Raw genomic sequence first — 244,981 nt, 5'->3', positions numbered from 1 at the left:
ACCGTGAACATGCTCAAAATGGACCTCAGGTTTCTGGAACTCAGGTTACGTGGGGTAGTACTAACTGAGGAGAAGAGAAAACACCACACTGTGTGAATGCATCCCATTAAGCAGTGTCCTCTATTCTGGACGGGGAACACTGAGGCAGAGTTCATTTGAAAGCGTTAATGAGTGGACAAAAGCACACACAGAAAACATGGAACTGTGCAGCCCACAATCGCTGCTGTGCACACAGCCAAGGCCACTGAATTACGCTAAAAAGCAAGTTTTACATTGGTCTGGATCATACATTCTCAGCATTGTATGATTAACATAGGGGGTCTTCAATTAACCATAGTTTCCTGGATCTATGGGATCCATCATGGGAAACTATGGTTATTGGGATTGAAACAAGTCAGGATCCACAATACGTTTTGAAATTCTTTTAAGATCCTGGCTTCTTTTAAGATCCAGTATGTTTCCGAGCACAATTCAAAGTGTTGGTGCTGACCTTTAAAGCCCTAAACGGCCTCGGTCCAGTATACCTGAAGGAGCGTCTCCTCCCCCATCGTTCTGCCCGGACACTGAGATCTAGCGCTGAGGGCCTTCTGGCGGTTCCCTCGCTACGAGAAGCCAAGTTACAGGGAACCAGGCAGAGGGCCTTCTCGGTAGTGGCGCCCACCCTGTGGAATGCCCTCCCACCAGAGGTCAAAGAGAATAACAATTACCAGATCTTTAGAAGGCATCTTAAGGCAGCCCTGTTTAGGGAAGCTTTTAATGTTTGATGGATTTCTGTATTTTAATGTTTTTGTTGGAAGCCGCCCAGAGTGGCTGGGGGAACCCGGCCAGATGGGCGGGGTATAAATAAATTATTATTATTATTATTATTATTATTATTATTATTATTATTCCAAAACAAGTAACTATAGTTTTCTAGTTTGGTTGTAACCAGAAACTGGTTATCCGCTTACACCAAGAAAGAAGGGAAGCAGCAATGTGCAGGCCCCATTCATATTTTGGCTTATTAAGCCAAGCTACACATGTCGAAAGCAAGGGATAAGGAACCTGTAGCTCTACAGACCTTGCTGGACTCCACTTCCCATAATTCCTAACCAATCATCATGTTGGCTGGGGTTGAGCTATCTTCACACATCTCAAGGGCTGTCACATGGAGGATGGGGAAAGCTTGTTTTCTCCTGCCCCGGAGGGTAGGGCCTGAACCAATGGCTTCAAATTACAAAAAAGGAGATTTCGGCTAAACATCCGGAAGAACTTTCTCATAGTAAGAGCTGTTCAACAGTAAAACAGTCTCCTTCGGGAGACTGTGGACTCTCCTTCACTGGAGGTTTTTAAGCAGAAGTTGGATAACCATCTGTCATGGATGCTTTAGTTGAGATTCCTGAATGGCAGAGGTTTGGACTAGATGCCACTTGGGATCCCTTTCAACTATACAATTCTATGATGAAAGCTAGAGTCCAACAATATCTGGAGGGCCATAACTTCCCTATCTGTGGTACAAAACACAAGAGGCTGTATACTAAATACAAATTGATTTGTTCATTGTTTTTATGATACTGGTACTTGATATTTTGTGAGTTCTTCCTCTAAAACATTTCTCTCTTGCTCTCTCCCTTCGGAAGAGAGTTCCGGATAAAGAAGTGTTGTTCTTTTAAAGTTCATGGCTCTGCTAATGGATTGTTGGGCGAGCGGGGGTTGGAGTTGTACTTTATTTTCCTATTATTGTACATGATGTCTTTATATTGGTTTGAGAGTAAAATATTATACATTTATTTCAGAAATGGCCCTTGAGGACAAGATACAGCTCAAAACACAGAAGTCTTTAGATTCTGATAATAAAAATTCCAGAGCTCTTGCAGCCTTGTTTGTATTTTGGGTTGCTGGATTCCTGCCGCTGCGGTAATAGAGTTTCCTTCCTTCCTTCCTTCCTTCCTTCCTTCCTTCCTTCCTTCCTTCCTTCCTTCCTTCCTTCTTGAATTAACACCCAACATTTATTGACCCAGAAAACGTGTCATTGGAGATGAATTTACTGTGTTTATTCATTCATTATATTGGAAGCCCACCTTTTTAAAAATACATTATTTTTTCATTGAAAATAAAAATGCTACCATCAAACCGTAGAGATTCTGTTATTTTAAATATGATTTAAAATAATTTTAAATATACTGTCGACGATATGTTTAGGTGCAAATTTTGAAACAATTCAGATAAATTTAATAGAAATACGCCTGCTGCCTACCTGCTGCGTGTTGATGGTCAAATCTTCATCCTTAAGCCCGACTTGGACCAGGCAGCCCATCATCAAGCAGAAGCTTCCTTCAGCTAGAGGGCCATCATCTGTAAAGTAGGACATACATGGCCACTTCTCTATTGTGAAGCTGCAGAGTGGTGGTTCACAGACAGGCAAACGACTGCCTCCTTCCCTACAGAACCTCTTAGGTGCAGAGGTGACCCTCCTGATGACTCCATCACCCTCCGAGGTTCTGTGGCGGCCCAGGAGAGGGCCTACTCTTTGATGGCCCCTAACCTGAGGATTTCTCTCCCCACAGAGCTGCACCTGACGGCTGGCGCCTTCACTCTACACAGCTTTCTGCAAGTGCTGAAGGCACACTTCTTTACATCTTGGCTTTGACACTTGAGATGTATATTGTTAGGTTTCAGCCTTACCTCTGTGGATGCAAGTTGTCTTAAACTGTTATTAAGATTGTGCCTTAATTGTAACTTGCCTTGGGACCTTAGGGTGAAGGGTGGATAAACAACAACAACAACAACAACAACAACAACAACAACAACAACAACGGAGGACCCCATGTGGCAGATGATACAAACGGGTTAATGGAAGGGGTCTTGTTCTCATTCTCCCTGCTGGATGCTAAAAATTGTTGAAACAGCCAGAGCAGGGGGCAGGGGCCAGGTACACTAGTGGGTTTGATGGCTCATAATACCTGACTGGCTCTCGAAACACTTGTGCTCATTGGCTACATTCAAATGAAGGAAAGCTACTGCATATCAACCTAAGCAAGTTGTCCTTCCTTTTTCTGGTTACCTGAGTATAACTTTTGATAGAATACGGATAATTGAACAAACTTTGCTGCATTACATTCTTCATTAAGTTATCTTTCCATTGATATATAATTTTATGGTATTACTCCAGAGAAAAGTGGTGTTATGAGCCATCAAACCTCAGAAATACACTTTTTCCAAAAAAGGTTTCTACAATTTTGGCCACTAGTATACATGGAAAACTACTTCTGCCAAGCTACAGAATGATTGGCTATATGGAACGTAAATCAATAGAAATGAAAGAGAGAAGTTAATTATGTATGAACACATGGGAGGTTTTGACTAAGAGTCAGTACAGGGAAGTGGACAGAGGGTTTGGTACAAATCTCTGTTTACCCTTGAAGATCGTGTTGGACCAGTTCTCATCCTAACTTACTTCACGGGGTTGTTGTGAGAATCTTGGTGGTGGGGATAAATCCTATATGTGTGATAAATGACAGATGGGCAACACTGAGTTTGTGGGATCTGCTCGGTGTTTTTACAAGAAGTTTGGCAATTAGCTGGACTGGAAAGATTGTCTCACAAACTTCAAGTAATGAGAGGTCAAAGAGAGACGGACAAGTTTTTGGCAGACTGGTTTTTGTTTATTGATTTTATAAATAGCCAGGAATCTGGTAGAACAGTTCCAACTGCATATGAAATGGTTTGGGTTTTTAAAAAAAGGAAAAATAGGATCATTTTAAGAAGGGTTACAGGAATTAAGAAAAATGAAATGTGGATCTAATTAATGGAGTCATTTGTTTTGATTGTAGGTTATAAAAAATGAATGCTGTAAGGGAAAAAATTAGTGTTATATATTATAGATCGATTATTACATTACACAGAAGATTCTTAATCCTGCTTGTAGACTATATAGTGTTTTAAAGAAATGTAATTTGAAGACTAAAAAAATACACTCTCCTAGTGGGGGAGGAGGGCTTAATTTATATTTATATTTTAATCAATATTATTTTTGTAATACAGTTTGCTAGGAAAAAATATTTTTTTAAAAAAATGAATGTAGAAAAATGGCAAGACTTCTAGGACCCAGGACCTGGAGCCAGGTGCAAAAATGTGGCTGGAAGTGGGTGGGTATACTGTACAATTAGATTTAATAAAAAGCGTGCCTCTGAGCACACGCTCAACCCAGGAATTCATTTTCGGTACCAGAACTTAATTAAAGAGTCCGATTCCAGTCACACTAGAATCTGCTTCCCCCCACCTGCCAGGTTTTCTTCATATCAGCAGCCAAATTTAGAAGAGGGGAAAACCCCTTTTTGTTGTGATGCAACCGGGAACCAGAAACCTTGCTGATCTACTTCAAACCACTCAGAAATCTACCAGTAGATCCTGATCTATCTTCTGCCAAACCCTGTGATGATTATAACAATAATAACAATAATTTCATTTATGAATTGGTACTTACGAAGCCTCTCAAAGGGATTTCATCATACAATAAAAACATGTATAAAGCAATTGTATATACATAAAAACAGATAAAACAATCACGAGTATCAAAAACAAACAAACCCCATTTCAAAACCAATACAGATACTGGCTAGGAGAAAATAATCTCCTCTTAGAATGCTGTTGAAAGAGAGAAGTCTTCAGCAGATGCTGAACAACAGCAGAGAAGGCAATTGTCTAACCTGTAACAGGAGGGACTAGTTCTAAAGGGTAGGTTCTACCACTATAAAGGCCTGATTCTGACATTGTGTGGAAATGACTTCCTGGTGAGATGGAATCTGCAGGATGCCCTCTCCGGCAGAGCACAGTGATTGGCTGGGAATATAAAGGACGATAGGCTCTTTTTAAGTATCTGAGTTCCCAAGCTGTACAGGGCATTGTAATTCTTTCAGCCAAGGTTTAATACAGTGGTGATATTCTTTCCAACGAGCAGCTCGGCTGCCACCTTTCTGCACCAGTGACATTTTCTGGGTCAACTTCAGCCCCATATATATTCCCGATAAAGGCCATCCATTGAGATGACCAAAGCTGATTCAGTCCCACGCTCGAACAAGTGAGTCCAGGGGAGGCATCCCCAAACTTCTGCCCTCCAGATGTTTTGGACTACAATTCCCACCTTCCCCGACCACTGGTCCTGTTAGCTAGGGATCATGGGAGTTGTAGGCCAAAACATCTGGAGGGCCGCAGTTTGGGGATGCCTGGTGGGGTGAGTCAAATCACCATTTCTTTCAAGCTGCAGGGTATCGTGGCAGGGGGGAGCCTCCAGCCGAGGGGCCAACTACAGCCCATCAGACCTCTTAATCTGCCCCGTGGAAATGTGCCCTGAATACCTCATGCCTTTGCACATTCTCTAAATGGGACTGAATGGTGTGGTAAGTACAGCTATACTGTCTCTAAACGCTATTTTAATTATCCTGGCTCGTAGGGTTGTTTTTTTTTTAATTGTCTATGAGCCATTCAAGTTTGGGGGATATTGTGGGACCAGCGCCTTTGAAATAACTTTGTTTTCTACCTTCTGGTTTCTTAACAGCTCAGAGAAAAATAACTCTGGAAGGTGAAGAGGCCCTTCTCTCATTAAGGCTGTGTTTATAAGCATACTTACAAAGGAGGACATTCCAATGAAATCAAGGCTGTGTCCAGCTGCATCAGCCTCTGTAGTCAGCTGCCTGAAACTTAAGTGTGTTTGCATTTTCATTTTCTCAAACACAGATAGCTGAACTTTGAGACAACTAAAAGGAAAGGCTCTGAATGACTCAGGGCGTTGTGTGGTATAGATCTTGCTTGCAAGTCTCCAGAGCCAGGTCCTCTTTCAGATAAAAGGTGCAGCAAAGCCCGGCCGCCACTCTGCAAACCAGTTTGTACAGGAAGGCCACCGCCCCTTCTGAAACCTTGGTGTGACTGGGAAAGGGGGCTAAGCACAGTTGTTAAGTTACTTCGAGAGATTAGTTATCGGAACCGGAGGAAAACTAGCCACAATGGCTGCCTGTTTTGCAAGAGAAAAAGGATGGGCGGGAGCAGTGATAGCGGGAGCCATTCCCTTGCCTTTAGGGTTGGTGTTGGAAGGCAGCGTCTGTGGGTGAAAAGGCCCCGGGAGGGCCTACAAGGAACAGGAGAAGCTGTTCACACCTGCCCTGTCCCTCTGGGCAGTGGTGAGGATTGGAAATCTGCATCACTGCCCAGAGGGGGAGAACAGGCTGCTTGCTGCTCTTACCGCTTGACAGCTGCCAGGTACAAGGAGCAGCTGTCACCTGCTCTCTCATTCCAGGAAACAGACTGGAGAAGAAGCTCAAAGTAGATGCCTCTAGCAGGGTCAAGGAAGGAGTCCTCCGCAAGTTGTATTGCCAAGACCCCCCTCTGTACTCACAGAACCTGGGGTGCCTCTGCTTGCCTTCCTAGCTCAAGAAACATAGGTAGTAGCAACAGGGATGTTGCCTTTGTTCAAGCCAGTGTTGCCGTCGTACAATTCAGCAGGGAGAAGGATGGGGACAAAACCAGAATATTAGAGAGCTCCCCCTCTCATTGACTCTGGTTCCATTTACCGTTGGCCTCCTTGCACCCTGTCCCAATGGAAATCAGACTCCACTGCCCAAAGGTATTGTAAATTCCTTTACTGTGAATGAAACTTGGCCTGAACAGGTGAGAACTAGAAACCTTAATCACTAGACATAAAGATTGAAAAGCCCAACCCAAAATATGCCCTAGTTTGTGGAGCACAGAGGTAACCAGGAAGAGAAGTGGAATTATGTCTGAAATCTTATGCACTCGCACTAACTTGGGTGTAAGTCTCACTTAACTCTTTGGTATTTCCTTCCAAGTCAATGTGGCATAGGTTGGGTTGCACACCTGATAATGCCAGTTGTCCCTGGATGCATATCAGTTATGTAACTCGCCCATATTTCTGCTGTCGGACAACAGAAAAGATTAGAAAAAGTTTGTGATTCCTATGTCCCTACATTCTATTGCTAAATCTGATGCAGGAAAATGAAGCAGTAGAGTTATTGAGATTGTCCAAATGGACTGTACCAGTTCAGAATATATAGAGTAGATTATGCCCTATGAGGAATGGTCGAAAGAGCTGGGAATAGCTAACCTGGGAAAGAGTAAGGCGAGATGTGATAGCAGTCTTCCAATATCTGAAGGGCTGACATGCAGAACATGAAGAGGTTGCAGTAGGAAAGCAGGACTAAAATGTATCCTTATCCATTTTATCCACACCATGTACTGTATAATATTATGCAGCTTTCCTCTTATCAAGTGCAGCCACAACATAGGTTTGTACGTCACCATGATGGCACTGGCAGTTTTGTTTTCAATTCCTTCCCTAGTGATCCCTAGCAACTGCTCCATACTGGGTCAACATCTTCACCAAGCTACCCACCGCGACCCCAAGGTCTCTTTCCTGGTAAGTCACTGCCAGTTCAGACGCCAGGAGCATATAAGTGAAAATTGGACTTTCTGCCTCAATGTGCATCGTTTTTCACTTGCTTGCATTGAACCTCACTTGCTTCCATTTTACTGCCCGTTCAGCCACTTTGGAAATATCCTCTTGGAGCTCTTCACAATCCCTTTTTGTTTTAACCACCCTGAAATAATTTAGTATCATCAGCAAACTTGGCTTCCTCACCCCTAACTCTAGATCATTTATGGGCAAGTCATGGTTCCAATACCAATCCTTAGTATGGTGTAGTGGTTAAGAGCAGTAGACTTGTAATCTGGGTAACTGGGTTTGCGTCTCCGCTCCTCCACATGCAGCTGCTGGTGACCTTGGGCTAATCACACTTCTTTGAAGTCTCTCAGCCCCATTCACCTCACAGAGTGTTTGTTGTGGGAGAGGAAGGGAAAGGAGAATGTTAGCCGCTTTGAGACTCCTTCAGGTAGTGATAAAGCAGGATATCAAATCCAAACTCTTCTTCTTTTTGCATCCCTCCATTGGAAAAGATGGAGCAGACTTGCTCTTTGTGTTTCTGAGGGCAGGACTAGAACCAATGTGTGGACATTGCAAGGAAGCAGATACACTGGAAGAAACCTGATGGGGAGAGCTTTTTGACTGTGGAACCGACTGCATTGGGGAACCGTGGGCTCTGCTTTGCCAAAGGTATTGAAATAGAGGTTGGATGACCACTTGCCAAGTGTTAGGGCAAAATTCTGGGTGCGAGAATGCTCAGCCACCCAGCTCATCAGGCAAGGGCCTGTGTTCGTTGCGGAGTATAAAAGGAAGGAGTCCAGCCACGATCCGGAGCAAACAACAAGGTTTATTACTGCACAGCAGGTTCAATGCCAGACTGAACCCCGTGAACAGGGCTGCAAGAACTTTTAAAAGTTCCCACCACCATCCCACAATGCACATCGGAAGCATCATACATACATCACTTGTGACAGGGTAAAACGTCAGAAAAGGGGAAGGTGCAAGGGGCATTAGCATACAGGTAAACAGGATTAACATAAGGTAACAATGCACGATGTCCCAGGACAATGATAAGCAAGTACCAGTAAGTATCTGGGAGGGGATCCTTGAGTACCTGGCGGGAAAAAACAATGGGTCCAGGTGTGTGTCTTGCCCCTGGCTTCGGAGGGTCGGGAATGGCAGGAGATGGTACCTGAATGCATTATGGATATGCAGAGGAGCACCACCCTGGCTACGTGACCTCTCGCTTAAAGGATTATGGCTGTTCCCTGCATCCCTGAGAGCCCTTGGCCAGAGTCGCAAAAGGGGGTTTCATTTAGAAATACAGATACACGGTATTCATTCATAAAGAAATATGGTTACATAGAGTCTCAGGCAACAGAGAAAGGGTAGGAAAGGGAGCCTTTATTAGACAGGGCTTGATCTTGAGGGGTTCGTGTTGGTGCGATACTAGAGTGGTGTTGTAGGATTAGACGGGGTCCCCTTGAGGGCATTTGTGCCAATCTTGATTCCCAAATGAAGCCTCGTTTGGGTGCCCCCCCCTATAAAATTCCCTAACACTAAGGATGCTGTAGTTGCATCCTGCATTGGTCAGGAGGCTGGAGTCAATGACCTCTAGGTTTGCTTCGCATTCTTGTGATTCTGCAATGTTTATGAATGCTCCTCTACTCCTACAAGTAGAAGACGTACACAACAGAGAGCGAGTTGGGCTAGAACCTCTCTCTGTGGTTTACTTCTTCCTTTTACTTCCCTCTCCTGCAGCCATAACTGGTACCGTGGATTCTACCATTTCATAATTCTACCACCTTGTTCTACCGGGGACTAGAAGATTCCAACTATTTGCTATGCCCATGGGGACAACACTTGATGAAGGTAGACACATTATTTATTCTTGTAGGCTACTCTGTCCCAAACAATGGTAACAATGGCTCAGTCCAGATGTGAAACTGCATCACCTATTAACCCTGGGAGAGATTCAAAGCACTCCATTTACTTGTCATAAGCAAAGGGAGAATAAAAGAATATTGGCATTTGATAGAGTACTGTAGTCAGGATCCTCTCACTCCCAGATGTCCTGTAAACAACAGAATTAATGGCTCGACATAATTTTTGGCTTACTGTATTTATTTTAGGGGGAAAGATTACACCCCACCCTTCCAATGCTCTTACCCCACTCAAGCCGGCTTGCAACAATAACCCCCCACCCCACAAACTGCAGGGGATTGGACTAGATGATCCTCAACTGCACAAAAAAAGAAATTGACTTTCTAAAACTTTATAACCCAGAAAAATAAACTACCCCAGCTTGCCTGGGCATGATGCTGCTGCTGCTTTTGAAAAATTCCAGTTTCAAGTGTATATAGCATTGTTCATTGTGTGCATCTCACATTTCCTCCAAGGAGCTCAAGGTGGTGCAAATGGTTCTCACCCTCTTGATTTTATTCCCACAACAACCCTGCGAGATAGGCTAGGCTGAGAGAGTGTGTGGCTGGACCAAGGTCACCCAGAGAGTTGGGATTTGGACTCTGGTCCCCTAGGTCCTGGGGACGCGGGTGGCGCTGGGGTCTAAACCACTGAGCCTAGGGCTTGCCGATCAGAAGGTTGGCAGTTCAAATCCCCGCAATGGGGTGAGCTCCCGTTGCTTGGTCCCAGCTCCTGCCAACCTAGCAGTTCGAAAGCATGTCCAAGTGCAAGTAGATAAATAGGTACCACTCCAGCAGGAAGGTAAAAGGTGTTTCCATTCGCTGCTCTGGTTTTGCCAGAAGCGGCTTAGTCATGCTGGCCACGTGACCCGGAAAAACTGTCTGCGGACAAATGTCGGCTCCCTTGGCCAGTAAAGCAAGATGAGCGCCGCAACCCCAGAGTCATTCACGAATGGACTTAACTGTCAGGGGTCCTTTACCTTTACCACTAGGTCCTAGTCCGACACTCTAACTCATGGATAGGCAAACTAAGGCCCAGGGGCTGGATGCAGCCCAATTGCCTTCTAAATCTGGCCTGCGACGGTCCGGGAATCAGTGTGTTTTTACATGAGTAGAATGTGTCCTTTTATTTAAAATGCATCTCTGGGTTATTTGTGGGGCCTCTTTGGTGTTTTTATATGAGTAGAATGTGTGATTTTATTTAAAATGCATCTCTGGGTTATTTGTGGGGCATAGGAATTAGTTCATCCCCCCCCCCCAAAAAAACATAGTCCGGCCCCCCACAAGGTCTGAGGGACAGTGGACTGGCCCCCTGCTGAAAGTGTTTGCTCTAACCACAACTACGTTTGCCACCTCTAGGGAACTCTACAGCTCCCAGGCTTCTTGGTGGTGGTGGTGTTGTGGAGTCATGATACCGAAACTGATGCAAGTTAAAAGCATAATATATATATCCTATACCGTTTAGTCTTTTCCAGTTAAGCAGCCAGGACATGAAGTATGGCCTCTTGGGCTCTCCTTATCAAAAGTGCAAACTTTAGCTGTGAAACTTTCTCCCCCAAGCCAAAAATTAAAAATATTGCTACCCGTTTTTTTTTTTATGGGCTTCCCTAAGGATAACTCCCCACCCTCATGCTGGCCTCAAAGGAGTTCCTGCAGTTCCTTTGTTCTCTTCCAATCTCATGGAATCCCCCCCCCCAAGATTAGCCCTCCAGGCCCTCCCCCCTCTCACTGATGTCACACTGCGCTCTGATCACCCTGCATCTCCCTGGAAACCCCCAGATGAGACAAAGGCCCTTTTGGCATGATAATTCAAAGCATGTCCCATCCCATTTTTAGTGTTTTAAGAGTTGCAAATTCCCCCTTTCCAAGCAATTATTGATCACACATGCACATGATGTGCGGAGTAGGACAGATGCCCTTCCGTTTGCGAATTAGGCAGATTAGTACTGTATTAAATTGTGAAATGGACAGGTTTCTCCCAAATACCTCCCCCCCTTAAACGGGGACTTTATATCACCCAGGGGTTGCTCAGACCAGGGTTTAGTCTAACATGAAACATGATGAATTTTTTGCATTGTCAAAAAAAATCTATGTGTTTGTGTGGTTGGGCATATGTTATTTAACAAGGAGGTAGGTCGTTTCTGAAAAAGAAATAGTGGAGAAAAGAGAATTAGGAAATAAAGATTAATATTGGTTCCTTACAAATCTTCATAACCTTACATTAATAGTTTATTATGAGACTATGAGAATAGTGTATTAATTGACCAGTCAAAGGCATTCATTGACTCACACTGAACTCTACTTACTATACAATCGTTTACACACAGAGGACCACACAGTTGTGCCACGGTGATTCCTTTCACATTATGCTGAGCGTGTTAACTTTTCTTTTGTTTCAGGATGGGGGCCCATCCTGGGGAAGGAAGGAAGTCTGGTACCCAACTGTAGGTTAAGAAAGGGAGATAATCTCTTCCCCCAAATAATGGGAGGGGGGCACCCCCTTACTTCTCCATTCATTTAAGTTCTTCCTTTCAGTTACGAAAAGTCCAGGGGTGGTCAAGGGGCTGGCTGCTTATGCAGAAGAGGAAAAAACTTAGAATAAACCCTGGTCCAGACCCTGCTTTAATGTGTGTCTATGGTTGGCATGTTAGCTTCCACACATTTTGTTTCGATAGTCATCGCTGTTACTGTTCACACTGGTGGGCAAACTTGACAGAATGTGGCCTGTTTTTTATCACACACACCCCTCCTTCCTCCGATACCCTTTTCTGTACTTTGCATGCACACAGGGATTGCTGGACCTGTGTATGCACACCTTTATTATTATTCAAAACCCGAAATTCTTCCCTTGGGGGTTCCCCAGCTCTTTTCTCCCACCATTCATCTGTGTCCAGCCATTCCATTACACTTAGCTGGTCCATCTGCACCATGCTGACCTCCATGTTGTCTTGCCCTCTTGGTAAAACCTACCTGCCAGGAAGCTAATGTACCAGCTCTACTCACCCACAAGAACCATTTCTGTGTGATAATGAGACACTGGTGGTGTTTGTGGATGTATAACAAGTTATTTTTACTTATTGAATTGTCTGCAAAGTGAGTAAATCTGGATTAAATGAAGAAAAAAGTATGGGCAATTTGATGATGATGATGACGTAATGTGGACGATGTGAAAAGCATCTGAGCACGAACAGTACGTGTTCCACAACAAGTTCCCATCTGGAAACCCACATGCAGTATCACCCAAAATATCCATAAAGTTCCTGTTACATTTGTAGAGACACATTTTGCACAGCATTGACTCCTTATCATCTGGTAAAAGGTACAAAACAGGGTGGTTTTGAATTAAGGCAAGCAAAGTGCATTATCTTCACATGGGAACCCAAATCTAAGAGGGAAAACACCGCAAGGAAGGTCATTTACAACAAATGAGGAACTACAACTCAAGAAAAGACTTGCAAATTGGACTTGATATAAAGCAAAAAGAAATCAGTTTAGCGCTGCGAAGGAACATATGAAGCAAAAGCAGGAACTACAACGTGTGAACTGGAAATTCTTCTCCATGTAGTTCTACAAAAGCCAGCCTTGTTTTTTCTACCCTACTTCTTTGTTGGCTGGCATCCATCTGTCTCGGGTGAGGCGTCAAACGGTTGGAAGGTTGCAGCACCTGCCGCTGTGGCTGTAGAGACCGATGCGGGAGAGACATGTTTTGTTGCAGCTGGGGCAGATGAAGACGTCTGGTTGTGCAATGCAACATTTATTTGTACAAATCACCATTTCAAGGAGGAAATAGGCTAATTCCTCATGCTGGCCAGGCTTCCAGAACTCTCACGTTTCCTGTAACTGGGTACGTTCCATGCAACACGGGAAATGCTAAGCTTTTACAGGGTATTGGTGGCTATTTCCCTCACTTTGCAAAACTCCCAGATAATTATGGGAAGGTATGGCTGTGAAGCTGGCTGGATCCCCTCTCTGAAGCTATTTTTTTTAGCATACCAGTTAATCCAGACCTTCCAGCTGCTCCTTCTGCTGGCAACCTCTGAGTCTATCCAATGCATGCTTATTCTGAAGCAAATAAGAGTGTTCAGTGAGGCCAACTCTCAGAAAAGTGTTTACAGAATCGAGGCCTTACAGCAGAATCCTATGTGTGTCTACTCAGAAGGAAGTCCTGTTGGCAGTGGGGCTTATTCCCAGGTTGAATAGGCACATAGGATTGCAACCGTAACAATCTTAAAAAACAAATTCTGTAAGGAAGATCTAAAATACGTGTGTCTTTTACAAAGCTTTTATCTGTCCAGCTGTGACATATGTGCCAGGAACTAGGGAAACTATATAAATTCTTAGGGTAAAGGAATGTTAACGATGCAGACATCAAACAATTAGGTCCATCAGTATTTGAAATTGGTGAGAGGAGCGGTGTTTGCTCAGCTTCTTTGAAGGGAACATCAACTTCAATAGCGAAGTTGTTCCATTTATATGCTAGGTAAAGTCATGCAAGATTTGATCTGGGGAAAATGCATTTCTTCACCCTCCAACTGCCTTATCACTCACCATTATTCTCCCTTCTCCCCTCCCTATTTCCCTGCTCTACTTCCCCCCCCCTCTCCTCCCACTCCAAAAACAATGAACTAAACACTGCAGCTCCGCATTCTGGGTAAGGGACTGGTTTGAGATAAGGGGATCAGTCTCTGCTCCTGGTGGAAATGATCCTTCCCCTTCTCAAAGCCAGCTCCTGGGTAAAGAGACAAGTGTTGAAAACACGCTGCCCGGCTTTCAATTCCAGCTTGAAGGTTTCCCACAGGCACCTGGTCAGCCACTTTGAAAACAAGATGCTGGACTAGACGGGACATTACCTGATCCAGCAGTTCCTCTTATGTTCTTAAGACACCACTGCAAAGTTTATGAGCAGGTTCTGGAATTTCCCTTCCTTTAGATGCGTTTCTTGAAATGCCTCTTGGATCTGTCATGTCAATGCTCCAGATTGCCATCTTCCCAGTCATTGCTTACACAATAGCAACCAAGCGGTGAGATTATTGACCATTGTACTGAGAGCCACATAAGGAAAAAGAAAGCAAAATTGCTAGTATAATTGAAGTTGTACCTGTAGCTCTGGCCCCATCTGGTGACATAAAAGTGAACTTGCTGTGTCCTGAAAAAATGCCTAAATTATTCATTTGCAGCAGCAGCAAGCAAATGAATGAATATGCGTAAAACTCTCGCACTTATTTACAAAGGACGGGCTCTGTTTTCTGCTGCCTGTCTGTACCCAGAAAATAATTATTCCTGATTTGTCCTTGTTTTGGCCTTCTGGGGGTGCCATGTTAGAATGTTGTCACGTGGAAATCCCTTGCAGTTGACCACAGTGCCTGGAGACAGGCAGTCAAGCTGTGCATCTGTAGCAGTGACCAGAGGAGAAATGACTGCTGGGAGATCAGAGAGAAGAAATGCCATGGTGCATCTGAAGCAGCACAACCGGATGCCTTCATCTGCCCCAGCTGCAACAAAACATGCCTCTCCCACAGACAGATGCCAACATACTGAGTTGCTAGAGTAGTAATTCTTCAAAGCTCAGCTCCCTCTGCTGGGAGTCTCTTGAAGTTACATCTCAAAGTGTTCCCCAGCAAGCATGGCCAATGGTCAGGGATAATGGCAATTGTGGTCCAACAATACCAGGAGGACTGCAGGTTCCCATCCCTGGTGGATACTTTTGTTTATCCGTTCCCTGGAGGCCCGATGGGATTTTAAATAATGTATTGTCACAGAAAGTTGGGGTCCAAAACTGTAGACATTTTAGACAATTTGTAAACCTGCAGCTGACCTTTCATTGTTTTATCCAGGTTTGGCCACTACCAAATATTCAGAAACAGGTCCTGTGAAAAAACACAACCTAATATTCTGGACTCCAACTGGTTCCCCAACTCCTGCTTCTCTACAGTACACAGTAATGTGGCTTCTTTGTCTCTTACAGTAGTTAGCATAAGCCTTACAAGTCTTAACTAACATTTTATTTAATTAACTGCATGTCAGTGGAAAAAGTGGGACTAATTGCCAAAAATGCTGTTCCCAGGGGCGTAGGAAGATAGGGGCGGTGGGGGCGGATCTCCCCGAGCGACGCGATCCCAGGGGCGCCATTGCCACTGCCTACCCCACCCCCAAAAGGCACATCCTGCCCCTGCGCACGGCGCGCCCCCAGAACAAAATGTACAAAACAAAAAAGAATTGTTGGAGATGTAAAGAAGAGGAAGGTACATTTTATCATATGTGGTGGGATTGTAAGATTATTTAAAAAAATGGGAAAGGATATGAATTGGAAAAAATGTTTAAAATAACCTTTGTGAAAAAAAACAGAAGCCTTCTTGTTATGTATTTTAGGACAAGAAATGCAGAAGAAAAATCAGACATTATTTATGTACGCTACTACAGCAGCAAGAATTCTAATAGCACAAAATTGGAAGACTGGAGAAATACCATCTAAAGAACAATGGCAAGAAAAATTGATGAACTATGCAGAATTGGCAAAGCTAACAGATAAACTGCGTGAAAAGGACAATAGCGACTTTGGAAAAGAATAGGAACCTTTTACAACATACTTGCAGAAACAATAGCGACTTTGGAAAAGAATGGGAACCTTTTACAACATACTTGCAGAAACAAAACAAAAAAACATGGACTCGGTGGCAGGATTTAAATAAACATTTACAACTTTATTTACAGAGAACAAGAAATATAATTAGTGATAACAGAACATTATGTATAAACAGCAGAATGTAACACTTGGCGTAAGAAACCAGAAATGGAAGTTGGGGGAAGTCAACAGGGAGGGGGAAACTAGAAAATGTATGATAAATGATGATACTGAATAATTGTTATGATAAAATAAAATAAATAAAAATTATTATTAAAAAGAAAAAGTGGGGCTAATCTAGTGATGCCTCCACTCGACAGGGTGACAGCATAATGACCCACCGATGGACCTCAGAAACATCACAGGTGTGGCAAGCATTCTCTCTTTGTAAATAAACTTGTACTCAGAAACTGTGACAGCGATAGTTAAATACCCTATACATTAATGTATACCTCTTTCTTTTGGTTGTTGTTGCTCTGCTTAGTATTTAAATAAACTCAGGTTTATTTATTCATACTGTATATACAAATTTGTATCTCCACTTTTTCTGGTGCCTGCACACCATTCAGGCTGGCTAACAATTAAAACCAACCTACACACACACACACACACAAAATAAAAAAGAGAGAGACACAAAGCAGATTAAAACAAAAGCCTTGGTCAAAAACTTACCTGTCAACCACCTGCCTAAACTCCAAGATTCTTGCCCTGCAGCAAAACATCATAATGGATGGAGCCAACCAAGCCTCTTGGGATGAAGAGTTCCAAAATTTAGTTGTGGCCACAGAAATTTCCCTTTTTTGGGGGGGGCTGAAGTATGGGATTGAGGCATTTTTTTGGCTCCTGGATCCCTGTAGAACAGACTGCCTTCCAATACAGAGGTTGATCATCTTTACTTTCAGTAACAAAGCCAAAGAAATTTGTGTTGTCAACCCTCAAGTTGTGTTGTAACCCTCAAGAGTTCACACTTGGGGGAAGTTCATTTCACATATGGACTCTGATTCATGAATGCTTCCGCATATCCTATGATTGCTAGGTTCACTTAGAAGCCTTATGGGTGAGACATTTTGTCAAAAACTTTTTGACAATCCACGAATACACTTGCCAGACCTCAAGATGCTTTGTCTAAAGTGTTTTGCAATCCATCTAGTTTTTATGATGTTTTCACTCCTGCTGTTTGTTTGCTTTATTGCTGGCTTGTCTTTGCTGGTTCGATGATATTGACTTATTAATTGCTTATGGCTTCCTTGAACTATGAGAAAAGGGCAGTGTACAATTTTTTAAAACAAATAATCCATCAACCTCAGCGTCTTGGTCTGGTGCGCTATAATTTACCTTGATCACTAAATTACTTTTGAGGCCTGGTATTTATGTAGAGATAATTCTGTAGAGAAGGCTGCTGCTCCTTTTACTTTTTTGGTTTTTGTCTGCACAGGGTTTCTATCCAGGGAAAACCGTAGCTGCTCCAACTTACCTTTATTTGGCTTGGATAAATTAGCATATGCCTTTACATTGTGACCTTCTCCTACATGGTACACTACATTCCTTTGACATCTTTGACTGGCAATCATTTATGTACAATCGCTCATTGCCATGTTCCACCTGTCCCACTGACCCCAAACCCATCTCCCTGTATTCCTAATGCTCAAATTACTGACTACCACAAACTAGATCCTTACCACATTTCTCTGGTGAGAGGGTATCAGTTGGTTAGCCAAGGAATGGGCCTCTTCTAAAGGATCATTTCCCTCTTCATCAAAATGACACTCTCCTTCCCCCTACACCCTAATTTCTGTGACGGCAGAATAGCAGTCAACCTGGAAGTGGGAAAACACCCCCACATCTAAGATACAGATAAGTGTCCATGACACGAGAACTCAGTGAATGAAATGAAACAATGAAGTTCTACATCTATGGTCAAAGGTCGTGAATATCAGTTGCTCATGCCTAGCTTGTGGGCTTCCCATAGGTGCCTGGTTGGCCATTGTGAGAACAGGATATTGGACCAGATGGGCTATTAGCCTGATTCAGCAGGTTCTTCATGTTCTTAACATGGGAAGATTCAGAACAACAACAACAACAACAACAAAGCACTACTTGGATACTCCCAAATTTACTCAGTTAACAATGAATTTTGCTACTATGTTCTACCTCCACGGTTGGAAGCTCTATGCCTTTGAATACCAGCTGCTGGGAATCCCAGGTGAGCAAAGTGCTGCTGCACTCTTCTTGTGAACTTCTAAGTGGCATCTTTGTTAGCCATTGTCAGAACAGGATGCTAGACTATATCGGCCCTGGCTGCAACTAGCAGGGCTTTTCCTATGTCCTCGTGGCCTGGTTTACATACCTTTCTGCCTCTCCCAGCATTTGCAGGCTGGCTACCTTGGCTTCAAGGGAACAAACTGGTTCCAATAGGCAGGAGCTCCTTGTATTCAAGACACACCTATGATTTCTGTCCTGTGTGCAGAGTGTTATTTGTGTGATAGTACTGGTGAAACACTTATCTCATTACCTTTCAGCTGAGTGTCTTGACCAGTTATGTCTGCAAGTTTTGTTTCCGTTGTTGTTGTTGTGGGTTTTTTTAATAAGCTTACATTTTTACTAGATGATCTGCACCCTGCTATGTGCATAGGAGGCAAGTGAGCAGGGTTGCCCTAGCTCAGGTCCTAGATATGCCCAGATATTCAGCTTGACCAGGTATTTTCTGTGAGGCTTTGTGAGCTGAGGCTCCTGCTCATTGAACTGTCTCCCTTACAAGCTAGCCCTAAATTTATGCTGCAAGCAGCAAGATTTCAAGGGCCTAGTTACATGGGGGACTGCACCAGTCTATAATGAACGGTGACTAAAGGGAGATTAGGCCACTCGAGCCCTTCAGGGAATGCAAGCATCTGAGACACCCTAAGCTTGGCTAAATCAACAGCTTCGGTAGTTGCTATGAGGACCTATTTTCAGTGAGAATTTTCTATCACCTTTAAGATCAGCCAAGAATGCCTTAATGAAGGTACCATCAGAGCATCAATGTGCCATGACTGAACAGCAAGGGATCATGAAGATCCCTGGGTGTCTCACAGTTGCAGAACGTGCTTCTCTTGAAGCTAGTTCAATTTTTTTTTTAATGAACAAATTTGTGATGTCAAAGGCAGCTTTGGATATCTTTCAGAGCAGTTCACTGCTATCATACAGACAAGACAAGTGAAGTAGTCATTTTGCGTACAGAAGACAGCAATTTTCAGAAACAGTAGTTTTACAAATTTCCCCCCAATAAATAAGCCCCTCAAGAGGGTAAATAAAAACCAACTCAAGACAAACACAAGCCGAACTTTTGAAACCATTGAAACTGTTATTGGTTGTGAGAGTTCTAGCTGCATATTAATTAGTTCAATGAAATGTGTGCTATCTATCCATTGGCCTATCTGTTTAAGCAATGCTTATGAACAGGTTGGAAGTTAAACAAATTATTAGCAAAGATGGCCTCTGCTAAAAATGGGATCCCATGCTATGGGTGGTAAGGCTTTGAGGGAAGGGAACAGTCAACTGATCACATCTGTTGTGTAGGACAACAGGACACATGTGTAGCCAATATGGTGCCCTCTAGATATTTTTGGACTACAACTCCCATCAGCCCCAGCCAGGGAGGAGAGGAGTTGTAGTCCAGCAATATGGTGAGGACCCCTTGTTGGCTTTGACAGCACAATACACTCACACACATATTATCCAACACTGAATGGGTGAATGTTTGGGCATGAGACTGTGCTCACATAGGAAGATGACATAGAATATATTGCATACACAAAAACATACCCCCAAAGTAGGCTATGTACCAGTCCTCCATACTGGGGAAATCCCATGTCATATCTGCATTTCTCTCTCCTGTAAATCCATACACATATAGCACCAATATTTTCATAGTTACAAGTTAAGGCCCCAATTAAGTAAACAACCATATCAAGGATTACTATTTTGTCTTATGTATTCTACACCATCCAGGAAGGCTTTAAGATGAAGTGTGATCCAGCCCTGCCTGTCCCTTTTGGGAGGAGCACATTAATCTTCTGACACAGCTAAAAACGTACCAGAGACGCAAGCTGAACTGTGATCTGATTACGTTTTCTAAACACATTGCAGCCTTTGGACTCTTGTGGGGATTTGTCATGAGTCACGAGACACTTGAAGCATTGTTCCCCACTCAGCGACTCTCCACGGCCCCAGCGGACGAGAATTTCATCAGGTTGCAGATAAAATCTTCATGTGTGTATCAGATCAATCAGAGTGCGCATCCGAATATCCTTGCTGTCATTGAACAAATCCTGTTACAAATTCCTTTGTTCAAACTGGGGAACCCCTCCCATACCAACAGGCAAACTATAGAAACCTGAAACCTTAACGCAGCTCAAGTCAACATGACTTGCAGCCTGACATTGACTGTTGTTGGCATACGAGAAGGGAGGAAACATTGACCAGGCTTTGTCCCCAGCAGCTAATAGTTTGGAAAAACAGATGCAAGGCATCAAACTGGGGCATCAAAAAATCACAAATACAATATGGCACATAATGTGCCCAGTGTAGGGTTTCCAATATGGGATTTGTTAGGGTATCTGCCCATATTACCTAACTAGAAACAAGGCCTGGTTGAATTTCACACTAAACCTTGGCTTGTGATGATAGGAATGCGTTTCAGCAAGCCTAAGGCTTCTCCCTCCCCTTGCTTCCTCCACAGTGACCATGAGGAGGAATATGTTTTTCCATTCTGTTTTTCCATTCACTGTAGTTTACCATTCTGCCCGAATCCTAAACTGTAGTTAAATCTTAAGAGTTGGTTGGAACAAATCAGCTTCAAAGCCATGTTTTGAAGTCAGCTTGTTTCAAGCAAGAAGAAAAAAAGGACTGCCAAGAGCTCCAGACGCCAGAAATCTACTTTATTGTAGGCCCAAGGCATTAAATTTCTTCTTTAAGAGTACATTTTAAGAAACAGTGCTCACTTTCAAGGTATACTGCTGTTTAACTGCATTCTAAATCCAAGCACTCCCAGATGTATACAGATTGGCTGGGGGAACCCAGCCAGATAATAATAATAATAATAATAATAATAATAATAATAATAATAATAATTACTATTACACACAGTTGTACTATCACATGTTGATGCTTCTCAACAAGACTATTTACATGGAGCTAATTAACTATGTTTTTAAATATCTATCTAAATTTATGTCCCAAGAATAGTTAAGTATCAACACATAACTGTTTTCAGGAGTTAGGACAGTATATTTCATGCCTACAAAGATTATATCATGCCAACAGGTCCTTCTTTCCACATTTAAAACTTATTCACCAATCACTAAATATAGCTATCACTTCTGATTCCTTGTTTGGAATGAGATTCACCCTTAACTGACTGTCACAAATTTTTGCAGCAGTCAATTTCCATGTGAAACGGAACTGCCGTAGGCTGTGTTGTTCGCAACCACAAAAATTCACCCTGGAACTAAGCTTTAGACAAGGGCAGCATTCCAGGTAACACTTAGGTAAAGCAGGCTTAACAGCTGATTAATTCTATGGAGGCTTTTTTCAAGTAAGAACCGCCTGTTTGAGAAGAGGAAAAATGAGTTTTGGGGCTGATAAGCAAGTTATTAGGCAGTCTTCTAAAAGCTGGAGAAGCTTCACAGTGGCAGTGATTTATTTTTGGCCACTAGGTGCCTCACTGAGCTCTCTCTCTCTCTCCCTCGTCCAATATCTCAGACTCCTTTTATGGAGGTTGCATAGTGCAATTCAAAGTCTGATTCCGAGAACATGATTATTGCTGTGGACTACAAATCTGAATTTACTCTGAGACTGCCCAAGGCCAGGCTCCCATTGCATGCCAATAATTGGCTCTTTAGCCAAAAAAGGCTCCCACAGCAATTTACATCAACGGAAGTTAGCATACTACCAGTAAATACCAAAATATAATATTTGGGCAAAAGTCTGGCAAATATTTAAGCATTCAAAAATTCTGACATACAAAATTAGACATACACAAAAATTGTTATTAGAATTTTGTGTGCAGAGGGGTAAATTCTACAAAAATCTTAACATCCACATTCCTTTTCACACAGGTTGAATGAAATGCTACAGCATCATCTAATGAGCAAAGGTATTATAGGCAGCAATCTTATTCCCATTTATCTGGCACTATGCACTATTGAACTCAATAGGATTTACAATTAAAAAATGGATTGATTGTGTTTCTAAAAGGTATTTCTCAAACAATGAAAGAGGCTTTGAGATTTCCCACCCTTTAGTTTTTACATTTTAGTGCCAAAATATCACGTCTATGCATAAAAAATGGGTGGTCAGTGCAGGCAATAATTCCTCACTAAAAAGGAGCAGCGGTACTGTTGTTCACCACCTTAAGTAACAACTAATCGGGCTTCCGGGTTCAGCGCCAGCGTCGATCGGCGGGGCTTCGTCTCGTCTCCGAGACGGCCCGTCTCTGCTAGGAGTGGGGAGGGCAGCGAGAGCGACGCTGCGCCCCTTAGAACCTCGGGAAGGGCGTCCCGAGGGCAATTTGCTCGGCACAGACCCAATCCGGACTCCCCAACTCTTCGGCTAGCTCTAATAAGAGCTCCGGAGCGAGGAGGGTAGAAGTCGCGGGGGCCATTTTGAGCGGCAACGTTATTCTAGCAGGGAGAAGCTTCAAGCCGAAGGCGGAGAGCGCTGGATTCTTCCGAAAATAAAACGATTGGAAAAGACTGTAAGTAACCTCATGATTTGGATTATTATAAAACAATTTGGATCTGGGAGAGAGGGGAGAAAAGAGGAAGCCACCCCCCCCCCACGGCAACAAAAGAGACAGTAAATAGAAACCCGAAGCCATAAACAGAAGATTTACAATTCAAAGGATCCCTCAAAGGCATCAAAGAGAATCTCCCCTTTGATGCAGGGTGAAAAGGGGAGAGAGACTGCGGTTTATGACTGCCCTGCAATAAGAGGACAGCTTAAGAAAAAACCTTTCCACTCGGGAGCCGGCAGCCCAGACAACCCAGTGAGTTGTCAGGATTTATAAGTCAAATTTTACTTCACTTTGTATTTCTGGACTTTGTGGAATTTCTTTTTTGGCTTAAGTGTTTGTGAAATGTGAGTTCGAACTTTATTGTCAATAAGACTTGAAGAATGCAGCCAGCTTGTTAAAATGGAGTCGAAAAATAAACTGTGATCATATTCCACCCCACGTGACAAGTTTTGACCTTGGCAGGACTGAAATATGTCAACAAAAAAGTGTTCCCCTGAGTTCCAGCGGTCTGTTTTGACCTTAATGTGGGAAACAAGAATAGAGTTATGTCAAGAGGAGACACGACGGCAAGAGTTACAGGAAAAATTCCAGGAGGTGATGGCGGAATATGATTTTTTAGGAGATGAAGCTTTTGACACTGAAAATGATGAATGTGAGAATGACAATGATGGGGAAGGAAAAGAAGAAGATGAGGATTGTGATGATTCAACACAAAATGAAGCACACCACGAAAAAAATGATGACTCTACTCTACAAAAAGTTGGATGGAGTGCCCTGCTTTTGAGGGGGGCACGATTGGTATCATTGGAACTCCAGAACGCCCACAGGGAAGAAGGAAAAAATATGCAGAGAAGAGAAGAAATTCAGGGGTCCTGTATGGTGGCCTGGATGACAAAAGACTGTAAACAGGGGGTGGGGTGAAGGGAAAGTGATGTTGTGATTAAGGATGGATTAACAGGTTTATAACTGGTCTGCTGATTTTGGAATTTGCTGGATTGGGGGGGGAAGCCGGCAATCGGGGATGTAAGGTTAAATTGAGAATAGTTATAGTTTTAAAAGTGAATGGATTTTGGAAAATGTGAAAATATGGAGGCTTATAGAGGGAGAAAAAACAAAAAATTAGGCACGGGAAGAGAAAATGGGAGTTTGATTTCTCAGTGATTTGAATATTAGATGAAAATGTTAACAATTGATTTATAAGTTGTATAAGATGCAAAGGTGTATTTTTATAAAGTAAGAAACTGTTGCAGATGATAAAAAAGGGATGAAAACCGGGGAAGGGGGGGGAGGGGAAGCCCACAAAATATGGTTTTACAACTATGAATGCAAGAAAAATTTTTTGTTTTGTATTGTTTTTTCTTTTTTCTTTTTTCGCCCTTTCTTTTTTTCCCCCCCTTTTTTCCTATTTCTATTTTTCTCTTTTTTTTTTTTTTTTGGTATGACAATAGATGGTTGGATGGATGTCCTCCTGCGTACTGCCCTGGTTTGCTGGAGCTCCCTGGTGGCAGGGGGGGGCTTTGGGGTCAGGGGAGGGGGGGGAGGACAGAAACCCAAGCATAAAATGGACCATCTCTGACTGTTCACATACATGGGATACTTCTGTGGCAGGGGAGGACCCATGTGGGTGGGTAGGAAGGAGGTGGAAAAGGGGTTGAAGTATGTACCTTTTTTTTTTGCTTTTTTGTATTTTGTAAAATTAATAAAAAGTATGTTCAAAAAAAAAAAAAAAAAAAGTAACAACTAATCATTATGTAATTTCAGCCATGCAGTGCTATGGGAACTGATATCAAAACAAGAGTACAAGTGTCAATGGTTCCGCACAATGGCTCTACACGTCTTACTCAGATGTAAGCCCTATTGGGTTCAATAGGGAATACTCCCAGATAAGTAGCAACCTAATATTAGCCTGGAGAAGAGAAGGTTAAGGGGTGATATTATAGCCATGTTCAAATATATAAAAGGATGTCATATAGAGAAGGGAGAAAGGTTGTTTTCTGCTGCTCCAGAGAAGCGGACACGGAGCAAAGGATTCAAACTACAGTACAAGAAAGAAGATTCCACCTAAACATTAGGAAGAACTTCCTGACAGTAAGAGCTGTTTGGCAGTGGAATTTGCTACCAAGGTGTGTGGTGGAGTCTCCTTCTTTGGAGGTCTTTAAGCAGAGGCTTGACAGGCATATGTCAAGAATGCTTTGATGGTGTTTCCAGCTTGGCAGGGGGATGGACTGGATGGCCCTTGTGGTCTCTTCCAACTCTATGATTCTATTGCCTGTACAGTTACTTTAAAACACTCATTTTATTTATTCACCACCCACACTGCACAGATCACACTGATCCCCATGGGCAAAGAGGAGTGGAATAACCATAGATACAGCATAGCTGGAAAAGTCTGCACATGATACACTGGAATATCCTGAACACTAAACAAGTGCAAAAGAATATCCTGAACAGAGTCTACATCGCCATTTTTTTTTTACATGAAAACCTCTGTTCCAGTCTCCCTATGCTCCCAAGTACTGCCAGACTTTTTAAAGCGAGGCACTGAAAAGCATTGGCTTTTTTGGGGGGGGGCACAGCCCGTTGTGGACAACTTGAGACAGGGCAGCTTAATTTCTCAAGCAATCTCAACAATTCAAGATTTCTACCCACTTAGTAGACCCCTAGCCATCTTTAACATTTACCTTTTTCTAATTGCTGTCAGTACAGACAGAAGCAGAACAGGAGGAGCGTATGAAAATAAACAAAAGCAAACTTCTGAGAACGTTACAAAAATCACCGCTCCGTTTTCAAAAGCAAATCTAAAACATCAATTTATTTATGCTCTAAACGGAGATCGTATTAAACTTCTCCTTCGTAAAGCAGCATAACTACCACTAAAAATAAAATAAAAAAGATACCTACACGCACGAATTAAGCAGTATTCAGAATGGGAAACCAAGAGGTCTCTATCCTATTTAACAAATGCACCGTTTATTCTGCAGCTGAGCCAAACCCGAATGGGCTTCTATGCAGAGACTCTGCAAGCCACGCCCCTCCGCTTTTTAATCCCGGGTGCAGAGAAAAGCCAATAAGACTCCGCCCATAAGCCCCGCCCCTGAATCCAAGCAAAGGACACGTCAGCCGAGTCCTGATGACCCGGATGTTTTAGAGGCTCGGCCCAATTCGTCTTGCTTATTACTTGTGGAGTTTTTTAATGCTACGCTGACTTACTCTCTGCTATTTTCCAAACACTCGTAGCTCCGCGGTAGAGATAACAATTCTATCGAGAGAAACGGGGCAGCGGCGGTTGGGGGTGTGGAATTGACGGGCGGCAGCGGAAGTACTCTGTGAGGAGAGCGGCCGTTGGTCGGCGGAAGTCCCGTCTCCCAGGCCGTTGCGACGCGTGTGCTTTCGTGGGCGAATACGGCAGCCGCGCGGGGTCAGTCCCGGTCTTCCTTCCGAGCTCGAGAGGCAAAAGGAGTAGGAGGCAGCGGCGGCGATGGCTCCTAAGGGCGGCAGCGGCGGCAGCAGCGGCGGGGGCCGCCAGCAGTCCGAGGAGGAGCTTCTCCTGCAGGATTTCAGCCGTAACTTGTCGGCTAAGTCGTCGGCGCTCTTCTTCGGCAACGCGTTCATCGTCTCTGCCATCCCCATCTGTGAGTGAGGAAGGGTTGGGTTGCCACGTCTCTCTTTCTTCCCCGTTTTCGGGCGAATCCGGATAGGGAAGGCCTCAGGATTTCGGGGTTCGAAGGGGACCCCCGAATGTCATCCAGCCCCAACCCCCCGCTGCAGTGCAGGGGCCACAACTAGAGAGGCCCTGACGGACGTTCCTCCGACCTAGAATCACGGAATTGCAGAATTGGAATGGATCCCCTTCTGGGGTCATCTAATCGAACCCCCCATACTGCAATGCAGGAATCTCAAAACGTCCGTGACAGATGAGGCTATTCAGCTTCTACCTTAAAAACCTCCCAAGGAAGGTGTCCCCCACCCAGTGTTAGAAGCGGAGATAGGAAAGTTAGGAGCTAAATGGTGCCTTAAACGTAGGATATGGGCGTCACAGTATATAAAACAAGAATACAAAGCTGAAAATGAATGAATGGCAGCTAAAATATTACGTTCATTTTTCACATGGTCTAGTCCTTCCCCTGCCCGCCCCCCCTAATCCCCTAATATTCTTAAGAGCCTCTCTTCTCCAGTCTCTGGAGAGTAGCTGGAAGTGGGAAGGCAGAAAAAGGTCCTCCTTTCCTTCCACTCTGCAGTGGAAGCTGCTCAGTACTGCGTCCAGAGCTCAGAAACTGTAATATACTCAGAGCTTGTAATATATACTTTAGGCTCCATGCAAAATTATAGAAGTGCCTGAATACCACTGATTCTCACTAAAGGGGATAACGTGCTGATGTGAGAAAAATAAACAAAATTGGGGTCTCATCCACACTTTCTTTGCCCTTCCACTTCCCCATAGTAAAACTCGTGGTTTAGTGTTGATTTGGAACAACAGCAACCGAGTTTCCTGTGGATTGTTGTTCTGTGTGGGTTTCCTGGAGGAACGTGGTTGGGCAAAGACAAAACCACAGCCCTGTGCCTAGAAAGCACTAGACAAGCATTAAACTGCCCAAACCTGTGTTTTCTAGGCACAGGACAAGTGGAAGTGTAGAAAGCCCTACGTCAGGTTTCTAGGGTCTCTGTGTGTTTTAAGGCTTTGAAGAGCAACAAGTTAAAAAAACTAGTAAGAATAATAGACCACTAGGTGGCATTGCTACACCTTTGTTGGGCGTTATCATGTTCGTTGACTGTAGTTAGTAAAATGAAGAGAAAAGGCAAATGTGCTTGAGAAATCAGTTTCACACAATGCTTCTGAAGCTATGCATCCTTGTGAATGTGGCATTCTGTTAGTTGTTGGGTCAGTCCAAAGATGACTTATTTCTTTCACTTTCAGATATTCCCTTTCCTTTATTATTTTGCATGTTCTTTTTCAGGCAAAGGAAGACATATATGGTAAAAGGTAGAATAGAAAGATTAGCCAAAACAGTATGTAAACTGGAGATATATTGTCCAGCTAATCAACATGAGTAGCTGCCTTATACAGTGGTACCTCTAGTTATGAACTTAATTTGTTCTGGAGGTCCGTTCTTAACCTGAAACTGTTCTTAACCAGACGCATGCTTTCGCCACTGTGCCGCCAGCACACGATTTTCATTCTCATCCTGGGGCAAAGTTCCCAACTCGAGGTAACTCTTCCAGGTTAGCAGAGTTTGTAACCTGAAACGTTTGTAACCTGAGGCATTTGTAACTTGAGGTACCACTGTATAGAGGTGGGCCTGTTGGTCCATCTAGTCAGCAACCTTTTTCATCCATGGGCCGGTCCACCGTCCCTCAGACCATGTGGTGGGCCGGACTATATTTTGAAGAAAAGAATGAACGAATTCCTATGCCCCACAAATAACGCAGAGATGCATTTTAAATAAAAGGACACATTCTACTCATGTAAAAACATGCTGATTCCCAGACCGTCCGCAGGCCGGATTGAGAAGGCGATTGGGCCGCATCCGGCCCATGGGCCTGAGGTTACCTACCCCTGATCTAGCTAAACTGACTGGCAGTGGCTTTCCAGGGGTTAAAACTGGAGACACGTTGCTGGGGAAACCCAGCCAGATGGGTGTGGTATAAATAAATAATAGAAACACGTTCTGCATGTGACCATTCTTTTGAATGAAGAAGGAAGTTTTAATAATAAGACAGTATATCTAGTTGATAATGTCTTGAACAAATCAAGTCATTCATGTGTTGAGGTATTGATGTCCGGTCTGCTGTGCCGCTTACTGTGGAGACTTCAAATATCTTAACCACCTGCACAATGTTTTTTCCTTAGGGCTCTACTGGCGAATATGGCACATGGATCTTGTTCAGTCAGCAGTCCTCTACAGCGTTATGACCCTTGTCAGTACATATCTGGTGGCCTTTGCCTACAAGAACGTAAAGTTTGTTCTTAAGCACAAGTAAGCATTTGGACAGTTCATTTATATTTCTAGTGCTTGGGGGTGGGTTATAATGTTTATGGGGAAAATGCATGGGAGCTAGCAAACATCTTGTGATGTCCCCTCAAACGTCGTCTTTAGTGATCACTCGTAGCCCAGTAAGATTGTCTTCCATAAACACGGTTTTAACAATGAGTCCGTAAGTGACTGTGGAGGCCAATTCTGGATCCACACGTCCTTCCACAGTGGGGACATTGGTTTCCGGGCGGGAGTTGATCATGGTGTGGATTTGCCAAGCGTGCCTTCCTCTTAGCACGTTTCTCCCTTGTGTCCTGAGATTGAGTGTCTTCAAAGCCCATGACACCTTTGATAAAGGCTGTTCTCCAACTGGAGCGCTTGCAGGCCAGTGTTTCCCAGTTGTCAGTGTTTATACTACATTTTTTTTAGATTACATCACCCTGACTACTAAAAACCATTTCAGATCATCCTTGCTGTATTTCTGGAGATGGTCTTTGGAGGGTCTGAACCAAGACATTTCCAGAACTAGGCAATACCCGTTAAAGTTAATAGCATAGCTTTACATGACCTTTAATTTTGGACAAAAAATATTTTGAATGGACGTTTTCTTTGGAAGAAGAGCACTTCTACTTAAATCAGGGTGGTCCAAGCGGGCCGCAGGCCACACGATGAATTATTTTTCTGTATCATAAATTAAAGTGTTCACAATAGGTTTAATAATACTTAATAGAAACAATTAATATATATAATTAAACACACAATATATTTAATTATTAAATTAATTTAATAAACAGATGTATGCACTTTCATTAGGAATGCATGACACAAAAAATAAGGCTTTAAGGTTTCTTTTATCTTGAACATTGCCGAAGGCCGCCAAGAACGCCTTGTGGGCTGCAGGTTAGATTATTCTGACTTAGACCGTAGTAAATATTCATGCATCCTGCTCCTAGTTGGATGGTTCCAGCTGTTTGTTTCTTCATCAGTGAACTCTGTGTTGTAGCTAACAGTTATATTTGGAGTAAACCTACAAACATCAATGGGTCTAAGTTAGCCTCGGCTATTCTTTTCAGCCAGCCAATTAACATTGGTTACAGCCTTGTGATTGGAATAGTTGAGATGGGGCTTGCCGGCCTTGTGGCTCCACAATACGGACAGTGGTCTTTGACATTACGTTCCAGTTCATACCTAATGGCACTTTCAGGGTGATGTGTGTGGGCATTTTATGAAATGGCTAGTATCCTTGAATTTATTCTGATCTCCCCCCTCCCCCCAGATATCTGGAATGTAAAATGCTTTCTCTTTCAGAGTAGCCCAGAAGAGGGAAGATGCCGTTTCCAAAGAAGTAACTCGAAAGCTCTCTGAAGCAGACAATAGGAAGATGTCGCGCAAGGAGAAAGATGAGAGGTGACAGTCAAATGCATTGTACAGCTTTGTTTGCAGGCAACCTGAATTACACCCCTCTTCATAAAGAGGGATTTATTTCTGTGGTTTTGTATTTGTTTTGACTTGGCTTGTTGATTACCAACATCTTAATGCCTACATGACTTTGTTTTGGGCTGTGACATACAGATGTCACCAGTATATTTTTTAAAGCAGCGTGGTTTGTGTATAGTTCACCATTTTATATAACTTGATGCATTAGAAATGCTTTAAAAAGCGTTTTTATCATCCTAAAAAAGCTCTTCAGTGGTGCTAGATTGAATACTTGGCAATAACTTCCCAACCTAAGCTTCTAATTCTTCATTAAGTTACTATTTCATAGCAGGAGATTCAATCTTGCTTTATTGAGCTATGTGCTTTTTTTTTTAAAGATCTCTAATAGCTAGAAACAAAGGCTACATTCAGACAGCAATTTTTTTACCTTTCTCCTGATGCATCTACACCTGATAATTCCAACATTTTATGCAATCTTTCACACAGTGTAAAAACTGCTTTTGGAAATCTAATGGAAATTTGGTGCTCATTACTGTGTTTCCAAAAAAAAACAACAACCCTGTTTGCCTATTGACAGGTGCCTTCACTGTACTCCTTTTGACTCTTAAATATCCTTTTTTCAGAAACTGGAATTTATTTAGCATTTACCGTAGGTCATTTGTCAGTAGAAAAAATATGCCTGAAATGCTGCTTTTGCCTCTGCAGAATTTTGTGGAAGAAGAACGAAGTAGCAGACTACGAAGCAACGACATTCTCCATCTTCTACAACAATACACTCTTCCTGGTCTTGGTCATCATTGCCTCCTTTTTTCTGTTGAAGAACTTCAATCCCACCGTGTATCCTTTCCTTCCAAAAATTTCAAGTACTTCGAGATAGATGGGTTGCATAAGTCGGGTGCGGTAGCTGTACTCAGTTTCAGGGCCTGTAATTCAAAGAAACTGGACAGATTATGGATACAGTTGTAGCAAGGACAGACAACTTTGCACATGCCACCACAACTGTAGAGCAAATAGTTCCAGGGCGCCGTGAGCACAAAGCAAATAGTCCTGCCAGTAATAGAACAGAACAGAATATATGGACGGTATTGTGACACTATTTTATTAGAGACAAAATTACAGGGATGTGTGGGGAATAAATAATAAAATTATTAAAAGTGACCAGCTAACTGATTGTTACTGAAGTGGAGGTACTTGGGACATTCAGGTTCTTAATCTCTGTAAAAGTTTCCAGTCCTCCTTAGGATTCTCCCCCACCCCCCTCTGGAAATGTAGGCATTCTAAAAATAAAAAATTGCTTTTAATGGCAACTGCCATATGTCATTTTCTCCTGCTTGGCAGGGGGTTGGACTGGATGGCCCTTGTGGTCTCTTCCAACTCTATGATTCTATGATTTTCTGGACATATTTCTTCCCTTTTGCACAGCCACCAGTAACCCACAATCAGAAAGAAGCCTCTGTTGATGTGGGGAAGCTTTTGTGGCATCATTGATACTCATTCTAAACTCGGATATACAAACCAATTGCCGAATGGCACCTTAAACCCTGGATACAGTTGCCGCAGCAGAATGTCTGCCAGTGTGGTTTGGTGGTTAGAGTGTTGGACTAGGACCTGGGAGATCAGGGTTCAAATCCTCACTCAAACATGAAGCTCACTGGGTGACCTTGGGCCAGTCACAGCCTCTTAACCTACTTCACAGGGTCGTTGTAGGGATTAACTGAGGAGCAGGTGAACCATGTATTATTGGGGAAAGGTGGGATATAAATGCAATAGATAAGCTCTTCTGCTTACCTGTTTAAGAAACCTGGGGAGGCCAGTCATAATGAGATTTCAGTTGCCAACCTGGCATCCACATGGTCTCCACATGGTTGCAATTGGATGATTTCTAACACTGTTCTAGAGCTGTTTTGAGGGGTCATTGTTTCCCCTTGGGCACAAGTACTGTTGTTTGTGCCAAGGTCCTGCACAGTACAGGTGAGCTATGTGTAGGCCTTATGCTCAGGGTAGGTTACTCCAGATGTAGCTTCCTGTGGGGCTTTCTCTAACCAGCTTACCTTTATATGGGAGTCAATTGATAGGTTTTCTGGCACCAGGTAGGATTGCTTTTCAGCCACAGTGGCATATTCCTCAGCTGTTCCATAGGACTGGGCTATAGGTACAGGGGCAACAGCTTGTTCTGCTTGAGGGTTGCTTTTGAGGAGCAGGTGGGTGAATGTCAAGGGTCTTGCTTCCCTCTCCAATTGCGATTGCAAGCCAGTCCTTTGATCACAAGCTCCTCTACTTACATAGAATCATAGAACTGCTCTTGGAAGGGACCCTGGGGGGTCATCTAGCCCAACGTCCTGCAATTCAGGGATCTTATTTGCCCAGTGCAAGGCTCAAAGCCACGACTGAGGTTAAAGAGTCTCACACCCTACCAACTGAGCTATCTCACAGGCCTCTTGCTTCTGGGATGGGATGTATAGGGATGTGTATATATGTATGGGTTTGATTCTTGGACTTGAGTTAAATCCCTATTTACACGATATCCTGTTTTTGTATGGGCTGTCCCCTGAGCCCGCTAGATGACATCGCAAGGGATCGTTGCCTTAGGAGAGCGAGAAAAATTATCGGGGACGATTCACACCCTGGCCAGCACCTCTTTAATCTTCTACCCTCGGGCAGGAGATATAGAAGTATAATCAGTCGTACCAACAAGCTAAAAAACAGTTTCTATCCGTGGGCTGTTAGGCTGCTGAACAAAAAATAATATAGTGCAACTGACTTTCGGGGTTGGTGTGGGGGGGAGGGAGGCTCGGTTAATTTCATTGTACACAGGTTGTAGATTGACAATAAAGGTATTATTATTATTATTATTATTATTATTATTATTATTATTATTATTATTATTATTATAGCAGTTGTGATGGTTGTGAGCATTGGGAGATATACTTACCATCCTGAGTGTTCGGGCTTTCATCCTTAACATGCCGCTTTATCAGAAATTACATCCTGTCCATCAGCGCTTCGTCTGGATTGATTGCTTTGCTGTCTACAGGTTCCAAGTAGACAGAATTGTTTGCATGGGCCAGTCCTATCCAGCCACACTCAGCAGCCTGGATAGAGAGGTGTTGCTTTTTTATAGCTTGGAAACATGAGAAACTAGTTTTTACGAGAAAACTACAGATTACGGAAATACAGATTACGGTTCCTTCATAAAATAACAAAAATGAGTGCACCAGGTACTGCCATTTTAGCCCATGAAATTGTTTTTCAGAACACAAATATGTTACAAATAAGTTGCTCTTTTTTCTGCCAATGAGATGGGCTTTGTTGACTTCGAGCAGTGACTTCATCCCGTAACCTTTTGTAATCATGTTTGAATAAAAGCTTAAAAGAAAATACAGCCTGAAGTGTCTTCCATTGTGATAGTATCCTGTTTTCTGTTCTCTGCATTGCAGTCTTTAAATAAATTTTCACTGTGTTTAGTTGAACTTACTCTTCGGATAATGCATAGATTGCAGGCTTTTCCCGGTTTTTCCAGTCCTTTTATCTTGTGGGTAAGGAATGTTTTCCTTCTTGCTTCCATTGCAGAAAAGATTCTCACCCCCATCATAGGGTGAAAACTGAAAACGTGAGTTTCCATCAACTTATTTGGTTCAGACTTGTTAATTCACGGCAGTTGCCAATACTGAAATAGCATGCCATAAAAATACATCCTGCTTTAATTAAAACTGAACTCACCCTGTGCTAAACTGAAATGAGATGAGTTTTAATATTCTAGTTTAGTCTCATGTTTCCCTTTCTGTAGGCACCTCTTTTTTCAAATAATTTTTATTCATTTTATAATCAGACATCATACAACAAAAACATAAACAAAACAAATACATCACAAAACAAAAATGCTAAACAGTACACAGAACGATAAAAATAACATAAGAAACACTTAAACAAGGTACAAACAAACATATCAAATACTTTTTAACCTCATATTTTACTTAGCATTGTCTTGAGGACTTCCTCAAATCCCACCATTCTGATTATCATTTTTAAAATTGTTTTTATCCTTATATATGAAAATTGTTTTCATATATCCAAATTTCAACCATTATTATCTAAACCAGCTATTATTTTAAACTATTCATATTTCTAAAGCATTCTTCTCTTTTTTCTTTTTAACTTATTATCCACCTTCTATCCCCAAATCCCCAGGCCTCCTCCTGTCACGAGAAGGTCTCAGAGCAAACGGACAGTCAAAAGTGGTCCTTTTTATAATTAGACTTCTCCCCCCGAAGCTCCCCCCGCCACCAGGAGGCTCCAGAGTGGAGAGGAGGAACAGAGGTGGCGAGCAGCCCAACCATCTAGCTACACATACAATCACTATTTAGCTATCTTAAACATATTTCTCAATTTCTCATATTTCTAAACGTATTTTTCACATACATCTCATACTTTTCCTTCCCTAGCCTAATATTTCCGCCAAGAAAACTTCATGCTGTTACTCATTCCTTTAATTTCACATATAACTTCTACCTTTTTATTTTTTCCATCTATTTTCTGTCTCTCCCCCCCGGTCTCTTTCCTCCAATTGATGCAGCAAGTTCCATAGAAACACATTCCATTCCTTTATGACATCATAATAGGTCTCGCTGATTCTCCTGGGGTGCCAATTCCAGGGTTAAGAGAGGCTTTCCCCTGTCCCAATTACCGATTTTTGCAGGGGGGAAATACTCTTCCCCCCTTTACCCTGCCTTAAGGGGAATATAGGTTCATTCCTTGGAGGTTTAAACCACTCCAAATTTCTTTATGGCTTCGGAACACGTTACTGCTTCCCAGTCTCTCAGTGGGTAGAGATCGACTCCCGTTTTTTGCATCCCTCATCCGTGGCAATATTTTCCGAATTTAAATCCAATAGTTCAAATTACTCACTGTTCTTTTTGAAAAAAAAATTCTTTGGAAGAATTGACCGCTGCTGTCTCCGAGTTTTGCAGCTTCGCGCTGTTAGAGTTAGCGGTCTTTGTCCGTGCGCCGCAGCTCTACCTCCTTTCTCTCAGGGGCTCAAAACAGAGCCGAACTGGGGAGGGGGGAGCCTGCTAATGGCGCCCGCTGGACGTCCAGTCCCTCAAACGCTCAATTTGGGGCTCTTCAGGGGGGTCCGCTGCGCTGGAGCGGTTCCCCCACCTCTGAAGCGCCGAGGTCCACTCTTTTGAACGGACCTCCAACTGAGAAGATGGCACGGTCAACCGGAAGTCTTCTGTAGGCACCTCTTAATGCTAGCTGATATATGCCACAATTCCCGATCTGCTACATACAAATCATTTTGGGGGGGTCTACCCTTCCCCCACCAAACCACTACCCTTCATATTAACCTGTTTCTCCGAAAATACGACGTAGCCATAAAATAAGCAGTAGCAGGATTTTTAAGCATTCAAGGACTATAAGCCATACCCGAAAATAAGACATAGTGATAGGCACAGCAGCAATGCTGGCTGTGGCAGGAGGAGGAGGAGGAAAAAAAAAAGACACCCCCTGAAAATAAGCCATAAATATAAGACGGTGTCTTATTTTTGGAGAAACACGGTATAACAAGGAAACGGAAGCAATGATTGAAGGTGTAGCAAAGAGGACGGAAGCTTAACAAAAGATGATTCAGTGAGGAGTGAGGTTTGTCTGCTGCAAGGGGATGCATGATGATCACTGATAATTTTAATTTGGTATACATCACTGTCTAAAGAAATTTTGCATGTGGGATGTGTGAGGCTTTATCCAGTAGTAGGAACCCTAGCATCTGAAATGAAACTGCATGCAACAGTCATCTAATAATTTGCAAATGAGGCTCTCAACCAGATGCCCAAAACCGTTTTTCTAGCATGAGGTCACAAACAGTTAACATTTCTTTATGGAAGGATGGGCTGCAGGTTCACCACCTCTGTTAAAGTTACCTTTCATTCTGCTGGGCAGCACCCCACCCCCACCCCCCTTTTTTTGTAAAAACTTTGAAGGCCATGCTGTATCTTCAAAACTATTGAAAATAAGCTAAATTCATCATTCTATGGCAGGTATGATGATGTCATGGGGCATCACTGAACTGTGTCAGGATTTCATTGGGCAAAAAACTTTGGGGCTGTAGCAGTCGATTCCATGAATTAAGTTTAATTGTTCTCTTATCCTTTCTGCCGTCGATCAGCAGCAACTAGCTGACTTTTCTCTGGAACAGTGGTGATGGAATAACCCTTGTTAAATTGCTTAAAATGTGAAGACATTGGAGGGGGGATGTATGTTAATAGTCACTGGTATGTTATGAGAGACACTGCCCTTTAAATCTGTCTTTAGCTAATGCTCTCGAGGAATGAACATTTTCTTTCCTACAGGCACTCTGCGTAATGTGGTTATCCCTACTGGGAAAGAAAAGTAATATGTATTGATTTTCAAAGTAATGAATCGGAAAGATACAGTCCTATTTTAATCCTAATAATGTAGGCTCTCCACCACTACCCCCCCCCCCCCGCTCCACCACTCCAAACTAATGGATCCAAAGTAATTAAGCTAGGTGCATAAAATGCCTTTATTATGTCCAAGCAGAAATAGAAAGCAGTTCTTAGTATACAGCAGCTGAATTCATTTACACAGACCATTGCTTTGATTAAACACGTTAAAAGAGGAAAAAGTATATTTGTTCTTTAGAACTCAGTGCCTTCTGTAAACTCGATTGCTAGGACTGTCCGATGAACAGTTCAAATGCAAAGGCCCTGCTCGATGGAGGGGAGGGAGGAGGAGGAGGCTGTGATTCAGAAGCTTAAGCTTCACACATGGTGCGACCTATATGTGCAGATGCACCTTTGCTGCTTTCTGTGAGAAGGTACATGTTCCATGTTCTAACCCAGACTTAACCCTGTAAGTTCATTGCAGCGGCTGGAGCAAATCTTTGGTGAAGAATGAAAACGTAGATCTGTTCGTGCCGCTGAAATGAGCTGAAGAAGTTGTGCCAGGCAGAGAAAGAAGCTTTGCTGCCCAGACCAGATGAATGGAGTTAAGTACGTACGCATAATGCCCCTTCCCCACCAGGTGAACTGGGAGATTTGTGGATATGGAACTTGGCCATTTGCCTTTAGCAACAAGAGCAATTATCCATGAAAACAGGTTTCACATCAGTTGCCCCAGATCCAGGCTATCGTATGCAAAAAAAGATAATAATAATAATAATAATAATAATAATAATAATAATAATAATAATAATAATTAATAATATATTTTTTGTACCCTGCCCATCTGGCTGGGTTTCCCCAGCCACTCTGGGTGGCTTCCATTTTTTTAAAAAAATACATTAAAATGTCACACATTAAAAACTTCCCTGAAGTGCTTGCTCACCATTTTGGAGTAAGGGTACTCATCTGGGACCAGAGTTAGGTAATATGAAATTACTGCTGATAAGGTACAGCAACAAAAAGGAAGCCATTGTGTAGCAGTGGGTATTTAGTATGCTTCTGGATCTGGGTCTTGAGCTGCAATCCTATGGATTAGGCCCCACTGAGCACACAGATTGCAGTTCATGTCTGTCCTTTAGAGTGCAGACTGTGGAAGTGAGATGTAGTAAAATAAAAGGGATATTTGTACTTTCCATATAAATACGGTGTTCCCTGCTCAAAGGCCTTGGCATCTCCCCACCCCCAATTGTATGCACTTATTTATTACAGGGGTAGGGAGCCATTCCAGGTGTTGGCCATGCTGGCTGGGGTTGATACAAGTTAAAGAGTGCAAGATCTGTAGGCTCTCAGGTTCCCCACCTGTGTTTTATAGTAGTAGATCTCAAAACCACTCTTAAGACTTCAATTAGACATGAAAAAGTGGACCTATCCACAAACGTAATAAAACATCTCAGCTGAGAAGACCTCATTTCTGTTGGCCAAGCCCATTGAAGAAGAAGAAGAAGAAGAATTGTCCCTGATAAGGTCTTTGCAGCCCACAAAATCAAAGTATTTGTGGAAAGTAAGAGACGACAGGATTGTAGTTGGGAGGGTGTGCTGTTCCTAGACATAAACGGTGCTTTCAAATGCAATGGTTTGGGGGGTTTCTAGAATACACACACCATATGATAGAGATATACAAATCAAGAGGCACAGAACAGCTGCATTTCATCACTGTGGGATCATTGCCAATTGAATACAACCATGCAAATGGGGCAGGATAGACAGGAGTGGGAAGAAGGGAGAGGAGTTCTCCTTATCTGTATTAATCATCTGCCCATCGAATGAGACAGATGGATGCCACAACAGCCAACAACAACACGTACCCATCAAATGATTGCTTTCAAGAGCAGAACGGTGTGGGATCAGCCTTCTACCTGGCTGTGCTGCCTAGGGCAGATGGATCTTGTACTCCAGAACATTGGAGGGCACCACGTTGGGGGGGGGAAGCTGTTCTAGATTCTTTCTAGTTCTTTGATTGCTGATGCTTATGGGCTGATTTACACACAACACTTGCAATTTTCAGTAAGCCTATGCTGACTTCAATCTGGGACGCGGGTGGCGCTGTGGGTTAAACCACAGAGCCTAGAGCTTGCTGATCAGAAGGTTGGCAGTTTGAATCCCCGTTGCTCGGTCCCTGCTCCTGCCAACCTAGCAGTTCGAAAGCACGAAGTGCAAGTAGATAAATAGGTACCGCTCTGGCGGGAAGGTAAGCAGAGTTTCCGTGCGCTGCTCTGGTTCGCCAGAAGCGGCTTAGTCATGCTGGCCACATGACCTGGAAGCTGTACGCCGGCTCCCTCGGCCAGTAAAGCGAGATGAGTGCCACAATCCCAGAGTCGTTCATGACTAGACCTAATGGTCAGAGGTCTTTTTACCTTTATGCTGACTTCTAGCTACACTGCAAAAGGAGCTTGCCAAAACCAACCAGCTTCCATTTGCACTTGGCAAAGCTTGCTGTTTTTGGCGTCCCACCACTGGTACTTAAAAAAGATGCTCTTGCTGCATCAAGATGCTCTTGTCCATCACAGACCATCCTGTGCCACTGACATGTGCATGTTAAGTCCAGTGCTTGGCAATGCTTACCATTAAGTAGCACAAGATCACTGAAAACTACAGCTGCCATGTGCCAAAACAAGGATTGGGAACCAAAACCCATGATGTAATGATGATCCTAAATACAGTCTGGAAACGAAAGTGAGAAAAGGCAGGGGAGGTTGGGCAAACAAAAACATTTTCTGGGATTCATTAAACTGTGATGAAATGCTTACAAACTGCATCAGGCTTTTTGATGGAGGTACAAAAGGGGAAATGAAGCCCTTTCCAATACACCTTCAGAAAATTGTACAACTTTGCACATTTTGTACATTTATTATACATTATATTAGTTAAGTTTAAGTAATCAAAGTTGCAGTAACTACGTTTACAAGCTGCCAAAAATAAAGCAGGTTCTAATAAAAGAGCATTTAATTATGGCATTTTTTATTTCCGTTTTTGCAGCAGCAAAATGATTATGTGAATTTTACTTGCCTAGCCTAGCCCTTTTCAGCCTGATCCTAAGCACGCTGACTCAGGTGGGGGGACCTCTGTTTTGATGGTGCAAACCTCTAGGGGGGGAACATGTGGCCCTCTCCAGATGTTTTTGGACTCCCAGCTCCCATCAACCACTATGGCCAGCAGTTAAGGATAAATGGGTGTTGTTTTCCAGCAACATCGGGAAAGCTGAAGGTAAACCACCTCTGCTTTAAGCAGGTGATAGAACTACAGCCTTTACTCTTTTTATTTTTAAATGCAGTAAAGCTAATGGCTACAATCTCCCTGCCCCTCCCCCAATGGGGCATGTAAAGCATACGCATTCAGTCCTGTGAACTTTTCATTGGAATTAAATCCCAGTGTGTTCAATAGCATAGCTGCCAAGTCTCCCGTATTCCCCGGGAAACCCCCGTTTTTCCAGCTGTTCCCAGCCAAAAAAATGGATTTTTTTGTTTTCCCCCGGTTTATTCTGGCATGGTGGCCATTTTGGAACTGGGCGGAGCATGCTGGCGACTTCTGGTGCGGTGGCCATTTTGGAACTGGGCAGAGCAGCATCAAAAGTCACTTCTGAGCATGCTCCGCCCAGTTCCAAAATGGCGGCAGCGCTACTTCCGGTCTGCTACCTCCGGTCTGATCCCTTATTTTTCAGGCAGGAACTTGGCAGGTATGGTTCAATAGGGCTTACTTAAGTGTGCACAGAAGTGTAGCCAATGGTTGCTTAGCTTTGGATGGATCATGTCCATCCCCCCCCCCCGATGAATCTGGAGTTACTACATACAACCTGCCCCTGAAATCCTAAAATAACTGACAGGCATAGATGCCATCCTCTGTAATTCTTTGATTTTCTGCCTTTAAAGGGATAGCCCGTCCTCCCCTAAACAAAGTCCAAACTAGGCTAGTACCCTAGAACTAATATCCAGCATAAAAAAATGCAAATGGAAAAAAACCCTGAACTTACTCATCTTCGAGATAGCTCGAAGAATTTTTATGCTTGAAATTGTCTGATATGCGTCTTTGACCTAAGCCTTTACCTGTATCTGGTTTTTGTGTTAGTTGAAAAAATATATCTGTACATCCTTCTTCTAATTTCCAAGTAACTAAAGCTTAGAAGAAATCTCTTATTGTTTCTTTACAATGTGTATTTTCACTGCATAAATGGGAAGTGCCGAGAGGATAATAAGGGTCAACGGGGAGCGGGCACGACCCGGCGAGAAGTTGTGCACAAACCCTGCGGAAATGAATGCTAGCACACAATGTCCTGCATGATCTCATTCGTTTCAACAGGGTTTGTGCTGGAGAATCTGACCATAGTAAAAAAAAAAGAAGAAGCAAAAAAGCAAAGGCAATCTCAGCTGTAAAGAGAGATCGGCTGTGCTTCTGGATTCCGGTGCAGCACGCTGCCTTGGAGAATCTAGTAAACAACAGAGACTGCCGAATAATTCTAACCGGATAGTATTGACTTGGTACTGTACTAAGTACAGAGCGCTATTTTAGCCATGCAGTCCAGTTTAATCATGCAATGCATTAGGACCTGTAGTCCTTCTTGCTGTAAGGTTTGTTTCCCAAGATGTTATCGATCTCGTTCACAATGTGGGACGTCATCTTCGGAAGAACCTGTAAGCATAAAAGCAGGCAGCATACGTTCAGGATTATTATGTCCTTTCAGTTAGCCAACTAAAACAAAAATGACATTTTGCTCCAAAGGAATGCACGCAAAGATGGGCTATGTGCTGAGTTCAGAATTTACATACGTTTGAATAAATTCGCCTATTTTGCTCGTTCCATTTGCTTCGGCTCATCGCAAAGCAGGATTTTGTACTTGCCTGTATGGCACCAAGATTCTCTATTAGCTGCTCTGGATTGGAAGATCCTAGAAGGACAGAGCTCACACCCTCGTTACGTAGACACCATGCTGGGAAGACAGAAAAGCCCATGGCTGTGTTAGGACCGGTATCGGTTGATGCTGGTGAGCAGCCTGGTTCAGAGGCTTATCTCATGCAGTGGTTAAGACCTTATCATTCAGACATTTTTCCAGATGGGTTTTTGGTTTTTTTTTTTAAACACCGCTGTGATAAGAAGAAAAGAAATTATGTGGCACTTGGCTACAAACAAAACTTGCTTATGCCTGTTATAAAATCATATTTGGGGGGGGGGTTGCAGGACACCATTACTAATGAGCAGAGAGGGGTGGCCGAACCTGACAGCTGCAGTTACCCAGAATCCCTCTCAACACCACCTTCTTCGCCTCTGCTCCACTCCAGAGACCCGCACCCCTCCCGCTTGGACTCAACCCTGCCTTAAGGAAGGCTTAAGGATCAGCATATGCGCACATTTCCACATGACTAGCAACTCGGGAGCCATAATTCCCTGTCAATGGTATCTCATTCACAATGGAAGACTCCTCTGAACAAAAGACAGTGATCAACTCTTATGAAAATGTTAATTTCTCTTTGTGTTTAGGAATTCACACCTGGGAGGGGTGATAGGAGGACTAGGAGAGGTGTCAAAAGTGCTCAGATTTCTACCTTGAACCCTCCTTTTTTGTGAGGTATTGATTACATAGCTGTGATGTAGGAATGATGTATTGGGGGGCGTTTCTTGGTGATGGGAAAACTGATAAAAGTGGAGGTTCTCTTTTGTTCTGGGTTCTTTCCTTGTTCTCCTGCGTGAGGGGAAGGACCCTGTTGCAACAGCAAATAAAGGCTTTGCTTCTCAAACTTCTCTGGTTGGCCTCTGTTATATATTCTCCGACCGATGGAGAACCCAATAAGGCTCTTGTGTACCCCATAAGGGAATAAGAGCAGATTTTTGCGTAGAACATGCCCCATTTGCAATCTCTATTGCAGTGACCTGTCAGGGACCAGCTAGACCTTGAAGAGTGGTCACTGGGTACTGAGGAGAGGGCATTGGGAGAATGGGGTGTTGGAGATTGACTTGGATCAGTGATCTGGGGGAACCTGTAACAGCCAGGAATCAAGAGTCAGAGGCAGGAGAAGCTGCAGGACTGAAGAATGAAGAACAGGTGCAGGTGGAGGAAGAGATAGATGAGGCTGGTGTAGAGTCAAAGACCTCCTTCTCCTGCCTGCACCTCTCCTGCTCTGCTGTCTTCCAGGACCAGAAGAGGACTGAGGAGGGAGGAGCAAGCAGAAGCAGGTCACACTCTGACACAGTCTTCACCTGCTTGTGTGTAACTTGGGTGGGGAAGATACATAATCTGAGGCCTCTCTGTTGCTGCAACAGCCTCATCGGGTGCACGGCTAGGAGTAGCTGAGGAACCTATGACTGATAGACATGCCTTTTCCTAACTTGCAAGTGTACTTTTGACAATAAAGAATTAATGCTGCCCTCTGGGCATTCCGTGCTGTGACAGGACACCTTTTCAGCTCAAGGGCCACATTCCTTCTCTAGGCAGCCTTCCAAGGGCCACATGCCAGAGGTAGGTAGAGCCAGAAGCAAAAAGCAGGCAGAGCAACAAAATAAATGAAATTAGGAGCACACAGGTGATGGTGCCGAGGTGAATCGAAATCTATTCTGTGCAGCCACTTTGGGCTATTGGCTTCTGGGGAACGTCCATTGCTATCATGTACTGCCTTTGCTTTCTCCCTGGTTGCAGATGACAAAAAGCTTGCTCCTTTGCTGGTTTGCAAAACTGCGAGGAACGCTTCACGGCTTACATTGTCTAGGCAGCAGTCAGAGAAGTGGGATCAGGCAGCGTTGCTTACCTGGTTTCCCAATGTGGTAACTGACAGAAAGAGACGGAGGGGTGAGGTGATGGGCAGGTTGGTGCGGTGCAGGGGCTAAGGCAGGAGCAGGGAATTAGCTCCACCTCTGTGTCCGCACCATGCCTGCCTTCCTAGTGCCTCGCCTCTCTCAGCTACCAGCAGTGGCCTCGGCATTCGGAAGCCAGGTAACCAGCACTGCCCCATCTTGCTGGCTGCTACAGAATCTGGATTGTTTGTGTGTTTGGTTTTTTTAAAAAAACTTATTCCTGGACTGAATGTATTAGCTGATTCTTTGAAAAGTCACCTGCCAGGGCCAGAAGTCATATCCCTGAGGCTATTTGAACTTCTTCAGACCATTTATCTCCCACCCCGTCACCCCTGTGAAACATTTAAATCGTGTCTTTGGCAAGGCAAGAACGAGACAGCACAGTTAAACATGATTAATGGTCTCTCTCGAATTTCTGCGCTGTGTTAGCTCTATTTTCGCAGCCTGAGTCAATCAGGGCTACACAGCTGTTGGGAGGGAACTGTGCTGGGGAAGAAAAAAAAAGATTAAAGGGGAAAAAACCCAGTTCTGCTCATGATTATTTCATAGCAATCGCTAGCCCAACTTTGTTGCTGTCGTCCATAAAAACAGTTATTCTTCCCACCCCCTAAGATAATGCAGTCAGTAACTGTATCTAGTATGCGACAAGGTACTTGGATGGCTTTGTAAATATTTGCATTCTATAACCAGGCTTGCTGTATTGCTGGGTAAAACAATAGACATCCTGGAAAAGACAGCATTTTTACTGCGGCAACAGGCAGAAGGAAATTAGGGGATAAATCACAGGTCAGGGGTAGAGCATTTCTTTTCTGGCAAAAGAACCCATGCTTGATCCTTGACATCTCCAATTAAAAGGGTCTCGGAGTCGGAGGATATATCTGCCTGAGACCCCCAGGAGATCTACTGCTAGAATAAACAGCACTGGGCTACATGGAGCAATGTTCTGATTCAGTATAAGGCAGCAGCGTACATTCATTCTCCGCTAGGTCTTTGTGGGTCACCTGAAGATTTGGCTTGGATCCATATTGGGAGGGATTTGCAAGTGGAAATCGGGGAGAAGTTTGATCCAGTTCACATTTTTAGGTAAACTTACCTAATTTGTGCTGCCCGAAACAAGGTGTGAACTAAAACAAAAGCAATCTTCAAATTTCGCAGTCCTTTGAATTTTGCAATGCAGTTTATCAAGTCAAGTAGCACATACAAAAATGCATGTACAGTGCTGGAGTAAAGTGTACATAAAAATGCACAAATCAGTGAAACAAATGCCATAAAAATGAATTATGTTGGGGAAAATTTGGCAAAACTGCATACAAATACATGTATATTATACAAATACATGTATATTTGATTGAATTCACTAAAATGGAGATGAAATTTCACAAGGACTTTTGTTTGAATTGCAAACTGATGTGGAGAACTGATAAAATTTGGACAATGAGAGAAACAAAAAATGACAGATTGGCCCATCCCTACATGTACTTGCAAGTGCAAAACCACAGGAGCTGAGAATACCAGTGCTGGTGAGGGACCAGGGGCCAGTGTGTGTTCCACGTTAGCCTGAAAAACCCAAGTCTAAATCAGAATACTATCTTGCCTCTGTCAGTCATGGTAACATCCTTTGCAAATATGAGAAGAACAATTATCCCCTGTCAGAAGCTGTTATCTAATCAGATTCTGCTATGTGGGAATTATCTCCTTTACAAGGGGATTGATCTTTATTGCCCTAACTGTGAACCGTCCTAGTGTTTTGAAAGGACTTCCTTCTAAATCAGGGATAGTTAATGTGGTTCCGGCCAGATGTGGAACTTCAACTCCCATCAGCCCCAGCCAACATAGCCAATGGTCAGTGACGATGGGAACAGTTGTCCAACAACATCTGGAAGCTGCCATATTGGAGACCCCCATAGCTTTTCCTCTTCGCTGGCAAGTCTTTTAGCCTCTTTCCCAAAGGGATGCTGCATCTGTTCCTTAGAATTTCATGGTACACTCAATTTGTTTTAATCAGGGTTGCAATTAATTAATGTTTAATTTGTTAATGATTATTTGATTAAACCCTTTCAATCAGCCAAATAGTGTCCCTGATTTAATCAGCCAGAAGGTTTTTGGTTTTTTTTTTTTAAAAAAATTATTTTTAATGCAAGTACTACCTTAAAAGAGCATTCCCCTTTTCTTTCACATAGTAGGGATCGTCTAAGATTATGCTTGCTATGTCAATGTGGTGCACATTATCTAGAAACACGTACGCTTCCTACTTCAGAAATATGGTTTTTACCCCTCCAGTAAATATATGCAAACGTAATCCATAACTGTAAGGGGCAGGGAGTACAGAAAGCCCCCTCCCATCCTGAGGAGCAGCTCCTCCACCAGCAGCGAAGCCAGCGGGGAGGGGGAAGAGTTGAGTGAGGAAAGAGAAAGGAGGAGACAGGGCTCTGGCAGCATAGGAGAGCCCCTGCTACACATAGGGGAGGAAGAGAGAGAGGAGGAAAAGGGGGAGAAGGAAAACAGGGAAAGGAGGCCCTTCTTCCCTCCGGTTCCAGAATTACGCAGGAGAAGGCGGGGAAGACGATTTGGCGTGCCCAGACTCTCATGCTGGAAGAGAACGCGGGGCGCGCCATTCTCGGGTTCTGGTTCGGACTAGAAGGATGTACCCTGTATAGCTGGATCACTGTATATAGACTGCACTTAATAAAACCTTAAAAGGCAAGAATGTGGAGAGTCGTTACTCTAGAGTAGTCACAACAACCCTCCTGTGACAATAACCATAAACCAGCTGAAACTCATATGACAAGGGGCATGGTTCACTGGTAGAGCAAAAGGTCTTAGGCTCATTCCTTGGCATGCATCTCTAAGTAGGGCTGGGAGAGAACTCTGTCTGAAATGCTAGATACTACTACTACTACTACTACTACTACTACTACTACTACTACTACTACTAATTTATTATTTATACCCCACCCACTCTGGGTCAATACTGACCTAGATGGTCCAAAGAACTCAGTACAGTCATACCTTGGTTGTTGAATGCCTTGGTACTCGTATGTTTCAGCTCTCAAACAATCAAAACTTGAAAGTTAGTGTTCCGGTTTCCGAACATTTTTTTGGAAGCCAAACAGACTTCCGGAACGCATTCGAAAACCAAGGTACGACTGTATATGATAGCTTCCTATGATCCTTAATTGATCATAAGAAGCTTGATTAAGTTGTGTGTTGTTTCTTTATGCCACCCTCAGCTTTCGAAAAGCAGTATAGAAATGATTTAGATAAATGCATAAATAAAATTAGCTACTGAAGACCACTGCGACCAACTCTCAAAAAAGGCATTCGATAAGTTCCTCCTTTGCATTGCAAGTAGCTCACAGTGCCAGCCCAACTGAACATCACTAATGATATAGGTTTTTTGGTGTGTGTGTGTGTGTGTGTGTGTGTGTGTGTGTGTGTATTCATCTCTGTGATCTTGACATAATAATAGTGCATTAGTGGTGGATTAAGGGGCTATATTGTAACCAAAGAGGGATTCTCCACCCCACTCCCCAACATTTGTGGTATGGAATTTGTGGTATGAAAAGTTGCAGGATTTCAGCAGAAAGTTACACGATATGCACTGATTGGAGGTGAAGCAGTGTGACTGCCCCCAAACCCGAGCAGGCAGAAACAGTATTGAATGCGGAGTTGTGTCTGACTTCGCTGATAGCATCATGAATATGAATAGTTATGAATACACAATGCAAAAGACACCTGGAGGTGCCCAGAGGGGGACTCCTAGAATCACTCACCAACAGCCAGCTGAGGTAGGGTGCATCCAAGGCGTTCAGCAATGGGGAAGAGATCTTTCAGCTTCGATTGCTGTTTTCTCCCCTCCTCACTCACAATCTTCTCCTTTAGCCACTGATAGCACTGGGGAAACAGAAGACAAGAAGATATTAAAACCAAGGCAAACCTTAGAACTCTGCAGTTTAAATCATGCCCAAATAGGAGCACTGCACTGTTAGAGCTGCTCTATATGTCACAAGGCCTCTCCTCTTCACGGAGGGGAGGTGTTGTGAGCAGGAACGGCTTCCCACGCTCACATTCAGCCCCCTGCACCACTGAGTCCTGTGCCCACATCACGCCCACTAGCCAGCCTATACGGCTGGGTGGGGGTGTGGCTTAGCTGTATTTCAATGACTGCGGGCACACGGACTCTCCCTTCTTGTTTCTGGCTTCCTCAGATCACCCGCTCACCCTCCCTTAGGTTTTTTCCTTCGTTTCTTGACCTTGCTATGGACTTCGGTTGGTCGCCTTGGTTGTAGCAAATTGCCACAACTTTGTAAGGTTTTGCGGTTAGGCATTGGAAAACGCGTTGTGTGTCAGAGGGGAGGTTGTGGCCATCACCTATCCCCCGAAGGGCATTCCGTTAAAGGAATCTGGCGGTTGTGGTTCCTGTCCGATACCCTGGTGGTGGCTAGGGCCATGGCTTGACCCCCGGTGATTCTAGGGGAGAGCTTCTAGTTGATTTGCATCAACAAGCTCCCCCTACTGGTTGTTAACCCTTGTGTGACTCCTGGCAGAGCGGGCAGGAGTCAAGTATAGTCTGTCGGATGCAATGCCTAAGCCAGGCACCCCCAAACTGCGGCCCTCCAGATGTTTTGGCCTACAACTCCCATGACCCCTAGCTAACAGGACCTGTGTTCGGGGAAGATGGGAATTGTAGTCCAAAACATCTGGAGGGCCAAAGTTTGGGGGACTTAGCCAATACCACTCACATTTTGTAACCAATAAACTTGTGGCCTTTTTTTTAGCCCATTAACCTAAATACTTGTGTCCATGTGTATTATTTTATCTCCAAGCGGGGACGGGGCCTTGACTCACAATTGCCATGGGTACCGGCAACTCACTGTGTAAGCTGAGGCCACCGAGTAGCATTTCCCCATCAGCGATAGCTTGAGCACATGCAGTGAACACTAAACATTATGGCAGAGGGATGGGAAACTGGGCACAGGGATGCTGCTACAGCTGCCTATGGTATGACATCTTGGCCAACTCAGAGGAGTGTCTTCTCTAGGCAGTACTTCTTTTACAATGTTTTAGTGCTCTCTGGGTGAAAGAAGGAGCTCAATGAGTTTATGAATGTATGCTCTGGAGAGAAACGGGGGAGAAATGAGCTCCTGGCTCTCACTCGCAGAGCCAGCAAGCAAACGAAAACTCTGTTATCCTTTGGCCGCAAATCTCTAGTGCTGGACAAATCCATTTTCCTTAAACATGTGGAGCTTTGATGATTGCTTTCAAACATACCACAATGGTTTAAGTGTGCTGCCATCCTTCAAAATGTCAAACAAGGTTGCTGTGAGGGGCATGGGGGGTTGGCAACAGTGACAGTATGTCACAGATAACAGGCTATACTAAACAGGCTGCAACAGCAGCTGGTCAATGTGTCTGGGCAATTCATGTCAATATGTCCTTGTTAGGTTCCCTTTAAAAAGGCTTAGAAGCAATTCGTGGCTGACATGCCAGCTTGATTTAATCAATAACGCCAAGAACGAAAACACTGATCTAAGTGTTTCAGAGCAGACTAAAGGCTGAGGAGGGACACCTGTTGGTCTCCAGCATATATATCGAGGCTGGGAAACCTTTTTTCAGCCTGAGAGATGCATTCATTCCCTTGTGGGCAACCACTGGTGGCCATGGGCAAATGGTGGATGGTGTCAGAGGCAAAAATGTGTAGTAGCACACAGCTGGCCAACTGTTCGATTGCTTCCCAATCTGGTGCAAAGATGCACAGCCACATAAAAGTTTAAACTGTCTCTAGGTCTCCTCCACCTCTACCTCTTGCGTCGTGAAAGCCTATCATGCATTCTTATCTAGCACCACACCATGAATCTTAATAATCAGGGAAGCAAGAAGAGATAACATGGAAATATGTATGTAACAGGCAACTTGGATGTTCTCCAAGAATACTTAATGAAATCAGAATCTCCATCCACTTTAGGAATAAAATCAAAATTGCAAGCAATGGGATAGGCTTGCATTTAATGCTAGTCATACTCGGCGTAGACCTCAGCAACAGTGTTCTCATGAATGCTGAAATCTTTGATTGTCAAGGGAATTATTATTAGTGTTGCTATTTATTAAATTGGTATACTGCCCTTTACTTGTAGATCTCAGGGGAAATTCTTTCCGTCATTCAAACCTGGGCTCCTTCACACTTTTCACCTACCATACTGAGCTCAGAAAAGACGTTTCTCAAGCACCGGGGTGGGTGGGTACGTCGTGATCGTATAAGTGGTTAGCATGGGGAAAATACCTTCAAAGAAGCCCTTGAGCTTTCGGGAATTCCATTGGCGTATTTCCCTGAGACAATCCCACAGGCGAGAGGGGACCACGTCATTGCTCCAACTCCTGCAGAACAACCAATCAGACAATGGATAACACTGAGATGATGTTAACAAGATCCTGTAGACACCTCTCTCACACACAAATGCACACACACGTGTATTATGGATTACACAAGCAAATAAAAGCAAAGTACTACATCATTTGGCCTTTATAGTTTAGAAAAACAGAAGACTGAGCTGCCAGGGGTTGGAGGGCTGGAGGCAACATGATAGAGTTTTATAAAATACAGATGGTGTGTAGAAAGAGAGACTTTTTCTCCCTCCTTCATAATAATAGAAATGGGAGCATTCAATAGAACCATTGCAATGCAGAGAACTTTTGCCCAATATGGGGCTTGAACCCACGACCCTGAGATTAAGAGTCTCATGCTCTACTGATTGAGCTATTCCAGCTCATGACAGTGAAGCAGTGATCACACACGTTCCATACCCAGGTCTGAAGGAGCAGAAGAGATGTCTAGGGTAGTACTCTCTGTAATCCTCTGCATAAATCCACAGAACTGTAAGAGTTAGAAGGGACCCCAAGGTGCATCTAGTCCAACCCCAAGCAATGCAGGAATCCTGCCCACCGATGTTCCTGGGTGGGCTCGAACCACCAACCTTCTGGTTAATAGTCAGATGACCCATTGTGCCACTGGGGGGTTCCCCATGTTTACTTGGAAGTGGACGCGGGTGGCGTTGTGGTCTAAACCACTGAGCCTCTTGGGCTTGCTGATCAGAAGGTTGGTGGTTCGAGTCCATGTGACGGGGTGAGCTCCTGCTCCTCTGTCCCAGCTCCTGCTAACCTAGCAGTTCAAAAGCACACCAATGCAAGTAGATAAATAGGTACCATTGCAGCAGGAAGGTAAACAGTGTTTCCATGCGCTCTGGCTTCCATCATGGTGTTACATTGTGCCAGAAGCGGTTTAGTCATGCTGGCCACATGACCTGGAAATCTGTCTGTGGACAAACACTGGCTTCCTCAACTTGAAAGCAAGATGAGCGCCATGACCCCATAGTCACCTTTGACCAGACTTAACTGTCCAGGGGTCCTTTATCTTTTTACCTACTTGTAAGGAAACTCTATTCTTTTCAAAGAGGCTTTCTCCCTAGTAAGTGTTCTTAGGATTGCAGCTCATGGCACTTTTTGGTGTGGGAAAGGAACATACTAACTAGAACATTGTAGTTAAGCATTCTGCTTCTTTAGCCTGACACCATGCACCACTATGGACCTGCTATAGGATTCTGATGACACTATATATATTATGGGACGCGGGTGGCGCTGTGGGTTAAACCACTGAGCCTCTTGGGCTTGCTGATCAGAAGGTCGGTGGTTCGAATCCCTGTGACGGGGTGAGCTCCCGTTGCTCGATCCCTGCTCCTGCCAACCTAGCACTCCGAAAGCATGTCAAAGTGCAAGTAGATAAATAGGTACCGCTCCGGCGGGAAGGTAAATGGTGTTTCCATGCTCTGCTCTGGTTTGCCAGAAGTGGCTTAGTCATGCTGGCCACATGACCCGGAAGCTGTATGCCGGCTCCCTCGGCCAGTAAAGCGAGATGAGCGCCGCAACCCCAGAGTAGTTCGCGATTGGACCTAACAGTCAGGGGCTCCTTTACCTTTACCTATATACAGGTTAACAGGGAAAACCACAGATTCTACATATATATACAATCAGTCTATGTAGCCAACTGCTGCCTTTTTATACTGTATATATTTCAAGGCTCTTATATGTGATTTTCTCTTTTATGGTTTTATTTGTAAAATGCCTAATAAAGGTTTGATCAGTAGTAATATACAGTGGACACTCAGCTTGCGAACGTGATCTGTGCGGGAGGCATGTTCGCAACCTGTGCATGCGCCGAAACCCAGAAGTAACCCGTTCGGGTACTTCCGGGTTCGGCGCAGGACGCAACCTGAAAAGACGCAATCTAAATCGTCTGTAACCCGAGGTATGACTGTATATTATAATAATAAATTACAGAGAAAAGCCATCCAAGCAGCCAGTCAGACATGCTGCCACTTACCTTTTTGCGCAGTGATAATTGCTGCTGGCAAGAGACTAATTGCACCTCTGATAATTATTGAACAGCAGGGGTTATGAAATATTTTCTGAGTAGACACCCTTTGCATAGAAATGATTGCTTCCTCATTCCCTCACGAATATTAACAGTGCAGCCTTTCAGACATTACCTATCTTGTGATACAGTTCCGGCAACTGAACCTCTACTTTCTCTCTTTGGAAAAGGTGGTATTCTGCTTGTTCGCACACGGGTGGAATCATATTAAACTGCCTCGCTACAGAATAGGCTTCCTGTGGAGAGCCAGCAAAAAAAAGAAGAGCACATTAGCGGAGAGTTCTCCTGGGAGAAATGACAGAGCATTAAATCAAATCAACTCTTTCCAAGACAGTGCCCAATACAGATGTTTTATTAGGGTTGCGATGTTTAATACATTTGAACAAATTGATTAAAAGAACATCGGATTAACCGGAAGCATTTTTTTAAAAAAAATACAAGTACAGTCGTACTTTGGTTCTTGAACGCCTTGCGAGTCGAACGTTCTGGCTCCTGAACGCCGCACACCTGGAAGTGAGGTTTGCGAATGTTTTTTGGAAGCCGAACATCTGATGCGGCTTCCATGGCTTCTGATTGAGTTAAGGAAGCTCCTGCAGCTAATCGGAAGCCGCGCCTTGGTTTTCGAACATTTCCAGAAGTTGAACAGGCTTCTGGAATGGATTCAGTTTGAGAACCAAGGTACGATTGTACTTTAAAAAGGTGCAAATGACTGGGAACATCTTCTGTCCTGCTTGTGACAAGGCATCACTTAAAAGCACCTGCCTGTACCACGAACACATGCAGCCTGCATGTCTATGTAGATTTTGTCAATTCTTTCAAGATTTCTATCCACCCCTACCCCCACCCCACCAATGATCACACAGCAAAAGGAGTGTGTACTGTCAAATTTTGGACTGCTTCCAAGTAGGTGGCTCCTAGAGCTGCTGCTACCGCAACTTACTCTGATAAATAAATAAATAAATAAATAAATAAATAAATAAATAAATATACTGCTTAGTGCCAAAATAGACTTCTAAGTGGTTTAGAAAACAGAGGAACCAGGAACACAAACACTGCTAATGAATGCTTTCCCATTGTAAGCTAGTTTTCAGCTCGCCTTTTGTACTGTATGGGGCATTGCGCTTTTACTGTGTGCCCATGCTGGTATGAGTCTCTGTAAATAACTATAATAATAATAATAATAATAATAATGTCCCAATGAGCACAGCACATTTTACTTGGGCAGTCATCTGTCTGTCTGTCTGTCTGTCTGTCTGTCTGTCTGTCTGTCTGTCTGTCTGTCTGTCTAAAGTGATGCTTAAAAATAATAACCAAATATTGAATTAGCGCTAAGTGCTTATGCATTCATGTCCTTATAGGTTCAAGCTCGATTTCCCATTGCTGACCACAAAACATTTTCCCCCAAATAATATTTATTGATTTTCAAACATTTCAACAAACAAAAAAGCAAAAATGAAACATAATCAAAAAAGGGAAAAAAAGAAAAAGAAAAAACATCAATTCTTACATTAACTTGACATTGTGGACTTCCTCGATTCCCCACACACCGGGTCCATTTATTTAAATCTAAATTAAGCAATTTTCCTTTATCATCTTAAAACATTCTAACACAATTTTTCCATTATTTCACAACCAATTCTAATCTACACAAACCCATTGTTGCTCCTCACCCTATTCCCACTCTTTCGCCACCTGTCCACCACTCTCCCTGAACACAAAACATTTTTTTAACCCCCCCCCCCCAGTTTTTAACATTTGGACTGGAAGTGCTGATTGGAAGCACTTATCTAGAGAAAAATGCACTAAAATGACAGCGAGTAGGAAGTCCATTTGTTTTTAAAAATCATTTTAATATGTATTATGGAGCTATTGCTGTACTTTGAAAAAGTATATAGATGGACCTGTGCTTAGGAGATTTTAGCATTAATAAAACTTCAGTGATAACAGGTAATAGCGAAGGTGTGCTGAGTGGGCAGTTGGTTTTGGCAATAGGGTTACTTTCTTAATATTTAACTGCACACATCAAAATTCCAACCTTTTAAAAATAAAATATTAATACTAATAATAATAATAATAAGGAAGAGAAGTGCTATGACTGTCTCTACCAGCTATGTTCTTCTCTTCTTCTAAAAAAGCTAGACTTTTTGGAGCCTGAGAAAAGACTGAAGAATTGGAAGGAAAATACAGGAAGGCAATGATTGGGCAATGGCACTGTGTGGATGCCCCGTAAAAAATGGGGGAGCAGACCATGGCAATTCCACACATCACACCTGGTGCTGTTTCAATGCTTGCAGCTCGAATAACTTTGGATCCTCTTGAAAAGCTACCTTACCATTATTTCCATGGCACTCCAACGGGAAGTTCCCCAGTACATGGCCATGCCTTGGTTTATCACGTGAGTCATTGCCCGGACAATTTCTAAAATGGAAAGAGAGAGAACAGAACCATATCATATGCAACTGCAAGCAAGGTGGTTAGCAGAAATATGCATTTGGGACCAAGGGTGTATGTGTGAGAGAGAGATGCAACAAGGCCGTACACTTAGCAATCCTCCCTAAAAAGAAAGTTGGACTTTTCTTATTTCTCTTTCCGTATGTCGCCCTGCAACTTATGCTACAAAGGTTGGAGTCCAACTTTCAATCCTGCATTTATTTGTTGTTGTTTAGTCGTTTAGTCGTGTCCGACTCTTCGTGACCCCATGGACCATAGCACGCCAGGCACTCCTGTCTTGCACTGCCTCCCGTAGTTTGGTCAAACTCATGTTCGTAGCTTCGAGAACACTGTCCAACCATCTTGTCCTCTGTCGTCCCCTTCTCCTTGTGCCCTCCATCTTTCCCAACATCAGGGTCTTTTCCAAGGATTCTTCTCTTCTCATGAGGTGGCCAAAGTATTGGAGCCTCAGCTTCACGATCTGTCCTTCCAGGGAGCACTCAGGGCTGGATCTGTCCTTCCAGGGAGCACTCAGGGCTGATTTCCTTAAGAATGGATAGGTTTGATCTTCTAGCAGTCCATGGGACTCTCAAGAGTCTCCTCCAGCACCATAATTCAAAAGCATCAATTCTTCGGCGATCAGCCTTCTTTATGGTCCAGCTCTCACTTCCATACATCACTACTGGGAAAACCATAGCTTTAACTATACGGACCTTTGTCGGCAAGGTGATGTCTCTGCTTTTTAAGATGCTGTCTAGGTTTGTCATTGCTTTTCTCCCAAGAAGCAGGCGTCTTTTAATTTCGTGACTGCTGTCACCATCTGCAGTGATCAAGGAGCCCAAGAAAATAAAATCTCTCACTGCCTCCATTTCTTCCCCTTCTATTTGCCAGGAGGTGATGGGACCAGTGGCCATGATCTTGGTTTTTTTGATGTTGAGCTTCAGACCATATTTTGCGCTCTCCTCTTTCACCCTCATTAAAAGGTTCTTTAATTCCTCCTCACTTTCTGCCATCAAGGTTGTGTCATCTGCATATCTGAGGTTGTTGATATTTCTTCCGGCAATCTTAATTCCTGCTTGGGATTCATCTAGTCCAGCCTTTCGCATGATGAATTCTGCATATAAGTTAAATAAGCAGGGAGACAATATACAACCTTGTCGTACTCCTTTCCCAATTTTGAACCAATCAGTTGTTCCATATCCAGTTCTAACTGTAGCTTCTTGTCCCACATAGAGATTTCTCAGGAGACAGATGAGGTGATCAGGCACTCCCATTTATTTAAGAACTTGCCAAAGTTTGCTGTGGTCGACACAGTCAAAGGCTGTCAAAGGCTGTCAAAGGCTGCATTTATAAGTTTGCCTATTTTATGCATTGTGAATCGAAGGTAACCGTGGAAGAAAAGGCACCCCCCTTTACGTATTCAGGTGGTATGAACGTTCTTACATTTTACGCAATAGTGTACAGTAACCTCCCACCTTATGCTCATTTAACTTGTGCGCATTCAGCTTTATGAGCACGGCAAAATAAAATCTTTAAAAATATTAAAAGGGGTGGGGTTCTGGGGAAAATGACCTTGGCAAACCCTCCCACCACTGAGCCCACTGGGTTTTTTTGACTATACATGATTTTGACTTTAGGTGTGATCCCCAGAGCATATCCCTCACAGAAGTTGCAGACTTACTATGAGAATATGCAACCATATACATGTCTGACCACCTGCATGTCGTTGAGGCAACTAGAGTCGAAATAAGGATAGAAAAAGGATATTGAAACAGCTTTGGTAGATCTCAGTGTATGCATGCCAACCTAGGTGTTGTTGTATCTATTTGCTGCTGCCTCCATCACCTGATGCTCTCTGGCTGGTCATCTGGTCATCCTGGACTTTGGCCCCCTAGCTGCACCATCTTCATGAAATATTCACATAGCCCTATGGCATGGTCACAATAAATAAACTCACTGGAATCCACCAGGTTGTGGGTTAATATCGAGAAGATTCAGTCAACACACCTTGCAAATGTCTAAGAATCACCTGTCTCCAGGTGTTCTGGTCTCTACACTGTCCCTGGATTGTGGAAACTGAGATGCTGCTGGGCAAGTTTGAGCCCCACATCACATCTCCAGGGCTGATCACAGACGCAAAATATTATCCTTCCTTTCATACAGACAAACCCTGGAAAATCATTACCAGGAATATGGAAGGTTGCCAAAGGCTATTATTACAAATTGTATTTGCTATTATTTTGTGAGAGGCTACTGTAAGGTAATTTATGTACAACTGAGGAGAATCAACACATGATTTTGTGAGTGTCCTACTAAGCAAAACACACACCTGTCCACAAAGAGAAAAGTTTAAAACTTAAACAACACAAGAGGGCAGCATTGTAGAAAGAGATATATGGGAATACTAACTTTTCGGGGTTCTTTTTGCTTTTAAACTTCACTGGACCAATTTCTCAAGTGGAAATCAGCTTATTGATCCAAGGGCAAGATGTGCAAGGCTGGCACAGTTGTGCTTTTGTACAAATCCCTGTATTTGGGCCCAGGGCATGGTCTAAGGCAGCAACCTTGCTAAAGGTAGGCAAGATAGGTGCGAAGATCAGAGACCACCCAGACTGCAGCCCCATGCATGTCACCCGAGCAGAACACTGTCACCATGTGGATAGGCTTGTCCTCCTTGAATTCATCTAATCTTCTTTTAAAGCCACCCAACTTGGTGGCCATCACTGCCCCCCAAGTTCTATCATTCAAACTATGCGCTACATGAAGAACTACTTCCTTTTTATAGAAAGGAAGCCTACAAGTGAAACATAAATAATTTTCAGTGGGTCGATTCCTACAGCCATTATGGGATGATGGCTGTCTCGCTGGTTCTGTCATGAGGAAATTGGTGTGCTCACAAAGACTCTGACATGGCTTGTGCTTGTGCAGGATGCTGCACGGTGCGAAAAGGTGCATTTTCTGCGTGTAACTGCAAACAGAGCAACAGGAATACTAGGAGTGGTGTGTCAAAAACTGATCTAGACTTCATGCAGCACAGAGCACCACTATGGAAACAACGGCCTCACCCTGACTAGCATGACTAGAATTCAGAAAAGACCAAACCTTCATCCACAGTCACCAAGAATTAAAGTAGTGTGAGTGCCTGGAGGCGGTTGGAGGATGGATGGCGGCTAACAATTTGAGGTTGAATCCTGACAAGACAGAAGTACTGTTCGTGGGGGACAGGAGGCGGGCAGGTGTGGAGGACTCCCTGGTCCTGAATGGGGTAACTGTGCCCCTGAAGGACCAGGTGCGCAGCCTGGGAGTCATTTTGGACTCACAGCTGTCCATGGAGGCGCAGGTCAATTCTGTGTCCAGGGCAGCTGTCTATCAGCTCCATCTGGTACGCAGGCTGAGACCCTACCTGGCTGCAGACTGTCTAGCCAGAGTGGTGCATGCTCTAGTTATCTCCTGCTTGGACTACTGCAATGCGCTCTACGTGGGGCTACCTTTGAAGGTGACTCAGAAACTACAACTAATCCAGAATGCGGCAGCTAGACTGGTGACTGGGAGCGGCCGCCGAGACCACATAACACTGGTCTTGAAAGATCTACATTGGCTCCCAGTACGTTTCTAAGCACAATTCAAAGTGTTGATGCTTACCTTTAAAGCCCTAAATGGCCTCAGTCCAGTATACCCGAAGTAGCGTCTCCACCGCCATCATTCTGCCCGGACACTGAGGTCCAGTACCGAGGGCCTTCTGGCGGTTCCCTTGTTGCGAGAAGCCAAGTTACAGGGAACTAGGCAGAGGGCCTTCTCGGTGGTGGCGCCTGCCCTGTGGAACGCCCTCCCAACAGATGTCAAAAAGGAAAACAACTACCAGACTTTTAGAAGACATCTGAAGGCAGCCCTGTTCAGGGAGGCTTTTAATGTTTAATAGATTGTTGTGTTTTATTCTTCTGCTGGAAGCCGCCCAGAGTGGCTGGGGAGACCTGGCCAGATGGGATTATTATTATTTCCCATGACCTGCTGCCTAGTCCTTTTTACTGGAGATGCCAGAGATCAAACATGGATGCAAATCACAAGCTCCATCATTGTGTGACAGTTTGAAAATAGCTGCATTATTTTGTCTTCTATCCTGTGACACACACATTGGATTATTACAGTGCTACTGCTGCTGCCGCCGCCCTTCCCACAGTCCAGTATATATTCCATCTGAGCTTTCTGAAACCACTGCAAGATCAGAAAAGCCAAGCCAACCAGTGACCAGAAAACATTATACATGTTTTTTCTTTAATGAAATGTGTAAAGTGTGCCAATTTCTAGGGGCCTCCCTTAGTCATCCATCTATTGAGTTGACAGCGCAGGGGATGATTACATTAGAACTTCTTAACGCCTCCAGGAATTTTTCACTGTAGAGTTTATTATCTCCCATGCCCCAGCCATTTCTTTTTATTCAAGGCATTGTTGCTTTTGGGAAGTTAACTCTTTTATATCTTGCTGCACAATCTTTTGCTTGAATGAGGAAAACCGTATCAATCAACACAGAGTTGCCAACCTTTGGTCTTAGGGGAGGGAAAAGCTGAACATACTCTCTTTGAGAGTGTTACTTCCCTTTCTTTCTGAGAGGAAGGCCCTCAAACCAGGGACTGCATTTGTTGTGGGTACTATAAAATTCCCATTCCGCAGAATTAAAATTGGCAATGCTCAGAACCACCCCTGCAAACGCCCCCTCCCCAACCCAGGCAAAACACCTACAGTCAAAAGAAATAATACATAGATAACAGAAGCAGGAAACACTCAGACAACACATCACAACCTCCGTATCGTTGAGCCTTTCATTCAGCTGGAGAAACCATTGGCACCTGCAGTCCTGGCTCTGCAGTTTCTAGTCTCTTGCCATTGCTATCCTATCTCGCTTCAGACCAATTCCGATGCTGTTGATTTTTTTAAAAGAACAAATCATAATAGTAAATGCAGGTTCTAGTAGCCATGGGTGTTGCTGTACTCACTGTGGCTCGTTGGGATGAAATATCGCATTCAGACTTAATTGCAAAGCATCCATTTAGAAAAACAAAGCACATAACAAGCCAAAAGATGGCTTCATCCCTCAGGGCCAGAACATCAGAACTCGTGTGTGTGTGTGTGTGTGTGTGTGTGCGCACGCAAACACACACACACGAGCAGTTCAGAGTGACATAGAGTGCACCGTTGCCATGGAAACTCCACACATGGTAGGGATACCAACAAATTACCTCTGCCTTCCCTATTAGCAAAATCCTATGCACATCTCTTTGGAAATAATTCCTACGGACTACACTGGAAGTTACACCAATGGATATAGGATTTCAACCTTATTCTCTACACTTCTGATATAGGAAGAAAGCAATGCCTCTGATTACTGCGTGTCCGGAAAGGAGTAACGAGAAAGATATTCACAAAAGAGGAGGACTGAAACAAAAGTATTTCGAAATGTTCAGAGTTCCTGCCCCCTCAGTATTGTTGCACGTCACTCTAATCTCTGAGCAGTGCAAGATTCCAGGGGTCTCAGGTGCTTACCCAGGGTTCCTGTTTCCACAGAGACCGTGATGTCTTTACGATATATGGTTTATTTCCACATATGTACAACCTGAGCCTACAATGGAGGGGTTCACAGCATTAACACCACCCAAAGGGCCTTGTTTCTCCCATTTCCTCAGCCTTGGATTCAAACAGAAATCAAACATTGCTCTCAAATGCTGTTCTGACTCTCTCTCCAGTTTGCTGCTTTATCTGTAGGCCACATCACTGCCAAACTCTGCTCTAAAACTCCAAAGAACTTTATCCTTCTAACTAACCACAAGCTGAGAGGGACCCCAGCCATTTGCCATCTCACACAGAGCCCCTTTCCTTTGTTTCCCTGAATGCCCCATCACCCAGGCTATCACATGAAGCTAGCCTGGCTTATATTTTAACAGTTGCTGGATCCAGGGGTTAGAAGGGTTTCACACAGAAGGTATAGAAGGCTCCATGCCCCCGCCCCAAACTCATAACAATATGTTAGAGTGTTATTCTCCTCAGCATCTTTAATGGATTTTTTGTGACATATAACATAGATAATAGAATAGAATTTCAAAGTTGGAAGTGACCACGAGGGTCTTCTGGGCCAACCCCCCCCCCGCAATGCAGGAATCCTTTGCCCAATGTGGGGCTCAAACCCACGACCCTGAGAATTAAGAGTCTCCTGCCCTACCAACGGAGCTGTCCCAGGTCCTCGACTACTGTTGTAAATGGGCTAAAATAGCTCAGCCTCCTCCCCTTGCCAACCCTGTCAATTAGGGTTCCATGGATATTGAATTTGCACAGACGCTCCCTCTCTCTTGCCAGCAAATCATAGCAACGCTCCTTTCTGTGTGACACTCAAATCACACGAGCAGCCGCACAGCGAGAGTATTTCCAAAAGACAGCGGTGCAAGGGAGGTAATTATCACAAACACCATGTGGAGCTCTTTGTTTTCTCTTGTCTATCTTCCGCGTGCGCGCGCATGTGCGTGTGTGCAGCCTCCCACAAACTGCTTAATTCCCTGTCAGTCTAGAATGTGAACAATGAAGTGCGATCTCCATTATTCTTCCTTCACCCAGAGATTGACTTATTTCGCCGCTGCCGCCACCAATACACACCAATGCACCCTCTTCACGTATTAACCCCTAAGATATGCCCATGGGGGGGGGGGGAGAACGTCATGAGGCAGCAGAGAACAGAAGGAGATGGTGAGAGGGTGGACCAAGTGATGCTTGGCAATAAATCAAACCAAAGAAGGAAGAGTAGGATTGAGAAGGATCAAAAGCTTGAAGGCAAATCTCTCCCCTACCCCTATGCTTTCAGATTGTTGCTGTTCCTGAAGCAGGGTGTGCAGAAGATAGACTGGGATCCACGGGTAGATTGTCATATGCCCTCTTTTCTCAGGACACACCCTCTTTTTCATGGGTAGAGTCGTCATAGCGATCCATAGTTAAATGTAGAAGTCGGTGAAGGTGTCCTCTTTTTTTTTTTTTTTGCTCTTCAAAATATGGCAACCCTAAATAAATCCCTCTTTCAACAAACTTTCTAAAATAATTGTCCCAGTTGGTACCTGTCTTGGAACGGATTTTATTTTCCGTATATGCTGTTGCTTTAAACTGTTTTTATATTCATATTTTTTTAAAAAAAATATTTTTAAAAAATGCAATTTCACTATTTTTATATATGCATCTGGTATATATATAGTATTATAAATCACTTAGGGATGCCTCTTGGGAAGAAAATCATAAATGACATAAATAACAGCAGCAGCAATAAATAGATCTCTGCGTGATTTGCAATAGAACAGCATGGGTTTCTGACTCTACATCATGGAGCATCAGATAGCAAAAACTAAAAAGCTTTTTCAACCCTTCCAATTTCAGTTGCTGAAAAAGGATGCTGGGGAATGGAGGGGGAGCAGGAAGATTTGGCCCCCCAGGCCTGAGCTTCCCCATTTCTGTTTTACAGCAATACGTACATCTTGTCTGGGGCTATCTCAACCTGACTTGGCCCAAGCCCAGATCCCCCCCCCCCCGAATTGGCCTGATCTGGTTCTGAATCTAGCACACAGGTTTAGTGCTTACGGCCTGACAAAATGCTATGAATTTAGCATGGCTCATCCTTGCTAATGCTGCGAAAGCTTTGTGAAAGTGTAACATTAAAAGGCTTCTCTCTGGCATCCCGCTATTTGCTCGAAAGATTCTTTTGCACTTTTTCAATTAAGCAGCAAGTAAAGAAGCGCAGCGTTGACTTGTGGAGCAGCCATGAAGGCTGCTAGGAAAGGTCAAGATCATCCGCTAAGGAGAAAGAGCTGAGTCGCTGACAGCAAGCGGCAAAGACAGTGCGAGTTCTGCTGATGCCATAGATTGTACAGGTTGTCCAACGGTATTAGCTTACTAGGCGAACCGTGAAGAGGGGCTGTAGGAGAGCAATGTCCCTAAGGCTAAGGCTGCAATGCTACACCCAGTTACCTGGGATGAAGCTCCATGTGACTTAATGAGGTTTCCTTCTGGGTCAACATATATAGGATTGCACCGACAGTCTCTCTTTGAATTATTCTCACCTTCTGGGTTGCACAGATGGCTGTCAGAGGGGCTGCCATTCTGCTGGCAATATTTCAAATTGTCTCCAGTGCCTCAAGTGGAAGCACTTAGTGGAAGCATAAATACTTGTCACTATAACCAAGAGGGGGAGCTGCAAAAAATGTGTAGACGGAGCTGACAAAGCTCTCTCCTCCATCATCTGCTCTCTGATGTGTATTTATCCCTGCTGAGGATTAATGGGATGAGTCATGAAAGGGCTTTTACTGCTTGAGTGTCCGTGCAAGGAAGAGGCTGGGCAATTGCCTGTACATCTGCAGAAGCAAACAGGGAGGGAGGCTTCGAAAAGGTGCTGCAGCCCTGTGGCTTGAGGCAGAAGGTGAGGAGGGCGATGATGCCTGAGTAGTCACTATAGAGGCTGTATCAGGGGGGTCACTGGACTAAAAAAATCTTGCAGCACAACCCTTTGCACTTTTGTCTATTTAGAAGTTTAGCCCCAGTGAGTTCAGTAGGACTTACTCTCTGGTAAGTGTGTATAGCAGGCGTGGGGAACCTTTTTCAGTCTGGGGGGCATATTACCTTCTGTCTGAACTTCAGGGGGCCGCATGCCAGTGCTGAGTGGGGTAATAATAATAATAATAATAATAATAATAATAATAATAATAATAAAGCAATAAAACATCAGACATTAAAAACTTCCCTAAACATGGCTGCCTTCAGATGACTTCTAAAAGTCAGATAGTTGTTTATTTCCTTGACATCTGATGGGAGGTCAATCCACAGGGTGGGTGCCACTACCAGGAAGGCCCTGTGCCTGGTTCCCTGTAACTTCACTTCTCACAGTGAGGGAACCGCCAGAAGGCCCTCAGAATTGGACCTCAGTGCCCAGGCTGAACGGGGTATAAATTATTATTATTATTATTATTATTATTATTATTATTATTATTATTATTATGTATACTCGGCTGAAGCCATTTATAGTATGGATTAGCTTCACTTACAGAAGCACAAACTGTGCCTTTCACCAGTGGAGCCAATGCGTAATATTTTCCCTCAAAAGCAGGACACAGGAAGCCCCCGTTCCCTTCCTTTCTTGTGAGGTATAACTGGTGGGCTGTTGCATCAGCCTTCCTAAATCTTATGCTCCAAAACAGCCCTTAGCTTATGGCTGTAGAAGAGAGATAAAGGCTACCTTTCTCCAACCGGCCTGCCAAAGCTGCAAAAATCCAACTTTTTGCCACACAGGATTTTCTCCTCTCTTAGAGTGTGTAGAATCGCAGGATGTTTATGGTCCTTTAAGTTATACTGCCTCAATCCCTTAATGAGGCACATTTCTCTTAAGAAAAACAGGTGCTCACAGTTCGAAGTGGGAAGCTTACAACCTGGACGGGAGATGCTCGAAAAAGCCTCAAGCAGATGGCACAGAACATCCAGGGTCAAAATAGACAAAGCAGAATGCTAACTGCTGAGAGGGGTATTGGTACAGATGCATAGGGTCGTCAGAAAGTAGCACTTGTCAAAAATGGGAATCGCAAGAAGGCAGCCTGGTACTTCTCTAGCTAACAAGAGGCGGGGCAAACTCCGTGCTTCTTGTTTCAATAGACTTGGCCAACTATGTTAATGTCATCCCCCCCCCCGCCTCTCTCTCTCTCCCTCTCCCTCTCTCTCTCTCACACACAACTTTATGTTATATATAACAACTGAATGTTATATGTACAAGGATTGCAATCCTGTACATGGCGTCTCAAATCCCATTGACTTCAATTATCTTTATAGTTAGTAGGTGTAAGGGGGAGAGAGTATAGAGAACCGCCCCCTATCATCAGGAGCAGCTCCTCCCCAAGCAGCCATGGAAGTGCAGGGTCTGAAGGAGATAGTCAGGAAGCAGAGAGGGAGAGCCAGGGCTCCGGCAGCAGGGAAGAGCCCCTGCTCCACAGGCGGGAAGAGAGAGAGACGGAAAGGGGGTAGAGGGAAAAGACGGAGCATAGACCCTTTCCCCCGGCAGCGGAATTAAGGAGGAGGAGAAAAGGGAGGAGATTCGCTGTCCCCAGGCTCTTATGTTGGTCCAAGGGGCGAAAAGGGGCAGTGCTGGATTCTGACACGGAATGAGAGGACATGAAACCGACAGCTCATCACACTGTAAATAATGTGCACCAATAAAGACTCTGAAAGGCAAGTTTGTGGAGAGTCGTTACTCAGGAGTAGCCATAATAACCTCTGACAGTAGGCTACTGGGCTTTAAGAGGCTTTAGCTATGCGCAAGATTGCAGGCCTGTTTTTATCTTTCTATATATTATAACTGACTGAGCAAAAAGGTTATGTCTCCCTCCAAGATACAAGACATGTTATGCTCTGTGACCTCATCAACTGCTGGCAAATTTGCACTAGGCTCCGTCTCCAGTGAAAACTCTCAACCCTACAACCGTAGGGCATTGTCAGCAAGCATCACATCAAAGCAGCCTTTCAGAAATTGATATTGGCATTTGTTCCAATTTACACTAAAGGGCTGCATCGTTGTGCTTTGCAACGTCTTACAAATTCATCTACGCAGAGATTAATCTACATGTAGGGAAATTGTGCCTGATCTATGCATTTGGGGGGGAACCAAAGGCCATGTCACAGATTATGTGTTTGGAATAAGGAGTTCACCAGCTAATCCTGGGCTCAGCAGAGGTACACTGACTGAAGTCCTTTATCCTGGCTGAGAAGGAGATACTCTGGCGTAAGTCCTCTATCCCAGTTCAGCTGGGACTCAGCCAAGGCTGGGGTAAATCCCTTAAAAGTGGTGTTTTTAGGGTGTGGCAGAAGGAGACTTGCTCCGATTTCAAACTCCATTCAGCCTGGTCATGAGATCTAGCAAGCCAGCAGAAACTACATTGACAAAAAGGCTTATTTTCCCTCTGAGCTGAGCAACGGTAAGATACATCAAAATAATTTACTCCCGTGTAAAAAACACTGGCTTTCTATAGTTTGGATTGTGACCACAATCTCTGTAACGTTTTATTTCCATGGTTGGCGACTGAGGCTGAAAAGAAATTGCGAAAACACATGCAAACCCCTGCAGCCAACTTTAATTTGTTTGATTATGTCAGGAAAAAGAAATATTTACGTACATACAGGGAGTGGATGGCATCAAAGTTGCTTCAGGGATATTAATAATCTGGCCCTGCGGTTATAGACACAGTTAACACATTCTTCCACAGGGCTGAGTCCACACACAACTTTCTCAAGAGTGGAAATGTGAAAGACTCCAAGAGATTAAGATTGAGATGTTTTTCAAGTAATTTCCCTCACCTGAATACTTGAGGAGAGCCATTTTTCCATCAGGGCATGACTGGTATCAGCTCCTGAGCTGGGGCCAGTCAAGCAAACACTTTTATTAAATCTCTCACTAACCTTCCATTGGGGTATTATTGTCAGGTCGATTTGCAAAGACGACGTCCACATACTCAAGCTGCAGCCTCTGGAGAGAGCCTTTTAATCCTAGAAGTAAAATAACGAAGCGTTAGAAAGAGAGAAAAGAAGAGAGAAGACGACGTGCGGAACCCACGACAAAGAATCTGATGACTCAAAGGTACCATGGGCCTGAACCATCTTTAAATCTGCTGCAGAGATCAGTGACGTTAAGCTGTCTATTAAAAACAACCAAAGCATGAGTTTATACAGAATTCATGGCCCTCCACATTTTTTAAAAATCATAATTACACTGAAACATGGACTGGAGTCGACAAGCATTTAACCACAGTATCCTTCTGCGTCTGTCAAACTGTTGCCTCGGGGGACAAAGCTGATAGCGCATATTTTGTTTCACAGTACATCTAATCAAAATCGTGTCAGAGTGAATTATTTCGCATACTCCGCCTCTCCCTGAAAGACTGCACTGGTATTGTTCCATGGAATTAAGCCCTGCCACTCAGCGAACCGCTAGGATTTAAAATCTGGAGGTGAATCTGGCACTCTAATATACAGTCATGATTTCCAACCTGGTACAATGCTGCCGAAGGCAGATTGCAAACAGGTATCCCTGCAGCAGGGATGAGCAAACCCCTGCAAATTTTGATATCTTTCAGTTTTCCAGATCTTAAGTTCAGTTCTCCTTTCCACATCAGTTTGTGATTATTATTATTTTAAGGGAAAAAGGTCCTCCAGCAAATTCACTGGTTTTTTAGTGCGAATTTCTCCCAGTATGTACATTTTTGTAAGCAATTTTACCTAATATGCATATTTTTGAAGTGCGCATTTTCCCCAATGTAATGCATGCATGCTATTTTTACTTACCGTATTTTTCCGCGTATAACACGCCCCCGTGTATAAGACGTCCCCTATTTTGGGGGACTACATTTTAAGAAAATGGGGGGGGGAAGAGATGGCCCAGAGCTGCAGAGTTGTTGAGCTTTTTTGGGGGGGGGGATGCCAATAATCACTCACTTGACTCACAAAACGCTGAGAATTGCACGTGTCAACAAAGCAGACAAGTGTCTGCCCACTCACTGCCAGCAATCACCCACCTAATTGTTGCAGCAACAGCCAATCAAAAAGAGCCCTTGCCGCAGACACCAATCACCCACCAAATTGCCGCAGCAACAGCCAATCCTAAGCAGTCCTAGTTGCAGACACCAAGCACCCACCCAATCACCAGTGCCAAGCTGCTGCTCACGGTTGAAACAAATCGCCCGTCCCCCCTCTGCGCGATCCGTGTATAAGACAAACCCCAATTTTCAACATTCTTTTTGAGTAAAAAAAACCCCCTCGTCTTAGAGACGGAAAAGTATGCATTTTAATGCACAGTTTGCTTTAGTATATGTATTTCTGTACACATTACTGGCAAAGTGATTGTTCCATTCGGACAAGCGTTTTGGCTTGCCAGATGGAACAATCTCCTCTTCTCCTCCCCCATCCAATGTTCTGGGGGTTCTCTCCAAGCCATTGGGGGTTGCATGCGGTAGGACATGGGGGAAAGTCCCACTGCCCTTATGCAGGGCTTCCACAGGAAGGGCTCGCTAGGTGCATCCTGCCCTAAGTGCAAATCTGGTCTCAAACATGGACTCACTACATCTTAAGCCACTAATTCCTAGCTTCAACTCTTTACTTGCACTGAAGAGCAATGCAGGAATACCAACATTGTTGGGTTGTTGCCAACTACTCAGATTCATTGAAATTAATGGACATAATTAACTCAGATCCTCCAAGTGTCCCTATTTTCGAGGGAGAGCCCCAGATTTACAGAAACCATCCCGGTTTCTTATTTGATCCCGGAATGTCCTGCTTTTCCTTAAAGGTAAAGGGACCCCTGACTGTTACAGTAGGTCCAGTTGCGGACGACTCTGGGGTTGCAGCGCTCATCTCGCTTTACTGGCCGAGGGAGCCGACGTACAGCTTCCAGGTCATGTGGCCAGCATGACTGAGCCGCTTCTGGTGAACCAGAGCAGCACACGGAAACACTGTTTCCTTTGCTTTTCCTAGGATGTCCCTATTTTCATCGGAAAAATGTTGGCGGGTGTGTTAACTTACCGTAAGTCCACTCCTTTCAGCAGGTCTACTCTGAGTATAACTGAGCTGGGTAGAGCCCAAGGCTATTGCAACATTATGCCAAATGCAGTGCTTTTTTCTAAAAAAAATAATGTTTAGGGGTACTCTCATTTTCCTACTCATATTGAAATACTGCCCCTCAATGAGGCCAAACTTAGATTTACAAATGTTTAGGGGTATGTGTACCCCTGCACCCCCCCAGAAAAAAAAGCACTGGTCAAATGTATGGGAAGCACTTTACCATTATAACACATTATCACATGCACACAAAGTATTTTTTATTCATACTATATATACCTTCAATAATGTGTTTTCTTGAGAGTCCTCTTTCTGTTTCAGCTCTGCAAGGAGAAAAGGCATACATTTTCATGTGAGCATTGTTGTTCCATACCCTTTGACTTACAAATGGGAGTCTGCTGTATCAAAAACAGTCTCATAGGACATTTTGCTAATAGCTAATACCCTTGGTTAAAGCAAACAACTGGCTATATTGAACTGGTATCCAAAAACAATTATCACACATTGCTATATCAACCTGCTTTTTTTAAAAAAATGTTAACTTTGGCTTCAGCAGTACATGAATAATTCCACATAAATGCTTTTACTATTCACAATCTGGTCTTTCATAGTTATCTATCTGTATCACTACATGGTTTGACAGGGCAGAGAATTTAAATAGACCAGCCCAGTTGCAATGTGGATTCTCTCAGGGCTGATAGGTTAAAATTCTTAAGCAGAGAGGGTTCCCTAAATTAGGGTTGCCGTGTGTCCTCTTTCCCTCAGACATGTCCTCTTTTTCAGGGTTAAAATTTGGGACAAATTCCATTTATTTGCTTTGAATGGCCATCATAGCATTCTCTTTTTTTGCTCTTCAAAATATGGCAACCCTACTTAAATGGCCTGGGTGTTTCGAAAGCTCAAACAGCAACTCCCTCCCTCCCTCCCTCCCTCCCTCCCTCCCTCCCTCTCTCTCTCTCTCTCTCTCTCTCTGTGTGTGTGTGTGTGTGTGTTCATGCACATAAAACCAACCAAAAACCTCTTGGTTCAATTAGAAAGACAATGTTCAACTTTCTTTTAAAAAAGCCTTTTCAAACAGAAATCTGAACGAAGTCAAATAACTCCAATTTGTGATGCAGCTCGTTGCAATACCAATAATTCTCTTTCAGTGTGTTAATTTTTTTTAATAAAAAACAACAACAGCCACAGGTTTCAGTGTAGCTTTCCTTCTCCTTCAACTCTACTGTCCGTAATAAGAGCCTGAGTGTTGACAGTAAGACACACAGGGGTTTCTGAACACATGCACCTCCAGTTTCAGAAGTCCGTGGAAAGTTATATTGCAGCTAAAATTGCAAACTGGAAAGCAGTGAGACATCCTTACTAAATAGGAAGGAGTTCAAAGATGTTTGACACGTAGGCTACATTCAAAGTCTGCATTTTAGCTTAATTCATCAAAAAGGAAATCTTCATGCTAATTATCCAGGATTAGATTCCTATGTATCAAAGAGACCATTTCCTCCCCTACGTAGCTACAGTAGGACATGCTATGAAAGGAGCTGGATTCTGATTAAACTCTCGTCTGAGCAGCAGGAAAGAAGGCAATGGCTACCCGCCCCCCGGAGGGTCCCCAGTTCCTGAAATGGCCATTTTAAGAGTGCAAAAATATTTTTTTGGCTTCATCAGCATGCTTTTGATTGTGTGTGTGTTTGTGTTCATTTTCTCCCTCAGCCTTCATGCTGCAGCTGGAAGATAGACAGGAACAGCCTCGTTTGTGGACTGCAATCTAAGAAGTTTGATTTGAATTTTTAGTTTTCACTTCAACGGACACCTACAGACTTCAAGCACTAGAGGGAGGGGTGGTCCGTTGGCCTATTCTTATGTTCTTAAATTCTTTTCTCGTTGAAGGCAGCAAAATCACACAAGCACTGTACCCCTCTCTGGCAGTAAAAAAATTACAATAACAAAACATTAAATAGATAACTGTAACTTTCCTTTTTATGACACCTAAAATCAGTTGCGTCACTCTGCCTATCAGGTAAAATGTTTTTTTTTATTTTAAATGACTTTTTAAAAATTCAACTTTGAATAATTTTGCCTACAGCTCAAAGGGTGGATTGGGCACAACAGAAGTAGCAGCAGCAGCAGTAGTAGTAGTAGTAGTAGTAGTAGTAGTAATAATAATAATAATAATAATAATTTATTTCTACCCTGCCCATCTGGCTGGGTTTCCCCAGCCACTCTGGGCAGCTTCCAACAAAAGATTTAAAATACATTAAAACATCAGTCATTAAAAACTTCCCTAAACGGGACTGCCTTCAGATGTCTTCTAAATGTCATATAGTTGTTTATTTCTTTGACATCTGATGGGAGGGCATTCCAAGTAATTTTAGCCAGCAAAATTTGTACAGAGTTCCTGTGAATGGAGGGAAAGATTTTTTCTCTCTTCCATTTAGGCCAACATGGGGAGAGTTGTTGGGGGGGGGAGATATGTGGTCACATTTTATTTTAAACAAGATGGTCCTTTTGATCTGGTCTCACTACAGGGAGTGATCTGAGCTTATGCCCCAGGGGTCACAGGCAAATATTTTCAACTTTCTGACATTAAATAAAATGCTGCCATTTTTGGCAAAGGCTGAATATTATTTCCTCCTTCCTGCTGAACATTATGGAGTATGCACACTTTTTTAGCTGAGTTTGGAGGAACGAATGGGATGCTATTTATATATATCTTTATTATGCCTGCAATCCTGCACCCATTTAGATTGCTGAAATTGATTCAAATGGTCTGTTAAGCAGCCTAACTGTGTGGAGAATTGCAATTTCATGTATGTATGTATGTATGTATGTATGCATGCATGCATGCATGCATGCATGTAATTTAAATCTCTCTAGGCTACCTCATAGGGAAAAGCCCCCTCAAGTTGGATTACATTAAAAAAAGAAAAGGGGAAAAGAACAGAATTGCAATAAAACACCATCGTGTTAAAATAGCAGTTAAAACATTTTATAAATGGCTTGGATGAAGGAATTGAGGGGATGCTCATCAAATTTGAAGATGACACCAAACTGGGAGGGGTAGCTAATGCTGCAGAAGGCAGAATCAGGATTCAAAATGATTGGAGAACGTGGGCCGGATTGTGTCTGTGCAGACGCGATTTCCGGTGCTGCGGAAGTGAGTCTCCGCCCTGTGCTGCGCCAGTTTAGTACAGTGTGCGCGGACTTGCAGAGCGGGCGGCTTGGTTCAGTGGCGGCTCGTGGGCTGTTTAAACAACCCCTGTGGCCCGCTTGTGGCCCATGGACCGCAGGTTGCTGACCCCTGTGCTAGACATTACCGGTAATTAGCGCAAGGCTGGGGAACCTTCAGATGTTGTAGGCCAAACATGGCCAGGGATGTTGGGAGCTGTAGTCCAAGCCCAACCACATCTGCAGGGTCACTGGTTTCCCTCCCCAGGGTTTTTTTTCCAGCTGGAACTCTCTGGAACTCAGTTCTGGCACCTCTCAGGAGGGTGCCATTACCATTCTAAGAGAACGAGGAAGGTCTTCATTGTGGGTTCTGGAACCTCTTTTTCTAGAACAATAGTGCTGCCCAACCCTGATATAGCAAGTGGTACGAAGAAGCTAAGAAAGCGATGGGGAAATGCAGTTACACATGTGAGCTAGTACACTTGTGAATCAGAATGCTCATTAAATAGCGAGTAGTTTCTAATTAGGATGAATGCTCAAGAAACGGGTAGTCGGAAAGCTACCTAGGATAACTCCCAACTCTGCTCTCAGTTTTAAAAATCGACAGCTCTTCAAAGAAAGCAAATTATCTTTTTTGGTTTCACCAACCTAAATGCATTTTGATGGCACAAAGCCATGCGATACATTTTTTAATTTTAATAACAATTTTTTTCTACAACACAATGATTAAAAGGAAACTTACTTTCCTCCCCAGTAGAGTTTTGTTGTAATGACCAGACTTGACCTCCTAAACAAATAGAACACATAAAAATGGAAAAAGAAGGCCATTATTATTATTATTATTATTATTATTATTATTATTATTATTATTTTGCAACTGCATCCTTCCTAATACAGCCATGCCTAATATTCATCCATAAAGATGAAAGGGAAACAGCAATGGCTCTTACATCATAAAAACTCTTCCATCAAAACTGTGCAGTTATAGAGCAAGCTCTATACAGAACCTGACAGAATGTTGGCACTGTGACCCACAAACACAAAGGGTGTGTACACATTACTAGTTTACCATGCAGCTAGGTCCTTATTTTTCTTAATTCAGATTTGGACCAGGCATTGCAGAAAATGTCCAGGACCCTTGAATTGCCTTTGCCCTAGTCATTCCCAGGCCGGCCACTTCTTCCACATTACACCAGCAAAGAGCAACTTGGAGGAGGTTAAGCAGCCTGAAAAGTAGAAGAATCTCAATACTAGCCTAGTATTGGCCTGATTTGTGGGCTGGTTCTCCAAGCCTTTGTAAAGCAAAGGCCCAAGATTCAGAGGAGCTCTGTGAGTCCTGATTTAGTACTCCCAATTCTACCATTGTATGCCAAGAATTGAATGCTGAAATCTTTACATTACCTCCAGCCTTTCTTTTTTATTATGCTTCCCAAAATCACCTCGGCCCTGTGGGGGGAATAAAAAAAACACCCAGATGCACCATTTGGAAGAAATGTTTTTGGACATAACAGTATGGTAGCACACTCGTTTATCGTTTTATGCTAACTGTTACAGGTCTATTTATTGCATTCAGTTGTCCAGTCATTCACAATATCAGTGCTTTAGTTATTTGCAAGTCAGCATTGATGCCGCTTTGAAAGAATCCATCTGCTCCCCACTGTGTGTATAGGCACTTCTGAGCTTGAAGGATCAACAACAATAGCTAGTCTTGATGTTACTTGCTAATTGTCTTCTAAATCAGGGATGGAGAACCTCCAGATATTGTTGGACTTCAACTCCCATCAGCCTCAGCTAGCAAAGCCAGTAGCCAGGGATGATGGGAGTTTTTGACACATCACAGGAGGAACCAGCTTGGCTTAATTAGCTCTTGACACATGTTGATCACATGATTTGGAAGTGTCTAGTACACAGCTTAAATACACATGGGTCTGGCCTAATACACATGAGTCTAATACACAGGATCCAGCTATGTTTTAGCACTCCTGGACTTAATTAAACTCTAGCACCTACTGGACACCGGGATTTAAGGGTGTCTAGCACCTGCAACTCATAACAATATTTTATGTAAAGGTAAAGGGACCCCTGACCGTTAGGTCCAGTTGCGGACGACTCTTGGGTTGCAGCGCTCATCTCGCTTTACTGGCCGAGGGAGCTGCCGTACAGCTTCTGGGTCATGTGGCCAGCATGACTAAGCCACTTCTGGCGAAGCAGAGCAGTGCATGGAAACACCGTTTACCTTCCCGCCGGAGCATTACCTATTTATCTACTTACACTTTGACATGCTTTCGAACTGCTAGGTTGGCAGGAGCTGGGACCGAGCAATGGGAGCTCACCCCGTTGCAGGGATTCGAACTGCCGACCTTCTGATTGGCAAGTCCTAGGCTCTGTGGTTTAGACCACAGTGCCACCCGTGTCCCAATATTTTATGGAATAATTTTTTTTAAAAAAACAAACAAACCCCAGAACACAACTGAAATATTCAGTTGAGAAATTAGCACATCAACAAATGGTAGAAATTAGTACCAGACAGCCATAGGGCCATTTCCTCCTAATGCCCCTTGTTACTCATGCATGCAGTGGCAAACTGTGCTGCTTGGCTGCCTGGGGTGGCACCCCCTGGGGGCGGGGCATCACTCCGCAACGCGACATCACAACGCACGCACCAGGACAAGCCTGGATGGACTGCGCATCATGCGCAGTCTGCCAGGTTGGTGCTGCTGCTCTACTCGGCCGGTGCGCTCTGAAGCCGGAGCTGGCATGCATGTTTGCTAAAGTCTTCTGCTCTGCCCAGGTGCTGCAGCAGAGCTGCAAGTTAGTTTCTTTAACTGGATCCAACAAAGTAAGCACAGATACTTACTTTCCAGCTGCGTACACCTCTGCTGTGTCAAACAGGTTTACTCCGCTCTCGTATGCGATAGTCATTAGCTGTTCCGCAACCTTTGGGAAAGGGAGACATGACATTAGTCCTAGAGAATACGAAATGTGTTGTGCTGCAGAAACTACCCATAATAGAGCGCAGGTTTGCATAGAGAAGGACCAAGGAACTCCACCCAAATAAAGCCCCAATTTTTAAACCATAGAGAATGGACCAGGGGTAAGGCAGCGCAGGGAAGAGGACTGCTTCTGCTTCTGCTGCCACTTCCCATTTACTCAGTAGTGGCTGGTGCTCATTTGGACAGACAGAGCCAACTAGTTATGGTTCGTCCCATCTTCCTCGCTGCTGAAGTCTACATGGGCCACACTGAGACTAAGGAGCAGGAAGCTGACAGGTAGAGCTACCTTCTGGACTGGTTACCAGTAAGAAGGTGGGAAGTGGGGGATGGCGAGAGCAGACTGAAGTGGGTGGGGCAGCACCCCATTCACGCTAAAGGACCAGCCTCCAAAAAAGTAAGAAGCACCAGTGGTGATTGCAGAATTATAGCGTTGGAAGGCTTAGGATCTCCCACCTGCTACAATGCAGGAATCTTTCACACAATGTGAGGCTCAGACCCACGACCCTGAGATTGAGAGTCTCATGCTCTCCTGACTGAGCTGTTTTGAAGACACAAAGTAAATTTGGCCTCTGCAGCAAAGCAAAAATAGTATATATCTATATTAATTTCCACAGTTTCATGTTGGGCCGTCAACTATTTCCGATGACCCACACATTTGAAAAACCAAACATTAGCAGCCACAGCAGTAATTACAGACGTCACAAATGGTTATGATTTATTTTGCAAGGCTATTTAGGGCCAGCTATGATGATGCCAGCCAGCATAGCTGAATCAGCACTGCCATTATATGAAGTACAATGCTCAGGGGATTGAAGAAACTTGACCATTGCAATAATGATGATGAAATAGTTGGTCAGAAGGAAATTATGAAAACCAGGCTGCTTGTTTTATAGTTGCATCAAAACGGCGTCTTGTTTTAGTGGCAGGAAAGGCAAACTTAAATGACCATTTAAAACAATTGAAAATCTCTCCATTGTAGGTGAAAGGCAATTATAAGGAAAGTCCATAGTCCATCCAGCATTTTTTTAGCGGTTCCCTTATAAGAGTTTTATTCTGGGACTGGTGCCATGTTTTTCCATTGTTACAACCAGGCCCCATCTGCAGTATCGTATCGCTTCTGACAGTTATATCTTCCCCCGAAGAAATCTGTGAAGTGTAGCAGAGCTACAATACACAAAATTCCCTGGGAAAATGGAGTGGCTGTTACTCAGAAAACTGAAGCTCTGTGAGGGAAATAGGTAAAGCTAAAAGGTAAAGGGACCCCTGACAATTAGGTCCAGTCGTGACCGACTCTGGGGTTGCAGCGCTCATCTCGCATTATTGGCCGAGGGAGCCGGCGTACAGCTTCCAGGTCATGTGGCCAGCATGACAAAGCCGCTTCTGGCGAACCAGTGCAGCACATGGAAACTCCGTTTACCTTCCCACTGGAGCGGTACCTATTTATCTACTTGCACTTTGACGTGCTTTTGAACTGCTAGGTTGGAAGGAGCTGGGACTGAGCAACAGGAGCTCACCCCGTCGCGGGGATTCAAGCCGCTGACCTTCTGATCGGCAAGCTCTTGGCTCTGTGGTTTAACCCACAGTGCCACCCGCATCGCTGGGGAAGAGGGGAATAGGGGCGTCCAAACCACTCTCAGTACTCTTATCAAACTACAGCTCCCAGGATTCTTTGGGGGAAGCCATGACAGTTTAAAGGAGTATGTTGTTGTTGTTGTTTAGTCGTTTAGTCATGTCCGACTCTTTGTGACCCCATGGACCAGAGCACGCCACTGCCTCCCGCAGTTTGGTCAGACTCATGTTGGTGGTTTCGAGAACACTGTCCAACCATCTCATCCTCTGTCATCCCCTTCTCCTTGTGCCCTCCATCTTTCCCAGCATCAGGGTCTTTTCCAGGGAGCCTTCTCTTCTCATGAGGTGGCCATAGTATTGGAGCCTCAGCTTCATGATCTGTCCTTCCAGTGAGCACTCCGGGCTGATTTCCTTAAGAATGGATAGGTTTGATCTTCTTGCAGTCCATGGGACTCTCAAGAGCCTCCTCCAGCACCATAATTCAAAAGCATCAATTCTTCGGCGATCAGCCTTCTTTATGGTCCAGCTCTCACTTCCATACATCACTACTGGGAAAACCATAGCTTTAACTATGCGGACCTTTGTAGGCAAGGTTTTTAAGATGCTGTCTAGGTTTGTCATTGCTTTTCTCCCAAGAAGCAGGCGTCTTTTAATTTCGGGACTGCTGTCACCATCTGCAGTGATCAAGGAGCCCTTTATTTCACAACACTTGGCTAACTGGGCTGCAACTGGAATGAGGAGCCCCAGGTCCTTTTGCAGAGCTGGCTGTACCAGTATGCAGGGTGAGTTAGTCCACCTCAGAGATATCACTAGAGGAACAGAAAACAGTCTGTTTTTTATTTATTATTCTTTCTTTATCATCATGACAACACCATGTTGATTTTCTGCCTCGGGTGCCTAGACTATTCTTGGTCTAAGTGTCTCTTAGGGCTGAATCACACTCGCTTCAGTTATGTCTGCAGCTGATATCCCAGAAGGCAAAGTTACAGAGAAAGCGCTTGTTATTTCTATTGCCAAACACAGCCTTCATTAACCTGGTGGCTTCTAAGTGTCTTGGACTACAACTCCCATCAGCCTCAGCCAGCTGGCTGGGGCTGATGGGAGTTGTAGTTCAAAACGTTTGAAGTCTATCAGATTGGTGAAAGCTGGCTTCACTCTTAAAACTTAGACATAACAGTCTGTAGGTGACAAAGTGCTTGTGAAAGTCATTTGTGGCTGCCTAAGATTTTGGCACTTTATTTCATTCCCTGCAGCATTTCCTCCTGTGACAGTGTTCCACTTACTGGATTAGTCCCGTAATCAGTCATTGTCTTTCACCACTGCATAAAACCTCTCTTATATGAAGCGAATAAAATAAGCCTTGAACAATTTGTGGAAGAAAAAAAAAATCTCCATGTAGCAGTTTTCCCCCTTGCCGTTCTCCTGCATTTAAATGTTCTTCAAATGGCACTTCCGTGTCACGATTGCTTCTTTGAAATAATTTAAAATATTGATCAGAAGAAGATAGTTTAACTATAGGAGATGACAGGGAAAACTCATTCTTAAATGTCTTTTTTTTACACCTCTAGTTAAGGTTTAAAATTGGGTTGTCAGGCCTTTAGTGCATTGATTGGTCACATTAAATAAAATTGCATGTTGCCGAACGTTACAGGTGTCCTGTTTAAGGACTCTGAAGGAAAGTAATCGCCTCCTAAGGGAACGTGCTACCACGATGTCCTTGGTGAAGCCTTCATTTAAGTCCATTACTATGTTGTTATAACCAAAGAACTTCACCAGGGGAAACAGCCTCTCAGTCACCTTCTGTGTTTCTGGCCTTTTAGCTTATCTGCTGGGTTGGAATCACCAGGAAGATTGCATTGTAATAATGATAAGAATAAAACTAGGTAAAGGGACCCCTGACCATTAGGTCCAGTCGTGACCGACTCTGGGGTTGCGCGCTCATCTCACATTATTGGCCGAGGGAGCCAGCGTATAGCTTCCAGGTCATGTGGCCAGCATGACAAAGCCACTTCTGGTGAACCAGAGCAGCACACGAAAACGCCGTTTACCTTCCCGCTGTAGCGGTTCCTATTTATCTACTTGCATTTTGACGTGCTTTCGAACTGCTAGGTTGGCAGGAGCTGGGACCAAGCAACGGGAGCTCACCCCGTCACAGGGATTCGAACCGCCGACCTTCTGATCAGCAAGCCCTAGGCTCAGTGGTTTAACCCACAGCGCCACCTGGGTCCCTAAGAATAAAACTACCCAGCTGCAAAAGATTGTGTCTTTGATCTACAGAGGCAAGTTCTCTTTAGAGTGGGTGCCGAATGCTTGAGTTTGACAAATGTTAGGGTTTAATTAGAACTTGCATGTTGGCACCAGGAATAGCCAGACCCAAGTGTATGCTAGGGTTAGTCAGAGGTGTGATGGACTCGCTGATAAGCCTCTGTAAAAATGCTAGTTAAGTAGGCACACTTCCTGGGTTTTGTGTTGGACATTGATAATCCTAGCCAAATCAGTAAGTGTTAATGAAGTCAGAAAGACTTCTTTGTGAGGTGACCTCCTGGGGTGGGGATTAAACAATTAGGGGGTTCAGAACATCAAAATATTAGGTGTTCACACAACACAAGATCAAAGGGTATGAGAATGCAAATGTGAGGCACCTCCCTGTGTTAGAAAAGGAAAGCCTAGCCCTAGAAGCTATGGAGTGTGAGCCAGGAATGATGGAACCAGGAAGTGGAGAGGTTAAGCTAGGATGTTCCTTGCAGAGCAAGAGAGGTTGCAAAGAGGGGATGCTGATGCTGCTACTATGGAATAAGCTGGCATGCTTATTTCATATTTCCCCCCAAAATATAGTCCCCCCCTCCCCCACAAAGTCTGAGGGACGGTGGACCGGCCCACGGCTGAAAAAGGTTGCTGACCCCTGAACTACACATTCCCCACTTATTGTCACCATTATTAGAAATCATTGCGAGGGGGTTCTCAGCGGCACAATTTATGTCACCAAGCACTTGCAGACACAGTTTCTTTTCACCATTGCGACGCAGTGCTCTGCCACTCTTCATTTTTGCAGCCGAGCAGGCTTATTTTGGAAAACAACATAGGGCTCTAATCTACATGTGTCCCAAAGGAGGCACTGAATAGTGGAGTGAACGCTCTAGTGGACTGGAATATTCCCACTACGGGGAACATCTGCCAGAATTTTGCAGGGGTCTTCAAAGTGCTTTTGTAAGTTGCACGGTGTTGAAGCGCCAATGCTCTGATTTTAAAAGAAATAGGGCCTACACATCCTATACATGTGTACTCAGAGGTCCTAGTATGTTCAGTGAGGCTTACTCCCCACTGTTGCAGGATTGCAGTCTTAAAACAACAACAACAACGGCAGGAATTGTGCTTAGAGCAAAAAATAAATGACAAATTCCCCTATTCTAAACACGATTTCTTTGTTTTTGGTTGTTTTTCAGTCTGAGTTCACTCACCTAAGTGACCCTCAAAACACAGAACCCACCACCCAAATCTCTAAGGCACTTCTAAAGTCTTTGGGAAGCACCGTGTCTCCCAACAGGAGTTGAACCAGGAAGTAAAGTCCAGAATGTTTGGGAGAGCACAGACCTTGGCCCTTCCTTAATATTTGCCATGTTGGAATGAAATACACATGAAAACCCACCCAGCATTTAGGGGGTGGGGGAAGTGCTCCCCCAAACAAGGAGCTTACCCCTACTTTCCCCCAATTGTTGGACTCATTAATACATACTGTTATTTTTCTTTCAGAGATTTAAGAACTCACCTGTCAGGGGACCTTCCTACAGGGAACCTCCCCCCATCCTGTTGATGACCAGCTCTTCGCCCAGTGAGAGCAGCAGCAGTGGGTCAGGTGGGGGGAATGAGGAAGTTAGCCGTATGGAGGTGGCAAGGCTCAGTGATGTTGGAGAGCCTTTGCGCTGCCTTGACCAAGAATTGGAGGGGAACAGGCAGCCCCTTCTGGCACCCGAATTAAGGCGCACCACTAAACATAAGGTCGGGAGGTGCCCAAACTCTTATGCCGGTCATGCAACAGGAAACGTCCACTCCCGGATTCTGCAAGTGACTAGGAGGTCATGTTTTCTGCTATCTCTGCACTGCAAATACTATGCACAATAAAACCTTTAAAGACAAGTACGGACTTGGGCGTCCTTACTCGAGAGTAGCCGCAACAACACCATTACATCACCCAATTTGAAATATACTTTGCTCTTTCTGTACCCTGCCTGATGTCCCCCCTCCCAGTGCCACCACTGCCAGCAAGGTCAGTGGTCAGGAATGATGGGAGAAACATCTGGAAGGCCACATATCCCCCATACTTGCTGTCAGGGGTTCTTGTGGCTACTCTTGAGTAACGACTCTCCACATCTGCTTGTCTTTAAGATGTTTTTATTGTGCATACTATTTACAGTGCAAAGTGTCTGCAAATCATGTCTGCTTAGTCTGAGTCAGAACCTCGCAATGGCTTCTTTCTGTTTCGCGCCCAACATAACAGCTTGGGAACACCAAAGCGCCTCCCCCTTGTCCTACGGAGAGCCGTACGTCTCAATTCAGGCATTGGGGGGAAGGGCCGTCCTTCTGACTCTTCTCCGGTCCCTTTTCCCCCACCTTTCTCCACTCAGTGGAGAGGCTGTCTGATGCTGCTAGAGCCTTGTCTCTCCCCCTCTCCCTTCCTGACTCCTGTAATCTGATCTGCTGCTGAAATTAATGCTCTGCGAGGAACTCGACCTGATGAGGGGGGGCTGTTCCCTATACGCCTTCCCCCTTACACTTGCTTTAGTGATACACTGCTGGAATATTGATGGGGGAAGCGCCTTTCATGTGTCCACTACACCATTTTGAAATATTGTAGAAGCAGGGCCAGCGCAAGGGATTATGTGAAGGACAGATGGTTCCCTTCCTTGGTGGACAGCAGCCAACTAGATTGGCAGTTGACTCACTTCTAGCACATCTGAAGCAGCAAGCTGGGTTAGGAGGGGCAGAATAGGCTGTGCAGCACACTCAGCTCTGTCCTCTAGCACGTTGCTACCCTCTTCGCCGAAAGGTCTGCTTAGCAGCCTCTCCCACCCCGAGCCCAGAAAGGTCCCCTCATAACCTCCCCTCATAGCTCTCCCTTATAACCTCTCTTCAGCTCATGTTCATGAAAGAAAAACAAGTTTTTAAACCTGAGACCTGAAACACACGTATTTACCAGCTTGGAGTAGCTATCAAATGACAAAACTTGGACCCTGTTGCCCACCATCACGGGCCGATGTCACGGAGAGAAAAAGAGGCCAGTTTCAGCAAGCCAACCTTACAATGCGAATGTAAGAAATGGGCAGTGCAATCCTGCTGAGAAATGTTCCATTGAGTTCAATGGGACTCGCTCCCAGGAAAAATGTGTCTAGGATTGTAGCCTCTTAACCACTGTTTTAGCATAACATAGAGAACATAGAAAGGTGTGGAGAGGAGTGCCTAGGGAACAATGAAGATAACATCATGTTATCTGTGTCACCAAACACTACTGGGGATATATTGCCAGTAGATGAGGTCTTGTGCTCGTAGTAATTTGTAGCTGGTGCCTGAGGTTATCGACTGAGCCCATGTTGGAACTGAATTGTCAATCAGGTCTGTTAAGCTCACAGCTCACGCTCCTCACTGCCCTGACTTCAAAATGTATTCTTCGTATCCCTGTCAGTGGTCCACGGGTGTCTTTTCTTTTCAGGAACATGTTTAAAAAGGTATTTTAATTGGATCGCAGAGCCATTTAGTGCCCAAAGTGCTGTCCATTAAATTCCAGGTTCTGAAAAGATGTTCTGAAGTGCATGAAAAGCACAAATCCTTTTTCTTTTATGTATGATCATTCCTGTTGCCAGAATGGACTCTGTACATTCTGTCATCTGTGGTTTGCCTTTTAATTAAAAAGACGTATAAGAAATAAGGCACAGCCAAATCTCCTTTTTTTGCAAGTTGTAGTTAAATGAAACTTTGCTTACCTCGTCTGAAATTTGACCTCCAAACGTGACCCATGTCCCTAGGAAGAAACACAGTGATTGTTACTCTTGAGGGCTTTCCTTTAATATACGAAACACATAATAATTAGGAAACTTTCCCTCAGAGAATCTCCCCAAGCTGATTTGTTCGACGAGCTCTCTTTCCTGATGAGAATATACTCCAAGGATGTTGAATGCTTTCAATTTAATTGCCTGACAAGCGACAGTGGCCAGGCTTCCTTGACTTAAGCAGCCTTGTCATAGCTAGGTAGGGAGTTCTCCTTTCTGAATAGGACATGGGTGAAATGTTTTGATAGGAAGAGATTACTGCCAGTGGATGCACCGCTCCTGTTAGCAATTATGGGTAAGTCAGTATGGAAAAGAGCCCACGGTGCAGCTAGAAGCTAGATTTGATCAGACATCCGCTCCACATGACAGCTCCCACATTAACTGCTCTGCGCAGAGTTTCTGAATAGGCGCAAGTCAAGCTCGCTTAATTCAGTTTGCAGCACAATCCTCTACATGCCTTCTTAGGAGCAAACCTCATTGAGTTCAACGGGGTTTACTCACAGGTGAGAGAGTGCAGAAGCAAGCCTTCCCCTTCATAGCAACCTCTGAATGTTTTGGAGTGCAACATCCTTCAGTCCCAGCCACCACCCCTGTCAGCTCCCAACAGCACATTGCGGTCATGGATATTGCAGTCTAAAAGGTCGGAAGAACACCAAGCCTAGGAAGTCTGCTGTACTCCTTTGTTTACATGAGATATAAAACCTGAAGCGTACCTATTTAAAGCCAGAGTATGCATGTGCTTTCAAAACAAACAACAAAACCACCGGAACAGGACTTCCCTGCAAGTAAATATTTTTATTGCAGCGATTTTTATTGCAATTATTTTCATTGTTCTCCCTCTCTCTCCCCTCATTTTATACTTGCGAGAACCCTGTGAGGGCAAGGTTAGAGCTTTATTCAACTTTATTGCCAGATGGGGATTTGAACCCTAGTTCCCCAGGTCCAAGTCCGGCACCCTAGACATGACACTGCTCTACATGAGCTTGCAGTGTTAGGCTATAATCTGTAATATGCAAAGGACTGAGTTTTTAGGATGCAATCGTATTTACTACCCCCCGAAGTAAGTTCCATTTAACACAACATATTATATAGAATCACACCATTACGTGTGTGTGTGTGTGTGTGTGTAGTTGTTGCATAGATTTGGGTTAACTGAAGAGAGGTTTGCTCCCCTGCATTTTCAGTGAATTGAAACACACCACGATCCCCACTATGTGCCAGCCTAAGGATTGAATCATGGAGCCCTATTGAATCATAGAATCCTAGAGTTGGAAGAGACCACAAGGGCCATCCAGTCCAATCCCCTGCCAAGCAGGAAACACCATCAAAGGGTTCCCTTAATCTCCGCTTCCCTCTCCTTGGGAGTCTTCCGGGCAGCTGCTGCTGCTGCTGCCATCCCTGGTCTCTGAGCTGCTCCCCTCCCCTCCCCACTGCAAAGAGAGGTCGCTGTAGGGCTTATAGCCATGGCTGGTGCAATAAACAGCTGTGCAAGCCTTTGGGAGGGAGAGATGCGAGAGGGCATCAGAGGAGGAGGAAAGGAAGGAAAGAAACAAAGAAGGAAAGAGGGACAGAGGACAGTGTTGCCCACGGCACCCCTGACCATCATTCAAGGCACCCCAGGGTGCCACAGCACACTGGTTCAAAACCACTGCCTTATGGGACAGCTGCCCTTTCCTGCATTGCAAGGGGTTGGAAGAGATGATCCTCAGGGTCCCTTCCAACTCTAGAATTCTTTGCAATGTAGTCGAAGCAAAATTCCAAGTATGTTTGGTACTTGGCCAAAAAAATATTCCTTATTCCTTATTATTATTCCTTTGAAAGACAGCTATGTTCAGAAATTCACATTTCTCTGAATTTTGTGATGCAATTCTCCAACCAACCCCCCCCCCCAACATACAAAAGTGTATATGTTAGAGTGTGCCTAAGAATTGGTGAAAATAACAGCAATGCATTGTAATAGGGAGAAATGCTGGGGGGGGGGTTCCCCCCGAAATATTTTGGGCAAAATTGTATACAACAATACTGTGTCTTAAGAGAAATGCATTCTAGAATGTAGATTAATGTTAATGAGGATGTCCTCCCCACAAAAGTTTGCAAACAGATGTGGAAAGGTGGCAAACTGAACATGACTGGGAAAAATGAGAAAGAGAAAAACTGAAATTGACATATGTGATGAGAGCCGTGTGCAATCAGGGATCTACATTTGGGGGGGAAGCCTACATGCACAGAGCAGGTTTCCCTTGTGTCCCCCAAATAGTAAATTTGGGGGGGGTACGTCAGCATAGATGTGGCAGTAGGGGCAGGATCAGCAGACACTGCCCTCTTCTCTCCTCCGCAATATTGCAATCATCTGTGAAGTGGAATACATATTTAACCTCAATACTAGACATAACTCATGCTTCATGGTGTCAAGATGAGTTTCGAGACTTCTGAAACCTCTCATCAAACATTAAGGTCATCATCCACTGAGAAATTCTCCCATCTAGGGCCCCATGAGAATGATTGAGAGCTGTGCAAGATCACACAAAGTTCGCAATAGCTAATGGCACAATTATTCTGTTGATCTTTAAAGGTTCTGTGTTTGTTCTCCAGTAATGGATTAACCCAGCAACCTCCCTGGTGGTGAAAAGTGGGTGTGAGAATGAGTTTTAAAATGAACATGTCTGCAATGTAGAAGAAATACTATTTTTCTCCTTAGTATTTTTCTTACTTCTCTTTATTATTTTAAATTGTTTTTGCTCTTTAAAAAGTCCTATCACACACAAAAATCTATCACCTGGAGCAAACATTTTTTGGGGGAATTTGACACTTGGGACAAAGTTGTGCATTCTGTTGTTCAAGCTTGCTAGCCAGTGCCCCAGTGATTTGCTAAGGGGTATCCTTTCCTTTACAGGTATGGGACCCAGGTGGCGCTGTGGGTTAAACCACTGAGCCTAGGGCTTGCTGATCAGAAGGTCAGCGGTTCGAATCCCTGTGACGGGGTGAGCTCCTGTTGCTCGGTCCCAGCTCCTGCCAACCTAGCAGTTCAAAAGCACGTCAAAGTGCAAGTAGATAAATAGGTACCGCTACAGCGGGAAGGTAAACGGCGTTTCCATGTGCTGCTCTGGTTCGCCAGAAGCAGCTTTGTCATGCTGGCCACATGACCTGGAAGCTGTACGCCGGCTCCCTCGGCCAATAATGCGAGATGAGCGCTGCAACCCCAGAGTCGGCCACGACTGGACCTAATGGTCAGGGGTCACTTTACCTTTACCTTCTATCCTTTCCTTTACAGGTATGCATTATGCTACTAATTCTCTCACTGTGTGATCTATATCATCTATCTATCTATCTATCTATCTATCTATCTATCTATCTATCTATCTATCTATCTACACAACAGTTAACATATATAAAAACAGTTAAAAGAATTGCAGATATATAAAAACAATTTAAAAGATCCATACAGTTTAAACAGCTCATGTATAAAATCAATTCGAATCCAATACAGATGCCAACTGAGATAAAGATCTTCATTCAGAAGATTTGCCCTGCTCTTGTTCGTCAAATACCTAAAGCTGAAAAACACCACAGATGAGTAAGACATCAAACTGCCTTTGCTTCTGTCACCATCACTTGAGTTTGCACATCATGATGCAGAAGGCAGGGTGCTGTAGTGTGAAAAAATTGGAAATTTAAAAATCACCCCATGCTCTCTATCACCTAGTTACCATGTCACTTTGATTCAATCACAGCCGCAAAGCAGCCCCAAACATGTCTCCCTCAGAAATGCATCTGTGTTAATATGTGCGTTATCAGAGAGTCGGAAAGGCTTAATAAATTGAGCCTCACCACCTGACTCCTAACCTGTCCCCCATTTTAATCATATAATGCTCAGGGCCGGTTGAAGCCTTTCTGCCGCCTGAAGCAAAGGGCAAGATGGTGCCCTCTCTCATTTCAGCACAGAAGCTGACCTGATTTCTTGAACACTGGTGATGGGAGAGCCAGGCCAGGTCATGTGGCATGCAAAACTTTCTCCTCCAAAAGAAGGGAGTGGTTGGAGGGCTCAGGAGCAGCAGCCATGGGGCTCACAGCACAATCTACCTGAGGCGATGGCTTCAACTTTACCTAATGGTAGAGCTGGCTGTGATCATGCCCTCCCCAGTCTTTTCAAAAACAGTAGCTTGGGGTTAGGAGGCTGGCAGAAAAGCACAGTGCCACTGCCCTACTTATGACAGCTGCTGCTAACCAGAATGGGCAGTGTGTCAAGAGAGCTTGGGGCTGTGTACACCAGGAGGAGTACAGGATTGGTTCCCCTGATGCATCCATGTAGCCCCAGCCTATGAAGCCAACAACAAACCTTGACTCCAGATCATGGTTTGTTTCCGGGAAAACAAAGCCCTAAACAGCTTTGGCTCTATATACCTGAAGGAGTGTCTCCACCCCCATCATTCAGCCCAGACACTGAAATCCAGCGCTGAGGGCCTTCTGGCAGTTCCCTCACTGCGAGATGTGAGGTTACGGGGAACCAGGCAGAGGGCCTTCTCGGTAGTGGCGCCTGCCCTGTGAAATGCCCTGCCATCAGATGTCAAGGAAATAAACAACTATCTGACTTTTAGAAGACATCTGAAGGCAGCCCTGTCCAAGTGAAGTTTTTAATATTTGATGTCCTATTGTGTTTTAATTTGTTGGAAGCCACCCAGAGTGGCTGGGGAAACCCAGTCAGATGGGTGGCATATAAACAAACAAACAAACAAACAAACAAACACCAGTCAAATCAGCTCCCTGGTTTTCTGGGTAGCTTAGCTGGAAGCAATGAAACAGCTGGGGAGTGTGTCTGTGGAAGGCTTGTGATAATCCCAACCAAACACTGACTAGAGCCCATTTTAAGGATTTAAGGAGGGTGCCTAAGAAACCATTGACAGGGCTTGTGCTCTCCAATTTCAAATATTACTTTCAGGGGCCGCTTCACCGTCCTTGAAATCTCTTGCAATCCTTTGCATTAAGCCATTTCAGCCTTCCAGTAATTTCTCCATTATGTTTCTTTCAAAAACGACATGTTACCAAAGCAACCGAGGAAACCTGAAAGTGTTTACATGCAAGTGCTTTAAACCTCATAGGCAGAGGTAACCTGTAAACACTGGGAGATGAAAATCCCAAAGCACAAAGAGCCGAGCATGTGAGCATATTACTTCCAATTTTTGAATTACTTTATCTATTAGTGGAGGAGCTGTCACTTATCTAGGTACCAGGCAGTGAAAAGAGATGTTTACTTAGGAACATACAAAGCAGCCAAATGCCAGGTATCAAACTACTGGTCCATCTACCCCAGTATTGTCTGCTCTGGCTGACAGTGGCATTCCAGAAGTTCCAGAACTACAACTCCCATCATTTTTGGCCATGGACTAAGCTGATTGTGGATGATGGGGGTTGGAGTTTAACAACAAATTGGGACACTGTGGTAGAAATCCTATGGATGCTGGGCACCAAACTGCCAGTTTATTTCTCATCCACTTGCCTTCTGGATAATTTCCTTTGGAGATTTCTTTCAAAATATTGATAATTACATATTCAGAAATAATGGTAAACCATGGATTTGCAGTGGAAATACTCCCTCTTCTTCTCATGGGAAAAAATTAGAAACTTCAGACCTTTTACCATTTGGTTCCAATCTGGCAAAGCTTACACTGAGGTTTGGACTGAGGATGCACCCACATCATGCCCCAATGTACACAGCACTGGGTACTACAGTTTAACACTCATCCTGTGAGCTGTAGCTTACCATTCAATTCCCAGCACACACAGAATCATAGAATTGTAGAGTTAGAAGGGGGACCACAAGAGCCATCTAGTCTAACTCCCTGCAATGCAGGAATCTTTTTGGCTAATGTGGGGCTTGAATCCACAACTTTGAGATTAAGAGTCTCATGCTCTACCATTGGAACAGACTACAGTTCCCACAGGATTCTTCACTCCTTCTCAGTAGTGGTGCCCGCCCTGTGGAACGCCCTCCCATCAGAAGTCAAAGAGAAAAACACCTGCCAGACTTTTAGAAGACATCTGAAGGCAGCCCTGTTTAGGGAGGCTTTTAATGTTTAATAGATTATTTTATTTCAATTTTCTGTTGGAAGCCGCCCAGAGTGGCTGGGGAAACCCAGCCAGATGGGTGGGGTATAAATAATAATAATAATAATAATAATAATAATAATGTGAGGGGTATGATGTTTTTTTAATGTGCTTTGATGGCATGGTGTATATGCAAGCTTATGTCCAGTCTTTATTGAACATTTGTTCTGATTTGTGGGGAGGCTCCATGACGACAGGCATTCATCCTGACCCAACACTTTTAGTGCATTCCCCGGTCGCTTTCTTAACTATAAAAACCAGATGATTCTTATTACAGTGGTACCTGGGTTTAAGAACAGTCCAGTTTAAGAACAATTCGGTTTACCAACTCCGCAAAACCGGAAATAGTGTCTTGGTTTGAGAACTTTACCTTGGTCTAAGAACGGAATCTGAATGATGGAAGGGCACTGGTGGCAGGAGGCCTCATTAGGGAAAGTGTGCCTCCATTTAAGAACAGTTTTGGTTTAAGAACGGACTTCTGGAACGGATTAAGTTCATAAACCGAGGTACCACCGTATTTATTTTATTTTTATTTTTTTTAAAAACTGCACCTGGATTTGTTATGCAAGGTGACAAACCTTTAATCCACTTGAATAGCACAAACCTACATTTCCAGTATGTGCCTGAATTTCTCCTGCAAAATACTGACAGCCTGGTAGCAACCTTAATGTGTTTCTCTAATGACTGCCAATTAGACTAAAAACAATCACTTCACTACTCCTGTGAAATATCTCTAGAGTATTCCAGCAAATATTGAAGGTTTAAGCGTGCATGGTCTATGATTCACCTAAACACTGTCTACTCAAACATGCCCAGTAATTGAGAGATCTATGTAGGTGCCTGGACTTCCATGCTGCACCGCAATTTGTCTGATTCAACTCAGGGAGAAAGTAGCAGCTAACCGTCTCTAGCATGAATTGACTGGAATAACAAACAAAAGCTACCCTAGAATTATATCACAAAACCGAAAGCAGCAAGCCTCCCAAAACCAGGGCAAGAGATAAAAGAGCAATTTAAACATCAAAGGAAAAGCTAGAAATATTAGGCCTAATGGAGTAAGGATATTGTTTTCCACACACCAGACATTCCTAAGGGTGGTGAGTCAGCATGATGGGGGCAAGAGAATAAGGTCAATTCCAACATTCTTGATCCCTTTGTTCCTTGAAGGGTAGACACTATCCTGTGGTGCTGAAGTCTTCGGTAAAATTGCCTCATAGGTCCTACATTAATTATAAGAATTCGGGTGGCACTGTGGTCTAAACCACTGAGCCTCTTGGGCCTGCCAATCAGAAGGTCAGCGGTTCGAATCCCCGTGATGGGGTGAGCTTCCATTGCTCTGTCCCAGCTCCTGCCAACCTAGCAGTTTGAAAGCACGCCAGTGCAAGTAGATAAATAGATACCACTTTGGCGGGGAAGGTAAACGGCGTTTCCATGTGCCCTGGCACTCATCACAGTCCTCCATGCTCCAGTAGCAGTTTAGTCATGCTGGCCACATGACTCGGAATGCTGTCTGTGGACAAATGCCGGCTCCCTTGGCCTGAAAGTGAGATGAGCACCACAACCCCATAATCACCTTTGACTGGACTTAACCGTCCAGGGGTCCTCTACCTTTTACCTTTACATTAATTATAGCCCCCCCCTAAAAAACAAAGTACTTAAAAAAAAACTAATAAGAGGATTCTCTCCTCCATTCTATATATTGAAACCCTTGAGATGCTGAAATACGGATATGTCACAGAACAGGGTGCTACTGATTATGTGAACGATCCCAAGTTACATAGATAATTCCTTAGGAACATAGGAAGTTGCCTTATACTGAGTCAGTCCATGGCTCCATGTAGCTCATAGAATCATAAAACTATAGAGTCTTCTAATCCAACCCCCTGCAGTGTAGGAATCTCAAGTAAAGCGTCCTTGATATTCAACCTTTGCCTTCAATGATGGGAGCCCATCACCTTCTGAGGGTGTCCATTCCACTGCTGAACAGCTCTTACCATCAGAAAGTTCATCCTGATGTTTAGTCAGAATCTCCTTTCTTGTAACTTGAAGCCATGGATTTGGGAGAAGGAGAAAACAAGCTTGCTCCACCTTCCATGCGATAGCCCTTCAAACCTTTGAAGATGGTTATCATATCTCATCTCAGTCTCCTCATACACAGGCTAAACATACCCAGCTCCTTCAACCATTCCTCATAAGGCTTGGTCTCCAGACCCTTGATCATTCTGGTTGCCCTCCTCTGCACACGTTCCAACGTGTCAATACCCTTCTTATATTGTGGTGCTAAGAACTGAACACGGCGTTCCAGGTGTGGCCTGACCAAGGCAGAATAGAGAGGTACTATTACTGTTTCTTCTTCTTCTTTTCTAAAAAACCCTCTAAGCGGTGTTGTTGTCATTGTTGTTTAGTCATTTAGTCGTGTCCAACTCTTTGTGACCCCATGGACCAGAGCATGCCAGGCACTCCTGTCTTCCACTGCCTCCCACAGTTTGGTCAGACTCATGCTGGTGGCTACGAGAACACTGTCCAACCATCTTGTCCTCTGCCGTCCCCTTCTCCTAGTGCCCTCCATCTTTCCCAGAATCAGGGTCTTTTCCAGGGAGTCTTCTCTTCTCATGAGGTGGCCAAAGTATTGGAGCCTCAGCTTCAGGATCTGTCCTTCCAGTGAGCACTCAGGGCTGATTTCCTTCAGAATGGATAGGTTTGATCTTCTTGCAGTCCCTGGGACTCTCAAGAGTCTCCTCCAGCACCATAATTCAAAACATATAATTCAAAACATATAAAATAAAACTTTAAAAACATTGATTAAAAACAGTTCAAAACTGGCATTTAAAAGCATTCAAAAGATTATTAAAATCAACAATAGAGGAAAAAGAGTTAAAACAGATGTAACTTCTAAATGTCTGGATAGACCTGCCTAAACGAAAATGTTTTAAGCAAAAATATAATGCAGGCAAGGAGCCTACCTGATGCCAATAAGCAGGGAGTTCTGTAGCGTAGGTGCTGCCACACTAAAAAAGATTTCTTAGAAGTGTGACATAGGTATTATGGGACACTCATAACAGTGCTGGTTTTGTGGATTGATGTGGCCAAGTGGGTGTATATGGAGCATGTTGATAATCCCATCACTTCAACAGCATTCCCCTTCTCAAATAGGTTTTCTGCAGTAGTGCTTCAGTAGACAGTGGAGCACCATAAAACTGATTCAGAATAACTGTTTGGCCATACAGTGATTGACTGTTGTAATCTGGTGCTAAGCACTCCATGACAGTGCTGTTCAAAAGGGCCGCTGCAGTGCCCCCCATGTGCTCTGCATATGCCCATGTTAACTGCAGCCAAAATGTATGACTCAAGATCTGGAGGTGGAGAGCAGGGTAAGAGCTTCTTTGGAACAATTAATGGATTAAGCATTTCCTCTTCCGAGCGGCGAGTGCAGCAAACTGTTCCCAAATATCAGACTATTGCAGGCCTGCTGATAAATATGTTGTTACTAAAACGCCTCTGGGCTTAGAAAGTAACCGTAAATATTTGGTGTTTGCCAATTGATTGCTAGCTAAAGGGAACCATGAAGGCATTTTAAGTTATGAGCAAGTGAATAGGAGTGGGTTGTGAGGGGAAGATCACATATTCACTTGGACATGTACGAGTCCCTCATCGCCGATTCTTTCTTTCCATGCATCCAAGGCTCCTTGTCCACTAGATCTTCTTCCAGAATGTTATTTTTCTAGTAATCGCTATGGCAAGCAGCCATGTGTTTCGTTTTCAAAGGGCAAATCAAGCAAAAGTGGCCTCTTTAGTTTTACGCTGCTGTATTATATTTTTACATCTCTTAAAACAACAGCAACAAATTCCACGATCTCCCCAATTCTAAATATTTCAAAAGAAGGGAATGGACTGCAGGCTGCCCTCCTGTTAAATCAAAATCCACTTGCAATGTCTTACCGCAACAGCTTTGTATCTGCCTAAAATGCATGTGTGTGTGTGTGCGCGCGCATGTTTTCACATGGCAAAGATATGTATTTGCTAGGCCACATTTGACTATGCACACAGAATAAACAACTCTAGTCCATTAGAGTTTTCTTGGCAGGGATACTGGAGTGGCTTGCCAGTTCCTTCTCCAGGTGGATCACGTTTAGTCAAAACTCTCCACTATGACCTGTCCATCTTGGGTGGCCCTGCATGGCATAGCTCATAGCTTCTCTGAGTTATTCAAGCCCCTTCGCCACGACAAGGCATTGATCCATGAAGGGGACAAGGCATGGATCCATGAAGGGGATGACAGAGGACGAGATGGTTGGACAGTGTTCTCGAAGCTACCAACATGAGTTTGACCAAACTGCGGGAAGCAGTGGAAGACAGGAGTGCCTGGCGTGCTATGGTCCATGGGGTCACGAAGAGTCGGACACGACTAAACAACTAAACAACAACAACAAGTCCATTGGACTAGATGAGCCTTTGAGGCCCTTCCAACTCTACAGATCTATGATTCTATTCAAATACCTCTATTTTTTTCTGCTGTAAAGTCCCGATTCTTGATTTGTCACCATCAGCAATTCCATGTCCCAATGCCCACCTCCCCCATCAATGACAGAAAGCTGCCCGTTCAAATGCTACAAGGGAAATAGATGTGGAATGACAGGAGATCTGCAAGACAAAGTACTACATTTTGATAACTGGGAACTCTGTGTCTACCTTTCATGAGTAAAGATTTGAGCAATAGTGGTCAGCAGGCCAGGGCAGTGGCTGCTATCTGACCTCCCTTCACTGTCATAGCTTCGGCATACCAGGGAAAGGGCTGTGAGATGGTACTTGAGCTGCAACCCATCATGGTTGGGAGCAGTGCTCTGGCTCTGCTGGTGTGTTTGCACTGCTCTGACCTCACCGCTGCTTCCCTCTCTCCCAGTAAGCCCAGCAATGCTGGTGATGGGGAGGTCAGTGTATTGCCAAAGGGGCAATTCATTGAAAGCATGAATGGAGCAATGAAAGCATAAATGGAGAGAGGGTTAAATATTTTATGAAGTACATCAAACGAAGCTACGCAGCTTTGTCACAATGTCATGCCTCTTTCCTTTTTGGGTTCCTGGGAACTCTCTCAGCAACAGGCATGACCCCTGAAGACTGTCCAGAAGTTCTCACTAACACAGTATCTTCACCAAAGTTACATAAGCCACAGCTTGTGTTTGGGTAAAACATCCACTTCCTATCAGAGTTGAAATACTAAATAATACTAGGCAGGAAGTCAACACAGATAACTTCCAAGGACTCTTTACTCCAGGTGTCAGCTGCAGCCTTATCTTAAAGATAAACATTCACACACATTTATATCTCATGAGAAACTAGGCTGCTTATTTGTGGAATAAACAGAATTAACCACTTAACGGCTAAGGATTTAGACATGATCTGGGCATGAGAGGGGCAATTGCTTAATCTCCTCACAATAACTATGGCCTTCCACAAATGCCATTCTCCTGCCCTGCCAGCTACTACTGCTATTAAGTCAACACATTTCCATCCCGCCTCCCCTTCTAGCCATGAGGGCTAAAACTTTGCTATTTTCAAAGGAGAAAAAAAAAGGTTAAATTTACATACCAAGCCTCATCTTTCCCTCAAAGGTAACTGAAGCCTAAGTGTGGGGCAATGGCTGCAGTGTGAGAATTTAAAAATAACCAACCCTACACTGTATATAAATATATGCTGCTGTTTCTGCTAATAGCAGCCCATCTGGAAACTGCCAGATACTGGCGAACGGCTAAAGGTCTAACAATTGAAGCGTGGCACCAAAGGATCTAGTCAATGGCACTGGCAGAACAACTAGCATGAAAAATCCACACAGCAAAAGGAAGAACAAGCTCTTTCCCTTTTTACACAGCATGGCAACTGTGTATATCTTACATGCAAAGGTGATGGGGGGCTGACGTCGCAAGTGTGACATCATGTGTGATGCTGGGAGGAGCTTCAATGGCTGGCGGTTCCTCCTCCTCCTCCAGCAAGGGACTGCTTCAAACCTCCTTCCCCTCCACATCAGGAGGACGAGAAGGAGCCGGCCACTGAAGCCACACCTGGCTCAGCTTCTCACTCAACCTCCTCTCCCCCCTGATTTTGGGGGACATTGGGGGGACTCCCCCCAAAAATAATAATAATTTATTATTTATACCCCACCCATCTGGCTGGGTTTCCCCAGCCACTCTGGGGGGCTTCCAACAGAAAAATAAAACACAATAATCTATTAAACATTAAAAGCCTCCCTGAACAGGGCTGCCTTCAGATGTCTCCTAAAAGTCTGGTAGTTGTTTTCCTCTTTGACATCTGTTGGGAGGGCATTCCACAGGGCAGGCGCCACCACCAAGAAGGCCCTCTAATGCAGAGGTTTTCAACCTTTTTGAGTCCATGGCTCCCTTAACCAACTACATTATTTCTGTGGCACTGCTCTGGGGCTCAGGAGCCCATTTATGCCTCCCCTTCCTGCAGAGCTGGCAGCCTCTCATTCTTTTTCAAACACCCTCTCTTGTGGAGGGGTCCCTCAGACTCCTCTCCTCTCCCATTTCCTTGGCAGCTGCTGCTGCAGTCCCTGGTCTCTGAGCTGAACACCCCCCCCAAAAAAAGAGGTGCTTCCTCACACTGCCCCATAGGGGCCTGGGACATGGGCGTACCCAGGATCAAAACTAGGGGGGGGCAAGGGGAGGGGCCAAGGCACGGAAGGGGAGGGGCCACAAAGTGGGCTGGAACGGCGAACTCGCGCTCCGCCGGGCTGTGCCCCTCCCTAGCAGCAGGGCTGGTAGGCGGAGGCGGAGCCCAGCCCAGCAGAGCGCGAGTTCAGCGTTCCCGCCCGCCGCGCCGCGCTCTCTGGTTCCCCGCCGCGCTTGGCCTTGCCAGAGGGCGCGCCAGGGAGCTGGAGGGAGGGTGCGGCGCGGTGCGGCGGGAATGGCGAACTCGCGCTCCGCCGGGCTGTGCTCCGCCTCTGCCCACCAGCCCTGCTTCTAGAGTAGGGCAGCTGCCCTAACTTGCCGCATGGTGGGTACGCCCTTGGCCTGGGACTTGTCTGTCCATTCCCAACAGCAAGGGCTGGTGGACTGGCTGGCTGGGCTCCCTCGCCTGCTTATTCTGAGGCCACATCAGCTCCTAGAATCATAGAATCTTAGGGTCATCTAGTCCAATGCAGGAATCTCAGCTAAAGCATCCATGACAGTTGGCCATCCAACTTCTGTTTAAAAACCTCCAAGAAAGGAGAGCCCACCACCTCTCATCATAGCTGCCAAGTCTTCCGTATTCCCCGGGAAACCCCTGTTTTTTCCAGCCTTTTCCTGCAGGCAGCCCAGATTTTAAAAACCCCCGTAAATCCCCTGGCCCACATAAATCTTACTGGCCTGGGAGGCTCCTTCTGTGCATGTCTGGAGTCTCTGGACATGCGCAGAAGCGATTTCTGGCGCTGCGGCCATTTTGGAAATGGGCAGAGCATGCGTAGAAGCAACTTCCAGTGCTGCTCTGCCCAGTTCCAAAATGGCTGCAGCGCGACTTCTGGTGCCGCGCTGCTGCCGATCCAAATTTTTCAATCTGGGAGTTGGCACCTATGCCTCTCATGGGAGTCTGTTCCACTGCTGAACAGATCTTACATTCAAGGCAGCACAGGGTGCCATGGCACACTGGTTGAAAGCCACCACTCTAATGGGTGAATAAATATTGTTAGAAACTTTGGCTGCATGCCCCTCTCTCTGCCAAGCGGTAGTAAGAGCCCATGGGGTCCCAGGCACACACAGAAGGTCTGTGTCCCTTTGGAGAACAGAAGACATGGCGGAGACTGTTGTGCTTTAAGAAATATTTATCCACCTATTTACACCTTCAGAATGCATGGAGGAAGTCCAGGTATTACAGCATGGCCCATAGCAGTGCAGGCAACCTTCTGCCTGCCTGTTCAAGATGGATCTCAGCCCTCCTCCCTCCTCTTTCCCAGAAACCCCTTGCTTGAAAACTCCCTTTTCCTGCCCCCTCAAACACACATCCCATCACCTTGGTAACCTCTCACCTCCCAAGCTAAAGGATTCCTTTCCTCAATGGCCCATCAACACTTTTTGTCATAGGTTTGCTCTCCACCAGCAAGGCTGGTTTCCATGAACCAGCCTAGGAATTCCTTTGCAGCTTGCATTCTTCCTTTCATATCAAAAATAACAAAAACCGTAGCACTTACTAATTTCTACGGCTTACCCTACATCTATAACACCACAATATGTTTGTAACAGTTCTTGTTCATTATATATTGCAGAATTAAGTAAAAAAACAAACACCATTGATAGAAACATACACAAACCATACCAGAAATAAAAGAAAGTTAATTCTGTCTGAGATCCCAGGGCTTAAAGTCGGAATTTTACTATCTGTAAAATTCTCCCTTATAATGAGAGCCGCCGGAGCTCACATTTACTTCAGAGTGAGACTGGTTTCAAGAAAGGCCAGGATCCTACGCATTACCATGTTTTTCTTGTTGGATCTTTAAGAGGCGTTCAAGTTAATCCCATACTAAACGCAGGCTTTGTGTAACTTGACTCCTTTCTGCTTCTTCCGCCTTTCTCTCTGTTCTTTAGCCTTATCTGAACAAGATTCCCTCTCACCTTCCCTCACACTTGCATTCCTTTGTTCTGCCCATAAATCCTCAGTCCCTTTCTTGCTCCCAGCCAACAATGGTGCCTCTTGCTCCCAACAGATGCCTTTTAAGCAGCCGCAGCTGCGTGCCAGAAGGTTTCCTTTGCCTTGCCTTCAACCTACCATTCCTCTTCCGGCCTGCCAGTACTTAGAATCAGGTCAGCTGCAAGAGCAACACCAAGGCATCATCCCCTCCTTCGCACAACCTGGTACAGTCATACCTCAGAGCAGTGGTGGAGGAACACACTGTATCACCTGGGGCGACAAATTGTCTTGCAACGGGTGGGTGGGGTAGGGGGCCTCGCTCGTAGCGTCACTACGTAATGAAGCTGCGCATGCGTGATACATAGAGGGGGATCACACGCCTTCAAAACGGAGCCTCCAGCTCCCCGGTAGAAGGCCTCGCTCGGCATGGTGGGCAGGTGCCATCCTGGAGCTGGAGGGGGGTGACAGTCGCCACCCCCTTTGTGGGATGGAACACTGGGGCAGACAAGTCACAACACTTCCTAGAGTGTCCACTAAGAGGAACTCACACGGGGGAACACCTGACTAAGTTCCTGTTCCTCCAGATATGCAGATGAGATGGATTAGCTGGCAGAGAAAAGCCCCTAGCCAGCAGCCATTCTCTCTCTTAGCCATCTCTCCTTCAATGGGAACACATCTCCAGAGAATCTACAGTTAGGATGGTTCTCCCTCTTGGCCTGCTGCCAAGAGATAGACCAGATGGAGCCTCACTTTACTAAGTAGACTCCAGGTGTACATATTTGTAACTTTTCTACATAAGCCTGCCTTTCTGAGATTATGCTGTTAACTCAGGATGTCATGTGAGTAAACTCTATCTTATTTTAATACCATTGTTCTAGTTACAGGTAGGTAGCCGTGTTGGTCTGAGTCGAAGCAAAATGAAAAATTCCTTCAGTAGCACCTTAAAGACCAACTAAGTTTATATTTTGGTATGAGCTTTCGTGTGCATGCACACTTCTTCAGATACACTAGAAACTTCTGTTTCTAGTGTATCTGAAGAAGTGTGCATGCACACGAAAGCTCATACCAAAATATAAACTTAGTTGGTCTTTAAGGTGCTACTGAAGGAATTTTTCATAATACCATTGTGTCATGTATTTCTTTTAAGAGGGAAAAAGGGGATTTGCCAGGAAGTATAATATTAAAGTATAATATTGTTGTATAGGTTTTAACAAACCTAAACGCATATGTCTTGCTGCGCACAAAAGGGGAATGTCACTCTGCTGATATTGGAAGCTTGCTAACACAAGCTTGGATAGGATCTATCTAATAATATATCCTAATCCACATCCCTAACATTCCCACACCCTTGACTCCCAAGCCAAGTCTCCAGTCTCCCGGTAAAAAACCTGCGCAGTGCGCCATGCGGGCTTTTTACCGGGAGGCTAGAGGGGCTCAGCTTGGGAGTCGTGGGGTGGGGCGCCGACTGTCCCCCCCCCAGAGTAGAACCCATGGCAGACCGCCCCTATCTCCCCCCCCTTGCTACGCTCCTGCCTCAGAGCCCTCTTTGGGCTCAGAGAAAAAAAAAGGTGTGCAGTGTTGGCCCTTGGTTGCTATCAGACAGTATGAAAATGTTTGCGCCTAAGGATGACCAAAACCTGTCAATTTCTGTTTCTTTCTGTTTCTCATTTTCACACCCTTAAGCCCACTTTTCTGCACCAGTCCCTGATTTTATTTTGAAATTTTCATGAACAAACACCCACCAGCGTTTAATGCAAATTTCTCCTCATATACCGTTTCGTATGCAATCTAATACAAATATTTTTATATGCAGCGCCCCCCCCCGAACATAGGGCAGTAATACGTTATTTTCACTCATGCATGTAACCATGCACACATTCTTCAAGTACATCCATTTTTGCACACATTATTTATTAGAGAACTGCCTCAGAAAACTCAGAGAAGTGATGATTTCGAAGGATGGCTATATTTCAGTTCATATATAATGTCTTAGGAACCACATATTAGATAGATTCGCCTTTAAATGTGAACTGAATCAAATTTCAACACCAGCCTTAATTGCACTCTAACAAATTTTTAACTTAGGATTCCCCAAAGGAAAAAGAAATCAGATTCAAAAAGTCCAGTGATTTTCCAGCGACTGGTACCAGAAAATATATCCCTGGTAAACAGAAATAGTTGCAGTGTATGAATCTGGCAAATTCCTCTTCCATCCGAAAAACTTCAGAAGTCCTTCCACCGAATCACAGTAGTCTTCAAAAGTGATTATGGGAAAAGTCATATAACTAAAGAAGGCTTTTGTGGGAACGATCAGGTTGCATTTCAGGCTATAAGGTACACTTTGTTGCCAGGGTAGGGTCTTGAGGACGTTTGGATATCTCCGCTTATAGATTCATACGTTTTCTCAGGATTAATCCAATTTCAGGTTGCACAAAGCCTTGGGAGCAGTCAATTTGATTATTATGTTTTCACTCTCATCTATGGACCCCACAGCGTCGAAAAGCTTACATCTCATAGCAACACAGTGAGGTATGCCAAGCTGTGCCAGATTCCACACAGTGGGAGGTTTTCAGAAAGAGCCCCCATACGATAAGTAAACTCTAGAGCAACTCCCAAGAGACTGCGATCTACTCACAGAGTTAAAAACTGGCAGTGATCTACTGGGGTACAGGTCAAAGTTGTTGAGCTTTTTTTAAGGAAGTCTGTTTTTAGGGGTTCAGGTCATAGTTGTTCAGCTTTTTTAGGGAGGAGGAAAGAAAGCACCGGGTTTTTTTTGGGGTGTGTGTGCAGGGCTAAAATGTTGAGCTTCTTTGCAGGGAGCCAGTTATCCACCAGTGATCTACCACAGACGTCCAGTGATCTACCGGTAGATCACAATCTACCTGTTGGATGTGCCTGCCCTAAAGGTATGAATTTCAAAGTCATCTTAGATGTAGAGGCAGTGAGCAAATGACACACATAGAACGCATTACTGGTTGGACCTGCATGCAAACTGGGGTCTCTTTGAAGCTATGGAAAATGTCACTGCAATGCATGCTTATAGGGCTGGATTGTGCTCTTTCTATAAACAGAAAGTTGATGGATTTTTTTGGTCTACTGCACAATATATGTACACCCATAAAAGAACACCACAGAAATATATCACCTGAATAAGAACATTGGAAGCTACAAATCTGAGAAAATTTCGTTTCTTTTTGGGGGCACAACTCTGAAGCTTGCTTGATTTGAAATCACTGTTCCTGAATCTAGCTGCACTTAAATTCATCATGCACGGGACTCGAAAATGTTAAATAAATTGCTTTCTTGACTGCGCAGATTATCTGTTTGAAAGCGCTGTTTGATCTTGGAGGCACTAAAGGCAAAAATATGCAATATGTATGGAATATAATATTTTTATATGCCCCTGTAGATGAACTAGATGTATGCAACATTGATACAGTTTCATAGAAAGTGAAGTCAAATAAATGCACAGGTAATGTATCTATCCATGCAAATTTTCAAATCAAAAATAGTACTGGCCTCTCATTGGAAGAATACTCTCAAGGAAATTCACCTGCCAGCAGCTCTGCTAACATCTTTTAAGCATCAGGCATTTGACTTGCTTGTTAACATCTCTCTTATCTTTATGGGTGTTTTAAGTAGCTAGTTATTTCTTGCTGATCATGTTGGCATGCATGTGCTTGGAAGGGAGTGGGGGTTACCTGTTTGTTACTTTTAGCATTAGGCTGCAATCATAACCCCACGTACCTGGGAGTAAAAAGGTAAAGGGAACCCTGACCATTAGGTCCAGTCGTGACCAACTCTGGGGTTGCGGCGCTCATCTCACTCTATTGGCCGAGGGAGCTTCCAGGTCATGTGGCCAGCATGACAAAGCCGCTTCTGGTGAACCAGAGCGGCACACGGAAACGCCGTTTACCTTCCCGCTGTAGCGGTACTTATTTATCTACTTGCTCTTTGAGGTGCTTTCAAACTGCTAGATTGGCAGGAGCTGGGACCGAGCAACGGGAGCTCACCCTGTCGTGGGGATTCGAACTGCTGACTAGGCAAGCCCTAGGCTCAGTGGTTTAACCCACAGCACCACCCGCGTCCCACTTACCCAGGAGTAAGCCCCTCTGGATTCAATATGAGCTACTTCTGAATCAACATGGTTGGGATTGCATTGTGGGAGAATAATAATTTGTAAATGCTTGTTGTCGCCATTTTAATCTTGTGTATATTTTTCATCATAATATATTTTTGCATTATACTGGGCATCTAAGAAATGGAATAAACAGTGGCAATAAGAACATGGCAAACTCACTATTATTCACATTTTAACCTAGAGCTACCATCAACAGAATCATGCAGGTGAACATGGCTAGTATAATTTCTTTCCTCTATCCTTAAAGTAACAATAAAATACTCACCTAGCCCCAGACACGAAACTCTTAATCCAGACTTTCCAAGGTTTCTAGAATCAAAATAAGAAGACAATTAGCTCAAATTTCAACTGATATAATAAATGAATTATATGATTACTGTTACCAGATTTATCTGTGTGCAGGCAGGAACATGTGCTAATCATATACGTTTCACACACATTGCCTGCACAAATACTAGTGAGCTTCACCTTCCCAATATCTGCACAACAGGTGCATATGCAATTTGTAAGATAGTACCTTCCATGTGTGCATTTATCAGAAGTATTTATATATCATCCATTAATAAAGTTTTCTGGATGGCTTGTGGAAACATAAAGAATACAATTATAAACTGTAAGAAAAATGGAGAGGAGATCTCATGCAATATGAAAACCTCAGTGGAAGAGAATAAAACCAATTAAACATGCACCCCTAAAAGGCCTGGAAAAACAAACAGGTTTTCTTCTAGCCCAGAAAAGAGCAAAGGACAACAACAACAACAACAACAACAACAACTTATTATTTCCCCAGCCACTCTGGGCGGCTTCCAACAAAGATTAAAATGCATTAAAATGTCACACATTAAAAACTTCCCTACACAGGGCTTCAGATGTTTTCTAAATGTCAGGTAGTTGTTTTTCTCTTTGACATCTGGTAGGAGGGTATTCCACAGGGTGGGCGCCACTACCAAGAAGGCCGTCTGCCTGGTTCCCTGTAGCTTTGCTTCTCGCAGTGAGGGAACCACCAGAAGACCCTCAGAGCTGGACCTCAGTGTCCGGGCAGAGTGATGGAGGTGGAGATATACTTCAGGTATACTGGGCCAAGGCCATTTAGGGCTTTAAAGGTCAGCACCAACACTTTGAATTGTGCTCAGAAATGTACTGGGAGCCAATGTAGATCTTTGGGGACCAGTGTTATGTGGTCTCGGCGGCCGCTCCCAGTCACCAGTCTAGCTGCCACATTCTGGATTAGTTGTAGTTTCTGGGTCACCTTCAAAGCTAGCCCCACATAGAACACATTGCAATAGTCCAAGCCAGAGATAACTAGAGCATGCACCACTCTGGCAAGACAGTCCGCGGGCAGGTAGGGTCTCAGCCTGCGTACTAGATGGAACTGATGGACAGCTGCCCTGGATACAGAACTGACCTGCGCCTCCATGGACAACTGTGAGTCCAAAATGACTCCCAGGCTGCGCACCTGGTCCTTCAGGGGCACAGTTACCCCATTCAGGACCAGGGAGTCCTCCACCCCAGCCTGCCCCCTGTCCCCCAAGAACAGTACTTCTGTCTTGTCAGGATTCAACCTCAATCCAACCACCTCCAGGCACTCATACAGGACCTTCACTGCCTTCACTGGTTCCAATTTAAAAGAGAGGTAGAGCTGGGTATCATCCGCATATTGATGGACACCCAGCCCAATCCCCCCGATGATCTCTCCCAGCAGTTTCATGTAGATGTTAAAAAACATGGGGGAGAGGACAGAACGCTGAGGCACCCCACCACTTTCTGAACACAGCCCAGGAGGAAGGAGTGGAACCACTGTATAATAGTGCCCCCAGCTCCCAGCTCCTCTAGACGGTCCAGAAGGATGTTATGATCGATTGTATCAAAAGCCGCTGAGAGATCCAGCAGAACTAGGAAATAGCTCTCACCTTTTTTCCTAGCTCTCCGGAGATCATCAACCAGCGCGACTAAGAGTTTCAGTCCCATGATGAGGTCTGCACCTTCCAGGCATGCCTGGAGTTGTTCAGCAACCACCCACTCAGTCACCTTGCCCAAGAATGGAAGATTTGAGACTGGGTGATAGTTGGCCATATTGGCCAGGTCTAAAGATGTTTTTTAAAGAAGCGGTTTAATCACTGCCTCTTTCAGCAGTTCTGGGAATGCTCCCTCACAGAGGGAAGCATTCACCCCCCCCCCTCAGAGCCCATTGTCCAGCCCTTCCCGGCTTGGAGAGTGTTGTCAAGGAACCCTGGTTTGTTAAATGCTATACAAATCCGGAGTGGAGTCCCTAAGATGGTTGGATGGTGCCTTGTATGCCTCCTTCCAGAAACTCCTGCAGCCAAACTGGTGCCAAACATTGCTCTGCTTTCCTTTGGACCACTTCTGGGAGGCTGAGAGGTCCTGTCTTCTGGGCAACCCAGGACCTCCATACACACTACCCAGGCTTGCCCCCCAGGGAGGTCACTTTGGTGCTGCTAACACAGCAGTTTGACTTCACCCCCAGAGTTGCACTCCATTGCCTCTTGAGGCAGACAGATGGCAACAACAACAGCAACGTCGAGGAAATATTTGGGTTCAATACCCAACACCTTGTGGGTTCAGCCTGGACGGCCAATAAAATCTAGACTCCAGAGGTCATCAAAGCAGGACTCCTTTTAATTAAAAAGCATTGCAATGGATGCAAAGTCAGGTAAAAGGCACAGTAATATTTACACTTTGAGCATTCATGAACAACAGGTATTCTGTCTGGCTAGGTCATGTAGCATAACAACACCCTTCTGATATAGCAATGGCCTTCATAGTTCACCCTTCATCCTCCTACAGTTTATCCTGCTTACGTGCTACTTCGTCCTTCTTTCATGGTTCTCTTGCAAGCACAATGTTCACACCCCACCCTTGCTCAGCCCTTCTCTCTCTCACACTTCAATTTCCATTCTATATTTTCTATAATTCCTGCAGCATGGGAGGAAAGGGTTAACCACTGCCCCTATGCATTGGGTCCTGATCCTAATTGCCCTGTGCACTTTATCCCCACCCCCCACCCATGGCTGCTATTTAATTTTTTTCAAGCTAGACATGTTAATTGCAATTGCCCAAATATCAGCACGCTTCATTTGGCCTTTAGGCAAACCCTCCTCCTTGCCTCTAGGCTCACCTATTATGGCACGCACACATTTCAACACCCCTTTCAGAACTGGATGGATGAGGCTTCTGAGTCTCCAACAGCTTTTTATTGTTACAATTTCATAGCCCTGAAGTCTTAAGTATGGGTTTCACAGGCAATGTTAATTGCTGTAAAAGTCTGAAGTGCTAAATACCTCTCAAGTAGCAATATTGGATGGCTTCCTAATGTCTGCACAAAGAGGAAGATTTGAATGGGCTGGACGTTATTGGATTTGTGCACCTGAGGATAGGGGAGACGATACTGCAATTTGGGGCACGGCTGCACAGATCTCTTCCGTTAGCCGTTTTCAAGAAGGATGTATTCTCTTTTATTACCAGAGAGGCTTCTGCTGGAGCTTCATGTTGTAGTTGGGGAAAGAAGTGGATATATTTAGAGAAGTGTGACTTGACGTGAGGTGTGCAGCGCATCTTCAATTTCGGATATTCTAGCCAACATTTTGCATGCACTGTAGTAACACTGATTAATGCATTGGTAAGATTTGTAACCCAGAGATTGCATTTTTGCACCAGTTCAAACTTCTGGATGCTTTGCAGGGTGAGCCCACAAGCCAGGCTTTACAGTAATCTGGTCTTGGTACATCTGTGATTTGGTGTGATTACCACCCCCATCAGTTATTGTGAGAGAACATACTCAAAAGACAGTAGAATTAATAAAGCAAGATGTCAGGAAAGATCACTATCATTAAGGCTAATGAGCATGCTACGTTAAACATGGACGCTGGCTCAAAGTGATCTCTGTAGCATGTAACTCCCTTTTAATTATACCTTTCTGCTGGAGTATTTAAATTATCAGCTGTACTGATAGCAACTTGGGTGTCCCTCCCCCCTGTTTTGCTAAGATAAAAGGTATAATTTGCTAACAATCTCTCCCCCTTTGATTCAAGAAACCGTCAGCAGCTCTAGCCTTCTGGGTAATTTTATGCAGCTGTGAGCATGCGTTATTTTAAAGCAAAACATGCCTGAACTGTTTTTCTCTTAACGTGGCTTACTTCTGCCGGAATCAAACTTAGCGGCTCATAGAGCTAGAGACTTGGCCAAGTAATAACGCAGTTCAACCTGCCCTACGTGTGTAATAAACTGCTGAGCGCTGTAGGATTACAACACAAGACATGCTGAGTCTGGATAGGCAGATGGGTTGAAAACAAAAACAACAAAGTCTGCTCAAATTGGTCTTTATTGGGCCAAGCTGATGAAACCAGACCAATTTCCATCCATAACCTTTAGCACACACTTGAAATTTTGGGGAAATGGCTGCCGGGAGGCACGACATATCATTAAATGTCAGCAGTGAGCCCATGACAAAACAGAGCTGTGGGATAATGGCTGTCACATCTACAGGAACAGAATATGAGTTGAGGCTGCAAAATGAGGGGAGGACATGCCCCCCCCATCAATGGAGGAAAGGTCCCTACATCAGTCACCACCATACCAACTCACACATACCCTCCAACATTTCTCTGCTCCTCCTCACGCTACAGCTTGTCTCCGCTGTTAAAACCTGGATCCTTTGTTGTTGTTGTTGTTGTTGCTGGTAGCCAGAGATTGGTTTTTTTTAACCCTTTCTGTGCTGTTTTTCTGGTGCTTTGGCAGACGATGATTTGGTGTAACAGTGTTCTTTTTTAACCCATTATGTGCTGGGGTTTTGGTGCTTTGGCAGACTATGTCGGTGCTGCGTGTTAGTTCCAGCAAAGGTATTATTCGTCATTTATTTCTGTTCTCTTCCCCCCCCCCCAAAAGCGCAACAGCATTGGGGCACCTCCCCCAAAAGCAAAGCAACTTTTGCACCCCGCCAAAAAAACTCCAAAACTTTGGTCAGCAGCTCCCCCCAAAAAGCTCAACAACTCTGGGCACTTTGTGATAAATAAGGGTTTTTTTGTTTGGTTTGGTTAAATAATTAGTTTTTGGTTTATTAAATACAGTTATATATTACAATTATACATTTTTGTTATTTAAACTATAAATATCGCGAAATTATGGTGTTTTTTCTCAAAGTGACACACCACCCGAGTTATGCTCGGTTTTTAGGCGAATTTTGACACACCAAGCTCAAAAGGTTGCCCATCACTGCTAAGGAAAAGCAGGACATTCCATGGCCAGGCCAATGGTTTATCTAGCCCAGCATCCACTTCTGACAGTAGCCAACCAGATGCCTTCTGAAACCCTCCGAGTGTCCCGATTTTCCAGGGACAGTCCTGGAATTATGAAAGCCACCCCAGCTTCTGATTCCTCTGAGGGAGCATCCCTGTTGCCTCTCCATGGCCACCACTGCCAGCCTCCTCCCTTGAGCAGCTCGTAGCAGGTGAGGAGGAGTTGGAGAGGCTGCCACTGCCGGGGCTCAGCCCCGCATGCCGGGCTGGCTCTGAGGGGCAGGCAGAGGGCAGGGCCGCCCTGTGTGGGAATGAAGGGGGAGTGGAGAGCAAGGAGTCTTGGAGGAGAGTGAGAGATGTCCCTGCTTTCGTCTCAGGAATGTTGGACAGTATGAGAAAGACTGTAAACCTGTCTAACCCTGACATGTACATTTCCACACAGGGAAAGCTGTGTATGCCTGCCTTTCCCCTCACAGTGCCATATAAATGCTGATGTGCGTGAGTCTTAAATACATTTCATTGCCTCGGCACCAATTTTCCTAACCAAAAAACTCCCCCCTTTAAAAGCCTTGCACAGGTACAGCTTTTTCACAGAACACCGTTCATTCCTTAAGGAAATTACAGTGAACTCTGAAAATGAAATGATGGTGGTTGGTGTTTTTCTAATATAGTTTTTGTTGTTGTTGTTGTTGCTTCTTTTCACTACTTATCAATTACCAAATGTAGTATTTAAAATGCTGTAATGTTACAGCTGTCTGTGTGGCTGATGGAACATTACAGGCTAGAGAGCTCAGAACTGATCTTGTGGGATGACGTAGAATTCTAGATTACTTTGTGAAATGTTCCACCCACTTCAACATGCTCTTTAAGGAACTCAAATCCACTTTGCCTTTTAAAACAAGTATAGAAATTATTGTGTTTGTCTCTCTCGTGTGTGTTCTTTTAAAGTCCACAACCTTCCTGCTGAGGGCTAAATTGTAATTCATTGTTGACTAATGAAATGTCCATCATTATGATAGGATGAAGCAGAATTGGAGAGGAGGACTGTACAGTTACAAAAACCCCTGAGCGTGGAGGTGGTATATTCCTGTGAGATACACTGCACCCTTAGGGGGCCTTGCTCTTAAGATTCTCTTCATCTTATAGATATAGTAGCACACATCAGCATTGTATGCGTGTTCAAAGAGGAGAAGGCATGTAAATGTGGGTGTGCAAGTGAGAGTTGAGAAAAGGATAGGGTGGAGGGGAAAAGGGGAAATGGGGGTGCAAAGGGGGGTTGCAAAAATGAGAGGTGAGAAGCATGGGAATGGGGCTGAAGATGAAAGCAGCAGGCTGGCTGGGTCTGAAGAATAAGAGGCTATGAAGCCACCTTCCCCTCCTATTGCACAAAAACAGGAGGACATAATGTACATAAGGGTGAAGGGTGCAATGCAGGACTGCAGAACAGAAGAAAGAAATGGCTTCAGAAACTGGGGCTGGGAAGATGGAAGGTGGAGGAATGGCAGAGTGGTTGGCAAGCGGAGCAAGCTGGGGCAGAGCCCCTAGTGTCCACACCAGCATGTTGTTGATAAGCATTTAAACTCGGTGGCGCTGTGGTTTAACCACAGAGCCTAGGGCTTGCAGATCAGAAGGTCAGTGGTTCGAATCCCTGCGACGGGGTGAGCTTCTGTTGCTCGGTCCCAGCTCCTGCCCACCTAGCAGTTCGAAAGCACATCAAAGTGCAAGTAGATAAATAGGTACTGCTACAGCGGGAAGGTAAACGGCATTTCCGTGCGCTGCTCTGGTTCGCCAGAAGCGGCTTTGTCATGCTGAGCACATGACCTGGAAGCTGTACTCTGGCTCCCTCGGCCAATAACGCGAGATGAGCGCCGCAACCCCAGAGTCGGTCACACCTGGACCTAATGGTCAGGGGTCCCTTTACATATCCTGGCTTCATTGTCCTCTGCCCCTCCTCACCAGCTGCCACTGCCCAGAAGAGGAAAGAATTAATGTGAGTAAACAGAGGTGAGCAAGAAGAAGTAGCTTAGATACTGTACATGTCACCCACCGCCTGGCGACAATTTTCACCAGTCAACACAACTGTTCTTTATCCTGTTTTACTGCAGGGAGATAAAATCTCCCCCGCAGCTTGTTTGTCTCCATAACTGCACTATCCACGTGCTTATAAATAATTTGAGAGAGTGCCTAAGGCACGCAACAGAAGTCTTCCATTATCACTTTAAATTTCCTTAAGCAGTCATTTAGCTTTACAGCTCCCATCTCAGCAACCCAATGTTGAAGTGTTAATCAGGAAGAGAATCCACTGAAGGCAAGAAGGGAAAACTGTGTTGTGATAACTAAGTGGTGGTGGGTGGGTGGGTGTGGAATGGATCTGGTGGGTTACCTAGATCCTTCTCTTGGCAGGCCATGTTCAGTGGATGGGGGCGGGGGCGCCTCTCTGTCAATTGACCTGCCTTTGCCCATGTGCTTTGAAATCAGATTGTGGAGTGGGGGAGCCAAAACCTACAAAACACAGCTGATCAGATGACATGCACAGTGCTTTGTGTACCCCAATGTATATAGTTTGAGCATGGAAATAATGGAAATAATGTTGCTTTCTATCCACAAAATGGCTTTTAAAAAAAAGAATATCTGAAGCTTAAAAGCGCTGGAGCAAACACTCAGGGTCTTGGGTTTAAGCCCCAGGTTGGGTAAAAGATTCCCTCGTGGTCCCTTCCAACTCTACGATTCTATGAATCCTCTCTTTGCCAAGCCCTCTTGCTATTCAGTAAGCATGCCATCAAACCGAGTATTTGGCAGGTTATAGCCTCCTAATGAAGATGCGATGAGTGCTATCATCTGCTATAGAAATGTTCGTGCTGCAAGACATTTAGTGGTGTAATTTTTTTTTTGGCAGGTGTCAGTCGAAGAATTTTTTTATTTTATTTTGCAGGTGAAAGATTAAGGTTGCCTTGGCAGCGCAGGAAAAACTCATCTGTACTCATTTTAAGTACACCACAGAAATGAAACTTCAAAATATTGTTTCACCGTATATTAAAAATTAAGGGACCTGAAACACGCTCATTTTTCATGCAATGAAAACTGTCGCTGGCTCTCTGAGAATTAGGCTTAACAAAGCCAGTTATTTTTTTGGGGGGGGAGGGGAGGCACAGCAAGGCTGATAGAGAATTTGTAGGTGCTTTCAAAACATTTCCCCACCCACCCACAAAAACCAAGGCACCCAACAGATGCCACAACTACAGAGTCTTGTCTAAGAACAGGGATGGCTAATATTTCTTGGTCTGAAGGCTACATTCAACCTCTGCCAATCCTCTGGGGACTGGATCCCAGTGGTAGGTGGGTGTCAGGCTGCCAGAAAAGCCCTTCCGTCTGTGGGGCCACCCCACACTCTTGTTCCCACACACATACACACAGGACAAAGAGGCACCCAGCCCCTGCCCCCTGCAGATCAATTGAGGATGGGAGCTACTCCCCATCTCCATTAATCAAATGATCAGTCTGAGGTCCAGGAAGACTTTGATCTTCATTGCTATCAGGGCTCCAAACTCTGCCCACGCCAATACTGTCTCCGCTTTTCTTTTTCACTGCCAAAACCAGTGGAGTCTTGGGGAGGGGAATTTTATCCGGCCCCTGTCTTAGAATATGAGTTGCTGTAGCAAACAGGGATAAAACAGAGGGGTGGGCAGAGTCTTTCAAACAGCAAAGTCATACGTGGGGTGGGCTCAGAAGTGTTCTCTCAGCTGGGCTCCAAGACTGGAAATTAGCTCAGCGGTTGGGAAAAAGCCTTTTTGGATCTCTGCGTATGGAGGTGGAAGGGGGCAGAGGGAACATTCTCAGCTAGGTTCTTGGAATTGCAAAACAGGGATGTATTTTAAGAGCATTTGCTAGAGTTACTTTTAGTATTGCATAATAATGGGAGGTGCAGGTGCTGCTGAAGAATAATCACATGAAATGCAAGGCCTTGATTTTATTGCAATTGTGGGGAACCTGTGGCTCTCCAGGTGTTTTTGCACGGCATCTCCCAACATCCCTGACCGCCAAACATGGTGGGTGAGGCTGATGGGTACTGAAGTCCAAAATCTGGAGGGTCAAAGGTTCCACACTCATTTATCTCATTGTAAGGTACTTGTCTGTCAGCCACCTTGAACTTTTGTAAGTGTATAGATGTTTTAACTAAATAATAAGGAAAAAATTCCACTTCAAACTTTTACAAGCTCTCCCCCAACTTAGCTAATGTTTCTTGAAGGCTGCCAGGGGAATGATTTGGGTCTGGGTTCATTCAGGGAGTTGAGCTTATGGTTTCATCTTTGCCATATTTATTTGCATGCTATTTGCCCACAAGGTTGCTCCCAGAGCAGCTTGCAACATGTCAGATGAAGTGCAATAAACATATATAACAAGGTCCACAATGCAGCAATAATCTACAAAGCATGGAGGGTAGTAATGGAATAGCAACTTCCCCCTCTGTCTTAGCACCAGCTTACATCTACAAGAATACCACTAGATGGTGAGCAATTTGAACATGCACCATGAAAACGTAGGTGCCTTTCATTAACGGCTATTTGTTAACATTTGTAGACCACTGCTCATAATGGGGGGAATTATGAGTCTATTGAGTCTGGCAACCCTAGGGCCACCATTGAGGCTCCCAGCCTCTGTGTGTGTGCATGCAAATACACCTGGGTGGGTGGGTGCCAAACTGGGTCTTTGACCTGGGTGAAATAAAGCCTAGTTTCACCCCTGGTTCCCAGAATTCTTTGGGGAAGGACGTAAGAATGCTTTAAATGTATGAGGTCACATCCACACCAGGCACCTCTTTAAAATGACCTTTCTTCCCCGAACTCACTCTCCCATATAGTTTCATGGACAATGTGTAAGATGACCAGGTTGAACAGAGAATGAAAAAGGGGTGACCATATTTACTGCGACAAATTAATCCCCCTCCACCTTAATCTAAACACTTTTTGCAGTGCTAAAGCCAATGCATATTCCCCACGTAGGTAGAATTTGTCGCAATTTATTCAGCAAATAAAATGAAATTGTGCTGTAATTGCAACACAAGCAAAAAAAGAGAAGCAAACTAAAAAACGTGACTTTTCATAGTACAGCCATTTTGTTGGTTTAAAGGTAGAACACATCGCAGCAACGCAAGTCATAGCACGCAGAGCTAAAGAAGGTAAAACTGTCCTAGGTCATTTGGGATTCCCAGACTCTTTGATGTCCTATGAAATACCAAAACAGGCTAGCCGTCTCATTCATGGAAATGGCACAAACAGTTTATGAACTCCTGTACTGTGTGGCATGTTCAGAGTGTTTGCAAACTAGATGAAACATCTTATCCCGACTCCTGGGAATAGCAGGCAGTGTCTCTGTTGCCCGAAGACATGACGCTCAAGAAGATCAAATGAGAGTCAGATTTTTCATGAGCACACAAATATATCTAGCTGCAAGGTCAGCAGCCAACAGCCACCACAGATGCTTCCGGTTCCTGTTTATGTGCCTAATTAATGATTATAGTGATGTGCAGCTATTGGGGTGCCCTGAGTGCGTGGAAAAGGGGCAGAATCAGGATCACACCTGCTGGTTCCACTCTCAGCCTCACGTGTGAATACTGTATTCTGCACCAGGACCTGTATACTTTTCAGATACTTTTATTTATTTAAAGTACAAGTTCATTAAAATCAATTCTGTAAGCAAACATCAATCAATACAGCGGCATGCCTAACCAACTAAAATACAACAAATCAAACTAATTGGTCTATTTAGGAACGCCCTCAGCTCACGGAACGTTTGACCATTTTTAGAACGTTCAGCAACACACCCATAATGGTGGGAACCATTTCATGACACCGTTCTATGTTATTTTCATTTATCTTTTATCTGACACAAAAGTCCAATAGTGCTCAAAAGGCAGGGCTGATCCTCACTTCCGCTTGTACTGCTGCTTTCCCCTGGGGAAAACCACTCTTCAGTGCTCAATCGGAGCAAACAGCAATTTAGGTTTTCTCCAAATCGACGTTTGCCCTAAAGAGTGGCTTTTCCCTGGGAAAGGAGCAGGGCAGGGGGAAAACCCTTGGATGGACCCGTTATTTCTAGGCATGAGACAAGTGGAAGTGTGGATGAGTCCTCAGTTGCAATTCCTTTTGTGGAAGAGCAATGACATACCAATCAACTGCCCCAGGAAAAACTGGGACATCTAATTTTCCCCTGCGAGAGTACGGCAGCCATTTTGGGCAGCTTACCTCCATGTGATTTGGGGCCAAAATCTCACCCTGAAAAAGCATTTTTTTTCCAGGTCTGCAATCTCATGTAAGTCACGTGACTCGCACAGGATTTCGGACCCAGAAGATGGTGTCCCAGATTTTGGCTGCATTGTGTTGGAAAGTATGCAGTAACTGGGAGCTGTTCATCTGGAAGCTGCCTGAGTCTTTGATCCTTACTGGAAATCTTTTCCTTTCTCCTTCCATGTGGAAGTTTTTGTTTTTTGTTTTGCTCCCTGACATCAGCTGAGAATTGGCACCCTGCTTAGCTCAGAAATGCTCCACCTGAGCTGGAGCTATTTGGAAGAATTAAGCTGCATAACACAGGCACTTACAAGCTTTATATTACAAGTTTTGCATTTCAGCATAGCGTAGGCATGCCAGTATTTCAAGATGCCCTGATTTCTTCAGTAAGCGGCTTTTGCAGATTGACACATCATTATTGCATTCATCCTCCCCCCATCTGTTTGCTAACTACTGCTGTACTAGATATCAGCAACTCCTATTGCATCTTTTTGGGGTGATGTAAAACAGGACTTTCTTTGGAACACAGGGAACTCTGCAGCAACCTCGTCTTATCTCCTGGAAAAGAACCACCTGCAATAGCCCCACAAAGAGGCTCCTTCATTCAGCTGATGAAGGAGTAATGAATTTATTTTTAGCTGGGAGAATACAGTGGTAGGGGAAGGACTACAGTTGTCAAATTTTGCATTTTAAACGCTCTGGTGTTGGGGTAGGATCAGTGACCAAACAAGGGCTCTGGCACTTGAACCAATAGCTTTTCAGTGTAAAACTATATTGGCTATATTGGTGATGGATTGTAGAGCATGTATCTCCAAGTCTCAAAGCCCCTTTCAGGCCCTGAAGTGGGCTGCGAAAGTGCAAGAAATACAAAGCCTCTGGATTCGACATGATTTGTAGAAATTAGAGACAAACAAAAAGGTTTTAAACTATTGCCTTGATCTGGATGTGCAAGCAGAAGAAGTGCATGAAACTGGGGGCAAGTTCAGGGTGTGTGTGTGAAAAATATCACAGGGTTTCAGGGTGTTGATTTGTCTTTTAAAAAACCCAAAACTTTTTGCCACTGCCTGTGGTGATGGAGGAGTTCCTCTTGGGCTTGGCAGTCAGTGGCTGCTATCTTCCCTCTGCCCTTTCCCCCAAATGCCTCTAGAATAACACTACTTTATGACACAAATATTTTCCCCGGGGGTATTTGTGCTGAGGAAGATTTGGGATATTGGTGTGAAATGTGGAATGGTGGCCATCAGACTTCAGCTCCAGGTTTTTTTGGGAGGGGTACCGTGCAAAAGAAACCCAGTGAGGTCCACTCCTCTCTTTCCTAAGGCACCACTGTCCACTCACCTGCCCCTCGAATGAAACAAACAAACAAACAAACAAACAAACCACCATTTATAGGGGGGCTTAGAAGGTGCCCAATGATGCCTACCTGGTATCAGGGACAAGCAGACAGATTCACAGAGCAGGACACCAATAACCCTGGCCCTGGTCTTAGGAAATACCGATATATAATATTGGGCTCTATGATGGGCAGGCAGTATAACATCTCTCGTTTGAGAGTATGACTATCAGAACCCTTGCTTGCTGTGGCCATCAACTCCGTTGCCCCTTGGTCATGCCCATCAGTGACCTCCATCTGGAGAGAACACACTGGCCACATATAGATTTGCCTTGGACTGCTTGTGTGTGTGTCTGGCCCCCAACTTTTGCAGTCCATAACTTCACCAGTTACAGGTAGGTAGCCGTGTTGGTCTGAGTCGAAGCAAAATAAAAAAATTCCTTCAGTAGCACCTTAAAGACCAACTAAGTTTTTATTTTGGTATGAGCTTTCGTGTGCATGCACACTTCTTCATATACAATGAAACAGAAGGGTCTGGCTCTTCTTCACCACTAATTCTGCCATAACTTCACCACTAATTCATGAATGCTGAGAAAATCACAACCCAACGTGACTTTACTTTCAGTCCAAAATCCACTTAGCTTGACAGTAAGCCAATTTAGGATAGCAGCAGTAGGGTTGATCCGCACAGGCATTCCTCCTTACTTCTCCATAACGAAGTCAAGGTAGACTGAGTTTTTCAAAGGGTTTTGGTATGACGATGAGCCAATTTCGTGAATGCTTCAACACGTGCCAGGACTGCAGTGCACCGAATGCTAGTAAAGCCTGCTTTCCAGGACAGAGTGAGCTCGGGATCTGGGCAGGGATTCAGCTCAATCGGCAGAAGTTACTGAAAAGTCTGCAGCAACACTTCCTGGTGGGAGTGAATGTCCCCGGGGGGCTTAGCTGGCACTCGCAGTACAGTATAGCTGTTAAAAATATGCCATTGTATGAGAGGGTAATAAGGCCCCTGTGGGCAAAAGGCATTACGCAGGTGCAAATTGTTAAGAGTCCATTCATTACATCGGTAAGAATAACCTCACGCTCACTGCAACTCTCACCTTTCCTCCAAGCACATTCAAAGTTTTCACGACAATCCACAATAGCACTCTCAGATTTCCTCCTTCCCTGTCACCAAGTGGGCATGATCGGAAAGAAGAGAAGGGTAGGGATTGTACTCCCCTTTCTCAACATGGGGTATGGGAAAGGGCCTCTATAGGTGCAGCAGCGGGTGTGAAGCCTTGGATGGGGGGCAGCGGAGCTCTCAACAGGTATGAGGCAATGTGCAATTCTCCATAGCAGATAATTTGCTGATTTGGAGAAATTGAGTTCAGTCTCCCGCAGAAATTGCCAATGAACCAATCTCTCAAGGCACTTGAACATAGGAACTGAAACATCTATGTAGTCTGAAGCATCTATAAGGGGTTGGAATAACTGGACATGAGACAGGGTTAATTTCCTTCAAGAGCATAAATCACCCTGTGGATGAGCTAATCACAAGTGCAAGGTCAGCCAAGCCAGTTGCTATGGTAACAGCCCAGGGCCCCAGCTATATCTGTGATTAATGCAAGTCAGCTCACTTTGTTACTTTGTGAGTCATCAGTCTCTTAGTGTTACTTGTCCAGTGTTACGTCTTGAATTGTTGAACTTATTTAGTGCAGTGGAAACACTTTGTACTTGTATATATCTGTATCTGCAAAAGCCTACAAGATGCATATATCTATGTCCAGAACTGTTTTACTGAGCCTTATCTTCTGCAACCTTAAACTATCTGAACCTTTCTCTGCTTCCATGTCATGACTGGTACTGGGAACAACTTCCACTGCATGGGTACCCTTCATAGGGTACCATGTTGGCTACCCCTGTTCTACACTGTCCAGGTTTTTCAGACGGGGAACATTTTCAGTCCTACATGGAGAGGATGTTGCTTGGACCTGGGACCTTCTGCATGCAGAGCAGCTGCCCTGCCACTGAGCTATGGCTCCTTGTGTGTTTTCCTGATTTATGAACTTGCTCCAATGAGCATACAATTTAGCAGTAGTCTGCTCAGCGACGAAAATTTACTAAGGATACGTTCATATATAATAGGTGCTGTTCAACTAAGTCTTCCTCGGAGTAGATCCACTGAAATTAATGCCCCCAACTTAGCTGTGTCCATTAATTGCAATGGGTTTACTCTGAACAAAACGAAGCTGAATGCCACCCCATGGTTATAAACTTAGGACATAACAGAACCAAAATATGCCATGGCAGACCATAGGTCCATCTAGCTCACTATTGTCTATGCTGGTTGGCTTTCCAAGGCTGCAGAGAGGAGTTTTTTTCTCAGCCCTACCTGAAGATGCTGCTGACTGAACCTTGGACCATGGGAAACAGATGCTCTGCCACTGAGCCATTCTCCATCTCCCAAGCTGCCTAGAGGAAAGAAAGGCTATTCTAAAGACACAATGCAAGAAGCAGGCTAAAGATGATCCCAGTCCCATACTGAAGAGGCAAGACAGATGGAGTTAGGTTCTTTGCACATGCTGGGCATTCAGAAGACTTGCTGTCGAGTCTGGGAGGTGACCACATAACATTGCCCTTACATCACAGGGATGGGCAGCATGCCCCCCTAGCATCACATGTGGCCCTTTGCCTAATATCACGTAGGTGGCAAGGGGTGGGGGTAAGGTGGCTGGCAGAAAGAGAGGCATACAGGGAGAGAGATTAATGAAGGCAGCATCAAGCAGCTTTGGCTCCAGCCCTGCCCAATACCAATGCGTGCCCCCCAACAGATTTAACCCTGAAGCAATGCATGTATCCCTCGGGATAAAAATGGTTTCTCATCCTTGGCATATAAGAACGAGAGAGAGAGCGAGAGAGAGAGAGAGCGCACACAGATTGCTAGAATCTGAGGCACACAGGAGTGCATATGATGCTGATCTAATGCCTGGGCTCTGTTAGTGGTGCAGAACATACTTAGATTTCCCAAGACTTTAGAATTCCTCGTGTGTATATTTACCAAATAGAGAGCGTGAAATGACCAAGTGAAGCTGCTTCAAGTTTAGAACCGGAATTGCAAAAGGAAGGAAACCAAGCTGCAATTTTGAAATGCCAAGTACTTGTTAGCTGGCAATGTCGTGTTGTGAGATGTGACACAATGTCATGCCACAACTCTCTGAGAAATTAATCAAGTGTGATGAAACCCATTGGAGGAGGAGGATTCCCTCTGGGGCTGAACACGGCGATTTGCCAGGAAGATTTCGAAAATGTGATCATTATTCATAAATGGAGAGGGCTTATTTCAATCAGCTCTGCTTCTAAATCCTGCTAATCTCGAAGGGCTTTCTGAACAGAACTACCTTGAAAGTTGCAGCTTTGATCATCTACATGCAGTGCATTTGATCCCCCTGCTTATCATTTCGGGTTGTTTTTCACCCAGCCCACATCCACACTATGCGTTGAAATAGTGTTGCTCAAGGTTGTTGGACTTTTCTTGGCAAGATCACAAAACCCCCACAAAATTTCCATTTTTGAGCAATTTTAAGGGGAAAACGGCAAAGTCAGCACTGCCGACATGGGCAGCCATACAGCTGGATTTTCCTGGACATTTGGCAGGTTTCCGCCCAGATGCTGCTGTCGAACACAGTATTCCGAATTTGCCTGGGAGATTCTGGACGTATGGCAACCTTCATTTAAAGCACGATAATACCACTTTAACAACGTCTTCAAGTGGGGTTTTCAAGAGGAAGGCACACTTGGCAAATCCACACCATGATCAACTCCCGCCTGGAAACCAATATCCCCACTGTGGAAGGACGTGCGGATCCAGAATTGGCCTCCACAGTCACTTACGGACCCATTGTTAAAACTGTGTTTATGGAAGACAATCTTACTCGGATACGAGTGATCGCCAAAGAAGAAGAAGTGGTTAGAGTGTCAGACTAGAACCTGGGAGGCCAGAGTTCAAATATAATGAAGGCATGCAAAATGGTCGTAGTCTAGAAACTGACCTGTCCGTTTCTACTCTCAACACACTGCTGCTATATAAGCAACTTCCCACCAGCCTTACTCTGGCAGAAGAATTTGCCTCCACAGTCACTTACGGACTCATTGTTAAAACTGTGTTTATGGAAGACAATCTTACTCGGCTACGAGTGATCGCCAAAGAAGAAGAACCCTTCTGAGAAAAACCCCACCCCACCCTCCCACTATATATAAGGGCCTGGTGACTTCTGCTTCAGTGTATCTGAAGAAGTGTGCATGCACACGAAAGCTTATACCCAGAACAAACTTAGTTGATCTCTAAGGTGCTACTGGACATTTTTATTTTATTTTATATTTTATTTGGAAACCTGTAGTTAGTCAAGGCTGCTGAGAGTTTTGTTATTGTTATTGTTACCAAATAGACTTTTTGTGGTTAAGAAGAGGATGGGGAAATGCACTGAAAACTGTGGGTTGAATGAATAATACCGTAATTGGAAGATGTATAAACACAATGCAAGCGAATCAGACTGATTGTTCAATGAAGATCAGCCAAACTTAGTGATGTTTCACATTTTCGTCTCACTTTAACTCATTCTAGTTTTCCCTCACTTCCTGCCCAGGGACAGTCACCAACTCTCGGTCTAACCTATCTAACTCAGCAGTTGTGAAGAGGTATAACATGACTGCAAAATGTGCTTGTATCAAAGGAACCAACCTATTTATTACAAAGATATTGGGTAAATTCAGGTGTAGGGGATTGTGCTCGTTTTCCTGATTCTAATGCTATTGTTTCTGTCCAGTTTTCTAATGTTCCCTCTTTACTGCAGCACCTGTTGGGTTCAGGGACTGTGGCTTTTTTTTAAAAAAAAAAAAACATTATATCAGCACTTTGTGTTAAAATCTCCTTCATGCCAGTGGGTGTGGTGCAACACAACAGTGAATATCATTGAACAACGATGTTACTCTCCCCTCCTTCTGCACTTGTGTGCTTCTGCCCCCCGCCCCCCAATGATTCCTTCATGAAAACCTAGGGAAAGAACTGTGTGCTGGTATATACTGCCCCAGATTTCATCACTTTACTCCCATGATTTTTCAGCTTAATGGGGCTATAAATGGATTCCCTCCCCTGGAATCAAATAACATGGAAATGAGTGCTAAGCATGCACTGTATTCCATTAGTTTTTCTAGAAGTGGCTTTTCCATTGTGTGAAAGCTCGGGTATAATGTGAAAATTAGCAGAGAAGTATCGGGGGGAATGGAATGAACTGCAGTGTGGATGCAGCCACAGTTATAGCACTTGCTGTTGGTAGGGCATTTGGAGGTGGCACGGCATTGGAAAATGCCTGGGGATTATTACTCTGCAGTGTTTTTGTGTGAATCTAACACAGTTTGCTTTATCTGAAAGACAGGTGCAGCTAGCAAGGGATCAGATGAAAGAGGGTACATTTACAGAAATCTGGTTCCTGTTCCTCGCATATATTGATAGGGGATTGTGTGTGTGTGTGTGTGTGTGTGTGTGTGTGTGGCCTCCGGATACTCGGAGGTATTTTGGGCTGGATTTGGTGAATTAACCAGAAGGAGGGAAAACTTGTTTCCTGTGTAATGATGTACAGTGATGCCTCGCAAGACAATTTTAATTCGTTCCGCGAGTCAATTCATTTTGCGAAAAATTTGTCTTGCAAATCGCGGTTTCCCATAGGAATGCATTGAAATTTCTTTTTTTGCCCATAGGAACGCATTAATTAAATTTCAATGCATTCCTATGGGAAACCGCGATTCGCAAGACGAATTTTTCGCAAAATGAATTCGTCTTGCGAGTCACCATCAGATTGCAAGATGCATTCGTCTTGCGACACATTTGTCTTGCAGGGCATTCGCCTTGCGAGGTAACACTGTACTCAATGGCACGTGGTATTCCAGTAGGTGTTTATTATTATAAGGCTAACAATTAACAATAAAGAACTCTGGCTGCCGATTTGTTTTCAGGTCCAATTCAAAATTCTGTTGTTGTTTTTTTACTTTTAAAGCCTTATACAGTCATACCTCATGTTGCGTCCGCTGCAGGTTGCGTTTTTCCAGGTTACGAATGCGGCGGACCTAGAAGTGTTTACTTCCAGGTTTCACCATGTGCGTATGCGCAGAAGCGTTCTGTGTGCTTCGCACATGCACAAAAGTGCTGCTCGGGTTGCGGACTTTTCGGGGTGTAAATGGCACCCTGGAATGGATCATGTCCGTAACCCGAGGTACCACTGTATAGTTTGGGACCCCTATACCTAAGAGCAAGTTTCCCCATAGAACCTGCCCAGACCCTTCGATCATCATCTGAGACCCTTCTATGGTGCCACCTCTGAAGGAGGTCTGGAGGAGGGTGATGAAAGAACAGGGTCTTCTCTGTAGTAGCCCCCTGTCCAGCGGAATGCTTTCCTGTGGGAAGCCCATCTGGTGCCAGCTTGGGCATCATTTTAGCACCAGGCAAATGCGTTTTTGTTTTCTTGTGCATTTGGGCAACACCAATGACTGGGAATTTTTATTCTGTCTTTTAAATATATTTATAAATAGCCTTGCACTTTATCCCTGTTTTGAATAGCTCTGGGACTTTTTGTTGTGGGAAGGGATGTATGCATTCCATACACCAGTGATGGCCGAACTTGGCCCTCCAGCTGTTTTGGGACTACAATTCCCATCATTCCTGATCACTGGTCCTGTTAGCCAGGGATGATGGGAGTTGTAGTCCCAAAACAGCTGGAGGGCCAAGTTCGGCCACCACTGCCATACACCAATGAACCAACCAATGACACACAGTTAGATACAGCTGAAAGTGTCATGGAGCACACACACACACTAGCACTTCCCATGGATCCTGCCATATGGCAGTATGTTATATAGGCAACACAGGCAGGACACTTCGAGCTTTTGACCTTCAAAATTAAGAGTCATCCAGATACGGCTAAGACAGAAGCAGAACACTGCTTGACATGGCCTCCGAAACATTATTGTAGTGGTCCTTTTCTCTCCCTTTAGCAGAAGATTTGACAAACTCTGTGCCTATTCCCCTTGTCATGCTGGTTTTCTATCAGTGCCGTGTCACTGACAGCAAGTCAGTTGCTCCCTATTTCCACTGATGTGAGCTAGAAGAGGACAAGGCATTTCTTACATCTGGTATATGTAGCCAACGAGGCCCTTAAGACAAAACAAGCCAAGTGCCCTATGAAAAACCTTCCAGCGGGCCTTTGACTATCTTTGCATAACATTTGTGTGGGTCTGTGTTCATGCAACTCTTTCTCCTGGTATCTAAACCTGCATTTTGCAGTAATATCATCAACAAGCGTAAGGGCAGTGGTAGTTAATGCAGAAATCACTAACTGTCCTAGAGGAGATTTGGGTGTGATGAGCTTTGGGTGTGCTCCTGAAGCTCACCAAGAATTTCCCATCAGTTCCGCAAGGTTAGTGCTAAATCTAAACACTCATTTATCAAAAAGGAGGTGAGTTAAGTGTAAACTCATCTCCTCTTTGATAAATTTACCCTGTCAATCAGGGTATGCCAGAAGCCAGCAGACGGCATGAGCAGAACTGCTTGGCAGAGTTTTGTCAGGGAACAGAATGATTGCATCCCACTTTGCCAAGACAGTGCAGCATTCAGCACCGATTCTGTAATCTGTTCCAGTCCACATCAAAGGTGGACATGTTGGTAAGTCCTTTATCTATAGATCCTACTTTCTGGAATTAGTTCCTAGTGGTAGTGTTGGATGTGTCAGTTGCAAGCACATCATACATTTACAGTGGTACCTCTACTTACAAATTAAATGCGTTCTGAACGCACATTCGTAAGTCGAAAAAAATTGTAAGTCGAATCCTATAGGAATGCATTGGGGGGGGGGATTCGTAAGTCAAAGCAACCCTATCTAAAAATTCATAAGTAGAAAAAATCCTATCTAAACAGCATCCAAGATGGCGGACGGAGCTCCATTCGTAAGTAGAAACATTCGTAAGTCGAGTTATTCGTAAGTAGAGGTACCACTGTATTTGGACTTGATGAATTAATTTAGAAGCATTCAGAATATAGGAAACTGGTCTGCATCAAACATTGGTGCATTTAGCCCAGGACTGGCTAGGCTGACTAGGAAACCGCCTCATACTGAGTCAGACCATTGGCCCATCTAGCCATCTGCACACTGATTGACACTGACTCTCCAAGGTTCTAGACAGAGGCCTTACTGAGCCTTGCCTGTAGATGCTGCGGACTGATATTTGGACATGATCTACCATTGAGGTTGTTGGGCTCTACTTCTTCAGGGGATTAGACTGGATTAGACTGGGAATTCAGAGAGGAAGAGGGAATTGCCTCCACCTAAAAAGCTGGAAACAGTGCCACAAAAAGAGCCTGTGGGGCAGTACCCCTCACGGCTGATGGTATTGTGTTGCCGTCCTCGGACACAGAGGATTCCAGCTCAGAACCCAGTGCAACCAGAATCTCCCCTGCTCTGTTGGAGTCCATTACTGCTAAAGCAGGCTGTGCCCCTTTAAAAGAAGAGGCTCCTCCCCATGAAGGCGGAGTTAGTTAACAAGACAGAGCTACAGCTCCTATTTAAGGCTCAACTGATGGATGACTAATGCTGAAGCAATAACTGAATTATCAATGGGAGCACAGCATGGAGCTATCCAGGGCTAAAGTGCCTCTTCTGAGTCGGTGCTCACAACAGAATGGCTATGGCCCCTCCCCAGCCACTAACTAGGGCTTCTGACAGGAATTTTCCCCAGCCTGCCTGGAAATGCTGGGAATTAAACCTGGGTCTCTCTACAGGCAGAGCATGTACTCTGCCACTGAGCTACGGCCCTTGCAGTGATAAGATTTATTCTTCCTATTTTTTTTGGACAAAAATTGGTGTCTCTTAAATGTGTGTGTGTTGTGTGTGAGAGAGAACTTAACAGGCCACGTTCTCAGCTGAGTAGGTGAAGTTCTGACTTAGCACATATGAGAGAGGGGACAAAGAAAAGAAACAGGAGGCGGGAAACCACGAGGAGGTTTGTCTATTGTTGGAGCCTGGGAAGTACATAATAATACACTAAAATGATCTGTGCCCTTTGCCATCATATGACAAGTTGCCCGTGTAGCGCTCTGCAATTTTTCTAAAGAGGTTAATTAAAATTGTTTCTCATATATCTGGCATGTGAAAAAACCACACCTGCACTTCTTTTTAAAAACCTGTCTTTGTTTGAGTCTAACATCTTGAGAAAACCGGGGGGGGGGGAGGGCAGAAAGCCTTCTGAGCTATATAAGGTCAGCAGATGTAGATGATGAAACCACCCGTGGACTCCTGTTTTTGTATAGCTCATGCCAGAGAGAGGGTGCAGACTGACATTGACTCATTTGCCAGACATTAACCTCAATTTGATGTAACTAGGGAAAAGCTTGATCAATCTGTTGGGGGGGGGGGGCAGCCTACAACTCTGTCATGTTTGCTGTGTGTTGTGGACTGTTGGGTGCTTAATGAGCTGCCCTTTTTATTCCTAGCTCATGCTCTACTGTCTGAGCTATTCCAGTAGTCATAAATATGGTTGAGGTTTTCCTTCATCTCTCTGATAGGGTGACCATTTCCTACTTGAAGGGCTGTCTGGGCCAAGTCAAATTTAAATATGCAGCAGCAAACGAATAGAGAACAGGAGGGGCTTTCATGTTGTCCATCCCAAGTCAGCACCTGGACAGCAACTTTTGCAGTTACAAAGGTCACTTTGTCACACTCTTCCCCATTATACCGGTATATCACGATTATATTTCGATTAAATCCTAGCCATCATTTCCTAAATGATGGCTAGGATTTAAATCAGCATATGAAACTTTGGGATATAAATCAGCATATGAAACTTTGGGATAAATCAGTGTCCTCTATTTGGGTGACCAAATAGAGGGGGTGGGAGGGGTGATGCATAAGAGGCCCGCTCCCCTCTAAGCAAAATGACAGCCTTAGCAAACAATCCACAGATACGAGTTCAGAAGCACTGCAACTTATCTCATGATGACGCTGCCATATGATTGTTTCATATGCCGGGTTGATCTTCAGTGAGCAATGAGTTGAGTATGAAAGAAGGATTGTCCGTGTCACATGCCCCAAACTGATCTGCATGCAAGTGATCTAATTGGGTGACTATTTCCCACCTTCTCACCCACCCATAACTTCCCACCAGGCAATCCTGACTCCTTGACGCATATAAGATACTCATGTCCTCAAAGTGTTAGGTGGCATGTTGGAAGGATGCAAAGTGAGTATCTTTGGTTTAGCAGTGGTGGTTTTTTTTTTTAAGCCTTCAAAGGTTATTTATGCTAAAGGTTTTGTCGTGAACCAGAACCCAGGCTCTGTTTGCTGTCTAGCCATCCCTGCTGACCTCAGCTTCACATTAGGTCTATGTTTGAAGGTAGCTAAAATAATTATTGCAGCTTGTCACTTGCCACTTGCAACTGATACAAGGATGCCTCTCTGGAAAGGATTTAAACACATGCCAAGCATGCAGTCACAGCACCCAAAAACTTGTTATCTTCCTTCAGCGGATTCATTCTTCCAAATTTATGAATTACATGTCCTGTATATTTTATTTTCAGGCTAGACAAGAGTAGACTGTTGAAAAATGTGTGCATTTCCAGCTAAGATTCATCTTATTGCCTTGCATTTGTTTTGCTTTGCTAAGTTAAATAGTAGAACCAAAAATAACTCGAATGGTCCGCTTTCTTACTTAGACGTTTGGTTGCCTATGGAAATATGAAACCACAAGGCGCCTTTCACAATCCCATCGCCACCTAAGAAATCTAAATTTGAGTGATGGCTTTGCCTTCTGAGCCACATGGCCACATCCCACAAACCACATGGTGGAAGTAACTGCTATGCTCACATGAGGAGGCATGTGTCAATAGACCAGGGATGTTTGTTCACCACCAAACTCAATTACTACTGCAGGCAGTGGAGTAGGGGGGGGGGAGGTGGTTTTGTACAGATAAATTCCACATGGTTCATGATGGCTCTACTTAACTTGGACTTCTGGATGATGCCAAATCTGGTAGAGAAGCTGGTGACTACTATGAACTTCTAGATTGCCCCAGAATGATTGCTAAAGCATCCCTCTTGGGTTTCAAAATTAATCACAGAAGTCATTCCTTTCCTAGCAACACGAGTAGCTCTCTGTAGTACATTTGGGGTCAAGGATGTTTTTTTTTAAGCCTGCTAACCAACCACTGTTCCTTTCCTCTTTGGACACTTACAGAGCACTCCTGATCCCCAATCCATGCTGCTGAGAGAACTGGTGGTCGGATGTGGCAGATGTCTCCCTCTGATGGGCTCCTTTCTGGAGAGTGATGGGGACTCCCTGGAGGAACCAGGCGGTCGGGGAACAGTGGGGCTAAATGATGGATCAGAGGCACTGAAACTCTGCCACTTGTGCCAGCTAGGGTGAAAGTGCCAGCTCCAGGCCGATGTGCCATTGGGCTGAGACACTCTTTGGCTGCTGGACTGATTTAAGATTCACCAGATCTCTAGCTGGCTCATCTCCACCCCTCTCATCCCTTCTCTGCCCTGCTTGGGGGTTTTCTAATTGCCAGGGTGGGGGGTTCTCTTTACCTGCCTCTACCAGGCTCCTTGTTGCTCCTCTATTCTATTCCGAACTTAAAAATGGAAAGCGTAATGCTGGTGGTCAACAAAAGAGTTTCAAAGACTCTCTCAAGGCAAATCTAAAATAAATAAAATTTAGTATAAACACCGCCAACTGGGAAAGACTGGCCTGCGAGCGCTCCAATTGGAGAACAGCCTTTACCAAAGGTGTCATGGGCTTTGAAGACGCTTGAACTCAGGATGCAAGGGAGAAGTGTGCTAAGAGGAAGACACGCTTGGCAAACCCTCACTGTGATCAACTCTCGCTCGGAAACCTACTGGTATGTCCCCACTGTGGAAGGATGTGTGGATCCATAATTGGCCCCCACGGTCACTTACGGACTCATTGTTAAAACTATGTTTACGGAAGACAATCTTACTTGGCTATGAGTGATAGCCAAAGAAGAATTTGCTCCTCTGTTAGTAGCCCACTACCCATAGTTTCCCCACCAGAAATAGCGAACTATAGTGTAGGATGAAGTAACTCTTATGCCATACACTAATGCATTATATCAAGCTTAGCAGAACTGGTCCCAGGCCTGCAGGAAGGTGAAGAGTCTTGCTTTAGGTGGCACCATGAATGGAGGGGAGAGAGGTAGGCAAAAAATAGCATCTTAATGGTGCAGTAAGACTTTGTAAAGCATCCTGCCTAGAAGGAGGGCACTCTATGGCAGGCATCCCCAAACTTCAGCCCTCCATATGTTTTGGACTACAATTCCCATCATCCCTGACCACTGGTCCTCTTAGCTAGGGATCATGGGAGTTGTAGGCCAAAACATCTGGAGGGCCAAGGTTGAGGAAGCCTGCTCTATGGGCTATGTCAAGCAACAAAATAGCCTAAAGTGGGGGACAGGGAAACTGTGGTCATCCAGATGTTCTTGGTTTCTATGAGCTCCCAGTCAGCATGGCCATTGGTAAGGATGACGGGAGTCCACAACATCTGGAGGTTCATGGGTTCCCCATTTCTGGCCTGAGACTATTTCAAACAACTGCTTTTCCACCAAGGAAAACCAGCATTCAGTGGGCAATGCTGTTGTGGCAGTTTTGGAAGGGTGCCACACCCATTCCTGTGAAAAGCTTCATGACACACTCAACCACTAAACAATATTCTGAATTTTGCAATGCCGTTCCGCTGCCAAGTGATGTGTCCAAGAAATGCATATATCATGGGGAAATGTGCATAAAATCCATAAAGCAATAAAGAGCATTCTATCAGGGAAAGCTGCTTTACAAAAAAATAAATAATACTTATTAGGGAACATTGCATACAAAAATGTTGTATTAGGAGAAATTTGCACTAACATGCTGAAAAAAATTAATGAACTTTAAAAAAAAATGCAAACTGATGTGGAAATGTGGAGAACTGAATTTTAGAGGGGGGTGGGGTGGAAATGAGACACTGAAATTGACAGACCTCTAAAATATATGTAGATATTGGGGTTGGCTTAATATATGAAGATTGCCTCCCAACTTGGTAGCAGTGTATCTACAATTTTTAAAATCATTCAGAGTCATTTCATTCCTTCTGACAAGATGCCAGAAGACACATCGATCACAGCAAACATCCCACCGGTTCATTTGTACCTGATCGGTTCTTTACATAATGTTGCTCAATTTCATCTGCTTCGCATGAGATGTCTTTTTCCTGGAACACCTGTTTCCCCAATTAACTCGTAATATCTGCTCTGTATTGCTGAGCTTAATATGCAGCTCATTAAAAAGGTTCACCTAGTTCGTGATCAGGAAAAAAAGCTTTGTAAGTAGGGGGAGAAATCATCACATGGAAAAATATGCTGCTGTTAGCTGAAATGAAAGGACTTTTCTACCCTGGCGATCACATAAGCCTCATTTATCAACTCGGGGATTATTTTAAGATCTGAAAAATGATACTCAACGCCGCGTATGAAAAAAAAGCTAATAGCCATCTAAACTTATTTAAATTATGGCTTAAACTCTTAGGCAAAGTGCTGACTAAGCAGAAGCGGTGGAATGAAATGTCAAGGGATGCTGCCACAGTTGGCTGCCCTGAAGCAGATTGCAAGACCCTGCTCTCGATTGCAACCAGGTAAATCAAGGGTGATGTGATTGAGGTTAATGAAGTTCCAGTTGCATTACATCCTGAATTAGGTCATAATTGGGACTGCTGGTCTGTGAAAGAGATCTTCCATAACATAACATGGAGTGATGCAATGTTGGTGCAGGGGTACCCAAAGTTTTGTTCCCTGGATGATGTTGGAATATGACCCGCATCAGACCCCACCAATGGTGCAGGATTTGGGGTTTTTTTAGTCCAGCGATGTTTAGAGGGCACCCTGTTGGCTACCTAGAATCATAGAATCATAGGGTTGGAAGAGACCACAAGGGCCATCCAGTCCAACCCCCTGCCAAGCAGGAAACACCATCAAGGCATTCTTGACATATGCCTGTCAAGCCTCTGCTTAAAGACCTCCAAAGAAGGAGACTCCACCACACTCCTTGGTAGCAAATTCCACTGCCGAACAGCTCTTACTGTCAGGAAGTTCTTCCTAATGTTTAGGTGGAATCTTCTTTCTTGTAGTTTGAATCCATTGCTCCGTGTCCGCTTCTCTGGAGCAGCAGAAAACAAGCTTTCTCCCTCCTCTATATGACATCCTTTTATATATTTGAACATGGCTATCATATCACCCCTTAACCTTCTCTTCTCCAGGCTAAACATACCCAACTCCCTAAGCCGTTCCTCATAAGGCATCGTTTCCAGGCCTTTGATCATTTTGGTTGCCCTCCTCTGGACACGTTCCAACTTGTCAGTATCCTTCTTGAACTGTGGTGCCCAGAACTGGACACAGTACTCCAGGTGAGGTCTGACCAGAGCAGAATACAGTGGTACTATTACTTCCCTTGATCTAGATCAGGCATCCCCAAACTTCGGCCCTCCAGATGTTTTGGACTACAATTCCCATCATCCCTGACCACTGGTCCTGTTAGCGAGGGATCATGGGAGTTGTAGGCCAAAACATCTGGAGGGCCGCAGTTTGGGGATCCCTGATCTAGATGCTATACTCCTATTGATGCAGCCCAGAATTGCATTGGCTTTTTTAGCTGCTGCATCACACTGTTGACTCATGTCAAGTTTGTGGTCTACCAAGACTCCTAGATCCTTTTCACATGTACTGCTCTAATAGATGAGCATCTTTCAGCACTGCAAAGACAACAACAACAGAAGATAATTTTATTATTTATACCCTGCCCAGCTTGCTGGGTTTGTGGTTTTAAATTCTGTAGGATGGGGTTTCCCAAACTTGGGTCTCCAGCTGTTTTTGGACCACAACTCCGATCATCCCTAGCTAGCAGGTCCAGGGGTCAGGGATGATAGGAATGGTAGTCCAAAAACAGCTGGAGACCTGAGTTTGGGAAACCCTGCTGTAGGAAATGAGTGGGCAGCATGACAAAGAACCATAACTCAATTTTCCCATGTTTTTTTTGGGGGGGGGGGAAATGGAAAGATTAGCAAGGTCCCTTGTAAAAAGGATAGGCAACTTAAGATGTTAGAATATGCAGAACGTGCAGCCTTAACTCAGAGAATAAGAGAGCAAGAAGAACATATATTTAAAGAAGAGTGGGAAATATTTATTGAATATATGGACAGCAGTTGGACACAGCTGAAAACGTTGGCAGAATTAAGATAAATTCAACAGAGTAGCCATTATTTGATTGATGTAGAAGTGGAAAATAGATTTGAATGGTTATAGTAAAATATGCAGGAAAGTATATATAATATGAACCATGGAAGGAGAAGAAGGGAAGTTACTGGATATTTTAAAGCTTGTCAAAAGTTTATTTTGAAATGTAGAAAAATGAAAACTCATTTATGGGGAGATTATTTACACACACACACACACACACACTCATAACTCAATGACATAGCTTCTGATTTACATGGAATAAGGCTCTTGGGTCACTACCAGCGCCAGCTAAAAGGAAAGAAGCATTGGAAAGACATGGTCAGAAGACAATACTGGCCTAAGCTGACCAATGTGGCAGAGTAAAGGTAAAGGGACCCCTGACCATTAGGTCCAGTCGTGACCAACTCTGGGGTTGTGGCACTCATCTTGCGTTATTGGCCGAGGGAGCCGGAGTACAGCTTCCAGGTCATGTGGCCAGCAGCACACGGAAATGCCGTTTACCTTCCCACCAGAGTGGTACCTATTTATCTACTTGCACTTTGAGGTGCTTTCGAACTGCTAGGTTGGCAGGAGCTGGGACCGAGCAACCGGAGCTCACCTCGTCGCAGGCATTTGAACCGCCGACCTTCTGATCGGCAAGCCCTAGGCTCTGTGGTTTAACCCACAGCGGCATGTGGCAGGGTAGCTATGGGTATTTTATGCATGAGAAGAGGGCTTGCCCTTTGGGGAGAGGCCGTGGCTCAGTGGCAGAACATCTGCTTCGCATGCAGAAGGTCCCAAGTTCTAACCCCAGTATCTCCAGGTGGGGCTGGGAGAAACTCCTTGTCTGAAACCTTGGAGAGTCACTGCCAGTCCACATAGACAATACTGAGCTGGAGGGATCAGTGGTCTGGCTCTGCAGAAGGCAGTTTTCTGTGTTCCCCTGCTGTACCTAAGAATTTCTCTCAGTTTAATTCTTATGCCAGAGTAAGGCTGGTGGGAATTTGCTTACAGCAGCGGTGTGTTGAGAGTAGAAACGGACGGGTCAGACTGTTTCTAGACTATGGCCATTTTGCATGCCTTCGTTATATTTGAACTCTGGCCTCCCAGGTGCTAGTCTGACACTCTAACCACTACTCCACACTGGCTCCCCTTTTATAATTGGATGTCCTACCTCCATTGGTGTCTAACCTGCCATTGGGGACCATTTCAGCGAAAAGTTTCCACCAAATCCACCAGTCACCACTCAAGGCAGCAACACCCAGAACAGGGCCTTTGACAAAGATCTTAAAGGAGCAATGAAGTTCATATGAGTTCAGACAGTGATTCGGATACCCTGATACCAAGCTTTAAAACAAGTGCCTTATCTTATCATATGTGGTGGTCTTTTAGTAAGTTTAAAGCTTACTGGGAAATGATATATCATGAAATGAAAATAACCGTTGCAACAAAAAAACCCTAGAAGCTTTTCTTTTGGGAATTAGAGGGACAGAACTACCTAAACTGTATAGGAACTTATTCATGTACAGTATGTGACTACAGCAGCATGAATGTTACTTGCCCCAAAATAGAAAGAAGCAGAAGTCCCAGCAAAGGAAGAATGGATACAAAAACTTATGGAATATGCAGAAATGGTGAAACTTACTGGAAGAATAAGCCATTAAGATAACAATCTTTTTAATAAAAGAATGGAAATGGTTTATTGAATATTTACAGACAAACTGTAAACAGATAAGAACATCGGCAGGATTATTGTAATAGCCTGCAGTTTCATAAGAGTATATATTTAAAGAAGATGAATAAATGAGCAAATTAAGCTAATTTGGATATGCAGAAGATATTAAAAATGAATTTAAGGAACCACAGAAAGAGGGGAAAGGAAGTCAAGCTTTGAAATGTCAAAATGATTGTAAAATTAGTGAAATTTATAAACTTGAAAAGTATAAATAAATAAATAAATAAGTAAGTAAGAAGTGTCTTATCTTGTCCCCTGAAACAAATAGGAAGATAGCAGAGATTAGTGCAATGTGTTCCCAGCAGCCGACTTCAATCTGACTGCCATATTCTGAAACAGTAGGATGTGGTTCTGAGCAGTTTTCTGAGCAGTTCCTAAGTAGCTTCCAAGGGCAACCCTAGGCACACTGTATTGAAGTAGTCAAGTCCAGGTGCCACCAGGTGCCACAATAATAGCTGTGACCGGTTGTGGCTGGTTGGAAGTACCGGTACTTGCATCACAAATAAGCCCAAAATGCATTTTGGGTACCATTTTGTACTTGCGGAGAGGGCGCTTAATTTGTCCCTAGAGATGCAGGGTTAGGAAATGGTGACAATTAATTCATTTTTAATTAATTCTAAAATATTTGAATACTTGCGAATGACTGGAGCTTAAATTTAGAGCTGTATCCAGGTAACAGGAATGCGCTGCACTCTGTCGCCTGCATAGTATGGTTATTTTAAGGGGATGATGTCTGTGTAAGCTAACATAGGTGACACAATGGACTTGTGATCTGGAAGTGCTTGTCAGTGATACTGAATATAACTACACTTTATTAGTCATATATGAAATGCACCAGGGAAAACTTCTCTCCCTCTACCCCCTTACGGGGAAGAAGAGAGGGAGAAGCAGTCTTCGGTGTTGTACAGGTATGAATTCACCTTTGCAACCTGCAATGCAAGAATCTTTTGCACACTGTGGGGCTTAAACCCACAACCCTGAAATGAAGATCCCCATGATCTACCAACTGAGCTGACCATGGACACCTCCCTTGTTCTGCCCACCTGAGAGGTGGCAGAATTGAATTTTGGTGAATCCTGGCTGGGGGGAAAGCCCTGGAAGCCCTAGAATTCTAGAATTAAGTGATATGTTAACAATGCTATAGAGGGAGGTCCCAGCCAGAGGAAGTCCCAGTACATAAGAATGTAAGACCAGCTTGCTGGATCAGGCCAATGGCCCATCAGGTCTAGCATCCTCTCCTAACAACGCAAACCAAATGCTTGTGGGAAAACACCTAGCAGGATCCAAGCACAAGAGTCCTCTCCCCTCCTGTGGTTTCCATCAACTGGTATACAGAAGCGTTTACTGCCTCCGGCCAAGGAAACAGAGCATAGCCATTGTGGTTAATAGCTTATGCTTCAATCCAGGGCTTTATGATACTAATAGGGTGTATCATTTTAGAGGGATGAAACTTAATTTTGGGAAATTTCTTCACTTTGGGTCTAATTTTTTGGGTGTGTGTGTGTGAGGAATTATAATGTGATAATGTGATACAACATTTAAGCTTGGCAAATCTACGTTTGTTTTAAAAGCATATACAGTCATACCTTGGAAGTCGAATGGAATCTGTTCCAAAAACAGTTCAAAATGTTTGAGAACTAAGCTGTTTGTAAACCAAGGTATGACTGTAAACTACTTTCAGAAAGTCAGATAATTTTAACTTCTGAAAATGTCAGGTAATGATAAATTATCACAGAGAGAGAGAGAGAGAGAGAACTGCAAGTAGTTGGAAATCATTTTTAATTTTTTCTATGCAATTATTTCTATGCAATTGTACAAACATTTTACTTACCAAGGAATACTTGGTAAATTATAGCAATTTAACCAAAATATCTTTTGAATCCCCTAATAATCCTGTTACAACTTTTCAGCACCTGTCATTTTGGGAATTTGAAAGTTGAAAAACTCAACATGCTATAACTACTGGTAGGCCACAGTTCATTCTCCAGAAACTCCAGTTAACACCAGCACAAAACCTTCTTATGCTCTAATAGGGTGGCCATGTAATCAACTTTACTGAGACTGGGAGAATTTGGAGAACTCCTCAATTCAAAGGGCTGTACAGTCCAAGTCTGGTTTAAAGATACAGAATCATAAGAAGAGAGAGCAGGAGCCCCAGAGTTCCCCACCAACAGTTAACACCCGGACAGACCACAGGTCATATTGCCACAGTCTTCCCAACTATAGTGTCAAGTATTCCTCTTATTGTGATTTTTTCCTCACTCAATTGGAACTATACACATAAATTGGCACCTGCAAATGTTATGCAGTTCTGTGACCTCTTTGGTCATCTTTTACAGTGATGCAGTTCATTTTTTTTGACAATGCATAAATGGCCACTTTATACTCAGTCTTGAGAAGTTTAACCTGGTGAGTCAGGAAGGGTTTCCTTTGTCTCCACCGTTGCTATTTCGTTCATTAGACTAAAAAGAGGCAGAACTGCAGTGGTTGTTTGCAACCACATAAAGCAGATTCTGGACGTTTGGGGCCTCATTCTTCATTGGTGCCAAAGTGGTGGAGGAGAATGTAATTTAAAAAACCCGCTAAATCAAAAGGAAAGCATTAAGTCTTTGGGCTAATTTCAGGGTGGGGTGGGGTGTGCTGATCTAAAGTACATGGTGTTCCTCTTTAATTTTTTGCAAGGTTTAATTGTAACCCTTGGATAATATTAAGGGGAGGGAGGGAGGGAGGTGGGTCTTAAATACAAATTACAAACAATAGTGTGTGTGTGTGTGTGTGTGTGTGTGTGTGTGTGTGTGTGTGTGTAGCAGTGCCATGGTAACTAGGATGAAGCTTGTGAAGTTAACTCCAGCAACCCATGTAGAAAGCTTGGTAAGAACACTGTTTCTATGGCAACTAGGAGATGATGTAGGGCTGGCATTAACCTTTGGGCTGGAAGACTCATTTGAGCTATGCTGGAGTGTATGCAAGTGAGTTACCCAATATGTTAGAGAGAAAAAGTTTTCAGATATTGAAGTTTTCAAATCTTCTGAGGACAAATGAACAAAGTAACTGCATCCCTCTTATGTAAAAGGCACAGAAGTGACACAGTCTGCTTTGTAGGTTTCAACATTTCTAAATATTTTGTTTGTTAACCTCCTTAATGTCAAGAGAAGGGAGTCAAGGCGGTGTGAGGGTTAAAAAATCAGGTTTTGGTTTGTGAAGCCCAATTTCAAGTCTCTGTTGACCTATGAGTATCCCTTGGTTTACATTGAGACCAGGCCCTTTTGAGGGCCAGTTCAGTTGATAGAGCAGGAATGAGCAACCTCAGAACTGTAGGCTGAATAAAGGTAAAGGTAAAGGTAGCCCTGACAGTTAAGCCCATTGTGAACGACTCTGGGGTTGCACCGCTCATCTTGCTTTACTGGCCGAGGGAGCTGATGTTTGTCCGCAGACAGTTTTCCCGGGTCATGTGGCCAGCATGACAAAGCCGCTTCTGGCGAAACCAGAGCAGCGCATGGAAACACCATTTACCTTCCCGCCACAGCGCTACCTATTTATCTACTTGCTTTCGAACTGCTAGGTTGGCAGGAGCTGGGACCGAGCAACAGGAGCTCATCCCGTCGCGGGGATTCGAACCGCTGACCTTCCAATCAGGAAGCCAAAGGCTCAGTGGTTTAGACCACAGCACCACCCTCCAACCCTCAAAGTTTCTCCGTCTGGCTTTCCTGGCTACACCCTCTCTCTCCAAGGCCACAGTCTTCATCAGCCCTGCTTCTCACACTCTGCAAGGGTTTTTGCCTGGCTGGAAAGTGTCCTTAAACTCTGGAAATGCCTCTTGCCTGCATTTCTCTGATGAAAATTCAGACACCCTATTTTATAATCATAATTTTATTATTTATATGCCACCCCTTAAAATTTTGAAAGGATCCCCATACAGGACTTGCCTTCAGGTGTCTTCTAAAGGTTGTATAATTACTTATCTCCTTGGCTCGGGGGTCACATAACTCTATACCTGCCAACATTTCTCTGATAAAAATAGGGACATCCTACCATACTCTCCAACATTTCTGATGTAAATAGGGACATCCTAAGGAAAAGCCAGGATCCAACCGGAACCTGGGATGGCTTCTGTAAAACTGGGATTGTCCCTGGAAAATAGGGACACTTGGAGGGTCTGAGATAGAAACTCATGCAGAGCAATGATTGCTCCATCCATGTTTGTCTCTGGCCCCACTTGCCGTCCACATGTGGCCCTTGGAAGGCTGCCCAGAAAGCTCTCAGGCTGAGAAAGTTCCCCCACCTTAGACTAGCGTGTTATGCTGGAACTAGGAAAACAGGAGTTGTTAGAAGACTCCTATTCACCTCACAGAGCTACAATTCTCAGAGCTGCCTGGGAAGGTGGATTGGTTGTTAAACCACCCTGGAGATTGTAGCTCTGTAAAGGTGACAGGTCTCTCCCTAACCAGGGTTTCTTGTTCGGCCGGAACTCTCTGGCACCTTCTCAGTTGGGCGCCATTGTAAGAGAACAAGAGAGTTCATGGTGAGTTCTGGCCCTCCTTTTTGTAGAAAAATATAGCACTGCTCCTAACAAACCGCAGTTCCCAGGATTCTTGGGGGGAATCCATTACTGTTAAAGTGGTATCACGATGTTTTAAATGTACAGTGCAGATGGAGTGTGAGTCAGTCAGTTATCATGTGAGATTTGAACTCAATGGGGAATGAACGAAAGCAAGCCTAAGCAAACATGCCCTTTAAAGCGTGGACTTCTAAGTAAGGGATCCAAAGTCATGGGAGGCACATTAAATTTTCAAAGAACTGCCGACAAAGCCTATTTTGCCATCAGGGGCATTGTTTCTCTAGTTCAAAAGTTGTTTTCTAAGTCTGTTTCAGAAATGTAGTGAGTCACGATAGTTAAACTACTCCGCTTGGGAAAATAATGCCCACTAGCACACCTCAGAGAGGATTGTCAATATGGTTTAAACAAGTTGTTTATAAAGCTCCAAAGGCTAGATGCAAATTCTGCCCCCACCCCTCCACAACAACACCATCCTGCAAGCCCTGCGATGTTATTCCACGGGGAGTCTCGCTTTGAATCGCAAGGCTCAGATTTCCCACTACGAACGAACCACCATGTGTAATGAACCACAAACATCTAGCCACAGGGAGAAAATACCCTTATACAGGAGACTCCGCAGCGAAGCTGCCACCAACACTCGGAGGCTTTGTACGTCTTACAATGACAGCGCCACATCTGCATCGTGAGCACACGCGGAGCTATGTGAGAGAAGCAAGCCTACAGCTAAGCTGCGGATGGCCTCAATAGGAGAAGTTGTGGGGGAGGTATAAACAGATTTGCAGGCAGGTTTTTGATGTGTTTGACTTTCAAAGTGAGACAAAAGGCAGGCAGCAAAAAGGAAAAGATGCAGAGGGAGGGAAAGTGTCTTAACACGAAAGATGGTAGCACTGAAGGAACCATAATGGCCTGTCTAAAGAACCAGATTCCTCCTCTTACCCAACAATACGTACGTACTTCTACATCAACCAAATAGAACAGCATTCCCCTGATCCACCAAGCTTATAACTCCGAGAGAGAGAGAGAGAGAGAGAGAGAGAGAGAGAGAGAGAGAGAGAGAGAGAGAGAGAGAGAGAGGGAGAGATTCATTTGACATGACTTATTTTTGAGAAACCCATGCTGGGTCTTAGAATCGTAGAATCCGAGAGTTGGAAGAGACCACAAGGGCCATCCAGTCCAACCCCCTGCCAAGCAGGAAACACCATCAAAGCATTCCTGACAGATGGCTGTCAAGCCTCTGCTTAAAGACCTCCAAAGAAGGAGACTCCACCACACTCCTTGGCAGCAAATTCCACTGCCGAACAGCTCTTACTGTCAGGAAGTTATTCCTAATGTTTAGGTGGAATCTTCTTTCTTGTAGTTTGAATCCATTGCTCCGTGTCCGCTTCTCTGGAGCAGCAGAAAACAACCTTTCTCCCTCCTCTATGACATCCTTTTATATATTTGAACATGGCTATCATATCACCCCTTAACCTTCTCTTCTCCAGGCTAAACATACCCAGCTGCCTAAGCCGTTCCTCATAAGGCATCGTTTCCAAGCCTTTGACCATTTTGGTTGCCCACTTCTGGACACGTTCCAGCTTGTCAGTATCCTTCTTGAACAACATCCTTTCCTAAGTGCTCACAGAACGACCATTGGATTATTCTGATCTAGGACCTTTCCTGGTACCAATGTCAAACTCACCAGTCGGTAGTTATCTGGGTCTTCTTTCCCCCCTCTGTTGAAGATGGGGACAACATTTGCCTGCCTCCAGTCTGCAGGGACCCCACCTGTTCTCCAAGAAATCTCAAAGATCGTAGACAAAGGCTTTGAGATTACATCTGCAAGCTCCTTTAGTACCCTTGGATGCAGCTCATCAGGCCCTGGGGATTTGAATTCATAGCAAGGGTAGTGTAGTGAGGATCACAACTAAAATGATCTGCAAACTGGCACTAGCTGTTCCAGGGGTGTATCCTGAGTAATACAGATGGTGTGGATGCAGACTTACACATATACATTTCACTGAGGACCACGGTCTTTCCCACTTCCCACTCAAGCCCACCCTTGCCAGATTAACTGTGAGAAAGCTTCAGAATTCCTATGCATTATGTAGCGACTCTCCAAGGACTACTGCCAGTCTCTGAGTAGTGCTTGACAGATATGTGCCTTGCCGGGAAAGAGCTAGGCTACAAGAAGAAGAAGAAGAAGCCTCTCTAATGGGAACTGAATGATGGATATTACTGCCTCCGATCCCTTAGCTGTTTTTCTGACTATGCCTAGAGGAGGCTGCCTTGTGTCTTCTGCAGTTGCCGGACAGCCATTCATTTTCCTCCCACAGTAATTAGGGCAGACAAAGTGAGTGGCTGGACTTGTCACACCATCTCCTAGTCTTGCTGAGTGCACAATGGTGGTTGCAAAGCTAAATGAGACGAGAATGGAAAAGCAATTGATACACTAAAAGTGCTTCTTGCTAGGCCTAGCGGGATGAAGAAGTCAATGGCGAATAGCATATGCCTGTTGTTTGCAGGACTTCTTACGCTGCAGACTGAGGCCATTTTTCTCCGAATTGCTACAGCGATTGATAAGAGCAAACACGGCTCTCGTGATATTTATTCCTGCCTTGCAGGGGGTTGGACTAGATGACCCTTGGGGTCCCTTCCAACTCGACAGTTCCATGATTCTGTGTAGTAGAACTGGGTTGTGATTCACAATCATTTTATTTTATTTATTTATTGAGGCACTGATATATTTTAAATCTTTCATAAATATTTATGTGCATGTGTGAATGCTGTCGAAATGGCATAGAAAGTACAAGAGAACCACTCTGAAAGGAGATGCAAATTCAAGCCAATGCATGTTTTATTTTACAGGTGCAAGAAACATAAGGGGCATCTTGATGCTACAGCCCAAATCCAAGACAGCCTTCAAGCAAGATGGTGACCTCAGATGTGTTGGGGAACAACTCCTATCATTCCCAGCCAGGATGGTCCAAGGGCCATTCTATCTATCATCTATCTATCTATCTATCTATCTATCTATCTATCTATCTATGAAATACTTGGCACAAAGAGGGGGGAGGGAATTGTCATCAGGACTGCGACATGCAGGGAGGGGAAGTGTAAACCTCCTCCCCCGGTTGCAATCTCTGTGAAATCCCCACTTCTCATGGCTGCCCCCCCCCAAGCTAATTGGACTGAATTTCATGGAGCTAATTGCTGGGGAGGAAGGGCTCTCCTGCCCCTATTCTCCCCATGTCTAGTGCTGGATTTCAAAAACACACACAGCATGATCACATGGTTAATGCCTCATGTAGTAAGGCACCATGTGTGATAATCCTGAGCTAGGAATGGATAAATCCACCAATTTTGGTTTCCAGTTTCTAACTTTTCCAATCTTATATTCAGTTTGCTTCATTTCTACATCAACATGCTCCTTAAAAAAATCAGCATGAAAATTCATACAGATTTGTATATGTATTTCTCCTCATATACTCCATTTTGTATGCAATTTCCTCCTAATGCAATGCATAAGTGTTGCAAGCTGTTTTGCCTTTTGCACATAATCTTCATTTCTGTGCAGTTTCTCCTAATACGCATTTTTGTTTGTGTATTGTTTCAAGAACTGCAAGTGAAAAGGCAAACTGAATGAAGTTATATATTTACTATTATAAACCAGTCTAATTTATACATTGCACATCATGAACTTGTTGCCTCCTCTGGTCCTTGGGAAGTGCTATTTGGAAAGGATGCAGCTAGTGAGCCACCTGCCAATTTTGCTTTCAATACAATTTGTTTTTACACTGCGAATCCAGCATTTGTGCGGCAGTGGACATACATTTGCTACAGGTCACTGACGGTGAGCTAGTAATGGGATCACAAGGTGGTGATTTACCACAACCTACTTGTTACTTGAGGAGGAGATTGTGTCATCTGCCTTTAATACTCTTAACTGACATTAAGCCATTAGGGCATGTATTGCAGTGGTGAGAAGAGGGTTGCTTTCTGCTGCTTGAGGTTCAGCTGCCTGGTGCCTTGTTATGATTTTATTTCCCTTCTTTTTCTGCCACCGTGCACAACAGTGAATATACTCAGAGTAGACCCATTGAACCCAATTGAGCTACTCCATGTATGGCTAATGTTGGATATCACTTATTGCATTTAAATGGTTTAATCTGTTTGAATGCTTCTCACCATTATATATTTGTGGAAATGTGGTATATAAGCAAATTGGCTATGAGTACTCTTATTTTCACCCTTTCCTGACTCTTTCTCCCAATTCTGTTGTGCAACAAAGTTCCCATTTGCTGGAATATGTTCAAACAGAGCACTTCAAAAGAAAGTTGTTCTTTGAAATCTGGAGAGTAAGTACTACAAAGCTTAGTCTAGCTATCATTTCTGGAGCTGTGTTCTTTAAATGTTCAGATTCCCGTCTTACCCAAACACTCTGGAAGCCACCATACTTTTCAGATCTATATATTTATAAATGTAGACACTGCGTGCGTGGAGGTAACACCCTTGCACCGTAACTGCTGAACCGAATTGCATCAAATTAGGGCAAAACGTACCTTGACCATCAGGGAGGGATCTGGCATTTTAAAAAATTAAAAAAAGCACACCTTTCATAACTAAAATGATTAAACACAAAAAGTGGCGCCCAAATTAGACATCACCAGCAGAAGGTCTGAAGACTCCAGCAGCATCCAATAGAAAAGCAGATCGTGCGCTGTCAGCAGCAAAAGCTATGAAGGGTGGCGCCAAATAATGACATCATCAACCGAGCAACTGAAACCACCAAGGCGGTCATTACCAGACAACCTACAGAGTCAGGCCAAGGAATGGAGATACAGAGTACAGGCCTCGGCTCGCATTTAAATACTAGCCCAAGCCAAGGCCGACAGACTAGGCCTCGCCTCTACTTTAAAGCCTAAAAACTAGACCTCAGCTCTACTTTACAGACTGGGCCTCGGCTCAAACTAGGCCGCAGCTCTAATTTACAGCCTACAGACTAGGCCTCAGCTCCACTTTACAGACTCGGCCTCAGCTCTACAGCCTACAAACTAGGCCTCTACTCTACTTTAAATACTATCCCGAGTGGAGCCCTGGGTGGGGGGTGAGGGGAGGAGGGGCCCAAATACGTCATGGGCTGATGTAGGGTGGAGGGAGGGGGGAGGGGGGACGGGATACCTCATGGGTCGCTACAGGATGGGAGTAATCACAGGGATGAGACACAACAACGGGGGGGGGGGACACCTAGTCCGGGGGGGGGGAACGGACACATCCTCCCCCTTTCCTGGGAAACAAGGACCTTGAGTCAGGCGCAGCAAACAATAATAAGAAAACAAAAATAATTAAAACAAAGAATCCAAGGACAAAGTTTATACATCCGGAAAAGCATATTACATCAAAACACTAACCTAAAACAAGTTATGCAACCATTACCATTCAAAACACAAATGATACTACCCCCCCCCCAAAAAAACCACAGCAACGCGTGTCCGGGTCAGCTAGTTTATTATAGAAATACAGCTAATATCTGTACAATTCACGCTTTTGTGAAATATTTGCATGGGATCAACTGCTTAGCCTGAATACAATAAGCCATATACTTTCTTTTTTGGAAAATGTTTATGCAGCATACAAAGTGAGTTTTAAAAAATTCTGAAGATTAAATGTATAGGGATGGAATTTTCTGAAAATCTTGATGTCAAGCTTATTTACATGGATTATTTTTTTTACCTACTTCACATCTTGCACCTTAATCACGACAGGAAGCAAGTCCACACACCCTACCTGGTTCTGCTAAAAGTGTCAAAAAATACATATTATACATATTATTATTTGCATAATATTATACACATATACACTCCAGATTTCCTAAAATAACCAACACATAACATATGGCAAAGGACATAACTGTATAAAATTCACATGCATTAATATAAAATTATGCTGCAGAAACCAGAGTACTGCACAGGCATATATTGTACATATAAGTATTCTTATGCACATATAATTTTGCTTCTAATTAGTCAGGCTTTCTAAAAAATAAACTCTGACAATGTATGAATGGCTCAGACATAAGCGGATGCTCAATACAAAGAGGCTGCCCAGTCTGGGCAAAGCAAGATCAGGTAGGAACTGCCTCCTCCAGCTCTAGTTGGAAATTAACATAGGAGGGAATAAGGGAAGGCGCCTGCCCAGTAATGAGGGAAGAGATGCACTGAGTATTAAAAAATAATGGTATCTTATCTAGGAACACAGGATGCTGCCGAATATAAGGTCAGACTATTTACTCATCTACACAAATATTGTCTTTTCTGACTTGCAGTAGCTCTCTAGGGTTCCACGTGAGGTTCCCCACCCCCACCCCCATATTACCTGTTACCTTATCCTTTAAAAAACACACAACTAAAACGGGAAATGCTAGCTATTGAACATGGGACATTCTGCATGCTGAATGAATCAGATGTTTCTGAAGAAGAGTCTTATGGCTGACTAGTGGCAGCTGCCTCTGTTCACTTCGTTCACCAACCCCTCAGCCAACCCCTCTGCCTTTACATTGGTCCGAACCCTGCTTCCTCTATACCTCACCCAACCCCTCAGCTTGAACTTGGCCCTTAATGCATTGTTCTCATTCATGTATTCAGCACCTTTGAAGTCTCGTCTCTTTCTTTTGTCTGGGAGATTATTATAGAGAAAAAGCACTAAAGACAAAAGCTTTAAAGGCAGAGTTGCAAAATGATGCTACATTCTCTGCAAAGCGATAGACAGGTCACATCCGCACCATGAACTTCAAGCACATTCAAAGCACTTGGCTTCCTGAGAACTATGGTTTGTTGCGGGTACTGGAAATAGTAGCTCTGCGAGGGGTAAACTACAGTCTCCAGGATTCTTTGGGAGAAGACATGCACTTTAAGTGTGCTGTAAATTTATGGTGATAATGTGACCTGGTTTTATTTGACCCAGATTTAGTTGTGAACCATTGGCCACATTGAACAACTTAAGGTCCATGATGATATACGCGCAACAGTGCCATTCACATCAAATGCCGCATCCAGCCAGTTCTATGAGACACCAGTGAGTAAGTCCATGGCTCCTCCCTGCTGGATTATGTCTAGGGGTCTCAGTTTTTCAGAAAAAAATATATAAATGAAATAGCAGACGACACTCTGACAATAGGTCACACAACCATTTGACGTATTTGTTTGGACTGGGAATCTCTACTATGGTAGAATATTTATGATTAAATGCCCCACCAAAGCTGCAGCCTTTATTTACAGCTATACCTTCAAGTAAACATGAATATATTATGTAGCTGGCAGAAACTAATTTTAAAACTTGTGTGGGCAGGAGAACATTCAAGAACGCTTGCTACAAATTTTTTCAATGCAGTAGCTATAGGGAGGTATGGATTTATCAAATTACGGCCTGCAGTTAAATGTCACGGATGGGTTGCCAAGTGTTCTGGGGAAGGAGAAGCTCTACTTTATCTTCCCCTTTCATTATATTTCTATTTTTGCTACATCTTCTTTCCTTGCTTGCTTCAGCTGTGCATTCGAGCCTGTTTAGCCATTATTTTGGAGCATGCAGGAAGCTGATTGAGGTTAACCCCAGCCTCTACACAACCAGGGGCTAAATTTACATGGAGTCTAAATGCATATACCCAAACATACATAAGCTGGTGGGCATGTAAATCTAAAACTTTGCAATACCCAGGCTCAGGGCTTTTTTTCAGCTGGAGCTCAGTGGAGCTCAGGTCCGGCACCTTTCAGGCAGGCGCCATTGCCATTCTAAGAGAACAAGGGAGTAGTTCATGGTGAGCTCCTGCACCTCTTTTTCTAGAAAAATAACACTTACCAGGCTGAATATGCAAGCATTAAGAGTGTGGACAAGGCCCAAGGGTGGGATAGAGGGGTATGCAAAGCCCTGACCATACCTGCCAAGTTCCGGCCTGAGAAATAAGGGACTGGACCGGAATTAGCAGACCGGAAGTAGCGCTGCCACCATTTTGGAACTGGGCGGAGCATGCTCAGAAGCGACTTTTGATGCTGCTCTGCCCTGTTCCAAAATGGCCGCCGCACCAGAAGTCGCACTGCAGCCATTTTGGAACTGGGCAAAGCAGCATCAAAAGTCGCTTCTGAGCATGCTCCACCCAGTTCCAAAATGGCCGTCGCGCCAGAATAAACCAGGGAAAAACAAAAAAATTCAATTTTTTGGCTGGGGACAGCCAGAAAAACGGGGGTTTCCCAGGGAATACAGGAGACTTGGCAGCTAGGGTCCTGACCCCAATTCATGGAGCTCCAGATAAAACCGGATGTAAGAGAGAGGGCTTGCAGAGAGCAGCCCACTCTGCTTACTTCCATCAGATGGGAGAGCAGCAGCAAGTCTGGGAGTTTAAATCAGGAACAGGAAGGGTTAAGACGGGTCCAGGGCTCTGCAGAGTCCTGGTGGCTCAGCTCCAGGCTGGTAGCAGGGAAGCAGGGGAGGAGCTAGCTTCAGCAGGGGCTGGAAAGGAGGTAGACCGGCACCTCAGGAGCCTGGTTTGGGACCACGGAGGACCCATAGAGCAAGGAGGAGGGGCGTTTGGATGCCCAGGCTTAAAAGGGGGGTCAGAGCCCACGAGACGCCATTGTGGGCTTCTGCCCCATGCAGAGCAGACATGATTTGAGACATCTCACCACTGTATATAGCATGCACAATAAAACTATGAAAATCCAGAGGATGTGTGGAGTGCTTACTCGGGAGTAGCCAACACCCCATCTGTGATAGCAAGCCCACAATCTTTTGATGGCTACCCCGAGGGAAGAGGGCTGCAAATGTAGCAGCCGGCATGAAGTTGGCAGCATCTAAAGCAGAAGAGAGAGATGCCAAGGGAGGATTGGCATGCGTGAGGGGTGTAGCAGAGAGCAAGCTGCAGCCAGCACCCTGCAACTATGGAACGGCTCAAGCACCAGGTAGGCACCCGGGCACAGGGGAAGCCAGGCTTAGTGAACCGAGCAGCTCTGAACACAGCCAAGCCAGAGGAGTGGAGGCTGGACAAGCAGAGAGGACACTCGGGACGGGCCAGCACTTTGTAGGGCGACCCTCAGCACAAGCTGGCTCTAAGGCTGAGAGGCATGGTGGCGTGGAAGTGCAGGAGGCTGAGAGGCGAGTCCGGGCAGAGGGGACAGACGGAGGGGAAAGGCAGCGGCCACAAGTTCCCATACAGTCCCTGGAAGGCAGCTGCAGCCCAGCACAGACCCCTCCAGCCAGATGTGATGCAGAGGGACAAAGCCTGCGCGCGGGTACTTTCAAACGCTGACGCGGGAAAACAGAGGGAAGAGAAAGGCGGGAGATGCCTTTACAATGCACCCAGCCACTGGGTGGAACACTGCCCCCAGAGGAAGGAATGGCGAGAGCAGGCAGGAACAGACACAAGCCTGGATGCCAGATCAGGAGGGGAGGGGCCAGGCAGAGCACCAACAACTGAGCCCTCCTGTAACACCCCACAGCACGACAAAGAGATGGAAGTAAGTCTGCAGCTGCCAAGAGGCCAGACCCAGGAGACAGTCGGGCTTCTCTGCAGGGGCAGCAGCAATGATTTCCTATCGGTGGACTTTGCTAGGCAGAATCAGATTCCCCTTTTCGCAAGGAAGCTTCCCATGAGCGTCTCGGCCATAGACGGCAGGGAATTGCAGGAGGGTGAGGTCACGCAACAGACCCCCTCTCGGAAGATGACAGTGAACAAGCACGCAGAAGTGCTAGCTTTGGACTTAATGGACAATGACCCTGTGGGCAGCCAGCGCCGGGGAGATCTCACCTTTGGAGATGCAGACGGCAAGGAGCACTGCAGGAAAGAAGGAGAATCCTCAGGATCGCACCACATCAGCTCCCCAGGCGGATGGAACGACGCAGAGGCGGGGATGCAGGAAGAGAAACTGAGCCAACTCACCAAAGAGGACACTTTTACCCAGAACATATGGAGGGACTTGAGGGAGGGAGAGGGGGCAGGGGAAGGGCTTGCAGAGAAAGAGGGGTTACTCTTTAGCAATGATGCCCGGTATATGCCCCAGGACTCCCTCAGAGGGAAGATTCTCAGGCAATATCATGACAACCCCACGGAGGGGCATGCAGTACATGTCTTCACGAGGCTCACACCCAGTAAGGCCAGTCTTGGGCGAAACCCCAGAGCCTTCCCAGAGCAGGGGGAGGGGGAGATTGGGGGACCACCTATTGAGGCATGGGGTGAGAGGAGGGAGACAGTACACCAACAACTGGATGGAGACGTGGCAAGGGGCAATGAGGCTTACAAGGAGGGGGCAGACCATCACAGGGGACTGGAGAAGGTCTTCCACGGAGGGGACAGGGTCTGGCTGTGGTCAGAAGGCCTTCCCATGGGAGGAAGGGGGAAGAAGCTGGCACCCAGAAGGCTGGGGCCCTTCAAGGTTCTGACACAGATCAACCCTGTCACCTTCAGGGGGGAAGTACCTACAGCGAGAAAGGTCCATCCCGTGGGTCACAGGTCTTTGCTCTCACACTTCAGGGAAAGCCCAAGGTTCAGAGGACGTGACACACATCCAACACAAGACGCTGACAGGAGGGAGGGGGAGGAAATCACACAAAAGACACTAGACAGAAGGGTGGAGGGAGAAGGCAGCCAAGAGGTTCCAGAAAGAAAGGAAGAGGAGGAGGTCTACAGTGCCACAGCGAGCCCGGGCTCCCGGTGGGGGGAGGGGGGGTTAAAATGTCTGATGGCCAGGCAGGGCACTCCTGCTTCCCAAAACGCGGAGGCAACCACGCACACCATGCAAGGGGAGGACCGCACACTGGAACTGCACGCTCCTTTCTCCCACAGACCCAAACCACCACACGTCAGTAGCACAGGGAACACAGAGGGGGAGGGCGATCCCAGGTGGGGAGCAGGGGAGACGCAGACCCAAGGAGCCCTCCGGGAATCGGAAGCAATTTTCCAGAGGGAGGAGGAGGATGACAACGGAAGGAACTACACGGACCAGCCACCCAGCACCGACTGGGAACAGGATTTTACACACACTACAGAGGAGGAAGACCTGTCAGGCTTCCAGCCCTCTTTACAGACATCAGACCAGGCAAACCAGGCCTCAGAAAGGGGGGGGGAGCCTGGAGGGGGGGTGGATGTAAGAGAGAGGGCTTGCAGAGAGCAGCCCACTCTGCTTACTTCCATCAGATGGGAGAGCAGCAGCAAGTCTGGGAGTTTAAATCAGGAACAGGAAGGGTTAAGACGGGTCCAGGGCTCTGCAGAGTCCTGGTGGCTCAGCTCCAGGCTGGTAGCAGGGAAGCAGGGGAGGAGCTAGCTTCAGCAGGGGCTGGAAAGGAGGTAGACCGGCACCTCAGGAGCCTGGTTTGGGACCACGGAGGACCCATAGAGCAAGGAGGAGGGGCGTTTGGATGCCCAGGCTTAAAAGGGGGGTCAGAGCCCACGAGACGCCATTGTGGGCTTCTGCCCCATGCAGAGCAGACATGATTTGAGACATCTCACCACTGTATATAGCATGCACAATAAAACTATGAAAATCCAGAGGATGTGTGGAGTGCTTACTCGGGAGTAGCCAACACCCCATCTGTGATACCAGCGATTTGCTTTTGAGGAGTAATTATTTATGGCTCTGTCTAACATCTCTGTACTTTGATCAATCAGTGAATCAATCAATCAATCAATCAATTAAGGTGTGTCTGTGGTTGGGTGGGTGTATCTGCTTGTATTGAAAACACAACCACAACTCTCGTGAGCTGCCAAGAAAATCACAGTGAATGTTCCACCCCTAGCTTGAGCAGCGATGGTTGTGCAGCCCCGACACTGTTCTGAAAATGCATCCCCAAATCTCACAGTGCGGTTCCCCAGCTGCAGAAATGCATACACTAAAGTGTGAATAAAAGTGTGCGTAAAATAGCATATAAAAATGTAATGTGCAAAAATGTATTACATTTGGGGAAATTGCTTTGCAAAACTGCATATTAGGCAAGTCTGACTAAAGAAATATGTACATTAGTAAAACTTTGCACTAAAATGCTGATCAACTTTTATGAAGCCTTTAAAAAAAATCACACACTGATGTGGAGAAGTGAACTTAAGATTGGAAAAAATGAGAAAAAGATAAAACCTTAAATTGACAGATTTCTCATCGCCTAACAAAAAACAAAAATTTATTATCAGCCAGGCTTCCTGGGTCCTCCTCACACTTCACCCTTGACTTAACCACAAGTGAATACAAGTTCCGTTCATCCTTTAATTAATTTCACTGCACTCCAGTGTCATTCTGCGTGCTGATATTAAGATGATACTTTAAAATTAATTGCTTTTTCAATAGCTAACTGATGGGGTAAGAAGTGTGACAAGGAAGAGTGCCAGGAAGCAATACTAGAGGTTCTGGCGATTTTGTTCTAAGGCTGAACTGCATTACAGGCGCCAAATTTCCACCCAGTATTATGCATATTGTATATGTGTACACCTATTCAAAGTATACAAATTAAAGTGGGTATCATTATAACAAGAGCGGCCAACCAGATGCCTATGGGAAACCTGAAGACAGAACTTGAGCACAGCAGTAATCTCTGCATCTGTGATTTCCAAAAAACAGTATTCAGAGACATACAGCTTCCAATGGTGGATAGAACGCGGGTGGCGCTCTGGTCTAAACCGCTGAGCCTCTTTGGCCTGCCGATCAGAAGGTCGACAGTTTGAATCCCTGTTATGGGGTGAGCTCTGTCCCAGCTTCTGCCAACCTAGCAATTCAAAAGCACACCAGTGCAAGTAAATACATAGGTAGCAGTGCGGCGGGAAGTTAAATGGTGTTTCCGTGCGCTCTGGTTTCCATCACAGTGTGCCTTTGCTCCAGAAGTGGTTTAGTCATGCTGGCCACATGACCCAGAAAGCTGTCTGTGGACAAATGCCAGCTCCCTCGGCCTGAAAGCGAGACGAGTGCCACAACCTCATAGTCGCCTTTGACTGGACTTAACCATCCAGGGGTCTTTTACCTTTACCTTTAACATAAACACTATAGCCAGTAGCCATTGATACTATGCTGCAGATTAAATTTAGTGATGATCCCTGGGTCTGAGGGACGCGGGTGGTGCTGTGGTCTAAACCACTGAGCCTAGGGCTTGCCAATCGGAAAGTCGGCGGTTCGAATCCCCGTGACGGTGTGAGCTCCTGTTGCTCAGTCCCTGCTCCTGCCCACCTAGCAGTTCAAAAGCATGAAATGCAAGTAGATAAATACTGGTAGGTACTGCTCCAGCGGGAAGGTAAATGGCGTTTCTGTGTGCTGCTCTGGTTCACCAGAAGCGGCTTAGTCAGGCTGGTTGCATGACCTAGAAAAACTGTCTGTGGACAAACGCCGGCTCCCTCGTCCTATAGAGCGAGATGAATACCGCAACCCCAGAGTCGTTCACAACTGGACCTAATGATCAGGGGTTTGTTGTTGTTGTTTAGTCGTTTAGTCGTGTCCGACTCTTCGTGACCCCATGGACCATAGCACGCCAGGCACTCCTGTCTTGCACTGCCTCCCGCAGTTTGGTCAAACTCATGTTCGTAGCTTCGAGAACACTGTCCAACCATCTCGTCCTCTGTCGTCCCCTTCTCCTTGTGCCCTCCATCTTTCCCAACATCAGGGTCTTTTCCAAGGATTCTTCTCTTCTCATGAGGTGGCCAAAGTATTGGAGCCTCAGCTTCACGATCTGTCCTTCCAGGGAGCACTCAGGGCTGATTTCCTTAAGAATGGATAGGTTTGATCTTCTTGCAGTCCATGGGACTCTCAAGAGTCTCCTCCAGCACCATAATTCAAAAGCATCAATTCTTCGGCGATCAGCCTTCTGTATGGTCCAGCTCTCACTTCCATACATCACTACTGGGAAAACCATAGCTTTAACTATACGGACCTTTGTCGGCAAGGTGATGTCTCTGCTTTTTAAGATGCTGTCTAGGTTTGTCATTGCTTTTCTCCCAAGAAGCAGGCGTCTTTTAATTTCGTGACTGCTGTCACGAAATGATCAGGGGTACCTTTACCTTTACTTTACCTGGATCTGAAAAAGTTTGGAGGCTTACTTGCTACATACTTTTTGATACTTAGGAGTTCAGAGCTGTGTAAACAGTGTTTTTTTTCTTCAGAGATCCCTATATATCATCCAAGCATGAGATGAAGAGCCCTGATCTATCAATCTAAAGGTCTGCCCAATCTCGATTTGCATTTTTGGCAGACTTCTCAGGAACATAACTAAAATGTAGAGGAGGTGACATAAATGAGCCAGGACGAACAGCAGACAGGAGCTGGGATGAAGAATGGCTCTGCTTATCTGTCAGTTCCCTCTGCAATATTTTATGTCAGCACAAAAATTGGGACTGCGGTGATCCTGGATGGAATATTGGATCTCGGTCCTATTGGAATACCACATGATACCGTGCAGTGAGAGCTGCAAAGTTTCAGCTCCTTGTAGAGTGAGTATAGATAGGGGGAAGGTGGAGCTCCAGCTCTGTCAATTGATAGGTTTATCATTTGGCCAACGACCAGCAAATGGTGATAAACAGAGAAGTCATTTCTCCTTTCTGCCTTGGGCAATTTGCTTTCTCCAGGAAAGAAAGAAAAAAAAACTCAACATTGCTTTCCATAGATGTTATATCAGAGGTCACTAAGCTTTTTTGAGCCTGTGGGCATGTTTGAAAGTGGAGAAACTATTTCAGATACCATGTACACACCACGGCTAAGTATACACCACAACCTATGATACTGGCAACAACAAAATGTTTCTTTCAAGCCTGGTTGAAAGGGAAGGGGACCCCGTGAGATGTTACAACTAGGGATGCATATCTATACCCATTTTCCTGAGAGTAAGCCCAACTGAATTCTACAGGACATGGTTCCATAGAGATCTGCATAGGATTGTGCTAAAAGTAACGACTTAGCTTGATTGCATATATATATATACCCAAATCTGTATCTTTATATCTCAATGTGATTGACAAAATAGAGTAAGTTCATGGTGGTCATTTTGGTAACCCGCCAAATAGATGGCTCTCCTACTGGTGCTAAGTGATAGACCTAGGAAACTTGCTGGGGGAAATATCAGTCCAAGGTTGTGTCTAGGGATACGGGAGAGATTTGATTCAGTTCACATTTAAAGGTTAAAAACTACTCAATGCACACTTTCTGAAACAATCTAAGAACTGAAACACAGAGATCCTTCAAAAATTCTCTGAATTTTGAGGTGCAATTCTCCAGCCAAGTAACATGTACACAAATGCAAATGAGAAACTGCCTAAAAATGCATACTGTATATTAGTTAAAATAACGCACAAAATTATATTACTATTAAGGAAAACTGGCTTGCAAAACATGTATATTAAGGGAAACTGCATACAAAAATTTGCATATTTGCACTAAAATGCTGATGAATTTTCATGATGACTTTTTCTTTTTAAAATCACAAACTGATATGGAAACTTGGAGAATGGAATTTGCCCAGTTATCTTTTAAAGTCACCCAGGTTGGCAGCCAACTTCCTTCTGTGGAGCCAACATAATTTAACTATGCACTGAGTGAAGAAGTCCTTTCTTTTTATCTTCCCTGAACCTTCCAACATTCAGCTTCATTGAATGTCTGTGAGTTCTAGTATTATGAGGGGGGGGGCCTTTTCTTTGGCTAATTTCTTCACATGCCACGACATTGGTCTGACATGTGTTTTGTGGATGGGGTGAAGAAGAGGCTGGGACAGAAACTGTGGCACAAGGATGCAGGCATGCATATGGCAGAATGGTTATCTAAACACAGGTCTCCTCTCCCTTCAGTCTCTTTGAATTTCTGGCTCCTGCCCACCATTCCTCTGATACTGTAAAGGTTTATATTGGTCACTTTAGGGCCAAGTGGGAATTTTTGACCTGCTTGTGCCACATTGACTCCATGAACAGATTTTTCACCTACTCAGTACAGTAGCCCTGGTACAAAGAGGGACAGTTGATGTCAACTGACCACATTTGCAGAAAAGTAGGGGATGGATTTAGGGCCAGCATCCTTGGGCACCTTTGAGGGTAATAGACACATTTTGAGGCTTGCCACTCAGGGCTGTGAGGCTGCGGTCAGGATTTAGAGTGTCTCTGGGGCTGGAGTTGTGGGGTACTTCTTTGCTCACCTCAAAGGGCTGGAACATATGGAGAAAGGGAGGTTAAATTTGCAAATTAATGAAATGTAGACCTAGTTCTACCCATTTACATGCATCTTGCCCCTATTGTTTTCACCTCTCTCCCTGAATATGATTCTGCGGTCTTTCTACATGAAGCAGGCATTGCCTCCAGGCTGGTTCAGATCAAGGTGTGCAGCTTCTTAAGCAAAAACCTTGCCATTTCCACCTTCTCTCCAATGGGAATTCTGATGAAGGAATACAAACCCCCTGCCATAATAGCTGCAAAGGAACTTAGTTCTCGGTGCTGCTTTTGTATCCACACACTAGTTTCCAAGAGGGGCCTCTTGTAGGTGCAGCAGGACAACCTTGAAAAATGGCTACCCATGGACTTCCGGTCTGCCGCGCTGGAAAATGGAGGCGCAGAAACCTCGCGCTGCGAGGTTTCTGGCATCGCGGAGGGGGGGAAATCCGCGGGGGCACGCGGATCCCCGTAAATACCCCTGGTTGAGCGTCCAGGGGGCAAATTTTGCCTGGCGGAGCTCCAGAAGCGACTCCTCAGCTGCCCAGGAAGCCCGCAAGAGCCCCTGAGAGCCAGCCGAGTGGCAGTCGCGGGAGCCATTTTAGGCATACCATCGTTACCTCCAAGAAGCGAAGCTCCGAGCCTCCAACCTGCAGGCGGTGGATTCTTCCTGAAAAAGTTACGATCTGGACGAAGTAAGTTGAAACCAATCAATTTGAAACAAGAATTTGGCAGTGGGAGGCGGAGATTAAAAAGGGAAGTCATCTCCCCCCGATTGAGTAACTAAAGATCGCAGCAAGCTAGAAAACCCAGAAATGCTGTAAAAAGAGCTTTTTCCTGAGGCAGAGTAAAGGAAAAAGTAAGCGGTGTATTTATCTCTGCAAAAGACTGAGATCCAGCATGAGAAAAGCCCCCTGCGAGCCTGGAGTCGGGTCAAAGGAAAGATCAGTCAGTTTGCTGATTAACGTCACAATACAAAGGAATGTGTCTGGCTGAATGTGAGAGACTGAGAGCTGTAAACAGTGAAAGAGGATTTGTTTTGCCTTGAGGCTGCTCAGTATTGACTCTGAGGAAAAGAAGGAGTAAAGAGAGAGATTCTGACCAAGTGGGACTGGATTCTTGGCTTTTTGCCTATTTGTTCACTTTTCATATATATTGGACTAAAATTTCAACTCCACGGCCGGTCTGTACAAAGATGGAGGAGGCTTTAGACAAAGGAATAGGAGAGAAGGTTCCAGAGAGTGGACAGGAAGTCACACAGTGGGACTTAATATTGGCAACAATTTTGGATCTTACTAAGCAAGTGAGCATCTCCAAGCTTGATGTAAACTTTCTGAGAGAAGAGACTGTCGAGACATTTGTTTTTGACTGTAAAACACAGGATCCAACAGATATAGAAGATCAGGAGAAGGGAGAAGAAAAAAGATTGGAAGACCAGGACTGTGCTGGAGTGACGTATGTAAAAAACATAGAAGAGGAGAAAGATAATACTGAAGGACAATATGCTGAACCAATGGATTTATTTCCTGAAAAGAACACTGTTCTACTGGTGGGAGGGGTGGAACAGGGAGGGAAAGTAGGAGAAAACACTGTTTCACTGGTGAGAGAAGTGAAACAGGAGAGGGTAAAAGCAAAAAAGCACCCCAAAAAAGAGGTTGGGAAAATCAGCGCCCCGGTGAGAGAGGGGAGGACACAAACAGTTGGGGGGCAGAAAGAGGATGAAAAGGTGCAAAGATACAAAGTGATGGGATTACAGAAGAGGGGGGCAAGAGTTCGGCAAAAGTTGGTATGGGACAGACTAGGGGTGGGTTGAGAGGTCTTGGATTATTTGGTATTGTCTGAAATAATATGGTCTGATCTCGGAATGTATTAAGGATTGTATGAAGAACCTGGCTGATTCATCTGGAGACTTCGATTCCAGGGAAGGGGGGGTGGGAACTTTGTTGTGTGGGTGGAAGTAAATGGGTAATAAATTAGGATGTGAATCTTATATATTTTTGGGTAAGGGAAAGAGACTAGGGATTAGATAATAATAATTTTGGAGAGAGGATGTTAAGAGAAAAGAGGTTAAAGTACAAGGAGAATGGATAATAGCAATGAAAAAGATGAAAAAGTTGAAATTTAGAAAAAAGAATGTGAAGTTAGAATGGGAAAATGCGAGAACTATTTTTAACAATAAGAACTCAAGAAGGGGAAATGAGGAAGTCTGAATCTGTTTTTGTTTTTTGTTTTTGTTTTGTTTTTTGTCGGTTTTTTAATGTATTTTTCTTTTTTGTGCCTTTTTCTTTTTTCTTGTATTTCTTGTTAAAATCTAATAAAAATTATATTAAAAAGAAAAAAGAAAAAAGAAAAATGGCTACCCATGAAAGATTTGTCATTAGATCTTTAGTGGCAGATTTGCTGTTTAGCTTGGTTGCTGAGGCAACTGCATTTTCTATTTTTGTGCAGGTATTAGAACTAGCAGCAGCAACAATGTAGAACTACCCGCTACCTTCCTTTGCAGGCTACTGATTCATACTGTTTGACCTTTCGTGGTTCTTCGATGCGGATGCAGAACTTCCTCAGTTCGTAAGCATTCTGCAGATTCATCCTTGAAAGATTTTCTGTGCGCTTTGTTGTAAGGATTCGAAAAGCATGGGAAGACATCGCATTATATAACATAAACACATAGGACTTACACAAATGCAGGCAAACACCCACACCACACAGAGATGCAATGAGGCAGCTTAAAAATTGCCTGTGTTCTTTTGCAGGATATGCAGCATTACTGCATAACCTAAGGAAGCATGATGGTAATCTATCCGAAAGGATTTTAGGGAACACAGATTTTGTGGCTGCTGAAAACTGTCACAAAGGAGGCATGCAAGCAGGCTGTTAGAAAGAGGAGCAAAATCAAGTTTCATGGGCAAACACTGCTGGCTTCATAGGTGCCAGCCCCATGGGGCACTGGGTGCCCAAGCACCCACACAATTCCCCATGAAGCACCCACAAATTTCAGTGCCAAGGCCATGTACGCTGCATGGCACCCACAGCCCCAAGAACCCATGGTTGAAGGCAGGGCCAGATTGAGGTTTGATGAGGCCCTAAACTGCTGAAGGTAATGGGGCCCTTTATATGTCCAGCTGTCCTTTGTCAACAACAAATTGTCACTGTTTTTTCTGTTGAATATATGCTATATGGCAATTTATGGGCCTACAGTGGTACCTTGCAAGACGAATTTAATTCGTTCCGCGAGTCAATTCATTTTGCGAAAAAATCGTCTTGCGAATCGTGGTTTCCCATAGGAATGCATTGAAATTTAATTAATGCGTTCCTATGGGCAAAAAAATAAATTTCAATGCATTCCTATGGGAAACCGCGATTCGCAAGACGAATTTTTCGCAAAACGAATTCGTCTTGCGAGCGCATTCGTCTTGCGAGGTACCACTGTAATAGGTATCTAAAGCCATCTGCACATAACAAAAGGCTAGCAGACGGGGCCCATTGTTTACAACGTAGGAGCCTACGCAACACAAAACACTGTTGCTGTACAGTATGTAGGTGTTATTTTATTTATTTATTATCTTGTTGTTGTTTAGTCGTTTAGTCGTGTCCGACTCTTAGTGACCCCATGGACCATAGCACGCCAGGCACTCCTGTCTTCCACTGCCTCCCGCAGTTTGGTCAAACTCATGTTCGTAGCTTTGAGAACACTGTCCAACCATCTCGTCCTCTGTCGTCCCCTTCTCCCCCAACATCAGGGTCTTTTCCAGGGAGTCTTCTCTTCTCATGAGGTGGCCAAAGTATTGGAGCCTCAGCTTCAGGAGCTGTCCTTCCAGTGAGCACTCAGGGCTGATTTCCTTAAGAATGGATCAGTTTGATCTTTTTAATCTTATATTTTGGAAATGTACATGCAGTTTTTTCCCCTTTAATTTTTTTGGGGCCCCCCAAGAGGCTATAGCTTGTTTAGATTATACGTAAATCCGGCACTGGTTGAAGGGCCAAGCTGGCACGCCTGGCTGGTTTGTTAGTCAGAAATACTGTGAGAATTTTTTTGAAATAGGGATCAAGAAGCTAAGCACATGAGAGGAGATGTGATCACTGACATTTTTGGGTAAGGTGACAGAAATGAGGAAAGTCAAGTGCCTGGAGGTGGCTGGCATTAAGAGTGGTGAACAGGATTGTTCCACAGGGTTGTTTAGAGGGGGGAGGGGAATGGGCAGAGGGAAAACTATGCAAGCCGCACTGAGTTCCTGGGAGGAAAGATGGGATATAAATATAATACTAAATAAAATAAAACAAAACAAAAATAAATTGACAAAGCAGTTAAAATTTACAAAAGTGTTAAAAAAACAACCCCAGAAATATACAAAAAATTAAATCACTATTGGAAACTAAATTGTAAGTCTAAATTATATTTAGACTTACAATTTAGTTTCCAATCATTACCTCAAACTACGTTGTGAATTCATGGCAGAACAGCCATTAAATAGCTTCCCTACATATCCAGTTTCAGAAAACTAGGATGTTTTAATGACCCTCACATCACTGAGACGCTTGATTTTGCACATCTGCTTTTTTTCACCATTTGGAGCAAGAATATGTTTAGTTTTGAAGCAAGACTTTAAAGCCATCCAAAAGCCGCCTCTGTTATTTTTTTGGGGGGGGGGTGGAATAAAAAAGCATGCAAATAATTATCAATCTTTAGACTGTAATCATTGGCTCTGTCACTTTAATACAAAAGAAAACTGTGAAATATTCTTTAAAACTGACACATCACAGCAGGATACATGCATATTTAAAATATGCCTTTCAAGAAAGAAGTCAAAAATTAAGTTGTTTTCTGTTCCCATGGCAACAAACTAGACATCTGTACCACCATCAGATTCATGGAAGAGCATAGCTGCCAAGTTCTCCCTTTTTTTAAGGGAAATTCCCTTATGCTGAATAGGCTTCCTCGTGAGAAAAGGGAAAACTTGGCAGCTATGTGGAAGAGGCATGTTGCCGCCTGATCTTAAGGATTTTCAGTGGGACCGAATCAGAGGGAAGCCTTAACTGCTATGAATCTGTGCCCCCACAGATGTTGTGGGATGTGATGGCTGGGGCTGGGGCGGGGGGTGGGGAGTTGAAATCTTCCAACAATTGGAGAGGTACAGGTTTCTCATCCCTGCCCAAATGGATACTACACCCCATCTTTCTGAAAGTAAGGACAGGGGAGAAATTTGCTTTGTTTTGCATTTATAGGAGAACGTATCTAATTGGCACTTCCTGAAACAATGCATGAACCCAAACACTGCCATGCTTCGAAATTATCACTTTCCCGAATTTGTGCAGCCACGTAATATGCACAAAATTGCATATACCAGAGGAAAGTGTGCATATAAATGCATATAAAATGCACATACAAATTGTATAGTGTAACAATGGGTGCTAGTCTGGACTTCTCACATGATTTCTGTGGATCATGGCACTGGAAGAGTTGTCATGAATTTAATATAAAACATACCCCTTATGAACTCTCTGGGGTTGGTGGCACAAGTGCCTATCTTCTATCTCCTATGTGACCTGAAAAGAAAAGCTAACATCCTGACTCTAATAGTGAAATATACTTGGAGTCGAGTGTGAATTTCATGCTCTGCATTCAGCTCATAGTAGCAATGAATGAAACTTTCCCCCAAATGTCTACTATATATACATTATTTACACAATGGGCCCTGTGTGATTGGCTAATTCCTGGCTGCTCCTGTAGGCCAATCAGATTGCGGATTCACTTCCTCCAGAAGCCTGATTGGCTGCTCCTGCAGGCCAATCAGATCACTGATTCACTTTCACCTGGAGCTGGATTGGGTGGCTCCTGCGGACCAATCAGGCTGCTGCATTCTGGATCCTATTGTTCTAGGATTCAGCTCAGTACATAACAAATAGTTTGAAGAACGATGAGAGCACTAATTCTTGTACAGTATTTGTCAGGGAGGTCTTTTTACCATTTATTAGTCTCCTGTAAGCAGGAGCCAGGCTACAAGCAGACAATGAAGAGCTGTTTTAGGGTAAATTTATAATCCAAGAATTACAGAGATAAAGGTGTGGTCTTCCCAAAATTATGGTCATGTTCATGTCAAACTTGCATCACAAAAACACAAAAAGTACACTAGAAGGAACAATTAACGCTTTCTTGCATCACAAAAACACAAAAAGTACACTAGAAGGAACAATTAACGCTTTCTTGCCCAAGAGACACAGATGAGGAAACATATCACTGAGCGAGAAAGGAAAGGTGTATTGTGCTGACCTTTAAACTAAATTTAGAGTTAATTTGGAAACAAGGGTTGTTTATATATATATATCAAGCTCACACAAGCAACAGAGTGATATAACCATAATGTGGTTACAGGTAGGTAGCCGTGTTGGTCTGGGTCGAAGTAAAATAAAAAAATTCCTTCAGTAGCACCTTAAAGACCAACTAAGTTTTTATTTTGGTATGAGCTTTCTGAAGAAGTGTGCATGCACACGAAAGCTCATACCAAAATAAAAACTTAGTTGGTCTTTAAGGTGCTACTGAAGGAATTTTTTTATAACCATAATGTGTGTTGGAAGCTGCCCAGAGTTGCGGGGGGACGGGGGGACGGGGATCCGGCCAGATTATATATATTATATATATATATATAATCAAGATTACAGCATAAACCAGCTTGGAGGGACAGGATGGCACTTTGCTTTCACGCAATGTTTCAGCAGCATATTTGTTTCCACCGTTATTTCCATTACTGATGAGAAAAGACGAAGCTTTAGGGTAGTGGAAGCACACTCTTCCACAATGCTGGGGGCACCTCAAGATGTCAGGAGTCACCTCAAGCAGCAGAATGGGATCCGCCACCCATGGCAGAGGTAAACTATCACCACAATGGCAGCGCAATTCTGTGTGTGGTCACTCAGAACTGAACTCCCAATGTATGCAATGGGCTTCACTCAATTGGTAGTTAAGTGTGTTAGGCCTGCCGTCCTCAGCACCATGTAACATCGATCGCACATCTCTTTTTGGACAATTTGGTCCACACCTAACACCATCTTAGAGAAAAACATGCACATGAAGAAAAGGTGTTGGTGGTCGCTACATCCAGCGCTGAAGCAACTCACTTCTGTTACCGCTTTGCCTGCTCAAATAAATCTCATGTTTTATGCAGCTTAAAGGATGACGAAAGAAGAAGAAGAGTTTGGATTTGATATCCCGCTTCATCACTACCCTAAGGAGTCTCAAAGCGGCTAACATTCTCCTTTCCCTTCCTCCCCCACAACAAACACTCTGCGAGGTGAGTGGGGCTGAGAGACTTCAAAGAAGTGTGACTAGCCCAAGGTCACCCAGCAGCTGCATGTGGAGGAGCGGAGACGTGAACCCAGATTAGGAGTCTACCACTCTTAACCACTACACCACACTGGCTCTCGTATGGATTCCTCTGTGTAGTGCAAGTGAGAAGTCATATACAAACTCCAGCACTAAATGTGTCCAATAAAATAAGTTAATAAAATGCTGTCCAGCCAGAAAGTATTAAAAGTTTCTACTAGTCATGATCCAGTTTCTGAAGTTCCAAATATCCAGTCTGTGAAGGCAGTGACCGATATGTAAACCCAACCTAATCTCCAAAAATAGTCACCAGTGCATATTACTGAAACAAATTGCTTAGCGCTGTATTGTATTTTGCTTTGAACTAGATCCCATCCTGAGACTATGTAATTAAGCTCGTTTGACAGATGCAGTGCAAGAACCTAATCTGTGGGAAATCTTTCAGCTCAGGATATTCTGAACACTGCTAAGTACTACAGGTTTATGTTACATGTACACAGCTGATGGGCACCAGAGCCTTGAATGAAATTTGAAAGTTGCTAGGAGCTTCTAAAAGAAGAAGAAGAAGAAGAAGAAGAAGAAGAAGAAGAAGAAGAAGAAGAAGAAGAAGAAGAAGAAGAAGAAGAAGAAGAAGAAGAAGAAGATAATCTTTTTTGCCTATTTAAGATAAATAAAATAGATCTCAATGTCTTCTTTGCCTTCCTTTCAAAAAACCTTCATCTTATAAACTCTTGTTATAAGAGGGATTCTAGCAAGAAGAGATACATTGCCATGTGTTCCACCCTGTACCCAGCTGGGTTGTCAGCAGCAAAGACTTTATTTGTTGGAGTGATGAGCACTGCACAGGTGCCTATAATCAGCTCAGGCAAAAGAAAAAGAAGCCTGGCAAAGAGTTCATATCCAAAACAAAATAAAAATAAAAATTCCTTCCAGTAGCACCTTAGAGACCAACTAAGTTTGTCATTGGTATGAGCTTTCGTGTGCATGCGCACTTCCTCAGTTACACTGAAACAGAAGTCACCAGTCTTCATATCCAAAGATTCACTTCTACATTACTTTGAAACACTTCATGTGCCTGATGAAGTGGGCTGTAGTCCACAAAAGCTTCTGGTACATTAAATCTGTTAGTTTCTAAAGGGGCTGCAAGATTCATGGTTTCTGAAATCACAACATCACAAGCGGAACCTACAAAAGAATGTTGCCATGGGGAGTGTTCCCTGTTCAGGGGTTTAGCCACTCCACTCCCCCATCTTTTGTCTCCCTGTGGCCACTGAGCACACACAGATATTATTGGACTGTTTACTCTCCCCTTAAGTCTGCACCCCCAAATATATATATTTTAAAAAAATAATAATTCTGCAAACCTTGAAGTTCCCCCTATTTGGCTGATATCTCTCCTGTTGAGTCTGTGGGGTGTCATTTTTACTACATAAAACATGGGTAGCCAATGTGATGCTCTCCAAATGCTGTTGGACTCCAACTGTCGTCAACTCCAGTCAGCATAGTCAACGGTCAAAGGTGATGGGGAGTTGTAGTGCAGCAACAACAACTGGAGGGCACCATTTTGTGGACAAAAGCAATAACACAGCCTGAACATTGGAAATAGCAAGAGCCGCAGAATTCTAGGGATGCAATCCCATGCGTGGGTATAGTGCAATTCTCTGCGCATCTCTTCATGTTAGTCTCTATGGTTAGAGATGTTAGTCTCTATGGTGTTTGCTAGGGCTTTTCCCCAGGTAAGTGTGCATAAAACCTGAGCTCAGCTGGGCTTACTTCCAAGCGAACACACATCAGATCTGAATGTGTGGCGAGCAAGGATCTAAAAACCACCACCTACACAAATTGCAGCTCAGATAGCTTTTCCATTTTCCAAAAAATGTATTTCATGTGCCCTTTGTTGTTGTTTGGACTCATTACGTTATTTGAGTTTGTTTGCTTTTCCCAGGTTGATGCAGATTAGAAAGCTGCATTTGGAAAGCAAACAAGCATTGCATTTTCAGTCATGATTCATTTGGCATATTAGAAAGCTCCCGAAGAGAGAGCAAATGCCGTTTTTAAATATTTATTTTTATTACAGGTCTCTCCTGCCCTTCTGTTCAAAGGAGTCCAGGGCCGCAAAGAAAGAAATCAGCAAAAACAAAACAAAACACACCATTAAAAAACAAATGGAAACATGTTAACTATTTGAAAACATTAAGAACCTCTAAAACCATTTTAAAGCTGCCCCATAATATCACAGCTAATAACTTTAAAATTGCCAGGAGTGGCATATTTCAGCCATCAAATGTCTGAATGCAGAGAAATGTTTTCAAGTCCCTGCTGAATGTTAATACTGAGGGAGAGAGACACACCTCACTCATTCCACAAATGGGGAACAGCCACTGGGAAAGCCCCGCCATGGCTCAGTGGCAACTGGTCAGCACTAAGAGAAGGCACCATCAACAGGTCCTTGGCTGATGATCATATGGGTTAAGGTGATTGATAGGTCTCATTGTGCATTGTGGAGAGACTGGCATAAAAAAGTGCCTGAGAACTAGCTCTACATCTGGCCCTGCAATACAATGCAACAACATGTAGGGCAACCGAGCACTGATAAGGGATGTTTGAGGTGTCACTGAAGCAGCTGACCGCAATGGAATAACTAAAAAGATGGCATCATTAGTGGAGAGATGATAGATCTTGGGTGTCAAGCTAGAGAAGGAAGATATATTTTATAGGAGAAAGAATTGTACCAAAAAGACATAGAAGACTTTGAACAGCCACTCCTAATTGCTGAATGTCTGACAGTCGATTTACATTTGCACAATGACTATCACTCTATCATTTTAAACTAATCATCCGCAAGGTGTATTTGTCTGGGCTTTCAAATTAATTATTACATGAGCTGGATGTATAAATCTAACATTAATTGTTTAACAGTTTGTCTGGTTCCTCCTCCTCCTCCTGCCATCATTTATGGGTTTTGCAGGTATATCAGTTTTTTAAAAAATAGATGTGATGAGATGTCAATCAGTTAATTTGTCCTGATTTTTTAAAAAGAATTTCCCACAACTGGGACTAAACAAATTGGTGTAACTGGAGTACTAAATATTATCACGTGGTTATCAATTAAAAGCAATCAGATAAAACTATTACCCTGAATCAAAGACTATTGAACATGTTGTCTATCAATGCTTTCAATGTATCTTCTGGAGATTTCACAGCTCAGTGGTGGGGCATCTGCTTACATGAGAAAGTTCCAGGTTCAATCTCTGACATTTCCAGGTAGTGTTGGTAAAGACTCCCTGTCTGAAATTCTAGAGAGCCTCTGCCAGTCAGTGTAGACAATATTAAGAACATATGAAGAGTGTTGTGTTGGGCTTATAAAGTCCAATATTCTGTTCTCACCATGGCAACCTAGAGGCCTGTAGGAAACCTACAAGCAATACCTAAGCTCAAGAGCACTCTGCCCTCCTGAGGTTTTAAAACAACTGGTACTTAGGAGCACACGCCCCTTACCACAGAGGCAAACCCAAGCCCTTAATGACCTTTATCCTGCAAGAATTTGTCAGACCCTCTTTTGAAGCCACCCAAGCTAGTGGCCATCACTGTCTCTTGTGGGAGCAAACTCTATGGTTTATGTGCTCTTTGAGGGAATACTTTATTTTCTCTGCCTGGAATCTTCCAATATTTAGCTCCATTGGATGCCCACGAATTCTGGTGTTACAGGAGAGGGAGGAGGGAAACATTTCTCTATCCACTTTCTGGATAGTTGTATAAATTTCTATTATGTTACCTTTTACTCTCCTTTTTTCTAAAAGGTAAAGGTAAAGGGACCCCTGACCATTAGGTCCAGTCGTGACCAACTCTGGGGTTGCGCGCTCATCTCGCATTATTGGCCGAGGGAGCCAGCGTATAGCTTCCAGGTCATGTGGCCAGCATGACAAAGCCGCTTCTGACAAACCAGAGCAGCACATGGAAACGCCGTTTACCTTCCCGCTGTAGCGGTTCCTATTTATCTACTTGCAAATGCTGTAACCTTTCTTCGTAGTGGAGTTGCTCCGTCCCTTTGATAATTTTGGCTTCCCTTTCCTGAACCTTTTCCAACTCTACTACTTTTTTGAGCTAGGTGGTCTGATTCAGTACTAGGCAGCTTCCTGTGTTAGTTCCCATGAGTTTTGGCAGCTTGATAGGAATTCCTCAGTGAGATGAAGAGCTGCAAGACAGCTCACTCACTACCACTGATCTTCCTCAACACTAGCCACAAGAGGGTTGGCAGTTTGCATCCCCGTGCCAGAGTGACCTCCTGTTGCTTTGTCCCAGCTCCTGCCAACTTAGCAGTTCAAAAACATGACAGTGCAAGTAGATAAATAAGTACAGCTGCGACGGGGAAGTAAACAGCATTTATTTGCACTCTGGTTTCCATCATGGTGTTCCGTTGCACCAGAAGCAGTTTAGTCATGCTGGCCACATGACCCGGAAAGCTGTCTGTGTACAAATGCCAGCTCCCTTGGCCTGAAAGCGAGATGAGTGCCGCAGTGGCAGAGGAACTCTCTTTGGCACCCGCATGTGCATGTGTGGCATCCACAGACTGTGCATGTGCGGCATCCCATGCGTGCACACTCCGTATGGAATGCTGCACATGCACAGTCCGTATGGGCTGCCACTTGCATGACAACCATACAGGCTGCCACACGAGCGGCATCCTATATGGACTGCACATGTGCGGCATCCCATATGGAGTGTGCATGCACGGCAGCCCATACGGTCGCCATGCAGCTTCATTGAATGTCTGTGAGTTCTAGTCAAAAAAAAAATTAAAAAAAATTCTTCCAGTAGCACCTTAGAGACCAACTAAGTTTGTCATAGGTAGGAACTTTCGTGTGCATGCACACTTCTTCAGATACCAGTCATAGAATCATAGAGCTGCAGAGTTGGAAGGGACCACAAGGGCCATCTAGTCCAACCCCCTGCAATGCAGGAATCTTTTGCCCAATATGGGGCACGAACCCATGACCCTGAGATTAGGAATTTCAGGCTCTAGTGACTGAGCTAACCCTGCCAGTTTATGCTGCTGAGAGCCCAGGCACCACCTTGAAGTAGCATATTTGGCCATAACATGGAAGGCAGAAGGGGAGATGATGGAATTTGCAATAGTCACCCAACAGTTAAGGCCAACAAGCGCGCGCACACACACACACACCAAGAATTCTGGGCACCGTAATTTGCTATGGGTGGCTGGAAATTGTAAATTAAAATATTCAGAATTCTTGGAAAGGAAAAAATGTACTTCAAATGTACTTCATACTTGTATGGTGTACAAGTCCTTTGATGAAAAGTTGACAAGAGTTAGGTTATGTTTCGCCTGGAGAACAGACAAGATATAGCTGTCTTCAAATGTAGAAGGTGGAGCAACTTTGTCCTCCATCACTCCAGAGGGTTTTAACTCAAACCAATAGTTTCAAAGGACAAGAAAGTAGACCTCAGCTAAACATTAAGAGGAACTTCCTGAAGGCATGATCTCCTTGTCAATGGAGCAGGCTGTCTTGGAACCTGATGGACTTTCTTGCATTTGAGGTTCGTAAGCAGAGACTGGATGGCTATTTGTGGGGAAAATTCAGTGAAAGCTGGATTTTTCGTGAGTCTCAATGTCCTCAGAACTTTGATGGGATGAGATTCTGAAACCTGTACAGTCAAACCTTGGTTTATGTCTAACTCTGTTTGTGACCGCTTCAGCAAGTGACCGCCGCGGACCCGGAAGTGTTTACATCCGGGTTCCGCGGAGTTGGATGCGCAGACGCAATCTGCGCAGCGTGCGCAGAAGCATGCCTTTGGGGAGCGACCGCAAGCGACCGAGGTACCACTGTACTTCTATAATCAAGGCCCACCCTTGTAAAAATGAGGTTTTCAGGACCTTTTCAGCCTAAATGTCCCATTGTCTCCCTTCTGGGGGGGGGGGGACACCTACTTCTCCCTCTGTTGATATTCTCTCTTTTTGCAGGTTTGGTGAAAAAGAAATACTTTCATGCTTTACATACAGCCCAGCTCTGGCCTTATGTTTTGCTTATGTCTATCTACATTATCAGATATTGAAGGTAACCAACGGGGACTGGGAAAGAGAGAAGTTACAAGGCTTTGCACAACCAACTATCAGAGTTACAAATGCCCTGGAGAAGAGATGCTGTTTCTAAAATATTCTCAGGAAAAGATACGTCTACCCATCTCACATTATCCCTCAAGCAGTTGTTCTCCCCCTGCATATACCAAACCACACAATGAGGCCTGCTAGTGGAGAAACCAGCAATTCACAAGCCAGCAGTGTTTCAAATTATTTCCCTTTCCCACCCAGTATTCATCAATCGAAAATCAGCAAATTTCATGAAATGTGCACATGCTCTCGGTGGCAACAGCAACAATCTGGTTTTGAATCTTCTGGATTTCTTTTACTCAAATTTAGATGCTTTGGTGTGTTTTGATATTGGTGTTTTACTGGTATTGAATAGACTGTACGATTAGAGATTTTAAAAGTATTAAGCAGTACAGAAATGCTTTTAAATATATTTTTTTTCCAAAGCTAGCTGTTTCATATTCATGGGTGGAATGAGGGGGCAGTTGCACAATCCCAATATTTTCAGCTTTCTTTTTTAAAAAAAAGAGAGAAAAGGGTTCCAGCATTTCTAGAACATGAGGTATGAGGGAATTAGGGAAAATATACAGGTACAATTCTTCACATAGTTTTGCAAGAAACTAGCTTTACTCTCCCTCCCTCACCATGGAAAAATCCCTATGGACACACATCTTCCTATCTTCTCCACAGAATGTTTCTGTGTAGTGCTAACCAAAGATTTGCAGATATTATTTCTTTAAAAAAATATATGAGATTTCCCGCTGCCTCTTTTTCTTGTTCTGCTACAAACTGGCTAGTTTGCCAAATTTTCTCTGGATATTCTCCAGCATTTCCTTTGGTGATGGCTGTCGTTCTTTTCTCCCTCCCAGAATGATACTAGGTTCAGGGCATTGTAAAGTATTCAAAATGGTTGACAAATCGCAGGCCGAACGGAGGAAGACATTCGAAACAGAGATTTGCAACCGACGCAATTAATGCAACAATCAACAACCAACATTGTATAACATCCCAGAAAACATTCTGCAATCAAATCAGGATGGATACACAATAAATTTGGAAATTACATCAGTCCTTCTTCAAATTTACCATGTCTTAAAAACCATCTTCTTCTCTTTTATCAACTTGTGCTGGCAAGATCAACATGAGAGGCTATACTCTGTGCTCCATCATAGTTAGAGGTAGGGTAGGTGGCCACAAGAGGGAGAACAGTTTCTGTGGTGGCACTTTGATGATGGAATGTGTTCCATTGAACCAGACTCCCTCTTCTCTTAATTTCAGACAGTTAAGGACCCGACCCTGGGGTTGCGGTGCTCATCTCGCTTTATTGGCCGAGGGAGCCGGTGTACAGCTTCCAGGTCATGTGGCCAGCATGACAAAGCCGCTTCTGGCGAACCAGAGCAGCGCACGGAAATGCCATTTACCTTCCCACTGTAGCGGTATCTATTTATCTATTTGCACTTTGACGTGCTTTTGAACTGCTAGGTTGGCAGGAGCTGGGACTGAGCAACGGGAGCTCACCCCATCGCGGGGATTCAAACCGCCGACCTTCTGATCGGCAAGCTCTAGGCTCTGTGGTTTAACCCACAGCGCCACCCGCCTCACACAAAGCACCATAAATGCTGCTGCTGCTGTTTTTCATTAATTCTGAATCTAAGAAGAACCTCTGTGGAGCAAGTCAAAGGCCCGTCTAGTCCTGCATGCCTTCCTCACATTGGCCAACCAGTTGCCTATGAGAAGCCCAAAAGCGGGACCTGAGCACAACATTACTCTCCCCACTTGTGAGTCCCAGCATCTGGTGTTCAGAAGCACACGGCCTCTGACAGTGGAGGGAGGACAGAGCCATTGTAGCTAGTAGCCATTCGTAGCCTTGTTCTCCATTATTATTATAATGCTCTTAAAAGTTTTGTTTTGTTGTTTTAAATGATGCTCTTAGCTGCTTTGAGTACACCTTATACAAAAGTGGGATCTTGCCATACATATGTTAATAATAATAAAATAATAATAATAATAATAATATACTGTCCATCTGTCTGGGTTGCCCCAGCCACTCTGGGCAGCTCCCAACAAAATATTAAAAACACAATAGAGAAGTTTCTTAAGAATTACTTCTGTACCTTAAAATGGATGATACACAAATGAATTCTAGGACTACATTTGGAAATTTGTATCATTTCTGTGAAAAGGCTAGCAAATCAGTCTCTTGTTGGGCATTTAAATAGCTAAAGGGTTTCCTTAAGAATGAAAAATCTCATGCGATTATATATTTTTACTGTGCAGATGGATTTGTTTTCACATTCAAATGAACTGAGATCTCATATTTACCATTGCAGTTGCTTGTTTAGGGTTCCCTTTCCACCCTTCCTTTCATTTTATCCTCCAGACCTCACATTTCCACATATCTTTATGCGCAGTTCAACTGCTAAGAGCATGTCCAAATCATATTAGAAGTAACACGGACAGTGCCTTGGGGCTACAAATAGATGCTGGCTGAATGATTAGCTTATCTTTCAAGCTTGTTATCTGATTTTTCACCTTCCTTCAGGAGCAGTTGAAATTTCTTTCTGTTCTCTAGTCTACATCGATATGAAAAAGTATAAACATACTGGAGGAGAATCTGTCATCAGTAATGGGGCTCAGGGCTGCTATTTTGTTCCTATGGAAGGGAGTCCACAGCACAGAGTTATCCACTAAGCACAAAATTTATGAAATGCAAAATTCACTGGGAATGCTGCATTGAAGGCAATTAAAGTGAGGGGACGCACGCACACACACACACACACACACACACACACACAAGGCTGCTTTTTTTTAAAAAAAACCCATAGGAGGTAGAGCTCTTTTTCTCCCAGCCAAGCATTTCAACAAAAAACCTTTTCAAAGATTTGCAGCACCTATTAAGACCGCGTTAGAGGATATGGACTTTTTCTGGGCCACCAAATTAACGAACCATAATATGAATAGATTTAGAAGGACTGAAAATATTTTCACTGGCTTGTCAGGCTGCTGCCATCTCACATGGAGTGGAATCTGAGACTCCTGCAGGCTTTAATGCTTCTTTCGACAAGGTAACATGTGGTGCTATTGGAGAAGGCACTGTGCGTTGAACTGATTTGTTTTCGAGTTCAGTCTGGCCGTGCAGTGAGTCTGTGAGCTCATTTGCCTCCGTGAGCAGGGCCTGTTGCATGACAGGTCCCTTCCAACTCTACAATTCTATGATTCTAAACTTTGCATCACATGCCATTTTGATCTTCCTCAATTTGGCACCACACGCCAAAGCCTCTTGACAACGTACAATAAAAATGATTAAGTACACCCCATATCAATGTAAGCACATCCCATATCATTGGTGCCAATGTGAAATCAATAAAACAAAGCCACAGCAAGGAGGACAAAGGGATGGAAACCAAAGAACCCTACAAGAAAAGAGCAGTCATCAACAGACTGACAGGGAACAAAAATTAATGATCGAGATAGCGAAAGTTGTTAAAATTATGACATGATTAAGCTAGCAAAAGCTAAAATGATTATATCCTGTTGCCACCCTCCATACTTCAGCAGTAAGGCCTGCATTGTTGATATTAGGGTCTAGGTAGGCACATACCGGTAAAAGTAGAGGCATTTTCTTAGGTATGGGGTTGGGAAGCTCAGGTCAAAGGGCCAAATACAGCTTGATCTGGTCCTCAGAAAACTCTCCTGTCCATACACCTTCTCTACAGGAGAAGGACACACCCTTCATGGGTTCTGCTTTGCACCTTTGGCTTGGTTTGAATGTGTCCTTTGGCTTGTCTAAATGTGGAATAGAGTGGGGTGCGTTTATAAACCTATCCTACTGTACAAAAATTACTAGGTTGCAGCAACACTCAGAATGCCATCTGCTTCACTGGCACTCCAAAAAATACTGATGCCCCAAGCAAGTAAATGTTGTACATTAATGCACACAGGCGGTGTATTTTTTTTATTATTATAAAGGAGCAAAGCTGCTTTGGCCGGGGGGGGGGGGATTTATGGTTTATGTAAATCTGTGCTTAACCATTTTTATGCATGTGAGCTCGACCATTTCTCTGGTGGGAATTTTTCTACTCAGGAACACCTTCCACCCAGCTATTTTCCCACTCATGGACTAGGGTAAATGTAGATCTGGAACCCCACAAGAGAGAAGGAAAGAGCTCGTGGGGCAACCTGGAACAGAAAAATAACTCAATTCACATCCATCTAAATCTGCATGATTTCGGTAGAATGTCAGTTGCACCTCTTCATTAATAGGGATTCCCACCCTCCTGTCTTTGACTCTACAGCTGGTCTGTGATCTGGAACTAATCCCACAAGTTTGTTGTACGCATGAAGGGCTCTCTTCATTTCTGCATCACACATTAATTCTCTCTCTCTCTTTTCCCTCTTTCTCTCTCTCTCCCCCTTTATATAAACCACTGACAGGGCCATTCTTTTCAGCTGCAGCAGTTCAAAAGCTGCCTACCAGACGTAGGAGGCAAAGTACTGTGTAAGTAAATGAAAGATTAAAATAATAAAGCACTAAAAAGTATTCTGTAAAACAGCTCTGCCTTAGTCTTATGGAGACTTAAAATTGGGCAGGTGTTCATCATTAGTAGGTACCGAAAGATACTATTTCTAATGCATAATTCTAAATAGCATCTACATTTTCTAAGCTGTGACATACCTGAAACAAAAAGAGTCAAAAATGCAACAACAACAAAAAGATCACTAGTAAAGGATGGCAAAGCTCCAAGACCCATACCTTGGTTATTTGATTATTCTGCTCATATGAACCTAAACACAACACCCTTTCAATGTAGCTCAGGTTGAGAGATAGCAACTGGCCCAAGGTCAGTTGTATCTGAATGGGGTGCCTGGAACATGTCATGGGTCCCAGATCAGGAATCATACAAAGCCCCCTACAACAGTGGCCCCAAGAAGGAGATGGATCCACTCACTGCCTGGTCCTTGCCATGTAGATCCACTGTCACTGAAGCCCTCCTTGAAACTGAAGAGGCATCTCTGTCAGCAGGCACTGATGACTGGATCACAGTGAGGATTAGGAAAGACACAAGGAGCCTTCTTGAAAATGTTCCCCCAACTTGAATCCCCACTGCCTAGAAGAACTGAACACCTGCAGGGAAAGGCACTGGCCCGTTAACTGTCCAGATGCAGGACTCAGGCAGTGGGGTTCTCATCTTGATCACCCAGCCCAGACTATCTGTCAGTTACTGCAAGGCACTGCTGAAACAACAACGTATTTCTGCTTTGGGCGCATGGCTGCTAGCCATGGTCCTGAACCATCACCTTACCCCTTGTCCAGGGTCCTGACCTTGCTGCAGTTTCCAGATCATTCCAGAACTCCAAGTTCGCTATTCTCCATTTTGTTTGGGCCACCGCCTTCCCTTGGAGCTGCTCATCATAATGGATCAGGAAGGATCCCTGCAGCTCAGCGTTCTAACCATTAAGCCACACTGGCTCTCCATACAGTCCTGTTCATATTCTGTAGTGCACCTATTTGAAACTTTGGAAGATTTAGCAGAAACACGCTATACATGTGTGCCTTCAGTGTACAAAATTAGTAAATTTAATCCACTCATTTAGATTCAGATGGCTGTTTTCCTTCGTGATCAAATCAGTAAGTTCTCTCAGTTTGCGATCTTAGTGAGGAGAGTATTTCTGGCTGTTCCTGGAAAGGGGTATGTATAGAACCATGGAGTTGAAGGGGGTCTTGTAGCCCATCCACTCCAACCTCCTGCTCGATGCAGGACATACAGAGCTAGAGCATCTGATTGATGGCTGCCTAGCACCTTGGTACTTGAAGAACTCCAGTGAGGCAGAGACCACCACCCCTCTAGGTCATTGGTTCCATTGAGAAACTGCTCTCACTATCAATAAATTTCCATAGAGCAGAGGAAGCTGCCTTGTTCTGAGTCTGACCATTCTGATTCTGTCTATCCTGATTAGCAAATGCTCTCCAGGGTTGCAGATGGAGATCTCTCCCAGTCTTACCTGGAGACGCTGGTAATTGAACCTGGGGGTGCTCTACCACTGAGCTACTTCCCTTCCCTAAGGGACCCTATTTCCCCCTCTGTGACTTAAGCTTATTAGGACTAGTTCTGTACCATGGGATGGCAGAGAATAAGTTTTTGCCCTCTTCAGTGTATGTATGTATGTATGTATGTATGTATGTATGTATGTATGTATAAACTATTCTTCAGAACAATAATTTCACAAAGCAGTTTACGATCACTGAAATGCATTAATGGCCATCAATAAAATACAACAGCAACAGGGCTTGCCTGGCTCCTCCCAGAGTTGAGTTCCTTTAAAAGGGGGCCACCACAGAAAAGGCCTTGTTCCTTGTGCCCACTTTTGTTGATGGACATCTGCCATAAGATATGAGTAGGCTGTTAGGGGTGCTAGGGGTCTTTAAGGTAATCTGGTCCCAAATGACATTGAACAACAGAGGTTTAGATCAGGGTTAGCCAAGGTGGTACCCTCCAGGTTTATTGTTAAACTACAACTCCCATAATCCCTGTCCATTGGCCATCCTAGCTGGGGATGATGGGTGTTGTTGTCCCACAACATCTGGAGGATGTGGAGGATGGCTATCCTTGTTTTAGATTATTGTTACTCTTTCCATTTGGGAGGTAAACAAAAACTGTAAAATTATAAGCTCCCTTCTTTGTTCCTAGCCAATGTCATTTTGCTCTAAAAAAGAATAGAAGGCTTTATTCCCAGGTGTTTGGATAATGAGGGAGGGAGGGAAGAAGGGAGGGAGGGAGAGAGGGAATAATGAGAGACAACCTTCAGAAAGCAAAGTTTATGTCACAGTGCATCAGAGCTGGAGGAGCAGAATTATCACCAATGAATTTGCAATCAAAAGAGGCTGGCCTTCAGAGAGATTAACAGATATGTAACCTTTTATTCACCCGACCCTATACACATGCTACCATATGGCTACAGGTTTAATAAGAGAAGCTTCCAACTGTATAATACTTAATGCAATATTGTACGTTCCAAAGAAAATTCAAACACAGAAGGTGATTAAATCCTCTGTTTGCTAAGTAGCTGTGTGCAAATTCAGTGAAAGGGCAGCTAGTTTACAGTGCCGAAACTTTACACAAGAAAGCTGTGGATATTTCCCAAGTACGCTCAGCTCTCACATTATATCGGTATCATCCTAAAGCAAACTGGTTAAATATTAACTCGAGAGAAACCTGCAGCAAAGGCTAGAATCATAGAATCATAGAGTTGGAAGAGACCACAAGGGCCATCCAGTCCAACCCCCTGCCAAGCAGGAAACACCATCAAAGCATTCCTGACAGATGGCTGTCAGGTTTCCGCTTAAAGACCTCCCAAGAAGGAGACTCCACCACACTCCTTGGCAGCAAATTCCACTGCCGAACAGCACTTACTGTCAGGAAGTTCTTCCTAATGTTTAGGTGGAATATTTTCTTGTAGTTTGAATCCATTGCTCCGTGTCCACTTCTCTGGAGCAGCAGAAAACAACCTTTCTCCCTCCTCTATATGACATCCTTTTATATATTTGAACATGGCTATCATATCACCCCTTAACCTTCTCTTCTCCAGGCTAAACATACACAGCTCCCTAAGCCGTTCCTCATAAGGCATCGTTTCCAGGCCTTTGACCATTTTGGTTGCCCTCCTCTGGACACGTTCCAGCTTGTCAGTATCCTTCTTGAACTGTGGTGCCCAGAACTGGACCCAGTATTCCAGGTGAGGTCTGAGAAGAGCAGAATACAGTGGCACTATTACTTCCCTTGATCTAGATGCTATACTCCTATTGATGCAGCCCAGAATTGCATTGGCTTTTTTAGCTGCTGCATCACACTGCTGACTCATGTCAAGTTTGTGGTCTACCAAGACTCCTAGATCCTTTTCACATGTACTGCTCTCAAGCCAGGTGTCTCCCATCCTGTATTTGTGCCTTTCATTTATTTATTTTTGCCCAAATGTAGTACTTTACATTTCTCATACAAACAATATATTTAAAGCACATATTTAAAAATCCTGGGAACTGAAGTTTGTCATGAGTGCTGGGAATTGTAGTTCTGTGAAGATAAGTGACAGTTCCTAGGGTTCTTTGCAGGGATTTGTTTTAAATGCAATTCAAATGCATGGTGCATACACGGGCAAAATGTACTACTGATCAGGGTGCCAACTACCCCCGCCCTTTTATGCACCTCTCCATTCTGCACTTAAAGAGACAAACACCCCATCAAAGACCCACCAACACAACAAATAAACCCTTTCTCTCCCCACGCAGTTCTATGTCCCTCTGATTATTTCTTGAAATGCATTTCTAACTTCATGCAGAGGTGGAAGCAGTGCCCATAACAGACAGCTGGTTGGAATACCCAGCACACATTCCAACATATCTTTCAATGTCCAAGGTGCACACAGAGTTTGGAGGAAGTGAATCTCCTTCTGTCATATATGTTAATTCATACTAGTTCAGGTGTGGAATGATGGGTAAAGGATTTAGATACACAAAAGCAACTTAAGGTAAGAGGATGGGCGGATAGAGTGGGAGAAAACAAATACTTGCTCTTTGCCACAAGTCTCTGCCTTCCAGTCAACTCTCCTGCCCTTGTCTTTCCCTTGCAAACCTCTGCAAACCTCCCATTCTCCCGGTTAGTCATGCTCTGCCAAATTCCTTTAGAGAATGTGCCTAGCATATCCCGAAGAAGGTTTGAATCAATACATATTTCTAAAGACTCTGCCCTTTACTCGATAAGAGGCTCCAGTTGTACAGCAAAGTGTTTATTTCTGTCTATTTGTTAAGATTAAGGTGATGTCCATGAATATATCTGTTTTGTTTTATTGTAAATCACATTGGGATGCCTCACAAGTGATTTATCAATGAAATGAACAGCAAACAGAGATAGTTCTTTGGTGCTGTCCCTTTGTGTGACAACGAAATAGAAATCTCAGCAAGGGGAGGCAGGTGAAGACAGGGAGCTCTGCAAAAGAGAGAGGGCTCTTCCAATGGTTCCCTTTGACTCCTAAAGGGTCACTAGGGGATGATGTGGCTTCAGTGAATAGGAGTGTCTTTTACCAACTTTGACTTGTATGCCAGCTACAGCTGTTCCTAGACATGAATGATCTGGCCACAATGGTCCATGCATTGGTCCCCTCAACACCTGGCTACCACAATGTACTCTCTGTGGAGCTGCCCCTGATGTTGGTCTGGAAACTACAGTAAGTGCATCATGCTGCTGTGAGGTTGCTGTCTAGAACTAACCATCACCAACATATATGTGGAAGCAGCTGCATTGGCTGCCTATATGCCACCAAGCGAGGTGCTGTGACTTGTTTAGAAAGTCCTAAACAACTTGGGAGCAGGCTACTTGAGAGACCGTATCTCCCTTTAGGCCCCTGCCTGGCCACTATGCTCCATGACAGAGGACCTTCAGGTGGTACCAAGAGATCCTATGATTTGCCTTGCATCTCCTAGTAGCAGGGCTTTCAGAGTTGTGGCCCCTTTGAGGTGTAATTCATTATCAGTTGAGATAAGGCATGCTCCAACAACCTTCTCTTTTAGACGCATGCTCAAGGCCTTTTATTTTCAGTCTTTACTGAAAGGATTGTTAAAATCGTTGTCTGCTAATCATCTTCTAGTGTTGCAGTGTTATGTTAACCTTTATTTACTGTGTAAAGGTAAAAAGACCCCTGACCATTAGGTCCAGTCATGAACGACTCTGGGGTTGCGGCGCTCATCTTGCTTTATTGGCCGAGGAAGCTGGCGTACAGCTTCCAGGTTACGTGGCCAGCATGACAAAGCCGCTTCTGGCAAACCAGAGCAGCACACGAAAATGCCGTTTACCTTCCAAGCCGGAGAGGTACCTATTTATCTACTTGCACTTTGACGTGATTTTGAACTGCTAGGTTGGCAGCAGGGACCGAGCAATGAGAGCTCATCCGATCACAGGGATTCGAACCACTGACCTTCCGATTTGGTTTTCTGTACACCACTCTGATATATCCTAATGTGAGCAGTTGTCTTTTAAAGTAAGTAAAATAAATAAGAAATGGGTGTCAACTGATGAGAGTGTTGGAGGAAGGCAAAGGGTTCCTCTTTTCTTGGGCCATGAATGGGTGCAGATTTAGCCTGCTGCACCCCTCAACCAACAGTCTCTGTAGTAGAGACTGCTGCCTCCCATAACAGATGCCTCCCTGCTGCCTCCCTTACCACCCATGATTATTGCTGCTTCTAATGGCTTATTGTGTAGAAGAGCTGGCTGAGTGTAAACCATCACAGTGCCCCGCCCCCAGATTACTCAAATACTACTTGTAGATGTTCCCCCAGAATATAGAGACTCTAGACTAATTACGGGGACCTGTAACTACAGGGACCACTGCTCTTTGTCCTTATGTCCCATCGCCAAGCACCAATATGTCTTCAGACCCTTGGCCATGAAGATAATTCTCTAAGGCCTGGGCTGCTTGCTAAGACAATAATAATAATCTACCTCTGGAAAGCACAAGTATTCCCAGTAAAGAAGAATGCGGCACATTCTTTCCATCATAAAATTTGCCTGCTAAACTAGTATTTGTTAACTAGTGTGATGTTTTTGAGAAGGAAAGTGATTTCACCTTGAGCTTGATCATACTCAACGAGAGCCTTCTTCCAGAGCAAGGGTGGCTAATGCCCATTTTGAGGGCAACTTTGAGGAAACTGGAACTCAAGGGTAGAACTGCCTTACATGGAGATGGTCCCTGGTTCAACCACCAGCATCTCCAGGTAGGGTTCTGAAACCCTCGACAGCCACTAACAGTCATTGTAGCCAACACTGAGCTAGATGGACCAATGACTCTGACTCAGCGTAAGGAAACTTCCTATGTTCCTGCCAAGCAATTTTTCTCTCCCACCCAGCCCTTGGCAATTTGCGGGGCAGTGACAAAAAGAAAAACAATAAACATATACATAGTGCTGAAGTGGGTGAATTGCCCTCTCCCTGGTCATCAGGTGGATCATTTGATGAATGGAAAGGGGAGTGGTGATAACCATCCCCAGTTGATCTCCATGGATTAGTTAAGGTGTGTGCATGTGCACCTGTCTGTGTGCCCACATGTGTGAGTGTGCATCCTGTGTGTATGCATGAATTTGCAAGTGTGCATGCAAGAGTAGGGCTGGCCGCACCCACTGCTGGCAAGCATAGAATCATAGAATTGTAGAGTTGGAAGAGACCACAAGGGCCATCCAGTCCAACCCCCTGCCGAGCAGGAAACACCATCAAAGCATTCTTGGCATATGCCTGTCAAGCCTCTGCTTAAAGACCTCCAAAGAAGGAGACTCCACCACACTCCTTGGTAGCAAATTCCACTGCCGAACAGCTCTTACTGTCAGGAAGTTATTTCTAATGTTTAGGTGGAATCTTCTTTCTTGTAGTTTGAATCCATTGCTCCGTGTCTGCTTCTCTGGAGCAGCAGAAAACAACCTTTCTCCCTCCTCTATATGACATACTTTTATATCCTGGAAGTTTGGTGATTGCCTCAATTAGGGGGAAAAACAACAACAAAAACCCCAAAAAGGTTAGCCACCCCTGTCCTGTGGCTGCTAATAATGATCAGTTCCCTAGCTTTATTTGCTAAGCAAGACTCCAGCTGCAATCTTACTCATAACTTACTTGGGAGTAAACTCCACTGAACACAGTGGGATTTAGTCCTGATCAAGCAACACATAAGATTGTACTATCTGAGTGACTTTCCCAAAGCCACCCAATGAATCTGGGCAATTTAAAGCCATGTCTCTTGGGTTCAACTCCAACACTATGAACTGCATGACATCAGAAAACTCCATGGGTTGTTCAATGATTAAGTCACAACTCCGCTCATAAGAGAGCCTATGAATGCCACCATCTCCCCCCCCCCCTATTATTGGAAAAACAAGCCATTCTGACATCAAATGTTGTATGCTGGAAAGGAGGCATTAAAAAAATAAGATGTGTGAGATTAATTGCAATGGATTGATTGGCCAAGCAAAACAAAACAAAACTTCAGTCTGCAAAGTTTCATTTATGACAGTCTTCAGTTCTCTCTCCTTTCTACTTTGTAGAGGAGAAGATTTGGGATAACAAATGATATTTTATAGGGACAAGCATGTTGCTTTGCCTGCATTTCACAAAAAGCAAATCCTTCCCTGTCCTTAGATAGCAAGTCACTTACAGGCCTATGAGTGGTAATTAGAACTCCAAAGACCATCTAACTTAGTTTAACAGACACTGCTGTTTTGCACCAACCAGTAAGTGCCTGGAGAGGCAAGCTTTTTCCCAAACAGAGCTTGGAGTGTCACCTATTAATTCCAAGTCCTAAATGCAAGTAAGGCAAAAGGTGAAACACCCCTTGCAATGCTGCTCCCCTGAATACTTACTCTGTAGAACTCAAATAAACTGGAAAACCTAGAATACAGAATATAGGGGACTCTGCAAAAGAAGAAAGAAGAAAAAAAAAAGACTGAAACCTAGGTAGGACTGGAGTGACTTTCTAAAGGCGTCAAACTTTTCTTGCTGCATCCATTTATTGGCCTCTAGAAATTTGGTGGTGGGGTTTATGCAAAGATTTCCTGGTTGGTTAGCAGACAATCTCTCGCAAAGTGGGGGTGGGGTGGGGAGTGAGAGAAGACACTGAAACAGTGTGAATAAAGAGTTGTCCCATACCTATATTTCATGCCCGTCTGCTTTGCAGTGGACTCTTTTAAAGAAATGTGGTGCTGAGGGGTAAAGGTCCCAAGACTGCGAGCGATAATCGCCACCGTCCGGAATTTCGCCCGGGCTGCATTGACTGAGTTCGGGGTGGTGGTGTTCTGTTTGCTGATGAGTCGGTCTTCCCCATTCCGGTTCTTGTTGAGGTTGTGCTCCGTGCACGCGATAGAGACTTGCATTGCGCTCTCGCCGAGCCCTCCTTGACAGAAGAGAGAGGACCCCTTTCGGGTGGCAGAGCACGACTGCGGTGCGCCGGAGGGGCCGGTCCCTCACAATGCAGCTGCAGGAGACTTCAGAGGGGCGCTCTCCAACTTAGGGATCTGCTGCAGGACGGAGGCGACCCGAGGCGCTGTCCCTTTCGCAAGTGCTGAACTTGCTAGAAAGCCAGAAACACCAAACGAACTGTCAACGCGCGTCTTGATCGATCCTCCACACTTTGCAAGGATTCCTCTCCCCGCTTGGACCCGGCTCTTAAATCGCCCCCTCCATTTGCTCTGTGGCTTTCAGAAACCTCGAGCCTGCATCGTCTTCACCGCAAACCCAAAGCAGCAGCATCGGGGCTGCTTCAATGCTGGCTTGACTCCGCTTGCTGGATCGAAATCAATGCAGGCGCGTACTGCAAAGATGCGTCTGCAACACCCGGTGGACAAGGAACACCGGATCACGGGGCAGGTCTCCGCAGACCCAGGATATCCATCTGAGCCTTGGTCGGCTCCTGCAAAAAAGCCTCCTCGGGATTCCCTTGTCTTTTTTTTTTCTTCCACCCCCTGACAGCGAGGTGAAGCTGCACTGGATGAACCAGGCGCTGCAGCTGTGAAGCTGAGCATGCAGCGCTCCCTTTAAGAAGCTGGCAGAAATCGGGAGAGGGTGGCTCGCTGGCTGGCTGGCTCCCTTTGTGTGCAGCAGCAAGCCAGGCACTTGCAATGGGTCGGGCTGTTCGGATAACTGGCAGCGCAGCTGAACTGAGAGGAGGCACCCCCCGCCCCCCACAATCACGCTGACTGCGCCCAGCGATGCTCCATCATGCTGTAGCGTCTCGAAGAATGGTGGGAGGGGAAAGGAATTACTATTCCAGGGCACGCTGCCGAATTAACTCCTTAATCCCTCTCATCTGCCATGCTTAAAGCCCCCTCTGCCTTCGCAATCCGTCCTTTGCCAGGAGGGCCAGGGGTTAATCTCCTCTCCTCATAAAACAGGTCCCCGGCTAAAATAGATATCCTGTGGCACGCCCTTTGATCCCCGTCACACAACTCGCTGCAAAATCAGATTATCCCCAATGACTGGGACAAAGGGACGGATGCGTGCCGAGGCGCAGGGCGGCGGTGTGAGTGCATGCAAGAGCGTTCAGACATCCGTCATACGCTGGATTGCTGGTGTTTAGCTGCCCGCCCACCTCCAATGCTTAGGGTGACACTTTTGGCAGGCCACAACATCTGCTCCCCACCAAAGGGAATAAAATCCCACGTCCCCAAACACCTGCTGTTATGTGTAAAAAGGTTTAATCCTGCACATGTCAGTAGCTAGTCAAAGGCAGAGAGCAGCCATGTGTACAGAAGCTTCATTCCTAATGAGCTGGAGGATTGTTGTGTCCCTTGGACCAGTCTCTGTCTCAGCCTCTTGTCTCAACCTCTTAGCTCTCCAAGACTCCATCTGTGAAATGGGAGCAAGAGCAGCCTGCTTTATGGAAAGAGCTGAGCTGCCAATCCCTCTGCTTGACTTTGATTACCCCTTTTAAAGACTAGCAAATTGAATTAATTAACTGAAAATTCCACACTGTGCTGGAACTGGGCCTTTCATGTGGTGGCACCTACTCTTGGCAACTCCCTCCCCTTGCACATCAGACAAGCACCTCCTCTATTGTCTTTCTGTTATTGCTAAGTTCATTTTGCTAAAGCCTTCTTTATCCCAGTTGGTGTCTGTCTTGGATTTCCATTGGCTTTAGGTACAGTATGTGCTGTTGTTTTAAGCTGTTTTTTTATACAGGTAACTTAGGTGCATTTAACTTGTGTGCATTGACAAATATTTTTAAAGGGGGCGAAAGGGGGGCAGGCATCCAGGGTGTTTGTGGAAACTTTGGCAATCCCACCTGCCATTGCACCCAATGTGTTTTGCCTTTATGCAATTTTGGCTTCAAACACTATCCCCAGAATGTAACCTATCTGTAAGTTGAGAATTGCCTGTGTGTGTGTGTGTGTGTGTGTGTGTGTGAGAGAGAGAGAGAGAGAGAGAGAGAGAGAGAGAGAGAGAGAGAGAGAGAGAGAGAGAGAGAGAGATTGCTTTGGGATGCTTCATGGGAAGTGATCAATAAATGAAATAAATGAAATAAAAACAACAATAGTAATTTTTTGAATTAGTGTTGTCTTTTCATTGTGGTCCACTTCACATACACACACACACACACACACACACAGGCATGGCAGTTGCGTTCCAGGTCATTATGCATGTTGTGGGAATACACGTAAGTCCTCCCCATCCTGTTCCACCCTCGTTCCAGCCCAAAACATTCCATTGATGGTCATGTGCCAATCAAACACATGTAAAAGGGTTGCCACCAGTATGGTGTTTGGACACATAGCTCGGAATTCTCTCGCACCTTCATACTTGGTTCCCCTATCACATTTTAAGATGTTCAATGACAGAGAAACAGTTCCTGAAACAATTGCTGAAGTTGGCGTGGCAAGGTTTTTAATATTATTTTATTATGTCTTGAATTTGTTGGTTGCTTTATCTTTATCTTACAGCCAACTCTGGACTCCAGCATCCCTGCGATGTTGTGCTCTTTATTCCAAAGAACAGTGTCTGAACTCTGTTGCCCTCTAGGAACAGTTGAACTCTGTTGCCCTCTAGGAACCTAGTCTCCAATTTGCTTGAATTTGTGTATCAGAAAAATGCATTCCCTCAGGGGCCTGGAGCAAAGCAAGCCTTAACTTGGGTCTCAGCTATACAGCTGTAAATATAACATTTTAAGTGTGTCGTAAAGTGCATTATACAAATGTGACATTAGCTGGCGGTGGTGAGCTAGGGCAAATTCAATATATTTTTCAAAAAGTTTTTTAAGAAAGCATTTTCACAACGTTTTTTAATATGTGTCTGGACTCCACCTTGGTTCCATCACAAGCTGAAGTACCCAAAATAAGGGAGAAGTTGCCCCTCACTAGTGTTCTGTGCCAGAACTTCAGACACTCTCCTAAAATGCAAATGAAAAGGGGTTGGGGTTTTTTTTTTTAAGTGCGTGCGTGTGGGAGCATAACCAAGACTTTCTAAGCCACTGTGCATTTAAAATAGGCTGCATCTAAAATATCTTGAAGTTGACAGGACATTTTTTGCCACAGCGATGTGTTCAGAATAAGGATTTGCAACTGTGACACTATACTACCTCAAATACATGAAATGACCAGTCAGCCAAAGGCCTTTGCTTCCATCAGCCATCTGGCAATGCTGTAGAGCAGCTCTTGAAAATCTTGAAAAAACCCACCAGCCTAGCTAGGTAAGTGCAATTGGGGTAGTTGAGTGCTGAAGAATCAGAAGACCGTGGAAGGGAGTGCTGGCAAGCATTAGGAGGAACAAAAAACTAGGAAGGCGCCTCCAGTTGGGTGTTATTGTTTTTTGGAGGGCGGGAAGGTGTATTCTGCAACATGTCATTGACACATGAATAGTGCATTAGATGTGGATTTATAGTGGGCAGTTCACACTTCATTTTACTTTATTACAGTTGATCTGCGATGCTTCCTGAATGATACTACTAGATTGCCATCTAGAGGGGCACTTTTGTAGTAAAGCGCAACAAAAGCGAGACAGAAAATAAACACCCCGGAACATTTGCAGCATAAAAGGTTATACCATTTCAACAGGGGAGTGCAGTGAAAGGAAGCAAAACAGTATAGAGTATTGAAAGAAGGATCTCTCATATATATCTGCCCTGATACCACCAAGAATGCAAATCAAGATGAATACACAATAATTGGGATATCTGTAGAGTCCCCTAGACCAGGGGTCAGCAAACCTTTGCAGCAGGGGGCCGGTCCACTGTCCCTCAGACCTTGTGGGAGGCCGGACTATATTTTTTTTGGGGGGGGGATGAACCAATTCCTATGCCCCACAAATAACCCAGAGATGCATTTTAAATAAAAACACACATTCTACTCATGTAAAAACACACTGGTTCCCGGACCGTCCGCAGGCCAGATTGAGAAGGCAATTGGGCCGGATCCAGCCCCTGGGCCTTAGTTTGCCTACCCATGCCCTAGACCAGGCATCCCCAAACTTCGGCCCTCCAGATGTTTTGGACTACAATTCCCATAATCCCTGACCACTGGTCCTAACAGCTAGGGATCATGGGAGTTGTAGGCCAAAACATCTGGAGGGCCGCAGTTTGGGGATCCCTGCCCTAGACAGTCTGGAGTGCAAGAAGAAGCAGCTCTAATCATTTCAGAGTTACTGAAATCGGTATGTGTCCTGTGGTGACACTGACAGTGTTGGGTCAACTTTCTCCCTGAAGGTGTATAGTCCTTAAGCCAGTGATGGCAAACCTATTACACGCGTGTCAGATGTGACACGCAGAGCCCTCATTGCTGGCACGCACCCCATCGGCTCATTCATGCTGTTGTTGTTGTTGTTTTCCCCCCATTTGTTCTCCCGCTCCCCCTATAGCTTGTCTCCGCTAGAGCTTGTCTCCACTACAGTTTGTCTCTGCTGCTAAAACCCGGATCCTTTGTTGTTGCTGCTGCTGGTAGCCAGAGATTGGTTTTTTAACCCTTTCTGTGCTGTTTTTTCCTGGTGCTTTGGCAGACCATGATTGGGTGTAACAGCGTTCGTTTTTTAACCCCCTTCTGTGCTGGGTTTTTTTTTTTTTTGGCACTTTGGCAGACTATGTCGGTGCTGCATGTTAGTTCCAGCGAAGGTATTATTCGTCATTTATTTCTGTTCTCTTTCCCCCCCCAAAAAGCACAGCAGCTTTGGGGCACCCCCCAAAAAAAAACAAAGCAACTTTTGCACCCCCCAAAAAAACCTCCAAAACTTTGGTCAGCAGCTCCCCTCAAAAAGCTCAACAAATCTGGGCACTTTGTGATAAATAAGGGTTTTTTGGTTTGGTTTGGTTAAATAATTAGTTTTTGGTTTATTAAATACAGTTATATCTTACAATTATACATTTTTGTTATTTAAACTATAAATATCGTGAAATTATGGGTTTTTTCTCGAAGTGAAACACCACCTGAGTTATGCTCGGTTTTTTGGCGAATTTTGACACACCAAGCTCAAAAGGCAGCATGTGAGCAAGATCTAGTGACATTTTTTTTTTGAAGCTAGGAGGGGGAGTCAGGGTGGCATCCAACTTAATTTTACTCAGAAATGACCCATCAAAATTAATTAATTGAACTTACCCATAGCCATTAATTTCAATGAGTCTACTCTGAGTAAAACTAGTTGAATGCCACTTTACATGCCAGGGGAAGAAAAAAAAATGCAGATCAAGGGAAGTAATAGTACCACTGTATTCTGCTCTGGTCAGACCTCACCTGGAGTACTGTGTCCAGTTCTGGGCACCACAGTTCAAGAAGGATACTGACAAGCTGGAACGTGTCCAGAAAACCACTTCCGTGCCTTTGCCGGAGGTGGAGTTGTGGGCAGCCCGACGAGCCCATTGCGTGGGGGCTGCAGTGTCAGCCCCTACGCAATGGTAGCTCCCGCCTGCGTCACCCACGCCCCTGTCCAATAGGGATGAGGGGGCGGGGCCGCAGCGTTTAAATCCCACCGCGCTGCCGGAGCTCGCTCTCTTTATCCCAGTTCGCCGGAGCAAACAGAAGCAGTTGTTTTCTCCGGGCGTTGCTTGTTTTTCTCGTCGACTTTGTGGCTGCTTGCTCTCTAGGCTTGTTTTTTGCCCCCTTTTGCTCTTTTCTTGGTCTTACAGGTTTTCCTGCAGGAGCTGTAACTTCGTGGCGTTGCCTGCGATCAGGGGATCGCCCGTCAGCTGTGCCGGCAAGCGCGCGTCAGCTGTTCATCGCGGAGAAGGAGAGGAACGCGGGCGACGCATCGCGCTTGCTAGCCAGAGCCCCTTACCTTATTTTCCTAGGCTTTGGGGGGCATCGAGGAGCCGTGCCTGGAGGAGACGCAGGGGTGATCGTCCGTCACCCGTTCACAGCGCCAGTCAGCTGTTTCAGCATTTGGGAGCGTGGGGAGCTTCGCGCAGCCTCAGGAAGCCTTAAGAAGCTATCCCAGCCACCGACGTACTGAAAGCCGCTACCGCGGAATTTCTAACACTCCAGGAGGTGCTGACCGGCTTAGGGTGCAGAGTTGAGGCGCCTGCCTCCTCGCCCCGCTTTCTACGCAGGGATCGTCTTGCCAGGACCGCCCCGGTCGGTGAGCTTGCCGCATTAGCGGTGGGGGTTCTTTCCTGGTACCTAAGTGGGTTATTTCGCCATTTCTCAGCCTCCCCCTCCTAATCCCTTGTTAAGTTAGCTTTGTGAGGGCACTGAGGCGCGAGCGACGCCATTTTAGTTGGGGGCAGAGAGGCTGCCATTTTGGGGAGGTCCTTAGAGCCTTGCGACCGACGCCATCTTGTTTGGGGGCAGGGAGGCCGCCATTTTGGACAGGTCCTAAGACCCACGTGGCCGACGTCATTTTGAGAGGGGCGCTTTGTGGAAGTAGGAAGTTGCGGTCGCCATTTTGAGTGTGGCGCTTTGTTGAAACAGGAAGTTCCGGTCGCCATTTTGAGTGTGGCTTGTTACTAGCTTCAGCCTCCTTTGGCCTTGCAACTGGCAGTATCAGGAGCTGCTCGTTCAGATCGGCTTGCGTGCTGTATCTGGGACATAGCAGTGATTGGCGACTCCAGCTTAATTTAGCTCATTTGTGGGGCTTGCTGGCATCGAATTAATTATAATTGCGCAGATTAATTCGCCATTTTTATGATCTTATTTTCAATCATTCAGCGTTCGGTTAAGTGACCTGGAAGTTTCATTGGGCAGACTTCTCTCCTGTATTTTCATTAGTCAATTAATTATATAGGTAAACTGGTTTCTTTTTTGGGCAGTTAGTAATAATTCCTGACTGAGGTGATTGGGCAGACTTCTCTCCGGTATTCTAACTAGGCAATTAATTATATAGGTAAAATAAATTGTGTATTGGGCAGATAGTAATAATTGCTACTATCTGGAATTAATTTGGGGTTTGATCATTATCGGTTGGCATTGGTTCCGCCTTCTGAAGTGTGGATAAATAACTCTAATATCATTGGGAATTGATTTGCAGAATATAGAAGTAGCTGATTGATTATTGTATATTTCTCAGTGCCTGATTGTAATCCATTTGAATTAGCTAGTAAATAATTAAGAAGTCACAAATAATAATTGTAATAACAATAATAATAAATATATAGATACAGCCAGTAAATAGATAAATAATAAGCCGAATAATAGGAAAATACAGGCTTATACATAGATAAATATAGTTAATAAATATATAAATAAATAAATAATTTTTTTAAAAAAATAATAATAAGGGAGGAAATTAATTTTATAGCTATTGTCAAAAGTCCTTGTGACCATGGCTTCTAAGGGCAAGCAGGGCCCGTCCAAAAACCTGGCAGCTAAGGTGAATCCTAAGGCTTTCGCCCAGGCGGTTAATGCATTGCAATCTATTTGCGGCCAGCTGGGCCCTCTCTGCAGCACGCTGGTCCCACTAGCCGAAAGCCTACAGGATGAGTCCCCACCTAATTCACAGGATTGTGTAGCAGATACCCAGTTTGATGACCAGGATGGGCCGTCCACCTCTGCTTCCTTTTTCTCTACCTCCACCTCTGGGGGGGTTAGCGACGTGGCTCAGGGACCGCGTACCCGGTCGCAGAAAGCACGTTCCAATACTCCCAGCCAGCAATCAGTGGCTTCAGGGTCTCAGGCGCCTGGCTCCCTCAGCGGGGCGGCCCAGTCTGTTGCGGGTCAGCAGGGGACCCAGCCTGCGGTGGCTGCGGCTCAGCAGGGGGCGCAGGCGCGCGATTCGACCACGGATGACGAGGCGGCAGGGCGCGCAGCGGGCGGAGTCGCGGGATGGAGAAGACCGACGCCAGGGAGGAAAAGTGAAGAAGAAGTCGGAGAAACGTAAGAGGAGCAGAAGGGACGACTCGGACGACGACACAGGTACGTCCTCGGATTCGGAATGCGACATCCCAATGGAGGATTATTGGGGTGTGGGGGAAGACCAGATGGGTTTCCCCCTCTGGGTGCATAAAAGGAGGGCCAGCTCCCATCGTAAGTCATTTAGGGGTACGCTGGAGTGGCGCGACGGTGCGTTAATTCCCGACGAAAAGTATGCCACGATTTCGGACACAGATATCCTTTTGGGTTCTCATCTGTCAGACAAGAAGAGGGAGAAAATTTTAAATGGGGACTATATTGATGTGTTCACCATTCTTCCCCTGACTCAGATGATGGGAAAAGGGGAGAAGCGCCGGGATTACAGGGGTCGGCGATATAGAACGCCTCGGGCCGACCGCACTTTTGAAAATTGGTTAGAGGGCATACACATTTGGGCGGCCGTGATCTCTGTGGCATATCCAAAGCGAGCGGTGCACCTATTTGCATACATGGCCGACGTTAGGTTGGCTCACAAGATGGCGGGGGAGACGGCAGCTTTGAACTACGACGAAGATTTCCGCAGGAATGCTTCAAAAAAACCCAAAAACGCGTTGGGACCAACGGCACCAACACTACTGGAGTAACCATGTAGTGCCGTATGTTGAGAAAAAACAAACTGACCCCCCGAAAGCAGGCAGGTTTGAGCCCAAAAAAGACCCGTGGCGTAGGGTCTGTTGGGAGTTCAATAAGGGACTCTGCCAAAGGCCCAACTGCAAATATACTCACGAGTGTGAGAAGTGCTTGGGTCAGCATCCGGGGGTATCCTGCTTCAAGGGGAAGCAGTCCTTTCGGGGGGCCAAGGGCAATTCTCACCAGGGCCCCAGATACCCCCCCGGTGTATCTGACAAGCTGGATATCTGACAAGCTGGATATCTGACAAGAAGGATACTGACAAGCTGGAACGTGTCCAGAAGAGGGCAACCAAAATGGTCAAAGGCCTGGAAACAATGCCTTATGAGCAACGGCTTAGGGAGCTGGGTATGTTTAGCCTGGAGAAGAGAAGGTTCAGGGGTGATATGATAGCCATGTTCAAATATATTAAAGGATGCCATATAGAGGAGGGTGAAAGGTTGTTTTCTGCTGCTCCAGAGAAGCAGACATGGAGCAATGGATTCAAACTACAAGAAAGAAGATTCCACCTAAACATTAGGAAGAACTTCCTGACAGTAAGAGCTGTTTGACAGTGGAATTTGCTGCCAAGGAGTGTGGTGGAGTCTCCTTCTTTGGAGGTCTTTAAGCAGAGGCTTGATGGCCATCTGTCAGGAATGCTTTGATGGTGTTTCCTGCTTGGCAGGGGGTTGGACTGGATGGCCCTTGTGCTCTCTTCCAACTCTAGGATTCTATGCTTCTATGTCTATTACAATGTTTGCATTTCATATAATTTATCTTGTTTCTCCCCAAAAGAAAATGCTACTCTGGCCTCGAAAATTTCATCAGACAGTGCTCACATGCTGCCATAGCCTTAAGCACCAGAAGCTCCCTTTTTGAAAAAATTAAGAAGAAGAAAACACACTCAATGCCATTTTCTGTGCTTTTTAGCTGCACTTGCGTAGAGTAATCAGCAAACCAAAGGGACTGGCTCAGACATTACGCTGCTAAATATCCTAGCATCTTAAAATGTCGCTGCTAGAGTTACGCCACACAGGCATTCCATTTTTAGAAGCACAAAGGACACTTGCACCTGTAATGCTCTGTATTCAAAAGTCTATTGCAGCAGAATCTCAGAGGTTCGAGACAGGGGTCAGCAAACTTTTTCAGCAGGAGGCCAGTCCACTGTTCCTCAGATCTTGTGGGGGGCCAGACTATATTTTGGGGGTGGAAATGAACGAATTCCTATGCCCCACAAATAAGCCAGAGATGCATTTTAAATAAAAGCACACATTCTACTCATGTAAAAACATGCTGATTCCTGGACTGTCCGCGGGCCGGATTTAGAAGGCGATTGGGCAGGATCCGGCCCCCGGGCCTCAGTTTGCCTACCCATGGTTTGAGACCAGACATGCTCCAAGAGCGAAGCAATAACAGTGCACTCCTCTTAAACACAAAATGAGTTAATTGAGTATGAAACATGGACAGCATCTATATAAACACACCGTGCAATTGAGAGATAGCAGGTGCCACAACCATTGCATAAGTCTGCACTATAGTGCAAAGTTTTCACCAACAGACGGGCATGCTTTTAAAGTAACGCAAAATATATCGCTACAAATAAACTGTTTAATCCCTCTTCCTCAAACAAACAGGCTCACAAACTTCTCACATTAAAAAAAAATATATACTTTTAGTCAAGTTCACCAGAGTAAGAACATCTTAAGATAAATAGGAATCCTTGGCTGCCAACAGCTCCTTGTCCTTCACCAGGAAAGGAGGACAAGTTCAGTTTTGTTTCCATTTGAATGATGAACTACCTACCGGTAAGTCACACCCTTTGAATCAAAATGCAAAGCAAACAAACAAACAAACAAAAACCAGCTGTCCTTCAACATTCGCTTATCTTGTGGTGTAGTTCTCCAAACCAAATAATAAGTAGTAAACACATATCTTGGGGGGAAATGTGGGTGGAATTGCATCTATTAGTAAAGAAAAATAACATACAAAAATGCATTACATTATGGAGCATTACTTGCAAAAATGTGTGTTTTATTTATTTATTTATTTTACTTTTATATTGCATTCATAACCTGCCTTTTCCTCCAAGGAGCTTGAGGTGGCATACAAGATTTCCCCGCTCCCCATTTTATCCTCACAACAACCCAGTGAGGTAGGTTAGTCAAAACTACATATAAAAATATGTTTATTAGGAAAAATCTAAACAAAAATTCTGGTGAATTTTCATGATTTTTAATAATAATAATAATAATAATAATAATAATAATAATAATAATGGCAACACATTTCTGCAGAAACGTGCAGAACTCAATTGGAAAAAATGATAAAATCAAAGAACTGATTCTGGCCATCTAAATTTTTGCCTTTTTGGAATATTTTATGATCCCAAGCTATATTCCAATACATATTTGAAGCAGTAGCAAAATGTCCCTCAACTAAACCTAGGGTGTGGAGTTGGGAGAAGTCTGCTTCCATGGATCATTTTTTGTTTGAAAAATGCTATGGAGAATATTTCTCCCAGTATGTTCTTAGCAATGCCTTGGACACATAAGCATTGCAGTGGCAAAAATCGATGTATTTCTTGGAATATTTCTTGTCTCAAGCTTTTATTTCTTTTGTTTTCAATTAAAAAAACTCTGAGCCTTTAAATCTCCACCAATGGGTCATTTGTTGTTGTAAAAATCTTCCCTAAACACATGCTAGTTGGAACGAAACACACACACACACACACCTCAATAGCAAAAATCAAGAGAGCATGGGATATTTTTTGTACCAGGAAGAAAAATGTGAAGAGCATATAAACACAAATAATTATATCTGTATGCTGTCTTTCCACAGTTCAAACCACACTCAAAGGCGGCTTACATCAAGAAAAAAATGTGTAACTACAACATAACAAAAGTAGTCATGAACAATAAATAAAATGTAAAAAATATGCAACCAAACTGAACAATTTCCGCATAAATAACAAGACGATTAAAAAAAGAGAGATACTAAAAACCAACAGCAACAACCCCTGCCAATAATTCCAGCCCAAACAACACCCTATCAAGTATCTGAAATTTGACACCAATGTTTCCTACAGTGCAGGGAACAGTGTCCTAGAAGGACTATGTCATAGGTCTACTTTTGAGTAACTTCTGCAATGAGAAGTGCATCTGTGAGCCACCCAGAGTGGCTGGGAAAACCCAGCCAGATGGGCAGCGTAAAAATAAAATAATATTAAAAATAAATATTATCAATCAGTCAGTCAATGTTTATTACGGCAAACAGCCAGCATATCAAACCAGAAATTCTGCATAATTCTCTACATAAACAATAAAAAGGACTGATATGGGGTTTTAACAGGCAATATACTAATTGAATATACAATACTTAAAATACAGGTCGAGCGGAATAAAACACCATAAAAGAATAAGAGATTTAACTAAGAGCTGCAGCAGCAATATCATCATCGGAGGGCAGGACAAATTGTTATAATATGTTATTCAATAAAAGAGATTTACGTTTTTTAATAGCTAAGGTGCAACATTTGGCCACAGCGTAGGATACTGAGCTCAAAGAATCTTCCAGAAGGAATTTGCGTAATGTTTCGGGGGGGGGGAATCCCAGATAATATTGCAAGGGTGTGAATTTTGATAATAGGGGTAAGATGAGTCGCGATCGTTCTTCACTATAGAATTCACAGAATAAAAGAATGTGAATGACAGATTCCACCTTGTTGGACATGCATGGACAAAAGCGCTCTTCGATTAGTAGAGGCAAGAATTTGCCGTGTAACACAGCTGAAGGCATTGCATCAAATCGGGCTCTGGAAAAGGCCCATCTATGAGATTCATAAATAATATTGGATAGATACGGGGCAACTGCCAGATTAGGCCTAGATTTTAGACACCTGTAGTTCTTAGCCAACCTAGCAGTTCGAAAGCATGTCAAAATGCAAGTAGATAAATAGGAACTGCTACACTGGGAAGGTAAACAGCGTTTCCATGTGCTGCTCTGGTTTGCCAGAAGCGGCTTTGTCATGCTGGCCACATGACCTGGAAGCTATACGCCGGCTCCCTCGGCCAATAATGCGAGATGAGCGCGCAACCCCAGAGTCGGTCATGACTAGACCTAATGGTCAGGGGTCCCTTTACCTCTACCTTTTAGCTCTTAGGAAGTAAGGCATAATAAATATTATCATCATCAGGGTGCAAAACCGCAGTGCCAAAGGTCTGGGATAACAAGCACTATGTGTTAAAAACAAAGCAAGATGCTGAAGACCCAAAGAGCTTGTTCCCAGCTGGAGATTCAGGTGTCCAGGTTCATCTTAAGACTTTAAAAAATACTTCTTTCACCTTTTTTCCCTAAGGGCCCCCAAAGCTGCCTCTGCACCCCCACCCTCACATTGGGCACAAAAGCATTTAAATGTCATTCATTATATAAAAAGCCACTTATGCATTCAATAGCAAATGCAGAAATCTGCACCCATGAGTTCCGTAACTATATATATATATCCCCCTGTGTTCTTCGTTCCATTTCTCCATGCTGCAACTGCTACAATTATGTATCTTTTGTTATGCATGATGCTCTGCTTATCGCATTGAAGACAGTAAGGCGCAGAGTTGAAAAGAAGGGAGGACGCAGTGTAAAATCCAGATGCAAGGCTAATTTGAACAGTCGCAGCACAAGTGGTCCATGGTGCCAGATGGAAACATCATTTTCCCAATGAGAGGATGAATAATTCCTTAAACCACTTTCCTGATTAGAACCCCAGAGTCCATCTTTCCTGTAGGTACGCCTCAGCCATAGAACTAAGGAAGGCTAGAGTCACACACAATTTTCTAAACTGAAAAGACACCGTATTGTTACAGATCTGAGCTACCAGAGTCTATTACCGGTAGTGAATAGTAGACATTAATAAACAGCAGTATTTAGTTATTTGGGATATGAGGGGGAAAGACAAGGTGCTGAGGACTTTCTGGTTTGCATCGCCGCAAACACTAAAATGACACAAAAAGGGGCAAAAATGGCAAAAATAGTGCGGAAATAGCGTCTAGAAATCCCACAAGGCTTTGCAAGTGCAATCCCAGGAGTCTTTGCACAGACCTTTGAGACCTGTGTAGAGTTGAAGTTTGAACAAGGGTTTAGAAGGAGCAATTGTGGTGGAGTTGGGTGGATTTTTGGTTTTTTAAAAAGGGTTTTTTCAAGGGTTTCCAGAGGTTTAGAGGGGAGTTGGCTGTACTAGGCCATTAAGGGCCCTTGGCAATGCAAATGAATTGTCCTTTCATGCTGCTCAGCAGAGTGGACAGAGAGAGGAGATCGGGAAAAGGTTGCCAGGGTAACTGGGTGTGATGTCACAGGAAGATTTTGAGCTTTTTGCACCAGGCTTGGAAGAGCTGGGGCTGGAGGGAATGGGCTGTGTTATGCAGGGTGTGTTGGGGAAAAGAAGAACAAAGGAGAGAACCATTTTGGCTGGAAAGGCAGCAACCTAGAGGCTGAGGAACATGGCTGGCTGCTCTAGACTCAAGCAGCAGGGAGAGACACTCTTGAGATGACCATGGTGCAAGATCTGCAACTCCCTCAATCTACACTCAGGTTGTATATTTGGGAATAAACCACATATCTTAAACTCACTGCAGTCTCAATGGAAACATGGCCCTGGGTGAACACACTCTGCAGAGATTGGAGGCTGGCGTGCCACCTTAAATTGTAACAATCTTATGGGAGGACCATGATGCAAAGCAGGGGGAGGGCACTCTACCCCTCTAACTATATGGTGTGAGCCCTACTTAAGTGGCTGCCCTGAATTTGACAACAGAGGTGCCAGGCAGCAGGGCCGTCTTAACTGTTGTGTCTAGTGGTGCACGGCGGCACAGCGCTAGGCTCCCAGAGTGTAGAGCGGGTTCTTTTGCTGCGGGCTCTGTGTGAGTGCAGGGCCAGGCAAGGCGCTGAGATGCTGGCCGGCTCCTCCCTGAATGCCTGGGATTGGCGTAGGGCTGTCAAGGGGCCCATCCAGCGGCTCCCATTGTTATTGGCACCATGCTGAGAGAGGCTTTCTCTGGCTTCCTCCGGCTTCCAGCGAGGCTCCAAGTCCCCGCCCTGCCCCAAAAGGAGGAGGACACAACAGAGGGGGCTGCGGGTGGGGAGGAAGCCAAGGACTGCATCCCTCCCAGCCCCACATCCCCTTTTGCTGCCTCCTGGGCAGCTCCTCTTGCCTGGGTGGGGATCGTCGCTGATCGTACCATGCGCCGCGCACGCTGTCCCTATGGGCACCATGTGCATGCTCCGCTCTATGGGTGCCCCCCAAGAGGCTTCCTCCACCACTGCGCCTGCCCCCCCATGCACTGCTTGGCAAGAGGGAGTTTTAATAGTTGGGTATGTGGTGGGGTATGATTTCTATTGAGTGTGACTGATAAGGGTCCCCTGCTCCCCCCCCCAAGAAATTAAAAGGGGCGGGGGAGCTGTTTCTATGATGTGGGCTGGACAAAGCATCTGTCTCCACCCTTCACCCATTGCCTACCACTTTTATATTCGGTATTTCTGATCTTGCAACGCAGCCTTGCGATTTCATTTTGCAAAGGTCACCTTCCTGGGGCAGGTGATAATTAAAAGCAATATAAAGGTATAATTTCTGCAGCAATGGTAATCCTATGTAAATGCACCTGAGAGTAAGCCCCATTGTATACAGAGTCAGATTTACTTCTGAGTAGTGCTGCAGGAAGGCATAGGATATGGGAGGGGATATCTGTCTCTCTTCTCTCACTGCTACCTCCCCCCCCCCACACACACACCTCCAGTTTTATCTATTGATGCTAGTTGAAAGAAAGCTGGTGCAAAACATGCCAGTGTAAAGGGACAAAAAGAGGCATGTGGACGCGGGAAGTGGGATTATTATTAATTATTATTATTATTATTATTATTATTTGAATTTATATACCGCCCTATACCCCAAGGTATTGGGGCACTTCACTGAATAAAATCAAAATATAAAACCACAAAATACATAATGAAAATAAAAACATCAACCCTAATAACCCTCCACTCCCAAAAGCCACATTTTAAAAGGGCATAGGATCATCACAACATTTAAAGTCAGACAATACACAAAGCCGCTAGTTGAAAAGACCATGATCTCAGAAAGGTCTGCAGGAATATTTATTGGCAACCAAATTGGCTGGGTGCCTTTCTGATACGGTTAAGCTGCATCCTAACTGTTTACTGGTTCTTTGTTTATGTTTACTGCTTTCTTTTCCCAAGCAGAGATAATGTGTAAGTGTGGTGTCAGCACCCTAAGAAAAGGCCAACAACTCTGGGGAACCTTTCCTTTAAAAAGCTCAACAACTTTGTCCCCCCTTTAAAAAAAAGGTCCCAGACAACTCTGGGAAACAGGGGGCAGGGGGAGCGGAGGGATATTTGCACCGCCACGCCGGATATGCTTAAAATGGCCCTGCCAGGCAGGTTGTATTGGAAGTGGGGCTTGACTAGCATCACCAATGCTCACTAGGTCAACCTCTCGTTGTGATTCTGCTTGATTTGGCTGTAGTTTCAATTCCCTCTAGACCTCTTGAGTTACACACATAGGGGCCAATATTGCTGTTGCTGTTCCTCTCACCCAGGTCTTAATATTGACCACTAAGGAGACTGATATTTAGGGACTGGAGAATCATGCCTAACTCCTTTAGCAGCATCCTCAGCAAGCAGCCATACGGAATGACTTTGGCTACTCTAGTTTCAGAGGCTAATCAGCCTGGCATGGGACAGAGGATATGATATGGAAAAACTTTCCAGCTTTGAATGGTTGCAGATGCCCTTCTGTCATTGCCTATGCAGGTGGCTTCTTAAAGAAACCCATCAAATCACAGCTGTTGAAAACGTTAGAGGAATGTTGTGACGCTGCTACTAGCAACCGACTCAGCATAGTCAGCAACACACAGCTTGAAGGGTTGGAAGCATAGCTGTGATTCAGAATCACACTGAATGGTGATAGAAAACTTTCTGATTTAGTCAACTCTGCTCTACAGTCCATTGTTCGATCTCATACAAGGTATTATGTGATTCCTTGGATCGACACTGTCACCATAGAGATCAGCTGGTCAATCCAGAAGGGTGAGACAGAGCAAGTGGTTTTTCTTCAACTGAGCTGGGAATCCTTGTGCTATCTACTCTACTCCGAAATTCAGCAGAATGGGACATCCCTATGTGCTTCGGAGAAACGTTGGAGGGTATGTAATGGTGTTAACAGTGCTGATGATAATAATAAAACTCTTCTTAACCATGCAGATCCTATCAACGTTTAGATAAGAGGGCTGCTGTAGTGCAAGAGGGATTCTGGAAAAAGCTTAACTTTGGGTCCCTGTTCTGTTCAGCTTGGGGAGAGAAGCCAAGGTTGGTATTTTGGGAAGGTGCCTGGCTTTTGTTTCTGGTGCTCCTTTAAGATAAGCTTTTCTCCTCTTCCCTTAATTGCCTTGGATCTGGGAAGGTAGGGAGTGACCCAAACTCCTCAGATGGTTGTTAATCAGCTGTTGCCTAGCTGCAGTGAATAGCTGACAAGTGATTTATGGTTTTGGTCTTTAATCATTGGTCCCCTGGGAGGGTTAAGGGAATCCTGATTGGATCATCACCAGAATCCCACGAGGGGGGATTAGTATACAGTAACTAGTTGGCATCTAAGATGCTGATTAGAGTCTGTTGGTGGACCAGAGAAACACGTGCTGTCGTTGGGAAATCCATTGGTGGTCTGCCAAGGATTTGAGATTAAGTGCTTTGATTTATATGGAGTCAAATTCTTTCTGTTGTGAGTATTAGTTTAGATATATTAAACCATGTTTTATTTTTTTGTTTGCGACTATTTAAAGAATTGTGCACCTCTTTTAAGTGGTACTTTTTATCTAATAAAATTTTGGTTTATATTTCTGTGTGGTTAATTGCTCTTGGAAAGTGAAGCTGAGTTCAGTGTCTAACCAATTCGGTCCCTACAAGGAAATTTTTGGGTGATAAAGGGCGGCACATCAGAGTGAGCCTACAGTGTGTAACCTGAGTAAGGCTAGAAGTTAATCTCCCAACACTTCTACTGGGTTATACGGAGCGGGAGTGGTGGCAGCCTCCTTGGGTTCCTGTTTTGCCAACAGATAGTTGGTCCCTCTGTGTTCTCTAAGTCTTCTGGAAGTGGGGAAGTTGGTGATTATGGAGGGGCCTATTATCACTACAGCTGCTACCTGCCATAGAACAATGTACCCCTTAGTGTGATAACAGCTGCTCTAGCAGAAGGCACCAAGGTAATGATATTGTTGGGATGAGGACAGAAATAGAACGAATCTGCGAGAGAGGTTCAGATGCCAACCTTGGTGCTGCTGAAGTTTACCCTTCTCCGTGGGTTGTGTGTTTGTAATCCGCTGGTTCCAAACGGGCTCAGAAGAAAGGCCAGAATCCCACTGTGACTAATGCTGCCGCGGAGTTGCACAAGAGAACAGCAAATGGCTTGAAGAGATTACATCCCTCTCTGATTGCAAGCTGGAAGAAACAGTGTTTCCTCACATTATTTCCTGGAGCGTTGCCTAGGACGGCTCATTTAATTCCGTCTCCTTGCATTCAAATGACTACGGTAGGCTTTCAGAATGAACGTGCTGCAATCCTTTATGGAGGGCAGTGGGCAAACGGGCCGCTGCCGGCTCGCTTCCTGCTCCTTTGATTGGTTATTCAGACTTGCATGCACAAAACACATTATCTGTGCACCTTTGGGGGGAACAGCCAGAGGACGTTAGCAAAGCATCTGCTTTGCATTCAGAAGGTCCCAGCTTCAATCACTGGCATCTCCATATAGGACTGGGAAAGGAACGCTGCCTAAAATCCTGGAGAGCCTCTGCCAGTCAGTGTAGTCCAGAGCCTTCCAAATTGTGCATTGCGACACGTTAGTGTGTTGGCTGCAGTGTCCCTCCCCACGCTCCTCCTGGGGCTGGAAAGAGGATAGTGTAACTTCCAGTTTGCTAGTAAAACTGAATTACTGTGTCACGAACCGATACATGTCTAAAAAGTGTGTCACAAACATGAAAAGTTTGGAAAGCTCTTGTGTAGACAACATTGAACTAGACGGAACAATGGTCTGACTTTGTGTAAGGCAAGGAAATTTTGTCTTTTTTTATTTTATTCTGGAATGACAAATTGCAAGAGGTGTTAATCCCTTACATTTCATTAAGATAGATTTGACCTTTAGCTTTAAGAGCATTCTTCACTATATTTTGTAATCTTATAAGCTGCCCTTGATTATGTATATGTGATTATATATATATATATTACTCTGAGTCAACAAAGAGCACTTGTGTTAATTAAAATCACCCAGATGTTTGAATCACATGGTGGGACGCAGGAGTACACATACTCCTAAACATTTTGTGAATCTAATCATTAATCATTAATCTAATCATTAAGGGGCAGTATTTCAATATGAGTAGGAAAATGAGAGTACCCCTAAACATTTTTAGAGGAAAAAAGCACTGTAAATAGGTAACCTATAAAATGTAGTGAATTGTCAGCTGATGATAAGTCCACAAACTCTGGTATATAGGATGCTGCTTCGCACAGCAGTCAGTGTATGAGCCCTACAAATTTGAATATTCTGATCTTGACATTCTGCATGCAATTGAATTTTTTTTTTATGAAACATTCATTTTGAAGTATAACCTAATTAATAGCAGTGCTATGTTAGTTGCACATGATATAAAACTTTTGGAAAATATATATATAGTAAGAATAATATTGGAGAAAACTAGGTATTGAAACCTGCTTAACCTAAATCATATATTCCAGTTTCCAGCGGCCCTTTAAAGTATGCTTCACACAGAGTATACGCAGTCAGAAGTCGACCTGGCTAAGAAAACACCACCAAGACCGTAGGGAATTATTTCCCTTATATGAAACCCCTTACTAGCTGTACACTTGTAAAAGTATACAGATGAAAATACAAATGGTTGGGTTTCTTTAACTGAAAGCCAATCTGACTCTAAAGAGACTTTAAAGTAAAGATAAATGCTTTCTCTCTTAGCAACTTTATCTACCCACATTCCAACCTTCAGACCATTCCAAACCTCCCACAAACTCCCACATAACTCCCATTAAACTACCCAAGAATTAACAGCAAACTAGCTTTATAACTAAACAACTCTCATACTAAGATTCAACTAAGGAATCTCTTAAACTGAGAGTCTCTCTTATTAAGATTCAACTTGGAATCTCTTAAACTGAAAATTAAATCATACTGAGAGATATTTAACTGAGAGAGTGGTCTTCTAAGAGATCTAACTAAGAGATGCAGAAGGCTTTCTGGCAGAGCCTTATATACAAGGAGCAGAGCCCATGCCTGTGAGTAATTAACAGAAATCACCGGCACCTGTTTCTCTTAAACAGACAGTATTTACATTAGACCGTCTCTAAAGTAACTTGACTATTCAAAAAAATCCAACAGAAACTGCACATCTGAAGAAAAAAACATTCTGACTGTTGTGGGAATTCTCTTCTGACTTTAATTGAGATGACTGTGTTTTGCATTGACAACACTGGACAGGCATGCTGGCTTCCACCCAACATTTTGGGTGCCCGGCACATGTGTGTGATGTCACGTGTGTGACATCACACATCGCTGCCACAGTGGGAGGGGCCAACGGAGTGGCCTGCCGCAGCTGCAACATGTTGGGTTGCCCGGCCAGGCACCCACAGTAAAAATTTTGTGGGTGCCTCAGCAACCAAGGCCCCCAAGAGATGGCACCTATTACCCTGGATCTCTCTGGGCAGCCCAATCCAGGAGCTATCTATATGCAACTCTTCCAAAGCCCAGTCAACCTGGTCCTGGTTTCAGCAGAATCTGGTGCACAGCCTTAGCTGAAGTGGCAGTGTGCCATTCACTGTGCTATATTAGTCTCTACTGTTCCAATCCACAGTTCTAAAAATGCTAAATCAGGCTCTCTAAAGTGGCACACTTTTAAAAGGACAGCAAGTGCACTCCTCCCAGACATCTCTTAAAGGGCAGAAGCATAGCGCCAAGACAAGGCTGAAGCCATGCACTCCCTGCTAACAGCTGCTTATTGCAGGTTGTAAATAAAAGCAGAGTTTCCAAAACTCCTGTGAGACACCCTCTTGCACAACCCAGGTGGCACCAGTAAGATTCAATAAAGCCAGTGGGACTACCTGTGAGTAAATTTGCATAACCTAACATTTATGGGTGCCTCCCGACTGTCACTGTTTCATAGGGTGGATTCAAGCACATTCTGGAACTTTAGGTTTGCACAGTTAAAGTACTGAGCCGTCCTAGTGCAAAAAACACACACACATGTGCACTTTTTGTAGCTAGGAAAGTGATGAGGAAAATGCACTGAAAAAATATGGGATGAACAAGCAATTAAAGGGACAGCATATAAATTGTTGTTGTTGTTGTTTAGTCGTTTAGTCGTGTCCAACTCTTCGTGACCCCATGGACCATAGCACGCCAGGCACTCCTATCTTGCACTGCCTCCCACAGTTTGGTCAAACTCATGTTCGTAGCTTCGAGAACACTGTCCAACCATCTCGTCCTCTGTCGCCCCCTTCTCCTAGTGCCCTCCATCTTTCCCAACATCAGGGTCTTTTCCAGGGAGTCTTCTCTTCTCATGAGGTGGCCAAAGTATTGGAGCCTCAGCTTCATGATCTGTCCTTCCAGTGAGCACTCAGGGCTGATTTCCTTAAGAATGGATAGGTTTGATCTTCTTGCAGTCCATGGTACTCTCAAGAGTCTCCTCCAGCACCATAATTCAAAAGCATCAATTCCTCGGCGATCAGCCTTCATTATGGTCCAGCTCTCACTTCCATACATTACTACTGGGAAAACCATAGCTTTAACTATACGGACCTTTGTAGGCAAGGTGATGTCTCTGCATATAAATACCCGTAAGCAATTCAGGATGAATCCTTATTGTGATATAACCACCCTATGGACAAATCAGAATCAATGCTCAATGAAGACCGCAAGCAAAATAGGATGAAAGGTCAACTGAAAGTGTACAAAGGCATGGAATATTGTGGTATTGATCATATATACTGGAATGATATGGTGTTATGGTCTCTCAAGGGTGTCTCTCTCCCCCCACTCCCCATTCCTGCTAAAGAGGCAAAAACTGGTTGGTCAAATTTAGCCAGGCAGACCCCCTTTAATAGAAAGGTCAGCACTAAAGGGTCCTAGAATGGTCTTTCCTTTGTATGGCTAAGTAAATGGCAGGAGAATTTATGCAAAGGGGGATTAGCTTCCCCCTCCCCCTCCCAGCTACAGAAATGTGCTAATTTGATGGGGGAAATGAGCAGTTCAGAGTCAAACAGAGGCGCTACAGATCAGAGAGCTTAAATGGAACTCCGGAAGCATCTTTAGACTTGATCCACCCCCATGGGAGCAGTAAACTTTGGGTTATTAATCTGTGAATTGCCACCTAATCTCAACCAGTATATTTGTAAATAAATGCAAATGCCAAAAAAAAAAACCCCAAAATGCCAAAGGAAACCAAGCATCAAGGTAAGTCCTGGAAGACTTGAAACCTTGGTGCTCAGAGAACCAAAAGGACTATACATTTCTTTAAAATAAAGTAAAAAAATGCTGCACAGGGTGGACATATCCCATCATGCATGGCATGGTTTTCACAGGCATTGCATGTGGTATTGTGAGGTCCCCTCCAAAAGCACAATCTCTTGGTCAAATTTAGCCTCCGGAAAATCTAGGCATGAAGTCTTTCCTTTTGGGGGGAGGGGCTGGCTCCGGTGACCCCTCTAAATCCAACTTCTGCGAAGAGGAAGTTAGCAAGGGATAAATAAATGTGTGCATCAGTATTCAACCTTGCTCCAAATATACACACCCATGTGTGTGAATTCTCACATCCACCCCAGGTCTTTGCAAGCTGTCCTATTGACTTAATTGTGCTATCTGTGCCACAAACTCCAGCATGCTTGTAATTTATGCCATCAAAACGTTCCAGTGTTTAACTGGTAGCCAGAAATTGACTGTATTTGCACTGTTATGTTTTTGCACAATTATTTATTGTTTCATATCATTTTTTACTGTAAGGAGCTCAATGCAATATAGAGGTGTCCCCCCCCCTTTTGTCTTCACAACAACAGTGCAATGTAGGTTAGGGTGAGTGATGGTGACTGGCCCTCTCAGTGAGGATTCGAACCCAAGCCTTTCTGGTTCTAGTCAGGCACTACGGCACAGGGGCTTTTACTATTGTTTTATGGTTATCCAAGTGGATAGCTCAGTTGGTCAGTGTGTGGTGCTGATAAATCCAAGGTTGCCGGTCCGATCCCCATATGGGACAGCTCCATATTCCTGGATTAGATGATCCTCAGGGCCCCTTCCAGCTCTACAATTCTATGATGGGACCACTAGGCAGAGAGTAGATTTTCCCCTTCACTCTCCCCGATTGGTGCTGGCTGTTACAATCCCATGTTATTTTGATTGGCAGTACTAGAATCCTCGAGAATACCCATCTGCTTTCTATAGCTGCCCTGTCTTCATCTATGAAATTTAACTGGCAGCCTTAGCAGAGAGTGCTGTGTTTGAAGTGACAGAAAGATAGAGACCCTTAAAATTCCAATGGGCACATGATAGATCACCACCCCATGCTGCAGGGGGGAACTATAAATGCTGATGTGCCACTTAAGAAAAAGTAATACTCAGCCTTAAAATATAGTTCAAACTCTGGAAAATCTGGAGAGCTTCTTGGCTTACTTTAATTGGATCAGCTAAACTTATAAATCTTCCAGGATGAAAAATATATCTATCTGTGTGTCAGCACATGCATTCAACTGAGACACCCTGAGGACTAAAAGCACATTGATCAGTGATTGCAGAGAATTTAAAACCTAGCAATGCACAGCTACCCAGAAGTAAGCCCTACTGAGTTCCTTGGGGCTTACTTGCAGAGATGTGGATATAGGATGGCATCCTACATTTCACATATCAAAAGGGCTTCTTAAATACCATACTTGTTTCTAAACTTGCCCAGTTTCAGTTTCCTAAATATGTGGAGCAATCACTTAAAGGAGAGGGTAATCTGCTCCTCGTTGCAATTAATATTTAAGCTACCTCTTAGGAACAGTCGCTTATACTTCAAGAAATATGACTTATGGTCTGAGCCCATGATCAGATCTGTCCTTAAGAACAGGACATAACTGAGGCTGTGACAATAATGCAGAGTCACAGATGGACCCAGGAATGGGGCATGGCACAGATCCATAGTGTTCTGTTATTTTTTTAAAGCACCATTTTGGTAAGTTTGGTAAAATGCATCTCATGCTCCAACAGAATGTGAGAAAGTGTTTCTGTAATTCTAATCAGGCTTTGGGGCGGGCTGTGCATGATAAGGCAGCCTCCACTTCTATTAACCCTCTCCTGTCCAACTCCATAAGAACCCTACAGGACCAGCCATGGTGGCCAATCAGGTGCCTATTGGAAGCCAACAAGCAGGAAATTGGTGCAATATCGCCCTCCCACTTGTGATTCCCAGCAACAGGTATTGATATATAGTACCTCTGTTACTAGGGATGCGGGTGGTGCTGTGGCTTAAACCACTGAGCCTAGGGCTTGCCGATCAGAAGGTTGGCGGTTCGAATCCCCGCGACGGGGTGAGTTCCCGTTGCTTGGTCCCTGCTCCTGCCAACCTAGCAGTTCGAAATCACCTCAAAGTGCAAGTAGATAAATAGGTACCGCTACAGCAGGAAGGTAAACGGCATTTCCGTGTGCTGCTCTGGTTCGCCAGAAGCGGCTTAGTCATGCTGGCCACATGACCCGGAAGCTGTACGCCAGCTCCATCAGCCAATAACGCGAGATGAGCGCCGCAACCCCAGAATCGGTCACAACTGGACCTAATGGTCAGGGCTCCCTTTACCTTTACCTTTACTTCTGTTACTGGAACTTAAGAACTTATTGGATCAGACCAGTAGCCCATCTAGTCCAGCATTCTGACCTAAGCTAAGCACAAGAGCACTTTCTTCACCTGCCATTCCCAGCAACTGGTATTCATTGTACTGTCTCCACCTGGGATGCAGGTGGCAGTGTGGTCTAAACCACTGAGCTTCCTGGGCTTGCCAATCGGAAGGTCGGCGGTTCAAATCCCTGTGACAGAGTGAGCTCCCATTGCTCCGTCCCAGCTTCTGCCAACCTAGCAGTTCGAAAATATACCAGTGCAAGTTGATAAACAGGTACCAATGTGGTGGGAAGGTAAACAGTGTTTCCGTGTGCTCTGGCTTCCATTGCACCAGAAGTGGTTTAGTCATGCTGCCAACATGACCCAGGAAGCTGCCTGTGAACAAACGCTGGCTCCCGAGGCCTGAAGCGAGATGAGCGCCACACCCTTTGACTTAACTGTCCAGGGGTTATTTACCTTTACTGTCTCCACCAGTGGAGGCAGAACATAGCCACAGCTTTTTTTACAGCTGGAACTCAGTTCTGGCACCTCTCAGGCGGGCGCCATTGCCATCGTAAGAGAACAAGGGCCGTGTTCCATCGTGCACCGCTTTTTCTAGAAAAATAGCACTGAACTGTGCCATTGTGTCTAGTAGTCATTGGAGTCATGTGTGTCATCTTAAGCCAATCTCCTAAAATGCTGTTATTTATTAAAAGAAAAAAGAAATGCCCTAAGTAAAATAATAACATGAAGCAAATTCTCTCAGAAATAAAACATAATTAGGGAACAGCACACTCTGGGACGGAAAGCTTAATTTCTCTGCACTAATGATTATATACTCCTGAAGTCTGAGGTCTGTCATGTAAGATCTAGGCAGGGGCCCTGGCTGAACAGCAGCATATTTGAACAGCCTGCCAAAATAGTCATCTGACTAGGCAATGGCTAGTTTCACATGATCACTTTAGCACTTGCTACCAACAATTTCTGGGCACGGCATGGATTCATGTGCTGAAACGCATCTCACGACAAGTTTCAAGAGGCAGATGGCAGAAGCCACTGGGTGCAGAAAAGCAAATGTAATGCCAATGCATATCAGACCCCTGAGGCTTCCTTCGGAGGAAACTGCCCCCCCCCCCGGGCCACCTCCAATATGTAACTATAATATTCTAGCTCAATTTGTTTTGCTCCAAGTTAAGGGAAAGTAGATCAGGGGAAATACAAAAAATGTATTCTGCTCAGGTTCGCTGCTCACAGAGAAGCTGCTGTCTCCAAGCTGGACTAACACCAGACAATGTAAGCTCATACAAGGACATTTTCACTTCTCTTCTTACTGTGGTTAGAGCATTCTAGCAACCAAGCAAGAGGTTGGGGGCAGCTTGAGTCAGGATCAAGCTAGACGTGCAGTGAATTCTACATGTGGGTTGGATGCTGATGGGTAGAGTAATACAGCCATAATAATAATAATAATAATTTATTTATACCCCGCCCATCTGGCTGGGTTTCCCCAGCCACTCTGGGTGGCTTCCAACAGAACATTAAAATACAACGATTTATTAAACATTAAAAGCTTCCCTAACCAGGGTTGCCTTCAGATGTCTCCTAAAAGTCTGGTAGTTGTTTTTCTCTTTGACATCTGGTGAGAGGGCGTTCCACATGACGGGCGCCACTACCGAGAAGGCCCTCTGCCTGGCTCCCTGTAACTTGGCTTCTCGCAGTGAGGGAACCGCCAGAAGGCCCTCGGCGCTGGACCTCAGTGTCCGGGCAGAACCATGGGGGTGGAGACACTCCTTCAGGTATACTGGACGGAGGCCATTTGTGTTGGGCCGAGGTTGTGTGAATTAGGTGGAGGTTTTCCTCTGCCCAGCTCTCCTGGTTCAGCCAACCTGCCAGCAGCTGAATGGGCAAGTGGACAGAAGGCTCACTGATGAGTTCCTGGCTGGCAAGAGCCAGCAGAAAGTCCCTAAACAGGATGTTCTGCATCATAGAACTGAACGCATAAAATAAAACTATACTTTCACACCTCTTGCCTATTTCAGTCAAGGCAACATATCCCTCCAGAGTAGAATCTGTGAGAGTGGAGGTCTGGCCTTCCCAGGGTTTAAATTGATGTACAAGGGCAAGGAAAGGCCACCAGTCATCCAAAAAAGTGTTCTGTTCTCTCTCAGAGTATAGTGAGCCTCCAATAAGTTTACCAGCAAGTTCCAATTGCCATATTCAGCCTGTCACCTACCCAAGGCAAAGCCTTCTTCGTTTCCCCCAAATGGGCCATTTCCATTCAAGATGCAATTAAAAATGTATTTTATTATTGGAGCCTGAATAAATGAGTGTGCTATTTTGCCCTTGGAAAATAGAGAGAGTGAAGTTCCATGATGCTCTCCTGTCGCACCACTTTCCTAGTGACTTGTTGATATCTATTCTTCATTAAGGACATTCACAAGTAACACAGGGGTGTGTGAAAAACCATTTTGGATTGCAGCACTCTTGATCAGATGAGCACCATACACTTCAAATTAATTTGATCTGTCAAGCTTCCTAATGGCATTCTCTTAAAGAATAATAGCAGATACTGTAATGAACCTATATAAAAATTAATTAAGAATCCTCCACGAGTTTGATATAGGAAATATCAGTCAATGTCCTTTGCTGTTGCTCAGCCAATACTCTGGTTTCGAGGATACCAGCTCAGTCAAGAGCAGCAGATGCCTAAAACTAATTAGAAACATAATTTGAAAAGATAAACTTGATCACTGCAGAAAGTACAACATAAACCAGATCATAATGATTTGGTGTAATATACATCATGCATTAAACTACCCTCTGAAAACCTTTCCGTATTAATGATGAAAGATACCAGTTACATTGTCTAAATGGTTACAGCCTCATTTATCACTAACACCACTCCTGCCCAAAATGATTTTTTTTAATCAGCTAGCCATGAATTGTGAAAGCACAGAAAGAGAAGCCAGCCCCATTTTTTTGCAGGATTCCTTCACTGGTATTTTTTTTAAAAAAAATTGGACACCACAGTCTCTAAATGGGGAGAGGTTCAAGGAGTTCCAGTAAAACATTAGAATCATAGAATTGTAGAGTTGGAAGAGACCACAAGGGCCATCCAGTCCAACCCCCTGCCAAGCAGGAAACACCATCAAAGCATTCTTGACATATGCCTGTCAAGCCTCTGCTTAAAGACCTCCAAAGAAGGAGACTCCACCACACTCCTTGGTAGCAAATTCCACTGCCGAACAGCTCTTACTGTCATGAAGTTCTTCCTAATGTTTAGGTGGAATCTTCTTTCTTGTAGTTTGAATCCATTGCTCCGTGTCCGCTTCTCTGGAGCAGCAGAAAACAACCTTTCTCCCTCCTCTATATGACATTCCTTCAGTTGGGTTTCCTTGGAATGAAGATCACTGGAGACCAATAGTGTTTTCTGCGATATAAAATTTTATTTATAATCCTATACTGGCTGAGTATGAAATTCACAGCATGAACACTCCAGTGGATCCTGCCTTCCCGTCAGGTATTTTTTGCATGGGAGTAGAGCACCCAAGCCACAGCTTTGGATTCTGCACAGAAAGCAGTTCAGTTCTCTGTTTCTTTCCAGTCCCCGTCCCAAAACTGCCTGGCCATACAGAGAGACCTTGATGACATCATCTCCAGCGAAAGGAACAGAAAGAAATAGCCACTTCAGTTCACCTTCCATAAAGATCTCCAGCTAGATTCTGTACAACTCATTGCCCTAGCTGACATTACAAAGCAGATACTTAACAGACTAGATTATTTTCTTAACAAAGAAACTGGTTTGACCTTTTCCCCTTTCCCTTTTGCAATCTTCCTCTTCTGCGGAATTTTTCAGCTTTAAATTCACAGGAATGTAAGGGACCCTCAAACGACACCCAACTATAACTGTTTTGAAGTCTCGGACCCTGTAACTTTCCTTACTGGAAAAAGTCAGATTTTGAAAAAGAAGGTTTTTCGCGCAAAGGCGCCAAATCCATTTTTGTTGTGTGGTGTGAATTTGTCAGCCTGCGACTGAATCCCATCTGCAAAATAACGGCAGCTTGGAAGCAGCTCGAGAAGGTGAGAAATGTGGATTTCTGAAATGGGATGCTTCAAAGTTCTTGTTGGTTAGTTTGTGTAATCGGTACATCCTCCAGTACAGGTTTGCACCAGCACTCCATGTAAATGAAAAGCCGGGGAAAGGAAACGAAGGTTCATTAACTGGATTATAATTTATAGGCCTGTACTTTTCACATAAGAATCTGGAGAAAGTCAGTGGAAAAGAGCAAGGCATGCTCCTTCACGCCATGCAGCCCAAGTAACAAGTGCCATAACCCAATTTTTCCTTTCCTACTGAGCCAGCACTTCAGTGTTCAAAGCAGAATGCATGCTGCCAAGATGATAAAGCTCCACTGCTCCAGTACGAGGCCAGCGTTATAAGAAAAAGCTCGCCGCCTTCCCAGAATAGACTCTATTGCAGAGGAGACTCATCTGTAACTTCCTGTGGACAGCCTTTCTCCTGCTGCAACACGGATATGATTGGCACTGTGCAGCTGATGCCAAGCATTCCTCTGTGTGCATGAGTTCCCTGTGTGGCAGTGTGCTATCCCTAATAGAAGTGCTCCTGTTCAGAGTGCCAGCCAGCCAGCCTGCCATTTGCCATGGCCTTGGACTAGGAATCTTCAGCTGCAGAGTCCTCCTGGGAGACCAGGGTTCGAATCCCCATTCAGCGACCTTAGGCCCATCACCATCTCTTAGCCTGTCCTACCTCACACAGATGTTGTGAGGGTGAAAAGCGGGGGAGGAGAACCATGTACACCACCTTGGAAGAAAGTGGTGGTATATAAATATAATAAATACATGAATAAATAAATAGCAGCAGCACCAAGGGTGAGAAAGATTCACCCCTTCTAGTCCTTCTGCACATAGCAGCTTCTACACAACTGGGAATCCTCATAAGTCAGAGCTCCCAACAGCACAGAAGCTTATAAGCTTCTCCAGTCAAATGCATGCAGGAGCTGTCTTCAGATATTTGCGCTCAATGTGCAAAGGTCTCAAAGGAGCCTCAGCACATGGAGACAATCTATGCCTTTTCCCTGTAAGAAATGTCCTGCCTGTATCTAATAGCAGAGACCTCCAACCCGCCCCTATCTTTTGAAAAAGACAGGCAGACTCCAAAATGTCAACTGTTTCTTCAAACCTCCAAAGAAATACATGCAGTCAGTCAAACCATCTGGGACATCGGTTGTTATAAAAAGAGCTTTTATCTGCAGACTTCTAATCAAAGTAATTCATTCAGGAGGAACAGCAAATGAGTAATTATCCATATTATATCACCAGTCTATATATTGATACACGAGGAAATTTTAAAGGTTCCAAATCAATGTTAAATAGGAACACAGGAAGCTGTATTGCACTGAGTCCAACAAAACTGCAAGTAAAATGTAAACATTTGGAGAAATGCTGATTTATTTATTTTTTTCATTCGGCCTTAAACAAAAAGAGACCTGATGCAGAAATGCGGTGAAAATAACGTAAGGTTGAAGACATGAGAAACAGAGAGACCAAGACTGACAGATCCATTTATCCCTATCTGTCATCCCACACAAAAATCCCTGCACATTTTAGGAAATTCAGCAGACTACAACGCCTCAGAAAAAGTATCTATGCCTACAAATTTCATTGACTTCTGCAAACATTTTTTTAAAAAAAGTATAGGCCTTTGTTTATCTCCACATTCTAGTTGACAAAGACATCTAATGGTTTTTAAATGAGTCAAGGTGACCAGCTTGGATCCAGGGTGAAGCATAATGTTACTCTGTGGTTCTAAGGCGAGGCAACCCCCTATCTCAAAGACGGAGAATTCGACAACCCTTCAGAGGCCACTGACCATAGCTGTCAACTTTTGGATTTGAAAATAAGGGATCAGCAGCCTCACCTGTCCCGAGGACAGTCTACGGTATATCAGTGGGATAGCAGTGGGAAACGGCACTGGAATAAGGAAATTTCCAGCAAAAAAACGGGAAGGTTGACAACTGTGGCTTGGAATAAGGGAGTTTCCCGCAAAAAAAAAGGGAGGGTTGGCAGCTATGCCACTGACTGATGTCAATCACCCAACATCATGTGACATCAGATGCTTGAAACTTCAGGCCACAACTCCAAAGGAAGAATCAGGGTCACTCTCACAGTGAGCTCAGTAAATGCATCTAAAGTAAAGAATACCATATTAAGATGACTGAAGGAACAAACTCAGTCTAAAGCCTGCAGCTAACTCCATCAAAAGTACTTTGTAAAAATCTCTGCAGAAGTTTGATACTCACATCTCTTGGCAAAAAAATTTGGAGGCAGAAGTAAAGAAATCCAAGCGAACTATTGTACCTGGTGGTTGGCAAAGAGAGCTAGCTGCTATTTGACTTTTTCTTACAAAAAACAACACATGCTAGCATATTTGCAAGTATCAGTGCAATTTACAGTTTGCAATGATTACACATATACATCAGAACAAAAGAGATTTCTATACCCATTGCACAACCTTGAAGTAGCTAATCTTTTGGAACCATTCAGTACACCAGTTAACACAATTAATTCCCTGTTGGGAGTCTTAAATGACTGCCTGGGAAATTCACTTTATTAGACCCATTCTGAGGGAAGAATATGATGTCTTTGAATCAAACCAAACAGTTCTCAGGCTGTCAGGCAGGAGAGGAACCAACCCCCACGGCAGGTTGCCAGGAACGGAAAAGGAAAGGAAAAGTCCTCACCAACGGCTTTTTATTCAATATTCACAGAGGGAGGCTTGGGAATAATGGTGTTGCCCCAAGTGACTCTCCACCCCCTCCCTCTCTCCCACTTCCTCATGCATCATCGCTACGGGTGCTGAAAAGTGCCATTTGCCTTTGAGCTCTTTGCTCTCCTACTTTCAATGCTCGCCGGATTCTGGGAGGGGGGTCTGGAATGCTTTCTAAAGACACTGTGTCCATCAGCTTTTCCTCTCATCTGCCTCTGAGCTGTGATCTCCCTCAAACCCCTGTTGTAATTCTGAACTATCTTCTTCTTCTCTGGAAGGTTCAGGCTGGGGAGGTGGTCTCCACCATTCCTTCTCTGCCCAGTCCCTGACACAGGCTTACTCTCTGCATGACATTTTCTCCCTATTGAGAGATAATTTCCACATTAGGAAACCTGTGCATATCATCACTTGTGAAGTGTGGCACAAACATTTATTCCGTACTGAGAGTACACCGATCAAGAAACTGACTCAAACCACACTTCCCCAGCACATACAGCCAAGAGGAGGGCCATAGCTTGATAACAGTGTGCATTGTGGTTTGTATGCACCTAGGTTGAACCTAGAATGAACCAAGGTTCAATCTCCAGGTAGAGATTGAAATCCAGGAGTGCTGCAGGCAGGTATAGGCAATTGAGTTACAAGGACCATAAGGCAGCTTCCAATGTTTCTACTAGGGCTGGGCAATATCTGCTTTCCAACATTGCAATATACCATGATATCTGAAATAAGGGTGGAGCTATGTCGAGGCATTGGCTGGCTTCATGGTTTTTCCCGCATCATGATTTTTGCCAGCACCTGATCCTGTGATTCACTGGCCCCTGCAGGAGGCAGGGGAGAGCTGAGCCAGCAGAGTTAACAGGGGCTGCAGGAGTTGAATGAAGCCTTGGTTGGCCTCACATTGTGATTTTTCCAAAGCACACACCATGATTCGTGATGTATTGCCAGGTCAAAAATTATGAAACCAATATCACTGTGTGGACTTCAAACCAGTTTCGGACAATATATCACCCAGCCCTAGTTCCTGCAGTAAAATAAATGCTTCAAAAGTGAGAGCAAAGAGGGAGAGAAAGAGAGAAAGAGATGAAATGATCAAACAGCATTTCAGACAAATTTGTTCTTGATCCTGGTAAGATGCAGTTAATCACCCAAACCATATATTCAGTGACTAACAAAACAGAGATGTGAAATTCTTGCAGCAAATCGTTTCGGCTTCCTCCTTTGTGAGCTGCTCTGGTTAAAATGATGCTGTTTTTAAGGTGGAAGATGCAGGGCTTTGAGGGTAGAATGCTCAGAGGGGCTTCCTTTGCTGAACTGCAGTGGTGCTGGTACTATTCTCTAGGTTGAGGCCATGCATTACTGATGTACATCTAGAAGTTCTTGCTTTTAACATCATTGGATTTATTGGCATCTCTGTAGCAATTATTGACAAGTCTAACAGCCTGTGGTCCTCCAGAATCACAGTGTATAGCAACAGGGTTGCTCCATTTTTTTGGGGGGGGGGTCAAAATCGCCAATATATGGTGTGTTACAGAGATTATTGCCAGGTTGGGAGAAGACTTGTGTATGAAACAGATCTCCAGCTGCCATCAACATGAATTAAAGACCTTTAGATGCTAGTACCAACAGCAGCACTGAAGATGGAAGGATCACTGAATGGTCTATTTCTATAACATTCTGGGCTGGGTTTCAGCAAGTGCTGAATATTCCCCCCCCCCTTGCAGTTTTAGTTTCTGTAACTCAATTCCACCAGGAAAGCTAGACTAGTCACTGATTAGTATTGCTTTACTATTTAACTTATACTAAAATTGATATCCTACCAATAAACTTAAATAAAAGCTGTCTTGGTAGCTTTTTTCAGCCCCAAAGGGATATAGAAGGACATTATTTACAACATATGAAGTTAAATTCTCAGTGGAGCTCATGCAATCAATAAAACAATAAAATCATAGTAAGGCAATAACACACTAAAATCACAACCAAGAGGCAACACATAAAAGTTGCAGCCTCAGCCTCCTTAAACCTCCCAGCTCTTTTCATTTAAAGATCAATTGGCTCTGCCAGGTTAATGTTGACCAGCATACAAAGCATCGTATTTCATTTCCTAAAAGCCCTCTTTCACATAAGTCTTAGTTATATCAACAAAGGAATTCTGTGAGTCCCAGATCACACAACATAAATTATGCATTGGACTCAGACTTCTTGCTATACATACGTTTGTCTGTACACCCCCCACCACCACCACACACACACATATGTACAGAAGCTACAATTCTGAAGTCTAAGTATCTGGCTAAGGTCAAATTTGCTCCAGTTACAACTGCTGTTTAGGCCAAAACATTCCAAAGCTCTATTTCAAAATATAAGATGCTTCCAAATTAGATGTTTACTCTAGAAATGCCATCTGTTGCTCATGCACTTTTTGTGGGGGAACCAGACCACATCACTGCTACTAGGGTTGTCAGACTCAATAGAGGACAGGACTTCTGTGCCTTTAATTGCCCTGCTCTCTTTTGAGTCTGGAAACCTTAAAGAGAAACCAGCAGACCCTGTTCCGCCTGGCCTTTGGGTTGGACTTAGTCTGACCCCTGTGTTTTCCTCCCTCATGGCTTGGATTTATGGACTACTTAAAATGAGGCTGCATTTTAAATTTTAATACTTTATTTTAATCTGTATTTTAATTAATTGCTTTTTATGTTTTATTGTAATTTTATTGGTGTGAGCCGCCCTGAGCCCGGTTTTGACTGGGGAGGGTGGGGTATAAATAAAAATTTATTATTATTATTATTATTATTATTATTATTTAATTTCCAAGCAAAGCGTCTGCTGATTTCTCTTTAAGGTCTCCAGACTCAAAAGAGAGCAGGGCAATTAAAGACACAGAAGTCCTGTCCTCTATTGAGTCTGGCAACCCTACTGCTAGCCCATTGCATTCTTGATTTTTCTGTGTTGTCCTCCCACTCCCCCTGGAAATGATTAATCAGTTCTTGTTCTCATGGAAGTAAGTTACTGTTTAGTTTTTTAAAATAGCCGAAGATTTCTATTTCTCAGTAAATGAGAACAAAAAATACAGAGAAGATTCCAGGAATGTGTTCATAGCTGCCAAGTTATCCCTTTTTTTAAGGGATTTTCCCTTATTCTGAATAGGCTTCCTCGCGAGAAAAGGGAAAACTTGGCAGCTATGATATGCGTTCTCTCTCTCTCTCTCTCTCTCTCTCTCTCACACACACACACACACACACACACGTCTGTATACCAGGAACTAACTAATTATGTGATAATGTAGCCCTCAATAATTATTAATGTTGCAGCTATGCTGAACAGGAATCAATTAATGGCAGAAACATCTAATAAAAGTTGTGGGAACTTCTGCTGATCATCACTTACTTCTGGGTAAACATTATTGAAGGCTCTTGGCCACAGGACTAGATTCTGATCTTAAGCACTGTGTTATATTTAGTGTTGGCTGGAGCCACCGATCTCATTCCACTTTTAGCTGATGGCAGGAAAGCAGTACCTCAACAGTGTTCAAGGTCCCCTGCCTAGCAGCAGCCTTAGTTTCATTCTCTTTGCTAGCGAACCAATTTAAACTGAAACAAGTCAATTCCGAGGGGGGGGAAAGACAGCAGACACCCAGGGGCTTATGACCAAGTCTCTTTGAAGCGATACCTTAACTGTGATTCCTGCTATCTGAAAACACTAAAACCTCCATCAATATCTTTTCTAAATTCAGTCCAGTCACTGCTAAGAGATTTGCAAGGTTGGATTTGACGGAATCGGCGCCCACATGAGGCATGCAAAAGGTAGCATTTCAAATTTCAAGGACTAAAGCGCTCAGAGAACGTCTGCTCTATAAAGGTCCAAAAGGATAGGGGAAATGAGTCAATTACCAATTACCATACAGAGGAGAGAGACCAAGCAGTGCTTAGTTGCTAAGGGCTCTCTCTCTCTCTCTCTCTCTCTCTCTCTCTCTCTCTCTCTCTCTCTCTCTCTCTCTCTCTGTGTGTGTGTGTGTGTGTGTGTGTGTGTGACACCATTCACACAGGTTCCTTTGCCCTCCTGCAGCTTCCTTCCCCACAGCATTGCTCCAGGCACTTCAATTAGCTCACTTTGGTATTAAGAGTTCAGCTAGAGGAGAAGCAAAAGCAGCTTTTGTAATGGAGGTAATGGACTATGTGGGATATCTTGCCGGAGGGTTACCGTGTTTCCCCCTTTTTAAGACACCGTCTTATAACTTTTTTTCCTCAAAAAAACACAGGGTGGCTTACTTTCGGTGGGATGTCTTATTTTTTTATTACTGGTACGGTTTTTACGGCTCAGGGCGCTGCTGGGCTCTCTTGAGTGCTCGGCGCTGCAGCAGCCACCTGTTCTGAGTGGCGGGGCTGCAGGAGTCCTTGGCCGGGCCAGGCGGAGGCCGCTGGCTCAGGCGCTCCGCCTGCCACTGCAGGGCGCTCCAAGCTCCTTGGCCGGGCCAGGCAAGGAAGAAGCAGTGAGCCCAGTGGTGGCGGCAAGCATGGAAGCGGCAGGGATGACTGTGGGCGAGAAGGTGGAGCGCGGGAATGCAGCCAGCAAGGCGAGAGCGCGATCAGCTGTTAAGCGGAGCTCTTGGAGCGCCACTTCACAGCTGATCGCACTCCTGCAGTGCCGGCCGCATGGAGTGACTCTGTGAGTGGAGGTGCCTGTGGGGGTTGGTTTCCGCAGCGCGGAAGTATGCCTTATTTTCGGGGTATGTCTTATACTTCTCAAATGCTTAAAAACTCTGCCATGGCTTACTTTACGACTACGTATTAAAAAAGGGGAAACAGGGTACCTGCACGGTCCCCACAGCTGAATTTAGGCTTCTGCTTTCACCATGACTGGGGCAGAGCCTGATTTAAACACAGGCTTCCTCAACCTCGGCCCTCCAGATGTTTTGAGACTACAATTCCCAGCATCCCTGACCACTGGTCCTGCTAGCTGGGGATCATGGGAGTCGTAGGCCAAAAACATCTGGAGGGCTGAGGTTGAGGAAGCCTGTTTAAACACATTGGTTTTAGCCATCATCACATCTAAGCTGGTGTAACCACATGTAGCGCTGATGGCCAAAGAGCCCTCCTCTTCCTCCAGGCCTAACCAGAGTGAAAGCCGCAGAACAACACAGGAGTAGGGAATCTCTTTCAGCCTGAGGACCACATGCAGTTCTGGGCAATGTTCCAGGGGCCACTGCTCAGTGGTGGTTAAGGCCACAGGCAAAAGTGGACAGCAATGAATGTCAATGTTACCTCTGTGCAGTAGGCTAGTTTCTACACACACACAAACACACACCACCCTTCTCCATCTTTCACCCAGGCAAGCAACGAACATTAACAGAGTTTGAGGAAACATTTCAGCCAATCCGAAACACTCAAGGAGGGTACAAAGCATGACCGGTGAGGGGTGTGGCACTCCAAGAGCCAGAGAAAGACACCAGAAAAGTACATTGAAAAATTTGGAGACGTGCCAGTTTCTAAGGGTTGCTGCATTGCAGTTTGCATCTTTTCCCACAAAAGTGCAAATTTGGCAAGTTCATCTTTAAATGCAAACTGAATCTAATCTCTCCTCCAACCCTGTCCATTACACAATTTCTCATTTACATCCATAACTGAGAATTACTCATCTTTACACCCATTGTTTCCTGAAATGAATCTAAACCATGAAAAAAAAACCCAATACATAGCTGCCAAGTTTTCCCTTTTCTCGCGAGGAAGCCTATTCAGCATAAGGGGAAATCCCTGTAAAAAAGGGATAACTTGGCAGCTATGCCCCAATACCAGCATAAAGGTTCACCTGATCAAAAACAGCATTTATTTACTCTGATTTTTTTTTCTCCTTCTTCCTTATGGTGCCTGTTTCCTTGGCATATTACCTCATAGGGCAGGTGGGCTGGAGAAAAGCACATTATTGCAGTTCCCCAATCTCTCTGCCAGCAAATATTGAAGCATAGAGGAACACTGCTTGAATGTTTCAAAAGTACAGTAAATGAAAAATTCTCTTTTCTGTTTCAAACCAATTTGAGTTCCCTGCCTCTCTTACAAATGCATTTCTTCACTTTTTCGGTTTTGCTGATCGGAAATGCTTTTCACTTTTGTGAACGTTGCATGGATAAGATGGTATGAGAGCTCACTAGTGTGTAGTTACCCCTGGGGTACTGCATTCTAACCCAAAATGATTGATGAAGGAAGACAAGTAGACATGGCAGTTTCTAGGATAGTAACAACAGCCAAATGACAGTGATTGCCTCCAGACTTTTGGAGGACAGATTCAAACACAAGTTTGTGCAATTAAAGTGGATTGCAGCTGTCATATAACCTTCCCACAAACAAATTAGGATAAATGCTCAGTATAGACCAAATGCACACTCTAACCTCTGCATAGGTTTTGCATAAGTAAATTAGGAGGAATACTCAATAAACACCTCATCTGGAGGAGCCCCGGGGACACTTTAAGGAAGTGAAAAGCACTATGTCTACAAAAGACAGGTAGAAAACAAATTGGGGCAATTCTCTTTTTACAGGTAGTGTAATCAGTAGTATGGAAGCCACTTTGAAATGTTATCACCACTTCAGATTGCAGTTGTTCACACAATCAGCTCCCAATTAATTTGCAATGATTTTCCAAGAGAGAGAGAGCTAACATGAAAGGAGCAAAATAATAATAATACTTTCCACAAACAGCTTCCCAAGCAGGGCAGCCACTCTGCTGTTTTCTGTTCAGGCAGCTACTGTGCTTTTGACTTCTATGCATCAATTGGACCTCAAGCAATAACTTGTTCCTGCCAAGCAAGCATGACAGAGCTCACCAGCTCTGCCTCAGCCCATCTCCAGTCCCCTGCTGTTCCAGAATCCCTGGACATGGTTCAATGGATGGAAGAAGAGAGAAGGGAGAGATTTTTGTGTAAGGTGAGAGGAATCAAGATCCGCTTGTTTTGGTCTTAGTTTGCTGTAACCGAATGTTCCCGGTTTGTGTTTTTTCTTTGCTTGTTTTTCTTTGATATGTAGAATCTTAATAAACTGTTCTTAAAAACTAAAGGAGTGGGGGTGGGGGGAGATTCAGCTGCTTTTAATATCACTTGTTGTTCTTTCCTCTCTTTAATTTCATAGGAACTATCACAACGATGCCTATACATTTCCTACAGTTACATCCTCCACCCTTTGAATCAAAGGGATGTGTGCCATTGGCATACATATCTAGCTCATGGATTGTTCTGTGGGTTTCACATGTCTCTCGCTTTTTATGAAAAGGGGAGGGGAGTAATTATTTCAATGCCATAGGTTTGGGCCATTGTGTGAGTGCCTGTGAAATTATTGCTTTAAAAAACAATTACACATTACAGTAGCGCCTGTTCATCATGCAAAGCTGCTAGCTGACCAGGGCCTAACCTTTTTAAAAAATTAGTCTAATTAGTCAAGAGAATAAAGCAACCACATGAACTCATTCTGGTGCTGTTTTGTTGTGGGAAGGCAGGGAAATGGTCAGTTTTGAAACTGCATTTTAAAACATCTCCTAAGAGGCTTAAAATTAATAGGCTCTGGTTGAGCAATTTTCAGCCAACAGGACTGGTATGAAAAATCCCAAGAAAACATTAGTAGCAAATGTATAGGGAAGGTTCTACTGTGGGACTATTACTCGTGGTAAGGGAGTAATTAAGCATATAAATGGGGAAACTTTTTCCACCTGAGGATCGCATTCTCTTCTGGGCAACCTTCCAAGGCCACATGGCAGTGGTGGGAGGGGCCAGAGGCAAACGTGGATGGAGCAACAAATGAAAATGTCACCCTATATGGTTTGGGACCCAAGTAATCTAAAATAGTGCCCTTCCCAATACCAAGCATCTGAGCCTTATGATCACCATAGGAAACTCTGTTGGTGGTGGGGAGGTGGTGTCTCCATTGGATGGAGGTGAGCCATGACAGGGCCTTCTCCATGGGCGTAGGCAGGGGGGCAGGAGGGGGCAATTGCCCCCCCTAGAAGCAGGGCCACTGGCCAGCCTGCCCCACTGCCCGCCCGGTGCCGTCTCCCTTCTCCCTGGCTGGCTGTGGGGCGGGCGGCGGGAAAGCACCAGAGCCGCGCAAAGCGTTTGGCTGGCTTTCCCTCCCCCGCCCCACAGCCAGCAAGGGAGAAGGGAGACGTCCCTTCTAGCCGGCTGGCTGTGGGGCGGGCGGAGGGAAAGCCAGGCAACCGCTTTGCGCGGCTCTGGGGCTTTCCCTCCAGCTGCCCCAGCGATTGCAGAGGGGGAGGAGGGGATCGGAGCAGCCCGATTTCGGGCTGATCCTGGCTCTCCCTCGTCCCTTCCTATCGCGGAGGGGGAGGAGGGAGTCGGAGCAGCCCGATTTCGGGCTGATCCTGGCTCCCCCTCGTCCCTTAGTATCGCGGAGGGGGAGGAGGGAGTCGGAGCAGCCCGATTTCGGGCTGATCCTGGCTCCCCCTCGTCCCTTCCTATCGCGGAGGGGGAGGAGGGAGTCGGAGCAGCCCGATTTCGGGCTGATCCTGGCTCCCCCTCGTCCCTTCCTATCGCGGAGGGGGAGGAGGGAGTCGGAGCAGCCCGATTTCGGGCTGATCCTGGCTCCCCCTCGTCCGTTCCTATCGCGGAGGGGGAGGAGGGAGTCGGAGCAGCCCGATTTCGGGCTGATCCTGGCTCCCCCTCGTCCCTTCCTATCGCGGAGGGGGAGGAGGGAGTCGGAGCAGCCCGATTTCGGGCTGATCCTGGCTCCCCCTCGTCCCTTCCTATCGCGGAGGGGGAGGAGGGAGTCGGAGCAGCCCGATTTTGGGCTGATCCTGGCTCCCCCTCGTCCCTTCCTATCGCGGAGGGGGAGGAGGGAGTCGGAGCAGCCCGATTTCGGGCTGATCCTGGCTCCCCCTCGTCCCTTCCTATCGCGGAGGGGGAGGAGAGAGTCGGAGCAGCCCAATTTCGGGCTGATCCTGGCTCCCCCTCGTCCCTTCCGATCGCGGAGGGGGAGGAGGGAGTCGGAGCAGCCCGATTTCGGGCTGCTCCGATGTGGCCCCGGCCCCGCCCCTTGGCCCCGCCCCTTGCCCCCCCTGATTTTCATCCTGGCTACACCCCTGGTCTTCTCAGTGGCGCCCCCTCATTTGTGGAATTCACTCCCTATTTAGGTGCATAAGTCTCCCTCACTATTAACTTTTAAGACAAATTAAAACAGTCCATTTACCCAGGCATTTGATGATTGAAAGTTCTGTCCCTGGTCACTGTGAAATTATTAGTGATTGCTTTTAGGAGCTTTGGGCTCTTATTTAGAAGTTTCAATCGTATTGTTTCACTATTGACATATTTACCAACCTGGGCTCCTTTGGAGGATGGTGCAGGATATAAATTCAATGAATAAATAAATAACTGTTATAGCACAGCAGGCTAGTTTCTGGACACACTGACATATCCCTCTCTCCTTCATCCAGAGAAACAAGAGACATTATCAGGAAGGCAATGTCAGGCTATGAGAATGGGGCTAACTCATTGGTAGAGCATCCATGGTAGACAATACTGATCTTGTGTATCAATGGTCTGACTCAGTTTAAACCATATTCCCATGTTCTTAGATCTCCATGCCAGGTGGTGCTCCAAGCAATCTGGAGACAGAATAGACTAGAATAACACAGCATGGTATAGAAACGGGAGAATCAATCTTGTGGACTAGCTATTGGAGCTTGATTGTGCCTGAACCTGTTGCCAATGCTCAAAGAAACCCACTGTGCCATATAGAATGCTTACACCATCTGTGCATTAGCAGAGGGAGGCAGTGCTAAAGAAGCCCATCAGCACCAACCTGATATTTGTTGAGCTGCGTTTTGGGAGCAAAACATAAAAGAGATTTGGGAAGTGTTTAAACCTTAGTGGACAATGACTTCTACTTCTGCTTCTTTGATTCCACACTGTGGGTGCATAGAGGATAACAAGCTCTTTTTCGGAAGTCCACAAATGGATTTTGGGGGAAGGAGTTGCTTTTGCTACTTCAATATATACACTTTCATATTGATTTGAAACGTAAGTGAACATTCTGTAACTTCAGCTCCTGCTGACTTGGAAGGTACCTTTCAATTGTGTGCAATTGTTCGTCTGCCACATTTGTTTTTGAGATTTTCACAGTAAGAGAGAACGCTTAACTCACTTAAGTTCAGGTTGAAAGCAAAGCCATTCATTATTTCATGCTGTTTAATTTAGTATGGAAAACAATGAATTGTTAATAAGACACTCATCAAATTCTCATAAGCTGATTTATTTATACAATGATTAGCTTTTCTTCCTCTCGTGCAATGTTAACAAATCCTGCTAATTCAGCTTATTGTTGAATAGTAGAATGTTAATACTGCAACTTATTCCTCTTCTTAGCTAGATTTTGTTCATTACCCTCCACCCCACACACAAACTTTTGTTTATATTCTACTTCTTTAAAGGTTAAATGGTGGAAGTACTCAGCAGGCAGAAACTTGCAGAGACCCTCCAAGGTTTTCCCAGGTTCGTTCCATTCTCCAAGGTGTTAAAAGCATACCTTACCATGGTTTTCATTGGGGGATCTGCAAGAGCTAAACATGAAATTGCTTAATAAAGACTTGCAATATTTGTTATAGCTTATGAACATTGTGCAGTTGTCATACCTCCTTCATTTATGGGAGATGTAAATTTTATTTCAAGGAACACACTCAGGACAAACTTCTGAAAGGTTGGACAAAAGGAAATGCTAAGTTGTCATGTGTGCTGAGTTGTCATGTGTTCCTGCACAGTTCTCAGATGGGAACGTCCCAGGTACTTGATGCACATACGGTAGTTCACAGGAAACTGGCATTTAAGGTAGTGCCGGTCCATAAGAACTGCTAGATTAGACAAAGCTACATTTTCTTCCAGTGTTCTGGTTTAAATGGTGGTCAAAACTATGTCTCCAGGGAGCAATTGTACCACATTACACTGAAAAACCCTCCTCTCTAAGGCCCTGTCATTTGCAGCAAGGTGACTTGAGCATGTGGTTGTCATGCACAAAATACCTGTGGTTGCTACATCTTTGTTCCCAAAATCGGGATGTCAGGAGGGGCACACCTTATGATCCGGTGCTCACATGTCAACAAGGTCACTGACTCATGCCAGAGTGAACGTCTTTTAGTCCGGCACATTGGCACGATGATGCATGCCAGATCGCCCAAAAAACGGAACATTTCAGGATGCAAACAGAGGCCAGGGCAGTTGCAGGCATGTCATAGGAATCAGCAAGGTTCAATACATAGAAGACAAATTGGTGTTCCACATGTGTGGCTTAATATAGAGAGCACTCGGCACTGAAACTATACCAGTAAGCCAAAAAATAAATGTGTCTATATTTCCCACCAGGTTTCTACACACATGTTATGAAACTAAAAAAAAAAAAAAAAACTAACTCAGAAAGTAAGAAGGGGGTGTTTTCTTTTTCCAAGGTTGGCATTGCCAGGATTTGCCATTGCTGGGCACATGCCAACCCCCCTGGCCTAACTTCTGCTGCTCATTGCTGACCTCACCTCCCATCCTGCCTGACAGCCCTATGGGTTAACCCCAGTGGAAGACGGCAAGTGAAGGAGAAGTGATGACTGGGGTGAGAAGGAGGCATACCCATTCAGAGGAGGGCAGACATTGGGCTAGCAGCACAATCCTAACCACGTCCGCTCAGCAGTAAGTCCCATTGAATCCAATGGGCATCACTCTTAGGTAATTGAGATTGGAGTTGCAGTTTAAGTGACTGTAAAACAGAAACTATTTAGGGAGGCAACACAGACATCTACCAGACCCTCCCCACCCCACCCCAAAAAGCTATAGTTTCCAAGTAGTATCCCATTTCTTCCAACAGTCTTCTCAATTGAGGAAAAGGTTGGAAGAAGTACTACATCCAGCCAAAAAGAGAACTGCGGGGAGGAGGCAACTATAATGCCTTAAAATCTGAGAAGAAGCAGGATCAGTTAAAAGCAACCAGCTCCTAAAATGTGCTACAAGCTCAGATGCAAGCTTCACTGCAGAACAACCCCAGTGTAAGTATAAGCAGACCAAGGCAGGACTGATCACGGACCAGCCAGAAGTCCAAGTGCAGTCATCTCACTAAATTAAAAGCACACTCATCATCTGTCAGTGAATGCAGGTACCTGTATAGCATCCCTGTGGCAGCTTTGACAGTTTGCTGTATCAACAGTCCATGCATGAGCAAAAACTTCTCCAGTAGCTTTTGTTCTGCTGGGCTCCTTAGTTCTCCAGGCCAGCATCTTACTGGAAGGCAAACTTTAGGAATCGTTTTTTGCCTCGGATCTTTCAGAGGTGTTTCACTAGACTTCTGCACACCTCTTTTGGGGGGTGGGATATCAGTACACACTGGCTTGTACAGATTCATCTTCCACTGCAAAAGCCAAGAGCTAAACCCCACACCACTCAGATGTCAGTGTGGTGTAGTGGTTAAGAGCAGTGGACTTGTAATCTGGTGAGCCGGGTTCGCTTCCCCGCTCCTCCACATGCAGTGCTGGGTGACCTTGGGCTAGTCACACTTCTCTGAAGTCTCTCAGCCTCACTCACCTTACAGAGTGTTTGTTGTGGGGGAGGAAGGGAAGAGGAAGGGATTGTTAGCCATTTTGAGACTCCTTAAGGGGAGTTAAAGGTGGGATATCAAGTCCAAACTACTACTCCTCCTCCTCCTCCTCCTCCTCCTCTTCTCCTTCTCCTTCTCCTTCTCCTTCTTCTTTCCACAGGCTTCTCTAAGAACCTCTCGCCATTATGCTTCTGTTTTCAGAAAATGCTGTTTGCTCACTAGATCCCCAGAAAACACTGCTCCATATTTTCCATCCAGTCCCCCAGTAGGTTCTCCTTACCATCTCATTTTAATGAATGCATAAAACGGACCACATGGTCACAAATGGTCAAAGGGAGCTGGGAACCGCCATGGGAATGGAATGACAACCCTGTTTCTCATGCAATTATATTTAGATAAAGAAAAATATGTTTGTTTGGGATTCAGCCCTCAGTTCCAGGCTCCCACAGAGTTTATTTAAAGTCAAGAATGATTGTGTCATCCCCAAATATCCTATAATAATAATAATAATAATAATAATAATAATAATAATAATAATAATTGTATACAGTAGTTATTTCTTTGTTGCAAAGAAACTAAATCTCTTTTTCCTCAAGGTAGTTGTAGAATTTTCCCCAATGCTGAACTTAGAATGTTTTCTTGCTAAAAATAGTTCACCCCTCACCTGCCAATCTATTCTGAGATGTGGTTGTGAGTTTATCGTGAGCTTGCTACCCTGTTTCTCCAAAAATAAGACGTAGCCATAACATAAGCCGTAGCAGGATTTTTAAGCATTCAAGGAATATAAGCCATACCCCGAAAATAAGACATAGTGATAGGTGCAGCAGCAATGCCGACCGAGGCAGGAGTAAGAGGGGAAAAAATAAGACACCCCCTGAAAATAAGCAATAGTGTGTTTTTTTGAGGAAAAATAAATATAAGACGGTGTCTTATTTTCGGAGAAACGTGGTATGTCATGGTTTGGAATTGGTGCCTGTGGTGTCTTTAGTGATGAGTTCACTTCACATTCTTATCAATCTCCATTTCTAACCCTTTTCTATTGCAAGAATGTCTTTGCAGTAGCTAAACTTCCCCCTTTGTATCACCAGAGGGCAAGATTGTTCACATAGCCCCAACATTTTGTGAACTTTCCTTATTACTCCTAGGTCTTTGAAGGCTAGGGCTCCATTGCTGCAGGACATATATTCTTTTTTAAAAAAAAGAAAAGAAAAGTTAATTTGATCACCTCTTCGGCAAGGCTATCCCTCACTCCAAAGACATGGTGAAACCAGCAGTGCACCTCTAACCACACCTCCTCAGAAATAAGTCCAACTGAATTAAAAAGGGCTTACTCCCAGGTGGGTGGGACTATTATTTGTGAAACACCTTCCACATATATGCCCCAAGGTGATTTACAGACGTATCATTTAAAGCAGATAAAATCAATTTAAAAACAACACAGGAACAACCAAGCATAGGTTTATGAACCAACACTAAATGAACACCTAAGGCAAGAACTTTCTCAACTAGCTGGTAAAGCTTGTTGAAACTACAATGTACCCAGGTGTTTCCAGACAGTACAGATAGTATTGATGATATTTATTTCACAGCCTTAAAAACTTTCCCAGGTTCTATCAATGCCGTTGAGTGAGGTGTTCTATTGGTGCCTCCCAGAGTAGCCTCTGATACACCTCTTGAGTATTGGCTATTCCCCACTCCCACCCCACCCCAATAAGCTGAGGCACAGCATCAGACCCTTGAGAAGAATGTCCTCCTCTCTGGTATAAACATCCACAGAAGCTAGAATAACCTTGCCTCAGGCATTTATGGCTCTGGGGAGCTGTGTTGTAATAGCCAGGCCATCCCTAACCCAGTCTTTCTTTCCGTCAGTAATCCATCAAACAGAGTGTCATTAGATAATCAACTCATTTGATGATGATTCATGGCCTCAACTAATCTCTAAATCTTTCAAAAGCAGATCAGTCAAGATTGATCTGCAAAGAGAACATGCTTTGGAGAAGATTATATTTCCGTGCAACAGAGAGACTTATTCCTGCTTTGCAAGCAGTGGTTGACCAATAACCTGTGGGATTTGGATGACCTTGCCAATGGCATTTGTTGAAATGTTTCACCAAGGTCTTATCTCCAATTCCTGGTTATAATACATAAGGTCAAAACTTGTTTCTAACATCTGTTCTGGAAACCTGATAGATACTGTTGTACTCTCTGCCATGCATAAGCAAGCACAGTTGGACAGATCCAAAATTCCAGCAGTCAGGCTGATATTCCAGCTTGCACATTGAGCAGGAACATCCCAATCTTGGACACACTGACAGTTTTCAAGTCTATAATTTAGCAACACACCTTCAATCTCCTGTTCTTTCTTATTTGGGGAGCTGTGCTGGAGGAAGTTGCATGATGCCACAGAGGTCATTGCAATGAACCGCATTACTCCGAATGGCTAATCTTGTCTTGTCTGGTTGGGGAATTAGCAAGAGCCACACCATTTACTATGATTAAAATATGTACTTATGCAAAGACGTTGGCAATGAGTAAAATGACTTTGTGGATTAAGTACCAATACAAAAATATAATCTAGCACAGGTACCCCAAACTCACATTGCCTGGAACATTCAATGCTTATTCATCGAAATGTGGGAGAAATTTCAAATTGCCAACATCAACTGCAGGCTTCTGCTATTGATCCCAGAACTATACAACAACAACACAGAAATGAGGGTCAGAGTAGGTTCAAATGGTGGTGTGACAGATGCTTTTAAAAAAAAACTGCAAGAAATGAAGCAAGGTTGCCTTCTAGATCTCACTCTTTCTAAGTTATATATTTATGATTTGATGCCATATGTAGCCAATGCAAACTCCCCCTCTCCAGTAATTAGGAACATATGATTTAGTGTTCCTCCGTCTTTCCCGATTGCGGCATCAAAAATCTCTTGGAGGTGTCCAGCTCATACGGTAAACAGGAAAGCCCATCTATAAATGAATCTAAGACCAAGATGCAAATTTGGGCAGACACAGTCCTGGGTATAGATGATGCTTGGATCAGCAGACTATATAACAGACTTGCTCATTTAGATGCCTGGGTATACTCTTTAATGAAACTCTGTCTTGAAAGTGTCATAAAGAGATAGTGAAAGGAAGGTTTAAAAAACCCCTGGGTGGTTAATTCCAGTCAAAGGCAACTATGGGGTTGCAGCACACATCTCGCTTTCAGGCCAAGGGAACCAGTGTTTATCCACAGACAGCTTTCCAGGTCATGTGGCCAGCATGACTAAACTACTTCTGGTGCAATGGAACACCGTGACGGAAGCCAGAGTGCATGGAAACGCCATTTACCTTCCTGCCACAGTAGTACCTATTTATCTTCTTGCACTGGTGTGCTTTCAAACTGCTAGGTTGGCAGGGGCTGGGACAGAAGCAACAAGAACTCACTCCGTCCCAGGGATTCGAATCGCCAACCTTCTGAAAGCAAAGGCACAGATAACCACAGGGGCATTGATGAAGTTCTATTACAATAAGGGGGGGCAGCTGATTGAACCTCCCTAAAGGTATTTGGTAGCTTACCCAAATGCTTTATGATATTGAAATATGGGGCTCCGATTCAAACTCCGTTAAAGTTTTGGAAACTGTGCAGAACCATTTTTTCCCTGGGAACAATACTCTTTACCATCAGGAATACCAGCAGCTGTTCTTCATACAGAATCTGGGTGGCTACCAATAAAGGCAAGAGCGGGCTGTATTCAGTTAAATTATAACAATTTTAAAGCTTAAAAATGGCTCCTATGTCTATTGAGCATTTTCCTACTCTGTGCTATATGGAACTGGATGATAAATAACCTCCAAATAGCAGCTTGTCAAATGTTTTAGACTATTGTTATTTTCCAGAACTGAGCTCTGCTTTGACCTTGAATAAATTCAACTAAGGGATTGGCTCTTCTGGATAGAATCTGGATGGGACTTGCAACCAATTAGAAACACCAAACTTTTCCTAGGTATCCATTATCTGTTAACCTGTCCCTTATACTGTAGACCCAAGAGATCACTTTCTGAAAACTTCATTCACACAAGCAGTAGAAATGGTCCAGTTTCTTTTGAGTGACAACAATACCTCTGTAACACAGAGAGTGGCCCTCTATGCACTGGCTGGGGAAAAAAATCAGGAAAAATGAGTTAGATAAAATTGCTATAAATTGTTGTGGTAATTTGGAAGTTTAAGTTGAAATCAAGTTGGATGTGTGTTTGTTGGTGTATCTGGTAATCTCTGTATTATATCATGGGTGTTGGTTCATATTATGGATGTATTATCTGTATTGTTTTATTGGTACTGTTGCTGTGGGTTTGTCATGGTCTTTGGCTAGAACAATAAATTTATACTGAAGACTGAATTATTCCTATTGCAGAAAGAGGGGTGGGGAGTGGAAAGATGGCCTTATATGCAATAGAAGCAAGTGTCAGAGAATCAGGCAAGTAGAGTGGGTACCTAAACACACCAGGTGGGAAAACTCAGTGCAAATGACTGGGGCTTGGACTAATGCAAAATTCTGCAGAAGGTAGAAAGGCAGGGCAAAGTGCTCATAATTACCTGTCCAAAGGAACAGGGATGTGGCTGAGTTTAGGGTGGCTGAACAGTGATTATGAAAAGTGGATTGTGGGTCCTTTTAGTATAAAATGAATAAGCTTGCACACTTACTCTGCTTCCTGAAAGGTTACCCAACAGACTCAGGCTGCGATGGAGTGACTGAATTATTTATTTATTTATTTATTTATTTATTTGTACCCCGCCCATCCGGCTGGGCCTCCCCAGCCACTCTGGGCGGCTTTCAATAAAGATTAAAATACATTAAAATGTCACACATTAAAAAAAATCCCTAAACAGGGCTGCCTTCTAAATGTCAGGTAGTTGTTTATCTCTTTGACATCTGATGGGAGTGCAATCCACAGGGCGGGCACCACTACTGAGAAGGCCCTCTGCTTGGTTCCCTGTGCTGGACCTCAGTGTCCGGGCAGAACGATGGGGGTGGAGATGCTCCTTCAGGTATACTGGGCCGAGGCCGTTTAGGACTGAACGTAAACAAAGCTTTATAGGCACCCCCTGAGCCAAAGTTTAATTCTGCTCTGGGTTCCAAGAACCTTCCCAATAAAGTTCCAGAAATAGATAAAGCTTCCTTTGGAATAATCCTGGTTTGTGCCTCAAGCAAGGAAACAGATGGAAAGGGGAAGGAGGCAAGGGAAGATGGAAGCAAGCTGGTCCCTGCAGGTGCTAAATGGCAGTGATTTCCACTCCAACCTGTATTTGTCACAATCAGCATGTTTCTGTTCTACTGCAGTTCAGCTTCTTCCAAAATACCGTATTGGCCCAAATATAAGCCACACTTTTCCCCCCAAATTCCAACCATGAAAAGTTAAAGTGCAGCTTAAATTTGTGACCTTACAAAAATTAGCTTTTACGGTATCATTGCTGAAACAGACATGGAGCAGGTGTGAGTGCCTGCGGAATTTTAAGTGAGCGGCTTATATTCGGGTAATGTCTTTTTTTTTTCCCCCTCCCTGAATTTTAAAGGTGAGGCTTATGCTCGGACGGGTGCAGCTTATATTCGGGTCAATACGGTACTATGCTATTTATCTCACTGTCTGCTGATTAACACAACTTGCAGAACTATTTGCATAACCTTTTTAACTTACATTCATTTCAATGTAAAGGAAACATTGAAACAATGTTTTAAAAGTAATCAACTTTGTAGCTTTGCAGCCTTAAAAACAACAGCCACAATGTGGAGGAATACTAACTGTATCTTCTTGACCGACTTCCATTCCTGACCAGTGAAGAAGATGCGAACTGCAGCACGTTCCGCTTCCTTTTCTGCTCTCATCAGAATTCTCCTGAAATCCCTGCTTGGAGCAACAGGGTTGAAGCAGACTTGGAAAAGAGCCTCCTGGGGGATTTCCTAAAAGCTGAGCAAAATGATGCTGCCTCCCAGGCAGAACAAAGCTTGGGACCAAGAGATGCCCAGTTTCAGGAAAGGCTCTTCCTTGTGGCCATTACCGGTAGCTCCAACAGAAATGGTGGTCTTGTTAAGGGCAGGGCAGGGTAAAAGGGACATTTCGTGACAAAAGATCCAGGTACTAAACATCACAACATCATTTTCCCACCAGAAAGTGGCAGAGGTGTCTGGCCAATGTGGAGTCACAGTCAAGATAGCTAAGGGTGCATTAAGATGTTGAGATTATTGCATTATTTTTCCTGGTTATAATGCTAGTGCTTCTATCCCAGTTTCTAATGTTCCTTTGATGCCGCATTAACTCTTGCATTATAGAACTGTGGTGTGGGTGCGTGGGTGGGTGTTTATATTTTAAAAAATCAATATACTGCCATGCCATGCTAAATTTCATTCCCACCAGTGAGCATGGTGTGACACAATGATGGATGTCATCAGATCACCCATGAAAACAGTGGGAAAGAATGGCTGTCCAGGGTGGGCAGCGGTTGCAACCCATCACAGTGGCCCTGCTACTGTCCAGAGCAGGTTTACCTTGCCTGGGCTGAATCAGCCCCGCGGAGCCCCCTCCGTGGGCCAGATAGTGAGCGTGCGTGAGCGCCTGCGCCCGTGATTTTCGGCATCTGCACAAGTCTGCACATGTGCAGATGCAATTCCTGGCGTCTGTGCGTGCATCCCCATGCCACGCCACTCCGGTTAGTGGCACGGTGCGGGGACTCGCTGAGCAGATGGCTCGGTTCTGGGGTGGCTCATGGGCCAGTTAAACGGCCTCCGTGGGCTGTTTCCAACCCATGGGCCACAGGTTGCCGATGCCTGGTCCAGAGCAACTCCATTGCTGCCACAGCCATTCGTTTCTTCCTCAGGAGCATCATGGGCCCCCACCAGACCCAGTTTGAATTTGCACCAATTGGCAGCGGCCGGGGGGGCGGGCGCTTGGGAGCAGACCTGAGTGCGGCATTCTTCACTCGGGTCCGGTCCCACCTTACTGTAAAGCTGCCTTATACAATCAAACTATTGGTGCACCTAGTACTACGGTATACATTCCAGTCATCTGATTCTTTGCAATTTCCCAGGCCAGAGCCAAACTTAGAAGTATGTGCAGTATAGCTGAGGGCCTCCCAGATTGTTAGTATACATTGTTAGCTGAGAGGATACATTTGAAACATGACTGCAAGAAATGCCATTGCCAATGCTAGTATTTTAGTGTGTTGCATTGCTTCTACTCTTCATTTCTCCTGTTCCCCAGTTAAAATCAATGGAGTCTGGTCCATTAGGGCCATGAAGGTCTTCATTGGTGCCCTCAAATAGGAGCATCAGCCTAAGTAGTTTTTTAACAGAGTAAGTCGACTCCAGCACTTCTGAAAAAGAACATTTTGCCGTATAATGTGCAATTTCTAAGCAATGTGTGTTAAATGAGCCAGATACATGGCTCCCGCCTATCAGTGTTCTTTGTCAATGAGTGAAGTCACAAATATGATTGATACGTTACTTTGAAGCCAGGCCCTAGATGTCCCTGGGATCTTAACAGGTGCAACAGTGGTGCAATTGGAGTGATGGCACAGGGCCCATGCCAGCAGGGACCCCAGATTCTTAAACAAATAAGTCTCTAGTCCTTCTAGAAAGGAAGGTATCAAGATAATGTGCAGACCACCTTCTAAGTCTAGAGTTGCCAACCCAACACAAGCAGAGGGGGAAGGATTGACGCTTCTCGTGGTTCTGCAGCACACAGAAGTGGGAAGATCCCACTTCTGATTGGGGTGCCACCTCCAGGGGGCCGAGCCCTTTGCTACCCCCTATATTTTGGGGGGCAGGGCCGGCCGGCCCAAAAGCTCAAAGGCGAAATGAAGAGCCAAGTGTGATGTGGCTCCATTGGCTGGCTCCTTCCTCTTTGCTGCAGAGGACAAGAAGGCTCCAAGCAGCCTCCTACTGGTGGCAGTGCAAGGAGGAAGAGGAAGATCTGCTGGCCATTGAAGTCATGAGGCCACCACGTTTGGCTTCATCCCTGGCTCCTCCCAGCACCCTAACATCATGCACATGACGTCAGGACATCGGGACATCCTGTATCACATGTGAGATGTTGCCCCCCCCATTGCCATCATAAGCTATTGCCTCTGACCAGGGCCGTCTCAAGCACATCAGGCGCCCGGGCGCCGTGGTGCGGAAATTGCTCCGGTGCCCCCACCCCGCGCCGGCCTCTCTGATGTTAGCTCTTCCCCTCCTTTCTGAAAGAAAAGATTTGCCTGGGCATTTGTTGTGGGGACGAAGATGGAGAAGAGAAGATTGATAGCTGCCACCCCTTTGGGTTGTTGGAGGATGTTGTGGATGGGAGAATAGCTAAGGCCATTCCACCTCCTCCGTTTTGATAGCCCATGGAATGACTTCTTGAAAAGGAGGGGGGTCAGACACCCCCGCCCAAGTGTCCCTATTTTCCAGGGACATCCCTGATTTAGAGAAGCCATCCCAGTTTCTGATTTGATCCCAGAATGTCCCGCTTTTCTTTAGGATGTCTCTATTTTCACTGGAGAAATGTTGGAGGGTATGGAGTCATTCACCCCCCGCACTGATTGAAGGCAATCCTGTATAGGGAAGTTGTTTTTTTAAAAAAATGTTTAATGTTTTATTATGTTTTTATATATGTTGAAAGCTGCCCAGATTGGCTGGGGCAACCCAGTAAGATTCATGGGGTATCAATAGTAAGATTATCATTATGGAATGGGACGTCCCTATTTTCATCGGATAAATGTTGAAGGATATTAAGTGCTGTGCCTGTTTTTCTTCTCCTTTCTTTCCTACCCAATGAAAAGGGTTGTTGAAAGAGGGGCAGGGAAGCCTTCTTGTCCCCTGGAGGCCAGGGACTTTTTCTGAAAAAAAGTGGTGAGAGGAAGTGCCAAGGTCTGCTTGCCTCGCCTTTGCTTTGCTGCCCACAGGCCTTGTGGCACAAACAGCAGTCAGCTGCTCTGGCCAGGGAGGGCCTCTTGGAAAGTATGCATGTTTGTGGAGTGCTGGAGGAAAAGAACAGGACCCACCCATTTCCTATTTGTTTTGTTGCTAGCCAGCTGCATGGAGCAGTAGGCAAGCACAGCTGTTCATTTTGCATTGTAGCAGACAGCTACTTGAGGGACATTATGAAAATATGGGGGTGGGAGCAGGGTTGGAGGAAGAAATTCTGGAATTGTCCTGTTGCTGCTGTGCTTGTTTTGCTACCTGCTGGCATGTGGTTCAGGTAGGCACTTGAGAAGGGCATCAGTTGAATATGACGACATGGAAGCCCTTTCAAGTTTCTGCTTCATGCCATAAGATTGTTCCAAAGCTGGTGTGGACGTGGGAGGGGGAGCCCTGTGTAGAGTCACCATAATTATTATCACCTGTTCCCACATTGTTCCCAAGTTGTTTGGGAGCAGGGCAGTGTAGAGCCATTCATCATTACTATCAGCATAACTATTGTCACATTTTTCCTGATTGTTCCCAGTGTTGTTGTGGGTTTTTCTGAGGGTGCGGGGTCATCCGTTTTAGAGGCCACATAATTATCATCACCCTTTCCTCCTGCCTGGCTCCCGGGCAGCATTGTTCCCAAGTTGTTGGAGAGAACAGGGAAGTGCAATGCAAAGGCAGAAATGTTATTACCAGATCCTCATACACTCGTAATACCGACCTTGTTTACTCAGGCAAACAAATAGGGACCCTGAAATGGCTGTGTCCCTTGGACCATATATCTGCCACTGTCTCAGACAGAGGTCTTTCCCAGTTCTACAGTAAGGGCTCCTTTTCATTAGAAGACATTAGTGATTGAACATGACCTTAGATACCCAAAGCATATAGCCTGCCCTGTGCTATAAAGTGGTTATTTACTTCATCCATGCAAATACAGAGAGAGACATCGGCTGAGCACAAATCCTATAGATCTTAGATATGGGTCAACAACAAGTGGCCCATAGGCCAAATTTCACCCTAAATTGATGTTATCTGGTCCCTCCTTTTGTTGATGCTAACTATAGTCTAAGAGAAGGATGGAGGAACCTGTGGTCATGCACATGTGGCTGTACTGTAACTTAAATCACGTCAATAGTTAGTGGTAGCTCAACAACATCTGGGGGGGGGCACAGGATCCTAATCTCTGGTGTGGGAGAAGTCAAAGAAACTATTCCTTAAAATTGTATGGATACCCAGCTCTTGTTTTTCTGTTTCCTTTTCTGGAATTTTGCTGGGACTTGGTTTGTCTTCTTTGTTCTGATTTATCTGCTTGGCTCAGTTTATGAAATCAAATATTGATTGCTGAACTGAAATGGGGTGCTACTATTTTAAGAGCAAAAACTTGTAGCTTCCTGCAAAAGCTCCCCCCCCCCCTGCGCATTTCGAGAACCCTTTAAGCTGTGGGGGAACCAGAGCGAAGTCATAGGAAAAGCAAAGCTAGCAAGCCAAAATTCTCCCATTGTCTGACTACGCCTGATATATTAGAAGCTGCCCTCTGACCAAGTCACAATCACACTCTCAAAGTAGCCACTCCGTAACAACAGGGAAACAACAACAACAACAACAACAACAACAACAACAACAACAACAAACCCACACCAACAAACCTGTATCTTTAAAATACATGAAAGCATCGCCGCAGAAGATAACTTCTGTGAATCATTTGTGTACTCAAAAAGGTATCGTTTCAGGTATCTGTCTTTCAAGGGCAGCACATTTAAGGAGCTTACCTGTGTGGCATGCCACTCATATAGGCTACGGTGTATTCATGGGATAATTCGCATGCCTTGAGGTACCAGGTCATTTCCATTTCACGCAGGAGGGCTGCCCGCCGGGCCTTTAGCTGCATCTGGTCCAAGGTGGTCTTTCTCGTGTCCTTTTCCACAGGGACCTTTGGAAAGTGTGTTGGCTTCTTCATCTCGGGGTTTCTCACAGTCCCCCCAGTACGAGCTGCAAGCATCTTGGTGCTTTGCCGGTTCAAAAGGCACACACCATCTAAGTCTCTGGCTTGAAATCATACAAACTGATTTTTTTTTTCCAGCAGGCACTTTCATCCCTCTACAACCTTATCCTGGTCGCAAAGCTGTAATCAGATACACATCTACAGGGCTTAAACTAGAAAGCAGAGCTGTACCCTTTCCATGGACACATCTGGTCGCAGCTTTCTACCTTTTGATGTCCTTGACTGCAACAAGCACATTAATTTTTTTCAAAAAAATAAAAATCTGGAGCGAATCCGGAGCAGAGGCTGAGTGTGGTTTCTCTGTGTAAAAAGCAGGGGCACTCTGCACATGCTCAGAGCCACTTGGCTACTACTTCACTACTTGGCACAAATTGGAAGGCAAGATTGCAGGAGATAGAAAATTTCATAACGAAGGGAGAGGGATGCAGGTTTAGCAGATTTATGCAGCATGTGAATTTCACTGTGTACAGTCTTTATAACTTCACACTTTCACTTGCTCCATCGCTTTCCCAAGGGAAAACTTGCTGTTTCCCACTGAATCGGAGCAAATATCAACTGAGTTTTATCCAGATTGACATTTGCTCTGGTTTAGTGCTAAAGAGTGAGTTTTCCTGGGGGGGGGGGGAAGAGGCACAACCACTCAGACACCTGTGCCTAGAAAACATGGAAACAGTGGCAAACTGCTTGGCCCCATGCTTTCTAAGCACAGGACAAGTGGAAATGTAGAGAAACCCCACATCTCTGTTGGGGACTTGCAAGCATCAGGTTACACCCCCATTTTTGCCAACCTGGAGCCCACCTGTTGCCCAATTCTGTGCCATGCCATGAGAGAAACACAAAAGTTCCTGATGAAGCAGAAAACAGATGCAAAGAGAAGCATAACAGCCTTTATATTAGCATTTCTTGTTTATTTTATTAAATGATTTGCAAGATTACTTTTAAGTCAATGTTGTCTAAACTCTTTTTAGTAGTGCCTACTTCTTCATCTGTCAAAAAGCCACAAAAATACTGCAATGAAACAATGGAAGGAGATATACGTATATATGCATAAAACAAAAGGCTGTGATTGGTATTCAACTAAGTTTCACCCAGGATAGACCCACTGGGTCCATTAATTTGCTCAAGGCAGATTAACTGGACCCACGAGGACCATTAATTTCAATAGGTCTGCAGTGAGTGAAATTTAGTTGAATACCACCAATACTTTGGCCACCTCATGAGAAGAGAAGAATCCTTGGAAAAGACCCTGATGTTGGGAAAGATTGAGGGCACTAGGAGAAGGGGACGACAGAGGACAAGATGGTTGGACAGTGTTCTCGAAGCTACGAATATGAGTTTGACCAAACTGCGGGAGGCAGTGGAAGACAGGAGTGCCTGGCGTGCTATGGTCCATGGGGTCACGAAGAGTCGGACACGACTAAACGACTAAACAACAACAACAACAACAACAACAACCACCTCATGAAAAAAAAAGTCCAGAGGTTAACATAGCTGAAAATCTGTGGAACAAGGTAGGTTTCCTCGGTTACAAGTTGACATTGTAGAACGTTTGCACGGGGTTTTATGTAAGCAAATCAGGTTGAATGCTCGGTTAACAGGTTGACTGGAGGAGCCCTGGCTTACATCAGATGGTTATCCACAGCTTGTAGGATTTGAAGGAGGTCTATGCAAAACGAAAGTTCACTTTTTCATGCTTTTAATTTTGTGAAACTAACAGCACTACCCTAGGAATGTCTTCTGAAAAGTAAGTCTCTGTTTAGTAGGGTTGCCATATCTTGAAGAGCAAAAAAGAGGGAAACCCCCCCCCCCCCGAGCTGCACCCATGGGCCTCTTTCCATGGCTCAGGCTGGCAGCGATTGCGGCACGCAGAGTGCCCTTGCCTGCGCACCTCTTTCCCTGGCACAGGTTGGCAGCAGCTATGGTGTGCAGAGCAGCCCAAGCGCAAGTCTAACCCCTCCCCCCCAAACCTGGTCATTTCCATTAAAATGTAAAAATGTAAAAAATCCGCACAGATGAGCATGTTGACCCCCAAATGGAGGACATGTCCGGATTTCCCCGTACATATGGCAATCCTATATTTAGTTCAATGGGACTTACCTGGAAGTAAGTGTAACATTGTAGTTGCAGCACAGAGCTAATTCAGAAATGCAGAAAAGATAGAGGCTGTTGCTTAAAACATTAAATAAATACAGTTGCAGCTGATCTGAAGTACAGTATCAGTTGTTCATTTCATAACAAGCCATTGTCAAGGCAGATATTCCCTTAACACAACTGTTTAATGTTAGCATGCATTAATCCGTTCAGGTGGCAATACCTTCTTGGCCACCCAGGGTAATCCCAAACCAGCCTATGAAAAATGTAGAACTGATACACAGTGGATGGCTTTGCTCCTAGAACAGGGATCTAATGGTCTTTAAATATTGATTCCGGGATTCTTCAACCGAATTTCCATAACCAGTTCAGTTTACTCACCGTCAGTTGATCAGCCATAGCCAAGCTGTTAATGTACAAACCAAGGCAAAACGAATCCTTTGTGGAATCAATGGACACAATTTTCCCACTTAGTTTATGGGAAGCGTTCAGAGACTATTTGCGAGAGTGTATATCAAATAGGAGATTTCAGAAAGGAGGAACAGAACGAATTTTTGCAAGGTACAGTTGCGGGACAATGGAGAAAGCTCTTGAACCCAAGGGGAATTAATTGGCATACAGTACTAGCAGTTCGAAAGCACGTCAAAGTGCAAGTAGATAAATAGGTACCGCTCCAGCGGGAAGGTAAATGGCGTTTCCATGTGCTGCTCTGGTTTGCCAGAAGCGGCTTTGTCATGCTGGCCACATGACCTGGAAGCTATACGCCAGCTCCCTCGGCCAATAATGCGAGATGAGCGCACAACCCCAGAGTCGGTCACAACTGGATCTAATGGTCAGGTGTCCCTTTACCTTTACCTTTTACAATCACAATACAGGTCAAATGAAAGTGTGGATAAGCTCATTAATTTCAGTGGGTTTACTCTGAGTAACACATAATTGAATACCGCCCAATGGTGATGCCAAAGGCCATTTGCCCTGAATTCCAGTTGCTGGGAACCACAAGTGGTAAAATGTGATTGTACCCAGCTCCTTTCAGGCTTCTTCTATGCACATGGTTGGCCACTGTCAGAACAGGAAACTGGTCTAGATGGGCCATGGAGCTCATCAGGCTCCATGTACTCCCAGGTGAGTGGGGTTAAGATTGCCACCCAGCTTGTCCCATTGATTTCAGTGGGACCTAAGTTCAACAAACTTAGTCTTGCTCCAACCCCATGAGTAAATACTTTCCATGCTGCTACAAATGCTTGTTCGAAAGACAGTAAGGTGAGGCGTGCTGGGTATCCTTTCAGCATGATGCTTTGTCTTGTAGGTGAGCTCCTGTTAGAAGGCCAGCTTGTTGTTTAAGGGAAAGGGACACAGTTCTGCAGTCCTGACTTGGGGAGGACGACGTCCCGTTCAAGCTCCTGTATCAAGATTCATTGACTAGTCCATAAAGAGACAGCAGAGCTAGGAAGTGGTGGTTGATTGTGTGTTTAGATCTGTGTTTTTCCAAATAAGCAAGTCTCTGCTTCTCTTAAACCTGCCTCGCACCGTGTAACCCTGTGCTTTGTTTTCCGAGGAGAACAAGGTTTTGGTTAAATCCTGCTTTTAAGAAGCGGCGAGAGTGTTGCTTCTTCTGCAAAGGATCCATGTATGGTGTTCTCATTGTGAAATTATGATATTATATTTTATTGACAGCATTTCCTTCTGTTATCTAGGAGTATCACTTTGAACCTAGAGGACTCCCGTCTTGCATTTGGGGATTCCATATTTTCTCAGTCCAAAGTGTGTTTCCCAGTCAGTAAGCACTTAGTGGCAAGTGCCTCAAAAGCAAGTACATTCATCCCGGCCTCCCTCCATTCTCGTGAAGATCTGCTGTTTCATCAGCGCTGAGTTCATGCACAATCTGACACACAACAGAGCGACTTCTTGCATTGACCCAGAACAAACAACAGCTGCGCTTGCCTTGCTTCCACAGTCCTTTTCTTTGGGTCTTGTCACAGAGAGTCAGATTAGAAAGTAATGCTTAGGCTGTCCTCTACTGGTGTGGAGACCTTCCTACACTTGGAACTTGACTGCTGGAGAAAATGGGGCCTGTTATTAAACATTTCACATTAGAAAGCAGTGTGCATTGCAGACATAGACCCACAAGCCTCAATTTTATTTTGATGTGTTATGGTGGGAATTGTAGCCCGAAACTTCTGAAGGGCACCAGGTTGGCGAAGGCTGCATCATGCCACTTGGGTTATTTCCTAACATGGAGCGGGGAACCTCGTGCCAGCGGAGGAAATGCAACCCTCTGAGCTGCTCTGCCCTTGGGATTCTCTCCATGCAACCCTGCTCCCAAATCGGATCGTGTCTCCTCACACCACATATCCTCCAACATTTCCCTGATGAAAATGCAGGAGTCCTATTCCATAGTATAGTAATACTACTACTACTACTACTACTAATAATAATAATAATTTAATTATTTATTCGCCACCCAGTAAACACTTTTAAAAATCCCTGTACAGAGCTGACTTCAGGCGTCTTCTAAAGGTTGTATAGTTACAGTACTGTTATGTACTGAGCTGAATCCTAGAACAATTGGATCCAAAATGCAGCAGTCTGATTGGTTCGCAGGAGCCACCCAATCCAGCTCCAGGTGGAAGTGAATCTTCAACCTGATTGGCCTGCAGGAGCAGCCAATCAGGCTGCTGACAGAAGTGAATCTGCAACCTGATTGGCCTACAGGAGCAGCCCTGAAGTAGCCAATCACGCAACGCCCATTGTGTAAATACAGGTAATGTATATAAGCAGACGTTTTGGGAAAAGAGCCATTCTTCTCTTCTTCTCCTTTGCTACTATAAGCTGAATAGAGAACATGAAATTCACTCTCGACTCCGAGTATATTTCAAGTACCTATCTCCTTGGCTCAGGGGTTGCATAACTCCACGCCCTCCAACATTTCTCCAGTGAGAATAGAGACTTCCTAAGCAAAAGTGGGACATTCCAGGATCAAATCAGAAAGCGGGGCGGCTTCTGTAAATCTGGGACTGTCCCTGGAAAATAGGGACACTTGGGGAGGGGGTGTCTGGGAATGTCCTGCTTTTCCCTAGGCTGTCCCTATTTTCATCAGAGAAATGTTGGAAGATATGGAGTTATGTGACCCCCCCGAGCCATGGAGATAACACAACCTTTAGAAGACACCTGAAGGCAGCTCTGTATAGGGAAGCTGTATATGTTGGAAGCTGCCCAGAGTGGCTGGGGCAGCCCAGTCAGATGGGTGGGGTACAATTATTATTATTATTATTATTATTATTATTATTATTATTATTATTAACAGGACGTCCCTTTTTTCATCAGAGAAATGTTGGAGGGTATGAAACCCTGGAGAGTCAATTCCAGCTAGACTAACCAGTAATGGGCTAGGTATCTATCTCAGTGCGTCTCATGGTCCTGCTCTGAAGGTTGAGCATTGAATGTGCATCATTAGTGTGACCATCAGGCATTTGTTAAAAGGAGGGGGAAGCAGCATGCCTATCCCACCCTTTGCAGCAAAGCTATATCCACCCAGTTACACGCGGGCTGTTTCATCTGCCATTTCCTGAAGTGCGATAGAGGAGGTCTACAAACCAATTGCTGGAGAAACCGCTGTGCTAGGCTCGCTTTGAGGAGAGGGCCCGCTGTGTTCCGTTTACCGCAAAAGCCTGTTTGAACAAAGGAGCCATGTGGTCTGTTTCCTGGCTTCCGAGCTAATAATAAACAGCTTGTCAAAGGCCTCCCAAGGGGCTGTTGCCAGCCTCACCCATTCCCTGCGGGGCACAGCTTAAGTGGGTGCTTCAGTTCGCTCCTCACAATCAACAGGTTGATGACATTCACTGCTCCTATTTGAAATAATTTCCTCATCAAGAGATGCATGGTTCCCCGCAATGTAGAAATATGGCCTCTCCATCCATAAAAATAAACCATAAAAATAGACATCCGAACTTAGGCAAGTTTGGCTTTTTGAACATGGGCGTACCCAGGATCAAAGCTAGGGGGGGCACAGCAGCCACGCTCCCAGCCACCCGATTGGCTAGCTGTCAATGATGTGGCCAGGTTCCCCCCAGGAGGCATTTTCAACGTCCACACCCCCCCAGAGAAAAGGGGGCCGTTTACAAGGCAGCACACGGAGCCACCCACGCTTGCACTCCTGCCTCGCCCGCTCCTTTATTGGCAGCAGTGACTAAAACAAGGCAGCAGCTGCCTCCGTTAAAGGAAACCTGGACCTGGACCTGGGCTAACTTCAGCCCACACTCTTTCAAGTCACAGCGAGCACAGCACAGAAAGTGCTGCCCCACAATGCTCCACGGCTCTTCATTTGCATGTATGCAAATGAGGTGCCGCCAAGCAGGCCGAGGCGGAGCACAGCAGGCAGCATCCCTGCCTGTCCTCTCCCGCTGCCCTGATGGGTACGCCCATGTTTTTGAAATGTGGCTCTGCCATGTCGTGTCTGGTTACCGCTGGGTTGTTGTTTTTTAGGACTATTCATAGGCTAGTTTCCTTGGGGTTAGCTGGCCCTCTTCTGGCCAACAGGCTGAAAAACATCCCACCTGGCAGGTAGCTGAAAACTACCTGGTCCTAAAGCTAGGTACCTGTTATCTCAAGGCCCTTTTGGTAACAATGCAGCTCGTGAAAATCCTTCTAGTTAACCTGGGCTTGCAGCAGTTGTAGATTTTGGATGAGGCGTGCCCATCACTCACAAAATGCAATCACCTGGGAGCACTCTTCAATAGTGACTTAGCCACTGCTGTTTTCTGCTTTGTCCCCATTCTGAAAGGAGTGGATATCACATAGTACATGGAGGAGGGGGAGATGCAGGTCCAAAAGCTAAATGTGACCTTCTGGGCTTTCCTGTCTGGCCCTTGTAGTCTCCCCTGGCTACATCCCCAGACCCCTCCAAGTGTCCCTATTTCCAGGGAAGTCACTGATTTAGAGAAGCCGTCCCGGTTCTGATTTGATCCTGGAATGTTCCACTTTTCCTTAGGCTGTTCCTATTTTCATTGTTGGAGGGTATGATCTGACCCCTGAGCCGTCTGAAGGCAACCCCATATAGGGAAGGGGTGTGTTGTTGGTTTTTAATGCTTAATGTTTTATTATGTTTCTACAGTGGTACCTCTGGTTAAGAACTTAATTCGTTCCGGAGGTCCGTTCTTAACCTGAAACTGTTCTTAACCTGAAGCACCACTTTAGCTAATGGGGCCTCCTGCTGCCGCCGTGCTGCCAGAGCACGATTTCTGTTCTCATCCTGACGCAAAGTTCTTAACCTGAGGTACTATTTCTGGGTTAGCGGAGTCTGTAACCTGAAGCGTTTGTAACCTGAAGCGTTTGTAACCCGAGGTACCACTATATATGTGTTGGAACCTGCCCAAAGTGGCTGTGGCAACCCAGTAAGATGCATGGAGTATAAATAGTAAAATCATCATTACAGAATGGAATGTTCCTATTTTCATTGGAGAAATGTTGGACCATCCCTCACTGGTCCTGCTTTACACTCATCTGTTTTGTTGCCTGGCTGTAATGTGTCCTTCAACTCTCATAATGCCTTCTATATGAAGGACTGTCTCACCAGAGTGGTGCATGCTCTGGTTATCTCCTGCTTGGATTACTGCAATGCGCTCTACATGGGGCTACCTTTGAAGGTGACCCGGAAACTCCAACTAATCCAGAATGTGGCAGCTAAACTGGTGACTGGGAGCAGCCGCCGAGACCACATAACACCGGTCCTGAGAGATCTACACTGGCTCCCAGTACATTTCCGAGCACAATTCAAAGTGTTGGTGTTGACCTTTAAAGCCCTAAATGGCCTTGGTCCTGTATACCTGAAGGAGCGTCTCCACCCCCACCGTTCAGCCCGGACACTGAGATCCAATGCCAAGGGCCTTCTGGCGGTTCCCTCATTGTGAGATATGAGGTTACAGGCAGGGCCATCTTAAGTATATTTGGTGCCCTGGCGTTGTGGTGCGACAGATCCCTCTGGCGCCCCCGCCCCGTTTTCCAGTGCAGCGCCCCCCCCGGGCGGGCGCCATGGCGCCCTGTGCCACCCAGCCTGGCCGTAGCAGCACCCGCCCTGTGGAACGTCCTTCCATTAGACATCAAGGAAATAAGCAGCTATCTTAATTTTAGAAGACATCTGAAGGCAGCCCTGTTTAGGGAAGCTTTTAATATTTAATGCTGTATTGTTTTAATATTCAATTGGGAGCCGCCCAGAGTGGCTGGGGAGACTCAGCCAGATGGGCGGGGTATAAATATTATTATTATTATTATTATTATTATTGTTATTATTATTATTATTATTATTATGACAGAAGTTTATGTGTGTACAAGCCTACTGTACAAAGGTAACATTTGAATCAGTTGCTCCACCCACTTTTGCCTCTGGCCCCGCCTACCAGTGTGGCCCTCAGAACATTGGCCAGAAGGGAATGTGGTCCTCAGGCTGAAAAGAGTTCTCCACCCCTGCCCTATTAAGGACCAATCTGGATTCTAGACATCTTCACTCTTCTTTTCCTGTTCTTCCCACTGGAATGCTGTGAACGAAATATGATCTACACATCCTGTGGAATGAAATGTCAGGGAAGTGGAGGTGGGAGAATTGACCGGATTACATTAGGCTGTGAGTCATTTTAATTTAAAAATAAAAGCTCACCAATCAGAAAATTAGCACAGCAGGGAGTGGATTATGAAGTAACCTTCCACTCAGATGTTATTTCTCTCTCTCCCTCCTTTCTCACTGAAAATGTAATACGTGGGAGAACATTATTGGATTTATTCCCTGTCCATCGATAAAATATCCAGGATAGTTTACAAAGTTGAAAGACAACACACAGAGAGAAAGAGAGTAAAATAGAAAAGGTTTTCACCAGGTGCCAAAATGATGCTAGTGTAAATAGATGTCAGGGACTGGCTGTATGAAGGAGGGGCAAGAACCAAGCTGGGCAACCCCCAAGGGTAGAAGGGGGTTGGTGGTGGGACAATGAGTGGCCAGAGGGAGAAGAGGGAGAAGACAGGGAGGAGGTGTTGGAAGCTGAAGAGTTAACAGGGCTTAGTGAGCAGGAAGAAGCTGTGACAGAGAGAAGTCCAGGATCAGGGGCAGAAGCTGAAGCAGGAGAGGAGGGAGACCAAGAGGCAGAGATGGGTCCACTTGTGAAGAGGCATGGGTGCTTCCCCTTCCTGCTGTGATGAGCTCCCCTCCCCTCTGGTCTTCCAGAACCAGAAGAGGCATGAAGAGGGTGGAGGAAAGTTAGCTTCACACAGACGCAGTCTCAGATTGTTTGAGGGAAACCCTGAAGAGGAGGGGACATAGACGGCTGTGGGGAGGTGGGGACCTTCAGCCTCAGCAACAGCTTCATGGGGGCAAGACCTGCAGGAGATGAGTCTGTGTGCTCATTAGGCCTGAGACTCCTGTGCAGACCCTGTTTTGGCTAATAAAGAGTTAACTCCAGCTTGCTCGGTGTGATTTACTGCTGGCTCGCTCCTGTCAATAGCTGGTTAACCTCAGGGAGAGCATTCCAGAACTGATAGCCACTGTTGTGCAGTGGTTGGAGTGTTGGACTAGCACCGGGAGGACCAGGGTTCAAATCCCTATTCTGCCCTGAAGCTTACCTTGGGCCAATCACCATCTCCCAGCCTAAACTACCATGTATGGGTGTCAATAAAATAGAGAGCAGTGAGAACCATGCATGAGGTTTGTCAACATGTTTGTAAAGAGAAAGCAAGGCCACCAAATGGACCACATAAGCAACCAAGACTTAGGAGAGTAGGGGGGGTTGGGGGGGTTGTTTTGTTTTTTTAAAGGATTTTTTTAAGCAACCCCCTTTTCTGCAACAGCACAAGAGGCCCACTTGGGGCAGCAGAATGACTTGGACCAACCCTGAAATTACAGGAGGCTAACAAAACAAAAGCAAAGCAGTAACCATGGCAGCAAGGTCGTAAGCAATTAGTCTGAGAAAACAAGGCAAGAGTGGAAGCTGCCTCAGTGCTACGGATGGAGCAGAACCCATTTTTTCTTCAGCCAAGGATGCAGCCCAGGACTTGACATAGTCCAGTACAAGGTGCTTTCTATTGCATTCTGCACACATGTACACAGAGAAGATATTCACCATCACAAGAGAAAAGAGGTAATAACATGAACAGTTAAGATGTAAATGAGGCACAGTTGGGAACAAGCGGAGTGTTCCTCTATTAAGGTGAAGCAAGCAGTGTGTTGGTGTTGAGGCCTCAGTCCCAAAGGAATGCCAGCTATTAACTGGAACAGCTTGAACAAGTATTTCTCCTTTCCCTTGTGAAAAGCAGCTGTTGTATTTTTCTTGCCACAAACGGCGCTGAGCAAATTAGACAGACAGCATCTGGCTGTAATAATCGTCTCCCCACAATCTGAGCCTGTCACTTCCACTGTCCCTCCTCCCTAGAATTCTATTTGCAGGCTCATCCTTGGTTGACAAAACCTTTGTTTGTTTGGGCTTTTGAACTGGTGGGGAAGGGCCGGCTCTAGGTAGACCCTCGGTGGTGTGGTGCGCCAGGGCGCTGGGCCGGTAGGCAGGGTGCCGCGCGGCAAAGCCGCACGGAAACCATGCTGCGCCCTGTGAGGGCGCCGGAGCGATCTACGCCCCTCAGCGCCAGGGCGGCCGACCTGCTCGAGACTGCTCTGCTGATGGGGTATACAAAGAGGTGTCTCGCCCTAGTTCCCCAAGCGGTAGGAGGTTCCAGGCTCTGCCTCAGACTCTGTAATGATGCCTCCAGCTGTTGGCAACTCCAGACACAGGTTGCTTCCACAGGCATTCTACAAGCATTGGTACATGGGTGGCACGATGGTCTAAACCACTGAGCTTCTTGGGCTTGCCGATCGGAAGGTTGGCGGTTCGAATCCCTGCAACGGGGTGAGCTCCCATTGCTTTGTCCCAGCTCCTGCCAACCTAGCAGTTCGAAGGCACACCAATGCAATTGGATAAATAGGTACCGCTGCAGTGGGAAGGTAAATGGCGTTTCAGTGAGCTCTGGCTTCCGTCATGGTATTCCGTTGTGCCAGAAGCGGTTTAGTCATGCTGGCCACATGACACGGAAAGCTGTCACTGGACAAACACTGGCTCCCTTGGCTTGAAAGCAAGATGAGCGCTGCAACCCGAAAGTCGCCTTTGACTGGACTTATCCATCCAGGGGTCCTTTGCCTCTTTTTTTTAACCTTCTACTCTACAGGCCATAGAGTTTTCTTGGCAGGGATACTGGAGTGGCTTGCCAATTCCTTCTCCAGGTGGATCACGTTTGGTCAAAACATAACTTCTCTAAGTTATTTAAGCCCCTTCGCCACGACAAGAGAGTCCCATGGACTGCAAGAAGATCAAACCTATCCATTCTTAAGGAAATCAGCCCTGAGTGCTCACTGGAAGGACAGATCGTGAAGCTGAGGCTCCAATACTTTGGCCACCTCATGAGAAGAGAAGAATCCTTGGAAAAGACCTTGATGTTGGGAAAGATGGAGGACACTAGGAGAAAGGGACGACAGAGGATGAGATGGTTGGACAGTGTTCTCGAAGCTACGAACATGAGTTTGACCAAACTGCGGGAGGCAGTGGAAGACAGGAGTGCCTGGCGTGCTATGGTCCATGGGGTCACGAAGAGTCGGACACGACTAAACAACTAAACAACAACACTCTACAGGCATTGCTTTTCCACAATTAGCTGGATTCAGAATTAGAATGAAGGATTCACCCAAGTTCTTAATGTAGTATGGTATAGGGTTGCCAGACTCAATAGAGGACAGGACGTCTGTGCCTTTAATTGCCCTGCTCTCTTTTGAGTCTGGAAACAAAGAGAAACCAGCAGACCCTTTGTTTAATTTCCAAGCAAAGGGTCTGCTGGTTTCTCTTTAAGGTTTCCAGACTCAAAAGAGAGCAGGGCAATTAAAGGCACAGAAGTCCTGTCCTCTATTGAGTCTGGCAACCCTAGTATGGTATTATCTGGTAACACTTGGCCTCAGGGTGTAAGTTTACTTGCACACAAGTGAGGCACGTTTATCAAAAGTCCTTTCCAATCTTAAGCAATGTTTTCCCCCTTAAATAGTCAGCTTGTTTTAATGCTTCCTGATGAGGTTAAGTGGGGCATTAGTGATGTATACTGTAACTACTTGAATAGCCTCGCTTAATTGCCTGGATGCCAGTTTTTGTTTGTGGAATGGAGTGGGCTTTAATTACTGTTTCCTGATTATTTTCTTTGAATTGCTACAGGAAAAATAAGGTTAGTTCACTATTAAAAAGAGGAAAACAAATTTTAAGAATCCTTCCAGCAGCACCTTAGAGACCAACTAAGTTTGTCATTGGTATGAGCTTTCGTGTGCATGTTATTAAAAAGGAAAAGAGAGAGAGAAAAGATAAGTCTCCTCCTCACTGCAAAACGTCCTCTCTGCATGATCAGGAAGAATCAGGTTTTCCAGTCATGGGAAGAGAACCAGAGGCATATTCATACAGACGCTAGTTTCCTCCCTTCAGAATGAATCTATGTAGGGTGAAGTAGGGGTTGCTTTCATTTGTGAAAGCAGTTATAAAGTCAGAATATGAATCTGAGACCCATAATATGAGTGTAAATGGGATGGGAGGAATCTCCAAATTATTGTTTGTTCGCTTGGGTTAGTTTTCTGTGCCACTTGTTGCACTCCAACGTTTCCACACGATTAAAAAGAAAACCCAGTTCAAATCATTAGCTCCTTATAAGCATTTATCTCTGACCATATGAGCAAGCCATCAGCTTAAATGAAGCTTGTCCCACTCTGCCTTAACACACCAGGAATGCTTCTGATAGGGACAATTTAGCAGCAC

General features: G+C 44.6%; 2 protein-coding genes across 2 annotated transcripts; one reads left to right on the top strand and one right to left on the bottom strand.

Moving 5' to 3' along the window:
• Positions 1 to 26,163: 26,163 nt before the first annotated feature.
• SSR3 (signal sequence receptor subunit 3) lies at positions 26,164 to 33,514 on the top strand. The gene is made up of 5 exons (XM_035133905.3): positions 26,164 to 26,359; positions 28,576 to 28,702; positions 30,008 to 30,106; positions 30,842 to 30,973; positions 33,115 to 33,514. Exons 1-5 carry the CDS (start codon positions 26,206 to 26,208, stop codon positions 33,179 to 33,181), a joined length of 579 nt encoding a protein of 192 aa, XP_034989796.1. The 5' UTR covers positions 26,164 to 26,205; the 3' UTR covers positions 33,182 to 33,514.
• Positions 33,515 to 39,419: 5,905 nt separating this feature from the next.
• Positions 39,420 to 221,097, bottom strand: KCNAB1 (potassium voltage-gated channel subfamily A regulatory beta subunit 1). The gene is made up of 14 exons (XM_088669836.1): positions 220,717 to 221,097; positions 100,727 to 100,770; positions 81,537 to 81,574; positions 73,857 to 73,936; positions 72,401 to 72,445; positions 71,742 to 71,786; positions 68,117 to 68,160; positions 65,687 to 65,773; positions 54,132 to 54,217; positions 51,915 to 52,035; positions 49,655 to 49,749; positions 47,148 to 47,268; positions 41,430 to 41,518; positions 39,420 to 41,220 (listed from the first exon to the last, which is right to left on the bottom strand). The coding sequence occupies exons 1-14, from the start codon at positions 220,956 to 220,958 to the stop codon at positions 41,131 to 41,133; spliced, it is 1,227 nt and encodes a 408-aa protein (XP_088525962.1). The 5' UTR covers positions 220,959 to 221,097; the 3' UTR covers positions 39,420 to 41,130.
• Positions 221,098 to 244,981: the final 23,884 nt, after the last annotated feature.

The sequence above is a fragment of the Zootoca vivipara genome, chromosome 5 (genome assembly GCF_965207765.1).
Source record: "Zootoca vivipara chromosome 5, rZooViv2.hap1.1, whole genome shotgun sequence".
NCBI lineage: Eukaryota > Metazoa > Chordata > Lepidosauria > Squamata > Lacertidae > Zootoca > Zootoca vivipara.
This window is presented reverse-complemented; position numbering and strand designations above follow the sequence as displayed.

Coding starts and splice junctions, on each gene's coding strand:
- SSR3 (XM_035133905.3), top strand. CDS start 26,206: ATGGCTCCTAAGGGCGGCAGCGGCGGCAGCAGCGGCGGGGGCCGCCAG. Junction 26,360..28,575: donor CGTCTCTGCCATCCCCATCT/GTGAGTGAGGAA, acceptor TTTTTTCCTTAG/GGCTCTACTGGCGAATATGG. Junction 28,703..30,007: donor AAGTTTGTTCTTAAGCACAA/GTAAGCATTTGG, acceptor TTTCTCTTTCAG/AGTAGCCCAGAAGAGGGAAG.
- KCNAB1 (XM_088669836.1), bottom strand. CDS start 220,958: ATGAATCTGTACAAGCCAGTGTGTACTGATATCCCACCCCCCAAAAGA. Junction 73,937..81,536: donor GAGGTCAAATTTCAGACGAG/GTAAGCAAAGTT, acceptor CCTTTCCCAAAG/GTTGCGGAACAGCTAATGAC. Junction 65,774..68,116: donor AAGAAAACACATTATTGAAG/GTATATATAGTA, acceptor TTTTACTTCTAG/GATTAAAAGGCTCTCTCCAG.